General features: G+C 47.0%; 1 protein-coding gene across 1 annotated transcript; it reads left to right on the plus strand.

Moving 5' to 3' along the window:
* Positions 1-23602: 23602 nt before the first annotated feature.
* On the plus strand, positions 23603-235994 carry MAP4 (microtubule associated protein 4). The gene is made up of 26 exons (XM_082259044.1): positions 23603-23724; positions 58957-59179; positions 60548-60607; positions 103357-103461; positions 107608-107694; positions 109741-109842; positions 112040-112171; positions 120882-121016; positions 121438-121527; positions 125031-125554; positions 125669-126904; positions 127049-127184; positions 130002-131299; positions 131516-134231; positions 174045-174151; positions 175009-175197; positions 180373-180544; positions 181595-181657; positions 187156-187514; positions 193830-193961; positions 211580-211672; positions 222533-222610; positions 224489-224570; positions 228514-228587; positions 228697-228862; positions 235349-235994. The coding sequence occupies exons 2-26, from the start codon at positions 58972-58974 to the stop codon at positions 235354-235356; spliced, it is 8352 nt and encodes a 2783-aa protein (XP_082115170.1). The 5' UTR covers positions 23603-23724; positions 58957-58971; the 3' UTR covers positions 235357-235994.
* Positions 235995-275892: the final 39898 nt, after the last annotated feature.

A 275892-nucleotide genomic window follows, 5' to 3' on the forward strand; every position in this document is an offset into this window, starting at 1 on the left:
CGCTTTTATATTTACTATCCGAGATCAGGGTAGTGACAGGAGCGGAGATGACTCATTGTAGCACAGCTGTTTTAATGTAACTGCTCGCGTTACACACACTGCCGTGTACTGGAAGTGACGAGGGTAGGTTTTTCTCACGGGTAGGTAATTCTCACGGAACACCGGCTCTAAGCCTGAGAGCTGAGCGGTCACATGACCACTGGTCGCACAGTTCTCGGTCCACTCAGAGGGGAGAGCGGTGACTGTCTGCACTCTGCTTTGCCCCTCAGCACTCACTGGAGAGGGGGGCAGGGTGTCTGGCTGAGGCTCTCAATCATGTGCTGAGAGGCTGAGCCAGCTGCCGATCAGGCATGCTGGAGAGGATCCTGACAATATGGTTGGGATTTTTCTTGAGCCTGGAGCAGCTCCAGGACTTGATTGGACAGCAGGCTTTAGCCCTCTGTTGGCTGATTCTGGGTCACAGGAGAGCAAAAATGCATCCCTGAGACCCAGAAGATAAGTTTGACCAAAACCAGCTTTATCTATAGTCCTCTCTTAACCACTTGCCGACTGCCGCCAGTACATATACGGCGGCAGTCAGCCCCTCCTGGGCGAAGTGACGTACCGGTATGTCACTCGCCCGCAAACCAATAGGGGGCGAGCGCGTGCCGCCGGAGGCGCGATCCCGCTCGTTCACAGGTAACCCCGCACGAGTGACCGGCGGGGACAGTCGCGATTTCCTGCTGGAGAGGGAGAAAGGCAGGCGGCTGATGTAAACACAGCCGTCTGTCATTTTCCCTGATGTAACTGCAGAGATCATACGATCCTGCTATGTAGGATCGTATGTCTCTGTGGTTACATCAAAATCTACGCCCCTAGGGACACACTTAACCCCTTGATCACCAATAAAGTTAACCCCTTCCCTGCCAGTGTCATTTTTACAGTAACAGTGCATATGTGTAGCACTGATTACTGTAGTAATGTCACTGGTACCCCCAAAAGTGTCAAATGTCAGTCAGGGGTCCGATCTGTCCGCCGCAATGTCGCAGTCCCGCAAAAGAAATCGCAGATCACCACCATTACTAGTTAAAAAAAAAAAAAATAAAAATGACAAATCTCTTCCGTAGTAAACGCAATAACTTTTGCACAAACCAATCAAAATACGCTTATTGCGATTTTTTTTTTTCTTTTTACCAAAAATATGTAGCCGAAAACAAATTGGCCTAATGTTAAATTTTGATTTTTAAATTTTTTTTTTTTGGGGGGGGGGGGGGAATTTCATGTGAAAAATATATTTTTTTTTTCAAAATTGTCGCTCTTTTTTTGTTGGCGCAAAAAATAAAAATTGCACAGGTGATCAAATACCACCAAAAGAAAGCTCTGTTTGGGGGGGGGGGGGAGGGACATCAATTTCACTTGGGTACAGTGTCGCACGACCGCGCAATTGTCCATTAAATTCACGCAGTGCCGAATCATAAAATAGGCCCTGGTCTTTGAGCAGCCAAATCCTCCGGGGGTTAAGTGGTTAAAGGGAATGTTGGAGAATAGAAATGGAGGAGCTGCCACTGCTGGGCTTGTTCTGGAAGGTGCTTTGGGGTTGTCCCACCTGATCCTGACATAAAGTGAGGTCCTGGCTTAGTACTACTATTGTGTGATGGGGGTCTGTCTTTTTATACGGATTCCTCAGTAAGGCCTCTTCATGCACACTGCAGTTCAAAGCTGCTCCTCCGGGGCATTTGAGCTTTCTCTGCCTGTAAATGCCCCTCCATAAGCCTGTGTCCATGCATACTATAGGTGTTTTCTGGAGTTCTAGTACCTCCAGATGCGGGAACACGCATTAATACCTGTGCTGAATTAAGATTTTTTGCTGTGTTTATGCTGCTGCTAAAGTCCTGTAGGAGGAAAAGGTGTCGAGCACACAGTGTGCATGAGGCCTAATGGTTTGCTAGATAAATAGTAACAGGATGTTGGCTCTGGAGTCTGCAATAGAACATTCCTAAATTCCTCATCCTAAAGTAAAACTACACTACTACGTATATCTGAGCACCACAAACCGAAAGTGTGATTTTATATTTTTTTATTATTCAAAGCAAACCTGCCCCCCCTCCCCCCAATCCATCTATTCCTCTAGGCCAGCCATTCTCAGTCTTTTCAACACAGAGGAACCCTTAGGCTACGTTCACATGTTGGCGTAGCGGATCGCGGGCAGAATCACCACGATGGCAATGTCGCAATGGCACCCCGAATGTTAGCACTGGTTCCCCAAGACCAGAAATTAAGGCTAAATTCACATGTTGGCGTAGCTGAACGCGGGCAGAATCACCACGATTCTGCCCACGATCCAGAAATCATTGCAAATTGCGGGACGCCTGTGCGTTGCCATTGATTTGCAATGGCACCCCAAACGCTGTACGATGTTGCCGCGATTTCTGCCTGCCGAATCGCGGTAACATCGCGCAAACAAAATCGCGGGTCGCATGGCGCCCCAAAGAAGCTCTTGTACCTTTTTTTGAGCGTCATGCGACCCGCGATTTTGTTTGCGCGATGTTACCGCGATTCAGCAGGCGGAATTCGCGGCAACATCACACAGCGTTTGATGAGGTGCCATTGCAAATCAACGGCAACGCACAGGCGTCCCGCGATTTGCAATGATTTTCGGATCGTGGGCAGAATCGTGGTTCTGCCCGCGATCCGCTACGCCAACGTGTGAACTTAGCCTTAATTTCTGGTCTTGGGGAACCAGTGCTAAAAATTAAAAATCTACAACTCATGACACATTGCTGTGACAGTCAGTGGGGAGAATGCTCCTTACTCTTGTCATTGGGAAGAATTACCCCCCTTACAGATAACTAAAAGGGACAATGGTGTCATTGGAAACTTATCGGAGGCAGAAATTGCTCAAGGAACCCCTAGCAACCTCAGGAGGAACCCTGGTTTAGAAACCCTGCTCTAGGCTTTATTTTGCTGAGAAATCACTTAGAAAAACTCCACCCTACCCCCCTGTGGCCATCTTGAGTAAGGGCAAATAGTTTATGTAGCATTTACTTCCTGGAATGCATCTGCTGTTAACTCAGGCATGCAGGCAGGAGGATGTGCTTAGATTAGAAAACCCCTTCTAAAGACTCCTGGGATGTATGACATTTGCCTAGGCATGGAAACCAGGAAGAAACTTAAGAAATTTAAAAAAAAGTTTAAAACCAGTAAATATGATACTTATCTTTTTACTAAGGATGGCAGCAAAAGGATTCAAAATAGTGTGGAGTGAGAGTGAAGTTCCACTTTAAAGCATCGCTAATAGCACTTTTATTCACTCAATTAAAAAAAAAAATGTTTTGGAGCGGGATTAGGACCCCCCCTTTCAGATTTTCTGAATTGCTGGCTGTGTCCTCATTAAGGAGATTCATTCTTTTTGTCTTGTTTACCATTAACATTGAAAGTGAAATAAATCCAAAATTTTGGCTTGTGCCCAGAACAGGAATAGAGGGGAAATCTTCCACTGGGGACACTCGTTCTGGTGACCTGGGGGCCCAAGGGATTCTTATTTTGCAGGGAATTCCTCTCCCTTCCTGTTTCCCTTATGGGACAAAGGGAGAGAAATTCTCCCCAATTTGGCACAGATGCCCCCCTGCTGTCAGAATACAGTGGTGCAGCGGGAGAGACCCCTGCATCGTGTGTGTTGGAAAAAGGGTTGGGGTTTGTGTTTGGGTGTTTTTTTTTTTTTTTTCTTCTCCACATGTATACCCAGCTTTAAACCCAGGTGCCACTTGCTGTGCCCCCCGGCACCCAGTCTGTGCAGCAAAGGCGTCCCTGGACTTGTGAAATGTTTGTAGAAAGCGGCCTTTGCTCTGCATTTAGTACAGTTACATTTCTGAGCCGTACACACCCCCTGTGTGTAATGGAGTGTGACCAATTCTCTTCATTCCTAAAAAGTGTTTCTAGAAGATCTGCATGGCGTAAACATGAACAAGTTCTAGCAGCGTCCTCCTCCACCTGTGGGCTGCTGGTTGTGCCAGTGAGTGATCGGTGTATAGAAGTGTGTACACCTTCCTGTGTGTGTATAGAAGTGTATACCTTTCATCTGTGTGTGTGTATATATAGAAGTGTATACCTTCCTGTGTGTGTGTGTGTATATATAGAAGTGTATACCTTCCTGTGTGTGTATATAGAAGTGTATACCTCCCATCTGTGTGTGTATATAGAAGTGTATACCTCCCATCTGTGTGTGTATATAGAAGTGTATACCTCCCATCTGTGTGTGTATATAGAAGTGTATACCTCCCATCTGTGTGTGTATATAGAAGTGTATACCTCCCATCTGTGTGTGTATATAGAAGTGTATACCTCCCATCTGTGTGTGTATATAGAAGTGTATACCTCCCATCTGTGTGTGTATATAGAAGTGTATACCTCCCATCTGTGTGTGTATATAGAAGTGTATACCTCCCATCTGTGTGTGTATATAGAAGTGTATACCTCCCATCTGTGTGTGTATATAGAAGTGTATACCTCCCATCTGTGTGTGTATATAGAAGTTTATACCTCCCATCTGTGTGTGTGATATTCCCTGTGTGTATATAGAAGTGTATACCTCCCATCTGTGTGTGTGTGATATTCCCTGTGTGTATATAGAAGTGTATACCTCCCATCTGTGTGTGTGTGATATTCCCTGTGACAGCTGCAGATTTCCTCTCCCTTCCACCTGTTTGTCCCAGAGGTCACACTGTCTGCATACTTTGTCTCCTCTGACCTAGGCGCGGTCTTTCCTGTGCATAGTATATTCTGTACAGAATTGTAGGTGTTTACTCCTCGGCCCCTGTCCTGTGCACATGCCTGCTGTGGGTTCTATAAACCCTCCCATATTCTGGCCTCTAGTCTGATGAAATTCCTGGCATATCTGAGCTGTTGGGTGAGCGGAGGCTGCAGTGCAGGGAGCTGGGAACCCGCTCTGCATGTCATGTTCACTCATTGTAAGAATCTGACAGTTCCAAGGTCCAAAGGTGACTTTCTGCTACAACAGCGGTCAGGTGCCTCGTGGAGGGGGCCTGTCTGGAGCGCTCGGGAGCCTCGTGGAGGGGGCCTGTCTGGAGCGCTCAGGAGCCTCGTGGAGAGGGGGCCTGTCTGGAGCGCTCAGGAGCCTCGTGGAGAGGGGGCCTGTCTGGAGCGCTCAGGAGCCTCGTGGAGAGGGGGCCTGTCTGGAGCGCTCGGGAGCCTTGTGGAGAGGGGGCCTGTCTGGAGCGCTCGGGAGCCTTGTGGAGAGGGGGCCTGTCTGGAGCGGTCAGGGGCCTCGTGGAGGGGGGCCTGTCTGGAGCGGTCAGGGGCCTCGTGGAGGGGGGCCTGTCTGGAGCGGTCAGGGGCCTCGTGGAGGGGGCCTGTCTGGAGCGGTCAGGGGCCTCGTGGAGGGGGGGGGCCTGTCTGGAGCGGTCGGGAGCCTCGTGGAGGGGGGGGCCTGTCTGGAGCGGTCGGGAGCCTCGTGGAGGGCCTGTCTGGAGCGGTCGGGAGCCTCGTGGAGGGGGGGGCCTGTCTGGAGCGGTCGGGAGCCTCGTGGAGGGGGGGGCCTGTCTGGAGCGGTCGGGAGCCTCGTGGAGGGGGGGGCCTGTCTGAAGCGCTCGGGAGCCTCGTGGAGAGGGGGGCCTGTCTGGAGCGCTCGGGAGCCTCGTGGAGAGGGGGGCCTGTCTGGAGCGCTCGGGAGCCTCGTGGAGAGTGGGGCCTGTCTGGAGCGCTCGGGAGCCTCGTGGAGAGGGGGGCCTGTCTGGAGCGCTCGGGAGCCTCGTGGAGAGGGGGGCCTGTCTGGAGCGCTCGGGAGCCTCGTGGAGAGGGGGGCCTGTCTTGAGCGATCGGGAGCCTTGTGGAGAGGGGGGCCTGTCTGGAGTGCTCGGGAGCCTTGTGGAGAGGGGGGCCTGTCTGGAGTGCTCGGGAGCCTTGTGGAGAGGGGGGCCTGTCTGGAGCGCTCGGGAGCTTCGTGGAGAGGGGGGCCTGTCTGGAGCGCTCGGGAGCCTCGTGGAGAGGGGGGCCTGTCTGGAGCCTCGTGGAGATGGGGGCCTGTCTGGAGCGCTCGGGAGCCTTGTGGAGAGGGGGGCCTGTCTGGAGCGCTCGGGAGCCTTGTGGAGAGGGGGGCCTGTCTGGAGCCTCGTGGAGATGGGGGCCTGTCTGGAGCGCTCGGGAGCCTTGTGGAGAGGGGGGCCTGTCTGGAGCGCTCGGAGCTTCGTGGAGAGGGGGGCCTGTCTGGAGCGCTCGGAGCTTCGTGGAGAGGGGGGCCTGTCTGGAGCGCTCGGGAGCCTTGTGGAGAGGGGGGCCTGTCTGGAGCCTCGTGGAGATGGGGGCCTGTCTGGAGCGCTCGGGAGCCTTGTGGAGAGGGGGGCCTGTCTGGAGCGCTCGGAGCTTCGTGGAGAGGGGGGCCTGTCTGGAGCGCTCGGAGCTTCGTGGAGAGGGGGGCCTGTCTGGAGCGCTCGGGAGCCTCGTGGAGAGGGGGGCCTGTCTGGAGCCTCGTGGAGATGGGGGCCTGTCTGGAGCGCTCGGGAGCCTTGTGGAGAGGGGGGCCTGTCTGGAGCGCTCGGGAGCCTTGTGGAGAGGGGGGCCTGTCTGGAGCCTCGTGGAGATGGGGGCCTGTCTGGAGCGCTCGGGAGCCTTGTGGAGAGGGGGGCCTGTCTGGAGCGCTCGGGAGCTTCGTGGAGAGGGGGGCCTGTCTGGAGCGCTCGGGAGCCTCGTGGAGAGGGGGGCCTGTCTGGAGCCTCGTGGAGATGGGGGCCTGTCTGGAGCGCTCGGGAGCCTTGTGGAGAGGGAGGCCTGTCTGGAGCGCTCGGGAGCCTTGTGGAGAGGGGGGCCTGTCTGGAGCCTCGTGGAGATGGGGGCCTGTCTCGAGCGCTCGGGAGCCTTGTGGAGAGGGGGGCCTGTCTGGAGCGCTCGGGAGCTTCGTGGAGAGGGGGGCCTGTCTGGAGCCTCGTGGAGATGGGGGCCTGTCTGGAGCGCTCGGGAGCCTTGTGGAGAGGGGGGCCTGTCTGGAGCGCTCGGGAGCCTTGTGGAGAGGGGGGCCTGTCTGGAGCGCTCGGGAGCCTCCATGGAGAGGGGGGCCTGTCTGGAGCCTCGTGGAGGAGGCCTGTCTGGAGCCTCGTGGGAAGGGGGGCCTGTCTGGAGCGCTGCCCTGACCCCCCCCCCTCTCTCGTTGTGGAGTCCTCGGCTGGCCATCTACACCATGGAAACGAACAACATTGTGCAAAAATATCTGATGCAGGACGGCACTCTGGTTGTGAAATGCTGATTTTTGGGGAAGTGTTGCTGGTGATTAAATTTAAAAATTGGATATTGAACAGCTGCGTCCTTTTTTTTAGTTTCTTGTTTGATCGTTTTTGTATCCAGCCTGGCTTTCTGATGAGTATTGGTTCTAGTGTACTGGAGCGGTGTGTAGCGGCATGGAAGGCCTATCTGTGATGGAGTCCGGCCTTATAATTTTAGGCTCTGGTGACTGCCTCTCTCATACCGTATAATAGAAGAATTACACGTTATATATTGAAATGTTTCTTGCTAGTTGAATCCTGTCCTGTTCCGTGTTTTCATCCAAGTCACATTGAGGTGTGTGCTTGTTAGATGAGTCTGGTTTCCTAGAATAGATCTTCACCTCACTATTTAATGTAGGGAGGTGAATGATGTGGAATGACACTTATTCTACAGAACCTGTGACCAACCCTAAAAATAAAATGTAATAACCAGAATTATTATCCATTTATATGACAAATGTAATGATGGAGTATTTCCTTTCATGACCCCGGATATCTGATCTGTACTTTGAATAGCCGGCTTTCTTTGAAGTGGACATGCTGACTGTTCTATTATGTCTGTGCTGCGGGGACACCCCGCTCACGTTATCTGCAGTTTCCCGTCAGAGGCTGAAGATGTTGGTGACGGTCCAGGCAAAACGCAGTGTCAGCAACTGTAATATCCAAGGGAACCTGGCTGGATAGAACCATATCAAATTGCCTCTGGAAACCGGGTGCTTCGCTTTTCACTGAAATCTCATTTGTCGTAAATGACTCCAGATTGGAGATGAGGGGATTTCTCCCACCATTGTAGAAATTTCCTCTCATTCCTGTTTGGTCTACAGGAATTGAAGGGAAATCTCCCTGCAGGAACACAACAGATATACAGGGGCATCTCAAATTGGAATATCAAAAACTTAATTTATTTCAGTAATTCAATTCAAAAAGTGACACTCATATTTAAATTTATTTCAAGCATTTTGTCTTAAATTTTGGTGATTATGGCTATTATGACTATGAAGTCTGAAGGCCCTTTGTTCAGGAAGTTTGGAGACCCAGGTCTTCAAGGAAAGTTCTTCCTTGTTCTGTCTGAGGAAGCATGGCTGGTTAGCACCGCTGTAGCTGCTGCATCAAATATTGCGCTGTTTGACGAGTAACGTGGAAGATGAAAGCTGTCAAAGCACAGGGCGGGTGTCGTGGCGTGCCACTCTGGCTGAGCACATGGCGGGTGTCGTGACGGGTGACTCTGGCTGAGCACAGGGCGGGTGTCGTGACGGGCCACTCTGGCTGAGCACATGGCGGGTGTCGTGACGGGCCACTCTGGCTGAGCACATGGCGGGTGTCGTGACGGGCCACTCTGGCTGAGCACATGGCGGGTGTCGTGACGGGCCACTCTGGCTGAGCACATGGCGGGTGTCGTGACGGGCCACTCTGGCTGAGCACAGGGCGGGTGTCGTGACGGGCCACTCTGGCTGAGCACAGGGCGGGTGTCGTGACGGGCCACTCTGGCTGAGCACAGGGCGGGTGTCGTGACGGGCCACTCTGGCTGAGCACAGGGCGGGTGTCGTGACGGGCCACTCTGGCTGAGCACAGGGCGGGTGTCGTGACGGGCCACTCTGGCTGAGCACAGGGCGGGTGTCATGACGGGCCACTCTGGCTGAGCACAGGGCGGGTGTCGTGACGGGCCACTCTGGCTGAGCACAGGGCGGGTGTCGTGACGGGTGACTGATAATCTGAAAATACACAATGCATGCTTCATGCACTTAAATGCATTCATGTAAACCAGGCCTTTAGATCTACTTCATGGAGATCAGATCTCAGTTCACATAATTACTCCTTTCCATACTGCTATTACCCAGCCCTGCTTTGGGTGAAGGAGAAACCTTGGTGTTACCATATAGACACGATGTACAAATCTCTGAATACCGGAATCTCCCTTCAGTCATTAGTTTATAATCTCCCCACATTGCTGGGTTATGAACCCCCCTTCATTAGAGGTTTTGTCCCAATCTTTGTCTTCTGGAAATGTTACTTTAAGGATTCTGCTCATATTTAAATCGCTGTTTAATGAAGTCACCCTGGCTGTTTTTCCCTTCCATTGTGAGTAGAGAAGCTCAGATGGTCTTTGTGCATGGAGTCTGCGAGGGATGAGGGCCTTGTGCGCTGTGGACAGGATGATGTCACTGGGATTGTGCAATGCTAAAACTATTTCTCAAACAAAAGCAGTCTGACGGCCCCTTCTCTGGCTGCTCTGTAATGTGAATGCTGAGCAAAGAGACGCCTTTTGTCTTTAGATTTGAATTGCTACTTCATCAATAATGTGGAAAGTGTCTGTGTGAAATAATGTGGAAAGTGTCCTCTGTGTGATAGAAGTCCTGAGTGCTCCGCTGGCCAGTCGCATATGTCTGAATAGTGTGGGCAGTGTGAGTAAACCCACACATGCTACTTTGACTCCGCGGCGACTTAATGCGTATCTGTGCACACACAAATATTCAGCGCATCTCTGCAATACACGAACTTTCCACGTATTTTTATCTCTTGCAAATGCTAGTTCAGAGATTCCTTTGATCTTGCCTGATAGTCTCCTGTTTCACAGGGGGAGGTGTTGTAGTCCAGCGGGGAAGGGGGGGGGGGGGGAGAAGAGTACTTGGACATAGCAGAAGCAACAAGTATATTTCTGTACTCTGTGCATATGTGGATAAAATTATGTTCCTGATAATTCTACAAATCATACCCCATAATGACAACGTGAAAGTTGGTTTGAAATCCTTGCAATTTTTTAAATTAAAAAAACAAATTACATGTACATAAGTATTCACACCCTTTGCCCTGACACTTGAGCTCTGGTGCATCTTGTTTCCACTGATCATCGTTGAGATATTTCCAAAACTTGATTTGTGACCACCTGAGGTAATAGTTGTCTGGACATTATTTGGAAAGGCGCACACCTGTTATTTATATATATATATATATATATATATATATATATATATATATATATATATATATATATATATATATATATATATATATATATATATATATATATAATATTAGGGATGCACCGAAATTAAAATTTTGGACCGGAACCGAAAATGCAGGATTCCCTTGGCCGAAAACCGAAAATGACTTTTTCCCCCAAAATTTTTTTTAAAATGGATAGAACAGGGGCATACACCAAAAACAGGCAGCGACGTACACCTGTCGCTGCCACCCTGTCACAGTATATGTACTGTGATGGGTTGGCAATAGGTTAATTTAATTACCAATGGTATTTGTATTATGCAGCATGAGGGGGGTTAATGTATTGTCACTGCTGGTCACTCATCTATTAGTGACCGACCAGTGGCAGGTAATTAACCCCTTTGTGCTGCATTAGTGCAACCAGTGTTAATTAACACTGATACTGGTTGCACTAATGCAGCACAAAGGGGTTAATTACCTGCCTGGTCGGTCACTAATAGATGAGTGACCTGCAGTGACAATACATTAACCCCCTCATGCTGCATAATACTAATATCATTGGTAAGCTGCCTCAGCTCCCCCCCCCATCTCCCCCCACTCCCACTGCCTCAGCGTCGTCCTCCTCGGGTGTCCTGCATTCAAAAGTCCCGCCTCTGGCCGGCGGCACCGCCTCTCAATGACGTCCCTACTACGATCTGTGCATTATGAATGGACATACCAGGTCGGGGGGCGGGGCGAGCGGCCGCTATAGAGAACTAATGTGATCCTTCCTGTCAGCTCAGCACGTCTATGTGTGAATGAGAGCAGAACGGAGCTGACACCGGGCGGGGGGGGCGGGCGGAGCGGCCGCTATTAGCTATAACTATGTGAGAGCTTCTCTTCCTTGTCAGCGGAGATACATGCCTGTCAGTGAAGAGAAGCTCTCACATAGTCACAGCTAATAGCGGCCGCTCTGCCCGCCCCCCCCCGCCCGGTGTCAGCTCAGTTCTGCTCTCATTCACACATAGACGTGAGGAGCTGACAGGAAGGATCACATTAGTTCTCTCTATAGCGGCCGCTCGCCCCACCCCCCGACCTGGTATGTCCATTCATAATGCATAGATTGTAGTAGGGACGTCACTGAGAGGCGGACGGCCGGCCAGAGGCGGGACTTTTAAAACCTGCCCTGCGCTGCGCCCTCCTCCTTCCCCACGGCGGCCATATTTTATTTTCGTCACTGTTAACCCATTATCGACCGAAATGAGAGAGGCTCATTTTCGGCCGATAATTTCGGTGGCCGAAATTTCGGTGCATCCCTAATATATATAATTATATTATATATGGTCCCACAGTTACCAGTGCATGTCAGAGCACAAACCAAGCCATGAAGTCCAAGGAATTGTCTGTAGACCTCCGAGACAGGATTGCATGGAGGCACAGATTTGGGGAAGGGTACAGAAACATTTCTTCAGCATTGAAGGTCCCAATGAGCACTGACCTCCATACGTAAAAAGGAAGATGTTTGGAACCACCAGGTCTCTTTCCAGAATGGGCCGCCCAGCCAAACTTAAGCGATCGGGGGAGAAGGACCGTAGTCAGGGAGGTGACCAAGAACCCAATGGTCAGTCTGACAGAGCTCCAGCATTTCTCTGTGGAGAGAGAAGCTTCCAGAAGAACAACCATCTCTGCAGCACTCCACCTGCCAGATGGAAGCCACTGCTCGGTAAACAAGACAGCCCACCTGTGGTTTGCCAAAAGGCACCTGAAGGACTCTCAGACCATGAGAAACAAACAAAATTCTCTGCTCTGATGAAACAAAGATTGAACTCTTTGGCCTGAATGGGAAGCGTCATGTCTGGAGGAAACCAGGCACCGCTCATCACCTGGCCAATACCATCTCTACAGTGACGCATGGTGATGACAACATGCTGTGGGGATGTTTTTCAGTGGTAGGAACTGGGAGACTAGTCAGGATGGAGGGAAAGATGAATGCAGCAATGTACAGAGACATCCTTGATGAAAACCTTCTCCAGAGCGCTCTGGGCCTTAGACTGGGGCAAAGAATTATCTTCGACAGGACAACGACCCTAAGCACACAGCCAAGATAACAAAGGAGTGGCTATGGGACAACTCTGTTAATGTCCTTGAGTGGCCCAGCCAGAGCCCATACTTGAACCCGATTGAACATCTCTGCAGAGATCTGAAAATGGCTGTGCACCGACGCTCCCCATCCAACCTGATGGAGCTTGAGAGGTCCTGCAAAGAAGAATGGGAGAAACTGCCCAAAAATAGGAGTGCCAAGCTTGTAGCATCATACTCAGAAATACTGGAGGCTGTAATTGGTGCCAAAGGAGCTTCACCAAAGTATTGAGCAAAGGGTGTGAATACTTATGTACATGGGATTTATTTGTTTTTATTAATACATTTGCAAAGATTTCAAACAAAACTTCTATCAGGTTGTCATTATGGGGATTGTTTGTAGAATTTTGAGGAAAATAATGAATATATTCCATTTTGGAATAAGGCTGTAACATAACAAAATGTGGAAGAAGTGAAGCATTGTAAATACTTTCCGAATGCTCTGTATAGTTGGGTCCAAATATACTTGGACAAAGGCACAATTGTCATACTTTTGGCTCTGTATGCCCCCAGAATAAAATTAAAAGGAAACGAGCCAAATTTAATTTGAAGTGCAGACTTTCCGCTTTAATTCAAAGGGTGGGAATTCAGTCTTCCCATTTTTTTTTTTTTAGAGGCTCAAATGTAATTGGACAAAAGAATATATTCATAAATGTTTGTTTATAATATGATATTCCTTTACTGGCAATGACTGCCTGAAATCTGGAACCCATGGACATTACCAAAGACAGGGTTTCCTCTTTTCTTTGTCAGGCTCTAACTGCAGCTGTCTTCAGTTGTTCTTGGTTTGTGGGTCTTTCTGCCTTTTTTAATTTTGCCTTCAGAAAGTGAAGTGGATGCTCAATTGGGTTGAGATCAGGTGATTGACTCGGCCATTGCAGAATATTTCACTTCTTTTCCTTTAAAAGCTCCTGGGTTGCTTTTGCAGTGAGTTTTGGATCATTGTCCATCTGTACTGTGAAGCGTTGTCCAATCATATTTGCTGCTGCGTTTGGCTGAATCTGGGCTGACAGTATATCTCTAAACACTGCAGAATTCATCCGACTGCTTCTGTCACATCAATAACCACCAATGACCCAGTGCCACTGGAAGCCATGTATGCCCATGCCATCACACTGCCTCCACCATTTGTTACAGATGACGGTTTGTGCTTTGGATCATGAGCTGTTCCAAGCCTTCTCCACATTTTTCTTTTTTTTCTTCATGTCACTCTGGTACAGATTCATCTTCGTTTCATCTGTCCAAAGAATGCTTTTCCAGAACTGCTTTGGCTTTTTTAGATATTTTTGGCAAAGTCTAGTCTGGCTTTTCTATTCGTCAGGCTTATGAATGGGGGTGAACCTCCTGTATTTGCTCTTGTGAAGTCTTCTTCTCTTGATTGTAGACTTTGACATTGATACACCCACCTCCTGGAGTGTCCTTCACTTGTCTGGAGGTTGTGAAGGGGTTTCCCTTTACCATAGAGAGGATCCTGCCTTCATCCACCACTGAGGTCTTCCGTGGACGTCCAGCCCTTTTTTATGTTGCGGAGTTCACCAGTTCGTTCTTTCCTCAGAATGTACAAAACTGTTGTTTTTGCCACTCCTAATGTTGCTGCGATCTCTGATGGATTTGATTTGTTTTTGAAGACTTACAAAGGCCAGTTTCACTTGCATGGACAACTCCTTTGAATGATGGAGGTTCACAGAAATAGATTCCAAATGCAAATGCGTCACTTGGAATCAACTCCAGACCTTTCACCTGCTTAATTGATGAAGAAAGAAATATTGGAGTAGCTCACACCTGGCCATGGAATGGCTTTTGATTCAATTATCCAATTACTTTTGGTCCCTTGAAAAAAAGGGGAGATGGATATTAACCGTTTCCCACCAGGCCTATTTCGGACACTTTTTGTTTACAAGTTAAAATCAGTATTTTTTCCTAGAAAACTACTTAGAACCCCCAAACATTATATATATTATTTCAGCAAAGACTCTGGAGAATAAAATGGCGGTCATTGCAATATTTTTTCACGCGGTATTTGCGCAGCGGTCTTTAAAACGCCATTTTTTTTTTGAAAAATTTTGAAATCACATTTCACTGCATTAAAAAATACTAAACCGTAAAGTTATCCCATTTTTTTTTTTTTTTTTTTGTATATTTTGAAAGATGTCACGCAGAGTAAATAGATACCCAACATGTTATGGTTTAAAATTGCGCCCCCTAGTGGGATGGCGACAAACTACGGTCAATAGAGATCTCAATAGGCGACGCTTTAAATTTAACGGTTACCAGTTTAGAGTTAGTGTAGCTCTTTTTTTTAATTGCTCACGCTCTGGCGATCGCGGCGATACCTCACATGTGTGGTTTGATCAGCGATTTCATTTTCAGCTCGACTTCGGTGTACGTGTTTTTTTTTTTTTTTTTTTTTTTTTTTTTTGTGCGCAAGCTAACGGTGACGGGGGCGGCTACATTTTTTTTTTTTTTTTTTTTTACCATTTATTTTATTTTTTTTTAACTTTATTAGTTTTTTTAAAAAAAAAAAATAAATCTGATCACTTTTATTGCTGTCACAAGCAATGTAAACATCCCTTGTGACACCAATATGCAGTGACAGGTACTCTTTATGGAGGGATCGAGGGTCTAAAAGACCCCAAACCCCTCCACTGCACTTCCATGTATGCAAAACGCTGAAAACTGCGTTTTTGCATACAGCCGTTTAAATTTGCCGCCTTTTGCAGCAGAGTAACCCGGAAGTGACTTCATGGAAGCCGCCTCCGAGTTACGTCATCGGAGACCCGATCAAAGCCGTTTCCGGCATTGATCGGGACTCCATCCAGCCGGCGGATGCGCCGGCTGGGTGCTCGGGGGTTCCCGGTGGGACGGGAGCCCTGGTAAAAGCCCCTTAAGCCGCGGGAGGGGGGGACGTCCCCTCCCTCCCCTCTGGGTAACGATCGAGCGGCTCCCGAGCCGCATCGGTCGGTACCGACGGAAAGCCAACCGTCGGCTCTAAACCACGGTACTGGGATAATGCCTCTAGCTAGAGGCATCATCCCGGTATACTCCAGCATAGTTTACGGACGTCATATGACGTCCACCCAGGGAGAAGTGGTTAAGAGCTGCAATTCCTAAACCCTTCCTCCAATTTGGATGTACATGCCCTCAAATTACATCTGACAAGTTTGCACCTGCATCCATTATATAACTAGATCTTGAATATGTTTGTGTGTGTAGTTTACCGACGATCGGTGGATGCTGGAGAACATTGTGTTCCTGGCAGTCAGATTGGCTTCTGCTGTGATGATTTACAGCAGAAGTGGCTCATTGGCGCCCCTTGCAGGCAGAAGTGCAGTATTGTCTGTATCTATATAGTAAAACTGATATAGGCGTTCCAACAAGTGGTTTAAACCAGCACAAACCACTCGCGCTACCGTCCTTCCACTTAGGGGGTGTGGCTTCAGGAGGGGGCGGGGGAGGATGGCAGTGTGTCTCTACGATAAAATCAACCAGAATACACTCGCGATGTGGTGTTTTTTTTTTTTTTTTTTCTTTGAACCTGTGCATGGTGAACTACACATTTTAACATAATGTTACTTGTGAATGATGTTTCAATAAAGCTCTTAAAAAGGGAAAAGATCTATGAATCGGCACAATTTCTCCGTGCCTAAACCAGCTGGGGGTGAACGAGCCCTCATACATTGTATACAATACCAAATATGAGCGCAAAATATAGGATCATTGAATAGTAATGTTTTCTACTCCCCCGTTTCATTTTCTTTCAGTTTTTAATGTATTTGCAAATTAGTGCTGTACAAAGACATTGGAAATGTAATAAAAAGAGAGAAATGAAGTGAGCAAGGTTGTAGAAATGGGAAAATCTCACTGAATTCAAAAGTTCTGGGTCGGTTAGAAATCTTGGCGGTCTGAGTGGGAGACATGAAAACCCCGAGCCGTGATTATTAGCCTGCTTATAGTGGAGAGATGAGTGATTGGAACTGGTATTAGGAGAATGGAGAGCTGAGCATATTATGGGCTGGAAGTTGGCCTTGCTGCTTTGTATATGACCCTGCCAGCCATACACGGGGGAATTGTAGCCGTTCTCTGCACTGATATAGAAACAGACAATGCAGTATTCTCTATGGACTGGAACTGTCCTCTGTATGTATGGAGGGGCTTCTGGAGATGAATGAGAACAATGTAGCATCTTTATCTATAAATGTTTTCCCACAATCGCACAACTTTCACACTTTTTTTTTTTTCTAGTTTAACCACTTTTGGATTGGAAGGATTTACCCCCCTTAATGACCAGGCCATTTTTTTACGATACAACACTGTTTAACTAACAATTGCACGGTCGTGCAACGCTGTACCCAAATAAAATTGATTTTTTTTTTTTTTTTTTACCCCACAAATGGCTTTCCTTTATTTGATCACTTGTGCTGTTTTTTTTTTTTTCTTTTCTTTTTACGTTCCCAATAAAATTTAAATCAAATTTTTTCATTATTTTAGGCCAATATGTATTTTGCTACATATTTTTGGTAAAATGCCAATGGGTGTATATTGGTTTGCGCAAAAGTTTATGCCGTCTACAAACTAGGGGAGAGATTTGTGTTTTTTTTTTTTTTGCAATGGCGATCAGCGTTTTTTAGCGGGACTAACATTGCATCGGACACCTGACACTTTTGGCGTGACAAATGACATTACTACAGTAATCAGTGCTAAAAATATGCACGGTTACTGTACTAATGACACCGGCAGGGAAGAGGTTAACACCAGGGGCAATCTAAGGCCCCTTTCACATGGGCGCACCGCCCGATGGAGTCCATTCTGCTCAGCGGGGGATCGATCCCGCCGAGCAGGCGGATGACAGCGCCGTCTCTACTTTGTGTGCAGAGGCAGAGCTGTCCGATCCCTGCTGTCCTCTGTGGGGATATTGGATGAGGACGAACCGCCTGTCAGTTATCATCCGATCCTCCAGATGGATGGAAAATAGGGTTTCCATCCACCCGGATTTCACGGACAGGATCGGATAGCAGCGGGTGTCAGTGGAGATGTTTCCGCTGACACCCGCTGCCCCATAGGAATGCATGGAGGATCTGATCAGGTCCACCTGAAAAACTGACAGGCGGATTGGATTGCCCGTATGAAAGGGGCCAAAGGGTTAAATGTGTCCCTAGGGGGGTGGACTTACTGGGATGAACAGAGACCTGTGTTCCTAAATGGGAGGAACACACAGGATCCCTGTGTTCATCAATCGCAGAAGAGCCGTCTGCTGTGTTTATTTCGGCAGACTGCCCTTTTGTCTTCACAGGGAGCAATCGTGGGTGCCCGGCGGACATCACGTTCGCCGGACCCGCTGATTGGCTCCCCCTGTGGCCAATCAGTGCATGTGTGCGCCTCTCTAGCTGTCCTGCAAAACGACTTACAGGTACGTTGTTTCGCGGCACAGAGCATACCTGCTGCAGTATAAGTACCACGGGTCGGCAAGTGGGTAATTTTAATTGGAAAAAAAATGTGAATCATGGCTGAGAACTATAGAAGGTCAAAAATATTTTGTTTATGTACTAATGGTATATTTTTTTCTTTTTCTAGGCTACCTCAAACAAAGGCTGCACAGACGTCTGTTGTAAGGTAAAGTTACTTTCCAGTGTTTTCTCTTTGGGGGGGGGGGGGGGTTTATGTATTAACTTGCCTAGCGGTATCCCCGAGCGTGACTCGGGGTGGATTTTCCATGCTGTTATCGGTATCCCCGTGTCACGCTTGGGGTGGATGGGCAGAGCGCGCAGCGGTGTCTTACCTTCTGGCGATCCAGCGATGATCTCCCATTGCGGAGATCGCCAGCCGTCTGAGATCCCCGCCGCTCTTCCGTCCTCCGGTGTGATGACTTCCTAGTTCCGTTCCCTGCAGCAGCAGTGCTGCATGGAAGTGGGACTAGGGAGGGAAATTTGAACGTTGCACAAAACACAAACACACACAACATTTATATATATATATATATATATATATATATATGTGTGTGTTAGGGAGGTTAAACCAACAATGAATTTCTCTTATTGGTCTGTTAAAGCAGAAATGAACTCTGCATTACCCCACTCCAGCAGTTTGGTGCCTACGTCTTCTCCCCGCCTTGTTCCAGGTCTTTGCTGCATTGATTGGTCAGCACGAGATGATTTAACTCCCATGTATGCACGAGAGTTCATTCATCACAAATCATGCTGAGAATTCAGCACTACGCATGCATAGCTCGGTGTGCATTCTAAAAGATTGGGACCAGGCAGATAAGTTTAATTTACAGAATGTCCCATCTGCAAAAAAAAAAAAATTCTGCCCTTTACAGAGGAGCTCCGGTCTATTTTGCGTTTTTATTAAAAATCAGCAGCTACAAAAACTGTAGCTGCTGACTTTGATAAACAGCCGCTCACCTGAGCTGTTTTCACCTAATCTTCTGTCTTCAGCACAGGCATCTTAAAGTGGTTAAAACACTCAGTGACCTTCTTACAATCAGCTCTGCCATAGTAAATGTTCCCAGTGCATGGTTTTTTTTTTTTTTAAAAGAAAATGCCGCGTGTACCGGATTTCAAAGCGCTGATCGCCGCTCATGTGACTGCCGCACCTCTCCTCTCTTGATCTGACAGCAAAGTAGGCAGGGCTTGGAAATCCCCGCTGGCGTCAGCCAGGAGAAGAGGCAGCCAGCCACGAGAGTGCTGATCGGCACATAAAAATGAGGAACACATCTGCATTAAAAAAAAAACATACACTGGGGACATTATTACTATAGCAGAGCTGATTGTAAGAATGTCATTGCTGTTTGTAAGCAGCAGGAGGGGAGCAGATCGGCACTCACACAGCTGACAGGCAGGGAGGACAGAGGAGAGCTGCAGGCAACGGAGGCACATAACTGACCACGGTGTCGAGGCTCAGCAGCCATGATAAACCATAGGCAGGATCAGCCAGGTATTTTATGATACAGGGGGCAAAATTTCTTTTCTTCTTTTTTTTAACTGTGGGCAACCTGCGGTGACAGCTTGTGGCTTCACAGCCGGGTGCCAACTGCACATTGTGAATGGTCCCACAGTCTTCTGGGACCTGTGACGTGTCCCAGAAGTGAGAGCGGTTACCTATCAAGCCCTGGTAAAGTGCCATTAAGGGGGGGGGGCTTAAAGTGGAACTTCTCATTTTGTATAGATATCCGCATTAAATTGTATACCGTTTAACCATGTCATTACTGGCATGCTTTATCCCTTTCACTACCAAACCATTCTTCAGTTTTCAGCTCTGCGATCCAATCACTGACAATCGGTCATACAACACTCTACCCAAAATAATTTTCTTTCTTTTTTTTTGAAAAAGCCTTTTCCTTTTGGAGTTTTAATATAAACCCCGGTAGTTTGTTATATATATATATATATATATATATATATATATATATATATATATATATATATATATATATATATATATATATATATATATATATATATATATATATATATATATATATATATAGGAAAAACAACAAAGGGGGGTTGAGAGAAACACTTACCTTAACACATGGCAAAGAAAATGCCAGGACTGTGCAAACGCCCACAAAATGACCCCCTTTTGTTTTTGGCAAGTAGACACAGGGTGATATGTGTGTATGTATGTGTACATGTGTGTGTGTGTGTGTGTATACTGTATATGTATATATATATATATGTATGTATGTGTGTGTGTATATATATATGTATATATATATATATATGTATATATATGTATATATATATATATATATATATATATTAGGGAGAAAGGAAGAGCTACCCCTTGTGTGCCATAATCCTAATTACTAATAAGAAAAAAATGAATGATACAACCAAAGTTGCCCAGTCTAAGGTGGCGGACTTTAGAGGCACAAACTGAGTAGGCACAATTGATTTGATTAAAATTTGTACATTTTATTGAAAATATATTAAAAAGAAAACAATTGACAACATATAAAAATGGTTGTCCTTTATAGAAAAGTAGAAAAGGCTCCATATAGGTTCAGAGTGAATATACAAGCATTGTATGCAATTGGTTAGCAAGAGATACGTGTGTTGTACTGATCTGGCAAGGTCAACGCGTTTCGCATTACGCTTCTTCAGGACCCCAGATGATTGGGTAATCTCAAGAAAATAAGCAGAAATATACAGTGAGTTACTTTTCCATACATACAGTTTACAATAACATTTATATAGAAAGGAACTCTTTACAATTGTAATCATGAGAACTAATAAACCAGTGCACAAACCAACCTCCTCCAGTGCAACATGCTGCGCCATCTACAATCGGTCTGCCCCCATCGGTCGTAGCCCAAAATGTACAAATTTTAATCAAATCAATTGTGCCTCTAAAGTCTGCCACCTTAGACTGGGCAACTTTGGTTATTTATATATATTTACAGGTCATACACAGGAAGTGAATTTACAGGTAACATGAGGGTGATGGAGTTGAAGGTAATGTACAGATTTGTAGGACCACGTGTTCCACAGATCAGAGACCGGGTAGGGCTGACACATGCATGTGAGGGGTGAATGACAGTAGGGGGTGTTTTATTGTGCTGGCTGTTTAGGAGGCTCTTTCCTGTCACTCATTGAGCAAACTGCCCTTCCTGATCACCTGTTGGTTTGAATCTTGGCCGGTTCAGCAGGGACTGGCTGAGATTTGAACCATGTATGGGCAGGCTAATGCCCCGTACACACGTGCAGATTATCTGAAGACTTTTGTCTTCAGATTTACCTTTTCTATGTAGTATAAGGGCCTGTCGGATTGCATACAAATTGAAAGTGTTTAGGTTTGACCTCATATTATATGGTTTTGATAAGTCTGCAGACAAAAGTCTTCAGATAATCTGCACGTGTGTACGGGGCATAATTCTAACCAAGTTGATCAACTTTGTTACAACCAGGCCGTCATTTTTCATGCAACTTTTTTTTTTGCAGCGGAATTGGCTGCTAGCTATTATCATACAGTTTTCCCTGCTAGGAGAACACAATACCTCCGTAGTAGGGATTCCCCCATAAACACTGAGCAGTTTTCTCTCCTGCCACCGAAATCCAGTCTTTTATCGCCTAAGGGAGACATGACTGTTTAATGCAGCCTGTGTTTACACCTTGTGAAGTTTGGATTGGTTACAGTGATCACTGGGTACAGAGCCATTCCCATTGACTCTGTAACTTTTGCCTGTGTCCAGTCACAGGGCTTTGCGCACACAGGTGCAGTTCTCTGCCCATGCAGCACTTTTTTTCTTTTTACATTGTTCCCAGCGCTTTTATTTTTTAAAATGTATTTTTAGCACTACAGAACCCCCTCTGCTCGGCTCCTTTTACACCAGTAGACCAATTGGGTCTGCCTGTCTGGTTTTCAGGTGGACCCGATTGGACCACCCATTGATCTCTATGGGGCGACGGATGTCACCGGACGTGCCCACTGGCATTCGATCCGGGGTGCTAAAAAACGAAAGGATGGCGATATGTAAATCATCCATCTGGTGGATCTATGGAAACAGACATACAGTCTGTCTCCATCCGACCACCCTATAGAGGACCTGTTATCCGCCTGCTCTGCGGAACAGACATGGACCTGTTATCCGCCTGCTCTGTGGAACGGACATGGTACCTGTTATCCGCCTGCTCCGCAGAATGGACCTGTTATCCGCCTGCTCTGCGGAACGGACATGGACCTGTTATCCGCCTGCTCTGCGGAACGGACATGAACCTGTTATCCGCCTGCTCTGCAGGACAGACATGGACGGCTGCTTACCATTGGCGCTGTGCTGTGACCGCTTCTTGGCGGGAAAGCTTGGGTGGGTTCAGACCTCGATCCAAAAACACCTGAGATAATCTCTAATCACCAGGTGAGAATAAGGGGAGGCAAAAACGAAATCTGCTTACAAGTCTTTAGATGTGATGGCTGCAATATATTACATTTGTGTTTCTTGCTGTGAATGCACTTTAAGGCTCCTAATTGCTGAACGAAAAAATGCTCAAATTGATCATGATTTTTTTTTTTTGGCTGTACAGCAAATCCACAACCGTTTTGTTTACCAGCTCTGTTAATGAATGAGTGTTTTTTGTAGAATTGAACATGGGGTGAGAGGGGTAGGACTGTTGTAGGACATGGGATGAGAGGGGTATGACTGTTGTAGGACATGGGGTGAGAGGGGTAGGACTGTTGTAGGACTGTTGTAGGACATGGGGTGAGAGGGGTAGGACTGTTGTAGGACATGGGGTGAGAGGGGTAGGACTGTTGTAGGACATGGGGTGAGAGGGGTAGGACTGTTGTAGGACATGGGGTGAGAGGGGTAGGACTGTTGTAGGACATGGGATGAGGGGTATGACTGTTGTAGGACATGGGGTGAGAGGGTAGGACTGTTGTAGGACATGGGGTGAGAGGGGTAGGACTGTTGTAGGACATGGGGTGAGAGGGTAGGACTGTTGTAGGACATGGGATGAGAGGGTTAGGACTGTTGTAGGACATGGGATGAGAGGGTTAGGACTGTTGTAGGACATGGGATGAGAGGGTTAGGACTGTTGTAGGACATGGGATGAGAGGGTTAGGACTGTTGTAGGACATGGGATGAGAGGGGTAGGACTGTTGTAGGACATGGGATGAGAGGGTTAGGACTGTTGTAGGACATGGGGTGAGAGGGTAGGACTGTTGTAGGACATGGGATGAGAGGGGTAGGACTGTTGTAGGACATGGGGTGAGAGGGTAGGACTGTTGTAGGACATGGGATGAGAGGGGTAGGACTGTTGTAGGACATGGGGTGAGAGGGGTAGGACTGTTGTAGGACATGGGGTGAGAGGGGTATGACTGTTGTAGGACATGGGGTGAGAGGGGTAGGACTGTTGTAGGACATGGGGTGAGAGGGTAGGACTGTTGTAGGACATGGGATGAGAGGGTTAGGACTGTTGTAGGACATGGGATGAGAGGGTTAGGACTGTTGTAGGACATGGGATGAGAGGGTAGGACTGTTGTAGGACATGGGGTGAGAGGGGTAGGATTGTTGTAGGACATGGGATGAGATGGTTAGGACTGTTGTAGGACATGGGGTGAGAGGGGTAGGACTGTTGTAGGACATGGGGTGAGAGGGGTAGGACTGTTGTAGGACATGGGGTGAGAGGGGTAGGACTGTTGTCTGTGGAACTGTCTTGTATATGTATTATGCTTTTCCTCCTTTCCTCTGCCATTGCTGGAAGTCTTGCAGCTGAGCCTGGATCTGTTGCTAGATGGCAGTAGAAGTTCAGACAGTCGTTGCTTCCTCTCCTCTTTATTGTATTACGCAGCTGAATCCTCAGTCCTGTCATTGGGAGATCGTCGTGATTGTGCCTTCATACCTGGGTTCTGTGAAGCTGCGCCTGTCTGCCATCTGCGAACCACTGACTCATTCTCTGGCCGAACGCCATCATCTGTATGACAAACCTTTTTAGGAAGTTGGGCTTTCCGTTTTGGAAGAGATTTGTTTCTTATTACACAGGAAGTGGGTTTGACTGTTTAGTATGTAGAATGGAAGTTTGTTTTTCTAGTGAGGTTGCAGTCGGGTCCGGAGTGTCAGACTGAGCAGTGCGATTACTTCTCACCAGTGGCTGAGTCTCTACAGGACGCGGGGCAGGGATTACCCAGCCAGGGCACCGCCACTTTCTCAGGGTGGTGTTTGTACTATTGCAGATCTATTTTACCAGGCATAGAGCACTAATACATGGCAACTAAACCGGCCACAAAGCTAACATGGCTGATTTATGTAGCCTAATTTGGGGATTTAAGATTCAAAGCGAAGACACTTGGATTGCACGCACAATAGCCAAACGCCCTGTGTGCAAGGGGCCCAAGGCTTCCCTCTTGGGGCAAACGTGCGCCTGCAAAAGTATCACTTTGTATTTACCAAAGCTTTGTTTTTTACTATACCACAGTGACCTCCAAACTGCAGCCTGAGGGTTGGATGCGGCCTTTTTCTTGCTTTTAGCCATCCATTTTGGGCACCATTCCTCCCGCTGGATTGCAGTGAGAGGGTGGGGGTTGCGCTGTTGCTCCCTCTGGATGCTGGGGGGGTTGCGCTGTTGCTCCTGCTGGATGCCGGGGGGGGGGGGTGTGCTGTTGCTCCCGCTGGACGCCGGGGCGGAGCGAGGGGGGTTGCGCTGTTGCTCCCGCCGAGGGGGGGTTGTTGCGCTGTTGCTCCCGTTGGACGCCTGGGGGGGTTGCGCTGTTGCTCCCGCTGGATGCCGGGGGGGGGGGGGTGTTGCGCTGCTGCTCCCTCTGGACGCTGGGGGGGGGGGGGTTGCGCTGTTGCTCCTGCTGGACGCAGGGGGGGGTGGTTACGCCTTTGCTCCCTCTGGACACGGGGGGGGGGGGTGCACTGTTGCTCCCGCGGTTTTTTTTTCTTCAAAAAATCGAGACATTGACCTGGTAGCCGAGCAAAAAAGAGAAGGCATGAAAGTGAAGGCATCATAGAATAGGACAAGCGATTTGTAACGTTTGTTTGTTTGTTTTTCATTAGAAGTAAATGTTAAGGTGACATAAAGTTTAATGTAAATCTCCATTGTCCTTTTCCTCCAGTCACCCCGGTGTCAGTACTAGATGTGATGCAACGTGTGAACAATGGTTTGTCCTGTGACTGGAGGGCTTTATAAACAATTCAAGAATGTTGGTAGTAATTGTTCCCTTCCTTCACCTCTGTAGTAGAGGAAAATCCTGTATGTAAACTGTGCTCCATCCATCTCCTCTGTGTCTGGAGAGCAGGGTTTGTGTGTATTTTTGCAGCAGCGACTCCCCGGTGTACAGTTACTCGGTATACATCTCCATGGCAGCGGGCCGTGTCTGCTTCTGTCCCTGTACATGCCAGTTATCCTAGATTATCCATTAGGGCTCCTTTACACTGGCTTTGCTCTCTGAAGAGCGATTCGCTAGACCCCCACCCACCCCAGGGCGCTGCAACCACCTGGTCATGCTTGGCAGGTGCTATTCCCACTGAAGGCAACTGGGTATAATTCACACTAGCGTTCACTAGCGGGGCACTTATTCACCCTAATGGTTGAGGGGGAGGTAAAACCCAGAGCCCCTCCCTTACTCTTAAGCGGTCCCATCAGTGCAGTCTGCTCCTCCTTCCTGCTGGTGCCCCTATAGCAAACTGGATACTCCCGAACCGGGCTGTGTGAGGATCTGACTGACCACAGCAGGAGCCAAACGTATATATATAAAACCCTTTTTCTCTTACGTCCTCCGACAGTCGCCGCCTCTTCATATTCGTCACATATGGGGTATTAGACTTTGCTCCGAAGGAGTAGCTAGGCAACAGAATATGTTAACAATAAAGCTTTTAACATATCCCACCCTCAAGGGGTGGTCCCCTCAGTCAATACCCTCCTACTTCCTGCAACCATATCTCAGTTTTAATGTCTAGCTTGTCAGGAGTGGCTGGCTTTTTCTGTGCTGGGGCTTTCTGCCCCAGACTCTTTCTTCTTTTTAAAATTTTGTTTGAGTTTTCTCTCTACCTTCACTTAGCTGTTATTTTGTCAGCGTTAGTTAGTTCTTCGGATGAAGAGGATCATGCGGACTGGGTCTCGGGCTGATCCCCCTGATCGCAGGTCGTGGGTCAGTGGCTTCCCAGTCTGCCATCGAGCGTTCAGCCAGGTAACGCTCCTGGCACAGTGAACGACCCATCCCTGTTCGGTGCAGGGATGATTGGTGAGGTGGCTACCTCACTGGACGCTGTGCGGTTTCTTAACCCCCATTTTGTGCGTCTTGAATGCGACTCTCCCTGCCTCATGTGCAGCGGCTTGTTCACCTGTGCGGGTCCCCCACGCCATGTGAGGTAAGTGTTTTTATGTGGGGACCTGTCTGTCTGGGGGGGTGTCAGTCTGGGACTGTGTAACCTGCCTTTAATCACACTGCTTGTCTCCCTATCTCTCGGCTGCATGCTGTGGGCTGCAAGGGGGGGGGGGGGGGAGATGTGTGACACTGTCTGTGTCAGGCTGATCAGTGTGTGAAGCTGTGTGCTGTGGGGCATGTTTTTTGGCATGTTTGGGCACTATACAGCGATCGCTGCGGCGATCTGACATGTATTCTGATACTGGAATGTAATGTGTTTTTTACTGCACTGTGGAGCGGCGGTTTCGGCGCCAAACGGTGCCATTTTGCCTACACCCGCTCCGGCCGCATGTTTTACATGCATGGCGGCCATTTTGATAATTCTCCCCCTGGCTCGCCTGAAGAGCTTGCAATCATGGATGAGTTGATTGCTTCCATAAAGCAAACGCTGCGTTTGCAGGATGAGGTGTGTCCCCCGCCGCCTTGGCGGCTTATGGGACGCAGAGAAAACGCAGGACGCCGCAGGTTTTTCCCTGCAATGATGATTTTCAGCGCGCTGTTAAGGAACAATGGCGCAATCTACGCAAACCTTTTGCTGTGCCAAGTAGATTCAAGCTGCGTTATCCTTTTTCACCTTCCACTGATGAAAGGTGGTGTGTGCCACCCCCAGTGGATCACGCAATTGCGGTTTTAAACAAAGCCACTGCGATTCCTGCAGAGGATTCCCCTGTGTTCCGTGACGCCACGGATAGGAGACTGGAGTCTCTTACCCGTCATACTTATTTTGTTACGGGTTCTATGCTTAAGGCTCTGTTTGCTTCTCTCATGGCGGCCCAGGCGATCGCAAGTTGGACGCAGATGCTTAGGCGCGTCCTAGTGGCCGATTCGGCCTCACCGGCGACCCAGGATATGGTGGATCAAATCCACCAGGGTGTCATGTATCTGTGTGATGCGGACCTGGACCTGGTTCCGTTGGCTGCACGTGTGCACAGTGTGGCGGTGTTGTCTCGCCGCCTGATTTGGTTAAAATGTTGGTCGGTGGACCAGTCTTCGCGTAAGACCTTAGCCAATCTACCTTATGATGGGTCTCGCCTTTTTGGGGAGTCCCTGGATGTGTTGATTAAGGGGATCACCGGGGGTAAGAGCACTCTCTTGCCCCATTTCCCCAAAGCTAAGGGGGCTTCTGGGAAGAAGCATGCTAATTTTCGGCCCCCTCAGGGGTCCTTTCGTGCCTTTCGGCCGCACTACAAGGGCAAGCCGTTCAAAGGTCAAGGCTCTCAGAAGAAGCCCTGGTCTGGTAAACAGAAGTCCGGCCAATCTGGATCTGCAGCCCATAACAGTGCGGCCTGAAGGGGCGCCCTCACCCAGTTTTGGGGTGGGGGGACGCTTGCTCGGTTTTCTTCAGCCCTGGTTGGCCCGTGTGCGGGACAGATAGGTTCAGGAAATCGTTCGATCTGGTTACAAGATCGCGTTTCTCTCTCGGCCGGAGAGCAGATTTTTTCCCTCAAATCTTCAACTGTCTCCAGAGCGTTTGCGGGACCTGCACCTGGCGGTGCGGGACCTGAGGGCTCAGGGGGTGGTGGTTCCGGTGCCTCATCGGGACAGATTTAGGGGGTTTTATTCCAATCTGTTCACCGTGCCCAGGAAGGAGGGCAAGGTTCGTCCAATTCTGGACTTGAAGGCTCTGAACCGCTCTGTGCGGGTTCGCAAGTTCCGCATGGAATCCCTGCGGTCGGTGGTGGCTGCCCTGGTTCCGGGGGAATTCATGGCCTCCATCGATTTTGAAGGATGCGTACCTTCACATCCCCATTTTCGAAGGTCACCAGAGGTACCTTCGATTCGCCATTGCGGAGGATCACTACCAGTTCGTGGCGTTGCCTTTTGGTCTCGCCTCGGCTCCGCGGGTCTTCACCAAGGTGCTTGCACCGGTTCTGGCATTGTTGAGGGCCCAGGGCATTTCTGTCCTGGGGTATCTAGACGACATCCTGGTTCGGTCTGTGACCAGCCAGGGTCTGGAGGAGGACCTGTCTGTCACGATGCAAACTCTACAGGAGTTTGGTTGGACGATAAATTTTCCAAAGTCGACACTGAGTCCGTCGGTTCGTCTTCCCTACCTGGGAATGATTCTGGATTCGGTACAAGCGAAGGTCTTCCTGCCGGAAGACAAACTCAGAACTCTTCAGGAGGAAGTCAGGTCCCTCAGGGACGTTCCGCACTCGTCTTTAAGGACGTGCATGAGATGTCTGGGATTGATGGTCTCGGCCTTCGAGGCGATTCCCTTCGCCCAGTTTCACACGCGGGGTCTCCAAGCGGAGATCCTGTCCAAGTGGGACGGGCGACCTCAATCTCTGGATCTTCAGATCTCGTTGAGTCATCGCACCAGAAGAGACCTTCTGTGGTGGCTCCAGTCCCCGATGGTGTCCGGGGGCAAGTCGTTTCGTCCTATCTCGTGGATGGTGATCACCACGGATGCCAGCCTGTCGGGCTGGGGGGGTGTTCTGGGCGTTCTGTCTGCCCAGGGGACTTGGTCGGAGGGAGAGTCTTCCCTTCCGATCAACATTCTGGAATTGCGTGCGATAAATCTCTCTTCATCGCTGGACGGACCGGCTGCAGGGCTGCCCGGTTCGGGTGCAGACGGACAATGCCACGGCGGTGGCCTACATCAACCACCAAGGGGGCACCAGGAGTGCCCGGGCGGCTCGAGAAGTGGCCGACATTCTGTCTTGGGCCGAGACTCATGTCCCGGCGATAACGGCAGTTCACATTCCGGGGGTGGAGAACTGGCAGGCGGACTATCTGAGTCGCCGGACCCTGGATCAGGGGGAATGGTCTCTTCACCCGGCTGTCTTCCAGATGTTGTGCGCGAAGTGGGGTCTTCCAGATGTGGACCTGTTCGCGTCTCGTCTCAACAACTAGGTGAGAAGGTTCGTGGCAAGGACGCGCGACCCTCGGGCAGACGCGTCGGACGCGTTAGTGGCCCCGTGGCATCAGTACAGGCTGATGTACGCGTTCCCACCGATTCAGTTGCTGTCCAGGTTCCTTCGCAGGTTACACTCGGAACGCAGCACGGTGATTCTTGTGGCACCGGACTGGCCTCGCCGGTCCTGGTACGCAGACCTCGTGAATCTGGCGGTCGACGCCCCTTGGCGTCTACCTCTTCGAGACGATCTACTGTCTCAGGGACCGATTTACCATCCTGCTTTACAGTCGCTGGCTTTGACGGCCTGGCTGTTGAGACAGAGGTCCTGAAGGAGAAGGGTCTCTCTCCAGAGGTCGTTCATACTTTGATCAACGCGAGGAAGTCTTCCTCGGAGAAGGTTTATTACCGTACTTGGAAGGCCTATTTTGCCTGGTGTGAGTCCAGGGGGTTTTCACCCCGCACGTACTCGGTTTCCCGTGTGCTGTCTTTTCTTCAGACGGGTGTTGATCAGCGTTTGGCGCTGGCTACGATAAAGGGTCAGGTGTCTGCGCTGGCCGTTCTGTTTCAACGTCCCGTGGCTTCCAACTCCTTGGTTGGCACTTTTATTCAGGGTGTGCGGCATCTGGTTCCTCCTAGGAGGGATCCTTTGCCCCCTTGGGACTTGAATCTCGTTCTATCTGTGTTACAACGTGCTCCTTTTGAACAGATCAGGGAGATCTCGTTGTCTATGTTGTCCAAAAAGGTCGCCTTTTTGGTGGCGATCACTTCGGCTCGCAGAGTGTCGGAGCTGGCGGCTTTGTCCTGCAAGTCTCCGTACCTGGTTATTCATTTGGATAAGGTGGTCTTGCGACCTAATCCTTCTTTTCTTCCGAAACGAGTTTCGGAATTCCATCTTAATGAGGATATTGTCTTGCCTTCGCTGTGCACGAAGCCCAAACATCCGAAGGAGGTGAGATTGCATTCTCTGGATGTTGTTCGGGCGATAAGGGTTTACCTTAAATCGACTGAGTCTTTTCGTAAGACGGACTCCTTGTTTGTTCTTCCAGAGGGTCCTCGGAAGGGCATGGCGGCTTCGGCCTCTACCATCGCCAAATGGATCAGGCAGACCATTGAACAGGCCTATGCTTTGCAGGGTAAGGCTCCTCCTGTCCCTGTGAAGGCGCACTCTACTAGATCTTTGAGTACGTCTTGGGCCTGTCGTCATGGGGCTTCTGTAGCCCAGGTGTGTAAGGCGGCGACCTGGTCGACCGTGCACACTTTCACAAAATTCTACAAAGTAGATGTTCAGGCATCGGCGGATGCTTCCTTTGGCCGCAAGGTTCTTAGTGCGGCTGTTCCATAGGGTCCCTTGTTGGGGACTCCTGGCTGTTGGGATAGTTTTTTTGTATCCCCTGGTTTTTTGTCTTTTCCTGGGTTGTTGCTCCTGTTGAGCACTTGTTTTGTACTGTTGCCCAGCTGGTTTCCTTCCTTTGGTAAGGTTCCTTTCTTTGATGCGGAGACTGCGTTGCCTTTTCGGCGCGGATGCGTTTCCCACCCCTCATGTTTGCACTGCTTTGGGACGTCCCCATATGTGACGAATATGAAGAGGCGGCGACTGTCGGACGTAAGAGAAAACGGAATTTTTGTAAAATCTTACCTGTAAAATTCCTTTCTCTGAGTCCTCCGACAGTCGCCGCCCCCGCCCCTCTTTTGGGGTTTGGTTGTGTACTCTACTGCTATTCCACTAAAACTGAGGTATGGTTGCAGGAAGTAGGAGGGTATTGACTGAGGGGACCACCCCTTGAGGGTGGGATATGTTAAAAGCTTTATTGTTAACATATTCTGTTGCCTAGCTACTCCTTCGGAGCAAAGTCTAATACCCCATATGTGACGAATATGAAGAGGCGGCGACTGTCGGAGGACTCAGAGAAAGGAATTTTACAGGTAAGATTTTACAAAAATTCCGTTTTTATTTGGGTACAGTGTCTCACGGCCGCTCAATCAGCCTCAGTTAAAGCGTAACTCCACTTTTGTTGAGAGAAGCATTCCCCCTCTGGGTGATCTCTGTGCATTGCAAGGATTTTACCAAACTTTGCAGATTCCTACCTTTGTTATTCTGAAGAAATCATTGTTCCTCTGTGCTGAGTGGGTCTAATGGGAGTGGTTTCATAATTATCTATCAGCTGTGGCAGCTGCAGGGTTCTAATGAGGAATGCTGCTGGGCCTGCATCCCTTTAGACGTGTTTCTATTGGGAGAATGTCATCAAAAATGACCTTTTTGTTGCAGGGGATGCCAGAAATCTGACTTGTATCTTAGGCAGACTTTAAGAAAATCGGTGAGCCAATCACACAAGAAGGAAATGTTTCTGGGGGTGTGGTCAGTATACATTCTGTGTACAGAACAGCTCCAGGCGGACATATTGCATTTTCAGAAATTTACAATAGCTGCAGATTGAAAAGGAAAGGTGATTTTTAATAACATTCAATTACAATGAGTTGTTGCAATTGTATTTGCTGTATTTTTCTTTGCTATTTTTTTTCCCATGAAAGTAGTGTTGCCCTTAAAATTAACGCAGTGCCATATTGCAAAAAATGTCCTGGTCATGAAGGGAGGGGGGGGGGGGGGAAACCTTCTGGAGCTGAAGAGGTTAAATATGCTGGTGTGGAGGTGTCTGTTCTCCTCTCCCAGCTCTTTCCTGGTGCTGATTACCGGATGAATGTCAGTTCTTTGTCAATGTTGGCTTCTATAACAAGCTGCAGCTCTCTAGCTGGTGAAGTACTAAAAGTCCCAGCGTGTCCTTACAGAAGCCCCTGACCCTGCACAGCGCTACAGAAATCTAAAATTCTTTTCACCTGAGATTTTTTTCTTAATCTTTGTTGCCAATCCTGAGAGGATGGGTTGTGTCCGGCTCCGCCTCTAATCCTGGAAATCATTTTATCCGGCAGACTCTTCAACACTAATCCTGCCTGAGCTCCGTTCTCCTCCGGTTTTGGAATCCTTACAGGCGGAGCTGAATTCTGAACAAATCTCTAATTCCAGGTGCACAATGGATTCAAAGTGAAGGAGTTTTTTCTTTTTTTTCCTGCCAGTCTTTTATATAAATGATTCAATATTAAAGTAAAAGGAGGCGCTAGCTTAACGAATAAGATTGCGGCACTTAGGACTCTGGGAGTAACATGTATGGAAAGAGAGAAACCAGTGCGCTATGAGAAACTCAGTGTGACATGTGAAACGTGACACACCCTGTAATAATCAACTGTGGCAAGGTATAAAATTCCTGATCACTTCTAGAAATATTAATGGTAAAACCAAATTAAATTGTGACACATACAAAAACGATAAAGTGGAAAAAAACGCTATAAGCATAAATGATACGGTTATAGATCACTGTGATAAAGAGCCAAAGCAATTACCGTAAGTGGCTTATAAAAAAGTCCCATTAAAAAATGGCAAATAAAACTCTCTGCATGAAGTCAACTGTGCAAGATATCAATGATGGTCTCCTCCGAGTGCTGCATGCATCCCAAGGTGCTCAAAAAAGGAAAAAGGGGTCCACTTACCAAAAAGGGGCAATCACACAGCCTTTAGAGACGGGGCTCGTACAGTCATGAAAATCCTGGAAAAGTCATGGGAATTTGACATGACGCTTTCCAGGCCTGGAAAAGTTATGGAAAATGAGTAAACCCCACTAAGTTTTGGAAAAGTCATAGAATTTTGTGCAACTATTAAATTTAGAAAATGTCTCCGGGCCCCCTGTATTCTGTGGGAGCGGGGGACAGTAAGTGGACAATTTTATCTGTTTTGGGTTTAGGCGGATTAATCAGCCGCAGCGCACTGCACAGCTGAAGCCTGGTCACTGGCATCTTCAATATGAATAGGCCGTGACAGGCTGGGAACTCTGCGGCGGATTGATCTGCCTAAACCTGAAACCAAGAAATAGTGCACTTACTGCCCCGCTCCCAGGGGTGTACCAGCGGGGAGGGAGAGGGGTGCGTGCACTGGGGGTGTCAGCCAGGCCACCTGGATCGCCGCACTGGGGAGTTGTCAGACCAGTGTCCGCCGGGCTGCCCGCATTGCAGCACTGGGGGGGGGGGGGGGGGGCTGTGTCAGGCCAGTGTCCACCGGGCCGCCCGCATCGCCACACTGATGGGTGTCAGGCCGGTGTCCGCATCTCCGCGTGAAGGTCAGTGAGAGTGCCTGAGGAGTCTCGTTTGTGCTGGATAGGAGGGGGATGGGATGGGGCAGCTGCATAGAGATGAATTTAACTTTCCATATTCCTCATGCTGTCGCTGAATGCTTGTTACTCCTCCTCTCAGCGGCTGCTGGAGGAATATGGAAAGTTCAATTTTTATCTCTATGCAGCTGCCCCATCCCCCTCCTATACAACTTCCTTTGCTGGCCCCCCTCAGTGCTATTAACCCCCCCGGTGTTCTTTAGCCCCCCCCCAGTGCTCTTCAGCTCCCCACAGTGCTTTTCATCTCCTGCTCCCCCAGTGCTCTCCACCCCCCTGTGCTCCCTGGCTCCCCCCTCAGTGATTCCCCTGTGCTCTCCGGCCCCCCTAGTGCTCTTCTATCTTCTATCATGTCCGCAGTTCTTGACCTTCTCTTGTATCATGTCCGCAGTTCTTGACCTTCTCTTGTATCATGTCCGCAGTTCTTGACCTCTTGTATCATGTCCGCAGTCTCTGACCATCTCTTGTATCATGTCCGCAGTCTCTGACCATCTCTTGTATCATGTCCGCAGTCTCTGACCATCTCTTGTATCATGTCCGCAGTTTCTGGCCATCTCTTGTATCATGTCCGCAGTCTCTGACCATCTCCTGTATCATGTCCGCAGTCTCCGACCATCTCTTGTATCATGTCCGCAGTCTCTGACCATCTCTTGTATCATGTCCGCAGTCTCTGACCATCTCCTGTATCATGTCCGCAGTCTCTGGCCATCTCCTTGTATCATGTCCGCAGTCTCTGGCCATCTCCTTGTATCATGTCCGCAGTCTCTGGCCATCTCCTTGTATCATGTCCGCAGGCTCTGGCCATCTCCTTGTATCATGTCCGCAGTCTCTGGCCATCTCTTGTATCATGTCCGCAGTCTCTGGCCATCTCTTGTATCATGTCCGCAGTCTCTGGCCATCTCTTGTATCATGTCCGCAGTCTCTGGCCATCTCTTGTATCATGTCCGCAGTCTCTGGCCATCTCTTGTATCATGTCCGCAGTCTCTGGCCATCTCTTGTATCATGTCCGCAGTCTCTGGCCATCTCTTGTATCATGTCCGCAGTCTCTGGCCATCTCTTGTATCATGTCCGCAGTCTCTGGCCATCTCTTGTATCATGTCCGCAGTCTCTGGCCATCTCTTGTATCATGTCCGCAGTCTCTGGCCATCTCTTGTATCATGTCCGCAGTCTCTGGCCATCTCTTGTATCATGTCTGCAGCCTTTTACCACCTCCTGTATCATGTCTGCAGCCTTTTACCACCTCCTGTATCATGTCCGCAGCCCCACACTTTTTTCCCCAGGACTTGACCCCTGAGTATAGACAAGAGTAAGTGCCGCATTTGTGCATCTGTGCCATCCATACCAGTCCACCTGCACCTCCATCATGACTGTGGCTTGGGCCTAAAGAGTAAAGGCCCGTACACACGTACCGATTGTCGGCCGTAAATATTCGGCCAACGTCCGATCGGCTGATTGTCTGCTTGTTAGTATGATGCTTCCGACAACCGACTGCGACTTTTCGGCCGAACAAAATCTGGTGTGCAGGCTATAACATTTTGTAGGCCAACAAAGAACGGCCGATTGTTCGTCAGTCAGTACAGATTTCGGCCGACAAAAAGCAGATGAGCAAGACTGGGAATGCTCAGAGAAGAAAAAACACATGGAAAGTTGACCATCACATGACATCACTCCTGCAGTCGGTTGTTGTTGGCCGACAAAATTCGTGTGCAGTCTTTAGCACTTTTCAACCTACACGACAGCACTGGACAAAAGACGGCCGATCGTTCGGCCGACAATCGGTGCGTGTGTACGGGGCTTAAGCGCCGCATTTTGTGCATCTGACTGTGCCATCCATACCAGTCCAGGTGCACCTCCATCATGACTGCCTAAACTGAGGCTTTATCACCCAAGCAGGAGCGGCCATTAATCTTCTTTCTCCAGTTACAGTAAATGGGTCAAATTACAAGTTAACTTTTATGGGGGTAACACAGTTTCAGCTAAAGTTAGTGTGTTCACAGGGTAGCAATGCCAGGGAAATGCAGCTTTAAAATGTATGGCTTCATGATGAAAAGTATGAGAGGTGGCTGGAGAAAGATCCGGACCCGGGACGTTCTAAATGTACAGTGTGTGTTGTAAAACGTTTGACATTTCGAACATGGGAGAGGCAGCGCTGTCTAGCCACGCTAAAGGTGCAAAGCACCAGTCTGCAGCTGCGTGCTCGACAGCTTCCAATCCGATCGCTGGCTTTTTCACCCGTGCGCCTGAAGTGACACCAGCTTCCAGCTGCGGCAGCGGTGCTTCCATCTCATCCACTGTAAAACAAAGGGACCATTTTGAGTCACTCTGTATCCAGAAACGAAACCCTAACTGCAGAGGTACTGTACACTTCAAAGATTTATCGTCATTTATTTTAGTAAAAATATGCTGGGTGTGACATGGATTTTCTTCTTATTTAACATGTATACATAGACATTTCATGAAACTTAAGGTCATGGAATTTAATTGGTAAAAATGTGTATGAACCCTGTAGAGGGCTCCCCAGAAAGGACTCTGGCTCAGCAGGGATCACCAGATGGGATGAACCAGGGGTCCCACTATGCTCCAGTAATCCATCAACCTTTGGAAATGCTCCACAGAGGGGGCTGGGTGGAAATCTTTGCCCAAACTTTCAGGAGATTCTGACTTGGGAGGTAGATGGTAGGATCTCATGAAAGTTTGAGCAAAGTGATTTCAACCCAGCCCGCTCTGTTGAGCATTTCCAAAGGTTGATCGATTACTGGAGCATAGAGGGACCCCTGGTTCATCCCATCTGGTGATCCCTGCGGAGTCCTCTCTGGGGAGCTCTCTAAAGGCTGTGTGATTGCCTGTTTTTGGTAAATGGACCCCTTTTTGAGCACCTTGAGATGCATGCAGCACTCGGAGGAGACAATCATTGATATCTTGCACAGTTGACTTTATGCAGAGACTGTTTTATTTGCCATTTTTTTAATGGGACTTTATATAAACCACTTAATTGCTTTGGCTCTTTATATCTGTACCTGCTGACTTTTTAAATATTAGAACACTTACCGGTCTAGGGATCCCTTGATGTCGGCACCCCAGATGTTTTTTTACATCAGCTCTCTTGTCCTGCCTTAACTTCACTGCTGGTTTACCCTTGGAAGCATTGCAGCTTCACAGCCGGTTCTCTACTGTGCATGTGCAAAGCGCGCTGTGCTTTCTGAATGGCCCGGTGCCGGGGGAAGGAGGAGGGGGGGCCAAACTTCCAAGTGATCTCGCTACGGCAAAGTTTCCCATGAGTGGCCATGAGTACAGTGTGCTACTTTCACCTGGGGGAGTGATAGGATTTTATTCCCTGCTTTTCTGTAACACAGAATAAATCCCCCCCCAATCAGAATGGAGATCTGCTTTGTTTACATAGGCAGATCAGTTCTGTGTGTAATACCGACGATCAGCGGGTGCCGGCAGAAATAGTGCCCCGCATCTGCAGATTGGCTTTTGCTATGATGGCAAAATAGCACCTGCTTTTGCGCTCCCCTTGCAGACACAAGTGCAGAATCGCCTTAATATCCATGATTCTGCACAGGAGAGCCGCCCTGTAGCAGTAAAACCTGCTGAGGCGGACAGCAAGTGGCTATAAACCTCAGATATGAAATATGAACAAAGTTTCCCTCTACATTCTACTTTTCTCAGTCCGGAGCACTTAAGCTGGATACACACTATCCAACTTTTGTGGTTAGATTTCCTTCAGATTTACCTTTTCTATGTAGTGCAAGGGCCTGTCAGATTGCAGACAAATTGAAAGTGTTTAGGTTTGACCTCCTATATTATATGATTTTGGTAAGTCTAAAGGAAAAGGTCTTCAGAAAATCTTAGTGTGTATGGCCCATAAGTGTCATTTCTGTCTGCTGCCTCCTCCCTCTATCAGCAGGAGTCACTACTTCTGACCAGGTTTCCGGACACCAAGAGATAAATGGTGACAGGGGTGGGACCTCCAATAGATTGACAACCTCAGTTCTGTTCCTGTGAGCTTTGTGAAGGGGGGGGGCGTGTCCCTTCCCTCCAATCGGCTCCCAGAGCTCTCCTCACTGAGTAACTTGAGCTTTCTGTCCCATTTTTTTTGAAGTTTTAGACAAGCTTTATAGATTCAGCACATTGAACAGCTGTGGACTGCAGATAAGCTGGTACAACTTATGTGGGAAGATTTGCCTCTGGGTATATGGAACGGTTTACAGCCACTTTAACTTAACAGGCTGAATGTAGAAGCTGGTTGCCACACACAGCTGCTCCAGTCCCCCCCCCCCAGCATTTCATGTTTAGGTGTATGATGTGCATACATGGGGGGGGGGCTTTTAGTGAAGTGTACCAGTCAAGCTAACTTTGGTTCCAAAAGTCAGCCTAAGAGCATAGAAGGTTCACTTTAATCGACCGTAATTTGAAGGTATTTAGCCATGGTTACCCCTAGAAACCAGTGACCTATGGAAGATCAGAGTAGAACGTGTTCTAGCCTTTAGTAAATATGTATGTCTTGTGTGGACCTCTGTACATGCCTATCAGTAATCAGTATGTCTGCACCTGGGGGACCGAGGCAGCAATTTCCTGCAGAGTAACAGAAAGGAGCTCCTCCTCCCCACCACCTGCCTGGTGATCAGTTTAGATAACAGTTCAGGATTGTTTGTGAGGCCAGGAGGAAGCTGATTGTACAGTGGCAGTTAGGAGGGTTTATATCCCCCTCCCCTCCCCCATTCCATTTCCTCCCCTTCCAAGAATCTTCATTTCTGCAGAGCAGATCCTGCATCCAGAATGGGGCACTGTGTGACTCTGCTGCCCTCTATTGATTACTTTCATGCAGTGATGTTTGATTTTTATAATTAAGGATTTATATAGTGTCAGTTTGTGCAGCACTTTACAGTATATAAGGGAGACGGTACAGTTACAATACAGTATATAAGGGACGGTACAGTTACAATACGGTATATAAGGGGGACGGTACAGTTACAATACAGTATATAAGGGGGATGGTACAGTTACAATACGGTATATAAGGGACGGTACAGTTACAATACAGTATATAAGGGACGGTACAGTTACAATACAGTATATAAGGGGGACGGTACAGTTACAATACGGTATATAAGGGACAGTACAGTTACAATACAGTATATAAGGGACGGTACAGTTACAATACGGTGTATAAGGGGGATGGTACAGTTACAATACGGTATATAAGGGACGGTACAGTTACAATACGGTATATAAGGGGGACGGTAGGTACAATACAGTATATAAGGGATGGTACAGTTACAATACAGTATATAAGGGATGGTACAGTTACAATGCGGTATATAAGGGGGACGGTACAGTTACAATACGGTATATAAGGGGGACGGTACAGTTACAATACGGTATATAAGGGACGGTACAGTTACAATACAGTATATAAGGGGGACGGTACAGTTACAATACAGTGTATAAGGGACGGTACAGTTACAATACAGTGTATAAGGGATGTTACAATACAGTATATAAGGGACGGTACAGTTACAATACAGTATATAAGGGATGTTACAATACAGTATATAGGGGACGGTACAGTTACAATACAGTATATAAGGGGGGCAGTACAGTTACAATACAGTATATAAGGGGGCAGTACAGTTACAATACAGTATATAAGGGGGATGGTAGTTACAATACAGTATATATGGGAGACGTTACAATACAGTATATAAGGGGGACGGTACAGTTACAATACAGTATATAAGGGAGACAGTACAGTTACAATACAGTATATAAGGGAGACAGTACAGTTACAATACAGTATATAAGGGAGACAGTACAGTTACAATACAGTATATAAGGGGGGCAGTACAGTTACAATACAGTATATAAGGGGGACAGTACAGTTACAATACAGTATATAAGGGAGACTGTAAAGTTACAATGCGGTATATAAGGGGGACGGTACAGTTACAATGCGGTATATAAGGGGACGGTACAGTTACAATGCGGTATATAAGGGGGACGGTACAGTTACAATACAGTTGAAGTATAGAAGGGTCAGGAGGGTCCTGCTCTTGAGAGCGTGCAAACTTATGTAGGATTCAGAGTTCGTATTTTTAAAATCAGCATGGCTTATGTTCGTTTTTGGAACCTCTGTTGGGCTCTTTGTTTTTGTTCTTGCAGCCAAGGGAGCGGTAAAAATGGGTCATGGGAGTTGATGGGTGTACACATACATACAGCAGCCACTGTGTAAGAATTATACAGTTTTACTCAAAAGTTTGCCCTGGCATAAACGGTGAAATTTTGGCATTGATTTAGGAAATATGACTGATCATGGCAAAAAACTGTCTTATTGAAGTATAGTGATATGAAGCAATTTATTATCATAGTTGTTTGGCTCATTTTAAACTCTTAACTAAAATCACCCAAATGGCCCTGATGAAATGTTTCCATCCCCTGGAATGTTTGGCCTTGGTACAGACTCAGGGTGACACACAGCTTACAATGGCAATTAAGGCCCCTTTCACACTTGTAGGACCTGAAAGGAGCACGACTTTTCCACAATGCCTCTATAATCTTAGTTCTATGGACCTCAGGTCGCATCAAAGTCGGACCAAAGTAGTGCAGGGACTACTTTAAAGTCGCTGCTACCTGAAGTTGCACAGATATGAACGGTACTCATTGGAAATCGTGCAGTATGACTTGTCATGCAACTTTGCAGTTCCAAAACGCAGGACAAGTCTCATGTGTGAATGGGGCCTGAAGGTTAATTTACCACATCTGTGACTTTTTACATTGCAATTGGTGTGCATCTGTGTAGAAAGTAGACAATGAGTTTGTTAGCGCTCACATGGATGCACTTACTAGACTAAATACTGAGCCACAGGGAGCAGAAAAGAACTGTCAAAAGACCTGTGTAACAAGCCAAGGTCAGATAGACCAAGAAATATTGCAGCCCCAACTGTGCCAGAGAAATTGTTGGGGATACAAAGAGAACCCAACAGGTAACCTTAGGAGAAATGCAGGCTGCTCTGGGAAAAAACTGCGTGGTTGGCTGTTAACGCACAAAATACAACAATACTTGAGCAAAAATGAGCTGCATGGTTGAGTTGCCAGAAAGAGGAGCTTTTACTACGCCAATGCCATTGATGCAATAAAGGCTTCTTTCTGGCAACACCAACAATGCAGCTCATTTATGTTTAACCACTTCCGGACCGCCCACTGAAAATATACGTCGGTACTTTAACGTTAAATACCGGGTTAGGGCAGCAGATGGCTGCCATAACCCCGGTATTAAACAGCGGGCGGTCCTCTTTCGGGATCACATTTTTCCCCCCCGCTTACCGGACCCGTCTGTAGCAGGGAAAACTATCCGGTCTGCTCTCCTCTCAGGAAAGAAGTCAAGTGAGGACACGATGGACCACTCCACTGTATGGCCTTGGAGGACCGGAGCGACATCGTATGTCGCTTCCTAGCAACGGATTTAAAGAGTCCTTCTGCTGCACATAGGCTTTACAACCATTTTAAGCCTAGTACACACGGGCTGAACATCCGGAGTCATCGGCCAGTTCAATAAAGACCACCTGACATTTGGCCCGTGTGTATGGCAGCCAGTCTGTGACAGAAGCCGCCTGAGAATGCTGAAAAACTAGCAGGCGACCGGCTCCCAATCAGCGCTCTCAGCCAATGGTGGAGAGCGCTGACCAGAGTCTTCTGTTGGAACACAATAACACAGCGTGGAGATCACTGTACTAACATCGGATTATTAGTACAGCGGCTCTGATCTGAGTGGTCTCCCCCCCCCAATTAAACCAAGAAAAATGTTCTGTACCAGGCTCTAGTACTATAATGTAAAAGCCGAGGTGCTGCGCTATTCTGAAGTATTGTATAGATAAATGAAAGTGGCACAGTGCTGTAGCATCCAATAGATGGATGTAGATGACTGCTGCGCTAATATAAAGTACAAAATAAATATAACAAAGTGGCACGGTGCTGTAGCATCCAATAAAGGTAAAAACAATCTTCCAATGGTGAGTAGATTAGGTGTTCTGAAGTAATAAATATAGAAATAGATCTATCAAAGTGGCAAAGTTCTGTAGCATCCAATAAATGTAAAAAGATCTAATAATGCTGTAGAATCTTAATCAAGGATATAGATAACAAGGTAGAAAATCAGCTTGACAATAAAAACCAGTGCGGAGTTAAAAGCATAAATAGAAATAACCACTAAATAATATTTCAAATCCTCACCTGTGATAGGCCACAGTGCCTGATTGTATGAGTGGCAGCAAAGCAGACGTTTTCCTGTATCGCCCAGAACAGCCAGTACGGGTAGATAAAGTCTATCTGGTGGGGAACCCCACAAGGCTCTGCTCAGTTCAGATGTGGAACACATGTAGTCTGTGTCAAATGGAAGAACCTCAGCCAGGCAGGGGATGGGAGGGAGCAGCAAGCTATATCAATAGGTGACAGGTACACTGCAAACAGATGATCCTTGGTGATTCTGGCTGTGCTAAATTCTAACCTCACAGCTGTAAGGTAACAGCATGGAAAGCCAGATGGATGACAACTCCGCTATATCTGGATCCTGTTATGTGCCAAGAAGTTTCCCAGGGGTGTGGTCAGTAGATGCCGGTATCCTCGCTGCTCCTGGTGTGTGTGAGTGGCCCTAGAGAGGTGGCTCACAGGGAGGGGGGGGGGGGTGTATAGGAGAATGGAGCTCCGATAGTGTAGTATTTTAGAACTTATTACAAACAAAATAGAGCACTCACATTAAAACTTCCAGTGATCGTTCTGTTCGGCCGACTTGTCCTCCGCCAACACTTCCGTATCAGTCATCTGCCCAACGCGTGTCGTCACCTGACTTCTTCAGGGGAAGAAGGGATATCCATCTAATGCCATTTTGACAGATTTTTTATTTGGTGCTACAGCACTTTGCCACTTTCATAGATGTATCTATATATTTAATACTTCAGAATAGCGCAGCACCTTGTCTTTTACATTACTGATTTATTTGACCTAGGAATCTGTCATTTTGGTGTAAGCAGCAATTATTTCTTTGGCGTCATGATTTCACTTCTGGTGCCAGCGCGTGGGTACCCCCCCCCTTTATTTATAAGCGTTAGTACTAGTGTGCCTTTTGTTAGCCTTCAAGTGAATTGTCGTGATCTCAAATGGCTGGTGTCATAGTGGCATGCTCTTAATTATCCCTGTCACAGGTGAAACACATTGGGGGTGTGCAGTGTGCGGTTTTCTTGATCAATTTAGCCAATTGGATTTCCAAGATGTCATCTGTGTGCGGCCCATTTTCTTGAAGTAAAGTGGTGTTATAGCAACATGTACTAAACTATGGTGACTTCAGATCAAACTGAAGCTTAGATGGCACCTTCAATGGCTATATCAGCTAGGAAGGTTTAGTTCCACTTTAACCTTCTTTAGATAAGTTATTTTTATAGATAAAGATATATTTTTTATTTTTATTTTTTAGGGATAAAATTTGTGGTTGCTGGAAAGGACCGTTTTTAGGGCTTCAGTTGCTTTACAAAGAATGAAAACATGGTAATCCTGATTGCCTTTGTAGACATTGCTGGATTTCCTCATCAATCTTGCAATAAACTGTTGGAAGTTTTTCCTTTTTAACAATGGTCCGTTTAACTAATGGATGGTAGATTGCCTAAAGCCGACCTTCAAGAGTTGAGAGTACAGTGAATGTGCCTCCCTGTCCTTATATTTTTTTCTTCTTTTGTGGGTACCTGCTCCCATTTTCACAATTCTCAACTAAGGTGGTTGTAAACCTCAGACATTAAATCTGAACAAAGCGTATCCCTCTAAGTGTGTACTTATCTCAATCCTGAGCACGTCTACGGTCTCCTTCCTCTGCCAGCAGGAGTCACTTCTGACACCTTTTACATAGGCAGTGCACCTGACGGACTCAGTTTTGCTCAGCGTAGATCGATACGCCGATCCCCACTGAGCAGACGGATGACCGCTCCGTCTCTGCTTACTTTGCAGAGATGGAGCTGTCAGAGCCCCGCTCTCTTCTATGGGAGATTGGATGATAAAGAACCTCCTGTCCAATTTCATCCGATCCCATCTGATCCTCCAGACGGATGGAAAATAGGGTTTCCATCCGTCTAGAGTTCACGGACAGGATTGGAGAGCAGCGGGTGTCAGCGGAGATGTCACCGCTGACATCTGCAGCTCCATAGAGGTACATGGAGCATCCGATCAGGTCCGCCTGAAAAACTGACAGGGACCGGATCTGAAAGCCCGTGTGAAAGGGGCCTATTGGGCCATATACACTATAAGATTTTCTGAAGACTTTTTCCTTTAGACTTTACAAAACCATATAATATGAGGTCAAACCTAAACTCTTTTAATTTGTATGCAATCTGGCCGGCCCTTCACTACATAGAAAAGGTAAATCTGAAGGAAATCTAACCACAAAAGTTGGATAGTGTGTATCCAGCTTTTGTGTCATGAAAAAAAACTTGACTGGGGAGGGAGCTCCAGCTGATTGACAGCCTCAGCTGTGTTCCTGTGTGTTGTGTGAAGGGGGTGTGTCCCTTTCCTCCAATCAGCTCTCATGGCTCTCCTCACTGAGCTCTGCAGAGTAACCCCAGCTCTCTGCCCCCCCCCCCTTTTTTTTTAACTTTCAGACATTTTAAAATTCAGCACTTTGAATGGATGTAAATTACTGCAGATAAACAGATACAACTTCTGTAGGAGGGTTTTTCGTCTATTACCTGGGGCCAGTGATTTCACTAGGTATATGTGCGGGTTTACAACCACTTGTAAGTTTAGCTGACCGCCCCCCACCTGCAACCTTCGGAGACATGTCACTTTTCCCAGGAGGCTGCCAGCGTAATCTGACAATACAGCATGATCTTGTGCAGGCGTAGTTGGCAAGGAGGCCGTGAAACGGCACAAAGTCACAGCTGGTTTCTTCAGCCATAATGGCTGCACCAGGTATCCAAAGAACTGGGCTCGTGGGCGTCTTAAAATGGAACATTTTGTCAAATTACATTTTGAGAGGACTTCATGCCACCCCTTTTGCAGGTATAACATTAAAAAAAGTTGCTGTTTAAAATCCAGTAATAAACTCTCACCCTGCTCTGCACATGCTCAGTTGCTCTGTTCTTGCCACTGTGCCTAAAATCAGAGCCTATATAGAGAACCATCAGTTGATGGCTTTAGGATTTACTGTTTACTGAAGGGTAAGGAAAGCAACAGGAATGACAGACTGGAGAGGGAGGCAGAGCGAAATACAGGGGAGGGGACAGAACCTTAGACATGAAATATGAACAAAGCATATCCCTCTATAGTGTGTACTTTCTTGATCCTGAGCACGAAGTGTCATTTCTGTCTGCTGCCACCTTCCTCTGCTATTTGCAGAAGTCACTTCGAACATGTTTTCCTGACACTTAAGCCTCGTACACATGCAACGAATTTCTGCTGACCGGTCATCCATCTTTTGTCCAGAGTGGTGTTTTGTTGGTTGGAATGTGCTCTAGACTGCACACGAATTTTCCCGCACGACAGAATTCTACTTCAGAAGTGATGCCATGTGTTGGTTTGCTTTCTTTGTGTTCTTTCGTCTCTGAGCATGCCCAGTCTTGCTCATAAGATTTTTCCCTGTCAATCTGTACTGACTGCACGAAAATCGGACTTGTTTTGACGGAGGACAAAAATTTTATAGCCTGCACACCAGAACTTTTTTCGGCCGAAAAGTCGGAGTCTGTTGTAGGAAGCATCATACTAACAAGCCGAAAATCGGCAGATCGGTCGTCGGACGAAATTTCCCGGCCGAATTTCGACTCGTGTGTACAGGGCTTTAGAAAGGTGACATGGGAGGTAGCTCCAGCAACAGGAATGACAAACTGGAGAGGGAGGGAGCGAGAACAGCAGGGGAGGGGACAGGACAAACTCTGCTTCCAGGAAGGGACAAACCGTTAAACTTACAAGGATGGTGTCTCGTCTTCCTGCTATTTGGTCCTTCTTCCTCCTTGGCAGCCTGTGAACTTCAGCACTGTAAAGCTTCCTCTCTAACTGAGCCTAGACATACAATCATGGCTGCAAGGGCACATATGGCAGCTTGTGAACTTCAGCACTGTAAAGCTTCTGTCAGCCTTCCTCTCTAACTGAGCCGAGACATACAATCATGGCTGCAAGTGCACATATTTTCTGTTTCTAATGCTCTTCAAATGTTTTTTTCTCAAAAAAAAAAGGAATAATACAGAGCAGAGCATCAAGCAGTTCTTGTATAGCTCTTTACACACAAAGTAGGTAGAAATGCACGTATTTTAATGTAAGAAACTGACATAGTTTTTGAGTCCAAGGAGAGGGGGAAGTTTTCAACAAGTGATTGCTTTGGACTTCAACAAAATGGCGGCCTCCAGCAAGCAGGAACAGGAGCAGTGCTGGAGGCAATTTATAGCACACACATTTTGGCAGTATATTGTGAAATGTAGGTTTTGGTAAAGATCATGATTTTTCAAACCTGTTAGCAGGGGTCTTCAAACTATGTCCCTCCAGCTGTTCAGGAACTACACCTCCCATCATGCCTAGTCATGTCTGTGAATGTCAGAGTTTTACAATGCCTTATGGGATGTGTAGTTCCCCAACAGCTGGAGGGCCGTAGTTTGAGGATCCCTGTGTTAGGGGTTAAGTTCCACTTCCAGCAGGTATAGTATTTGTAGCTGCTGTCCCCACCCCCCCCCCCCCCATATTTGCGGTCATATTTTCTGTTCCTAATGAACGGCAATTGTTTCAAGTTGCAAATTGCCATATGCATAGTGAGCATTAGGTGACCAAGCTTGCACTTTAACCTCCATGCAGACTTATTGGATTTCTGTAGGCGGAACATTCTCCATGCAGGTAATGAGCTGTTTTGCTCGGTGTCGGGAGTCGCACACAATCAGATCTGGAGTATATTTGTAATTGGCGCATTATCTCTTGTTTACCAAGCGTCGCTGATCTCTGGCGTGTTTACTTTGTCTGGAGTACAAATTGTTTTACCTCATCCTTTCTGGTGAGGGATGTTTTCTGGCTGCTCGTCTTAAACTGTCCCTTCCTGCCGCCTAATCCTCTATAAGGAGATTACGGAGTTATTTGGGGGCAGTCGGAGCGCGGGAGAGATGTCAGGCTGACTTCCTGTACCCCCCCCCCCCCCTCCCCATATCTATGTAATGCAACTCGCTTATTCTGTCTACAAATTATTATAAATAGAAAGTTTAAAAACAATGGAATCTCACTTTTATTTTTAATTAAAATCCCTACAAAAAATAAAAGGCGCTTCTAAATCTGTACGCGATACCGCAACCTTGGTATTGAGAAATTTTCCAGCTGCCCATTAGCGTCTGAGAACTCCGGACTGAAATCCGAGTTTACAGGATCAGATTATTATTAACCACTTCAGCTCACATGTTTACCCTTTATTGACCAGACCATATTTTTACATTTCCGCTATGTGTCTATTCGTGAGTTTATAACTTTATAATTACTTATGATACAGAATTGATATATCCTATATTGTTTTTTGGGACAAACGGGGCTTTTTTGTGATCCTGAGGTCTTCTGGGAATTTACATTTTAAGGGGGGGAAAAAAACGGAATGTAAAAAAAAAAAAAAAAATTTCAAGTTTGATCAGCAATATTTTGAACGCTCAGTTCCACATCGCATCTCACTCGCAGGCAGTTCACACTGCAACTCAGGGGTGTATTTTGGTTTTGTGCTGCCCTAGGCAAGACTAAAATTGCGCACCCCTCCTATGTAAATTTACCCCACTCCTTTTTTAACAGATGTGACTCCCTCCATAATTGAAGGACTAAAAGTCCCAGCATGAACCCCTGAGATCTCACAAGAGGGGGGTGACAGGGGGTGGGGGAGAGAGAGAGGGGGGTGTGTGGGGGAGAGAGAGAGAGGGGGTGAGGGGGGGAGAGAGAGAGGGGGTGAGGGAGGGAGAGAGCGGGGGTGAGGGGGGGGGTGAAAGAGAGAGGGGGTGAGAGAGGGGGGATCAAGGAGAGAGAGAGGGAGGTGTGAGAGCGAGTGGGGGGGATGAGAGAGCGAGAGAAAGAGGGGGGATGAGAGAGAGAGGGGAATGAGAGAGATAGAGGGGGGATGAGAGAGAGGTGAGGGAGAGAGATAGAGGGGGGATGAGAGAGGGAAGGAGAGAGAGAGAGGGGGGTGGGTGAGAGGGGGTGAGTGAGAAAGAGAGAGGGGGTGAGAAAGGTGGCTCTAGCAACCAGTGGCCAATAGAGTCTCAGGTGGGGGGGGGGGTGGCTTTTTTGCTGCCCCCCCTGCAAAGTGCCGGCCCGGGCCTTGTTGGCCTAGGCCAAAATACAGCACTGCTGCAACTAACCATTACTTTCATAATCCATTAGTTGGCTGATTATTTCGATTATTCGGATAACCTAAAATAAAAAAAACAAATTGTGGTTTTTCGTTAACATGTAAAGTTTTATTTATTTTTTTTTTTTAAAGGCAATTTATTCCTAAATTACTATATCTGGGATTCCCAAACTACGGCCCTGCAGCTGTTGCAGAACTTCACATCCCATGAGGCATTGTAAAGCTCTGACATTCAGACATGAGGGAAGACAGCGCAGCGCCTTCTAAGTGCAGCAAGACATTTATTGAAGTATGTGCAGCAGTATTACACTCACATTTAGTCGGTGAATAAGATGCAGTTAGTCAAGTAATGTTGATCATCAGGAGCATCACTGGAGCGGGTCCTGGTGGTGGAGGCAGTGGATCCCGGTGAGAGCGGTAGGGGGGTTCCTCCGTGTGTACAGGGATGGCCTCGGTGGTGTCCGTGGGCTCCTCGTCAACTGGAACGCTGGCACTCGTGGATCCTGACGTCACTCCTGGCGGTGATGCGGGATGCTACGGCGATGCGTTATCGGAGCATGCGCTCTTCTTCAGGAGCCCACGGACACCACCGAGGCCAATCCCTGTACACACGGAGGAACCCCCCTGCCGCTCTCACCGGGATCCACTGCCTCCACCACCAGGAACCCGCTCCTGTGATGCTTCTGATGATCAACATTACTACTTGACTTGGCGCTGTCTTCCCTCTTGTCTCCCCCAGAGATCTCTTCTGTCTCTTCCGCCAGCAGCCGCTACAGTGGACAGCTACCCCCCACCCCTGGTGTTTCCCTTCTCCCTTCCCCCCGGGTCCCCAGGACCAGACTTTTTTAAGACCTCTTCTTGCGCCAATTCACCACCAAACCACTGACATTCAGACATGACTAGGCATGGTGGGAATTGTAGTTCCTAAGCTGGAGAGCCATAGTTTGGGAATCCCTGTACTATATACAGTGGTAAATAAAAATTACCAACTATATGGTTAGGAAGCAAAATCTCCACTCTAAGAATAACGGACAGAAGAGATGTACTGTATAAGGTTGAATCTGGTAAATATCAGACTCGGAGATCATTTTTTTTTTTTTTTTTTTTTCAAAGAAAGACTGCTTTTTTGCTGATTTTCAGACAGAACTGTAATATATATTATGTATGATAGACTTCCTTGTCATATGCAGGCAGCTTGATAAAAGCTCTCTGCATCTGCTGTCACTTATGCTGGCAATACAAAAACAATGTCTTCCTTCAAAAAAAAAAAAAATATTCATTTTAAGAACATTTGTTCGATTTTCAAATCGTTAGTGGGATCAAATTGACGTTTGCTTTCGGTCACATCGACGGGAAGAATAGAAAACTTCTTGGTCAAAGAAATTTTCAGACAGTGAATGAGGTTTTCCTTCAGAAATTACATCCATTTTAAAACTAAATGTTAAAAGCAGGTGAAACTTTTAAGCGACATTCCTTCATTCAGCAAATGTGCAAAGATTTTTTCATATGAATATTCTCCAAAAATCGGTGTATGGCCAGCATAAGGCTTGGTTCACACCTATGCTTTTTGCTCTGGGTTTTGCGCATGCGATTTTGAGGCGTTTTTTTCTTTTCTCTTACGTCCTCCGACAGTCGCCGCCTCTTCATATTCGTCACATATGGGGTATTAGACTTTGCTCCGAAGGAGTAGCTAGGCAACAGAATATGTTAACAATAAAGCTTTTAACATATCCCACCCTCAAGGGGTGGTCCCCTCAGTCAATACCCTCCTACTTCCTGCAACCATATCTCAGTTTTAATGTCTAGCTTGTCAGGAGTGGCTGGCTCTCTCTGTGCTGGGACTTTCTGTCCCAGACTCTTTCTTCTTTTTAAAATTTTGTTTGAGTTTTCTCTCTACCTTTATTTAGCTGTTATTTTTGTCAGCATTAGTTCTTCGGATGAAGAGGATCATGCGGACTGGGTCTCGGGCTGATCCCCCTGGTCACAGGTCGTGGGTCAGTGGCTTCCCAGTCTGCCATCGAGCGTTCAGCCAGGTAACGCTCCTGGCACAGTGAACGACCCATCCCTGTTCGGTGCAGGGATGATTGGTGAGGTGGCTACCTCACTGGACGCTGTGCGGTTTCTTAACCCCCCTTGTGTGCGTCTTGAATGCGACTCTCCCTGCCTCATGTGCAGCGGCTTGTTCGCCTGTGCGGGTCCCCCACGCCATGTGAGGTAAGTGTATTTATGTGGGGACCTGTCTGTCTGGGTGGGTGTCAGTCTGGGACTGTGTAACCTGCCTCTATTCACACTGCTTGTCTCCCTATCTCTCGGCTGCATGCTGTGGGCTGCAAGGGGGGGGGGGAGCTGTATGACACTGTGTGTGTCAGACTGGTCAGTGTGAGAAGCTGTGTGCTGTGGGGCATGTTTTTTTTTTGGCATGTTTGGGCATATACAGCGATCGCTGCGGCGATCTGACGTATTCTGATATTGGAATGTAATGTGTGTTTTAATGCACTGTGGAGCGGCGGTTTCGGCGCCAAACGACGCCATTTTGCCTACACTCGCTCCGGCCGCATGGTTTACATGCATGGCGGCCATTTTCTTGTAGCCTCCATAGGCTTACATAGAGCGCCCTGGCAGCATCACTTCCTCTTTCCAGGAACACCGATCGAGGCAGCAGCAGCGGCGAGGGTCTCCTCAGGTTTTATCCTTCTGTTCTTGCTATCCATTGCCTGTGTTCAGTTTGCATATTCCCTGTGGGGGTCTCATTGTGCTTGAGTGTGGTGCGGTGGGCTGCGGTTGCCGCGCTTGCTTAAAAGGGGCAGTTAACCCTTGGTTGTCTGGCATTACAGGGGCAATGGATTCTCAGGAGGGCAAATTTCCTACAGTATTGGTGGAAAGCCAGGGGGCCGCTGTTTCCCCCCCAGGGGGGGATTTAGCCACTATTGTGGCTGGCCTTGCTGCTCAGGTGCAAATGCTGGTGGCTGCTCAATCTACTAAAAGGCCCAGAGTTGCTCTTTCCTCTGATTCTGAGGGTGAAGGTGATGGGGCTGTTATGGCGGGGGCCTCCTTATCGGGGTCCCGCTCCTCTCTTGATCTAGTGGGGTCTGAGGTGGAGGCTGAAGTTGAGGGGGTTGATAATTCTCCCCCTGGCTCGCCTGAAGAGCTTGCAATCATGGATGAGTTGATTGCTTCCATTAAGCAAACGCTGCGTTTGCAGGACGAAGTGTGTCCCCCCGCTGCCTTGGCGGCTTATGGGACGCAGAGGAAACGCAGGACGCCGCAGGTTTTTCCCTGCAATGATTATTTTCAGCGCGCTGTTAAGGATCAATGGCGCAATCTGCGCAAACCTTTTGCGGTACCAAGTAGATTCAAGCTGCGTTATCCTTTTTCGCCTTCCACTGATGAAAGGTGGTGTGTGCCTCCACCAGTGGATCATGCAATTGCGGTTTTGAACAAAGCCACTGCGATTCCTGCAGAGGATTCCCCTGTTTTCCGTGATGCCACGGATAGGAGACTGGAGTCTCTTGCCCGTCATACTTATTCTGTTACGGGTTCTATGCTTAAGGCTCTGTTTGCTTCTCTCATGGCGGCCCAGGCGATCGCAAGTTGGACGCAGATGCTTAGGCGCATCCTAGTGGCCGACTCAGCCTCGCCGGCGACCCTGGATATGGTGGATCAAATCCACCAGGGTGTCATGTATCTGTGTGATGCGGACCTGGACCTGGTTCCGTTGGCTGCACGTGTGCACAGCGTGGCGGTGTTGTCTCGCCGCCTGGTTTGGTTAAAATGTTGGTCGGTGGACCAATCTTCACGTAAGACCTTAGCCAATCTGCCTTATGATGGGTCTCGCCTTTTTGGGGAGTCCCTGGATGTGTTGATTAAGGGGATCACCGGGGGTAAGAGCACTCTCTTGCCCCATTTCCCCAAGGCTAAGGGGGCTTCTGGGAAGAAGCATGCTAATTTTCGGCCCCCTCAGGGGTCCTTTTGTGCCTTTCGGCCGCACTACAAGGGCAAACCGTTCAAAGGTCAAGGCTCTCAGAAGAAGCCCTGGTCTGGTAAACAGAAGTCCGGCCAATCCGGATCTGCAGCCCATAACAGTTCGGCCTGAAGGGGCGCCCTCACCCAGTTTTGGGGTGGGGGGACGCTTGCTCGGTTTTCTTCAGCCCTGGTTGGCCCGTGTGCGGGACAGATGGGTTCAGGAAATCGTTCGATCTGGTTACAAGATCGAGTTTCTCTCTCGGCCGGAGAGCAGATTTTTTCCCTCAAATCTTCAACTGTCTCCAGAGCGCTTGCGGGACCTGCACCTGGCGGTGCGGGACCTGAGGGCTCAGGGAGTGGTGGTTCCGGTGCCTCATCGGGACAGGTTTCGGGGGTTTTATTCCAATCTGTTCACCGTGCCCAGGAAGGAGGGCAAGGTTCGTCCGATTCTGGACTTGAAGGCTCTGAACCGCTCTGTGCGGGTTCGCAAGTTCCGCATGGAATCCCTGCGGTCGGTGGTGGCTGCCCTGGTTCCGGGGGAATTCATGGCCTCCATCGATTTGAAGGATGCGTACCTTCACATCCCCATATTCGAGGGTCATCAGAGATACCTTCGATTTGCCATTGCGGAGGATCACTACCAGTTCGTGGCGTTGCCCTTTGGTCTCGCCTCGGCTCCGCGGGTCTTCACCAAGGTGCTTGCACCGGTTCTGGCATTATTGAGGGCCCAGGGCGTTTCTGTCCTGGGGTATCTGGACGACATTCTGGTTCGGTCTGCGACCAGCCAGGGTCTGGAGAAGGACCTGTCTGTCACGATGCAAACTGTGCAGGAGTTTGGTTGGACGATAAATTTTCCAAAGTCGACACTGAGTCCGTCGGTTCGTCTCCCCTATCTGGGAATGATTCTGGACTCGGTGCAGGCGAAGGTCTTCCTGCCGGAAGACAAACTCAGGACTCTCCGGGAGGAAGTCAGGTCCCTCAGGGACGTTCCGAACTCGTCTCTGCGGACGTGTATGAGATGTCTGGGATTGATGGTCTCGGCCTTCGAGGCGATTCCTTTCGCCCAGTTTCACACGCGGGGTCTTCAAGCGGAGATCCTGTCCAGGTGGGACGGGCGACCTCAATCTCTGGATCTTCAAATCTCGTTGAGTCATCGCACCAGAGGAAACCTTCTGTGGTGGCTCCAGTCCCCGTTGGTGTCCGGGGGCAAGTCGTTTCGTCCGATCTCGTGGACAGTAATCACCACGGATGCCAGCCTGTCGGGCTGGGGTGGAGTTCTGGGCGTTCTGTCCGCCCAGGGGACTTGGTCGGAGGGGGAGTCTTCCCTTCCGATCAACATTCTGGAATTGCGTGCGATAAGTCTCTGTCTTCATCGCTGGACGGACCGGCTGCAGGGTTGCCCGGTTCGGGTGCAGACGGACAATGCCACGGCGGTGGCCTACATCAACCACCAAGGGGGCACCAGGAGTGCCCGAGCGGCTCGAGAAGTGGCCGACATTCTGTCTTGGGCCGAGACTCATGTCCCGGCGATAACGGCGGTTCACATTCCGGGAGTGGAGAACTGGCAGGCGGACTATCTGAGTCGCCAGACCCTGGATCAGGGGGAATGGTCTCTCCACCCGGCTGTCTTCCAGATGTTGTGCGCGAAGTGGGGTCTTCCAGATGTGGACCTGTTCGCGTCTCGTCTCAACAACAAGGTGAAGAGGTTCATGGCAAGGACGCGCGACCCTCGGGCAGACGCGTCGGACGCGTTAGTGGCCCCGTGGCATCAGTACAGGCTGATGTACGCGTTTCCACCGATTCAGTTGCTGTCCAGGTTCCTTCGCAGGTTACACTCGGAACGCAGTACGGTGATTCTTGTGGCACCGGACTGGCCTCGCCGGTCCTGGTACGCAGACCTCGTGAATCTGGCGGTCGACGCCCCGTGGCGTCTACCTCTTCGAGACGATCTACTGTCTCAAGGACCGATATACCATCCTGCTTTACAGTTGCTGGCTTTGACGGCCTGGCTGTTGAGACCGAGGTCCTGAAGGAGAGGGGTCTCTCTCCGGAGGTCGTTCATACTTTAATCAACGCGAGGAAGTCTTCCTCAGGGAAGGTTTATTACCGTACTTGGAAGGCCTATTTTGCCTGGTGTGAGTCCAGGGGGTTTTCACCCCGCACGTACTCGGTGTCCCGTGTGCTGTCTTTCCTTCAAACGGGTGTTGATCAGCGTTTGGCGCTGGCTACGATAAAGGATCAGGTGTCTGCTCTGGCCGTTCTGTTTCAACGTCCCGTGGCTTCCAACCCATTGGTTGGCACCTTTGTTCAGGGTGTGCGGCATCTGGTTCCCCCTAGGCGGGATCCTCTGCCCCCTTGGGACTTGAATCTCGTTCTATCTGTGTTACAACGTGCTCCTTTTGAACAGATCAGGGAGATCTCGTTGTCTATGTTGTCCAAAAAGGTCGCCTTTTTGGTGGCGATCACTTCGGCTCGCAGAGTGTCGGAGCTGGCGGCTTTGTCCTGCAAGTCTCCGTACCTGGTTATTCATTTGGATAAGGTGGTCTTGCGACCTAATCCTTTTCTTCCGAAACGAGTTTCGGAATTCCATCTTAATGAGGATATTGTCTTGGCTTCTTTGTGCACGAAGCCTAAACATCCAAAGGAGGTGAGATTGCACTCTCTGGATGTTGTTCGGGCGATAAGGGTTTACCTTAAATCGACTGAGTCTTTTCGAAAGACGGACTCCTTGTTTGTTCTTCCAGAGGGTCCTCGGAAGGGCATGGCGGCTTCGGCCTCTACCATCGCCAAATGGATCAGGCAGACCATTGAACAGGCCTATGCCTTGCAGGGGAAGGTTCCCCCTGTGCCTGTAAAGGCGCACTCTACTAGATCTCTGAGTACGTCTTGGGCCTGCCGTCATGGGGCTTCTGTAGCCCAGGTGTGTAAGGCGGCGACTTGGTCGACCGTGCACACTTTCACAAAATTCTACAAAGTAGATGTTCAGGCATCGGCGGATGCTTCCTTTGGCCGCAAGGTTCTTAGTGCGGCTGTTCCCTAGGGTCCCTTGTTGGGGACTCCTGGCTGTTGGGATAAGTTTTTATATCCCCTGGTTTTTTGTCTTTTCCTGGGTTGTTGCTCCTGTTGAGCACTTGTTTTTTGCTGTTGCCCAGCTGGTTTCCTTCCTTTGGTAAGGTTCCTTTCCTTGATGCGGAGACTGCGTTGCCTTTCGGCGCGGATGCGTTTCCCACCCCTCATGGTAGCACTGCTTTGGGACGTCCCCATATGTGACGAATATGAAGAGGCGGCGACTGTCGGAGGACGTAAGAGAAAACGGAATTTTTGTAAAATCTTACCTGTAAAATTCCTTTCTCTGAGTCCTCCGACAGTCGCCGCCCCCGCCCCTCTTTTGGGGTTTGGTTGTATACTCTACTGCTATTCCACTAAAACTGAGATATGGTTGCAGGAAGTAGGAGGGTATTGACTGAGGGGACCACCCCTTGAGGGTGGGATATGTTAAAAGCTTTATTGTTAACATATTCTGTTGCCTAGCTACTCCTTCGGAGCAAAGTCTAATACCCCATATGTGACGAATATGAAGAGGCGGCGACTGTCGGAGGACTCAGAGAAAGGAATTTTACAGGTAAGATTTTACAAAAATTCCGTTTTTTTTTTTGTTTTTTTTTTGACACTTCAGGTGCCAATGTAAAGTTTAACCACTTACCGACCACCCAACGACTATATACGTCGCTCGTTTGACGCTAAATACCGGGGTGCCATAACACCAGTATTTTTTTAATACAGGGGCGGTCGGCTTTCAGGTAAGGGTGGTCCCAGTGGCGGATTCGCTGCGGGGTCACCCTTACGGTGCGGCGGAAGAGGTGCACCCCCCCTCCCGCCGCGTCCCGGCCATTTTCCCCCGCTAACCAAACCCACCGACAGCTGGGAAAACAATCCGGTCCCGAATCCTCGGAGACAGTCGAGTGAGGGCAAGATGGCCCTCACTCGACTCTATGGTCTTGGAGGACTGGAGCGCTGGCAAAAAAAGGTGTAAAAATAAGCTTGCGTGCAGAAGCGATCGCATACAGAAGTCCCGCCCACATATGTAATCGGTGTTTAAACCACACATGAGCATCCTGCGCGCCTTGTCTAGCTCCTGCTGGCGGTGGCCCCCCTTCTCCTTGCGTGCCTTCTCCGGCTCTAGCTGGCGGTGGCCCTCCTCCCTCATGCGTGCCTTCTCCGGCTCTAGCTGGCGGTGGCCCTCCTCCATCCTACGCGCCTTCTCCCGCTCCTGCTGGCGGCGGCCCTCCTCCATCCTACGCGCCTTCTCCCGCTCCTGCTGGCGGCGGCCCTCTTCCCTCCTGCGTGCCTTCTCTGGCTCCTGCTGGCGGTGGCCCTCCTGCGTGCCTTCTCTGGCTCCTGCTGGCGGTGGCCCTCCTGCGTGCCTTCTCTGGCTCCTGCTGGCGGTGGCCCTCCTGCGTGCCTTCTCTGGCTCCTGCTGGCGGTGGCCCTCCTGCGTGCCTTCTCTGGCTCCTGCTGGCGGTGGCCCTCCTGCGTGCCTTCTCTGGCTCCTGCTGGCGGTGGCCCTCCTGCGTGCCTTCTCTGGCTCCTGCTGGCGGTTGCCCTCCTGCGTGCTAAACCCAGTGACCTTGTTGACTGGTTTGAAGTTTGTTTCCTCTCTATGATCAGCAACCACAAGCTTATATTTTTTTTCTGTTAAATCTGAGCTGTTCAGTTTTTTTTGATGAGCTTGCCACAATCTCTTTGGATTAGTGTGAGGATGGACGGCCTCTATATTAAGACTTAGATCTCTGCTCTTTCTGCATGTTCTAAATGGGTCTCCTTTCAGCAGCTGCGGCATCATTTGGAATTATGTCTATTTTTATGGCAGCATGGCTTAATCTGAGCAGAGGAGATTTGGGGGGGGGGGGGGTGCAATTTCATTCCTCGGCTTTGTATCAAATTGAACTTTTTGCTGTTGCCTGGTAAGTGTGCGGCAATGTAAGGGGGCAATATATAATCTATAATATGATTATTATAAAAGTGTGCGAATATGAGATGTCATATATGCTTTATGTTAACATTTTTTAAAAGAACTTTGGAAATAACATTAAGCCCCCGTTCACATTGGGGTGATTGGACATGCCAAATCGCAGCCTATTGCCAGCAACTGCACTGTCTGATCGATGCGACGACCTGATTTCCAAAAGTAGTTCCTGTACTACCTTTTGGCGACTTCGGGTGTGATTTTTCCAATAGACATCTGTTCATAAACCCCCACTGATGTTTTTCAAATAGCCCCCAAACTCGCAATAAGACAGAGTTGAAATTGTGCGAGTTCAGCTGAACCCACCTCCAATGGGAACGAGGCGCTGTTTCCACTTTTACAGCCAAATTGAGATAATTGACCACAGGTTGCAGGAAAGAAAATCACTTGATTCGCCTATTAACAGTGTGGATGGGGGTAATCACTCTGTGGAACTATTGTTCTCCCGATGGGGGTAGCCGTCCTGCTGGGAGAACATAGTGATTATACTAGAACAGCCTACTAATGGAATTAAAACCACCTCTGGCATCGCATGTAAAATCCGAAAGGGTGGTGGTACCCAAGTAGATCGATCGATCTGTTGAACTGGCTGAGATTTGGATTGACTGGCCAGCTTAAAGTGGTTGTAAAGCTTCGGTGTTTGGTTTTGCACCGAGCAGCCCCGATCCTCCTCCTGGGGTCCCTCGCTGGTGCTCCAGGCCCCTCCTCTTAATCTGGTGCCCCCACAGCAGCCTCTTTCCATGGGGGCACACATGCATGCTCGCTCCCAATTCCCCCCCACCCTCAGCTCTTGTGTCACCAGACAGGAGTGGGAGCCAATCGCTCCCGCTGCAATCAATCTGTTCAGTGATGAGAGACAGTGGCAGAAGCCGCTGAACCGCTGAACTCGTGCACATCACTGGATCTGATGGGCTCAGGTAAGGTGGTGGGGGGGGGGGGGGTTAGTAGCTGGAGCAGAGAAGGTTTTTCACCTTGATGCATAGTGAAAAATCTTAAGGCTTTTGAACCACTTTAAAAGTTGCATACTGGCAGATTTCAAAGGTCTCTTCTGTCATAAATGGCTCCCTTTTTGCCTCTTGGCTGTATGCGGACATGTATGGCACCCAATCTGTGCTTCTGTGCGGAAGTATGGGGGTGACATCATTGCTGTTTGGCTGAACAGACAGAACCCAGAATGAAGGCTGGGCAATGATGGCATTCTAAAAGCATTCCTAGTGATCCTGCCATGAAGCTCCTCTGCTCAGGCCTTTCCTTTTATAGGGTGACTCTCTCCCTATCTCCCAATAGAACTCCTCCTCCTGTGTTGTCTTTTGCCATGAAGCCTCTTGTTCGTGCTCTTAGGATCAGACTGTCACCCTCTTTCTCCCAATTGTGCTTCTGTGTTGTTGGCCATGAGCCTCATGGCTTACAATAAATACCATGTGGAAGTTTCAAAACTCCCTATTCAGGCGTGGTCCAATGTTGTCACCATCAGGAAACCCGCCCTGAATAAAGGCTTTTGCTGGAGTGTATGTAGACACGAAGGGGGCTGCAGGAGATCAGCAGCACTCAGATGTAACAAAGGAGGAGAAAAAATGTGAAACGGGGTCATTCATTATATAGACAATGTCTTTCAGTGGAGTTTATATTTATTTTAACCGATTTATCAGCGTATAACACGCACTTTCCCCCCCCCTAAAAATGGAGAGCAAAGCAGCAGGGCATGTTATATGCTGATAGATAGGTAAATAGATAGATATATAATATAAACCCAGGCAGCGCCAAGAGGCAGAGGGGGGCGGGCCGAGGAGAAGGAAGGATGAGCCGTCGCTGTCATAGGAAGTCCAGCCTTTTATGATAGACAGCACAGTTGACGGAACGTGTGACGTCCTATCATAGGCGCCCCGACTTCAGATGAAAGCGGCCGCTCGCCCTACCACTCCTCGGCCGGCCATCCCCACTCTGTGTAATGGTGCTGCGGAGGCTGCAATAGAGGACTCTGCGCTGCGGAGGCTGCAATAGAGGACTCTGCGCTGCGGAGGCTGCAATAGAGGACTCTGCGCTGCGGAGGCTGCATTCGAGGACTCTGCGCTGCGGAGGCTGCATTCATGGGCACTGGTGAGGCTGCATTCATGGGCACTGGTGAGGCTGCATTCATGGGCACTGGTGAGGCTGCATTCATGGGCACTGGTGAGGCTGCATTTGATTAAAAAAAAAAAATTTCCGCGTTCAAAGCTGTTCAAATTTTTTTTTTTTTTTATAGATGGTGTGACTTCAGTCCTTCAGTGTTTTCTTTTTCTTTTTGCTCTGACGGAGTACATCAGTGTTGAATGATCGTTACATTTAAAGTGTTTTGCTATGCAGGGGTGCACCCAGTTTTTGATGCCTCCATGTTTTTATCTCTGCAGATCTAGAAGTAGGCAATGTCTGACCTTGAACTCGGTGACGCTCTAAGAGACGCTCCTCTGGAGATTGAACCGGAAATCAAGCGGGACTTCATTAGCTCGCTGGAGGCGGAGCCCTATGACGATCTCATTGGGGAGACCTGCGATAAGACGGACTATGTTCCATTGATGGATGACGATGAGACGGACCCAAAGAACAAACTCTCCGATGGAGGCCATGCAGAGCGTAAGTTGTATTCTCATTGTTGGGGTTATAGCAGACCTCTCCCCTGTAATTCAGCACTGAACTGCACTTTAGTTGTGGTTTTTCAGATGCTTCTGTGGTGGATGTAAACCAGCAAAGTCACCTCTGATTGTTTTCTCTTCCCATCTGATGTCCCCATTTTTATTGGCTTGATCATGTGACCAGTCCAATTACTTTACTCTGTGGAAATTTCTTAAAGTGATATTTTTATAGAAAAAAAAAAAAGGACTTTACAAACATGTTATACTTTGAGCAGTGGTCCTAAACAGAGCAGCCCGGATCCTCCTCTTCTGGGGTCCCTCTTCCTGCTCCTGGCCCCTCCCTCCTGTTGAGTGCCCCCAATGCAAGTAGCTTGCTATGGGGGGCACCTAAGCCACGCTGCAGCTCTATATCCATTCATACTCGGTGCTGCCAATCAGCCCAGCCCCCCTTCTCTCGTGATTGGCTAACTGAGTTTGACAGTAGTGGGAGCCAATGGCGTCGCTGCTGTTTCAGCCAATCAGGAGAGAGTCCCGGATGTCTGAGGCACTTGTTGACCTCACTGGATAGAGATGGGGCTCAGGTAAGTATTAGGGGGGGGGGGCCTGAGGGGAGCTGCTGCACGCAGACTTTTTTTTTATCCTAATGCATAAAGATAAAAAAAAAAACTGACTTTTCAACCCCTTTACTACTTCAAGACTGCAATACGTGTAAATAACCCCGGTATTGTTTTTTTACAGCCGACGGCTGGCTTTCTCAATTAAGCATTCTAAGCAGCTCCTGAGCCGCTGTAACACTTTTATAAGTGACGGTGTGAACTACCCCCCCCCCGCTGCTTCTCGGCCATACAGTTTCCCCCGGCTCACCTCAGAAACTATCTGATGGTGCTGCCTGCTTAGTCCCAGAGGCGATCTAAAGAGTAGATCCTCTTTATCTATGGCCTTGGAAGGGATGTCATGACAATGCTCCGGTCCTCCGTTTCTCAGGCTGGAACTAAATCATTTTTATTTTTTTTTAGGTAAGCAAAAGATCCATTTTGGGTCTTTTTGACCTTTTGTAATGGGTATAAAAGTTTTAAACACCTGGGACTCTGACAAGTGTGTCTGTGCAGTGAGCAGAGACGGACCTGTCATCAGCCACCAATTTTTTTTCAAAACCATTGCAAAAATGCTGTGCAAATACTGTTTGACATTTAAAAAAAAAAAAATTGCAATGAGCACCATTTTATTTATTCCTTAGGGTCTCTGTTAAATTATGTTTGCAGGTTAGAAGTAATTTTCTAGAAAAAAAAATACTGATTTTATCCCTTTTTCTATAATAAATGTAATTGCGGTTTCACAGGATTGATGTACATTTCTTTTTTTTGTTTAGCGACTCATGCAGCAGTGGTTGCGAATGGCGAGCACGGCACGGGAGAGATTGGCGTTAAAGGTACGTAGTTCTGTAACTCTTTACTGGTTTATGGCACTCTTAGCCTTAGCCTGGGTTCACACTTGTGCAGGGCTGGACACCGCACGTGAGTCGGATAGGAATCGCACCACATTCCTGTACAAATCACAAGCGGCTCTTTGCAATGTGATTTTGAGCCCATTCATTTTTAAACTATTTTGGTTTGTCCATTAACTTAACATTGACACAGGTGGCAGATCGCAGGACCAGAGTGCGATTTTAGTGCGGGGAAACTCTCAGGGTTTTGCGTTTCCCACACTGCAAATGTGAACCCGGGGCTTAAACCTCTGAATGTGAAGATTCTTGGTAGGTTACCTAGTGCACCGTGCTGCCAGTTGGTGCATGTTCCTGGCAGCACAGTTTACTAAAAGTAACCACCCTTATGGTCCTTTTCACACGGGCTTTCCACCCAGCAGGGATCGATCTGCAGATCCCCGCTTAGAAGGCGGATGAGAGGTCCATCTCCGTGCACGGACCTGTCAGAGCCCCGCTCTCCTCAATAGGTCGAATGAAAACGGTCTGCCTGTCCGGTTTCATCAGATTCTCCAGACGGATGGAAAATAGCGTCTCCATCTGTCTGGATTTCGCGGACAGGATTGGATAGCAGCAGGTGTCAGCGGACAGGTTACTGCTGACATCGCTGCTCCATTGGTATGCATGGAGCGTCTGATCAGGTCCGCCTGAAAAACTGACAGGAGGACCTGATCAGAAAGCCTGTGTGAAAGGACCCTTAAAGTGGAACTTCTCCCCAGGTTCTTCAGGGGTGACCACACTCGGACGCTTTAGTTGGCCGGTGCGAGGTGGTGTCCCTTCCAGCTCACTGGCATTGTGCTGGAAATGTAAATGGAGCTCTGCATGCACATTGTGCAGAGGATTGCAATTACGCAGGTAGGTGTCTTTTATTGCACAAGAGACATTGCATGGCTCCTCTGCAATAAAGAACCTGCCTGTTTGCAGTATATATATATATTTTTTATTTTAGCTTTTAGTTTTGCTGTAACTGCTACATCAACCCTGTCCTTTTTAGGAGATGCTTGGTGAAGGTCAGTGCCACCTGCTAAGTTCCTCTTCTTTGCTGCCTGCTTGAATCCAGCCATGGGGTCTGTTTATACAGTGAATGGGACATGAAGTTCCATTAGTGGTCCATGAACCCTGCAATCTCATCATTTAGAGCCCCCGTTACTCCTGATATACCCACTCACTATTTATCTTTTAATACCATTATGTTGGCTTAATCTGTACGCCTCCATGCTTTATCATCACGGGTAAATAGAAGATGATTGGAGATTCAGTCGTTGGTCTTCCTCAGTTTCTAGTACTATTGCATGTGTGTTACGTAGTAATCTCTTCCTTTGTGTGGTCACCATTAGGATTATATCATCCTAGTCAGCACATTTCTCACTGAGCTGCTTATTGCTGCACCGTGTGCAAATTAGGGGGAACTCTACCTTCCCTGTCAGACATGTAACAGAAACATTCCCCTAATCAATGACAAGATGGCAGCCCTGAATCCACCGGAAGGAAAAAAGTCCTGTAATCCATAGTAAAATCTGAGTGTGCACCTCTGATATTCCTGCTGTTCCTGGCTCAGCAGTGAGCTTGGCTACAGAATCTAGCAGAGATGTGCTCCAGTCTGCATTGCTGCAGCAATAATGATTTAATAAGTCTGGTGTGCAACCAAATGGCAACCCTCCCCAAACTAGATCTGGCCTTTGCAGCCAGGAGCACATGGAAGACAGACGCATGTCAAACATAGAAAGAAAGATTCCCAGTTCACTTACCGGCCAGTCTGCAACAAACCGAATGATCCTGTCTAACAGTTCACGATAAATCCAAGGGGCTAGGTTGTACACATTTACAAATATATGCGTAAGCTGCAGGGCCACTTCACGGCACCCCAGTGTTCTGCAGGCCTTACTATAATTTTGTGAGCCTCAATAGTTAGGAGTGTGGGTATGTGTGTGCATATGTGTGTATAATATATATATGTATGTATGTGTGTGTATATATATATATATATATATATATATATATATATATATTAGATTAAGGGAACTATATGCCTGGAGGGAGCCCACCCCTCCCTAAAGTCATAGGGGCGCACTGGACATCCAGCAAATGGAACAATGACAGCAAAGGTGTCCAGTGCACCCCTCACCAATTTAATCATCTGTAAAAAAAAAAGGCAACCGCCCCATCCCATAACTGGCTAGCAAGGAGCACATGGAAGAGTGGCGTGTATCAAACCACAAAGAAAAATTCCCAGCTCACTTAGCTGCCAGCCTGCGATCAATTGAATTGTCCTGTCTAACAGTTCCCTGGTAAGACAGCTGGCAATTTTTCTTTGTTTAATTTAAAAAGTACACTAGACAGGTCAAGGACAAATGGGTTGCAAGAAAAATCGCTAGAATCTCCCATTAACACAGTATTGATGGGGGGGATCCCTCCAATGGAGCTATTGTGTTCTCCCAGCAGGGGGTGGGCGGGGAGCTGTCCCTGCTGGGAGAACACAATGATTGCTAGTGGTTATAGCCACTGGCAATCGCATGTAAAGTTCTGCCATGCTGGTTGTACCCAAGTTGATCGATGGGTAGACCTGGGTACGATCAGCCTGCCCATAGATGGTTCATATCTTGGCTGGTCCCTGCGGAACTGGCCAAGATTTAAACCCTCTATGGCTGACTTAAAGAGGAAGTAAAGCTGCTGAAAAAAAAAAAATGTAAAAAGAAAAAAAAAAAAACCTGTAAAGACAAAGGCATAATGAGTTAGAATGCATCGCATACTAGCTCATTATGAAGTACTTGCCTAAAAACGAAGCCCCCGCCGTGCCGACAGGACGGCCGACATGTCCAGCCGTCCTGCTTCCTGGATCGCGTCCTCCGGCCATCTGATTGGCTGGAGGTGCGATTACATCACTCCATTCACGGCACTGGGCTCTGAAGGAACAGCACGGGTGGCCGTTCCTTCAGAGCGTATGCGTCGATGATGTCATCGGCTGCATGCATTGTAAATATCTCCTAAACGGTACATGTTTAGGAGATATTTATAGCACCTAGAGGTAAATGTTTAGGAGATATTTATAGCACCTAGAGGTAAATGTTTAGGAGATATTTATAGCACCTAGAGGTAAATGTTTAGGAGATATTTATAGCACCTAGAGGTAAATGTTTAGGAGATATTTATAGCACCTATAGGTAAGCCTTAATATAGGCTTTCCTATAGGTAAATGTCAACAAAGAGGGTTTACAACCACTTTAACCCCCAACTTTTTATCACAACTGAGCTTTCTCTGATTAGTAAACTGGAATCTGTTTTGCCCTGTCTGGGTCATGGGGTTTGGAACTGCGTAGATTCCTGTTAAATTTTGTTCCTACTCGTGGGGTGCCATGAGCATCTTTCTCCCCCAGGCTTTCCTTTAGGTATTTAAAGTGTACCTGTCACCAATAGAAGGCATGATGGCATGGTAATGTCATTAGTGACTTGGTGCTGTAATGGTCCAGCCTGAATGATTACTTCATTTTCATGACTCTTGGCAGAAAGCGGACTGTATTTGTGGTAGATCGCATAACCTGGAGATTCTGGCAGCATATTTTTCTCTGTCTTGGATTGCTGATTAATAATTTAAACCACAGAGGCTCAGCTTCTCGGCTTCCTGTCATCGCTCTGAGCTGGTGTGTGTTTGTGTCTCTACTTTGATCATATAAACGTCAGACAGATCCTCCGTGTGTACGTGCATTTCTCCATATCGCCGTATTTCACCATCATGATTAAAGTAGAACTCCAAACTTTTTTTTTTTTTTTTTTTGTTTAGCTGGGTTAGCTCGGGTTGTCCTGACAGCGGTCATTTTAATTATTTTTGGTCTGCATGAGTGCTTTTTATATAGTGCTTGCATCCATCTCCAGAAAACCTTTTTTTGATTGGCTTTGTTTAAAGGATACGTTCATCTTTTTTAAAAAAAAATGAATAAATGCACATCTTTTTGCAGGTAAAAAAAGCGTTTATTTTATTTATTTTTTCTAGAATCCTGGAAAGCATTGCATGCAGACTTGTCAATGCATCTTGTTTTGTACATTGTACAAGCAGGCAGTTACTGAATGACAAGAAGAGACCATGAACTACCTAGAGCGTTCAACAGCGCCATGGTCGTTCATTGATAGCCTCGGCATCTGTGGGCTTGTAGTTATCGGCATCGCTTCTGTGTGAACCCAGGCTTAAGTCACGATGACCAGCCTTGGTTCACACAGGAACAGTGGTAGAAACCGCATGTGACTCGAACAGGAATCGCACCACATTACTGTTCAAATCGCATCAGTTTCCTTGCAGTGCAATTTGAGCCCATTCATTTTGTATGGACTCAATTGCACCACAAAGGTATCTGTTTCAGGTATCGGGGCATTTGTATTACTCATGCTTGATATTGATACCGTTATCTGTGCAACCCTAAGGCCCTCCTCACACTTGTGCGACTTGGGACTGCAAAGTTGCATGACAAGTTGTATTCCATGATTTCCAATAAAATAACGTTCATATCTGTGTGACTTCTTAGTCCCTGCACTACTTTAGTCCGACTTTGATGCATTTTTTGGAGTCCGTAGCCTTCAAGAATACACAGGCATTGCTTCAAGTCCAGTCAAAATCGTGGCAAAATAAAGCGACATTTAGGTCGCATAAATGTGAAAGGGGCATAATTGGAACTTCACTGATCTCGCATATAACGACTAGTCTAAGATAGTGATCGAGCGATATTGGTTTTTAGTTGCCGATACCGATATGCAATGGCCAAAATATCGGTATTGGCCGATATTTTCATACATTCAGGCCCCTTTCACACACTCCGTCCGTCGGACGGAGTCCGTTTTTCTCAGCGGGGGATCGATCTGCTGATCCCCCACTAACCAGAGGATGACAGCTGTTCTCCGTGCTGTGTGCGGAGACACAGCTGTCAGTTACCCATGCATCTCTATGGGGGAAATCGGATGGGAACGCATCGTCGGTCCGTTCTCATCCGATTCGCTGGATGGCTGGAAAATAGGGTTTCCATCTGTCCAGATTTGAGGGATTGGATGTCAGCGGACATGTCTCCGCTGACATCCGATGCCCCATAGGGATGCATGGGGGGGACCGTTCAGATCCGCCAAAAAACGGACAGGTGGGTCTGAATGGTCCGCCTGTGTGAAAAAGCCCTTAAAAATATTTTTTTTGTATTTTTATCACTTGACGGGTACACTTGTGGAGAGATCTGGGGTCTAAAAGACCCCAAACCCCTCCTCTGCACTTAAAAGCATTCAAAACAGCCAAATTTGGCATTTTGAATGCTTTTTTTTTTTACTCTGGTGCCAGACAGTACCCGGACGTGATGTCATGACATCACTTCATTGCTTATATCTTTGTACATATGTGAGTGGCATATTCAATAACATTTGTAAACGGAATTATGCTAAGTGACATCATTTTACCCTTACATGTGCAATATTTGGAATATCGGCTAGTTCAGGGGCCGATACAGATATATCGGCCCTCCATATATCCGCCTTGCCGATAATCTGTCGATCTCTAGTCTAAGAACTCATTAAAGAGTTTGTAGGTCAGACAGGGGCTTTCAATGATGGGACACACGGAGGAAAACCTCCGTCCAAATTTTCTTGTCATATTTCCTTCAGGTTTATTGCTTTAGTTGCACTCCAGGTTGTGAATAGGATCCCTGTACAGACTCGGTGCTTTCTTTCTGTGGCTCCTGGAAAATTGCTCACCAGAGCACATCGCTGTTCATCTGACCTCCTACGTGTGAAGTATTGGCAGTCAGACTCGTATTCAATAAACGTCTATACTATGTCTATTCATGCGGTTTTCACAGCGGAGGACAGCAGTTGGTGATTAGGAAGCACAGATGAGCAGACAGGAAGCGTTTTATTTATAGGCCTTCGAGGTAAAGTCATAAATGCAGAGGAGGACGGATTCTCAGCCAGAAAGTGATATTCTAATACTTCCTGACAATGAGGGATAGGAGATGTGCTAGCGCAGCCTCTGACCTGGGCCATGAGTGAGCTGATAATACAAATACATGTGGCTGTTGCTGGTCTCTTGCTATGCTTAGCCAAGTGGGTGTATTGGCATAGTCTATCATTGTGCCCCCATCTCTGGGCTGCCATTGCTTTGCCTGCTTCACTCATACCTGTGCAGATTGTGCACATGCTTTACAAAGAAATGCTAAACACCAGGCACTTCTATGCTGGTCATATAGTTTACCTTGCTGTTTTCTAAAACACTCCAAGGGCCCAATCCAAGCTATCTGGAATTTGCTGCAGCAATTCACCTTTTATTGATCCTTCATGCAAAAGACATCACAGGCAGAGTGCGGAGTACAGTAGAAGTGTCCCACGCTGTGGCTAGCGCTTACGCCGGTCTTCATCTCATTGAGGTTAATGAGTAAGTGCTAGCCACAGCGTGAGACGCTTCAACTTTTACTGTACCCTGCACTGTCTGTGATGTCTTTTTCATGAAGGCTCAATAAGTGTTGCAATGAATTCCGGATTGTGTATGAGCCAATTTGCAGCTTTCATCGCTGTCACACTTTGACAATTTCGTGATCATGCAACATTGTACCCAAATTAAATATAATTTTTTTGAGGTAGACCTTTCAGGTGGCCTTTTTTTTTTTTTTTTTTTTTTTTTTGCTAAATACATGAGACAAATTTTGAAGGGGGGAAAAAAATACTTTTTTCTTTTGGTTTTAAAATGTTGTAAATTTTTCTTCACTAATGTATGGTGATGAGGCGGCCCTGGTGGCCACTGATGAGGCGGCCCTGGTGGCCACTGATGAGGCGGCCCTGGTGGCCACTGATGAGGCGGCCCTGGTGGCCACTGATGAGGCGGCCCTGGTGAATGGCCACACCGGCTGTCCAGGGGGGAGCAGGGCTCTCGGGCTGCCTAGACCAAACTCTGAGCCGCTGACAGAAGTGCCCAGAGGTGGTGTCCAGGTCAAGGACCATTGCCGAGCCCTTTCAGAGCCGCTAGTTCCTGCTTCAGGGAGTCTCCCCGGATAGCTCTATCTAGGCCCGCCCCCAGCGGGGAGGAGAGAGCCACACAGGGGAAACTTCTGCCCCTGTCAGCTCCACTCCTCCCCCAACCCACCCCTCCTACTACCCTACAGCCCCGCATCTGCCCTTAAGTCCCTCCCCTCCTCTAACTCTCCCTCAGTGCTGTCCCTCCCCTCCCCCAGCATCAAACACACACACGTGACACCTTCCAGCCGCCTGGAAATGTTGCGCCCCCTCCCACATGGTAGCCACTGGGGCAGGCAACCGCCCAGACACCAGGCCACGTTTTCTAGTCCCCATGGCGACCTGGCGCCTGGGATTTGTCAAGCCCGGAGTTAAAAGAACATTCATTATGAATAGGCCGCCATTACACTGCAGCAGGTGGTGGTGGGGGGGACATTTTCATGACTTTTTAACGATACAAGTATGTGTGTTGTGTTTTGCTTTGGGCTCCACTGTACAATGTGTTGGGGGTTCCACTCGCACTGAAACGCAGCAATTGCATTACCGCAATGCACAGATGTGAATGGGCCCGAAAGTTTTGTGTGGTTTTTTTTTTTTTTTGTTTTTTTTTATGCATTTGCCATTTTATTTTTTGTTAATCCATGTTTTGTATTCTAGATTGTGCAAAGAAAAAAAAAAAAACTTTACCAATTGAATACAAAAAATTTAAAAATGTCATGAAAACTGGTGACTAAATCTATCCCCTTCCTATGAAAACATTCCATGTCATTTCATTACCTTGGCCATATGCTGCACCTGCAGGGAATTGATTTTCCTCACATAAAGGTAAGGGATAGATTGTGTGAATTCAGCAGCTGCCACCAGTTGTAAACCAAGAAGCACACAGAAGGTAAAATCAAAAATCTGACCCGCAACAAGCATGCAGACATTGAAATCAGAGCCTGCATGAACGTTGGTTTGCCGTGTTTTTTTTTTTTATTTTTTTTTATTTTATTTAAACCACTGAATCTTCTTTTTATTCTCCCTCAATTTTCATCAATGTAAGCATGCATGTGCAATGTCTGTGGAAGCTGGAACTCCTTGTCCTAGTCGCTGCTACTCCAGGGATCACTGCTGGCTTCCAGGTCCCCGAGCAGCTGTCCTGCGCTGTGAACAGAGGAGGTCGCTGACTCAGGACAGGGGCTGTTCAGAGAGCACTTTGCATCTTCTGAATCAATAGAAAGTGGTTTCTGATTGGATGGAGTGTAGAGACTTGGTAGCGATGTCTTGATCTCCACCTTGCTCAAGCAGAGAATATTATGCAATTTTTAAAGCTAATCTCCAGCTTTTAGTGAAGTTTGAAGAGTAAGGTCACCTTTGCAGAAAATCTGTAATGTGACCTTACACTGAGCCCCCTTTGGTCTCGCTGTACTGAGTCCACAGTATCCCCCCCGCTGTCAAGCATCGGGATGCCGCTTCACCGGTCTGGGTATTTGAAATCCCTGTGGCTTAATCTCCTATCTGTACCTCCTTGGAGTGTACGAACGAGGCATTCTAATTGGTCAGCACTGTCTTATTGAAATGAAAGTCGCAGCTGAGTTAGCAGAAATTAGTGCAGGAACTACTCTGGAAATCGGTGCGACTCCAACAAAGTCACACCGAGTTGACCGCTTCCAGTGCAGACACTAGTGTGACTTGCTATGCGATTTGAAACTCCAGTCATATGTCAAGTCGCACCAGTGTGACCGGGGTCTTATGGCACTTTTCCACTGCAAGTACCGGCTCGGCTCTACTCTGCCCTGCTTGACCTGGTTTTCTTTTCCACTGCTGGTACCGCATGGTACGGTGTTGGAACGGTTTGGTACAGTATGGTTTGCTTTTCAACTATAGTACTAAAGTTAAGTGGGTGGGATAACAACGGGGTTGGTGGGATTCTCTGACCAATCAGTGGCTAGTAGTGACTGCATGCAAAGGATTGTGGGATATGGTACCCGGTATGGTACCTCTTGGAACCAAAATTGAGTAGGTACTGTTTTTGAGAGCCGTACCATTCGGTTCCATGCAGTGGAAAAGTGCTGCCCTACCGAACCGTTCCTACACCATACCATGCGGTACCAGCAGTGGAAAAGCACAAAAGCGAGCCGAACCGTTCGGTTCCATGCAGTGGAAAAGCGCCATTAGAATCCCTAACATCCATATCAAAATGTATAAACCAGAAAATAAACGGGCAAAATAGAGCAATAAATTGGATGATTATTATTATTATTATTATTATTATTATTTTATTTATTTTTTTTATAAATATGCCCCCCCCTTTTTTTTTTTTTTTTTTGCCCGCATCCTCCACCAAAAAAAAAAAATGACAAGTTTAACACCCCAGGCTAATCTCTTACCATTGAGATAACTGGTTGTATGTGCAGTAAACATTTGCAGGGTTATATGAACCCCATTAATATTTTCAGCGCCCCCTCAGGTGTAGTATGATGGGTAGTTTTGTACAGTTTCTTGTTACTAACCACTTGTGCTTTGTGCCTCTCTCCTTCCTTCTATCTCCCCCCTCCCCCGGTCCTTGTTTCTCCTCTAGAATCATAGAATATTGCTCCTCTCACTGGGACACCAGCCTGCTTCCTCTACTCCTTCCCATGGATAGAAGGCACGGCTGTCTGCGCTAGGTCCTCTCTGCTGAAGCCTCCTCTTCCTCCTCCTCTTCCTCACTCTGCACTGCAGCGCTTGCTGAATCCCTCTGTCTTCGTGTACGCTCGCCATGGACACCCAGGCCTTTGCTCTATCTCACATTCGACATTAGATTTCACTATACGGTAGAACAGTTAGTGAAAGGAGAGTTTAGGCCATGAATAATGTCTGTTTTTCCGGAGAGAAGGACCTGACATGGCCTGCAGCTTCCTTTCTGCTCCCTCTGCATCCCTGAGAATACGTGGTCTGACCTGACTGCGCCCCATTCGTGGAATGACTAGAATGTCGTGCCTTTCCTCATACCTCTAGAAACTCTTCATCATTGACTTTCTCACACTGGATTCTGGGGCTTCCTCTCTACACTTTTAATGTCACTAACTTCAATAAACTATTTTGCTTTGCCTTCTGCTTTTAGTTTTACTTGTATGTGTTAATGTGTGCTGCAATATAACAGTGTGGTGTGTTTGTGTATCTAATATAACATAACCTTGTGTACACTCTGTCAGGGGTCTCAAATCTGGTGGCCTTTCAGTTTTTGAAGATCTACAATTCACATGAGGCATTGCAAGGCTGACCTTTACAAGCCTGACTCCCATAGGCAAAGGCACGATGGGACTTGTAGTTCCGCAACAGCGGGATGGCCGCCAGTTTGAGACCTCTGCTCTATATGCTTGTCAGTGTAGCTGCTTTGATCGTTTGCAATGCATTGGGGTTGATTTACTAAAACTGGAGTGCACAAATTCTGGTGCAGCTGTGCAAAGAAACCAATCGGATTCCAGGATTTATTGTCCAAGCCTAATTGAACTATTTGAAGTTAGAAGCTGATTGGCTACCCAGAACAGCCGCCCCAGATTTTGCGCACTCCAGTTTTATGACACTTTTCCACTGCAAGAACCGGCTTGGCTCGGTTTGGTTTTCCACTGAATGCTATGGTGTTGGAACGGTTCGGTACGTTTTGCTTTTCCGCTAATAGTAAGTGGGTGGGATAACGATTCTCTGACCAATCAGTGGCTAGTAGTGATAGTCAAGGCTGCATGCAAAGGATTGTGGGATATGGTATAGCTACGGCCCTCTTGGAACCACAACCGAGATGGTACTGTTTAAGCGAGCCGTACCGTTCGGTTCCATGTAGTGGAAAAGCGCCGCCGTACCGAACCGTTCCAACACCGTACCATGCAGTGGAAAAGTGCAAAAGCGAGCCGAACCGTTCGGTTCCATGCAGTGGAAAAGCGCCATTAGTAAATCAACCCCATTGTCTGGGTTGGCCTCTATAGTCTGTTCACCAGGGAGCCTCAAACTACAGCCCTCCAATTGTTGCAGAACTACACATCCCATGAGGCATTGTAAAACTGACATTCACAGGCATGATGGGAATTGTAGTTCCCGAACAACTGGAGGGCCGTAGTTTGAAGACTCCGGCTCTACACCTTAGTAAACTTACATCAGAGCAACTTACAACTGCTAATGGAATGTGATCTTAAATCATGGGTGCTCAACATGTGGTCCTCTAGCTGTTGTGGAACTAAAAGTCCCATGAGGCACTACAAGGCTGACAATTACAAGCTTGACTCCCAAAGGCAGAGGCATGATGGGACTTGTCGTTCCGCAACAGCTGGGGGGCCACAGATTGTGCCCAGGTCCTAAAACCTCCCTCCAGCCTTCTCTTCAGTCTTGCACAGTTGTACCAGTTCTTCTCCTGGACTGAAATGGCTTACTCTGATTTCACTGCACACTGTGAGCTTCTCGCAATGTGCAATAGAAGCTGCCACAAGTCAAAGTCCTGCCTCATTTCCTGGCTGTAGGACATCCTCTGGCGCACCCCTTTCATTTAATAAATGAGTTTTTTCAATCTGAGGCTATGCATCACGTGAGCATTACCTAGAGTTCCCTGCATGCAAATACAGCCTGCCTAGGAATGCCCACTATTTCAGACTGACATCCTCCTGTCAAAGCATTTTGAAAAACTTGTACCAAAATCCATCCCTCTGCCTGGAAAGAAAAGCCAGCCCCCCCCCACCTGCAAAAAAAGCCAGCCCCCCCTGCCTGCCTGCAAAAAACAAGCCTGCCTGCCTGCAAAAAAAAGCCAGCCCCCCTGCCTGCCTGCAAAAAAAAAGCCAGCCCCCCTGCCTGCCTGCAAAAAAAAGCCAGCCCCCCCCCTGCCTGCCTGCAAAAAAAAGCCAGCCCCCCCCTGCCTGCCTGCAAAAAAAAGCCAGCCCCCCCCCCCTGCCTGCCTGCAAAAAAAAGCCAGCCCCCCCCCCCTGCCTGCCTGCAAAAAAAGCCAGCCCCCCCTGCCTGCCTGCAAAAAAAGCCAGCCCCCCCCCCCCGCCTGCCTGCAAAAAAAAGCCAGCCCCCCTCCTGCCTGCAAAAAAAAAGCCAGCCGCCCCCCTCCCCTGCCTGCAAAGAAAAGCCGCCCCCCTGCCTGCATAAGGGCTCAGGGCTGTGATGCTTTCAGCTTTAGACCGCACCCTGATGGCTGTTCTCACCAGTTATAATCTGCCTCCATTACATACCAAAAGCGCAGGGTCCCAGTGATGACATTCATTAGCATGGTAATGAAGGGGAGGAAGGAACCAGGTAAGGCAAAATATAAGCCGATTTAGATTTAAAGTATAATTAAAGGCCAAACTTTTATTTTTTTATTTTAATGGAGAGAGTGCAGAGGGATTAGAACACCTGTCTGTGCCCCCATTAGGGAGACCCCCCCTCTTCATTTATCCTGTGTACCATTTATCATTTTAAGTGAAATAAAAGTAAATGAAAATCTAAAATTTTGGGATGTCCCCAGAAAAGTAATAGGGGGTATCTTCCACTAGGGACACTAGTTCTGATGTTCTGGGGGGACCGAGAGATTCTCAATTTACAGGGATTTCTTCTCACTTCCTGTTTGGCTGTGGGACAGGAAGTGAAGGGAAATCTCTCCGAAGGGACACAGTTGTTGAAAAGAAAAACTGACAGGTTATAGCCCTCTGTTACTCTATCCAAGTAAAAAAAAAAAAGCTCTACTTTTCAGATTTAAGCGCTTTGGTCAATGGTGTAATTTTTGAAGGTTCATTCAGAATTCATTGACAGGTTCACTTGACTTGGTGTTGATTTCATCTGCTTCAAGCAGATTTTGCATTCCCATAGTCTTCTAGGGCAATGCAAAACCTGTCTGACACGTGAGCCCTTTGACACAGAAACACAACAGGATATCTTCCTACAAAAATGTAATCTATCGCCACATTCTTCTTTTTATGACAAATGACATTCTAATTGGGCTGCTAGAAGTGAACAGAAGTTGTAAAACATTTAAAGTCTCCTTTGAGTTGGAGATGTCCGTCACTATTAAGCAGATCACTTTGAAAAGCTGAAATCCCCTTTCCTTGGTAATTAGGCTGAAAATTTTGGCTGTCGGGAAGGAATGTGAAATCTTTTTGGTCTCCACACAAATTAATCCCCGGGATCCTCACATCAGCATTCCCTTCTGTGCAAACAGCAGCTGATTACAGAAGGCTCACATATTCTGTATGATCGCTGTGCTTCTTACCAAGTCTCTTCTAAATCTTGTCTGAGGTTTCTAGAATTTCTAAGTGTCTTACACCACTGGTCTCCAAACTGCGGCCCTTTCCTTTACCCGGCCCCTGGGGCACTATTCCTCCTACTGATACAAGACACTATTCTGCCCACTGACACTAATAATGTGGCACCATTTCCCCCAGTGACACCAGTAATGGGTCACTGCTCCTCCCCCAAATACCAAATGTGGCGATGTTTACTTCCACCGATGCCAGGAAAGTTTGCAGTCTCGCTGGCCATAGTCTGTCCCCGCCCTAAAGTCTCAAGGACAATAAACTGGACCTTTGTCATGGAGACCCCTGTCTTACACCAAAAGATTGTTTTATTTAACCACTTGACCGCGCTAGAACCGAATGACTGCTACAGCGTGGTCATCCAGTTCTGGGAGGGCGTCATACAATGTTCTCCGATGATGGCAGGCTCTGTGATCACTGCGTCTTTAAAGCGGAGTTCCACCCAAAAGTGGAACTTCCACTAGGTAGTCCTAACCCCCTGACATGCCACATTTGGCAAGTAATTTTTTGGGGGTGGGGGGAGGGAGCGGGTACCTAGTTTTGACAGGTACCCGCTCCCACTTCCGCTCGGAGTGTGGAAGTTCTCCTCTCCCCCTCCCTCCCTGCAATCTTCTGGGACATGTCAGAGGTCCCAGAAGATTGCCGGCCAATCAAGACGCGCAGCGCAACTCGCGCATGCGCAGTGTGTACCCGGCTGTGAAGCCGCAAACTGTCACAGCCGGGTGCCTACACCAGTGATGCCGGCGCCACCGAGACCAGAGGGAGAGCATCAAGGCTTCGGGCGGCCGCAGCGCGTGACCGTGGGACAGGTGAGTGCGTTAAGTCAGCAGCTACACTTTTTGTAGCTGCTGACTTTTAATAAACACAGAAAAGGATGGAACTCCACTTTAAGACACAGCTGATCACAGATCGGGGGTAAAGGACCAATCAGTGGCCCTTTACCACGTGATCAGCTTTGTCCAATGACAGCTGACCACTATGTAAAAACACAAGCAGTTTATCAGCATTCCTTTCCTCACACTGGCAACATGAGTAGAGGAGCGTCGATTACTGGCTTGTGTGAAAGGGACATCTACACTGATAATCAGTGCAGTCCAACAGTGCCGCCTCAATCAGTGTAGCCTATCAGTGGCCATCAGTGAAAGCAAAAAATGACCTGTTTTGCAAAATGTTATAACAAACTATTAAAAGCTTTTTTTACTTTTTGGTCTTTTTTTTTTTTTGGGTCAAAAAAATACATTGGTGATAAAATACCACCAAAAGAAAGCCCTGTGCAGAAAAAAATGCCAAAAATGTCCAATGGGTACAGTGTTGCATAACTGTGCAATTGTCATTCAAAATGTGACAGCGCTGAAAATTGGCATGGGCAGGAAGTGTGTGAAAGTGCCCAGTAGGCAAGTGGTTAAAGCAGAACTTTATTCGTTTAATCCTTATGCTGCTAGCATTAGTAAATAGGGTAGGATGTCATATTTACTTAAAAAATTTTTTTTTCCCTACGTTTCAGTTACTTCCTGGTTTATTGCCTAGGCAAGTGATGTCATTCATCCCAGGAGCCTTCAGGAGAGGAGGCATTTTCTAAGCTAAGCACACCCTCCTGCCTGCATGCCTGAGCTACGGGCAGATAGATTCCAGGAAGTAAATGCTACAGGAGAAATCTGTCTTTAATCAAGATGGCCACAGCCAGAAATGCTAGGGAGTATTTCTCAAAGTGATTTCTCAACAAAATAAAACCTGGAGAAACAAATGGATGGGGGGAAGTTTGCTTTGAATATTAAAAATTAGTAAATAGTTTTTTGGTTGGTGGTGCTTAGATGCAGCGAACCCATGGGGTGTATGTGAGCCTCTCAGGCTGCTAGGAAGTGTAGTCCTGTGCTGCGAGTGCTGGCGGGGAAGGAGCCCACCCCTGCTCCAGTCCATAATGGTAGGTGAGAGCTGAAGGTCTTGGGAACCGAGGTATGTAAATAAGGGGCAGTCTTAGCCTGGACACCTGCCAGGCCACGCCCCAATGCCTTTCACTCCGCCCTGGAGCTTATGAGTAAGCTTTGCTAGGCTGAGTGACACGTGTTGGTGGCGTAGCCTGGCGGCAGTCCAAACTAAGACTGCCACTTGTCCACACACAGTGGGTCCTGTTCTGATATGCGGCTCCAGGTGCTTAGATGCAGTTTGGTTTCCCTATAAGATTGGGAAAATGGGTGTGGGGGGGTACAGAGACTGGTGAAATGCAGTGACCACAAAAGTAACTCCCACCTAAACAGGAACATTAAGCCTTTTGATTAGAAAAAAAATAAATAAAAATCAGCAGGTACATATTTTGTAGCTCCTAACTTTTAAAAATTGGCAGTAAATGGGGGTGCATCGTCTTCCCGCAACTGGTTATTACCCATACAGGTCTCTGGTGCTGCCAGTTTGGATTGTGGAGCTGACCATGACTTCCGAATATTTGGTTTCTCCATGGAGACAGCAGTTGTGGGTCAAATGTTTTTGAACATGTTTACAAACCTCTTCATATGGTCGTAGGCTTCTCCAGTAATTTGAAGTTTGTTAAAGCACCCCCTAGGGGGGAGTCGTTGCATGCAGGGCTTGGATTGCTTGCATTTATTGGCCGGCATGTGGACTGCATTGCTGAATAGAGGCCTGCTAAATGTCCCAACTAATCACTTGCCACTATTTACATTTAAGCCTGTGTAGCTCTAAATGTATACAAGTGGCAGGAGGAGGGCAAAGCATATAATATATTGGGAGTGTCCAGTTGAGCTTCCTTGTTGCTGAAGGTGAAACTTTGGCCTCTCCTGCCCCGCCCCCCCCCCCCCCCCCCAGCATGATTGGCCCATGAGGACTTTAATTACTTTATTGTAGCTTTACTGATCAGGAGGTGCCAGAGGGGGTTGGCCAGGACTTTCGAAAGTGAAGTTTGTTAGCATGACCAAGTGACCAAAGTTGACCTTCCCAACCCACATAGTGGCCAAGCTATGGACGTTCAAGTATTTACATACAGTACCTTGAAAGTATTCATACCCCTTGAAATTTTCCACATTTTGTTATGTTACAACCAAAAAAATTTAATATTTTACTGGAATTTTATCTGTTGGACCAACACAAAGTGGCACATAATTGTGAAGTAGAAGGGAAATTATGGTTTTTAACATTTCATTTTTTACAAATATCTGAAAGTGTGGCTGCATTTGTATTCAGCCCTCTTTACTCTGATACCCCTAACTAAAATCTAGTGGAACCAATTGCCTTCAGAAGTCACCCAATTAGTAAATGGAGTCCACCTGTGTGTCATTTAATCTCTGTATAAAATCAGCTGTTCTGTGAAGCCCTCAGAGGTTTGTTAGAGAACCTTAGTGAGCAAGCAGCATCATAAAGGCCAAGGAACACACCAGACAGGTCAGGGATAAAGTTGTGGAGAAGTGTAAAGCAGGGTTAGGTTGTAAAAAAAAAATCTCCCAAGCTTTGAAGATCTCAACGGAGCGCTGTTCAATCCATCATGGGAAAATGGAAAGAGTATGGCACAACTGCAACCCTACCAAGACATGGCCGTCCACCTAAACTGACCGGCCGGGCAAGAAGAGCATTCATGAGAGAAGCAGCCAAGAGGCTCATGGGAACCCTGGAGGAGCTGCAGAGATCCACAGCTCAGGTGGGAGAATCTGTCCACAGGACAACTATTAGTTGTGCGCTCCACAAATCTGCCCTTTATGGAAGAGTGAGAAGAAGAAAGCCATTGGTGAAAGCCATAAGAAGTTCCCATTGCAGTTTGGGAGAAGCCATGTGGGGGACACAGCAAACCTGTGGAAGGAGGAGCTCAAACGCTATGTGTGGGGGAAAACTAACACTGCAGATCACCCTGAACACACCATCCCCACTGTGAAACATGGTGGCAGCTTCATATTGTGGGGATGCTTTTCTTTAGCAGCGACAAGGAAGCTGGTCAGAGTTGATGGGGAGATTTGGAAAATTTCAAGGGGTATGAATACTTTAAGGCACTGTATTAAGTAATGAATTGGCTTTAGAACAAGCTCTCCTTCTGACCACCTGAAAGATGAATTGCCTCACAGCGCCTGCAGCTGCGATGACCACAACACTGTGAGGTCTTTCAGTCTTTAAATTAGAACGCTGTCAGGTGGAGGGGGATCTGGGATTTTAGTGCCACTGTTATGAACTTTGAAGATGAATTTTCTCAGCGTCTGCTGCTACAGAGGTTAGTGAGGGCTTGTAGAGGCAGAAGGTGCATTCTATGCATTAAGATAAAAAAACCTTCTGTGTGCAGTAGCCCCCCTAGAGGTCCTTCTAGCTCCAGCGGTGTTGCATGAGAAACTTGGCTGAACAGTGAAAATACTACAGTAATCCGTGCTAAAAATATGCATGACACTGGCAGGTAAGGGGTTAACACCAGGGGGCGATCAAAGGGTTAAATGTGTCCCTAGGGGGTGATTCTAACTGTGGGGGCCAGATATGGATGGCAACAGGGCTCCTGTGTTTGGAAATAACAGGAGCACAGGAGCCCGGTTTCAATCAGTAAAAGATGAGCGTAGTGCGGTTTTCAACGGCACACCGCCTTGTCAGTCCCTGAAGTGATCGCCGGGTTTCCGGCGACCATCGCGGCCGCCGGACCCGTTTCTTAGCTGCAGGGCTAGAGAGCAGGCATGCCATTGCGCCGCAGGCGACACGCCCGAGACCTGCCCGCTTCCGCGAGCCACCGTACAGGTACAGCAGTTTGCGCAAGAGGGCCAGCCTGCTGCAGTATATCTGTGGCGGCTGGTCTTTAACCACTTGCCGACTGCTCACAGTAATCCTACTGCAGCAGTGTGGCTCCCCTGGGTCCAGCGACGTAGACCTACGTCACTGGACTCCTAATGATTTCGGCGCCGGGCTCTCGCTGTGTTTAGACACAGCGGGATTCGGGCCGGAGGAGGAGAGGCGGCGATTGCCACCTCTCTTCCCCGATCGCCGGGGAAAGTGTGAGAAGACCCGCCTGCTTATGTAAACAAAGTAGGCGGATCTTCTCACTGACAGGAGGAGATCACAGGATTCAGCATAGCTCAACCTGCGATCTAGGTCTGTCACAGAACCCCCCCCCCCAATGAGGCTCACATTTAACCCTTTGATCACCCGTAGGGCTAACCCCTTACCTGCCAGTGTAATAGAGTAAGTGCATATTTTTAGTACGGATTACTGTAGTAATGTCACTGGTCCCCCCAAAAAGTGTAAAAAATGTCAGGGGTCCGACTGTCCGCCGCAATGTCGCAGTCCCGCAAAAAATCGCAGATCGCTGCCATTACTAGTAAAAACCAAAAAAAAAATAAAAATGACATAAATCTTTCCCGTAGTTAGTAAACGCGATAACCTTTGCGCAAACCAATCAAAATGCGCTTATTGTGATTTTTTTTTTTTTTTTTTTACACCAAAAATATGTAGCAAAAAACAAATTGGCCTAAAATGTTAAAAAAATTTGATTTTTTAATTTTTTTTTTTGAGAAGGTTCTATAGCAGAATGTGAAAACGATTGTTTTTTTCCTTCAAAATTGTCGCTCTTGTTTTGTTTATAGCGCAAAGATTAAAAATTGCACAGGTGATCAAATACCACCAAAAGAAAGCTCTATTTGTGGGGAAAAAAGGACGTGCATTTTTTTTTTTTTTTGGGTACAGCGTCTCACGACCGCGCAATTGTCCGTTAAAGTAACGCAGTGCCGAATCACAAAATAGGGCCTGGTCATTAAGGGGGTCAAATCTTCCGGTCTTAAATTTTGTGTGGCTATCCTTGAGGGCCCCTCCATATACCCCCACCCCCCATATATCCAGAAAATTGACCACCACTGGTCTATATGCATATAGCCACAAACTGGAAGATATCTTTGTCATAGAATAGGGGACGTAGCACTTTGGCACCACTCAATAATCCAACTGAAAAATAAAATGAGAAATGATTGCATAGCCTATCCTATTTATAATCTTTGATATTCACATTTTTTTTATCTTGGTATCACATAGAACTTGCAGACATTATAAAATGTGACATTTGATGTGACTTTGGTGAGAACTCTGCAGTCTATACATTCATTCCTTTAATTGCGGCTTACAATGACCGCCTCGCTCCGCAAACCGTTCTACAAGCCGCAATGGTAAAAAGGATTGTGTTTTTTTTTTTCATTCTGAATTCAGCAGTAGAAGTTCTGTGACCTACTTATAAGATTTGTCACAAGTGCGTACTGACTGTAAAAATAGAGCATGGAAGAGCTGTGAAATTTCTCGTACTGTATAGAATGATTAGAGCGCCATATCTGGCTCTGCAGTCATGTATGTGCGGTATTGGCGATCTACAGGGGGGAGCAGAAATTGTCTTCACAATAATTCACACTTACCCAAGATAACATCTGTCCATCTAGACCAGGGCTAGGGAACCTATGGCTCGCAAGGCAGACGTGGCTCTTTTGATGGCTGCATCTGGCTCCCAGACAAATCTTTAATAAAGGGGGGCGTGTCCGTACATGAGCCGCGCTGGACGTGTAGTCTCAGAGCTCCACCGCGTCTACCACTCAATCCAGTGCCACCCGCGTAGCTGTGCCCGGTGCCAAGGAGATTTCTGCACCCATTGACGGTACACTTTGTGGGCTACCCACCGCTACCCTCAGTCTCAGGGTGACCGGATTGCTGCGCTACGGACCCTGCGGCCTACTCACGGTACCGCCGCCGGCTCGTGTGCTGTGCATCTGAGGGCCTTGGCAATCTTCGCCCGGTAAGGAGACCTGCCATACACTCCCTGTGCCCTGACAGACACAAACTCCTTCCCCTCTGACACCGGGGAACCCACGGGAGCTGCCTCACATCCACTTATAAAACCTTTAGAGGCCGGCCGCCATTTTCTCAGGGCCTATACTCGCCTCCATCACTTGCAGGCCTGCAGGCGCTTCACCACTCCGGCCTCATTGCATACCTGCCTGCTCTGCTCTCTTCCCGAATGGACTCCAGGCACTTTCACATGGCTCAATCTACTCACTGTATAACTGCAGCCCATGAATATTAAATAAAGGAAATATAGTGTATGGCTCTCACGGAATCACATTTGAAAATATGTGGTGTTCATGGCTCTCTCAGCCAAAAAGGTTTCCGACCGCTGATCTAGACCATCTTTTCCCGAACAGGCTTCTGCAGAACCTTAGATTTCCTCCCAGGGGGGCTATGCGGGTTCTATAGGCAGTGAGCCATAGTGGCTCACTGCTCATGGAATTTACAGGTAAGTCAAAATTCCTATTTTGTTGTCCATGGGCGCATACTGCCTGGAACAACTGTCCATATAGCCAAGTGCACAGTCCAGCCACATAAGCTGTCAGACTAAAGCTGGATACACACTATACAACTTTTGTTGTTGGATTTCCTTTAGATTTACCTTCCAACTATGTTGTGCAATGGTCTGCCTGATTGCATACAAATTGAAAGTGTTTAGATTTGACCTCCATATTGTATGGTAATGGAAAATCTAAAGACAATTTATGTATGTTTGTATATTGCTCTTGTTTGATAGGTTGTTAGCAGTTGGGCTGGATGGGACACCTTTGCCCAACGCCCGGTGTGTATGGGGCCTTGAAGTGGTTGTAAAGGTAGAAGGTGCGCTCTATGCATTAGGATTAAAAGCCTCCTGTGTGCAACAGCCCCCCCTCATACTTGTCTGAGCCCCATCTTAAACCAGCGTTGTTGCATGAGAGCCTTGGCTCTCCAGGACTCTCCCTCCTAATTAGCTGTGAAAGCAGCGAGTGCCATTGGCTCCCGCTGCTGTTAATCAAAATAAGTGAGCCAATAAGGAGAGTGGGCGGGGCCAAACTGCAGCTCTGTGTCTTAATGGACACAGTAGGGGCTCAGCTGCTCACATAGCAAGCTGCTTGCTGTGGGGGCACTTGGCAGGAGGGAGGGGCCATTAGAGCTGGCGAGGGATCTGAAGAGGATCTGGGCTACTCTGTGCAAAACCATTACACAGAGCAGACAAGTATGACATGTTTAAAAAATTAAGCTGGCCATACAGTCTTAGTTTTTCATTCAAGCAGCGGGTTGGATGGGAAAGACCCAATTCCATCCATACTGTGTGAATGGGGAATCTCTCCCGCTGTGCTGTTGTGTTCTGCCACTGGTCCTATATTTTCCACCCAGCAGCTTTCAACTAAGGAAGTCTTTCTCAACTTTTGGTTGAAGGAACCCTTGAAAAAAACTTTCATGTTTTAGTGAACCCCTGCCAATAAGGACACCTGACTACAAATTAGCATGGTGGTCAGTGGGAAGAATGCTCCCCCTGCTGCTATATTCCCATTGACACAATTTTATATTTTTAAGTCAGTCAGAAATTGCTCGTTGCACAAGGAACACGTTGGCAATCACTGGAGGAACCCTAGGATTTCATGGAACTCCTGGTTGAGAGGCTGGTCGAAGTGTTCTTGCACAGATATTTTACCTTGAGGTTTAAATGTCTGATCGTTTTGAGTTGACTTTGCCTTCTAGCATGGTGCAGCGCCTGGGTTTGTATATTAGGAACGTGGCGCAGTATCCAAGATTGTATACAAGGAACGTGCTACAATACTTGGGTGTGTACACTAGGTGGCAGTGTTCATCCTTTTTGATGAAACTGGTCCAACGAATGACCTACTTGTATGACAGACTAGATCCATCTCCTCTGATCTCCACAGATGCTACTTCCACCCCATCACATTATAAACTGTCCACCCATAAAGATGTTTGCATATTGTAAATTTACTGGAGAAGAGAAAGTTCCCGCTTGGGCTTCTTACACCCCTTAAATGATAGCATTACTCCAAGTGTTCAGACTCCCCAATCTCATACATGTATGGCTACTACAGTTCTCCTGAAGGATAATTATGGGATGTAAGAAGTAATCTAATTTTTATTTTGTTACGGCAGCCCGGCATAATATTTAGCCGGTCTTTTTACACGTGAAATATATTAATAAAGCCTATAGGTTTCCTCCATTGTATGCCAAATCATTTGAGTCCCATTTCTACAGCCGTGCAGAAATGTGATATTTGATACGTTGTTGTGCTTCCAGTTTCTTTCATGTATGGATAATTGTAAATGCAACATATCCTTTGTCACAGCGGAACTAAACCCTCCTACTTTGCTGCCATCTTGGCCCCTGTTTCATCTGCAGTTGCCATGGTACTGCATTTGATCAGTTATGATACAAGCCATTTGATGTCTTCTCCGTTTGGTTGAGACACAATGAGACCTTTACCATCCATGGCATGTAGAGTTTCACCGATGCTGTGTTTATCTTTTTTTTAGCAAGTACTTAACAATACGGAGTACCGATCTTTGCGGTGCGGTTTGCCTCAATACAAAATGGGTGCAAATCGCTCTGCAAAGATTCGCATAGGAGTTGAACAGGAATGCAGTGTGATACTGATTACTGTCCGCATCGCATGTAATTTCTCCCCACTATTCCGGTGTATAAAAAAGTGGGAAGCACCATCTAGTGGGCAGTTTATTAAAAATGTTAGAACTCACATTAGGTTCATATCTGGTTAAAGCGCGGCTCGGTGTCTGAATTGGTGGGCGTCCCCTTTGCGGGATCACAGTTGGCGACCTCCACTGATAGGTTTTCGGTTGAGCTCATTATATAGCTACCCTACTGGGTCTGCGTCCACGCACCCTGAGTGCTTGGGTGAGCTTAATATATAGCAGTATTCTTCTTCCGCAGGTTACCAAGGGCAAGGAGCCCCGTCGTAGACGTGAGCCATTCTCATCGGCTCAGAAGAGGTTTTTTCATCCCTCAGGGTCTCAAGACAAGGGATCCAAAATCAGGGCCTCCACCGGAGGTTCCAAGAGGACCTGGTCTGGCAAGCCATGAGCCGGCTCTTCCAGACCTGCGGACAAAACTGCCTTTGCATAAAGGGGCGCCCTCACCCGTATCTGGGGTGGGGGAGCATCTTGGCTGGTTTCCATATTCCTAGACCTCCCTGGTATGGGACACTTGGGTCCATGAAGTTATTCGGTCAGGCTACGAGATTGAGTTCGGTCTTATCCTCTGGAAAGGTTCTTCCCTTCCAACCTGCACTTGTCCCCAGATCACTTGGGGGTGCAAGACTTGTTCCTTCAAGGGGTTGATTCGGAACGTCTTCAGGGCTTTTTACTAAAACCGGTTTAGTTCCCAGGAAGGAAGGCAATGTACATCCAATTCTGGACCTCAAAGTGCTAAACTGCTAGAAGTTCTGCGTGGAGTCCATTCACAGTAGTGGCGTCCCTACGTCGGGGGGGGGGGGGGGTTGTTCTCGCTTATAACGATATCAAGGACGCCTACCTGCATGTTCGAATATGTGCCAGTCACCAACACTTTCTCGTTTTTTTGACGTGGGTGAGGAGAATTATCTGTTTGTGGCATGGACCTTTGGTCGTGCCTCCTCTCCTCGGGTCTTCACAAAAGTGTTGGCCCCGGTGCTGGCGTTGTTTGAGTCAGCGGGGGGTCACGGTACTAGGGTACCTGGATGATCATCCTCTGTGAACCGAGTCTCTGACTGCTCTGATGGACAACTGGAGATTGCACTGCGAACTCTGAGGGTGTTCGGTTTGATTCTGAACCTTCAGGAGTCTGCTTTTGGTTCTTTCCATAAAAACTGGACTATCTGGATCTGACTCTGGACTCGGCCTCAACCAGAATGTTTCTTCCTTTGCAAAAACTCCAGACATTGCAGAAGGCGATTCGGGTTCTGTTCAGCGGACGGCCATCCCTCCGAGCTCGCATGCGGGTGCTGGGCCTTATGGTGTCCACTCGAGGTGGTCTGTTTGCACAGTTCCACACAAAATCTCTGCTAAAGAGATTGTGGTGAAATGGATCCATGGTCTCTAGAGGTGGCTTTTTTCTCTGGCACTTCAGTATAGGGGGAGAAAGGATTTTCCTTGTTGGACGGTTGTCACCACGGATGTCAGCCTGTCCGGGTGGGGAGACATCCAGACCCCCTAAACATCTGTGCTGAGTCCAGACTAGCCATTTTTAATTTTCTGGAACTCTGCGCGCTCAGCCTTTGGCTCATTGGACAATTTGTTGTCAGGGGTGTCGGTATGAATTTGGACAATGCCACGGCTATGGTCTTAAGTCAATCACCAAGGGGACACAAGTAGTGTCCTGGCGGCTCGGTAAGTAGCTGACATTCTAAGGTGGACTGAACGATTAGTTACAGCCCTTTAAAATTTCTGCCACGACTCCTGTGCAGGATCAAAGCAAAAAGGATTCCGTTCAGACTGACCTCACCGGTCTTGGTACGGCTGGTCGCGGATGCTCCTTGTGGACTTCCTCTCAGGGAGGATCTGCTGTCCCAAGGACCGATCTTCCATCCTGCTTTACAGTCGCTGGCTTTGACGGCTTGGCTGTTGAACACCAGGTGCAGAAGGATAGAGGTTTGTGATTGGAGTTGGTGATTCCTACGCTGTTGAAAGCTAGGAATCCTACTTCTAGTAAGATCTACCATTATACATGGAAGACGTACATTGCGTGGTGAGTCTCTTGGGGTTCATCCTCGCTCCTTCTCGGTGGATCGGATCTTAACCTTCCTTTGGGGGGGGTTAACAGAAATTAAATTGGCCTTGAGTACCATCAAGGGCCAGGTATCTGCTTTGGCTATCTTTTTCAATGACTTTTGGCCTCGCACTCCCTGGTGCGTACTTTTCTTCAGGTTGTCTGACTTTTGGGCCCTTTAGTGTGGGCTCCTCAAGCCGTCCTGGGATCCTAATGTTGTGCTTTTTAGCTCTACAGAAGACTCCCTTTGAAAATATTCTGGCGGTTTCCCTGCTTGTGCTAACCTGGAAGATGTCCTTTTTTTTTTTTTTTTTTTTTGGTGGCAGCGTTATCCTGTCAACCTTATTGGTGATTCACAAGAATAAGGTGGTGCTTTGCCTCTGTCCGTCATTTCTTCCTAAGGTGGTCTGACTGTCATTTGAATGAAGACCTTGTGTTTCTTGCCTGTGTCTCAGGCTAAACCTCATTGCATGTCTTGGATGTGGTCCGGGCAGTTAGGGTGTACCTGCCAGCTACGGAGTCTTTTAGGAAGTCAGACTTTGTGCTCATGGGCAGACCACACAAAAGGTTGTCCTTTTTTCTGCGACCATTTCCAGATGGATCGGACGGATGGCGGTTCAGGCCTATTTCATCGGGGGTCAGGTTCCTACTTTCCCTGTCAAGGAGCACTCTACTAGGGCGCTTAGTGTCTCCTGGGCTTTCCGTCATCAAGCCTCAGTGGCACAGGATTGCAAGGCGGCCACCTGGTCTTTGGTGCACACTTTTACTAAATTTTTATGAAGTGGATATGTTGGCATCTGTGGAGGCTTCTTTTGGCCGCAAGGTTTTGCAGGCTGTTGTTTAGAGGACCTGGTCCTCTTTGAGGGTGTTTTTTTTTTCTTTTCCTCCAGGTGAGCTCCCTGTTACCTGTTTGGCTATGGTTAGCCAACCAGGTAACAGAGGGAGCTCACCTGGAAAAAAAAAAGCCTTGAATTTTTTTTTTTTTTTCCTGCTTTTTCCCACCCCTCATGTTTGACACTGCTTTGGGATGTCCCAATGGTTAAGAAGAATACAGAGCTGTGTTAGTCAATGAACGAAAGCGAAAATGGGATTTTTGACTTACCGTAAAATCCATTTCTCTGATGTTCATTGATGGACACAGCACCCACCCCTCTGTGGAGTTGGCTTTCTTCTGACACTGCTTGTAACAATACTGAGTGCCTATAGCTGAGTAGGTGTAAACCCCCTGGGACTGCCCAAAGGTGTCAATGTCAAAAATCCCATTTTCTTTGAGCTCGTCTCAGTCTATGTTCCTTATTCTAGTTTACAGTGACTGGCTCGCTCTTCAAACATTTTACAAGCTGCGATGGCAAGAAGGATTAATGTGTTTTTTTTTTTTTTTTATTTTGGATCTCCAGCAGTAGAAGTTCTGTGACCTACTTATGAGATTTGTCACAAGTGCGTACTGACTGTAAAAATAGAGCGTGGAAGAGCTGTGAAATCTCTCATACTGTATAGAATTAGTGCGCCATATCTGGCTCTGCAGTCATGTATGTGTTATCAGGGATATACGGAGGGGGGGGGGGGAGCAGAGATGAGCTTCACAATGAATCAAACTTGCCGATGACATCTGTCCATCTAGAACGTTCTGTATATCGGGGAAAATAAAAATGTGCAGCACATCTCTGCCATAGGTGCACATTCTGTGTGCTTTACCTCTTTAAAACCACTTTCAGACCCACCGCAGTACATTTACTATATACATCCCAATAGGTGCTCTACTGGATGAGATGTGGTGAGTGTGGAGGCCATTGGAGGACAGTGATCTCATTGTTGAAGAAACCAGTGGTGAGATGATTGGAGCTTTGTGACCTGGTGCATTATCCTGCTGGAAGGAGCCATCAGAAGATGGGGACACTGTACTCATAAAGGCATGGACATGGTCAGCAACAATACTCGGGTGGGCTATGGTGTTTAAACCATGCTCAATTCGTATGAAGGAGCCCAAAGTGTGCCAAGAAAATATCCCCCACACCATTACACCACCACCAGTCTGAACCATTGATACAAGGCAGGATGGATCCATGGGCCAAATTCTAACCCTACCATCTGAGTTTTACTCTGTCTAGGAGTAAGGGCCTAGGCTTCCGGCTGGGATCTCTGGTCCTAGCAAATTTTTTTTTTTCCTCCTTCCTTACATTTTTTTTTTTTTTCCCCCTCTGGAGATCTACAATCAACTGCTGGGCGACGGACTGGATAGTCTAGATTCAGTGGTACGCCCAGCCAGCAAACGCGCGCAGAGTAAAGAGAAGGTGCCACTCAGTGAAGCAGTAATAACAAATTTATGAAGCTCATATCAAGACTTGCATAAAAGCGAAAAGTGGAGCATCATGACCCGGCGTCCTTCCTAATTAACCCCATTGTGGAAGCTGCCAGCAGCCTAAACCAATCCGGGGGCTGAATCAGAGTGTGGCTGCGGCGAACCGCATACCTCACAGAAGGACCGTGCGGCTGTAGACGAATGGGCGGTTACTGGTTTCGGAGCATGCTCACAACAGCTCCTTCTTCAGACCAATAGCTAATCAAACGTCTCGCAGGGTCGCATACGACCGGGCTTGGGTCTGAGTCGCAGCGGTCCATTGGCCGCCAGCTCCCCTACTTCGGTGGCGAGGATTGTCTGGTGCGTTACCCGCACCATGAAAAGGCAAGTACAGTGCCCTCTCTCCCCTTTTGGGTTTTTTTTTTTTTTTTTGGGGTGGACGCATGTAACCTACAGGGGACGGTCAGACCTGCCCTTCAGGTTCCCTCCTCCCATCCTTAAAAACCCTTCAGTCAGCTGGGCTTCCCCCACTCCCTTTCCCCCCTGTCTGGATCTGGAGTCTGGTGGGGGTCCCAGGGCAGAGAATGCAGCAGAGACCCCTGGGGTCTCCCCCCCCCCCCCCCCCGCTAGCCCCATTCTGTAAGGGTCCTGAGATGGTCCTGCCCTGGTAGTCTGGAGGGGTCCCAGTGTAGGAGACCCCTAGGTGCATGGCCCATGTTTGCAATGTGGGTATAGTGCAGGGGTGTCCAGAGTGCGTAGCAGTCACATCTCCCCCACTGACCTTCATGGAGGTGGCAGGTCCCTCGGAACCCCAGCTTCCCATGGTTGCACTGACGGTGGTCCTGAAGTCCTTAGTGTCCCAGGTGGAAATGGCGTGTGGGCAAAGCTGAGGATGGCCCATGGGCGTAGCCAGGTGTTTTGTTTTTCCTAGTCCTACTCCTGGAGGAGGCAATATAACCCAGTAGTTATGATTAATGCAGCGCTGTCTGTCGAACGAAAAATGGATTTTACGGTAAGTAAAAAAAAAATCCAATTTTTTTCCACTATTCTCTGTAAACCCAAGAGATGGGTGCGCGTTAAAATCCCAGAAACGCTCAGATCAGCCCGTCTGGCACCAACTACAATGCCATGTTCAATGCCACCTAAATCCCCTTTCTTTCCCATTCTAAAGCTCGGTTTGAATTTCAGCAAGTCATCGTCACCATGTCTAGATGCCTAAATGAATGAGTTGCTGCCATGTGATTGGCTAATTAGCAATTTGTGTTAGCAAGCAATTGAATAAGTGTAAGTTACAGTATAAATATTTCTGGGCCTTGTTCACCTTGCCATATACCATCACAGGTCCCCTTGGGGTGGTCTGTGAAGCCGCATGCTTTTGGTTCACACTCTTATTTCCTTCCAGCTGACTTTTTGATATACAAGTCAGGAAGCCGAGCGGCTGTGCCATTGACTTGACTTGCAGCCATATTGTACATAGACGTCCACAGGAAGATTTTTTTTTTTTCTGGCCTGTCACCCCAATTATATCTGGAAGCTGTATGGGTAGAGAGCAGCTCTGGTTGTCATGGTAACCATACTGGTTTCTGATTCCGCGTCAGTGAAGACCACTCCCACCAAGTTCACTTGGTCCTGCGGCTTGGGCTGCATCTTAAAATAGATGGAACTTTTCTAACAATCTGTTCATTAAACATTTAAAGGGTTTGTCAACCTTTTACCAAAAACCGCCTAAGCATATAAGTGGCACCTGTAGATGATAAAAACACAAGCTTAAACTAAAGGTTAATAATTCCCTTTACTACAGGTGTAGGCTATTTACATACCTCTTGACGCCTGGCCCAGAGTCTCCTAGAGATAGTATTTCTCATCCGGTTTGGTTGTTAGGACATTAGGACTCTTCTGGGCTGTTGACCCTCACCATCACAGGGGAGAGCTCTCTGATTTTCAAACCCCATGCATGCCTGCTTTCTTCCCCATCTCAGTAGCTCTGTGACCAAGAACTTGGAAAGTCACGCATGCACATGGGTTTGATTTGAAGCAAACACATTTTTTTTTTTTTTTTTTTCCTCCCCCAATTTTTTCTTTTCTTTTTGCCTTTTTTTTTTTTCTCCTCTTTTTCTCACCTGCCCTACACTAATATGCAGAGCTTCAGATCATATGGTCACTGCGACAGCCATTTACAGTGGTCACCAGATTAGGAAGCCTGCCTTTCGGCATTTAGATCCTTTTCAAGGACCAGCAGTGCTAACAGCCACTCTGGTGACTGGACCGAGGGGAGACTTGGTGACTGGACCGAGGGGAGACTTGGTGACTGGACCGAGGGGAGACTTGGTGACTGGACCGAGGGGAGACTTGGTGACTGGACCGAGGGGAGACTTGGTGACTGGACCGAGGGGAGACTTGGTGACTGGACCGAGGGGAGACTTGGTGACTGGACCGAGGGGAGACTTGGTGACTGGACCGAGGGGAGACTTGGTGACTGGACCGAGGGGAGACTTGGTGACTGGACCGAGGGGAGACTTGGTGACTGGACCGAGGGGAGACTTGGTGACTGGACCGAGGGGAGACTTGGTGACTGGACCGAGGGGAGACTTGGTGACTGGACCGAGGGGAGACTTGGTGACTGGACCGAGGGGAGACTTGGTGACTGGACCGAGGGGAGACTTGGTGACTGGACCGAGGGGAGACTTGGTGACTGGACCGAGGGGAGACTTGGTGACTGGACCGAGGGGAGACTTGGTGACTGGACCGAGGGGAGACTTGGTGACTGGACCGAGGGGAGACTTGGATAGTTAACATAGTTTGTGAGGTTGAAAAAAGACATCAGTCCATTCAGTTCAACCTATGATGTGTGTGTGTGTTTGCTGTTAACCGTACATTGAATACCCCTGTATGTTGTGGTCTTTAAGGTGCCCATCTAATAGTTTTTTGAAACTATCAATGCTCCCTGATGATACCACTGTTTGCGGATAAGAATTCCACATCCTTGCTGCGCTCAGTGAAGAACCCCTTACGTATTTTAAGGTTAAACCGACTTTCCTCTAGTTTTAGTGAGTGGCCACGTGTCTTATTGTATTTCCTTAATCTGAATAGGTTTTTCCATATGCTAGGGTTGCCAGTACAATATTTGTACATTGATATCATAATAGTTATAGACTTGGTGACTGGACCGCGGTGAGACTTGTAGTTTTTTTTTTTTTACTGAAGTACACGCGTGGCAATTACTGCATTTGTGCGTTCATCAAGCATGCAAGTATGCATATACCATATGCATGGAAATCACCGTGCTAGACACAGCTGTTTGTGAGAACAACACCTAAAGGGTATCGATCAAAAGACCCATCCACGGTGGTGTGTGGGGCACCATCCCAGCAGAAAGTCTGTAAATGCACACAGTTACAGGTTCGAGGTGATCACTGGGGCCCAACCAACTGATTTTCAAAGTGAGATCAAAAGAAAAGGGCAAGATGGCTTCACAAAGATGGAGGGAGGTTTGTGCAATCCGATTTAGAATATAACTCGGTTTGGAAAGCTAACTTTTGTAAACCATTTTTCAAGAGAGATGGCGACCCCGAAAGTGACACAATACACATTGCTTTCTTTGCCCATTGGTTACTGGAAGGATCGGGGGGGGGGGGGGGGGAACGGATGTTCCCTGCATTTTGTGAGTGTAGCAGAACCACGACCCACACTGTGGTCTTCCGTCAGAATACCGCTTCCTCCAGTCTTGAACATAGGTATCAAATATTACAGCCCCCCCCCCCTCCATACACAACTAGCCGGAACTTAGCTTGTATAGATCTGGAACACTTAGGGAACAGACTCGCATAATATATACCACACAGGAGGACATCCCCCTCCTAATCAGATTACCCCACTAGGTCAGGTGCCTGATTACATCATACAGGTGTTCCATGGGCCCCCCAACCGAAGGAACTGCCGTCACATCGAGCCCCATAAGTGATTAGACTGCTCTAGTGGTTAATTTTAAATAGAGATGTAACGATATCGAAGATATCGCGATATCGTATCGTCGTGGTCGTCTCTATCGTCGTGGTCGTGTCTCGATATCGTCGTGGTTGGGTTACAATATTAAAAGGACAGGTGTCCGTCAAAAAGCAAGAGGAATAAACACAGTCCCGCGGAACAAATCATTGTTAACTACATAGACCAGAGTTTAAGGATTTTTTTTACTGTTTTTTTTTTTTTTTTTTTTCTTGCAATGTAGATATTTTGATCTTTCTGATGAAAAACGTGAACATAAGCTAAATGATAGGTCAGTGTTTTTTTTTTTTTTTTTTAAAGGCTTTTTGACTGACTATTTTATTTAAGTTTAAGTTATGTTCCTAAATACCAGTTTTAAAAGGCTGCCTTTATTTGCCTTGCACATTTAAACCTGACTTAACTTGATCTTTGTTTGCACTTAAAGGGAATTGCCTATTGTTTGTTTACAATTGTTCTAGCTGCTTCTTAACTTGAACATTGCACAGAAGAATCAGTTATGCAACCAAATATTACTATACAGAATATTGATGTTCCTGACTACAACTTGCACTTTAAAAGCACTATGTGATCAATGTTTTATGTTGTCATGGATCCATAAATACAACAATAAATTGCCTGTTGACTGGCAAAAGCAGAATAAATGTCGGTATTTTTTCGCTATTATCACAAACACTATCGTGAGCTATTTAACAATACCATGAGCTTTTCCACAATATCGCAATAAATATCGTACCGTGAGGTCAATATCGAAATTGTATCGTACCGTGAGATTTTGATATCGTTACATCCCTAATTTTAAAGGAGTTGTAAAGTCAGGTGCATTCTATGCTTTAATATTAAAAGCCTGTGTGCAGCAGCCCCCCCTAATACTTACCTGAGCTCCATCTCAATCCAGTGCGGTCCAGGCGTGTCTGTCATCTGGGACTCTCTCTCCTGATTGGCTGAGACACAGCAGCTGCGCCATTGGCTCAATAATACTAAGCCAATCAGGAGAGAGGGGCGGGACTAAACAGCAACTCCGTGTCTGAATGGATACACTGAGCTGCAGTTCGGCTCGGTTCCCCCATAGCAAGCTGCCTGCTGTGGGGGGGGGGGGGGCACTCAACAGGAGGGAGGGGCCTGGAGCTCCAGCCAGGGACCAACTGCACAGAGGAGGGAACAAAAAATACTTTACTATCTCTTTAACCACTTGTCCACCATGCCTTTTTAGAATACTAAAAAACGAGAAGGGTGCACCGACCTGGTGCATTACCACTAAAAAGGTTTATTAAAATCCAAAATAATATACTTTATACTCGCAAACAATTGTAGATAGCGCACATGTAAACCTGATCAGACAAAGATCTCCAAGGCAGCCCACGGTGCTGGATAGCGTGCTAGTGTCGGCACGAATCGGCTACCTTGGAGATCTTTGTCTGATCATGTTTACATGTGTGCTATCTACAATTGTTTGCGAGTATAAAGTATATTATTTTGGATTTTAATAAACCTTTTTAGTAGTAATGCACCAGGTCCGTGCACCCCTCTTTTTTTTTTTTTTTTTTTTTTTTTTAGTGTTTTTGATAACCCTTGGTCCTGAAGAGGCAGCAAGACCACAAGTGATGCCAACAAAGACCATTGAACATTAATCCTTCCCTCATTACACACCGCTTGAGTGCAGGAGAGTTTAGCTTTTTAGAATACTACCTTGGATAAGGGCTCAGGAATGAAGTAGCTTTCAGTTCCTAAGTGTTGCTGCAGTCAGCAGGGTGATTTACGAGGCTAAAGCTGGCCATACATGGATTGTTTTTTTGTGGGTTTGTTTTTTTATTTAAAGAAAAAAAAAATTGTGGATTCCCCCATTTGACACATTTCGAAGTGGATGTGGAAATCTCCCCACTGTGCTATTCTGCTAGCGGGACTCCTCCTCTGCCAGAAAATACTGACCAGTGTGGCAGCTGATTGGCTGGAAGTGCTGATATAGTAAAAGTATAAGGGGCGGTCTCGTTCAGGAGTGGTCAGTCACGAGATCAATTCTTCCCGAGTCTGAAAGGCCCATAGATGGATCGAAGTCAGATGGTCCCTGCTAAACGGGCCGAATGTCCATCCGTGTATGGCCGGCCCACTCTTGCAACGTCTATTTGACAGGAGTGGAGATTTCTGGCTTGGATGCAATTTGTATTCAGGTGATAAAATTAATATGTAGGAGATGAGGTATTCATGCCCCCCCTCCAATGTGAGTCCCAATGAATTAACATTGGCCTACAGTATAATCTGTTCCGTGTTCTCTGCACAGTTTCTGTTGCCATATAACCCCCTCAGAAGTGTAACATTTGGGGGGGATTTGAGATGGGACATATTCTGTCTAGACGCACACAATCCTAGATACACAGCTGTGTTGCCAGCCAGCTCTCCTGCCTTTGCCAGTTGCTTGCAGCCATTTTCTGATTAGTAACTGAATGTGACATTGTTCACTGCAAACATCCCTGCCCCATCCCCCCCACCCTGGCAAAGGCTGCTTCTATTCTGGGAAATGTGGCCCGTCAGCTGCAGGACGCACAAACATGGATGCCGTGTCAGACACTCCACCTTGTAAGGGCGCCCTAAGAACAAGTAAATGATTGCGGCACCTAAACCAGACCTGGAAACCGCGTCTGCTTGTCACAGATGAGGCGGAGGGATTGGTCAGGGGTTTACCACTCTGCCCAGGGATTCAGGAAAGGATGGAGTAGACACAACCAGGCAGATAACCTTTTCAGATGGTGACAAATGAGCAGACCTTGTAACTCTTCAGTATACACTCACTGACCACTTTATTAGGTACGCCTGTTCAATTGCTTGGTAACACAAATTGCTAGTCAGCCAATCACATGGCAGCAACTCAGTGCATCTAGACATGGTTGCTGAAGTTCAAACTGAGCATCAGAATGGGGAAGAAAGGGGATTGACGTGACTTTGAATGTGGCATGGTGGTTGTTGGTGGCAGACGGGCTGCTCTGAGTATTTCTGGGATTTTCACACACAACTATCTCTCGGGATTACAGAGAATGGTGGGGAGGGGGAATTGGTTCAGGGTGGTGGTGTAATGGTTTGGGGGAGAGGGTAATGGTTCAGGCTAGTGGTGGTGTAATGGTGAGGGGGGGCGTTAATGGTTCAGGTTTTATGATCATGTGACCGATGTGATCGGAAAGCATTCCATAAGCCACCAGTAACTATGCCGGGAGGGCCACACGCTCTCAGCACAGATTTATCTGCTAATTGGTATGCAAATATGTGGTCAGTCGAAGCCAGGAGGCCCGCATACTTGCGTACTATCAGTAACTAGGGCATAAAGGGGTTGTTATCCCTTCCATAAACCCAGTGATGTCTGGCCTTGGGTGATAGAGAGAGAAAACAAATCCTCCAACATAATTTGTACCTATTTATCTGCAGTCTTCACTTCGCTAAATCCATTGAAAGTCCACAATTTTATACAGCTTGTCAGTGCAGAAAAAAACGGGGGCGGGGAGCTAAAATCACACTCTGCAGATCTCGCTGAGGGGAGAGATGATTGGAGGGAAAGGACACACCCCTTCACTCAGGAACAGAGCTGAGGCTGTCAATCAGCTGGAGGTCCCTCCCCTGTCACCGTAAGTTGTATCTGTTTGCATAGTTGCATTTTAGGTGAGGTTGAATAAAGACAATAGTCCATCCAGTTCCCCCTGTGTAGGTGTGTGTGGCTGTAATCATCTCACATACCCCTGAATGTTCTGATCCTTGAGATGTACATCTAAGAGTCTTTTGAAAGCCACCATACTTCCCGCAGAAACCACCTCTTGTGGTAGAGAATTCCACAATCTTGTAGCCCTAACAGTAAAGAACCCCCCACGTTGCCTGAGGTTATAACGCTTCTCCTCTAATCGCATTGTATGCCCTCGAGTCCTCATGCAATCCCTTCGACTGAACAGCTTTTTTTCCTAAGCTGAGATCCCCATTGAGATATTTATAAATTGCTATCATGTCCCCCCTCAGGCGTCTTTTCTCCAGGGAGAATAAATCAAGCGATTGCAGACGCTCTTCATAATTAAGGTCATCCAATCCCCGAATTAGTTTAGTTGCCCTTCTATGGACTCTCTCCAGCTCCAACACATCCCTCCTGAGGACTGGCAACCAGAACTGGACAGAATACTCCAGATGCGGTCGGACCAGAGTTTTGTAAAGTGGAAGGATTATAGACTTGTATGTTTATGTACAGCCATTCAAAGTGCAGAATTTAAACAATCTCTCAGCTCTGAAAAGCAGGGGGCAGAGAGCTGAAGTTACACTGCAGAGCTCTGAGAGCTGATTGGAGGGAAGGGACACGCCCCCTTCACACAGCAGACAGAAACAGAATTGAGGCGTTCAATCACAGGCTGTGTGCTGGAGCTCCCTCCCCTGTCAATTTTTTTTTTTTTTTTTCACTTGAGGTCAGCTTGTCAGTGGAAGGAGACTGCAGACAGAAATGACACTTTGTGCTCTGGACTGAGATAAGTACACACTATAGAGGGATAGGCTTTGTTCAGATTTCATGTCTGAGGTTTACAACCTGAGCCCCCACTTCTATATACGGCTGCAGTTTGTGTGAGAATGGGTTTCCTCTGTTCAGGATCTGTAACACGCACACAGCCTCTGTAGGGAGTCAGTCCCCGAAGCCCCATCCTGATTGTGGCAGCAGGATGCCTTTATTTTAGCGATGATGCTCTGCACATTTCTAGATGGGTCTCTGTTTTGCGCTGTCAGCGTTTTGCGGTCAGGCCGGTCACTTCTGAGAAACTTCAATGTCAAACTTTTTTTTTTTTGTTCCATCTTAGACCTGAAAAAGAAAACCGCAGCCCTTGTGTGTTTTTTGAAGCTTTTAAAGCCTCCTCTCCCTCCAGAGGCTTCCCTCTCAGTACTTAGAGCAACCATGCATGAAATATGTGCCGTGTTCATTAAGGGAAGATTCCCGCTGAATAGAAATGGAGGAGACCGATAATAGGGAGCGATTGATAGCTCTTATATAAGCATGGCGTCCTGGCTGCTTCCGCGCTCTTTAAGTAGGTCACATAGTTTGAGAGAGTGATGATCTGCTTTCTCACTTATGCTTCACGGCCTTATTAAGGGCAGAAGCTTCTATGTGCAGAGAGCTCTCAGAATACAGAGCGCAGCGTTTTGTGCTCTAATCTCCGCCATGACTCCGGACGCTTCTGCTTTGTCATCACATTGAGGATTGCACGTTTCTGGGTCGGGGGTGCTGCAGGCCGCGGTGCCAGAGCGATAAATATTGCTAAACTACGGACAAGTTAAATACATGAAAGGGAGCCTCACCTGCCAACGGATTTGACTTGTCTATCCAGTCCTGAGATTTGCATAGCTCTGCTGCAGTCCTACCTGACAGGGCTAGAGACCCAACTTTTTCCCTGCCACAGTTTAGTACAAGTCTGGTCTCTTCCAGCTTTTTACTGAGAGGCAAGTGGAAAAGCAGCAGTCTAAGCTCATCTGTCACTTTGCTATCTCCTTCTATCCATATGTTTCTTGTTAGGCTGTGCTGCAGTGCTCAGGGGCCATCTGGCTCCATGTGCTGCTTCTGCCTCTGAGCTCTGCTGTACAGTACAGGGCCTGCAAGAGGTTGATGGAAGTAACATTTAGGTATGTGACGGAAGCGGATTAGGGGCCTCCTGCTCTCCAAACTGTTCCAGCAGATTGAGAACTAATACCAGCCTTTTACCCCAAGCATTGTTCTCAGATAAGATGTTGGGTTAAGAACCAAAGGATTGACTGTTTGTTAAAACTCCACATTCTTTGTACCCCACAGGAGGACTTTCCCCTTTTGAGGATATTATGGCAATGCAAACCTCAAACACCAATCCAATTAACAACTAACCATTATCTTAATTGGATAGTTTGGTAAGAAGGTAAAGTGGACACAATACTAGCAGACAAATAGGTGACCCAATTAACAATGGGAACTCATGCAATGGGAGACACCTACTTAACACATTACAAACCCCACCTCACCTCAGACTATCCGGCAACAGTCTGAGGCCAATTCCTACAATATTCCAGCAGTCTGAAAAGGGGGAATTTATCTTCACCACCTGTGTGCCCCCCATTTGACCGCTGAGATAGGTCAAATCTCTCAAAAGCTTTCACTGGCTGCAGTAAGTTCAGAAAGGTCTCTTTATCTTCTACTGATTGGCATCCTTCCCCCATATACTAAACTTTCCTCCGCTGGCAGCTATGTCCCCCTCTATAGCTGGAGAGAATGCGGGACACCAGAGATTCACCTGGGAAAAGGGAAGGAGCTTTGTCGCAGACAGGGGCCCTTCTTAGCTCATAGAAAATTTTGTGCTCCTGGGACAAGAGTATGGGAAGTAGATTGTTCAAATCTTCCCGGGGAGGTTCCAAGCATCTTTGGTCTGGTAAGCCTAGAGCTAGCTTCTCTGGACCCGCACACAGGACCCCTTCAGCATTAAGGTCTGCCTGCACCCATTATTGGGATGGGAGGGACATCTTTGCTGGTTTCTGGCCCTGTGGACCTCTTTTGTGAGCGTCAAGGAGGTCCGCAAATTGTTTCTTTTGGGGGTACTCAGAAAGGGGGACAACAGTTTTGTTGTTTTTTTAGGTCCTGAGTCTCCTTGTGTGGATTTAATTCCTGCAAAGGTTCAGGTAATGTCTGAAAATACCGAAGGTCCCCCCTATCCCTTTCCAGGGAATTTAATTCCCTAGGTCTGATCTTAATTCTGGCCAATTTCAGGAACCACAGGCTGTGATTCACTGGCTGCTGTCAGAACCTGTATGCAAATAGGGGGAACGGAGTCTGGTTGCATCCACCTTCATGACAGTTCTGTTTGCACAGTCTTACATGCAGCTCCTTTAACAGGTTCAGCTCCACAGGAGGATACCGAAGTTCGTGGCGATATCACGGGTTCCTCTGGCAGGCGTCCAAGGGCCACGATAAGGCCAGTATCATCCTTGGCTCAGGCTTCTTCAGCAGTTCCTGTGAGGAATCAAGAGCGAGGATCTTTCAATCATCCTGGTGGCTGAAAATGTCCCTTGGGGGCTTTCTCAGAGACGACCAGTCTTCCCAAGGGCTGATCTACCAACCTGCTTTACAGTCACTGGTTTTAATGGCTTGGCTAGTAAAAGCTAGGTACTGAGGGTTAGAGGTTTGTCTGTTGGCGGCTATTTCCTTAGCCCGCAGGATATCTGAATTGGCAGCATTTTCCTGTCGCAGTCCCTATTTGGTGGTCCATATGGTTAAAGTGGTTTTTCGTCCCTGTCCATCATTCCTGCCCAAAGTTGTCTCCTGACTTCCATTTGAATGAGGAAATTGTGTTGCCTTCCTTGTGTCCCAAGCCAGATCATCCCGAGGAATTTGCTTTGCAATTGCATACCTTGGATGTGGTTCGTGCAATTCAGGTGCATCTGGTAGCTATGGAGTCCTTCAGAGGTCAGACTTGCTTTGTGTGTTTATGGATGAACCAAAAAAAGGGCTGGCTGGTTTCTTCGGTTACCATCTCCAGATGGATCAGACAGACGGGGACTCGGGCCTATTCCATTGAAGGTCAGGTTCCACCTTTCTCAGTCACGGCTCATTCTACTCAGGTGCTGAGTGCTTTTTGGGCCTTCCGTCATCAATATCGCAAGTTTGCAAGGCAGCCACTTGGTCGGCGGCGCCTACCTTCACAAAATTTTATAAGGTAGACACTTTGGCAGATGCTTCTCTTGGCTGCAAAGTTTTGCAGGCTGCTGTTTAGGAGGAGCTGTTCCCTCTTGAGGGATGTTTTTCTTTAAATGTTTTATTTTTCAGACGGGGCTCCTGTGTCCTGGTTAAGGGCTCTTAAGTTTTAGCTTTGGGTTATTTTCCCCACCCCTCGCGTTCTATTTGGCACTGCTTTTGGATGTTCCACTAGTTATGATTTATAAAGGGCTGTGTCCCGTCAAATGAAAGAAAATTGAATTTTTATACTTGCCTTATTATCCATTTCTCTGAGTTCGACTGACACAGCATCCCCCCCCCCCCCCCCCTCTACTATGGAGTTCTGATACTGCTTGCTACTAAACTGATTACCTAGAGCAGAGAGGGGGACTGATTACCTAGAGTAGAGTGGGGGGGGGGGGTTCATCTACCATGTAACATTCTGTCAATCGAAAAATGAAAATGGCGCATACGATTGTGCCATTATTTTTGTTTCCTTTTTCTAAGATACAGCATGTTCGATCAGGTTCTTTCGATTGCAGCAGGAAACACGAACGATGCTAAAAACGAAAGACTGGGAATTTTACTTAGGGTTTCAGCTAATCAATTGCCATCCTGCCTCTTACCCCCCCCCCCCCCCCCCCAATATTGTACAACCACGGCAGGGCCGTCTGCATTTTATGGGTTTGCTAAATCTTGTGGTAAACAGACCAGCGTGCGTGTGTATATGTGTGTGTATGTGTATGTATGTATGTATGTATGTATATATATGTATATATGTATGTATGTGTATATATATATATATATATATATATATATATATATATATATATATATATATATATATATATATATATATATATATATATATAATATATACCAATGCCAGAAGCCTGGCCAACAAGATGGGAGAGCTGGAGCTGCTGATGTTTGAGGAGGACTTAGATTTTGTGGGGATAACTGAGACTTGGTTTGACAGCTCTCATGACTGGATGGCGACCATTCAGGGGTATTCCCTTTATCGCAGAGATAGAGGGTAAAAAAGGGGGAGGGGTATGTTTGTATATTAAGAACGGTATACAGGTAAATATGAGGGATGATATTAATAATGGAGCTATGGACGAGGCAGAGTCCCTATGGGTAGAGCTTCAAAGGAAAGGCACGGTGGGGAAGGTAATATTGGGCGTATGCTATAGGCCCCCCAACCAGAGGGAGGAGGGTGAGGCGGACCTCATGTTACAGATAGGATTGGCAGCAAGGATGGGAAATGTCATTATAATGGGGGACTTTAATTATCCTGATATAGACTGGGCAGAAGGAACCGCGCATTCAGCCAAGGCTCGGCAGTTCCTAAATGTTTTGCAGGACAATTTCATGGGTCAGATGGTGAATTCACCGACAAACAATGCGGTACTTGACCTACTGATTACCAACAATACAGACCTGCTCACGGATATAGAAATACGGGACAACTTAGGGAACAGTGACCATAGGTCAATTGGTTTCAGTATTAATTACAGTAATAGGAAACACAAGGGTAATATAAGGACACTGAATTTCAAAAGAGCAAATTTCCCTAAACTGCGCTCGCTGCTAGAAAATATCAAATGGGATAGAACCCTGGGAACAAAGAACACGGAGGAAAAATGGGAGTGCTTCAAGAGCATACTTAACAAGGGGGTGGGCCAGTGCATTCCACAGGGAAATAAATTTAAAAGAGCAAAACTAAACCCTGGGTGGCTAAACTCCAACATAAAAATGTATATTAGAGCTAAAGAAAAGGCCTTCAAAAAATACAAGACTGAGGGGTACTGGGCAGCATTTAAGCACTACAAAGAGTGTAATAAGAAATGTAAAGATGAAATCAGGGCGGCTAAAATAGAACACGAGAGACATATAGCGGAGGAGAGTAAAAAGAACCCCAAGAAGTTCTTTAAGTATATAAACAGTAGGAAAGCAAGGCCAGAGCACATTGGCCCCATAAAAGATTATAAAGGAAAAATGGCCACAGAGGACAGAGAAAAGGCGGAAGTGTTAAATAATTTCTTCTCTTCAGTCTTCACAAAGGAATCGGGGGGCTACACGAACCCCGCTTGTAAGGCCGAACTAAATAATACACCTCAGGAAGTGCCGCCATGGCTAACAGAGGATAGACTTAGAGCTAAACTAGAGAAACTTAACATAAATAAATCCCCGGGACCGGATTGCTTGCACCCGAGGGTTCTTAATGAGCTCAGCCAGGTGATTGCCAGACCATTATTCTTGATCTTTAAGGATAGTTTACAGACGGGTATGGTGCCAGCTGATTGGAAAAAAGCCAACGTGGTACCAATATCTAAAAAGGGGCCGAGATATATCCCGGGTAACTATAGGCCGGTCAGCCTAACATCAGTAGTCTGCAAAATTTCGGAGGGGATGATAAGGGACCACATACAAGACTTTAGTAATGAAAACGGTATTATAAGTAGTAATCAGCATGGATTCATGAAAAATCGTTCATGCCAAACCAATCTATTAACCTTCTACGATGAAGTGAGCTGCCACTTAGATAAAGGTAAGCCTGTGGATGTGGTGTATCTGGACTTTGCAAAGGCATTGACACCGTTCCCCACAAACGCTTACTGTACAAACTAAGGAAGGTAGGTATGGAACATAAGGTGAGTACCTGGATAGAGAACTGGCTCCAGGGGAGAGTACAGAGGGTGGTGATTAATGGGGAGTACTCGGATTGGGTGGGTGTGGAAAGTGGGGTCCCCCAGGGTTCTGTCCTGGGACCAATCCTGTTTAATTTATTCATAAATGATCTAGAGGAGGGGATATCGAGTACAATCTCAGTATTTGCAGATGATACTAAATTAGGCATGCCAATATCTTCTATGCAGGATGTGGAAATCTTGCAAGCAGATCTGAACAAAATAATGGGGTGGGCAACTACATGGCAGATGAGATTTAAGGTAGAAAAATGTAAAGTAATGCACTTGGGGGCCAGAAACCAGAAATCAAGCTACTCACTAGGGGGGGAACCTCTGGGTGAGTCTAGGATGGAAAAGGACTTAGGGGTACTGGTAGACAACAGGCTTGGCAGTGGCATGCAATGCCAGGCCGCAGCAAGCAAAGCCAACAGAATACTGGGATGTATAAAAAAGGGGATTCACTCCAGAAATAAAGAGATTATTCTCCCACTCTACAAGACTCTGGTCCAGCCACATCTGGAGTATGCTGTCCAGTTCTGGGCACCGGTCCTCAGGAAGGATGTGCTGGAACTGGAGAAAGTACAGAGAAGGGCAACAAAAATAATTAGGGGAATGGAGGACATCAGCTATGAGGAAAGACTACAAGCACTGAACCTATTCTCTCTGGAGAAGAGACGATTGAGGGGGGATATGATATCAATGTACAAATACTGTACTGGTGACCCTAGCATAAGGAACAAACTATTCAGAGAAAGGAGATACAATAAGACACGTGGCCACTCACTAAAACTTGAGGAAAGGCGGTTTAACCTTAAAGTGCGTAAGGGGTTCTTCACTGTAAGAGCGGTAAGGATGTGGAATTCTCTTCCACAAGCAGTCGTATCAGCGGGGAGCATTGATAGTTTCAAAAAACTATTGGATGGACACCTTAAAGACCACAACATACAGGGGTATACAATGTATGGTTAAAAGCAAACACGCACATCATAGGTTGAACTGGATGGACTTGTCTTTTTTTCAGCCTCACTAACTATGTAACTGTATGTATGTGTATACACACACACACATGTTTTTTTTTTTTTTTCCCTTCTTAATAAACTCGGGTATTGGATTGGTCTATATAACCGGTGTGATGTGGGTTGGAGAAATTGGCCCCAGCCATGTGATTGGCTTGTTGTGCAATTCACAATTTGTGTGCTGTCCCTGACCAAGTAATCACAGCTTGTGTCACAGAAGACTATGTCCAGCCGTAGTGCAGTGCAGGCCCCATCCGGACCAGTAACCTTCTGCTATATTTCAGATCCGTTTGGGTCAAAGCTCGATGAAGATGTCTTGGCGGATCTTCTGCTCCCTCCGGACGCTGCACAGATCTTTCCTTCCTTAAGAGACACAGAACATCTTCCCGGTACACAATTGTCACCCTGATACTATATATAAACCCAGCTCAGCTGCAAAGCCATCCTGACACATCATTCATCATCTGCGTCCCACTGAGCGCACCACATGCTGCCAATAAATCACAGCCGTGTGCAGCCACATAGAAAGGGGGGCATGTTCTGTCCAGAGGGATAGGCTTACCAAGCTCTTTATTTCTCTAATGGGGTCTCTTTTCTCTAAAGCGACAGAACATCCGACACCCACAAGTGTGTCACTATCCCCTGATAATATGGCCTGATCTTGGAAATGGAGCCTGGGGGGGGGGGGGGGGGGGCATACCTAGGGATAGCAAGGAATAAAGGGAGAAGAGCGACAGGCCTGGCTGAGTACATGCATCAAGTATGTGATGATCACAATAAGTGAGCCTGGAGTGCCCTCTCTAGTAGAGGAAATCTGGATCTGATTGTTTTGTCCCATAATACTCAGCAGAAAAGGCAGGCAGGGGGGGATTTCTGGCTGTAAAATTGCCCCAGCTATGACCGTATCCTTCACTTTCTGCAGTAGCTCCTTCAGGTATCAGTCTCTAGCAGAGGGTGGAGCAAAGTACGGAATGGGCTGGCTGATTCTATAAGCTAAATAACTCCACTCACTGCTTGGCTCTGCCTCCTGTGTTTTCTCCACCCCGTTTGGTGTCTGCCATCTGTGTTTTGTCCACCCCCTGCTTGGTCTCGGCCTTCTGTGCTTTCTCCACCCCCTGCTTGGTCTTTGCCTTCTGTGTTTTCTCCACCCCCTGCTTGGTCTCGGCCGCCTGTGCTTTCTCCACCCCCTGCTTGGTCTCGGCTGTCTGTGTTTACTCCACCCTCTGCTTGGTCTTTGCCTTCTGTGTTTTCTCCACCCCCTGCTTGGTCTCGGCCGCCTGTGCTTTCTCCACCCCCTGCTTGGTCTCGGCTGTCTGTGTTTACTCCACCCTCTGCTTGGTCTTTGCCTTCTGTGTTTTCTCTGCCCCCCTGCTTGGTCTTTGCCTTCTGTTTACTCCGCCCCCTGCTTGGTCTTTGCCTTCTGTTTTCTCCACCCCCTGCTTGGTCTCGGCCTTCTGTGTTTTCTCCACCCCCTGCTTGGTCTCGGTGTTCTTTGTTTTCTCCACCCCCTGCTTGGTCTCGGCCTTCTGTGTTTTCTCCACCCCCTGCTTGGTCTCGGCCTTCTGTGTTTTCTCCACCCCCTGCTTGGGTCTCTGCCTTCTGTGTTTTCTCCATCCACCCCCTGCTTGGGTCTCTGCCTTCTGTGTTTTCTCCATCCACCCCCTGCTTGGGTCTCTGCCTTCTGTTTTCTCCATCCACCCCCTGCTTTGGTCTCTGCCTTCTGTGTTTTCTCCATCCACCCCCTGCTTGGGTCTCTGCCTTCTGTGTTTTCTCCATCCACCCCCTGCTTGGGTCTCTGCCTTCTGTGTTTTCTTCATCCACCCCCTGCTTGGGTCTCTGCCTTCTGTGTTTTCTTCATCCACCCCCTGCTTGGGTCTCTGCCTTCTGTGTTTTCTCCATCCACCCCCTGCTTGGGTCTCTGCCTTCTGTGTTTTCTCCATCCACCCCTGTCTTGTGTCTCTGCCTTCTGTGTTTTCTCCACCCACCTCTTGCTTGGTCTCTGCCTTCTGTGTTTTCTCCACCCCCTGCTTGGTCTTTGCCTTCTGAGTTTTCTCCACCCTCTGCTTTTTGTCTCCTTGAAGCTCCACCTCCTTAACACACGGCCAACACCGCTGAGCTCCACATCCTGGTGTGTATTTATATGAATGCATGTAATTGCCATCCCATGTCATTGGGTTCCCTTTGATACATTAAGCCCCACCCACTGCATTTTTTACTAATTGGATCATGTGAATGTCCTGTTATAACATGTAAGCTCCATCCTATGCTGACCACCTGAGGCTATGTTTGAGGCAAGGACTGCCGTGCCTTTGAAAAGTGATTCGCAGCTGGATTATTTAAGGCTTTTTTGACAGACGGTGAGGGAGTAATATGCCTTCACTGCCTGTTTTTAATGCCGTAAATTCCACAACCCAATGCATTTCGTTCGTGGTTTAATTCTTGCCGCAAAACATGACATGTGTACACCCCCCACTCGCTGCCTTTGCGGCATAAGGTGGAATGGTAAAAATGGCTCAACAGCTTTTACCACCCCAACTGCAAGTGTAAATGAGCCCTTAGTGTGTAAAGCGGGCTGTACACGAATAGGCTAAATATAAAACCTCTAGCAGATTCTTCCTTTCCCATTAAAGAGCGCAGAGGAAAACAAAAAAATCTGCCCCTAAAATCTGTGGCTATTATATTCTGGAAGCCACCGCTGCAAAACGGTCAGCACAGCGGATTTGGTGCGGTCATTGTTCGACTATCTGCCGCCTCCTTTGATTTTTCAGATTTGAGGATGTTGGGTGGTACGGTGCTGACAGGGCCACCCACTGCTCAAATTTCTGCCAGTTCCTAAAGCAGAGTTCCACCCATTTTTTTGAAGCTCCAATTACTCACGCCCATCCTAAATGCTGTAATGGCAATTCTTTTTTTTATTTGTACATACCTTTTTTAACTTCTTCTGCAGCACCTCTGCCTGCGGCCGCCTAGGCGATTGTCACTAGGCGATTTGCAAGGGCTCCTGGGATAGCGGCGTCATGCATCCCAGAAGTCCTTGCGAATCGCCTAGTGACGAAATCTCACGTTCTTTCCACACCGGCAAGGGCGCAAACGGGAGGATCGGGATGTTATGATTGACAGGTTGCTATAGCAATGGGCCGGGAACTTCCGCCAACGCTGCCATTGTTATGGCAACCTGTCGGGAAGACAGAGCCGCTAAGTGCGCGGGTGCGAGATCGGGAGGTGCATGCCTGCACCGAATCTCCGAAATCAAGAGAAAAGGGCTTCAGATGCCCACAAATGGCATGGAAAATGCCTGCTTCCGAGATCTGGTTAGTCTTCAAATATCTTAGCACAAACTACAGGGACTACACATAGGACAGTTCTAAATGATGCTAGATATGTTTAAACAAGTACGGAGGAGTGTTTAAAAAAAAAAAAAAAGTATTTGGGGGATTAAGAGGGAATTCCAGCCTGTAAAAAAAAAAAAAAGTCAGCAGCTACAAATACTGTATACAAATTCTGTAGCTGCTGACATTTAATAGGACACTTACCTGTCCAGGGATCCCGCGATGTTGGCACCCCAAGCCGGCATTTCCACTAAAGGAAACCGGACGTGAAGCGAGTCTCGCTGCGCTTTGTGAATGATCCCACCATCGTCTGGGACCTGTGTGCCTACAAGAAGGCAGCAAGGGGAGGAGGGGACCGGATATTTTGTAGGTCGCCGCACAACAATTGCGGCAATCTTACCTAGAAGTGGGAGCGGGTACCTGGTTTTGACATCCCTCCAGAAGGTACCAAATGTGGCAGCTGGAGGGGGGGGGGGGAGCAAACAAGCGGAGCTTTCTTTTTAAACCCCCCCCTCTTATTAGATCAATGTATGGCCAGCTTAGAGTGGAAGTAAACATTCCCTATCGTTTTCAGCCAAGGAAGCTGCCATCTTGGCCTCTGTTTAATTTTTCAGCTGCCATCTTGGCCTCTGTTTAATTTTTCAGCCGTCATCTTGGCCTCTGTTTAATTTTTCAGCCGTCATCTTGGCCTCTGTTTAATTTTTCAGCTGCTAATGTGATCAGCTATGACACCAGCCATTGGATGGTTTTAACAGTTTGGTTGAGAGCACAACCAATATAACAGTTACAGGACATGCCCAGAATGGAACGTTTTTTTGAAACTGTTAAATCGATCGGTTTTAGTTCCGCTTTAACTGAGAACTTCCCCCTCGATCATGGCTCTTCCGATCCTCCACTGTGGCTGCATGCATTTCTAAGGTGGCTTGTGGAAATATTCCCTCTGCATTTAGAAAGTCTTTTGGGCTTTTCTGGAATGGGGCTTCCTGGGGGAGTAAGGGTCTGCATGTTAGACCATGTTGATGTCCTGTAGAGCAAAATATACTCCAGATCTGTCCCATTTCCATGCTGCATTTTTAGGATGCTCGTCTTTATGCCCAGTACGAAGCCCTATGAATAATAGATATAACTTCATTGTTGGCTTAGTAGAGTTCTTGACTAGTGAACATTTCTTCAGTGTAACTTACTTTTTGTTCCTCTTGTGTGCAGACTCCGTGTCTGAAGGTTGTTTGTTGGACTTCAGCGACTCTTCTGGCTTTTTCTCTCCTTTACAGAGAGAAAATCTGATCCAAGCAGGTGCCTTTCTCCTGTATTTAAGTGGCTTGTTTTGTTTTTAACCTGCACTGCTCCTGCCTGTAGTGATGCATGACTTAGCTGGCCCTCTTTCTGCAGCGGTCGCTTTATGTGTAACATTCATTGATTTCATTTCCACTTGTACTAAAGTGCTTGTAATCTCTTGCTGCATGACATTCAGTGTTTGCCATCTTTCCTAACATAGATGAAAGCTCAGCTCCTGGAAAAGGAGGAAAATTACCCTTGCAGGGACCACCCCCCCATGCTAAATGCTTGTTTTTTTTCCCCAGGTGTACAGAAAATGAGGTACTTGCCTTATTCCTTGCTCCAGCAGGGTCCCTCCAGTGGTGCAACCAGTCCTGCAAAGCCTCCTCTCTATAGCCGGCCATAGATGGATCAAATGTTGGCTGGTTCAGCAGGGACCAGCCAAGATTCAATCCATCTATGGGTGGCAGGCTGATTGTACCCAAGTAAATCCATTGATCGACTTGGGTACAACCAGCATGTCGGATTTTAAGCAATGCAATGTTTTTTTTGCCGTCGGCTGTGGCTGCTAGCAGTAATTGGTGTGTTCTCTCCCGGCATGGACAGCTCTCTACCCTAACTGCGTTGATGGAGAAATCCAGCGTCCCCCCAAACCCCCCCCCCCCCCCTGCAATCCATGGTTGCAGGAAATAAAATTGCATAATCCATGGCTAGGTTTAGGAAAGAGATTTGCTTGATTCCCCCATCAACAGTGTTGATTCGGGAATTTCTCCTACTGGGCCATTCTTCTCCTGGTGGGGAAAGCCGGCCCCACCGGGAAAAGACAATGATGATCACTAGCAGCTATAGCTGCTGCTTGCAGTAATCGCAAGCGAATCCAGCAGGCTGGTTTACCCAAATTGATCGATCAACTTGATACATTCAGCCTGCCCATTAATGGTTCAAATCTCTGCCAGTTCCTGCTGAACCGGCTGATATTCGAACAGTCTATGGCTGGGAATAGAAGCCTCTGTGTGCAGGCACATGTTCTCTCTTCCATGTACACAACGGGGTTCATAGCCCTGCATTGTATGTGATGAGGCTGAAGGAATGCTCAGAGCACCAAAGTGAGAGGAGGCGACTGCTGGAGCAGAGGTAGGGTAAGCAATGCAACCTTTTCATCCTTCCCCCTGATCAAACAAGCAATTAACCTTTGCAGTGGGGTAGGAAGGGCCCACTATGTTTTTTTCCTCCATCCACAGCTGAGCTTTAAAGTGGAGCTGTTGCTAAAGATTTTTACATTTTAACAGGAAGTAAATTTGGCTTTAAAATCGGCCATCCCAGACCTCTGTAGTTGCAGGCACTCAGGAGGAAGTCATCCTGCTCTACTTATGTTACCTGCTCTCTATTTGCGGTAGATGAGATGCCCGACAGGCAAGGAAATGCATACTGGGAGGTGAAAAAGGAAAGTTTAGGGTATTCTGCAGTAAACTTTGGTGAATTACTCCACAGTGCCTGAAGCTATAGAGGTCAGTAAGGGGTTATTTGCTGCTTGTTAAGATGATGCAAATCCTTGTTTAAAAGTCTGTTCACAGCTCTGTTGTAAAGTAAGATTGCATGCAAAACTTGCATATATTGTGGCCTGTGCATGTTCTGTAGCCAACTTTTCTCCTAATGTTGGACACAGCAGACCTCTGGAGTTTGAGCATGGTGTCCGAGGAGGTCGTTTGTTGTTTTTTTTTTTTTTTTTTTTTAAATGTTTAAGATCGGTGGATCTGCGTTTTATTGAAGTTTTGTTGTCCTATTTGTGTTTCTTTTTTTTTTTTCCTTCGTTTTTTGGTGTATCCCAAAGTGGGACTACAGGAAGGCGGGGCAGAAATGTCCCTTTTTTTTTTTTTTTTTTTTTTTGATGTTTACGCCTGTTTGCTCACTGCTTACATTCTGCAGCACGGCGCTAATTGTAGATACAAACTGCTTTGGGCGCAACAATAGAGAATTGCTATGAAACGCGCTGTTATGATTTGGGTTATCTGAAGGCCTGCGTGAAAAGAGATACTTCTATCATATTCTATTCTTCCCATACAGAAGCGGCTCCGGGATCCTTTGAGGAAGGATGGCTGACCGATTCTTACTCTAAAACCGGTGATACAGACACAAACAGCGGAGACACATCAGAGAAGACAACAGGTAGTAGTAATCAGATTGTCGCCTTTAACTTAACCCTGTCACGTCGAAGGGCAAAACAAATCTAAATGCCTAAGCACAATTTAGCAACTTTGACATGTCTTAGTAAAACTGTATATGTCACAGCTGTTTTGTGTATCTATTAGGCTCCTTTCACACGGTTCGCCTCCGTCAGCGGACTCCGTTCTGCTCAGCGGGCAATCAATGCACTAATCCCCGCTGAGCAGGCAGGTGACAGCTCCCTCTTCGCTCTGTGTGCAGAGAGGGAGGTGTCAGAGCCCCGCTGCTCTCTATGGGGAATCGGATGAGAGTGGACCGCCTTTCCACTCTCATCCGATACGATCCCCTGGATGGATGGAAAATAGGGTTTCCATTCATCCGGATTTAGCAGATGGCAGCGGGTGTCAGCGGACATATCTCCACTGACACCCGCTGCCCCATAGGAATGTATAGAGGATTCGATCAGATCCACCTAAAAAACTGACAAGCGGATCTGATCGGATTGTTTGTGTGAAAGAGGCCTTGGAGCTCCTTCACACGGTCCGCATTCCGTTGCGGACCGTGCTCTGCTCAGCGGGGATCGATCCGCCGATCCCCGCTGAGCCGGCGGATGACAGCTCCGTCTCCGTTCTGTGTGCGGAGACGGAGGTGTCAGAGCCCCACTGCTCTCTATGGGGGAATCGGATGAGAGCGGACCGCCTGTCCACTCTCATCCGATCCCCAGGCCGGATGGAAAATGGGGTTTCTATCCGTCTGGATTTCACGGACAGGATCGGATGCGGGTGTCAGCGGACATGTCACCGCTGACATCCGCTGCTCCAATGATCGGAACGCCTGTGTGAAAGAACCCTTAGACCCCATTCACACTAGCGCGACTTATCAGGCGACTTGGTCGCCTGACAAGTCGCGGTGGGTTGCCTGCCATTGATTAGCACAGGACCCATTCTAATAGGAGCGACACAAGTCGCTCCGACTTAGAAAAAGGGTCCTGTACTACTTTGGGGCGACTTGCATTGATTTCAATGATATGAAGTCCGTGCAAGTCACGCCGAGGTCCGGTCGCTGTGCACCGCGACTTCACAGGTCGCCCCATCAAGTCGTGTTGCCCCTGTCTGAACGGGGTCTTGCACCACGTGTTTTGTGTGTCGTTTTTTTTGTTTGTTTCTTTGTGTCTTTTTGTGTTTTGTTTTGTTTTTGTTTTTTTCAGGACAAAGTGGGCTTTTATGTTGGTGGGAATTGGAATAGTAATATCTCCTGTGGGTTTTTTTTTTTTTTATAACCAAGAAAAAGTGGCCCAAAATAGTAAATATTTTAAATTTAGCGGTTTATTTCTTGCTATTATAATTTATCACCAAAAAACAACCCAAAATTCTCCCGCTGCTAATTGCAGCGATACCACATATGTGTATGTTGTATGTACCTGTAGTACAGCCCAGAAAAAATGGTGCGTATTTTCTTTATCCTGCCTAAAACACATTAACACTGATACTAATCATTTTATTTTTTTAATTCTATGCAAAATATGCTGATGACCTTGACCTTTGACCCCAATCTTGACTTTTGACCCCCAGCTTTGACCCTAACACTAACCCTGCAAACCTTGATGTTTTTTTTTTTTTTTCTTCTTTTTTTTATTCTTTGTTTTTATATTTATTTATGTTTTTACGCTTTCATTTGTTTACATTTTCCTCTCCTGCAAACAGAGGAAGATACAATGTATCTTCCTTTTCATTGAGAAGAGTAAACACAGGGCGGGCTCACAGTGATTGGTCACTGAGATGGCCAATCAAAGGCTATCGCAGCGATCAGGTGACCGGATACCAATCCTGATCGCTAGTACGGGTCCCTCGGTGACACCTCGGTCTCTGCGCTGGGAGTGTGGTGTGCTCCCAGCACAAAAGATATGCATATATGCGGCCCCACGGAAAAAGACCACTTTCATGAGGCTGCATGTATGTGGTCGGCAGGAAGGGGTTAATGTAAATATCCATGTATGTGTTTTTTGCAAGTGACACGAATAAGATTTTGGTCCTAAGTGTCACTTATTTTTCTTCCTTTTTTTTTTTTAAGTTGTGCTGCTTTCAGTACATACCTGGAACAGCCGTCCCGAGTCATCTTCTTTTTTTTTTTAGCCGATAACTGGTTCTCTTTGCTGCCTTGTCTTAGCTGTCACACTCCCTTTATTTTTTTATGTTTTTAGGCACATTTGGGGAGACACCAAGTGATGAGTCGGCCAATGTTCCTTTTCGAGTCACAAAAAGTGACCACATGTCGGATATCTGGCAGCCAACCGCAGAGGAGCAGCTTGCCCTCTCTCCCTATACTCCTTCAGGTGAGCAGAGGTTAGCAGTTGGCAGGAGTCTTGGAAAATGCATGTGATGATCAGAGTCCGGGGTTGTGAACACATGCACGGCCTGGAGTCACCCCACCTTCTTTCCTATGGTGGTAACAGATTGCAGCAGCTGCTACGATCTGCTTTTAAATCTCCTTCAACTTGGTGTGCTGTCCACGTGCCGTGTCAGGAGAGGAAAAACCCTTTAATATAAGTTAAAACCCAGATGCTACTAATGCCTACTCACTAAAACTGGCTCTGAATGGGTGGTAAAACCTGACGCCATCGTGGTTTTGCATTTCGTGGTATGGACAGACCTCCATTTTTCTTTGAAAGTTCATACTTTCAGGGATTAAGTTAAAGTAGAACTATAGGCAACCTCTTTTTTTTTTTTTTTTTTCCCATTTTTGATAGAGCAGAGTTATAACCCCTGTCAGGTTTGTTTCCACCATCTCTGCTATTGGGGAATTTGGCTATGGGACAAAGTAGAGGGCAAACGAAAAATCCCTGCAAATTAAGGGACTTCCCCAGGTCATCAGAACTAGTGTCCCCATTGGAAGATTTCCCCTCTTTTTTTGGGGGAAACCCAAAATTTGGGATTTTCTTTTCTCTTACGTCCTCTGACAGTCACCGCCCACTCATACAGTCTGCACTTCTGGGTATTGGTCTTATCCACAGGAGTAAGCTAGGCAAAATATTTTGTTAGTAAACATTCACAAAACCTTTGTATAGACACACCTACAGGGGGCTGTCCCTCTGGTCCAATACCCCCAGCTAACAGCATTCCCAAATCAGTTTTGTCTTTGCCTAGCATTTTTGCTTTCCTGGGTTTGTTCGCTCCTGTTGCCCAGTGTTTACCTTTCTGGTTCAGAAGATCTTTTCTCTGACCTGGGTGCTGCGTTGCCTTTTTTTGACGGTTAGGTTTCCCACCCCTCACATCTACACTGCTTTGGGACATCCCAGAAGTGCAGATTGTATGAGTGGGCAGCGACTGTCAGAGGACGTAAGAGAAAATAGAATTTTTGTAAGAAGTTACCGTAAAATTCTTTTCTCTGAGTCCTCTGACAGTCGCCGCCTCCCGCCCCTCTTTTGGGGTTCATGGATTTCTACACTGCTTGCTACCAAACTGAATTGGGAATGCTGTTAGCTGGGGGTATTGGACCAGAGGGACAGCCACCTGTAGGTGTGTCTATACTAGGGCTGCCACGATGCGTCGACGTAGTCGACTACGAAAAATCGTTGACGCGTCAACACGTGACGTCACACGCCCCCTGGCCGGCCGCAGCGCCGATTGAATCATTGCCGGCCGGGTGAAATCCCCCCCCCCCCCGGCTCCGTCCACACCGATGTTAAGACGGTGCTGTTCAGGGTGAGCGCTGACCGTCTCCAGCACCCCCGTATTCCGCCACAGCTTCTGCCGCAACACCTTCGCCATCCTCCCCGATCACCCAGGTACTTAGAGATGTCACATGTGCGGCGCTACACCGGCTTATACTGTACTGTGGCGGCTTGTAATGGTCTGTACTAGGTGGGAGGGCTTACTGAGGGGTCTTCACTGGGAGGGGGGCTTACTAAGTGGTCTGTACTAGGTGGGAGGGCTTACTGAGGGGTCTGTACTGGGAGGGGGGGTTACTAAGTGGTCTGTACTAGGTGGGAGGGCTTACTGAGGGGTCTGCACTGGGAGGGGGGGGGCTTACTAAGTCGTCTGTACTAGGTGGGAGGGCTTACTGAGGGGTCTGTACTGGGAGGGGGGCTTACTAAATGGTCTGTACTAGGTGGGAGGGCTTACTGAGGGGTCTGTACTGGGAGGGGGGCTTACTAAGTGGTCTGTACTAGGTGGGAGGGCTTACTGAGGGGTCTGTACTGGGAGGGGGGCTTACTAAGTGGTCTGTACTAGGTGGGAGGGCTTACTAAGGGGTCTGTACTGGGAGGGGGGCTTACTAAGTGGTCTGTACTAGGTGGGAGGGCTTACTGAGGGGTCTGTACTGGGAGGGGGGGCTTACTAAGTGGTCTGTACTAGGTGGGAGGGCTTACTGAGGGGTCTGCACTGGGAGGGGGCTTACTGAGGGGTCTGTATTAATTACAGGATTAATTAGCTAATCAAAAAACACTCAAGCAAAAAAAATAAAATAAAAATAATCGTTAGATTAGTCGACAGACAAATTAATCGTTAGTTGCAGCCCTAGTCTATACAAAGGTTTTGTGAATGTTTTCTAACAAAATCTTTTGCCTAACTTCTGTGGATAAGGCCAATACCCATTGGTGAAGACTGTATGAGTGGGCGGCGACTGTCAGAGGACTCGGAGAAAAGAATTTTACGGTAAGTTCTTACAAAAATTCTATTTTTTACTTTAATTTTCAATAACGGTAAACAGGACCAATAGAGGGGATGAACCTCGTTAACGGGGGCACACACAGCAAGAAAAACCTGATGGAGGTTCTTCTGCTCCCTCTACTCCATCCAATACTTAATAAAAAAAAAAAAAAAAAAAGTTTTGCCTTTTAGTTATATATTTTAATGTCTCAGACAATCAGTTAAAGTATGTCTAATTTAAGGAGTTGTAAAGGCAGAAGGTGCATTCTATGCATTAAGATAAAAAGCCTGCTGTGTGCAGAAGCCCCCCTCAGCAACCCCTAATACTTACCTGAGCCCTATCTCAATCCAGCAATGTTCCACAAGTCGTCCTGCCTCATGATTGGCTGAGACACAGCAGTGGCGCTATTGGCTCCCACACAGCCAAATGTTAGCCAATCAGGAGAGGGAGCTGGGCTGAACAGCAGCTCTGTGTCTGAATGGATAAACGGAGCTGCAGCTCGCCTCGGTTGCCCCCATACCAAACTGCTTGCTGTGGTGGCATTCGACAGTAGGGAGGGGCCAGGAGCAGCGAAGAGGGAAACGAGAAGAGGATCCGGGCTGCTCTGTGCAAAACCAACTGCTCAGAGGAGGTAAGTATAGCAGTTTTGTTATTAAAAAAAAAAAAAAACACCTTTCCAATGACTTTAAATCGTTTCGTTTAATTGCCTCTTGTAGACCCGTAAATGTGATCGGCCTTTACGTTTTCTTCCATTGCAGAACAATTCAAGATGATCCTGCCATAAATCACGTGTCCTTGTGACTACCTTTTTACTGAATTGAAATAGCAAGCAATGTTGTTAGGCCTACCTCTGTGGACTACAAACAGTCCCCATGTGAGATGAGCATAGAAAGTAGGGATCGACCGATTATTGGCAAAGCTGATATATCGAGGGCCGATATGCACTTTCCCCGATATATCAGAATCCGCCCAGGAGTTTACTGATATTGCCAATATTTCGGGAAAGTGCTGTACCGGAGTGATGCCTATATCACCCCGGTATCGGCGTCCATAGCTGACGGTCAGCTGTCTTGTAATGACAACGATGTGGCTGAGAAGCCGCTCAGCTGTCATTACAAGGAGCGGTAGGGGACGCCTGCCTGCATGGCCGCTGAAGACCCGATCAAAGCCGCATTCGGCTCTGATTGGGTCTCCGTGTAAAACCCCAGAAGTGATGTCATGAGTGACATCACTTCCGGGTACTGTCTGGCGCCAGATTAAAAAAAATTCAAAAACAGCCAAACTTGAAGTTTTGAATGCTTTTAAGTGCAGAGGAGGGGTTTGGATCCCTCCACAAACGTAGCTGTTAAGGGCGAAACCGCTATTCCTTCATAGAGTAAGTGAGCTTTGTCACCCTAAAAGAGGGGTCACCAAACTATGGCCCTTAATGTGTTGAGAAACTTCAAATCCCATCATGCCTCTGGTAGTCATGCTTGTGGCTATTAGAATCTTGCAATGCTTCGTAGGACTTGTAGTTCCTAAACGGCTGGAGCAGTGTAGTTTGGAGACCCCTCTCCCCTAAAGTAAGGTAGGATTTTTAAATGAGTTCCCTGGTTTAACGCGTATGCACACTTTTTATAACATCAGCATTTTGATAACCAACCATACAGTTATTAATGACCACCCAACATTAACTTGCCTAAAAAAATTTCCTTTTATGTTGAGTGCTTCCTGTGCTTCCCATCCCTTTCCACAATTTCTTGGACTCCCTGCATATTTTTCAGCTCCACGTCTTATTTCTTTGGTTTACTTTCGATAAGGACTACATTAATAAATGGTACCTTTGCTGCCTGCAAGTAGTGATTCCTAATACTCTCTCTTCCTCCTGGAACTCAGCACGTCTGTTTCAGAAGACAGACACTGTGAAATATGACACAGCAAACACAAGAGTTGATTTAGTAAAATTGGAGAGTGCAAAATCTGGTGCAGCTTTGCATAGAAGCCAATACAACTCCAGGATTTATTGTCAAAGCCTAATTAAGCGGAATTTAGAAGCCGATTGGCTAGCCGGCACAGCTGCACCAAAAAGGTACCACCTTTTACGATTCCTTTGGTTAATAGGAGGCTAGAAATCAAATACGATGTGGAAATTAATATTTTACTTTTTTTGTAAAGTTTGTGGCTAGGATGAAGCCTGAGCCGGCGCTGGGTGGCTAGGATGAAGCCTGAGCCGGCGCTGGGTGGCTAGGATGAAGCCTGAGCCGGCGCTGGGTGGCTAGGATGAAGCCTGAGCCGGCGCTGGGTGGCTAGGATGAAGCCTGAGCCGGCGCTGGGTGGCTAGGATGAAGCCTGAGCCGGCGCTGGGTGGCTAGGATGAAGCCTGAGCCGGCGCTGGGTGGCTAGGATGAAGCCTGAGCCGGCGCTGGGTGGCTAGGATGAAGCCTGAGCCGGCGCTGGGTGGCTAGGATGAAGCCTGAGCCGGCGCTGGGTGGCTAGGATGAAGCCTGAGCCGGCGCTGGGTGGCTAGGATGAAGCCTGAGCCGGCGCTGGGTGGCTAGGATGAAGCCTGAGCCGGCGCTGGGTGGCTAGGATGGCTTACTTGACATGTTTCACACTTACGACTAAGCACCTCCTTGTGTGAAACTTGTCAATGGTAACCTTTCCTGTACTATTGTCCCATGTTTGAAGATTAAAGGACATTTTATTGGATTACAACTGTGGTGTGCAACCAGTTTTCTTTGCATGTCTCTGCGGTAGGGATCCAGGGTCAGCACCTGTGAGTAATCCATTACATTCCACACCTGAACAGTATTTTGTTCTCTAGTTTGGATGTGATGAATCCTAACCTGAGGTTGGGAGGCTATGATGAAGCCTGGGCCGCCGTTGGGAGGCTATGATGAAGCCTGGGCCGCCGTTGGGAGGCTATGATGAAGCCTGGGCCGCCGTTGGGAGGCTATGATGAAGCCTGAGCCGAGGTTGGGGGGGGGCTAGGGCTAAGCCTGAGCCGAGGTTGGGGGGGGGGGGGGCTAGGACGAAGCCTGAGCCGAGGTTCGGGGGGCTAGGACTAAGCCTGAGCCGAGGTTGGGGGGGGGGCTAGGACGAAGCCTGAGCCGAGGTTCGGGGGGCTAGGACTAAGCCTGAGCCGAGGTTGGGGGGGGGGCTAGGACCAAGCCTGAGCCGAGGTTCGGGGGGCTAGGACTAAGCCTGAGCCGAGGTTGGGGGGGGGGCTAGGACGAAGCCTGAGCCGAGGTTCGGGGGGCTAGGACTAAGCCTGAGCCGAGGTTGGGGGGGGGGCTAGGACCAAGCCTGAGCCGAGGTTCGGGGGGCTAGGACTAAGCCTGAGCCGAGGTTGGGGGGGGGGGGCTAGGACGAAGCCTGAGCCGAGGTTGGGGGGCTAGGACGAAGCCTGAGCCGAGGTTGGGTGGATATGACAAAGCCTGAGCCGAGGTTGGGCGGATATGACGAAGCCTGAGCCGAGGTTGGGGGGGCTATGACGAAGCCTGAGCCGAGTTTGGGTGGATATGACGAAGCCTGAGCAGAGTTTGGGTGGATATGACGAAGCCTGAGCAGAGTTTGGGTGGATATGACGAAGCCTGAGCAGAGTTTGGGTGGATATGACGAAGCCTGAGCAGAGTTTGCGTGGATATGACGAACCCTGAGCAGAGTTTGGGTGGATATGACGAAGCCTGAGCAGAGTTTGGGTGGATATGATGAAGCCTGAGCCGCCGTTGGGTTGATATGAATGTATCTTGATCTCTCAGAGTGGCTGACATTGCAGAGGGAAGCCGTCACTTGTGACATAGTGATAGTTCCTCTCCTGCCTGTCATGTGCAGTCTCTGAGCTCGCTCTGCAGCTGTCCTCCAGTCTCATTCACATTTAATCAAGCGCTCGCCTGTCGTGTGCGAGGAGCCCTCGGGACTGCTGAGGACGCTATGTTTTTTTTACATTCACCAGAACAGTCTACCCTCCTGCTCCATGATGTTTAGCTGAGGTGACTGAAGATGAATTTCGCTGACTCACGGAGCTGAGATTCAACTTTTCCCCTCTCTATTGGGTGTTCAGCAATCTTCAAACTTTTCTGAAACTCAAGACTTTCTCTGAAGAGGCCTCTGCCTGAGCCGTGAGATTCCCGCAACGTCTGGTGAGCTCGAGTGTCTTCATCCGCAGGATGCCGCTGAGCTGCTTCTGCTTTGTTTTAAGCACTTTTTTAGAACGCTCTTCGGCCAGTCCAGGATTTGGGCCATCTGTTCCGTTAAGTGATTTGTATCCCTTGTAGTCCTCTTAAAGCAAAAACAGCCACAGTTCTATGTTTGCCGATACTCCATAGAGCGATGTGATCTCCTTCAGCGCTGATTGTAGCCTCATGAAGGGTATATCCTTGATACTTTATGCAGCAAAAGTTCACATTTCAGATAATGTACAGAAGCCAACTTGCTGTTAAAGGACCACTAGAGTGAAAGCTATTGTGTTCTGTTAACTTTATGGGGTTAATTCCTGTAATTGTGCTCTGTATCCTATACTCAATGGGTTTTTTTTTTTTTTTTTTTGTATAAATGCATTTATATTTGGATCTACATTTGCTGGACAGCTTGGGCTGCACCTAAAAGTAACCATGAGGCTTCCTTCCCACATGCGGCCGTGGACCGTAAAACTAGGTGGTGGAGCTGCAACTGACCACCCGCCTAAACACTAACATACTGCTGTACACGTGCTTCACGACCGTGCCAAAACTTAAACAGCATGGCGCTTTTGGCAGGGTGCCACCGCCGACTGCGACAAATGCACTTCTACGGGGCTGCGCTGCAACCGCATGATTGTGGCGCAGCAGTATGGCAATTATTGGGTTAAATCAGACAGTGAGGAGGTGACATGTCCCCTCCCGTCAGACTTTTCTTAAGCAATATAAGAGCGTCACTTTTTCGGAGCAGCTGCTGTCCCTGCTGCACATGTGGACAAGCTATTACAGGGGTGTAACGTTGCCAGGAGTGCTTGCTGGTATTCATATGGTTTTTAAACTATCCTCAAAATGGAGAGAGCAGAAAAAATGGTTGCTGTAACTTCCTAATAGCTGGTATTTGGATTTTTGCTTTTGTCTTAAAGGGGAATTAAAAAAAACTGACAGGTAGGCTTTTTTTTTGTTCTACCTAAAAGACCATATTGGTCTCTTCTATCATTTCCCCCCTTCTCTCTGCTTGGTGCTGTTTTATGTACACCGAGCCACACATGCACAGCTTGGTTTAAGTTTACAGCAAGGCTCAGTGCCATGGTGATGTGACTCCCGCGTGGGTGACGTCATCACTGCCCGACCAACTTAGCGGTCTGAAACCGAAAAGATGATCGGGAGATAATAGAAGTGCCTGTGATCGATGGAAGCACGGATAGTGCAGCTCTGGAAGGGATTGCTTGCCAGGCAAGTCTGCCAAAATGTGCTGATATGCTGTGCATGCCATCCCATAATGGCTAAAAACATCCGGGGCCAACTGAAAAAAGTGTATATTTAATGTATCTAAACCCAAAAACAAAAGGTTAATATATCACTGTGCTTAGGATTTGGCTGCATTAGTTTTTGTTTTTTTCAGGCTAAGAACGTTTTCAGCAGTTATAGAAAGTGTCCTTGCCACTTTAGTGAGTTTAAAGCTAAATTCCGTGACTTAGACAAACTCTGCCCTTTGCATTGAGCTCCCACATGCTACAAAGTTCCCCAGTTCTGCAACTTCTGGTCTGATTGTAGAAAATGTTGTAGGTCCTGCCTGAATATGGCAGACCTCTTTCTTCCTCTGCTTTCTGATAAGAGCAGAGTAGTCATGCTGCATTTTTGCCCGTTTAGCGCTGGGGATATCTGACAAACAGGAAATCAGTGTGAAATATGTTTGGAAAAAGCACGGCCTACAGCACGGCCTACATGCGCAAGATATGGCTGGTGCAGTCTTTGAAAAAACTCTGCCGCTGGACCGTTTTTTTTTTTTTTTTTTTATCCCAGCAAAAAAGTTTTTCAATAATGTGAAATTTAACGTGTTTTATACATGTTTATCTGTAAATACTGTAAAACGCCCTGAGACTGCTGCTGGGTGCCGCCATCTTGAATGTGATGTCAGCAGACTTGGAGCGGTTTACTCAAGTGACATTCTGTAGTATTCCCCTTCCCTCATCTAGCAGCTGCTTACATAAAAGGGAAGAAGCTGGGCCAGCACAGTCTGACATTCCCTGAGGAGAAGAGGGCCGTGACATGCAAGGAAGGGGCTGTGCTAGGGAACGGACTCTTCTTGGAGTTCTTTGCCAGTGAATAAAATCATGTATGGAAAATCAATACATGCTGCAAGTATCATTTATTTATATCTATATATGTAGAGATTCTTTGCTTTCACATACAGTTTGATGACCGGGTCTCTAAGAATTGCCTTCCTTCCTGTTGTAGAACTTGAAGAGCTGCATACTTTGCAGTCTGAGGATTCGCGGTTTTCAGCTGAGGTCTCAGATTCTCGGGCAGTCATAGAAAGCCAGCTTCTACCTGGATTGGCCGAACGGCAGCGGCGGCAGCAGCAAGAGACGGGTACAACAAATGTCCATTGTAATTGTGTGGTGTATGAAATATGGAGGCCTTGCATGCTTGATATACAAATTATGGAGGCCTTGCATGCCTGATATACAAATTATGGAGGCCTTGCATGCTTGATATACGAATTATGAAGGCCTTGCTTGCTTGATATGAATTAGGGAGGGCTTGCATGCCTGATATACGAATTATGGAGGCCTTGCATGCCTGATATCGAATTATGGAGGCCTTGCATGCCTGATATACGAATTATGGAGGCCTTGCTTGCTTGAGTTACGAATTATGGAAGCATTGCATGCATAGTAAACTTCTTTCTTATCGAGACAAAACCAAATTCTCGCCGTTGGTTTCTATGGGTGTTGTGGGTGTAGTTTCCAGACATTTTCATACATGAGCCATCAATGGTGTTTTTTCACAGACGCTTTAGAGTTGGAAGAGACAGAGTTATATGAGGCTCCAGGTTACCGCTCTGTAGAGGCACAGAATCATGTTCCCCAGAAAAATCAAGGTGAGTGTGGTGGGGTTTGTTGTAGAAATGATCTACAGCAGGGGTCTCCAAACTTTCTAAACAAAGGGCCAGTTTATTGTCCTTTAGGGGGCCAGACTATGGCCATCGGGAGCAGATATTTTTCTGGCATCGGTGGGAGTAAACATTGCCACCATTGGTATTACGGGGAGGAGCAGTGCCCCGTCATTGGGAGAAATCGCTCCTCATTATTGGTGTCAGTGGGAGATATTGTGCTTTATTCTTTGTGAAGTTGGCAGAATAGTGTCTCGTATCGGGGGGGGGGGGAGAGTAGTGTCCCAAGGGCCGGATAAAGGCAAGCAAAGGGCTGCTGTTTTGGAGACCACTGATCTACAGGCTAGTACTAAAAGCGCTTCATGCGGCTTTCTTCCTCTGCTGAGTTTGTTTTGCACTTGGCTGCTTTTTTTGAGTGCTGCTCAAGCTTTATTGATAAGTCAGTGAATTCTGTAGAAGAGGTGATGCTTAAAACGAATACATTTTTATGCTCCATTCCCTCCTGTGAATGGGACTGTTAGTCATTAGATGCAGGAGACCCAGCAGTTGTTCCCAGCAATTGACTGCGGGAGGGAACCCCATTAAAAGCAATGGGCAGCTGACAGCTCCCACAGCTATTGGCAGCTGCTTGCATGTAATTCGCTCATGGGGCGACTACCTGCGAATGATCAGCCCTGGACGCAGATTGTTCCCAACAGAAAGCTGGAGGCGGAGAGTGTGGTAGCCTGTCATTGCATTCTCTATCCACTGATTGCGGGTGCAGCACCTTGAAGGCCTCTGTGTAAAAAATAAAAATGAACACTTCTTTTTTTTTTTTTACCTGCAAAAATGTGCATTTTTATTTTTTTAACTAAAGGTGAACTTAATCTTTAAAAATGCATTCTGAGTGCAGCTTTACACCGCATACTAATCTGAAACCCTATCTCGATCCAGCGATGTATAGGAGTCTTGGCTCTCTCATGTCTCGCTTCTCATTGGCTTAGAGACCGCAGCAGGAGCCATTACCTCCTACTGCTGTCAATCACTGCCATTGAGGGGGGTGCGGGGACAGGGCCAAGCCGCGCTCTGTATCCTATGGACACACAGAGGTGACTCAGGAGTGCGCACATGAGTGCCTGCCTCCATAGCAATTGGCTTGCTATAGGGGCACTTGGCGGCGGGGGGGTTGGGGACCAGGAGAGCAAGCTGGGGACCCCAGAAGAGTATTAAGGCTGCTCTGTACAAAACCATTACACAGATCAGGTAAGTTTTGACAGGTTTAATATAAAAAAAGGAACCCTTAGAATCTCATTTAAGCAAAGATTGTGTACAGCGCCTTGGAAAAGTATTCACACCCCTTGAAGTGTTCCACATTTTGTCATGTTACAACCAAAAACTTAAATGTATTTTATTGGGATTTTATGTGATAGACCGACACAAAGTGGCCATAATTGTGAAGTGGAAGGAAAATGATAAATGATACAAATAAATCTGAAAAGTGTGGGGGGCAATTAAATTCGGCCTCCTTTACTTGGATACCCCGAACTAAAATCAAGTGGAACCAATTGCCTTCAGAAGTCCCCTAATTAAGTTACACACAGGTGAACTTTATATATGAATTTCAGTATAAATACAGCTGTTCTGTGAACCCCTTTAGAGGTTTGTTGGATAACCTTACTGAACAAACAGCATCATGAAGGCAAAGGAACACACCAGACAGGTCAGGGATAAAGTTGTGGAGAAGTGTAAAGCAGGGTTAGGTTATAATAAAATCTCCCAGGCTTTGACCGTCTCACGGAGCGCTGTTCAATCAGTCATGGGAAAATGGAAAGAGTATGGCACAACTGCAACCCTACCAAGACATGGCCGTCCACCTAAACTGACCGGCCGGGCAATGAGAGCATTCATCAGAGAAGCAGCCAAGAGGACCATTGGAACTCTGGAGGAGCTGCAGAGATCCACAGCTCAGGTGGGAGAATCTGTCCACAGGACAACTTAGTCGTGCGCTCCACAAATCTGCCCTTTATGGAAGAGTGAGAAGAAGAAAGCCATTGGTGGAAGAAAGCCATAAGAATTCTCCTTTGGAGTTTGTGAGAAGCCATGTGGGGGACACAGCAAACATGTGGAAGGAGCAGCTCTGCTCAGATTAGACCAAAATTGAACTTTGTCCTAAAAGGAAAATGTGTGGGGGAAAACTAACACTGCATACCACCCTTAACACACAATCCCCACTGTGAAACATGGTGGTGGCAGCATCATGCTTTGGGATTCTTTTCTTCAGCAGGGACAGGGAAGCTGGTCAGAGTTGATGGGAAGATGGATGGAGCCAAATACAGGGCAATCTTAGAAGAAAACCTGTAAGAGTCTGCAAAAGACTTGAGACTGGGGCGGAGGTTCACCTTCCAGCAGGACAACGACCCGAAACATCCAGCCAGAGCTACAATGGAATGGTTTACATCAAAGCATATTCATGTGTTAGAATGGCCCAGTCACAGTCCAGACCTAAATCCCATTGCGAATCTGTTTCAGGACTTGAAAATTGCTGATCACAGACGCTCTCCATCCAATCTGACAGAGCTTGAGATATTCTGCAAAGAATGAGCAAAAATGTCCTAGATGTGCAAAGCTGGTAGAGACATCCCCAAAAACAGTGGTCCTCAACTCCGGTCCTCAGGGCCCACTAACAGGCCAGATTGTAAGTATTACCTTGGGGAGATGCAGACTAGAGTACTGCAATCACTGAGCAGCAAATGATATCACCTGGGATGTATTTCAGTTATCTTGCAAATCTGGCCTGTTAGCGGGCCCTGTAGGCCAGGGTTGAGGACCACTGCCCAAAAAGACTTGCAGCTGGAATGGCAGGGAAAGGCGGTTCTACAAAGTATTGATACAAATCCCCCCCACACACACACACACTTTTCACAGATTTATTTGTATAATTTTCCTTCCACTTCACAATTGTCACTTTGTGTTGGTCTATCACATAAAATCCCAATAAAATACATTTACATTTTTGGTTGCAGCATGACAAAATGTGGAAAATTTCAAGGGGTATGAATACTTTTTCAAGACACTATTTATTGGCCTTTATACTCCACTGACACCCCTCCTTTCCATTCCCCGTCCCTAATGATGCAACAGACAATGTATCGGTCAGTGAATCCTACTCCACACATGGTATCCTGACCATGTAGGACAAGCGGTGGGATTTGTCCTGGATCACCGCGCTGCCTTGCACATTTTCCTTTCAATGCTTCGCTAGGTTTGTACACCGATTGCCATAGAATCTGCTGCACTATCTGCTGGTTGCTGTGCTGGTATAGATAAAGGCATTTCCAGCAGTGCGCTCAGATGAGGAGACACTCATGCACTGAAATGTTAGTTTGTTTCAGCAACACTTGTTTGTACAGTTTGGCACCCAGAATCCCTCTGTGTTGCTTTAGCTTTAATCTCACTTTTATTGTTGGTATAGACTGCAGATAAAATAACTTATTTTTATTTTTTATTTTTAGAGGACCTAAACCAGGGGGTTACAACACAAGAAGGATCTTCTAGCTCCATTAAGGATCCTCCTCCATCTTCTGAATGTATTGTGCATGGAATTGAAAAAGATCCAATTGCTTCTGAAGAAACTGGTCCAGAGGAGAAAGAGCTGCTTGGGGATTCTGTAGACCCAGAACAGGTGTCCTCTGCTTTCCAGGCAGGCCAAGAAGCAAACGCTGCTGCTGGCACCCAGGAAGAGATACCAGCGTCCCCTACAGCATTACTTGAAGAGCTCCACATCTCTTCCACTTCTCAGATTCAGGAAGAGGCCCCTGCTGATTGGATCCAAGAATTCTCCTCTGAGTCTCCAGCTTCTCCGGCTTCTTTTGTAGATGAGACAGCGCCTCCTGTCACCCAGGCTGACGAAGAGCCTCCAATTTCTCCCTCTGCCTCTGCTGCTGCTGCCCAGGCTGAGGTAGAGCCCCCTGCCCCTGCTGCTGCTACCCAGGCTGAGGTAGAGCCCCCTGCCTCTTCTGCTGCTGCCCAGGCTGAGGTAGACCCCCCTGCTTCTGCCTCTGCTGCTGCCCAGACTGAAGTAAAGCCCCCAGACTCTGCTGCTGTCCAGGCTGAAGTAAAGCCCCCAGACTCTGCTGCTGTCCAGGCTGAGGTAGAGCCCCCTGCTTCTGCTGTCCAGGCTGAGGTAGAGCCCCCTGCTTCTGCTGTCCAGGCTGAGGTAGAGCCCTCTGCTGCTGCCCAGGCTGAGGTAGAAGCCCCTGCCTCTCCGCTTGCCCAGACCCAGTTGGAGCCTCCTGCTTCTCCGCTTGCCCAGACCCAGTTGGAGCTTCCTGCCTCTCCGCTTGCCCAGACCCAGTTGGAGCCTCCTGCCTCTCCGCTTGCCCAGACCCAGTTGGAGCCTCCTGCCTCTCCGCTTGCCCAGACCCAGTTGGAGCCTCCTGCCTCTCCGCTTGCCCAGACCCAGTTGGAGCCTCCCGCCTCTCCGCTTGCCCAGACCCAGTTGGAGCCTCCCGCCTCTCCGCTTGCCCAGACCCAGTTGGAGCCTCCCGCCTCTCCGCTTGCCCAGACCCAGTTGGAGCCTCCCGCCTCTCCGCTTGCCCAGACCCAGTTGGAGCCTCCCGCCTCTCCTGTTGCCCAGACCCAGTTGGAGCCTCCCGCCTCTCCTGTTGCCCAGACCCAGTTGGAGCCTCCCGCCTCTCCTGTTGCCCAGACCCAGTTGGAGCCTCCCGCCTCTCCTGTTGCCCAGACCCAGTTGGAGCCTCCCGCCTCTCCTGTTGCCCAGACCCAGTTGGAGCCTCCCGCCTCTCCTGTTGCCCAGACCCAGTTGGAGCCTCCCGCCTCTCCTGTTGCCCAGACCCAGTTGGAGCCTCCCGCCTCTCCTGTTGCCCAGACCCAGTTGGAGCCTCCCGCCTCTCCTGTTGCCCAGACCCAGTTGGAGCCTCCCGCCTCTCCTGTTGCCCAGACCCAGTTGGAGCCTCCCGCCTCTCCTGTTGCCCAGACCCAGTTGGAGCCTCCCGCCTCTCCTGTTGCCCAGACCCAGTTGGAGCCTCCCGCCTCTCCTGTTGCCCAGACCCAGTTGGAGCCTCCCGCCTCTCCTGTTGCCCAGACCCAGTTGGAGCCTCCCGCCTCTCCTGTTGCCCAGACCCAGTTGGAGCCTCCCGCCTCTCCTGTTGCCCAGACCCAGTTGGAGCCTCCCGCCTCTCCTGTTGCCCAGACCCAGTTGGAGCCTCCCGCCTCTCCTGTTGCCCAGACCCAGTTGGAGCCTCCCGCCTCTCCTGTTGCCCAGACCCAGTTGGAGCCTCCCGCCTCTCCTGTTGCCCAGACCCAGTTGGAGCCTTCCGCCTCTCCTGTTGCCCAGACCCAGTTGGAGCCTTCCGCCTCTCCAGGTGTCCTGACCCAACTGGAGCCTTCCGCCTCTCCAGGTGTCCTGACCCAACTGGAGCCTTCCGCCTCTCCAGGTGTCCTGACCCAACTGGAGCCTTCTGCCTCTCCAGTTGCTAAGACTCATTTAGAGCCTCCCGCCTCTCCTCAGGCAGAGATTCTTGTTTCCTCTAAGCCGGAAGTCTCGGAGATCCCAGCTTCGCCCAAGACTTTTCAGCAGACAGAGGAAGTTTTGACTGTCACAGGAAAGGATGAACCTCAACAGCCTGAACAGCCCACCGAGACAGGTAAGACTTTCTTTATTCATGCTACTTTATAAGAATAATTGAATCTCGATTTGCTTATTTATTCTTGGTGTTGGTGGGGGTCAGTGTATATATTCTTGGTGTTGGTGGGGGTCAGTGTATATATTCTTGGTGTTGGTGGGGGTCAGTGTATATATTCTTGGTGTTGGTGGGGGTCAGTGTATATATTCTTGGTGTTGGTGGGGGTCAGTGTATTTTAGGTTTTAATCTTTTTTGTGGGGTTTATGGAAGCCTTTTTCTTCCATGTCTGATACAACTTCAGAACATTTTGTCAGTAGGTCTGCTGTTCTGTCTCCTTTTTTGTTTTTCTTGGCAAAAAAAAAATTAATTTCAAAGTTGCCCGAAAGGTTAAATGTCGATTTGAAATCTAAACCGAATATATGTTTTTAGCAGCTATCCCTCAAACCTGTTAAAGCTGAACTCCAGGCTCCCCTCGACTTGGGCAGATCAATACCAATACAGTTTCTTGCACTAAAACTTCTACTTCAAATACAGGCTAAAAGTCTTTCTCCCTTAAAGTGGATTTCCGCTTTTGCAGTTAAATTTGAGAAACCGCCGCTGTATGTTTTCACACAGGAAACCTAAAAAAAAAAAAATCACACTTTTTTTTTTTTTTTTTTTTTTGGCGCTGGATTGTACATAGGACCCAATAGGTAGATTGTATTGCTAAAGCTGGACATACGCTAGCAGGTTTTTGAACAAAAATTCTAAGTATGTTTGGCAACTTGATGAATTTCATTCAAAAGCAGTTCAAAATTTGAGTTTTTTTGTTTTTATCCGCCTGCCGATAGTTTACAGTAAATATACTGTGAGCAGGTGCAGGCATGGCAACGTACATGGCTTGCTTCTGGTTTTGATTGGACACAACATGCGTTTGGCAGCAGATTTCAGACAATGATTTTGGCTGAAACTTGCTGATCGGCTATGTCCAATCACACACAGTTCTATTATGGCACTTTTCCACTGCAAGTACCGGCTCGGCTCCACTCGGCCCTGCTTGGCTCGGTTTGGTTTTCCACTGCATGGTACCTCATGGTACGGTGTTGGAACGGTTTGGTATGGTTTGGTACAGTTTGGTACGGTTTGCTTTTCCTCTAATAGTAAGTGGGTGGGATAACAATGATTCTCTGACCAATCAGTGGCTAGTAGTGACAAACAGCCAAGGCTGCATGCAAAGGATTGTGGGATATGGTACCGGTACGGCCCTCTTGGAACTGCAACCGAGGTGGTACTGTTTTAAGTGAGCCGTACCATTCGGTTCCACGTAGTGGAAAAGCGATGCCGTACCGAACCATTCCAACACCGTACCATGCGGTACCATGCAGTGGAAAAGCGCAAAAGCGAGCCGAACTGTTCGGTTCCATGCAGTGGAAAAGCGCCAATATTATTATGATTTAGCATTTTTATAGCGCCAATGCTTTATGCAGCCCTTTACAACTTGAGGGTATACAGTACAACTACAATACACTTTAATACAGTAGGAATTAGAGGGCTTTGCCCATTAGAGCTTATAATCTAAGAGGGACGGTCAAGAGATACAAGAGGTAATAACCGTGGGGGATGGGCTGATGGAGAAAATAAAAGTACAGTTGGGTGGATGCCAGATGGGTTTCTCTAAAGAGATGTGTTTTCAGGGATCATCTGAAAGTAGACAAGTAGGAAATAGTCGGACAGATTGGGGTAGAGGATTCCAGAGGATGGGAGAGGCTCGGGAGAAGTCCTGGAGGTAAGCATGGGAAGTGGTTACAAGGGAGCTAGAGAGCAGGAGGTCCTGGGAGGAATGAAGAGAATGAGTTGGTTGATATTTTGAGACCAGATTAGTGATGTAGCTGGAGGCCAAGTTATGGATGGCTTTGTAATTTATGGTTAGTAACTTTTGAATTGTATTCGTTGGTTGAGTGGCAGCCAATGGAGGGATTGGCAAAGGGGTAGCGGACACAGCGGTTTGTGAGGTGGATGAGCCTTGCAGCAGCGTTCATGATGGACGGAAGGGGGGATAGTCTTTTTAAAGGTAAGCCAATGAGAAGACAAACCTAGAACTCTACAATCTGGCTGTTTCTTCTCCCTGAAAATATGGGGGGGGGGGGGGCAGCCAGATTAGTAAGTAAAAGCAACACAAATTACTACTGGTAAAGCAGGGCCCCAGCCAGCCTCCCATGAACCCCCCCCCCCCCCAGTCCATTCCACACGTTGAGCACCCATGCCATAGATGGTTCGACTTGGCCAGTCCCTGCTGAACCGGCCGAGATTCGAAATTCGAAAGCTCTATATTCTGCTTTTACAGGTTTTGTCCCTCCCTTTTACTTGTGACTGGACAGTGAAAAGTTGCAAAATGATGTGCTTATCTCTGGAAGTTCTTTCCCTCCTGTCAGAATGTTCAATATTGCGCACTATAACACACTTAATTGGCTCCTTGTGCTGCTTCTCTCACCTCAGTCTGAGCTCTGTTGTGCAGGAAGTAGATACCAGGTCAAATTAAGGTACTTTTGCCACATTCATGTGGAATAACCACAATGAGGTGTTACTGGACACAGATCCGCATTAATTTTGTATTTATATCTGCCTGGAGTTCATCTTTAAGGTTTCTGGTCACTTTTTTTTTTTTCCGGGTCAATCTGACGATTTATAATGACTGATGTAAATGGTTGTGAATTGTTCTTCAGATTGGTTTGTACAGATATTGGTATTGTGTTCATGGCGTGTAATGGTAGTATGGAGTATGGTATCTAATTTTATAATGTAGAGTGTGGAAGTAGGCTAATGTTTGGAAAACCTCACCTATCACTGTTGTATCTGCAGCACCCTTAAAGCAAAACTCTAAAACAAGGGCACCTGGGCCAGGCAGAGGGAAGACTGCATTAATGCAAGTTTCAGATGACCTTCCCGAGCCTGGCTTTACTGACAATAACACAAACCTTCCTCCAGCGGAAAACTCCCATTCTTTGGCCTCTAGAACCAAAGCATTGCATAAAAAAGCTCGGGATATCATGGAGAGTCGTCAGGAAGCTGTTAGGGAAGCAGGAGATCCCGAAGGGGTCCAGATGTCCATGAGGAGAAAGAAGAAGAAACCCAAGCAAAGAAAAAACTTTTATCCTAAAGAGTCAGAGTTTGGTGAAGAGGAGCATTCAAAGGTTTCCCATGAATCTTTGCCTGCTGATGCTAGCCAACAAACCACACTCGTTGACCCAATTTTAACTAAGGAAGTTCCCAGTCTGCCTCTGGGTATCAAGGAAAAGGCTTTTCTGCCCCTTGGTAGTCCTTTCATTGATAGAATAGCAGATGCTGCTAAACTTGAGGACCATGTGGTGACCTTGTACTCTCCTGAGGACGTAAAGCCACCTCTGCAAAACATTAACTACCCATTATTTCCACCTGAGACCTCAGCTGGTGACCAGGTCGATAACAGGCTTTTCAAACCACAGCCGTTTCAAACTGGAGAACACGGGAAACCTGAGACTTCAGTTGATGCTATATTTGGATTAGCTGATGCAGAGGTTTCTAAATGTCCATACTTCAATCCTGAATTTGCAGTCAGTAATCCTAGAGAACAAGCACAGAGTGAGAGAGTTTACAGTGGGGAAAGAAAATCTGGATATCGTAAAGAACAGTTGTTTTTAGAGGGGGATTACTGGGCAGGGGAAAAACTGGGTACTGGTTTTCCGGCTTTAGAGGTTGAAAGGCCCTTCCAGGCACCTGCCATGAAATGGGACAAGCCAAAGAAGAGAGACAAGCGGGTGGTGGACCGTTCTGTTGCAGGACACCCGGCAGATGTTAAACAGTGGCAAGCGGAATATGGTGTCTTTGACTCCAAACCGCGACACAAAAATATCCCAGTAGATATTATTTTAGATGAAGAGGTTTCCCTCAGGAATGAGCAGCCACTCCCTACTGAAGTGCCAGGAGAAGAGAAACCATTTACTAAACAAAAGGCATCTAGTCACAGACCAAAACCTAAGCAAGGTCAAAGTAGCAAGAGAGACAGTGTAGAAACTCCATTTGGTACCTGTCAACATTTGGGAAATAAAAATGTAGATGCCAGTTTATTGGGTTTTGAGGCAAAAGCGGAAAAAAAGAAAACAGACAAGGCGCTCCCATTGGTGGTGAATACTCTTGATGTTGCAGACACCCTTAATATTGCTCATGGATTTAACTGTGATCTAGGTGACGCCAAGAAGGCTTTACCCCATGTACTGGGGAGCACCGTAGGCATAGTAGATAACCAAAAGACTCTTGGTGAATCTTCACAAGTCAAAAAACCTGAGCTAGTGTTATCATTAGGAACTGCAGAACCAGATGTAGGTCAGTCCCCATTGGTGGCAAATACTCTAGATGTTGCAGACACCCTTAATATTGTTCATGGACCTAACTTTGATCCAGGTGACGCCAAGAAGGCTTTACCCCATGTACTGGGGAGCACCGTAGGCATAGTAGATAACCAAGAGACTCTTGGTGAATCTTCACAAGTCAAGAAACCTGAGCTAGCGTTAACATTAGGAACTGCAGAACCAGATGTAGGTCAGTCCCCATTGCTGGCAAATACTCTAGATGTTGCATACATCCCTGACATTGTTCATGGACCTAACTTTGACCTAGACAACGTCAGGCAGGCCTCACCTGTTGTGCTGGAGAACACTGTAAGCATAGTAGATAAGCAAAAGACTCTTGGTGTATCTTCAGAAGTCAAGGAACCTGAGCTAATGTTAACATTAGGAACTGCAGAACCAGATGTTGGTCAGTCCCCATTGGTGGCTCATATGCTGGATGTTGCAGACACCCCTGACATTGTTCATGGACCTAACTTTGAACTAGGTGAAGCCAAGAAGGCCTCACCTGTTGTGTTGGAGAGCTCTGTAAGCATAGTGGGTAAGCAAGAGGCTCTTGGTGTGTCTTCAGAAGTCAAGGAACTTGAACTAATGTTAACATTAGGAACTCCAGAACCAGATGTGGGTCAGTCCACTCCAGAAGATAAATGTAAAACTAAGGACATTAAAGGTCTCTTACCGGAACATAAGGTTGGTTCAGAGTTTGACAATCTAGTAAACACTGCTGTGCCAAGGGACCTGCAAGTTTTATCTAGAAAGGGCCAGAGTGATGGGAATGACAGACAAACCAAAAACAAGAGAGGCAAAGTTAAAGGTAAAACGAACAGTGCAGCTTTCCTGGCAGCTGATTTAGGTGATAAAGGGGTGGAAGATCAAAACTTTAGTGCTGGTTATAAAGAGCCAAGTTACAGTCCCAAAGAGCCCAACACTCTAACCACTAAAAAAGTAGAACGTGGATCTTTAAAGCGACCACACAGTTCAGAAAAAAAGGATAGTCCTGTGTTACCCGATTCACAAGACAATGGTCTTACTAATGTTGAGGTGGCACCAGTATCTGTTGTAGCCATATGTCCTGAGCTTTTGCTTTTGGACCAAGATACAAAGCTGAAAGAACCACTGGTTCCTCTGCTAGAAAAGGGTAGTGCCAGTCTTCCGCCTATCTCAGAGAGTTCTCAAATCAAAGACTTTGAAGAACTTCAGATAAAGTCCCAAGATTTTGATTTATTGGACCAGTTGACTAAAGATATCCTAACACTAACCTCAGATGTACCTGTATCTGAGGAAAAAGTGAAGCCCAAACAAGTTATACCAGGAGCACCCAAAATAGACTTAGAGTCCAGGATCGATTCAGTGGTCCAGTCACTAGATCAAGAGTTGTCAAAGGCCGACACTCCAAGTGAAGTAGCTAAAGATACCAAAGAGTCTATGGTAGATCCAGTCTCCCAGTCATCCCCTATTAGTTTGACAAAGAATGAGAGACCAACACGTGTTGCTAAAGATAAAAACAAATCCAGGGTTCATTCTACGTTAACAGTTCAAGAGTTGTCAAAGAGTGACACTCCAAGTGAAGATGCTAGAGATATCAAAGAGTCGAAGATAGATCCAGTCTCCCTGTCCTCTCATTCTTTGACAAAGAATGACACTCCAACATGTGTTGCTAAAGATGACAAAGAATCCAAGGTTCATTCAGGGTTAACAGTTCAAGAGTTGTCAAAGGTTGTCACTCTGACAGATGGAGATAAAGGGGGCCCAGAGGCTAGGGTAGATCCTTTCTCCCATATATCAGTTCAGGATTTGTCAAAGGTTGAAGCTCCGACAAGCAAAACTGCTAAAGATGACAAAGAGCTCATGGTATGTCCAGAGCCTCAGTCATCAGTTGAAGAGATTGTAAAGGTTAAGACACCAACGTGTAAAGTTTCTAAAGACAACAAAGAGTTTAAGTCAGCTTCTGAATCTGGATTATCACATCAAGCTGATTCGCTCAGAAAAATAAAGAGCAGAAGTACAGAATTTGCAGGGGCCAATGATGTACTTGAAAAGGTCCAGTCTAACCGCCAGTATGGTGAGGCTGTTTGTTCAGTAGAAGCTGCTCCAGGATTTCCTGAGGGTGATGTTCAAGGAGAAGTTGCACAACCGCAATCCTCACTCTTGTACTCTTCGAGTGTTGACACATTGGACGTGGCAGTGTGTGCCACCTCTGATATTCCTGCTGAAGTGCCACTTCAAAAGCAAGCATCTAGTTATACAGAAGAGTCTAAGCAGGTTGATTCAGGTATAACACAGACTGAAAAAAAACAAATTGCCACCGGAAAGACCAAACTGCATGGAGACAAAACCGAGTTGGCTGTTAAAGAACCCCAAATCCAGGGTTCCCCTCTAGCTGCAACTCATGAGGATGCTATACAAGCAGTCCCTTCTAAAATATCACCTCCTGCTCATATACATTTGAATGGTGAGGCCACAGATGCTTTCAAAACAAAACTAAAGAATGCAGTTTCTGCTCCGAAGAAGGAACCATCTTCGGAAAAAGTGCAACTAAAGAGTGCCAAGACAGAAGAGAAGGCAAAAGCACCTGAAGCTATTAAAGGGTACATGAGGCCAACAAAGTCTCGAGGTGTTGCTCCAGCACCCAGAGCTTCTAGCACAGAGGTGGAAAAGCCTAGGTCATCAAAGGACCCCAGAATAAATGAGCAGCGACCAGACAAAGGTGTGTTCTTCCTAATGAGTGGAGTTATGGGTAGCCGAGCATGGCTTCATCACTGCAGTGGCATGGCGTTTGGCTTCTTCTACCAGTAATACTGCTTGTGTGTTGCACAATTCTAATTCTCTTGGTTCAGGTGGTAATCCTTGCTGTGGAGTAGTTAAAATTCATGTGCAAAATCAGATTTTATATATATTTTTTTTTCAATCATTTTTATCCAATTTCCAAGTAATTTTTTTTTTTTTTTGTGATTATATAGTTGTGTGTTCAGGATGTCCGTAGTCCAGCTGGTTGTACAGCTACCTTTTAACAAACTTCTTTTGTTGAGCAGTGGATTAGGGAAATTCGAAACCAACTTGTGGTTCGCATGGTTTGCCTACTAATAGCTTGCTTTGGTTGACCATTTTCTATTGATTTGCAGTGTTCCCAATTCTTACTCTGCATGGGAATTTGAATTTGATACTTAACACGTTTCAGCAGATTTTAATAAATTGTAGTGAACTATATATACTATACTGTACTATGACCGTAGGTTTGTGGGTAACTCACACCTACGGCCTTGCTGGGCATCCCAGTAAACCTTGCCGAAGGGGCACAATTCCTCCCCTATGACACCAACTATGGGACACAATTCCTCCAAATACCAACAATTGGGCCTACTGAAACCAATGTTGGGGCACAATTCCTCCAAATACCAACAATTGGTCCCAATGACACGAATGATGGGGCAAAATTTCTCCTAATGACATCGATGGGGCGCGATTCCTCCCACTAATCCCAAAGATGAAACATTGATTTATTTATTTTTCCCTTTGACTCCTGGCCTTTTCTTTCAATGGCTAAAGTCTGGCCCCTCTAAAGTCTGAAAAGACCGTAAACTGGCCCCCTGTTATACAGTTTGGAGACCCTTGATTTGGACAACTTTATGTAGCGCTAGTGGGGGGGAAGATTGTTTCCGGTTTCTAGCAATAGCTAATCTGGTGGCTATTAGATAAGTGTTGTATGAAATTCATTGGGCTAGGCATCCATGCCTATTCCTAAAAGCTCATTTTGGGATCCGAAGTGAATACAATTTTTGTGATCATAGATATCAAAAGAAAAACCGAGTACCGAAAATCTGTCAGGAGCGGGCAGCTCCACCACACATGCGTTATTATTCCTACTAAGCCACATCTCCTCGCACATAGAAGGATCAGAGAAAATCCAAGCTAACCTGTCTGGGGTGTAAAACCCATGATTTTTTTGAACAGATTCCCAATGGGAGATACACCAAGGTAACTTGAGAGGTCTGGAGATTGTAAAGTGCGTAGTTTGGTAGGGAAGATGAGAATTCGAGGTGGTGTTCCCAGGCTTCCATTGTTGGCGTTTTTTTGTAAGCTTTATTTGGGTTCATTAATATCCAGTATATGGTAGAAACGTCTTTTGTCCATATTGGGGGTGTCAAAGAAGTGTAACAAGTCACCAAGGAGCAGGTTTGAGCATACTGTGAACTGGTACAAGGTGTGCCTGATTTGCAGATGTAACGGAACAGGGCCCACTGTACTGGGTACCTCCGTTGACAGATGCTCCTAGTGCTTCCCGAGGGCTCCAGGCTCCAAGCACTTCAGACCCCACGAACCGCCGCAGCTTGGTTAGGGTCTTGCCGTCTCCTACCCACCTTGGACCTACGACAAGGCTCCAGGTTCCAGTGGGTGAACCCCTCTTTCCCCAGAGAGTGCAGCAGAACAAGCTCGTACACAAGCCTCTTACAAGAGCTTAGTGATTATCCAAGGGAGTATGGAAGACCATAGCAATCCCTTGCAGCAGATTCCACCAAAAGACAGGACTCTAGATTGAGGGTGAAGTAACTCTAGAACAACTTTATTAAACCAGAAAGAGACTTGTATACAGTTTCCGCCTAGGTGGACCTTGTTGAAGACTGGATGTGATATTCACAATCCATTGGGGAAAAGTTTTACACTCTCATACAGTGTACACAACAATATACAATGTGGGACAATCCCCCCTCCCCCTTAGCATCCAATCCACATACCTATATACATCCCATAATAAGTTTCTCTTAAGTCAGACAGACAGAAGGTGAGGTCCTTAACACTTAACAATGAGACAGGGGAATCCACATTACCTCCCAATACACAAACAATAGGGAAGTCTGCGAATGACAGTCTTTGTGTCTCTCTCACAGCCAAGCATGGAATACACTGTGTAAGGTGGTATTAAATCTTCATATTTCTATATGAAGATTTTGCTGACAAATATTGACGTAATCCAAGCCATTACTTATCTGTCTTTCACTCATAGTGACGGTTGGTACCTTCACAGCAGATATTTATAGAACTCTCGATTTGCTGATGGAAAAGAAAAACTGGAGTTCTTGACAAAAACCTTTTTATGCAAACCTCTTTTATAACTTGTGGGCTATGCCCTTGTAAACCAACTTTTGATCCTAGCTTGGTGGTGCTTCTTCACCATCTTCCATCCTATGTCTGTATTTAGATATTTGTTGTGAGGCTCTTAATTTCTGTTAGAAACCAATGCCAGCCCCTGGCACATCCGTAAAACTGGTCTGCATTGTAATTCAGTCTTGCATCGTATTTTTCTTTTCCCTGACACATACTTTATTCGTGTCACTTCTTCTACGGCAGCCCCTGGCATGAAAGTCTTTGAATTTTCTCCAAGGGCTATGGCAAAGGAGCTGAAGAAAATTAAAATATCACATTTGTCCAGTGACATTTTATAAATGACTTTCAGTACCCTGCACTGGTTTGGGAAGTGGCTTTTTTTTTTTTTTTTTTTTTTTTTAAACCCCCCCAACTGAAGGAAGCATGCTCTAAGGCTTCGAAAAAGGTTAGACGTGTATTTTAATGTGAACAGACCAGTCCCATTTCGGATTTTGCAGAATCGGTAGGGATTTTTGGGAGAAATGTGCTGAGACGATTTCACTTCATGGTCAACTGATTAGGCAACTCGGTCACAAAGAACAAATTCTTATACATTATTTACTGGGCTGTTTTAGAAAGTTCACTGCTAAAATGTATAGGAAAGATCTACAAATGCCTCATTTTGGGGAAGAAGGGAGTGGGGATAGAGGTTTGTTACTACCAATGGATGTCTGTTTAGGAAAGTCCCCCTTTCCATTCATGTCATAGGAACAGGTAGTATGAAAAATCTAAACAGTGGAGACATTTGTCAAATTTTTTTTCCATCCTCCGTTTTGTCATGAAGATGGGAATTGAACAAAATCTCTCCAAAAGGACACAGTCTTTCAGTATAGTGGGGAATGATTTCAAGAAGGGGTGTCCAACCCGCAGCCCAAGAAAGTTCAACATATAGCCTGGGCATGTATGGTAGGACGCTATGCAATTATGTAAGTCCCAGCAGCCAGCAGGGACAAGCTAGGCACAGGCACGTATTGAGGGCCCCTGGGAATGCTGTGAAAACCAAGTGAGTTCAGATTGTAAAATTGTTCGTAATACGATCAAACAAAACAGCCAACGTTTTTCAGGCAAAAAATCTCCCTTCATCAGGGCTTAAAACCATAATGAGGGCTTTATTGGACTCGGGTAACCAAATGCGTCTTTATTTAGTTAAGTTGGCTAACTGCTATTGCTAATACTGAGACATCTGTATCCCAGGAGGAAAGCTAACACAATTCAAAATCTGTTTAAACATGAAAAACATAAAGAGCAGCAGGACTTTAACGATGTTGGCTTCCCCCTTCAGTAAGACTCAAAATAGACAATTCTATCATTATTTTACTTAACAGAAAATGTAAAAATTTTGGTCATAGACCACATAATATAAAATCAAAATTCAAGCAAACACATTGCACACCATAATGGCTAACTGATGGTAACACCACCTTTAAACTAAAGGAACCCCCCCCCTTGTTTTCCCTCCAGATCTGCCATATAATACTGTAACCAGAATGGGAGGAGTTTTTCAACCTTTTCACATTCTGATTACTGCATTATATAGCAGATCTCTCCATCGTCCGTAAATGACCATACTACTTATGGTCATTTATGGGGGGATACCACTCCCCATTTCTGACCATTTGTTAAAGGATGAAAAGTTGTACTCCCCTGAGGGTCAAAAGCCTGGCTGGTCAGAGTTTGCACACCCGAGGGTATAAAGCCTGGCTGGTAATGGTTTGCACACCCCTGAGGGTCAAAAGCTTGGCTGGTAAGTTTGCACTCCCGAGGGTATAAAGCCTGGCTGGTTTTGCACTCCCCTGAGGGGTATAAAGCCTGGCTGTAATGGTTTGCACTCCCCTGAGGGTTATAAAGGCTGGTAATAGTTGGCACTCCGAGAGTTATAAAGCCTGACTGGTAATGGTTTGCACACCCCTGAGGGTTATTAAGCCTGGCTGGTAATGGTTAATAGTTTGCACTCCCTGAGGGTTATAAAGCCTGGCTGGTAATAGTTGGCACTCCATGAGTTATAAAGCCTGGCTGGTAATTGGCACTCCCCTGAGGGGTATAAAGCCTGGCTGGTAATGGTTTGCACTCCCCCGAGGGTTATAAAGCCTGGCTGGTAATGGTTTGCACTCCCTGTGGGGTATAAAGCCTGGCTGGTAATGGTTTGCACTTTGCACTCCCCCGAGGGTTATAAAGCCTGGCTGGTAATGGTTTGCATTCCCTGTGGGGTATAAAGCCTGGCTAGTAATGGTTTGCACTCCACTGAGGGGTATAAAGCCTGGCTGGTAATAGTTTGCACTCCCTGAGGGGGTATAAAGCCCGGTTGGTGATGGTTTGCACTCCCTGGGGGTATAAAGTCTGGCTGGTAATAGTTTGCACTCCCTGAGGGGGTATAAAGCCTGGTGGGTAATGGTTTGCACTCCGAGGGGGTATAAAGCCTGGCTGGTAATAGTTTGCATTCCCTGAGGGGTATAAAGCCTGGTTGGTGATGGTTTGCACTCCCCGGGGGTATAAAGCCTGGCTGGTAATGGTTTGCACTTCCCGAGGTTATAAAGCCTGGCTGATAATGGTTTGCACTCCCTGAGGGTTATAAGGCCTGGCTGGTGATGGTTTGTTTGCACTCCCCGGGGGTATAAAGTCTGGCTGGTAGTGGCTCCACTGGCCTTTATGCACCTGCTGTGCAGCACTAAAGCCTGATATGTTGCTGTGACACTTCTGGCCTGTGCATGGCTGTTAGATGATTTATTTCCCTTTTTATTGGCCATGTACCGTTGCATCCCCCGCCATTGTTCTGTACGTATAGATATCATTCTCATGCCTTCTCTTTAGTCCCCGGAGACCCTGCACTGAAGTGGTCTGTGCCATCACTAATGATCGGAAAGTAGAATTTATCGTACTGCCACCAGTCCCTCTCATTACCCAGATTTTTGGGGGGTTGCCTTGGAAACCAGCAAGAGTTTCCAAATAAGATGACACCGTGTGTGTGAGATATAGCGAATGGAATGACAGCGTTAAATGAGGGGAAAAAATAGCAGATTATAAATAGCATCCTATCCCAATCGTGCTCCGCTATTCCGCCAGCTCTGCTGGTTAACCCCTCGCACTGCTGGAGTGAATCTCTATTCCTGGGATAGACAGCGTGATAGTCTGAGGCGAACAGCATGGCATTTCTTAGGTTCAGGGATATAAATGGTGGAATTTGATAGACAAAGGGAAAGGGTCACTGGTTGGGAAGAGAAGCAACACCGATGCATCATGTTTCAATCTGTGTGTTGAATGGATGGCATTGACCTTTCGGTTTGGCAATGTATGTGGTAGAGTGGAGACAGACCTGAACAGGATGGCACTTATACACATTTTGGAATTTTTGGTGATCGTTCAGAATTGCTTGAATGTTTGCGGATAAGGAAACCTAGTATGTTGGAGAAAACAAAAATGCAAATGGTTACTAGTGATCAATACAAGTTTGTCCTATTTAGCTTTTTCATTCCAGGTACCCAACTGTATTTATACAATAAGTGTGTAGCACTGCCCCCTTGGGAGCTGCTGAGTGTGGATTCCCCTGGGTTACCCATAGCAACAGTCTGTAAAATCTTATTGCTTTGTACTTGGCTCAGTCAATGAACAGTCCAGGGGATTGGTTTTATTTTGTGTTTTATTTAGTATTGGGATGAGTGGGATACTCCAACTTGACAACTATGCACAAATCTTGAGGACTTCCAACTGGACTGAGTGCAGCAAGACCGCCTCCTCATTTTGCCACTGAAGTGAAGATTTGAAAGGTGAACTATTCCTTAGGTTACTCTTCAGGGTCTAACTTGGCACCCCCCCTTCTCACTTGCTGTGTGTGCTAGCTTCTGTCAACCGACCCCACTGGAGTGGTCCCCTTCCTGGGCAGACCCCTGGCAAGCTCCCGGGTACTCACGAACACTGTTTTTCCACCGGTCACTCTGCCTTCAATTCCACCGTCAGTGTCCTGGACCTCTTGGCTTAGCACCACACTTCTGGCTCACTAGGCCGACTGCCTGTGACCACCTTCCTTGCTGACAGGAGGAGAGACAGCCGTCACCCTCCTCCTGGGACCTGGCTTCCCCCAAAAGAAGCCCTGTCACATGTGCCCCCCAGCTTTTATGATCAATCCCAGGATGCACTGCGATTGTGCCCTCCCACTGGGACTGCCACAAAAGCCAGTGTTATTGACTGGGTTTCCTCCACTGTCTAACATGCTCCCCTATTGGATGCAGTGGGGTCACTCCCTCAGACTAAATGAATCACATCCTGGACACATGTAACAGGCAGAACTAGCAATCAGACTCTCCTGATGAGCAGGCAGAGCCAAAAACTAAGCTTTTACCTAGCGCCTATCTAGGAGGGTGCTACAAGTGTGCAACACCACGCTAGTTCTAGAAGTGTTTAGAGCTGCTCGCACTACAATGGACAAAACATTGCAACAAAAATGTGGTAAAAAACAGTGCAGCGCTGAGAAAATATCAATTAATATAAAATGTAAACGTAATGTGCAAAAGTGCCAAAATTACATGAAAATAACAGTCCATATAGTGTAAAGTCCACAAAAATATAGAATGTAGAATAAAATTGGAATGAAGATCCCAGTGCAAACTTCGTGGTATAGGTTAGTCTTGCCACCATTCGTGTTTAAATCACCAACATGTACCGTCCACCACATAAATTCACTGCTTACCAGAGAATGTGGACTCAGGTATCATAAACACTGAGTCAACCGCATTAAGGTAACTGGAAAATATCCGAAATTTATTCCACGGTAGGACCGCCACCCAGGGAACAATCTTATGCAGTGTGTTGAACCCGAAGGATAAAGCCTCCACATAATGTAAAACTATCTCAAAATGTAATAAAGTAGAAAACTTGCATCATATCCAAATAACAAAATGCTTGTATCATCGTCCAACATGTAGAATCGAGCTGCAGTGGCCTGAATGACAAGGAATCCGACGCGTTAAGTCTTCTAAGACCTCCTCAGACGTCTTAGACGAAATGTCAGATACCTTGAATTTTACATTCATTGATATTTTCCCATCGCTGCACTTCTTACCATGTATTTATACAATGCTGTATGTTGGTCAGTACAGCACTACAGGTTTCAGTGCAGCTAAGCAGTGCCTAAAGCTGAACTTTGGTGGGATTTGTTTTTAAGTGGGGAAAAAAAAAGCCAAAAAAAACACATGCATACCTATGATCACGTGCAGCGCCATGGCACCCTACAGATCAAGCAGTGGCTAAGATGGCAGCTTCATTGGCTGTAAACCAAGGTTCTTCCAGGATTAAGTATCAATACCTACCTTGGGGCCCTGTCATGTGGGCGTCAGACTTGGCTGCCCCAATTGTAATGCAATCTGCAGTGGATCATGTTTTCAGAGGTGTTTTGTAGGTGTTGAAAAGGTAGTAATGTCACCTTATGAATGCCTGCACCCACCCCAATCTCAAAGGAGGGATTTTTTACATTGGTACACGGTTGCAGCACGGTCCCATTGATATCAATGGGCATGTTTACAAGCGGGCACCACCTGCCCAATGTGACGTGTCGCACCATGGCTATGTTAATGTGAACAGACCTAAAGGTTCATTATGTTATATTTGTAGGCAAGCGTTTAAAATCGCCAGTCAACCATCTTTGCGAGTCGTACACATCCTTCCAGAAGGCTTCCACCATGTTGTTCAAGTGGTCTCCTGAAAACTTTTTCTAAGGAAGCAAGGATGGGGCACTATTGCTCCCGCGGCGGCCAAGGATGGGGCACTATTGCTCCCGCGGCGGCCAAGGATGGGGCACTATTGCTCCCGCGGCGGCCAAGGATGGGGCACTATTGCTCCCGCGGCGGCCAAGGATGGGGCACTATTGCTCCCGCGGCGGCCAAGGACATTTTCTACTCTACTGTCCACAGCCCAGCCCCCCTAAAATCTGAAGGATAATAAACTGACCTTTTGTTTACAAAGTTTGGAGATCCCTGTTTCAACTTTGTTATGGATATTTTATGTTGGTCCAGCTTGGATCAATGCAACAAAGTATATACCAGACCTAGCCAGTGCTCTTGAAAGCTGGAAATCACTGAAGTAGTTACCGCTACTACACCACTTCTACATTGATCTCCAGTTGTATCGGAGTTGCTGCCCTGCTGCGTTGTCGGCTGCTCAACACTGGCACCATTCAGAGAATGCTTTGCATTTCTGAATGCATGTAAAGCGTTCTCTGATTGCGATGAGTTGGACAGGTGGGTTGGTGACATTATGCTTCCCACCATTCCCCACCATTTCCATTCAGGAACACTTGGCATTCATTCAGAAAGTGCAAAGAATTCTCCGTATGGCCCCTGTGCCGAGTGGCGGACCCTTCAGTAGGCAAACTGCTAGGACCCAGAAGCAAGGGGAAATCACTGTAGCAGTGGTGTAGTAGCGATGTCTACTTCGGTGGTTTCCAGCTTCCAGGGGCATTGGCTAGGAGATAGAGATCTAGTGGTCCAAGCTGGACCAATGCAGCTCTGTATAAGATATCCATACCTGGAATTCCTGCCTAATGAGCCTTTTAATGTTTGCAGTGCAGAGTATCCCCATTGCATGGATTTTTTAACAAAAAAATCCCAGGGGTCTGCTTTAAATAATGAAATCTCAGTTAGGCTCTAAGATTGTAATACAATTTCAATCTTTATATGCAGCGGTTTACAACTACCTGGTGATCCTGCCAATGAAGGTCCTTCTGTTCAAGTACTTTCGGTTATGGGGAAAAAACCCTTTGTTCCCCAGTTGTTCTCCCTGTCTTACGGATATCTGATGGATAGTAAAAGCTGACTGACGATGTGCAGCCAATGCTGGAGAGCATGCATGTAGACCGGAAGTGGCTGAAAGAGGCTGCAGTATATTGGGGAAGGGGGATGGGATTTTATGAATATGGCTATTTATCTATCGTCCATTGACAGACGCAGCTCTCATACTACTTATCCATTGGGTTATGCTGCCCCCTACAGGAGTCGTTCTAGGCAGTAAAAAAAGCAATTCACCACTCCCACGGGGCTGTCCCCATAGGCATATAACGCACACACCCTGCTCCAGCAAGCCAGTTTGTTTCTGCCCAGAGAAGGAGTAGGACCTAGGATTCCTGCTGGAACTTCAGTCTCAGTTTTTTTATTATTTTAAGAATATTTCTCTTTAGGGGTTTTTTCTTTCATTGGTGAACCCCTGTTCCTGGTTGAGCGTCATGTTACCCAGTTGACAAAGTTTAGCCTTTGAAGTTTACGTTACTATCTGGTTGCGTTCTTCCCACCCCTTATGCCTACACTGCTTTGGGACGTCCCAATGGATAAGTAGTATGAGGGCTGCGTCAATGGACGATAGAGAACTGGATTTTTGTAATAACTTACCATAAAAATCCTTTTCTCTGAAGTCCATTGACAGATGCAGCACCCGCCCCTCTGTTATGGTGATGGTTTTTGAATCTTTTTTCACTGCTTGCAACTAAACTGGTTTGCTGGAGCAGGGTGTGTGGGGTTATGCCTATGGGGACAGCCCCGTGGGTGTGGTGAATTGCTTTTTTTTTTTTTTTTTTTCTTCCCTGCCTAGAACTACTCCTGCAGGGGGCAGCATAACCCAATGGATAAGAAATGAGCTGCGTCTGTCAATGGACTTCAGAGAAAAGGATTTTACGGTAAGTTCTCACCGAAATCCAGTTTTGTACAGCGCACAGAGCCAAATGTTGTCCTGTTACATTTACTTGAATTACCTTTATGAAGGAAGCAGCACTGCTTTATACATCAGATGTGATTGTCTCAGCCTGTGGCCTTAGTCCCTTAATAAATTCCGTCCTGGCTTTTCGCCAACTGTGCCCAGATAAAGTCATGTTAATCCGATGTTACACATTCCATAAATAGCTCTAGTGGCCAATGGTCAGGCAGTGTGATGGCAGTCTGTCACTTCAGGGGCCTTTGGTAAGTAGGTCTGTTCTCAGCCCGGGGCCACACGAGGCATGTGTTTGTAGATGAGATGGCAGGATGGGTATGATTGAACATTATTTACTGCCGTGTGAGGGACATTCATCTCCCGCATAAAGAATTCTCTCCATAGATGGTGCAATCAGGTGAAATTAAGCAGTTTTGCTCCAAGTGGAACTACAGTTCTTTTGAGCTATTTTAATAAGGTTGGTATATCGATGCACCCCCTGGCTTGATGACCATTTGCTGAAGTGCTGTTCATCCAACAATTGCCTCAACTTGAGGAGGGAGGCAGCCCTGTTATAGGGTGACAACATATGAGCACAGTTACACGTTGGTCACCCCGAACAGGACGTGCCCAACAAAGAACCCTTCGGGAAAAAAATCAGTTTTAAGAAAAAAATAAGAATTGAAACCCAAATTTTGAAATGGACTTAAATGTTATTATTATACAGGATTTATATAGCGCCTGCAGTTTACGCATCGCTTTGTAATCTAAAAAGGAGACCGTACAGATACAATAAAATACAAAAGGATTAAGAGCCCTGCTCATAGGAGCTTACAATCTAATGGGAGTACGAAAGGTTGGAGCTGTGCAGGATGAGCTGATGGAAGTGATAAAACTAGTTGGAGGCATGATGGTCTTCTCTGAAGAGAGGAGTTAAATGAGAGCGTTAAATAAAAGTGATGTTAAAGATAATATGAGATTTTAGTGGTTGGGTTATCTAATTATGCGGACCTGTATATGAAAAATACTCCTTAAGGCGGCCATAGAGGATTTGAATATTGGCTTGTTCAGCATGGACTGACTCAGTCGAACCATGTTTGGGTAGGCTGATCGATCAACTTGCGTACAACCAGCTTGTCGGTTTTGTCATGCAATTGCTAGCGGCGATTATGGCTGCTAGCAATAATCGCGGTGTTCTCCCAGCAGGGACGGACCCCAAACCACCCTGCTGGGTGAAAAAAAAAACACTCTGCGGGAAGGATTCACATCAGTCGGTGTTGATGAGTTATTTTTCTTTGTTTCAGGAAAGCAAATTGTATCATCTATGGCTGACTTTTAGTATTGGTATGCGTTTTAAATGCCATGAAAGCATATGTCAGGTTAAATAGCCCGACTTTGTATTGGGGTGGCACACACCAGCTGAATGTTGAATTTGGGCTTGCAGTGGGAATTCCTTCTGGATAAACTGCTGAGTGCAAGGTGTCTGTACGGTTAGAGGGCTCTCAGGGTGTGCGTTGATTTTTGGGATATTTGCTAGAGGGTCAATGAGCTGTGGTGGGGATGTGAGTGGAGTCTGCAGACTTTCCTCCATGTTATATAATGTATGCATGTAACCTAGCAGAAGAGGGCTGATCACACTTATATGCATGTCACTGCTTTTGGCAGTGGTCTTCCCAAGCAGTTTTTGCTGAGTGGTGCACCCAGATTTTTCCATCTGCTGGGGCAAATTTTTCTTTCTGCTCATTGCTTGTGGTTATGTACCACTGCATAGGAGAGGAGGTGAACGCAAAGTGATATACCACTGCATGGGAGAGATTTTAAAAGGACTATACCGCTCCATAGGAGAGGAACATGCAGGAGAATGATAGACCGGTGCGTGGGAGGCGCTTTCAGAAGGATACCACTGCATTGGAGAAGAGCTTAGAGGACAGTGGTATACCCCTGCATCGAAGGGTAACTGAGGAGAGTATACCACTGCAGGGGACAGAAGCCTATAGGTGAGTAATATACTCCTGCATGGGAGAAGAGCTTAGAGGGCTGTGGTATATCCCTGCATCGAAGGGTAACTGAGGAGAGTATACCACTGCAGGGGACAGAAGCCTATAGGTGAGTAATATACTCCTGCATGGGAGAAGAGCTTAGAGGGCTGTGGTATATCCCTGCATCGAAGGGTAACTGAGGAGAGTGATATACCACTGTAGGGGACAGAAGCCTAGAGGTGAGTGATATACTCCTGCATGGGAGAAGAACTTAGAGGAAAGTGATATACCCCTGCATGGAAGAAGAGCGATATCAGCTTTTAGGAGAGGAGCTAAGAGGAGAGTGGTACGCCACTGCATGGGTGAAGAGCTTTGAGAAGTTACGTACACCTGCATGGCAGAAGAGTGATCTGCAACTACATGGGCTAGGAGAGTGACATTCTACTGCATAGGAGAGGAGCTTAGAGGAGGCGAGTGAGATACCATTGCATAGGAAAGGAGCTAGGAGAGTGGTACACCACTGTATGGGAGAAGAGCTTGGAGAAAAGTAATGTATCCCTGCATGGCAGAGGAGAGATGTGCAACTACACGGGCTAGGAGAGTGATCTACAACTGCATGGGAGAGGAGCTTAGCGGAGAGTGACATACCACTGCGTGGGAGAGGCACTTGGAGGAGAGCGATATACAACGGCAGGAGAGGGGCTTGGAGAAGCGTGATCTATCATTACATGAGAGAGGGGAGCTTTCAGGAGAGTGGTATACCACTGCATGGGAAAGGAGCTTGGGAGGAGAGTGGTGTACAGCTACATGGTTGAGGAGCTTGGGAGGAGAGTGGTGTACAGCTACATGGTTGAGGAGCTTGGGAGGAGAGTGGTGTACCGCTACATGGGAGAGGAGCTTGGGAGGAGAGTGGTGTACCGCTACATGGGAGAGGAGCTTGGGAGGAGAGTGGTGTACCGCTACATGGGAGAGGAGCTTGGAGGAGAGTAGTGTACCGCTACATAGGAGAGGAGCTTGGTGGAGAGTAGTGTACCACTACGAGGGAGGGGAGCTTGGAAGAGAGTGGTGTACCACTACGAGGGAGGGGAGCTTGGAAGAGAGTGGTGTACCACTATGAGGGAGGGGAGCTTGGAAGAGAGTGGTGTACCACTACGAGGGAGGGGAGCTTGGAGGAGAGTGGTGTACCACTACGAGGGAGGGGAGCTTGGAGGAGAGTGGTGTACCACTACATGGGAGAGGAGCTTGGAGGAGAGTGGTGTACCACTACGAGGGAGGGGAGCTTGGAGGAGAGTGGTGTACCACTACGAGGGAGGGGAGCTTGGAGGAGAGTGGTGTACCACTACGAGGGAGGGGAGCTTGGAGGAGAGTGGTGTACCACCTACGAGGGAGGGGAGCTTGGAGGAGAGTGGTGTACCACCTACGAGGGAGGGGAGCTTGGAGGAGAGTGGTGTACCACTACGAGGGAGGGGAGCTTGGAGGAAGAATGGTGTACCACTACGAGGGAGGGGAGCTTGGAGGAAGAATGGTGTACCACTACGAGGGAGGGGAGCTTGGAGGAAGAATGGTGTACCACTACGAGGGAGGGGAGCTTGGAGGAAGAATGGTGTACCACTACGAGGGAGGGGAGCTTGGAGGAAGAATGGTGTACCACTACGAGGGAGGGGAGCTTGGAGGAGAGTGGTGTACCACTACGTGGGAGAGGAGCATACGGTAGATGCCGAAACATGTTTACTTTCTATGACTTAGTCTGAATCTGGACTTCATAGGTTCTGCTTTTGGCACTTTCCTCCTCACTCACCCAGTCCATACCCACAGTAAAAAATGGACAGGGGTTCAAGTCCTTCCAAAATTACAAAAAAACTTGGGTCTATACAATACATACTTTAGAGAAGAGATTCTGATCTCATGAAGCGGCTCCTGGGATGATTCTGTCCCATGACAGCCACAGCATAGAAGGGTCCAGATCTTGTCTGACTCGAGCTCTGTTGACCTGTGGACAGATATGTGATGTGTGTGTGAAGATGGGGGTTTGTTTTGGCAGTTTAAGTTTTTTTAATAATCGTAATTCTCTATTGCTGTATGTAGGAGTCGTAATACTGTGGTTATGTGGTTGATGTCAATACTTGCGGTTTACATTGCACAACTGTCAGATATAGATACACACATCTTGCATGGTTTCCGGCTCGGTCTCCAGCAGACGTTACAAACACGGTATCTAGGAAATCATCCTAACAGATGTGTATTTATTTTAAACTACAGACCTCCAGGCATAACTCTGTTAAAAACAGGCAAGAACTGCCAAGATGTGCGATTTATGTGCAATCACTTCTGTCACTCGCATGTCCCTTCCCGCTGCATATCCAGGAGGACATCAGGATTAAATATGCACTCCGGTCTAACCTGAAATTTGGAGGTGGGGGCCCTCCTGCTCAGTGCTTCAGTTTTTTGAACTGCCGATTACCACAGAGCTCCGCTCCCCGTTTTTTGGTGATCTGAAACCCTGGCTTGTGATGAAGAGGAGAAATTCTGCCCCCCCCGCTGCCTTCTGTCACATAGAGCCTGAGGTGGGCTTGATATTGGCACAGCTGCAGTGTTCACAGACCAATACAGCTCTGTAAAACAAAAAAAAATCATACCTGGTATTCTTAATGAGCCTTTTTAACGTTTACAGTGTAGAGTAGCCCCATTGCATTGATATTTTAACAAAAAATCCCGTAGCTCAGCTTTAAGTCAATGAAATCTCAGGCTCTAACATTTAAAAAGATTTGGAATTCTAAAAAAAAAAAAAAAAAAAAAAAATCCCACCACAAAGGTCCCTGTTCAGGCACTTCCTAGGGTCACAATGTTCTCTACTTTCTCCAAAATGCTATCCATTGGAGGCAACTACCGTGTTTCCCCGAAAAATAAGACAGGGTCTTATATTAATTTTGGCTTCAAAAACCACACTAGGGCTTATTTTCAGGGGATGTCTTATTTACCGTATGTACAATGACTATCTTCAAATGATTGTAACCCTAAAATAAATATCCTGATCCTTTAAAGCTTGATAGACAGCACAGTGCTTGTGCTGTGTCATTTAGCCCTCTGTTCTAAAAAGCCTAGAATAAAACAAAGTGTTAAAAAATAAAGTTCTCTCCCCCATGTCGGCTCAGAAATCCGCATTATGACATTCTGTAATCCCAAAAATTAACCTTGGATAAAGTCATTGAAAAATTATGTAATCGATATTGTAAAAAAGATTATATAATGTATGGTGTGGAGTTGTTTTCAGGGATTGGGATTGGCCTTTTGGTTCCAGTGAAGGGAACTCTTAAGGTGTCAGCATACCAAGACATTTTGGACAATTTCATGGCCCCAGCTTTGTGGGAACAGTTTGGGGATGGCCCCTCCCTGTTCCTTTATGATTGATCACCAGTGCACAAAGCAAGGTCCATAAAGGCATGGATGAGCGAGTTTGGGGTGGACGAACTTGACTGGCATGCACAGTCCTGACCTCAACTCTATAGAACACCTTTGGGGTGAATAAAAGGGGAGACAGCGAGCCAGGCCTTCTCGTCCAACATCAGTGCTTGATCTCACAAATGCGCTTCTGGAAGAATGGTCAAACATTCCCATAGACACTCCTAAACCTTGTGGACAGCCTTCCCAGAGAACTGAAACTTGTTTATCGCTGCAAAGGGTGGAGCCAACTCAATATTGAACCCTACGGACTAAGATGTCATTAACGTTCATGTGTGTGTAAAGGCAGGTGTCCGAATACTTTTGGTGATATAGTGCATATGGCACTTTTTTATGGATGGCCATAATTAGGATGTTAGATTTTTAGTGTGATTTGAGCGGTGGTCAACATCCAATCGGTCGCTGTGAGCATCGCTGTTTTTCCCTAATTTAAAGGAAGCTTTTCTCAAAATGAAACCACATCCAGGATGGAGCATTTTTCCATAGGATGACCTATTGGAATTGAAAGGGGAAACCATGTTTGTCTGGTATTGCACCTTGCATATCCAGTCATTGGACAGCGTTTAATGGATATAAAGTGTATTGTTTTATACCTTGGAGTTCGGCAATGTCTGAGATGTTGTGATGGAGATGCTTTTGTTTGCTGTTTCCATGTTCAACATCCTTGGTTTGCTGGCCATGAACGGTATAGTGTAGAGCAGCGTGTGCTTGACAGTCTGTGGTGGGGGGGAGGGACTCGGAGGTGGGGATTTAATATTTTCCATGAACGCACAGGAGCAGATGTGATGTCACGCAGCGAGGCAGGCTCATTCTCTGCTCTGTTAGTCTTTGCAGAAACCAGGGCAAGCTAAGCAGGAACAATGTCGTTCTCCAACCAGCAGCCCCCCGCTCACCCTGAATTCAGCCCTCTGTGCAATGCCAGGAACCCAGACTGCTTTCCGGCCTCAGAGTCCCCCAGAGACTTTGCCAAAGTAGAGTTTGAATGGCAAAGGACAGAGGGAAAACTGAACGAAATCGGGCTGAATGTGAATGCTGGCGGACAAATTAAAGACGGGCTCAGCAAAAATGTTGGCTTCACAGACGAGGACAAGCTGTGCTTCTTCGAGACTAAACTAGACAAAAGCCTGCAACTTGGACCCAAAGAAAAGATGGATTGTGAATGGCAGAACAAGGGTAGCCAGATCCTGGCTGGTGCCGATCAGTTCGAAGGGGTTTCTTTCCTCGCAGATCCTTTTTTAAGCTCCAAACCTGCCGAGGTGCCCTTGGCTTCTGCTGGACAATCTGATGCGTTTGGTCAAATCAAAGCAATTACCGATCGAGAGAAAGCAGCACAGAAGACAAACTTTGAGGAAGAGACTCTAATCAGCCTGGCTACAAACCACAACCACCAGACGCCCTTTACCAACCACAATACGAGTATGTGGCATGAAAATATTAACCCTTTACTCTCTGACCAGGTCTCTAAGAACCACGTTCAGAGCGCTCTCCAGATGCCAGATACCAAATCTCAGCCTCCAACCACCCTGGTGGAACTAGCCCAAGAGGACACCAAACCTGACCCTGCCAACCGTGTTCGCAACCTAAATGAAGATGCGGCTGAGGTGGATGCTGATGACAGGCTTGATAGCCTTGATGATTTTCTTCTACTTGATAGAACATCATATCAGAGGAGGGCAATAAGGCGTGCAATGTCAGAGTGCTCCCATTTGGCTGTCCCGCCTACTGTCAATATTGCTGATAAATACCCTGAGGCTCAAGGGACAAAAGAAAACCTAACCCTAGTGTCACCACCTGGTGGTCTGAACTACACACCAGTCAGTCTGCAGAAGAAGCCAAACAATTCAATGAAGAGGTCAATGACAGTCGCCGAGGAGCAAACTGTGGGCTATGACTTTAACGCAAGGCATGAGCTAATGGGCCGTTGTGCCTCCCCTACAAAGGGGGATATGAATGATAAAGCTAAAGATGGATCTTCTTTAACCAATCAGGAGCTGCTGGACCTAGGGAGGCATCTGACGAAGCTAGAGGAGACTCTGGAGCCCTGCAGTGGGAATGCCAAGAATGAGTTAAAGTGGGAGCCTCTAGCCAGTCCACCCTGCAGTGTTCCCGAGTTTAAGAAAGAAGGCAACGTGGAACACAAGACCACGGAGAAGAAGGCAGATGGAGCCAGCCCCAACCTGTCTTCACCTCCCTGTGAGCAACTACTTTCTCAGCATGGTAGGTTTTCCACATCCCTCACTATTTAATATGGGGCATCACTGAGAAAATGTAATATGGGGCAGCACGTTCCCCCTGCATTAATAGATTTACTGTTATGTAAGTGCATTCACAATTTAGATATGCGTGCAGGGGACAGATGTTGCAGCATTTTGTTTATTGGGGATTATCTGGGACATCAGAGTGGGGATGTAAAATCTCTCTGGGAGCATTTCAGGAGACTAGGGCACTGTGTACCTGGTGGAGAGTCGTCATGACCCCATCAGCTTAATGCATGTTTTTCAGTTAGTCTAAGTAATTGTGCTGTATAGTGAATGGGATGGAGTTGGGTTGCTATAGGCACTAGTCTGGCTTATCACTTTAGCAGTGAACTCCAAACTGTGGCCCTTTGCTTGCTTTTATCTGGCCCTTGGGGCATATCCCCCCCCCCCTCCCCTCCACGGTCAGCAACGGTGGGGTATAGTTCTTTCCAACTGACACAATTGAGGGGGCATGATTACTTAGGCATATAATGGGGCTCTAGATCTCCCGCCGATGCCAAGGATGAGGCTCTAGATCTCCCCGCCAAGGATGGGGCTCTAGATCTCCCCGCCAAGGATGGGGCTCTAGATCTCCCCGCCAAGGATGGGGCTCTAGATCTCCCCGCCAAGGATGGGGCTCTAGATCTCCCCGCCAAGGATGGGGCTCTAGATCTCCCCGCCAAGGATGGGGCTCTAGATCTCCCCGCCAAGGATGGGGCTCTAGATCTCCCCGCCAAGGATGGGGCTCTAGATCTCCCCGCCAAGGATGGGGCTCTAGATCTCCCCGCCAAGGATGGGGCTCTAGATGTCCTGCTGGCCACAGTCCGGTCCCCCTAAAGTTTGAAGGACAAAAATGAAGTGACCCTTTGTTTAGAAGGTTTGGGGAGACCCCTGCTGTAGAGTATGAATGGCTTGTTGCATATAGGAATATTTTTTGCCTTATCGGTCACCAGTTTTAATTGGGAAGCAATCATTGCATGTTGGTACCCGCAGATGCATCCAGCTGACCTTAACCCGGTATGGACCAGTGTCCATGTTTTAGTTTTTTCAGCAGAATGTCCTTGTTTCCCTTCAGATGAGGCAATTAATGCATGTTTTTCAGTTGGTCGAAGTAATGGTGCTGTATAGTGAATGGGATGGAGTTGGGATTGCTATAAGCACCAGCCCTCAGGTCTGGCTCATTGCTTTAGAGCAGTGGTCTCCAAACTGTGGCCCTTTGCTTGCTTTTATCTGGCCCTTAGGGCATATTAGCCCTCCACTGTCAGCAACAGTGGGGTATAGTTCTTTCCAACTGACACAATTGATGGGGCATATAAGGGGGCTCTAGCTCTCCCCGCCAACGATGTGGGCTCTAGCTCTCCCCGCCAACGATGTGGGCTCTAGCTCTCCCCGCCAACGATGTGGGCTCTAGCTCTCCCCGCCAACGATGGGGGCTCTAGCTCTCCTCGCCGGCCATAGTCCGGCCCCCCTAAAGTTTGAAGGACAAAAATGAAGTGACCCTTTGTTTAGAAGGTTTGGAGACCCCTGCTGTAGAGTATGAATGGTTTGTTGCATATAGAAATATTTTTGGCCTTATTGGTCACCAGTTTTAATTGGAAAGCGATCATTGCATGTTGGTACCCGCAGATGCATCCAGCTGACCTTAACCAAGTATGGACCAGTGTCCACGTTTTAGTTTTTTCAGCATAATGCCCTGGTTTCCCTTCAGATGAGGCACTTGGGCTACCTGCATGTTCCTGTTCGTAGTCATGATCCTAGAGCTTATTGTTAAAGCAATAAACTGATTGACTGTTGGCTCTGCACTGTCCGTTTTCCAGAAACATGGGAACTACAGGTCCCAGTTGACTGCTTAAGCATGCTGAGACGTTTATTTTGTCGTCGGCCTAAAAGCTGTTTGCTTTAGAAAATCGGGATGTCCCTGACTAAGCCACCACATTCCTTGCTGAGCCAACATAAAGCACACCAGAGCTGTCATATTATGGCTGCAAGGTGTGAACACAATTGGTTAATGAGGAATGCTGGGTGGTCTGTTAAGCAGTGCTCTGCTGTCATCTGCATCTATAAAACGCACAGTGGGACTGATGGTATGACAACCGTACGGGTTTGTGCTGCCACCCAGGTTCTCCTTTTAATGCTTTACTAGAAAGCTGGCAGCTAAGATTTGGTCGTTTTTTGTGCAGCACTTTCCAGCAATGGCGGAACTATTCAATGTTCTTATGGGATCGGAGTTGCAATCCGTTCATTCAGCGCTGATTTTTATTCATCAGTCTGTCCTTTTTATGAACTCCCAAGTTAAAAAAAAAAAGGAATAAAAAAATGGATTTGGGTTTGTGATCTCCAGAATGTGTAACATCTGAGGACCAGAAAGAATCAAAATGTAATATTTGTATAAGATTATTAAAATATGTATTTGCATCAGGGTGGATTTGATTTCAATCAAATCGATTTTTAACCACAAATTAAATCACTAGTAAAAAGGCTTGATTTAAACCGACTCGATTTGAATCCGGATTTTTAAAGCGCATCGGTCTGTCCCGCAATAAAGCGCATCGGTCTGTCCCGCAATAAAGGGCATCGGTCTGTACCGCAGCGGCTCCTTCTCTGACCTTTGCACTTTGGATGTATTTGTGCACTTTATGAATTGATCATATTTTTATATTTATATATTCACTTCCAGGATTTATTTGCCTAGCCCTTTATTCCAGGATTTATATGCGTAGCATTTTCGGGTACGGCGCCTTCAAAATTTTTCTTAGTTTTTGGATTTTCCAAAATTGTAGGCAGCCGTACTCGTATATTTTTTACATTTACACCCTTTGGGAGGCGCCATTTTCTATTTGTGTTTTTTTTCCTCCTCTGACCTGCTATTGGCTCACCGACAGTCCCATTCACTTTAATGGGGCGGCTGGTGATGCGGCAGTGACACAACAAGGTGAAGGATGTGGCGGCAGCAGGTGAGTGGATGCCCGCTAACAAGCGCTGCCATGATGGATATGGAATGACAGGGGCTCTTTAAATGTAAGGACTTATTCTTGCTGGTAGTGTAAAATAGAGTGAATACAAAGCTTGGATTTATTCAATGAGTTTACCATAAATGTAAATATTGCAGAATATACAGCCTCAGCCTACATAACGAAGCTCCATTTCATGCTAAATTAAATTTATGTATCCTGAATAGAAGACTTAGATTTTTACACAAAGCTTTTTTATTAAAATAAATTTGTTAACAATAGATTTAAACTAAAAAAAAAATGATTAAAAAAAAAAATCAGATTAGTTGTTTTATTTAAATTAGTTTTTATCCACCCTGATTTGCATAATAAAATTACAAATATTTAAAGAAATGATGGCAAATACTGAAAGACCTATAAAGGGCTTAAAGCGTATCTAAACAAAAAACCTCATGATGGGGAAAAAGTAGTAAATACACACCCTGATCGGGTTATGTGTGTGTGTTTATTTTTTTTTGGGGATTGAGGGGAGGGGAGAATATATGTGAATGTCAGAATTTTACAATGCCTCATGGGATGTGTAGTTCCACAACAGCTGGAGGGCCGTAGTTTGAAGATCCCTGCTCTAGACACATGAGGAAACTTCTCCGATCAGACTCCACACCAGGGCAAGATTAAGCCTAGTACAAACTATCTTTTTTTTTTTTTCTTCGTTCAACACAAATAGGCTAAATGGAAAAAAAATGATGCGAACTATCGGATGTCAGTACAGCAATCTCCCAGCTGAGCTATTGCCCCGCCGCCCCAAATAACCACACCCCCCCCCCCTCGGAACACACTGGTCAGCGCACTCAGCCTTTTGGCTGCCAGCACTGATCGGATGCGGATTTTCCAGCATGCCCATTCAACAGAAGCCAGGAATTCAGCCGACTTCTGTTGGGCAGGCTGCTGTACAAATGGGCTGAATGTTGGTCTGTTTCTGTAGAACCAGGGATGGTACTACCAAAGATACTTTGATATGTGGCCCGCATCCCATAATTGTTGAACAGCAAAGAAAAAAAACCTAGGAGGTGGGACTTTTAGGGGCACAAAATGGTACAAGGTGTAAAACAATAGAAAAATATTTATTACATAGAAATAGAATAACCACAGTAAAAAGTCATGCAGATTACAACAAACCAAGAGCGGTTGTACATAGATAACCCAAACATCTGTTTGGTAACTGTGGAGAAAGAGTTTTGAGATATCGGACAATTTTCTCTTCCTCAGGGGTGAAGGGTTAGGAGTACAGTAGTTTTCATACGAAATATACAACCAACATCATCAGTAGTAACCAGCATGGGTTTACAAATGGGCGTTCTTGTCAAACCAATCTCTTGGCATTCTACGAGGAGGTGAGCTGTGCGCTAGATAGGGGGAGACCAGTGGATGTGGTGTACTTGGATTTCGCTAAGGCGTTTGATACAGTTCCCCACAAGCGCTTAATTTATAAAATAAGGTCTGCAGGTATCGACAGCTGGGTTTGCTCTTGGATACGGAACTGGCTAAAAGGGCGTGTCCAAAGGGTGGTAATAAACAGCGCATACTCAGACTGGTCTGAGGTAGTAAGCGGGGTCCCCCAAGGCTCAGTCCTGGGAACAACCTTGTTCAATTTATTCATAAACAGCATTGAGGACGGGATCAGTAGTTCGTTATCAGTTTTTGCAGATGACACAAAATTGGGCAGGGCAATAACTGCACAGCATGAAGCAGATATCCTACAGAATGACCTGGACAAAATTACGGAGTGGGCAACGACATGGCAAATGAGGTTTAATGTGGAGAAGTGTAAGGTTTTGCACTTGGGGACTAAAAACATAAAAGCACAATACACGTTAGGAGGGGAACCCTTGGGGGAATCAAAAATGAAGGATCTGGGAGTCTTGGTTGATGATAGATTAGGCAACAGCATGCAATGTCAAGCGGCAGCTTCCAAAGCCAACAGAATATTAGCATGCATAAAGAAAGGGATGTATTCCAGAGATAAGACTATAATCCTTCCACTTTATAAAACTCTGGTCCGACCGCATCTGGAGTATTCTGTCCAGTTCTGGTCGCCAGTCCTCAGGAGGGATGTGTTGGAGCTGGAGAAAGTCCAGAGAATGGCAACTAAACTGATTAGGGGGTTGGAGGACCTTAACTATGAAGAGCGTCTGCAATCGCTTGATTTATTCTCCCTGGAGAAGACGTCTGAGAGGGGACATGATAGCAATTTATAAATATCTTAATGGGGGATCTCCGCTTAGAAAAAAAGCTGTTCATTCGAAGGAATTGCATGAGGACTCGAGGACATACAATGCGATTAGAGGAGAAGCGTTTTAACCTCAGGCAACGAGGAGGGTTCTTTACTGTTAGGGCTACAAGATTGTGGAATTGTCTACCACAAGAGGTGGTTTCTGCGGGTAGTATGGTGACTTTCAAAAGACTTAGACTTACATCTCAAGGATCAGGAGATTAAGGGCTATGTTAGATGATTACAGCCACACACACCTACACAGGTTGAACTGGATGGACTATTGTCTTCAACCTCACCTACTATGTAACTATGTAACCAAATGGCACACTGCATGAAGTTAAAAGCCGACCATCGGACTGGTTTGTTCAGGCGCTCGAACATAAAAAGCAACCCAGGGAAGGGTCTAGACCCCCCCCAACCCCCCCACACGAAACAAGAGGATGGACCTTGTGAGACCTCTGTGTCCTGTAGAGCAGTGGTCCTCAACCCTGGTCCTCAGGTCCCACTAACAGGCCAGGTTTGCAAGATAACTGAAATACATCCCAGGTGATATCATTTGCTGCTCAGTGATTGCAGTACTCTAGTCTGCATCTCCCCAAGGTAATACTTAAACTCTGGCCTGTTAGTGGGCCCTGAGGACCGGAGTTGAGGACCACTGCTGTAGAGGATGGACCTTGTGAGACCTCTTGTGTCCTGTAGAGGGGGGACCTTGTGTGACCTCTTGTGTTCTGTAGGGGGATGGACCTCGTGAGACCTTGTGTTCTGTAGGGGGATGGACCTTGTGAGCACAGTTTTTTTTTTGTTTTATCCAGCTGTACTTGGTGCTACTTATACCATCCAAGTAAGATATAAAACCATGTCAGGAAAAAAACAATCCAAGTTGGAAAAAGGACCCCCCCCCCCTCCTAAAACTGAATTGTGAACTCATTCAGGTGTAGCCAATTATCTTCTCAATGGCACACACAGCCATTTGACTTTCAGCTGTGATCAGCTATATTCATTTTGATTATCTGAGCATGAAAAGCGCTTTCCTGGAGCATTTCAGTCCCTGATAGTGCAACTGAAGCAAACAATCGAACCTATGGGGTGGTGGCAAGGCACTGTCACCGAGATAAAGTTATGGACAGGCACAAGTCAGGAGATGGATACAAAAAACCTTTCAAAGGCTTTATCAATGCCTAGAAATTGAGTGAAGGTATTTAATACAACACAAACCCCTCCCTGGTTGGGGACATCAATCCAAACTGGATGAAAGAGCCAGAAGGAAACTGGTCAGAGGCTACCAATGGGCCTACAACAACTCTGACAGATTCATTGTGTGCATGTGACAACAATATCACAAATTCTCCACAAACCTGGCTTGTATGGAAAGAAAAAAGCCACTCAAGGACAGGCCACATGCAGTCACAAGTGAGCTTTACCAAAACGCCCCTTGAAGATTCTGAAGCCCTTTGGAAAAAGGTGTTCTGGTCAGATGAGACTAAATTGAATTATTTTGCCTCAAGACCAAATGACATGTCTGATGGAAATCCATCCAAATAACACCATTCCTACAGTAAAGCACAGGGTAGTAATATCCTGGTATGGGGGGTGTTGCCCTACAGCAGGGACTGGAGCACTTGTCAGGATAGAAGGAAAAATGGATGGGGCAAAATACTGTCTAATTCTTGAGGAAAATCTGCTACCCCTGTTTTTAATGGGAAGAAGGTTTACCGTCCAACATGACAAGGGTCGGAGCACACAGCAACAATCAACACACAGTGGTTGGGGGGGAATTTCCTTGCATGGCCTAGTCAGAGCCCATTGAAAATCTGTGGAATAATTCGAAGACTGCAGTCCACATACAGTCACCATCAAATGTAGCTTTAGCAGTTCTGCAAAGAGCGGGCAAATATTGCAAAAAGATGTGCAAAGTTAGTAAAGACAAATCTCAACAGACTAAAGCAAAAGGGGGTCCAACAAAATACTGCCACAGTGGGGTGATCCTTTTTTCCCAACTCAGTGATTTTTTTTTTTTTTTTTTTCTCTGACATGTTGGTGTTCGATCTTTTTACTGTTCTACTTTGCACTGGATAAAGTATAACTGTCTGCCTTCGTTTCAGGCAGCAAAATTATTTTTAAGGGGGTGATTTTCAATACCTAGTGTATGTGGGTGTAAGGTCTGCTTAAGGCTCCAGCCTCTACACCACCTAGTTCAGGAATAGCCACAGCACTATATATACAGTATCTCACAAAAGTGAGTACACCCCTCACATTTTTGTAAATATTTTATTATCTTTTCATTTGACAAAGTGTCAATATTTTGTGTTTCCACCATTATTTTCCAGCACTGCCTTAACCCTCTTGGGCATGGAGTTTACCAGAGCTTCACAGGTTGTCACTGGAGTCCTCTTCCCCTCCTCCATGATGACATCACAGAGCTGGTGGAAGTTAGAGACCTTGCGCTCCTCCACCTTCCGTTTGAGGATGTCCCACAGATGCTCAATAGGGTTTAGGTCTGGAGACATGCTTGGCCAGCCCATCACCTTTATCCTCAGCTTCTTTAGCAAGGCAGTGGTCATCTTGGAGGTGTTTGGGGTCGTTATGTTGGAATACTGCCCTGTGGCCCAGTCTCTGAAGGGAGGGGATCATGCTCTGCTTCAGTATGTCACAGTACATGTTGGCATTCATGGTTCCCTCAATGAACTGTAGCTCCCCAGTGCCGGCAGCACTCATGCAGCCATAGACCATGACACTCCCACCACCATGCCTGACTGATGTTTAGGAGTTTTTGTGGGTTAATGCAATGCTAATGGCCAGAATTGCGTCCCCTGGAAACAAGTGAAAAGAAACGTCCTGTGTGCATGAGGCCCTAATCTACAGAAAGTATGAAACTGAGGGTGTAATTTCAAGTCAATGCTGTATGCGGCAAAATTGGCTGAAAATGTTCGTGTTCAAACAGATGGGATTATAAATTGGCCACACATTGCCCAAAAGTCCTCAGCAGATTCTACATATCTGTTCCATGCTAAAACATGAACAAAAAAAAAAAAAAAAAAATTGTAGCTCTGCGGGTGCCTGTGAACTTTTTTTTTTTTTTTTAATGGGCTTTGTAAGATTTTGGTGCTATTTAAGCCTCGGTTCACATTTATGCAATGCGGGAAGGCTGCGAATCCGCAGCCTGTTCCCGCATCGCACACGCACCCCCGGCAGTTCACACTGCCATATGCGATACGCTGGGGGTGTCAATGTAATCTTAACTACACCCCCAGTTTGATCGCATATCGCAGTGCGATCGTGCAGTTCGCACAGGATTGGATCGCACAAGTGTGAACCGCTGTGCGATCCGATCCTGATGCGGCTGCCAAAAAGGGTCTCTGTGCGTGTTTGCTGCGGTGCGAATTTAGCCATACAAACTGTATGGCTAAACTCGCACCGCACAGCCGATCGCATGTAATGTCGGAGCAGTGCGCTCCGACATTACATGCGAACCCCGCACACGCACAAGTGTGAACCGGGGCTAAATAAAAGGAGATAATAATATAGTATATAAATAGAATGTATATAAAAATATATATAAATAAAATGAGATAATATAGTATATGAATATATATAGATTGTATTTGAATAAAATGAGATATACTCTATATAAAAATTGTGTGTATGTATGTATGTGTATATATATATATATATATATATATATATATATATATATATATATATATATATATATATATATATATATATATATATATATATATATATATATAATGTGTATGTATATGTATGTGTATGTATATATATATATATATATATATATATATGTGTGTGTGTGTGTGTATGTATGTGTATGTATATATATATATATATGTGTGTGTGTATGTATATATGTGTATGTATATATATATATATATATGTATGTGTATGTATATATATATATATATATATATATGTGTGTGTGTGTGTATGTATATATGTGTATGAGATAATATAGTATATAAATAAAAATTACAAATAAAATGTATAAATATATGAATAAAAGATTTGGAAGATGTGTATGTGTATATATGTAGACATAGATATATATGTAGATATAGATAGATAGATATATATATATGGGGATAATTCACATGGTGCAAATTGATCACCTTTACCATTTTTAGGTTTCTCCCGGCCCATATTCATATTTAGTAAAAAAACCTTTATAGCTAACTCCAGGCTGCTGGTTGGGATCTCCTGCTGGAACTTGTAGTCCTTCTGTGGCCAATGTGACGGTTTACTCAATAGCTGTTCTTGACTCTCACTGACCGTCGTGTCTTGAAAGTCGTGTCTATTGAACAGCGGCTGTAAATGACAGCGCAGCGTGCCGCCAGCCATCCTGTAAATATATAATAACCTGGGAATGGGCAGCGTGTTGTGTGCGGAGTCTTCGCTGATTCTGATTAATGAATCTCACAGCTGATTGGGAAATTGATGGTTCATGAATGAGTAATGATTCCATGGAGATGACAGCACGCTGCTGATATCGGTCATTCTGTGGGATTCCGGGGATAATGTATTCCCTCCTATAATAGACACTTTACATGTTAATGTTCCTGAGATATCCGATTCATATGGAAATGATGGAACTTATCAGCAGAATTATATCCCTCTGTGAGCGACCAGCTTTTCTTCTATAGAAATAGCAGCCGTTCTGCGATTGGTGTTCAGCCTCACCTGGCTCCATGGTGTGCAGCCTCACCTGGCTCCATGATCACCCTATGGGAAATGCTGCAATATTTGCATGGTGTATATCAGGACGGCTGGAACTCGTCCTGGAAGCAATTTAGACTTTGTGATGAAAGCCGAGAAAAACACTGAATTAAAGGACTGGAACCCAAAAAAAAATAATTTTCGAGTCTTTGTGAAAATGGGTGACAACACCCTCCAGGCCCCAGTCCTTTCTGTTTATAATGCACCTTTTATTGGTGTTCGGTGTATGATGTGATTATGTTTTTATACAAATCTACAACCTGGAGTATTTATAGGATGAAGCTTCTGAATAAGTTTTAAACCTGAGCTCCAGGAATTCAGCTACTTGGGGAAAATGTTCTGGAATACTAGGAGGTCTAACAAGGTGCATGCCACCTCATTTTCTACTATCGACAAAATTTGAAGGCTCCTGTGGGATTTTCGGGAGTATAGTGATAGCTCAGAGCTCCATAAAACTGTCTGATGTAAAATTAAAGACGAGTCCAGGAAGTGGCATACACCTCGCTGGGCTTAACTCCTACTATGACAGCACATGTACAGATTAGCTGGATTCCTGGAGTTTAGCTTTTAAATTATTGTAAATATGAAGTCTTACCTATCATGGGGGTCATATTTTCCATCCTTTTGGTTTAATATATCCCAAGGAGCAATCCAGGCCCTGGGAATGTGAGATGAGGCCTGCCAACTGTCTGACCTTCAGCCGATGAGTCTTCTGAGCGTGTGGAGAAGCCATTTACCTAACGGGAATATAGTCCACTGCAGGGCCTCCGAGTGAGGCTGTTATGGTAAAGCAGACCTTTAAAGCTTAGATAAAAAACATTCCCCTCTGGGTGATCTCTGTACATTACAAGGATTAGACCATCTTTGTTGCAGATGTTTTATCCTGATGTGTCAATATATTGCAACAGGATCATTTGTTTACCCAAAGATCACCATTTTTTATTTAAATGCCACCCTTGAGACTGTTTAGTGACTTTGCTTGGGTTGGAATGGTGTAGTCAGTATGTTGCAGGCAAAAGGAAACATTTCCTCAGTCTCCCCTCCCCCAGTGATCAGACTGTACGCTGTAACTTTGATCACCGGGGGATAGAAAACTATGTAGGAGGAGCAAGTATTTTCTAAGTCTCCCCTCCCCCAGTGATCAAAGTTACAATGTTCAGTTTGATCACTGGGGGAGGGGAGACTGAGGAAATGCTTCCTCCTCCCCCTGCAAAGTTAGACTCCCCTCCCCCAGTGATCAGACTGTATATTGTAACTTTGTAGGAAAAGGGAGCATTTCCTCAATATACAGTCTGATCACTGTATATTGTAACTTTGTAGGGGAAGGGAGTATTTCCCCAGTCTCCCCTCCCACAGTGATCAGACTGTACTTTGAGGAAATGTTTCCTCCTCCTACAAAGTTACTATGTACAGTTTAATCACTGGGGGGGGGGGGGGTGAGACTTGGGAAATACTTCCTCCTACAAAGTTACAATGTGCAGTCTAATCACTGGGGGGGGGGGGAGGTGGCTGAGGGAATGCTGCTTCCTCTTTCTACAAAGTCAGTCTCCCCTCCCCCGGTGATCAGACTGTACACTGTATCTTTGTAGGAGGAAGAAGCATTTCCTCAGTCTCACCTCCCCCAGGTGATTAATGTTAGAAATGTACAGTCTGATTACTGGCGGAAGAGAGACTGGGGTGGCGCTTTCCTCCTCCTGGGGTGGCGCTTTCCTCCTCCTGGGGTGGCGCTTTCCTCCTCCTGGGGTGGAGCTTTCCTCCTCCTGGGGTGGCGCTTTCCTCCTCCTGGGGTGGCGCTTTCCTTTCTAAAATAAATAAGTTAAATAGTGTTTTCAATTTGGTGCTCAGATACTTTAGTCCAGGGGTCTCAAACTGGTGGCCCTCCCAGCTGTTACAGAACTAAAATTCCCAAGACTAACCGTTACACGCATGATTCCCATAGGCAGCGGTATGATGGGACTTGTAGTTCCGTCCGTAACAGCTGGAGGGCTGCCAGTTTGAGACCCCTGCTATAGTCTGTTTCTGCTTTAGCCTTCCTATAGGAAGAGAAAAAGCCATGAGGGTGAGGGATGGATTTCTGCTGTAGTCTGTGTACATATCAAACTACTTCTATGAGTGGTGTTTTTCCATCCGCTGACTTGGGAGGGGACTGAGTCAGATCTGTGTGCTTTCTGTCTCTTCAGCAAATGACTTGACAACCCGCCAGGGTAATTGTTTTAGTATTTGATTTCTCAGGCCCCGCTCAGCAAAGTTGCTGCAAGTTGGCAGTGTGTTTAGATGACCCCCGGGGGGGGGGGGGTGTTCTTGGTGCTGATGAAATGAATGCTGCAAAGGACTGACAGAACTGACTTTTGAAGGAGCTGTATGGGGATGTATGGAAAAAACACAAACCTCCATACTCTCCTCCATGCTGCTCAGCATTGATGTGATCATGTGTAGACTTGGAGCGTCATAGCTGGAGCTGTGGGGGGTAAGACGACTCTAAAAACTGACCCAGTGCAGATGTGGATATGGCTGTGTATAGCCTCAGCCAGGGTTGCTCCGGCCACACCCCCTGACATGTTTCACCCCGCCTATCAGTTGCTTGGTGGCTGAGGTACTGTGAACAAGCCCCGGTAGGCTGGTTGAAACATGTTGGGGGGGAATGGCTGCAGTGGTTGAGGCCATGGCATTGATGTGAATTTTCAGCTGCTCCCCACCGACTCTAAGCCTGAGAACTGAGCAATCACATGACACCGATTTTATCCAGCTATTGGTCTTCTCATAGAGAGCTGTGACTGTCGAATTACTGCTCTGCCCTGCCCCTCAAGCATTTACTGGAGTCTTATTGAGTATGATGCTACAAGCTTGGCACTCCTATTTTTGGGCAGTTTCTCCCATTTTTCTTTGCAGGACCTCTCAAGCTCCATCAGGTTGGATGGGGGAGGGTCGGTGCACAGCCATTTTCAGATCTCTCCAGAGATGTTCAATAGGTTTCAAGTCTGGGCTCTGGCTGGGCCACTCAAGGACATTCACAGAGTTGTCCCATAGCCACTCCTTTGTTATCTTGGCTGTGTGCTTGGGGTCGTTGTCCTGTTGGTAGATGAACCTTCGCCCCAGTCTGAGGTCCAGAGCGCTCTGGATCAGGTTTTCATCCAGGATGTCTCTGTACATTGCTGCATTCATATTTCCCTCCATCCTGACTAGTCTCCCAGTTCCTTCCGCTGACAAACATCCCCACAGCATGATGCTGCCACCACCATGCTTCACAGTAGGGATGGTATTAACCAGGTGATGAGCGGTGCCTGGTTTCCTCCAGACATGACGCTTGCCATTCAGGCCAAAGAGTTCAATCTTTGTATCATTAGACCAGAGAATTTTGTTTCTCATGGTCTGAGAGTCCTTCAGGTGCCTTTTTGGCAAACTCCAGGTGGGCTGTCATGTGACTTTTACTGAGGAGTGGCTTCCGTCTGGCCACACCTATACAGGCCTGATTGGTGGAGTGCTGCAGAGATGGTGGTTCTTCTGGAAGGTTCTCCTCTCTCCACGCTGGAGCTCTGTCAGAGTGGCCATCGGGTTCTTAGTCACCTCCCTGACTAAGGCCCTCCTCCCCGATCGCTCAGTTTGGCCGGGCGGCCCGCTTAGAGTCCTGGTGGTTCCAAACTTCTTCCATTTACAGATGGGGGCCACTGTGCTCATTGGGACCTTCAATGCTGCAGAAATGTTTCTGTACCCTTCCCCCGATCTGTGCCTCCATACAATCCTGTCTCCGGGTCTACAGACAATTCCTTGGACTTCATGGCTTGGTTTGTGCTCTGACATGCACTGTTACCTGTGGGACCTTATATAGACAGGTGTGTGCCTTTCCAAATCATGTCCAATCAACTGAATTTACCACAGGTGGACTCCAATCAAGTTGTAGAAACATCTCAAGGATGATCAGTGGAAACAGGAGGCACCTGAGCTCAATTCTGAGTGTCACGGCAAAGGGTGTGAATACTTATGTACATGGGATTTTTATGTTTTTTATTTTTAATACATTTGCAAAGGTTTCAAACAAACTTCTCTCACGTTGTCATTCTGGGGGATTGTTTGTAGAATTTTAAGGAAAATAATGAATTTAATCCATTTTGGAATAAAGGGAAGCGCTGTGAATACTTTCCGGATGCACCGTATGTATTTACATTTCAAAACAAACTTTTTTTTCTGTGAATGTGATGATGTATTTGACTTATAGCCAGAAAATTGCAGCCTAGGCTGCTTACCTTGCATTAGTCACTGGCTCACCCCCTCCCCCCTCCTGCCCTAAACCTCATTTGGATTTTTAGGAGGAGCAAAGCAATGCAGACAGCCAGTGCCGGGCTTTCTCTTCAGAAAGTCCAGAATGCACGGAGTCTTGTTTAAGGTGGCTGATTTAGAAAACGTATTGTTAGGGTTACTTCCACTGCCATATAGGTCTGTGAAGGTCCCCCTGGAGTCCTACTTTGGAGACCCCGGCTGTACAGGACCAGTGTCGGGTGCACCGTGGAGTAAATCTGTCACTCACCAGGCACATTATTAGGCACACCTTGCTAGTAGCGGGTTGGACCCCCCATTTGCCTTCATTCTTGGTGGCATAGATACAACAAGGTGTTGGAAACGTTCCTCAGATTTTTCTCCATAGTGACATGATAGCATCACACAGTTGCTGCAGATTTGTTGTCTCCCGTTCCTCCACATCCCAAGGGTGCTCAATAGGATGAGATGTGGTGAGTGTGGAGGCCATTGGAGGACAGTGACCTTATTGTCATGGTGAAGAAACCAGTGGTGAGATGATTGGAGCTTTGTGACATGGTGCATTATCCTGCTGGGAGGAGCCATCAGAAGACGGGGACACCGGAGTCATAAAGGGATGGACATGGTCAGCAACAATTCTTGGGTAGGCCGTGGGGTTTATACCATGATCAATTGGTACTAAGGGGCCCAAAGTGTGCCAAGAAAATACCCCCCCCCCCCACAGCATCATACCCCCACCACCAGCCTGAAGTATTACCCCCCCCCCTCCCACACTCCATTACACCCCCACCACCAGCCTGAACCATCCCCCCCAACCATCATTACACCACCAGCCTGAACCCGTGATATAAGGCAGGATGGTTCCATGCGCCATGTACGATTAACAGCGCACACAAACACAACATAGGTTGAACTGGATGGACTGATGTCTTTTTTTTAACCTCACAAATTATGTAACTATGCGGCAAATTCTGACCCCCCCACCATCTGAATGTCGCAGCTGAAATCCAGACTCCTCCGACCAGGCAACGCTTTTCCAGTCTTCTATTGTCCAATGTTGGTGATCCTGTGCTAATTGTAGCCTCAGTTTCCTGTTCTTAGCTGACAGGAGTGGCACCCGGTGTGGTCTTCTGCTGCTGTAGCCCATCTGCTTCAAAGTTGGATGTGTTGTGCATTCAGAGATGGTATTCTCCATACCTTGGATGTAACGAGTGGTTATTTGAGTTACTGTTGCCTTTCTGTCATCTGGAACCAGTCTGCCCATTCTCCTCTGACCCCAACAAGGCATTTTCCTCCACACAACTGCCGCTCACTGGGATATTTTCTATCTTTCCCACCATTCTCTGTAAACCCCGAGAGATGGTTGTGCGTGAAAATCCCAGAAATACTCAGACCAGCCCGTCTGACACCAACCAACCATGCCACGTTCAAAGTCACTTCAATCTCCTTTCTACCCCATTCTGATGGTCAGTTTGAACTTCAGCAAGTCATCTTCACCACATCTAGATGCCTTAATGCATAGAGTTGCCGCCATGTGATTGGCTGATTAGCAATTTGTGTTACCGAGCAATTGATCAGGTGTACCTAATAAAGTGAGTGTATATACATGTAAAAGATGAGTTTTATCTGAGACATTTGCCCTCAGTGGAGACTCCCCTGGACCGCAGATGGATCGCCCCGTGTACACCTTCTGGAAGGTTCCTACAGAAGTTTCCTCAGTTCAGATTTCTTTGTGCAGCCTCTGACATTTCCCTGACCCGATCTGTGAGGGGGAAGAGATTGTTTGTGACAGGCCGGCCTTGCGTTCTCCGCTCTCTCTCTCTCTTCTGGGGAATGAATGCGGTACATTACCCCGTGCTTTTATTTCTGTTCTGCCAGGCCAGCAAACACGCTCAGTTTCCAGAGTAACACAGAACTTTGTGCCGACTCTCCGCTCTGAGTTCACTGCCCTGGGGCCCGTCTACTTCCCTGTAGCACTCTATTAATGTACAATAGTTGTGGCAGCAGACATACCGACACCCTCCTAATTTAATGGTCCCCTGATCATCCCCATTTTTGGTATTGCTAGAACTTTTTTCTTTTTGTTCATGCTTCTTCACGCCAACACCCAGTGGGCTGTCAGGAGTACCATTCACAATATACATGTACGTATATTGCCACTTTCTCTTACGGCCTCTGACAGATGCAGCTCTGGAAGGTTTCTTCACTAATGGGTTATGTGCGCCCTCTTCAGGAGTAGCTAGGCAGTGAAAGCTTTCACTAGGCACGACTTTTAGGGGCTGTCCTATCCACATGACCCCAGACACACCTGCTCATAGAATCAGTTTCGTAACAAAGCAGTGAAGGAGAACAAAACCAACCCCAATATAGAGGGGCGGGAGCTGCGTCTGTCAGAGGACTGAGAGAAAATAATTTTATGGTAAGTTGTTACAAAAATTCTATTTTCTCTTACGTCCTCTGACAGATGCAGCTCTGGAAGGTTTCTTCACTAATGGGTTATGTGCGCCCTCTTCAGGAGTAGCTAGGCAGTGAAAGTTTTCTCTAGGCACGCCTTTTTAGGGGCCGTCCTAGCCACATGACCCCAGACACACCTGCTCATAGAATCAGTTTCGTAGCAAAGCAGTCAAGGAAAACACAACCAACCCCAATATAGAGGGGTGGGAGCTGCGTCTGTCAGAGAAAATAATTTTACAGTAAGTTCTTACAAAAATTAAATTTTCTCTTACGTCCTCTGACAGACACAGCTCTGGAAGCTTCTTCACTAATGGGACGTCCCATAGCGCTGTAGGCATGAGGGGTTGGAAGGACGCAACCAACAACTGTTAAGGTTTCAACAAGGCTAAAAAAAGTAGCCAACAGGGCAACAGAAAGCTCAACCAACACCAACGGGAGCTTACCCCAAAAACAAAAATTCACACCTGAAAGAGAACACTCAGTCTCTTCGTCTCTTCGGATGTTTCCTTTGGCCTGCAAAACTTGCGACCAAAGGAAACATCCAAGGATGCCATCAAATCAATCTCATTAGTAAAGAAACTTCCAGAGCTGCGTCTGTCAGAAGACTCGGAGAAAAGAATTTTATGGTAATTTCTTACAAAAATTCAATTTTTGTGATTAAAGTAGCATTCCAGTTACCAAACTAATGCTAAACCTACTCCCACCCACCCACCCATCTGAAACGTATTCTGTCTAACCCTGTAAAGCATAAATCCCTAGACTTGCCTATTCTGAAGCCGGTCCGCTCCCAGGCTGAGCTTTTGGTGGAAGCTTCTGTGTAGAGGAGAGGCATCTGACAACTGATTCCTCAACGTCTATGGAGGACGTCCTTTCCCAGCCGTTGTCTGCTTTCTCCTGCACACAGAATCCGCCACTCGAGATCGGAGTGGCTTCAGAACAGGTAAGGATAGCAATCTCTGCTTTAACAGGGTTAGATTAGGTTTAGAATGGGGGTGGGAGTAGGTTTAGTTCTAGGTAGTGACTGGAATTCCCCACTAACTCTAAACTGACCTGTAAAGACTATAAAGAGGATGTAAACTGGCAGAGTTCTTCTTTTTTGACCTTCAAATTAAAGCTATAGTGTGCTAGAATGCATCGCATACTAGCACATTATGTGGAACTTACCTGCAAAGGAAGCCCTCTACAGATGAATTGTCACTGCAGGAGGCCAAACTCCACTTCACTTCATCATCTTCCTTCCGGGTCCGCGGACTGGCTGGCCGTAGCCACGTGAGGTCTCCTGCGCAGTCGTGGGGGAGCCGCACAGGAAACTGAAGGAACAGCATGGGTGGCCGATCAGAGCGCATGCCCCGATGATGTCATCGGCTGCAGATACAGTAAATATCTCCTAAATAGTGCACATGTAGGAGATATTTATAGTACCTATAGGTAAGCCTTATCATAGGGTATCCTATAGGTGCCATTAATGGATGGGAGTTTACAACCAAGCCTTATCATAGGATATCCTATAGGTACCATTAATGGATGGGAGTTTACAACCAAGCCTTTTCATAGGGTATCCTATAGGTGCCATTAATGGATGGGAGTTTACAACCAAGCCTTATCATAGGATATCCTATAGGTACCATTAATGGATGGGAGTTTACAAACAAGCCTTATTATAGGGTATCCTATAGGTACCATTAATGGATGGGAGTTTACAACCAAGCCTTTTCATAGGGTATCCTATAGGTGCCATTAATGGATGGGAGTTTACAACCACTTTAAGGCTCCGTTCACATGTAAGCGTATGGATCTCGGGCAGAACCGCCGTGGTTCCGCCCGCGATCCGGAGATTATTGCAAATCGCGGGACGCCCGTACGTTGCCCGTTGATTTGCAATAGACCCCCAAACGCTGAGCGATGTTGCCGCGATTTCCGCCTGCCGAATCGCGGTAACATCGCGCAAAAAAAAATTGCGGGACGCATTACGCTCCAAAGAAGCTCTTGTACTTTTTTGGGCGTAATGCGTCCCACTGACATGTGAACGGAGCCTAAAGTGTCATTATCTATGGACAATTTTAGGTAGCTCAGTTTGTTGCTATTTTAGATTTTGACATGTTTGGTATCTATTTACTCGACACCGCATCCGTTATATTTTTACAAAAGGTTGGGCAATTGTTTGCACTAAAATACATTTTATCTTATTTTTCCGTTTAAAATGGCTGCCTAAATATTGCACAATATAAAACATTGAATCAGCCGCCATTTTATTCTTCAGGGTCTCTGCTTTCTGAACATATATTAACAGGGGGTTCTAAATTTTTTAGCAAAAAAAAAAGTGAAACATTTTTAAATGGGTTCGGACAGCAAGTCTTTATAGTGTTTCCCAGTGACTGTGAATCAAAGCAGGTTGCAGTTAGAATCTTGTAGAATCGCGTACACCAGGGCCAGGATTATCGGTGTTTGTCTCCTCCACTCTTCATATGGTAAGGATTACTCATCAAAGGCTTGCTGATGTGTGTGTCTGACCCAATACGAATTGCACCGTGTGTGGGTGGGTACTGTAGACAGGTTTGGGGTAGATTGGTGGTTGGCAGCCGGCACTCACCAAGCTTCTGTATTTGCATGTTTGTGATCAATTAACCTCTTCTGCTCCGGAAGGTGTGTGTGTGATTGCCACCCCCCCCCCCCCCCCCCCCACCATGACCAGATTATTTTTTTCAATATGTTAACTGACATTTGCTCGGTCGTGTGCAACGCTGTGCCCAGATATTGTTGCTATGAACAAAAAAGAGCGACCATTAAAAAAAAAAAAATGCTATAAAACGCACCCAATAAAAAAAAATTAAAACCAATTATTTCACCAGTTTAGGCCAATATGTATTCTGCTACCAGAGACCAGTGACACTAATGCAGTGATCAGTGCTAAAAAAAAGTGTTCCTATGGAGTGCTTTCTAACTGTGGGGGGAGGCGGTTTGACTAGAGGAAGACAGATCCGTGTTCCTCAGCAGAAACACAAGATCTCCATCTTCCCCACAGAGCGGTGATCTGCCTTGTTTACATAGGCAGATCACTGTTCTGTCTCTTCTCGTGTGAACATCGGGTCCGCTGATCAGTGTCCAATCACAGCAGAAACGAGTCGCTGGCGGTGCACACGCGCCAGACCCAGTGAATGAATTCACGTACAGGAACATGATTTCACGCAGGAGGTCCTCACTGACGCAGTATATCTGTGTGGGGCGGTCCAGAAGGGGTTAAAGTGGAAGCTCTGACATGCAATAATCCCAACGATTGATATTACAGAAATGGAGAGCTGTGATACAGAGAGAATGCAACATTTCAGCAGCCAAGTTACTGCTTAGAATACTTGGAAGTATTTTGTTGGTAGTCCCTGCGTAGGGGGCTGCAATTTGCCAGGGGGGCCCTTAGTAAATAGCTGTTCCCAAAGAGAACTAATGTATTTTATGGTCTTTCTGCAGTATCACACATCACCAGCAGGGGCTCCTCAACCAAAAGGGGTGCCAAACAAATGGGAACTCCTTTTATTTAGGTTTCCGGGAAGTGTGTTCGGTGTGGCCAGTAGCCAGTGGATTTTGTTTTTAATGGAGTAAAGGAATTTTTGTGCTAGTGTATCTAAACCCAAAAACAAGAAAATATTTTGGCTTACCAGACCTTGGTTGTGGCTGCTGCATTCGTTTTTCTTCTTCAGACTTTAGTTTCCTTTTCCCTGGTGATTCAGTGAATAAGACTTCCAGCCCCTTGGTGGCTACGCTCACTCACGTCACTGTATCCAGGGGGGCAGCCATGGTTGTCACACAGACTGGATGTGTTGAAAATGCACTTAAAACAAAAACAACGAATTCCCGGCTCAATTCACCAACCAGTTTGCTAACCAATCGAATTAACCTGTCCAACAGTAAACATTAAAAACAGAGGTTTTTAGTTAGCATGCATGTGTAAGCTGTCACGGCACCCTGTATTACCTGCAGTCCTAACTCCTGAAATCTCGGACTCTCAGACAGTGGAAGCACATGCACTCTGAAGCATAGATAGGGGGCAGGTGAGCCTGGAGGGAGCCCAACCCTCCTTAAAGGTACTTGGGGGCACAATGGACACCCAACTCACAGCACATTGGCAGCAAAGGCATGCAGTGTCCACTCACCAGTATACATCAACAACAAACAAAATGGCCCCTGCCCCCACCTATAACTGGCCTTCATAGCAAAGAACACATGGAAGGGCAACGCATGTGAAACCAAAAACAATGAATTCCCAGCTCAATTCACAATCCAGTTTGCTAACCAATCAAATTAACCCGTACCAACAGTATGCGTTAAAAACAGGGGTTTAGTTGGCACACATTTGCAAATGCATGTGTAAGTTGCAAGGCCCCTTCACGGCACCCTGTATTACCTGTAGTCCTAACTCCTGAAATCTGGGAGTCTCCACAGTGGAGGCACATGCACTCTAATGGATAGATAGGGGGGCAGGTGAGCCTGGAGGGAGCCCAACCCTCCTTAAAGGTACTTGGGGGCACAATGGGCTCACAGCACAGTGGCAGCAAAGGAAGGCATGCAGTGTCCACTCACCAGTATACATCAACAACAAACAAAATCGCCCCTGCCCTCACCTATAACTGGCCTTCATAGCAAAGAGCACATGGAAGGGCAACGCATGTGAAAACAAAAACAACGAATTCCCAGCTCAATTTGCGAACCAGTTTGCTAACCAATCGAATTAACCCGTACCAACAGTATGCGTTAAAATTAGGGGTTTAGTTGGCACACATTTGCAAATGCATGTGTAAGTTGCAAGGCCCCTTCATGGCATCCTGTATTACCTGCAGTCCTAACTCCTGAAATCTGAGAGTCTCCACAGCGGAGGCACATGCACTCTAATGGATAGATATTGGGCAGGTGAGTTAAAAATGCACTTAGCCTGAAAAGTGAAAAATGAGTGCAACCACAATGTCTAAGGACTGGTAAGCTTCAATACATTACAGGCCCGCTGTCTACCTGGCTTGTGGGATTTTTATCCCCCTCCCTGAGCTATGCCACGGGTCTTTTTAAAGTGAATCTCTAGCCAATTTTTTTGTTCTGAGTGGGGAAGGATAAGAACCCTGCCATGTTTTTAGAGTTATCTGGGCTTCCACAAGATATTTTCTCTTATTTCAGGGTAATGATAGTTTCCAAAAGTAATTATTGCTGATTTTTCATCACTTCCTGTCCCTGGGACATTATTTTGACTCGACAGGAAGTGAGGAGGAAATATCTAACGCAATAAATGGATCTAATCCTACCCAGTCTATCCATAACTAAAACACATTTTAATGGCTTGTTCTGCCTTTTCTTGGTAATTACTTGAAATGCTAAACTTTGCTTTCGTTCATTTAGGAAAAGCCGCAGCGACTGAACCTGTGCCAGCGGAAGCCAAAGCAGGAAGTGACATCAATGCGCCACCCAACAAGGAACTTCCTGCCAGTCCAGAGAAGAAAATTAAGGTGAGACATGAATCGTACATTAGGGATCGACCGATTATCGGTAAAGCAGATATATCGAGGGCCGATATGCACTTCCCCGATATATATCGAGGGTAGCCGATATTACCGATATTTTGGAAAGTGCTTGTACTGGAGTGATGTCTGCAGCTAGAGGTATCACTGAGGTAGACGATCAGCTGTCCTGTAATGAGAACCGATGCGGCTGAAAAGCCGCTCGGCTGTCCTTGCAACATATGTCAAAGGCTTAGGCTCCATGGGGGTGAACTAGTTGCGGACTTCCTGCGGTTCATATGTTGCGGGTGGGGACGGCAACTACAGGTGAAGTGATGTACCAGTACGTTGCTTAGCACATGCGTACCGGGCCGCTTTGATTCAATCAAAGCAGATGGGGTATCATGTGATCACTATGAGATTATATGATCACAATGTCAATAAAGATGTTATGAAAAAATGTCATTCATAACAACTATACAGCTATAGTGAGCTGTAATTGGCCCACAGCTATCACATGGTATATAGGCCAATCATTTTACCTTGCACCATGTGATGGCTAAGGGCCAATCGGATCACAATCGTAAAATCACAGCTGTTATGAATGTAACCTATTCATGACCGTTCAAAAATTGCTGTTACAAAGAACTTCAGTGTAACCGCAATCAGTGTTAAAAAAACAAAGAAAATTCCTTAATTTACACAATGGGAAGTCGCAAGAAAAGGCCAAAATGTTAACCCCCCCCCCCCCCCCCCAGTGAGAATACTGACCTACATTAAAAACACCATTTAGGTTTGACAGGATAATGGAGTTCCAAAGTGTTTTCGTGTTTCTAATTCTCATTTTGATTTGATATTTGTTACAGGCGGTAGCAGCAGCAACCCCAAAAGGCAAGTCCTCTGTAGCCCCCAGCCCCAAGAAGCCGCTCACTGCAACCCCAACCCAGGCCAAAAAGCCTGCACCTGCTTCAGCTTCTGGCTCCACCCCGAAACGCCCTCTGGGGAGCGCTTTAAAACCCGCAACACCTAAAGAGACAAAAGATGCAAAGCCGAAGGTAAGTTTTTAAACATGGATCCCCAATTTTTCAATTGTATGCCTGGTATCATGTGGGTGTTACCTAGGGTGGTCTGCATGTAAATACAATCTGTCTAGGAATGCCCACTCTTCCAGACTGCCACCCACCCTTTATTTCCATCATTCCTCCCTAGAGCCAGAAATCAGAGGTGCGAGGAGCTTCTACATAAATGTTTTCTTCAGTGTCCTGCTATAGGACCTCCAGATAAATGACAGAATACATGAAACGGATGTATATTGCAACTGTTTTACCTATCAAAGATTTTGGTTGTCCATCCAGTTATTAAATGTATACAGCTCTGCCAAACAGCACAGCCCTTTTTGACAGGGCAGAAGAGTTGATTTGTATCTTCTGCACTTCAGTAACACTTAACTGGTCTCGTTTCTCTCCCAGCCTGTTATTGGACAGTGATCTCCCTCCTTCTGTCTGCATATCTCTTATTGGCACATGAACACACCTGATTTGCCCCTTTTTGCTGCCTCTCACTCTCATGCTGATAGCAGAGGAACGGAGCAGCAGACAGAAATTACACTTAATGCACTGAACTGAGACAAGTACACATTATAGAGGGATATGCTTTGCTCATATTTCATGTCTAAGGTTTACAACCACTTTAACCTCTTACGGACCGGACCGCCTGCCGCTGTTTTAAGTCGCTATATTGTCATTAAATACTGGGGTTATGGCAGCAGATACAATAGCTGCCATAACCCCGGTATTTTTTATTTTTTTTTACAGGGAATGCGGTCCTCTTTCACATAAGTGGTCCCAGCGGCAGATTTGTCGCAGGATCACATATAGTTACATAGGTTAAAAAAAAAGACACAAGTCTATCGGGCTCAACCAATAAACAGTAATGAAAACCCAACCATACAATCCCATATACATAATCATATATACGCAGTTGATCCAGAGGAAGGTGAAAAAACCCAGCAAAGCATGATCCTTTACAGCAGGGGAAAAAAATTCCTTCCTGATCCCCCAAGAGGCAATCTGATATTCCCTGGATCACCTTTACCTATAAATATTAGCGCACAGTTATATTATGTACACCTAGGAAAGAATCCAGGCTTTTTTTTAAAGCAATCTAATAAGCTGGACAGAACCACTTCTGGAGGAAGTCTATTCCACATTTTCACAGCTCGAAGGGCTCTTTCAGACGGCCGCTCCACTGTTTTTCTTCGCTGCGGGACTTTTTTTTTTTTTTCACGGAGCGGATGACATTTGTGTCATCCGCTCCGTATGTCCGCATATCACCCCATCCGTTTGCAGGTGATGATATGCGGACATAATGTAAGCCTATGGGCATTGCGGATGTCAGCGGATGACACCGCTGACATCCGATTTTCCTTCCTTTCCGTTTTTTGAACGGAGGAAAAATAGGGTTCCGTTTTTTGGAACTGAAAGGAAGAAAATCGGATGTCAGCGGATGGTATTCCGCTCACATCCGCAATGTCATTGACTTACATTATGTCCGCAAATCATCCGCAAAAAAATAGGATGATTTGCGGACATACGGAGCGGCCGTGTGAAAGAGCCCTTACTGTGAAGAAACCTTTCCATATTTGGAGATGAAATCTGTTTGCCTCTAAAGATAGAGTGCCCCATTGTCCTCTGTGATGACCTTAAAGTGTACAACTCAACACCAAGTTCACTATATGGACCCCTTATGTACTTTTACATGGAGATATCCCCCCTTAATCTCCTCTTCTCGAGAGAATACATTCAGTTCCTCTAATCTCTCCTCATAGCTGAGCTCCTCCATTCCTCTTATCAGTTTGGTTGCCCTTCTCTGCACTTTTCTCCAGTTCCCCGATATCCTTTTTAAGAACTGGTGGCCAAAACTGAACTGCATATTCCAGATGAGGTCTTACAGCCCACAGCTATCACTTTTATGGGCGGCGGGAGAGGTGCCACCCTCCCACCGCTTCCCGGTCTTTTTCCTGCTTACTGGAGCCGTTGGTATCGGGAAAACGATCCGGTCCTTTCCCCTCCTAGGCAGGAAGTCGAGTGAGGGCAAGCTGGCCCCCCACTCCACTCTATGGCCTTGGAGGACCGGAGCAACATCATACATCACACTGCCATATGCGATACGCTGGGGGTGTCAATACAAGGTTAATGACACCCCCAGATCAGATGGCATATCACAGTGCAATCTCAAAGTTTGCACAGAATCGGATCGCACTAGTGTGAACCATCATGCGATCCGATTCTGCTGACCAAAAAAGGGTCCTGTGCGTGTTTCAGTGCGATCGTGGTGCGAATTCAGCCATACAAAACTGTATGGCTGAATTTGCACCGCACAGAGATCTCCATGTAATTTTAGGAGCAGTGCGCTGCGAATTACATGCGATCTCTGTGATCGCACAAATATGAACCGACACTTAAGAGGACCTGTCCTGCTTATTTCTATTACAAGGGGTGTTTACATTCCTTGTAATAGGAACAAAAGTGAAGGACAGTGTAAAAATAAAGTAAATGGGAAGAAAAAATGTAAAGCGCCCCCATTCCTCCGAGCTCGCGCACAGAAGCGAACGCATACGCAAGTAGCGCCCACATATGTAAACTGTGTTCAAGCCACACGTGAGGTATCGCCGAGATCGTTGGAGCGAGAGCAATAATTCTAGCCCTAGATCTCCTCTAACTCTAAACTGGTAACCTGTAGAATTTTTAAAGCGTCACCTATGGAGATTTTTAAGTACCAACGTTTGCACATTCCTGTGGAATAGCGACAATCTTGAAGCATGACATGTTGGGTATCTATTTACTTGGCATTATAGAAAAAATTGGGCTAACTTTACTGTTCTCTTATTTTTCTTTTAATCACAAAAAGTGTATTCCCGCCCCCCCAAAAAAAAATGCGTTTATAACACCATAGCGCAAATATGGTGTGACAAAGTTTTGCAGTGATCTCAATTTTATTCTCGAGGGTCTCTGCTAAAAAATATATATATATAATTTGGGGATTCTATGTCCTTTTCTAGCAAAAAAAAATTCTGATTTTAACTTGCCAACAAGTGTCAGAAATAGGCCTGGTCCTTAAGTGGTTAATTTGGCATTCTATGTATTCTGGAGTTCCTCTGATTTTATAGACCCCCCCTTCTCCCTGGTCACAGGCTTGTTAGTTTAATTGAATATTATGCACCTACACCTCTAGGCAGGACGTATGTCACTTCCATACTTTGATTTTTATTTTTTGTCCAGTCTCCCCCGCAATGTTTCCGCCAAATCCCATACCGCAGCTGTGCTGGCAGCTCAGTGTGCCGCTTTTGAATGGGGCCATCTGGTGTAATTAATTAAAATCGCAGTCGTATTCCTCACATCATAAGCTCCAATTAATTTCTCCTCATGCTGGTGATGTCAGCACCGCTCTTCCAATCAATGTGGGATCGATAAGAATTTGACGCAGCACATCAGGGGCTTCTCCTCCCACAAGAGACTTCTAAATCTATTCTCAGACGTTTTCCAGCAAGTCGGCAGATTGTGGGTGAACAGAGGCCGGAGTGGATAGGGAAGGTCGGAGGGGGATGCAGGTCACAGGGCTTCAGCGTTGTTGAAATGTAACGATGGACAATCGGATTCAAACAAGCAGTGACAAGGAGCAAAGACTTAATGTATTAAAAGACACATTTGTTAAAGTAAAGGTCCGTCCTTCATTCACCATTGATGGGTGTAGTAGCACTTTGCCCTTAAGGACTATCTGCAGTAGTCCACAATCCATGGATATCCGCAGGGCTGTAGCAAAGGATTTTCAGATAACTCGAGCCAAAGAGAGGACATACAGGAGCGTCTCATAAAATTTGAATATCAAAGTTAATTTATTTCAGTAATTCAATTTAAAAAGTGAAACTCCTATATTTTATATAGATGTGTTACGCACAGAGTGATATTTTTCAAGTATTTCTTTTAATTTTGATGATTATGGCTTACAGCTAGTGACACCCCAAAATTCAGGATCTAATCATGTTGCCAGTGACCAGTATGAGAGAGTGAGAGCGATAACACCAAATTTACCACACCTCCCCTCATTCACACCTGAGACCTTGTAACACTAACGAGTCACATGACACCGGGGAGGGAAAATGGCTAATTGGGCCCAATTTTGACATTTTCACTTAGGGGTGTACCCACTTTTGTGATACTGTGTATGTGTGTGTATGTATGTATTTGTATATATATATATATGTATGTGTGTATAATATAATATAATTATAATTAATTATAATATATATGTGTGTGTATGTATATATATGTGTGTGTGTGTGTGTGTGTGTGTGTGTATGTATGTGTGTGTGTGTGTATGTATAAATTTTATTTCTTCCTCTCCATACTGTCACCAGTCAGTGTCCCTGATCACCGTCACACCAGTTGTGATGCTGTACTGCACTGGTGACAGTATTTGAAATGAAGAATTTATTTTAATTAATTTTCCAAAAACTCGCCATGCCTCTTAATAAATACCTTGACTGTCTATTTTCCAAAACGGGGTAATTTTGGGTGTTTGTACTGTCCTGGCCTTTTCAGGCCTTTAAAAAAAAAAAAATCGTCCGTCAGTTCATCAGGATCGATGTTCAAATATATATCCCATAGTTTGTGGACACCAACTTTCCTACAGGTAATAATCACTGATCTGGGTTTTTTCACCAAAGAAATGTAGCTGAATACATTTGTCATTCAAAGTGTGACAGCGCTGAAAGCTGGAAATTTGCTGTATGCGAGGTAACAGTGCCTGGTATTGAAGGGGTTAAGGCTACATTCCAACGAACCACAAATTTTCAGAGTTTAGATGCGTTTTAGAAGGCTTTTCTAACAGCAGCTGGACTCGCACAATGAAAACTACTCATGTTGTTCATACAGAACGATTAGCAATGTTTAGTTGCAGACAATTTAGCTGCATTTAGGAAGAGGAAAGTGCTGCTTCAGGGCCGGCTGCTCTTCTGGTCTCAGTACTGTCTGGGTCACTAACCAGGAACCGCTATATAGATCAGGACTTCTGACTCTGCTTGCCACACACTTTTTACTGGTTAGTACCTGACTAATGCCATAGCATAACTTCCATACCAGCGGTAACCAGCATTTTCAGGTCCTCATTTGCAGCCTACGTTTTTTCTTCTGCATTGGTTTCCTTTTTAATGCTTTCATTTCCTCTGACAGAGTCTGGATCTGAAGAGTCCTGTGAAGACTCCGGAGAAGAGGACCCCAACCCCTGTGACCACCACCCCTCGCCCCTCTGTGAGAGCCAGTCCTGCCGCTCCCAAACTTGGCACCTCATCTGCAGCTGGAGGGACCGCTCCAAAACCAAACCTCACCCCAAAACGGCCAGCAGGTAGGTACCTGCCTTCTGTTCTACTTCAATTTAACCTCCGTATATGTGTAGTGGGATGTGCATTTTGCATGGCTGAAGCATAATTGTAAGTAGCCCACGCATGTGACCGGCGGACCCGATGTCCGCCGCTCACTCGCGATCGTCCGTTACACCGGGAGAAAGGCAGGCGGCTGATGTAAACAAAGCAGTCTGTCATTCTCCCCGGTGTAACAGCACAGATCATACGGTCCTGCTATGTAGGACCGTAGATCTCTGCTGTTACATGTAAAGCCACATCCCTGCACAGTTAGAATCACGCCCCTAGGGACACACTTAACCCCTCCCTCTCCAATAAAGTTAACCCCTTCCCTTCCAGTGTCATTTTTACAGTAACAGTGCACATGTATAGCACTGATTACTGTAGTAATGTCACTGGTACCCCCAAAAGTGTCAATGTCAGTCAAGGGTCCGATCTGTCCGCCGCAATGTCGCTGTCCCGCAAAAAAAAATCGCAGATTGCTGCCATTACTCGTTAAAAACAAAAAAAAAACAAATGACAAAAATCTTTCTCTTAGTACGCAATAACTTTTGCGCAAACCAATTAAAATACGCTTTTTGCAATTTTTTTTTACCAAACATATGTAGCGGAAAACAAATTGGCCTAAAATGTTAAATTTTGATTTTTACATTATTTTGGGGGGGGGGGAATTTCATATAAAAAATATTGTTGTTTTTGCAGAATTGTCGCTCTTTTTTTTTGTTTATAGCACATGATCAAAAATTCGCGCAGTTGATCAAATACCACCAAAAGAAAGCTCTGTTTGTGGGAAAAAGGACGTCAATTTCATTTGGGTACAGCGTCGCACGACCGCGCAATTGTCAAAGTCACGCAGTGCCGAATCGCAAAATAGGCCCTGGTCAGGAAGGGGGTAAAATCTTCCGGGGCTTAAGTGGTTAAAGTACAGTGAGTTAAAAGCATTTGCAGGAAAAGTAACACAAGATGCAATGTTACAGTCTGCCTCTATCATATCTCTGCTTTCCTTTTAATCCACAATTCTTCTTCACTTTCAGCTGTTAAAAATGACATCAAGCCAACAGATGCAAAGAAACCCAACCTGACAAAATCCCCGACCGGTAAGCTCACGACCTGCACTGATCTTATTATAGAAGCGCCGTGCAATGATTGGCCTTTCATAGGATTTCTGAGATCTGAACTGTTTTAAGAAGCCAGTTTCAGAGACCCGGGGAGCCTCAGACTGTAGGGGGGGCCACAAAAACCCCACTCTATATTTAGCATGTAATCCCAACACATGCACCTGACACCTCGTACTGAATAGAGTGGAAATAATGGTGAAGAGGGCCAGTAAGTCAATACATCATAGCACCAACATCCCTTGCATAGAAGGACTGAATAGAGTAGACTTCATTTTAACTTGGCGCTGGCCACATGCAAATATGCGGCTTTTTAGGGGGCGGGTCTTGGCGCTGAGGGGCTGCATATTTGCATGCAATAGTGCAAATAGAGCTGTGCTGGGAGCGCCCTCCTGACCGTTTCCAGAGATCCTGATATAAATATAAAGATCCTGATTTCGGTCGGGAGCTTTCCGATCATTTGACCGCCAATCACAGCTTTCACATGACCTTAAGCCCCACCTCCCATCATTCTGAACCCCTAAAGGGGCCGGCAGACGCCAGCTCTAGGAGTTTAGCAGAGGTATAAACAATTGGCTACATTTTTGTGACTTGTTTCTGTAGCTAAGGGGGTGTCGTCACTTGCTGCAAGCCCACTAAATTTGTCGGTGAACATTCTCTTCTAACATAGAACCGGTCGCACACTAATGACCTCAGCGTTTCAATAGAATTTTATTGTTCTTGGCAACATACACAGATTCCCAAGGAGCTTCTTTGTTCATGTTGCCCAGAATAATAAAGTTCTATTAAAGCACTGAGGTCATTGGTGTGTGAGACGGTACTCACCGAACACTGTGCGCAACCGGTTATTTACAGGGAAATACCCCAGGTAGATGGCATGATCTCGTCTGGACCAGTTACTTCTCTCCAGTCAAGGCATTGGAGCTTGGCTCAGATTGTGTTTGGACTGTGAATGAGCAGCAAGCCAGTGGATGAGGTCATTTTTGTCCCCCCACACCCCCTTCACGCTATGTATGTTACAGTAGACAGCACTCTACAATGTAGATTGCTTTAAATCCTCTCCCTTCCCCCTCATAGTCTGAATGCCGTCGTACTGATGGTTGCAGGGGGCTGCTATGAAAGCAGATTTGGGTGCCGTTATTAAAAAAAAAAAAAAAAAAAAAAAAGTTTTATGAATTACATATTTTATCATTTATATATTTTTTATGTTATTTATAGAAATTAATTTATCCAAAACCGATATAGCTATCTGCTTGCATAAAATGCAACAGGTGATATAGAGTTTGCATTACTTCATGGAGTTCCCTCAGCATAATCTAGCTGAGAGGGCTTCCCGATTGGAGGAGAGCTGTTCATATACCTTTTTGGTAGGTCACGTGAAACTTCATTCATTTGAAGCCAGTGCAGTGCAACAAATATTGGCAAAGCTGTGTTTTTTTAACAGCAGTAGAGCAACACTGATGCGATGGGGGAAAAGAAGCGAAATCTGTGCATTTCCCACACCGCATTAAAATCGCACGGCGTTCATGTGATTTGCTGCGACTGTTGATGTTAAATTACTGGCACCCTAAAACAATTTACAAGATGCAGAGCAATTGCCATAATCGGATTGCATAAGTGTGAAAACCTATGTGATCCAATTTAGGTGTCGCACCATTTCGGTGCGAATGCAGTGCGATTCGAGCCATGCAAAAATTAATGGCTCAAATTGCACTGCAAGAAATCATACATGTGATATTTATTTCAGGTACTTGTATAGCGCTGTCAATTTACGCAGCGCTTTACATATACATTGTAAATTCACATCGGTCCCTACCCTCAAGGAGCTTACAATCTAAGGTCCCTAACTCACATACATACACAGTAGGGACAATTTTTTTTTTTTTTTTTTATACAGGATCCAATTAACCTACCAGCATGTCTTTGGAGTGTGGGAGGAAACCCACGCAGGCACAGGGAGAACATGCACGCTCCAGGCAGGTAGTGTCGTGGTTGGGATTCGAACCAGCGACCCTCTTGCTGCTAGGTGAAAGTGCCAACTACTACACCGCTGTGCCGCCCAACTACTACACCACTGTGCCGCCCAGGAATGCAGTGCGAATCACACGCGGTGTCCCGCACTGCACAAGCGTGAACACAGACTCCTTCTATTCAAATGTACCCTTAATGAATCCATAACTAAATCATGTAGTACCTCAGATGTACCTATTTGTAAACCAGGCAATTTTTGCCGTCACAGGATACACAGGTGCTCTGTGCATCCGCATGCATGCAGTCCCCTTTTTGTCTATTGGGACATATCGGCTACATGGAAACGGCAGCTGGTCCCAGCTGGGGCAGATGTGTCCCTGGACGCAGACAGTGTTTGTTCAAGGACATGCAGCGGCATGGCTCTCAAATTGGGACCAGCAGCTACAGTGGGTCGAATGATTTGATCCTCTGCAGATTTTGTAAGTTTGCCCACTTACAAAGAAATGAAGGGTATTTAATTTTTATTATAGGTGTATTTTCAACGAGAGACAGAATATCAACCAAAAATCCAGAAAAACATAGAACGGTTATAAATTTAAGTTGCAGTTCCGTGTGTAAAATATTTGATCCCCAAACAAAACATGACTTGGTAGTCGGTGGAGAAACCCTTGGTGGCAATCAGAGGTAAAACGTTTCTTGTAGTTGGTGACCAGGTTTGCACACATCTCAGGAGGGATTTTGGTCCACTCTTCTTTATAGATCTTCTCTAAATCCTTACGTTTCTTGGCTGTCGCTTGGCAACTCGAAGTTTCAGCTCCCTCCATAAATTTTCTATTTAAAGCGGAGTTCCACCCGAAATTTATACTTGCCTCCATCTTCTCGCTCCCGGTCACCTGAAAAACAAATGGATAATCGCAATTTTTTTTTTTTTTTCACTTACCTTTTAGAGAAAATATACTCACCTTACTTCCTTATTCCTCCCCTCGGCGGCCACGGCGATTCGTCACTTCCTGGCTTTTGCAATGATTCCTGGGAGCTGGACATCATCGCTCCCAGGAATCATTGCGCCCGCACCGGCCCCGACGTCAGTTCCGGGGCGCGCGCGTCATTCCCTTCTAAACAGCTTCTGGGCATGCCCAGAAGCTGTGGAGGGATGACGCGCGCGACCCGGAAGTGACGTCGGGGCCGGTGCAGTGCATCGTGGGACCGAAGGAGGAAGAGGACCAAAGAGGACGCGGAAGAGGATCGCGCTGGCTTCAAGCTGCCCACACCTGAGATGGCAGCGCTGGAGAAGACAATTTCAAGGTAAGTATTTCTCCTGAAAGGTAAGTGCAACCCGGGACAGATCAGAGGCTATCCATTGTGGAATGTGCTAGCCCTGACTGTCCCGGGGGTATTTTTATAAAAAAATGTATAACTAGGGTGGAACTCCGCTTTAAGGTCTGGAGACCGGCTGAGCTGCGCCATGACCTCAATATGCTTCTTGAGCCACTCCTTTGTTGCCTTGGCGGTATGTTTTGGGTCATTGTCATGCTGGAAGACCCATCCATGACCCATCTTCAGTGTTCTGTCTGAGGGAAGAAGGTTCTCATTCAAGATTTTACAATATATGGCCCCTCAATGTAGCAAAGTCGTCCTGTACCTTTAGCAGAGAAACCACCACAAAGCAGCATGCTTCCAAATACCGGTGAGTCAAGTTAATGCCAAAGAGCTCAATTTTGGTCTCATCTGACCACAACACTTTCTCCCAATCCTTCTCTGAATCCTTTAGATCAGTGGTCCTCAACTCCGGTCCTCAGGGCCCACTAACAGGCCAGATTTTAAGTATTACCTTGGGGAGATGCAGACTAGAATACTGCAATCACTGAGCAGCAAATGATATCACCTGTGATGTATTTCAGTTATCTTGCAAACCTGGCCTGTTAGTGGGCCCTGAGGACCAGGGTTGAGGACCACTGCTTTAGATGTTCATTGGCATGACTGTACATGCGCCTTCTTGAGAAGGGGGACTCGCCATGTTTGGAGGACGAAAAATGCTGACTATGACCTTCATAAAACCATCCCTACAGTCAAGCACGGAGGTAGAAACATGATGCTTTTGGGGCTGTTTCTCTGGTAAAGGTACAGACCGACTTTGCCACATTGAGGGGCCAATGGGCGGGGCCATGTATGGTAAAATCTTGGATGAGAACCTTCTTCCCTCAGCCAGAACACTGAAGTTGGGTCATGGATGGGTCTTCCAGCATGAGAATGACCTAAAACATCCCGCCAAGGCAGCAAAAAGGAGTGGCTCAAGAAGAAGCACATCAGATCATAGATTGGCCTAGCCAGTCTCCACACCTTAATCCTATAGAAAATGTATGGAGGGAGCTGAAACTTCGAGTTGCCAAGCAACAGCCAAGAAACCTTAAGGATTTATAGAAGATCTGTAAAGAAGAGTGGACCAAACCTGGTCACCAACTACAAGAAACGTCTGACCTCTGTGCTTCCAACAAGGGTTTCTCCACCAACTAAGTCCTTTTTTGCTTGGGGATTACTTTTTTTACTCCCTGAACTGGAACTCCATTTATAACATTTTGTATAATGTGTTTTTTTTTTTCTGGATTTTTGGTTGATATTCTGTCTCTATCATATAAAATACACCTATGATAAAATGACACCTATGAGAAATGACCCGCCATTTCTTTGTAAGTGGGCAAACGTACACAATCTGCAGGGGATCAAATAATAATTTTCTCCCTGTGTATGTCCATGTAGCTTCTGCATCACAATAGATGTGAACTGCCTGCCTGCTTATGGATGCATGGGGCACCAGTGCATTCCGTGCGGGCAGAGATGGCCCTTCACATGAGTGTAAGGATGGATTCACCCACGTGAATGAAGCCTAAAAGCTCAGTCAACCTTTAACATGTTAACGTCATTTTAGAAGTCATGTTCTATGTTTTAATCAGCACTGAGATGCAAGGTCCACTTTAAAGTGTTTGTAAACCTCAGAAATGAAATATGAACAAAGCATAACCCTCTATAGTGTGTACTTGTCCCAGAGCACTGTCCAGAGCACTAAGTGTCATTTCTGTCTGCTGCTTAATTCTGTTATCAGCATGAGACACTTCTGACAAGTTTTTCTGACACCAAAAGCTACATGGTGTCAGGGGTGGGAACTCCAGCTGATTGACAGCCTCAGCTCTGTTCCTGTGCAGGGGGTGTGTCCCTTTCCCTCCAATCACATGCAGGGCTTTCCTAACTGAGCTCTGCAGAGTGTAACGTCAGCTCTCTGCGCCCCCCCCCCCCTTTTTTCCTGCCAAATCAGACAAGCAGTTTAAATTCTGCTCTTTGAATAGATGTAGACTGCAAACAGGTACAACTTATGTAGGAGGACTTGTTTCATCTGTATATCACCGGATATGGAAGGGTTTACAACCACTTTAAAGCAGATAGAAGTTTCGGACACTATCATACTGTAGTTTAGAAAGAAAAACTATTAACACTTAAACTTCTTCTGTTCCCAGAATCCAGTCGCCCCAAAGTTGATTCAGCAAAGACTAACGGAGCTGCTCCAACCAGCCCCGCCCCTAGCCGCCCTAAACCTACCAAACCCGCTGCTCCAAGACCACTTACTGGACCCAGTGCTGCTCCAGACACCAAGAAAGTACCCACCACTACCAGATCCACCCTTCTGAATAAGCCCAGCTCTGCTCCGGCCAGCAAACCCAGCACTGCTCCAGCCAGCAAGCCCAGCACTGCTCCAGCCAGCAAGCCCAGCACTGTTCCCAAACAGCCGCGTCCAGCCACGGCCCCTGACCTGAAGAGTGTCCGCTCAAAGATCGGATCTACAGACAACCTGAAGCACCAGCCTGGTGGAGGAAAGGTGAGATCCAGCCATAAGGTGCGATACATTCTGCCCCCGCCATTCCCTGTCATATTTCAGCTGATTCATCATAGTATGTGGAGGTGTCACAATTCTTATCTGTGGAATTGGAGGGCTGGCATGGTACAGTTTTGGCTATAATGGTCTAGGCCTATGTTTGCATTGTATGGCTAAGTCCAAGCTTGCTTATGTAGTCTGGCAAAGGCAGCCTTTCTGGTTATCAAAACCTTTCCTGGCAGAGACTAAGCTTGCTTTGCTAGTGTCTGCCTTATCCTATAAGACATGAGGTTATGGGGCTTCTAGAGCATGTAGATGGACTGGGAGGTTTTCAGTGTAGTTTCCACCCTTTATTTGGTGTCCTGGATAATGCTTTTTAGTTCTATAGTTAAAGTAAATTGTTTCTAGCAATAGGGGACCTTGGGTGTTCTGAAAGGCACCTATGAATAAAATGCATTTCTATTAAAACGGTTTCTCTCTCATTCATCGACGGACACAGTGTGCCCCTAATCATAACTACCAAGTTGTACTGCCTCCTCCGGGAGTAGGACTAGGCAGCCCAAAAAACCTGGCTAAGCCCATGTGCTATCATAAGCTTGGTATATAACCCCCCTCTTTGCTCTAGGTAATCAGTTTAAATCTGTCTAGTCAGGAGTAAGAAACCTAGGCTCCCCGATCAGATCTCTTGTCCTAGCATTTTTTTTTTTCCTTTGATATAGCTTTTGTGTTTTTTCTCTCGGGAGATCTCCAATCAACTGCGAGCGCGGGCAGACCGCAGCTACGCACTAGGTCGATCATGACATTGCTTTACAGGTTAAGGCTGGCCCGCAAGTTAAACGTCTCGCAGGGTCGCATATGACCGGGCTTGGGTCTGAGTAGATGCGTTCCCATGGCCAACAGCTAAACTACTTCGGTGGTGAGGATTCTGTCTGGAGCGCTACCCGCAACCTGAAAGGGTAAGTACAGTGTGTCGTTCCCCCCCCCCCCCCCCCCCTCTCTCTCCCATTTTTGTCGTGTTTTTTTGGAATGGACATGGGTAAACTCCAAGGACGGTTGGACCCACACTCCCTTTCCCCCTTGTCTGGACCTGGAGTCTGGTGGGAGTCCCAGGGCAGAGAATGCAGCGGAGACCCCTGGGGGTCCCCCCTATCCCCACTCTAAAGGCCCTAGGATAGTGTGTCCTGCCCTGGTAGTGTGAAGGGCTCCTAGTGTAGGAGTGCCCTAGGTGCATGCCCCACTGTTTGCAGTGTGGGTATAATGCAGGTGCATCCCAGTGCAGAGTGTTCAGCGGAGTCTCCCCTAACGTGTGTCCTACCTTCAGGAGGGGGTCCCCTTGCAGAGGGTGTAGCGTTGCAGAGGGCACAGGGAAGAACCTGACAGCATGCTGTAGCTGATAGCGGCCATTTTCCCTTATTCTGGTTGGCAGCCATGTTTGTGTAGCCCAATGTCATTAGAGGGGTGGGGGGGGGGCATTTTCTCTTAGTCTGGCTGGTCTCCAGCTGGCGGCCATGTTTGTGTAGCCCGATGTCACGGGGGCAATTTTCCCTTAAGCCCCGTACACACGTACCGATTATCGGCCGACCGATCGGCCGTCTTTTGTCCAGTGTTGTGTTGGTTGAAATGTGCTCTAGACTGCACACAAATTTTGTCGGCCAACAACAACCAACTGCAGAAGTGATGTCTTGTTCTGGTCTACTTTTCGTGTGTTTTTTTCTTCTCGGAGCATGCCCAGTCTTGCTCATCTGGCTTTTGTCGGCCGAAATCTGTACTGACTGATGAACAATCGGCCGTTCTTTGTTGGCCAACGAAAATTTTATAGCATGCACACCACCAGATTTTGTTCGGCCGAAAAGTCGCAGTCGGTTGTCGGAAGCATCATACTAACAAGCCGACAATCGGCCGATCGGATGTTGGCCGAATATTTACGGCCGACAATCGGTACGGGGCTTTAGTCTGGAAGACGCTGGAGACGACCAAAGCCTCATGGGAATGCCAAAGCCCCCTCCTCCTCTTCTTCCTCCGTTTCCTCTTCCTGGGCCTGGAACATATGAACAGGGATGGCGTCCATGGTGATGCTGGGCCAGAATTCTCTCGGTATTAATGTGAGTCCTTGGGGGGGGTCCCTGGTATCTCTCTGCAGATAGGTACCCTGAGTCTTGGGTGGGAACCTTTTAGTGGTGCCAAAAGATCGTTTTTGTGCTGCAAGGTCTTCCTTTCCTTATGAAGCCTCAGTCACATAAGCCCCACTGACCCCCTCATGGAGGTGGCAGGTCCCTCTGAACCCCAGCTTCCCATGGTTGCACGGACGGTGGTCCTGCAGTCCTTAGTGTCCTGGGTGAAAGTGGCGTGTGGGCAAAGGCCCAAGAGGAAGCGTCCACCGCCTTTCCATGCTCAGTTTGTCTCATCTGATTCTGAGCCTGCCATAGTCTAGGAAAAGGTAAGGAGCCTCGTTGCAGACGGGGGCTCCCTTAGCACAGAAAATTTTGTGCTTCTGGGATGGAGAATAAGGAAAATAGATCTTTCAAATCTTCCCCAGGAGGTTCCAAGCATCCTTTGTCTGGTAGGCCTAGAGCTAGCTTCTCTGGACCCGCAAATAAGACCCCTTCAGCATGAAGGTCTGCCCTCACCCATTGTTGGGGTAGGGGGACATCTTTGCTGGTTTCTGGCCTCGTGGACCTCCTTCATGAGCGTCAAGGGGATCTACGAAATTATTCTTTTTGGAGGTATCTAGAAAGAGGGACAAAGCTTGTCCGTTTTCAGGTTTTTTAGATCTCGAGTCTCCTTTGTACAGATTTAATTCCTGCAAAGGCTTAGGTGATGTCCGAACTACCTAAGGTCCCTCCTATCCCTGTCCAGGGAATTGATTTACCTAGGTCGAATTCTAATGTGGGTCCTCCTCTGGACAAACTTCAGGAACCACAGGCTGTGATTCACCAGCTGCTGTCATACAGATAGTTCTCATTTTGCATACAGGTTCTGAGTCTGGTGGTGTCCACCTTCAAGACAGTTCTGTTTGCACAGTCCTACATGCAGTCCTTTAGCAGGTTTGGCTCCACAGGAGAGGATACTGAGGTTCGTGGCGAGCTCATGGGTTTCTCTGGCAGGCGCCCAAGGGCCCACAGTAAGGCCACTATCCTCCTCGGCTCATGCTTCTTCCGCAATTCCTGCGAGGAATCAAGGGAGAGGATCTTCCAATCAGTCTGGTGGCCATTAACATCCCTTGGAGGCTTCCTCTCAGAGAAGACCAGTTTCCCCAAGGACTGCTCTACCATCCTGCTTTACAGTTGCTGGTTTTAATGGCTTCACTATTGAAAGCCATGTACTGAGGGATAGAGATCTGTTTGGATCAGTGATCCCTACTATGGTGAAGGCAAGGAAGTCTTCCAGCAAGATATACCAATGTATGTGGAAAGTGTATATTTCTTGCTGTGAGTCGATTGGTGCTCATCCTCAATCCATTTCTGTGGCTCCACCTGTACGGTCTCTTTTGTCGCCATGGGATTTAAATTTAGTACTTTCGTTTCTCCAGAAACATCCATTTGAGTGTATTCGGGAGATTCTCTTGTCTACGTTATCCCAGAAGGTGACAAGCTTGGTGGCTATTACCTCGCCCCGCAGGGTATCGGACTTGGCGGCATTATCCTGTCACAGTCCCTATTTAGTGGTCCATAGGGATAAAGTGGTTCTTCGTCCCTGTCCGTCATTCCTGCCCAAAGTTGTATCTGACTTCCATTTGAATGAGGACTTGCCTTCCTTGTGTCCCAAGCCAGCTCATCCCAAGGAATTTGCTTTGCATACCTTGTATGTGGTTCGTGCGATTCGGTTGTATCTGGCAGCTACTGAGTCCTTTCGGAGGTCAGACTCGCTTTTAGTGGTTACGGACGCACCAAGAAAAAGGCTGGCCTCTTCAGCTACCATCTCCAGATGGATTGGATCAGACAGACGGTGACTCAGGCCTATTCCATTAAAGGTCAGGTTCCACCTTTCCCTGTCACGGTGCATTCTACTCGGACGCTGAGTACTTCTTGGACCTTCCGTCATCGAGTATCAATATCACAAGTTTGCAAGGCGGCCACTTGGTCGTCGGTGTGTACCTTCACAAAATTCTATAAGGTAGACACTTTGGCATCTGCGGATGCTTCTTTTGGCCGCAAAGTTTTGCAGGCTGCTGTTTGAGGGGCTGTTCCCTCTTGAGGGGGATTTTTCTTTAAACTTTTATTTTTTAGACTGGGCTCCTATGTCCCGTTTAAGGCTCCTGTGTCCTGGTTAAGGGCTCTTATGTTTAGCCTTGGGTTATTTTCACCACCTTTAATTTTCCTTTTGGCGCTGCTTTTGGACGTCCCAGTAGTTATGATCTATGGAGCGCTGTGTCTGTCAAATGAAAGAAAATGGGATTTTTGTACTTAGTGTAAAATCCATTTCTCTGAGTTCATCGATGGACACAGCACCCACCCCTCTATGGAGTTCTGATACTGCTAATACTGCTTGCTACTAAACCGATTACCTAGAGCAGAGAGGGGTTATATATCAAGCTGAGGCCTGCCCATGGGCGTAGCCAGGTGTTTTTTGGTTTGCCTAGTCCTGGAGGAGGCAATATAACCCAGAAGTTATGATTTATGGAGCGCTGTGTCCGTCAATGAACTCAGGGAAATGGGTTTTACAGGAAGTACAAAAATCCAATTTTTTAAATTTTTTATTTGAAGTCTGAGGCTCCATTATAAATTTCTCCGTGTCCTACTTTCACCAGAGGGAAAATGCTACAGGGTCACAGACAGCAATAAAAATCTGATAAGGGTTTTAAGCATTCCCCTTTTGCTGGGTCTCCAAATATTCTAAACCAAGGGCCATTTTACTGTCCTTCACACTTCATGGGGGAGAGACACTGGCCATTGGGAGTAGAAAATGCCCAAGCATGGGTGTAAACCACACCTGTGGATTGGCAGCAAAAAAGGTCAATAGGATGGGGAATGAATAGTGCTCCATCACTGGTATGGGTTGGAGGGAATAGTGCTCCATCACTGTTAGTGGTTGGAGGGAATAGCGCTCCATCACTGGTAGTGGTTGGAGGGAATAGCGCTCCATCACTGGTAGTGGTTGGAGGGAATAGCGCTCCATCACTGGTAGGGGTTGGAGGGAATAGCGCTCCATCACTGGTAGGGGTTGGAGGGAATAGCGCTCCATCACTGGTAGGGGTTGGAGGGAATAGCGCTCCACTGGTAGGGGTTGGAGGGAATAGCGCTCCACTGGTAGGGGTTGGAGGGAATAGCGCTCCACTGGTAGGGGTTGGAGGGAATAGCGCTCCTTCACTGGTATGGGTTGGAGGGAATAGCGCTCCATCACTGGTATGGGTTGGAGGAGTAGCGCTCCATCACTGGTAGGGGTTGGAGGGAATAGCGCTCCATCACTGGTATGGGTTGGAGGAGTAGCGCTCCATCACTGGTATGGGTTGGAGGGAATAGCGCTCCTTCACTGGTATGGGTTGGAGGAATAGCGCTCCTTCACTGGTATGGGTTGGAGGAATAGCGCTCCTTCACTGGTATGGGTTGAAGGAATAGCGCTCCATCACTGGTAGGGGTTGGAGGGAATGGCGCTCCATCACTGGTATGGGTTTTAGGAATAGTCCCCCAACTGCCCAATTTACAGGCAAGCAAAAGGCCACAGATTAGAAACCCGTGCCCTATTCTACTGGAAAAACGTCCTTGGTCTGCTGAAACGATTGTCACCAGGATGGCGTGGAGAAATCTGATACCCCAGAGAGCAGTGAAAACCAATTGGGGCTCTCAATCTTCCCTACCTCACACAATACCAAAAGTTTTTTTTTTTTTTTGGCTGGACATACACTTTAAGTATTTGATAAAATGGGAAGGATTAAAACTTGTTAGGTGTCCGGTATCCAGTGGGGTCAGAAATGATGCTTAAAGCATGATCTCTAATACTTCCCAGCATTGAACTTGATAAAAAGTATTTTATTTTGCTTGAGCTGTCATCAGTCTGTCTGCATTTATGATCTGTCAGTGGGTCATGCTTTGGTGTTCAGTTTGACAACCTAGAAACCCCCCCTGCAGTGTTCGCCCCCCCCTGAGTGTTCTGCACCCGCATTGTTCTGCCCCATCCAGCAGCAGCTAATACCAGTCTAGCTTTGTACGCAGACTTCTCGGCAGAGCTCTCGGAGTACAGCTGCTGCCTTGGTCTGGTTAAGTAAGGATTTGTAACCCTTTATGATTTTGTTTGCGTTTTGTAAAAAGTGATTAGTTGATGTACAAATGTCTTGTTAATGCTGTCTTTTATTTTTATTTTTGCATGTCACATTTCCCTCAGCAGGCCAAGGTAGAGAAAAAACCTGTGCCGACCAGCACAGCCCGAAAACCAGTGCCCCTCGCTGCCCCTAAACCAGCCGCCAGTAAACCCGCAGACACTAAAGAGATCGTACAAAAGCAAAGCAATGGGAAAGTGAGTGTATGCTGAGCCCGTGGGGGCTCCCTCCCTCGTCGCTGTCCTTTAACCCTAACAATGTGCCACCGTCTACCTTCCTCACTCCTCCTCTTATCTTCCTCACTTCCCTCTTACTGCACAGAACACAACCCCTTCCTGGTGCCATATGCTGGGGGGGTAGGCAGGTAAGTATTGGGTATTGGACAGAACGGACTGGTCCCAGATTTTGGAATACAGCGCATCCGCAAAGTATTTACAGCGCTTCACTTTTTCCACATGTTACAGCTTTATTCCAAAATTGAATAAATTCATTATTTTTCTCAAAATTCTACAAACAATCCCCCATAATGACAATGTGAAAACAATTTGTATGAAATCTTTGCAGATTTATTAGAAATAAAGGAATAAAACCCCATATACAGAAGTATTCACACCCTTTGCTCAATACTTTGGTGAAGCTCCTTTGGCACCAATTACAGCCTCCAGTCTTTCTGAGTATGATGCTACAAGCTTGGCACTCCTATTTTTGGGCAGTTTTTCCCATTCTTGTTTGCAGGACCTCTCAAGCTCCATCAGGTTGGATGGGGGAGGGTTGGCGCACAGCCATTTTCAGATCTCTCCAGAGAGGTTCAATCAGGTTCAAGTCTGGGCTCTGGCTGGGCCACTCAAGGACATTCACAGAGTTGTCCGTAGCCACTCCTTTGTTATCTTGGCTGTGTTCTTAGGGTCGTTGTCCTGTTGGAAGATGAACCTTCGCCCCAGTCTGAGGTCCAGAGCGCTCTGGAACAGGTTTTCATCAGTGATGTCTCTGTACATTGCTGCATTCATCTTTCCCTCCATCCTGACTAGTCTCCCAGTTCCTGCCACTGAAAAACATACCCACAGAATGATGCTGCCACCACCATGCTTCACAGTAGGGATGGTATTGGCTAGGTGATGAGCGGTGCCTGGTTTCCTCCAGACATGACGCTCGCTATTCAGGCCAAAGAGTTCAATCTTTGTTTTATCAGAGCAGAGAATTTTGTTTCTCATGGTCTTCAGGTGCTTTTTGGCAAACTCCAATCTGTGCCTTTTTACTTGCGTCTTGCCACTCTACCATACAGGCCCAGTCGCTCAGTTTGGCCGGGTGGCCCATCCTAGGGAGAGTCCTGGTGGTTCCAAACTTCCCCCATTTACAGACAATGGAGGCCACTGTGCTCATTGGGACCTTCAATGCTGCAGACATTTTTATGTCCCCTTCCCCCGATCTGTGCCTCCATACAATCCTATCTTTGAGGTCTACAGACAATTCCTTGGACTTCATGGCTTGGTTTGTGCTCTGACATGCACGGTTACCTGTGGGATCTTGTATAGACAGGTGTGTGCCTTTCCAAATTATGTCTAATCAACTGAATTTACCACAGGTGGACTCCAATCGAGTTGTAGAAACATCTCAAAGATGATCAGTGGAAACAGAATGCTCCTGAACTCAGTTTTGAGTGTCATGGCAAAGGGTGTGAATACTTATGTACATGGGAATTTTTTATTTTTAATAAATTTGCAAAGATTTTACACAAACTTCTTTCACGTTGTCATTATGGGGGAGGAGTTTGTTGAATTTTGAGGAAAATAATGAATTTCATCCATTTTGGAATAAGGCTGTAACATAACAAAATGTGGAAAAAGTGAAGCGCTGTGAATACTTTCCGGATGCTCTGTATTAATGGAGGGCTGAAATGAAAATTCAAGATGCACTTGGCCAAAACCGAAATGGATGATTTTATATAGATATATATAGCGATATAGATATATATAGAGATATATAGATATAGATAGATATAGATAGATATAAATAGATATAATTTATAATATATTAGACTTTTTTTTTTTTAATGTGAATTTAAATGACTTTGTCGGCACTTTTTTTGAAGCTGTGTTGAAATTCCTGCGCATCTCTCCTCTGAAATGCATTTAAAAAAACGCAGGAAGAACGCTTGAAAAATGCACCTGTGCTTGATGCATTTGAGTCACATGACCTAAGAGAACACACCATAAGCTGGGTAAAATCGCAGGCATTTTCGGCAGCCATTATCACCACTTTTTTTTTTGTTTGTTTTTTTCCGGCACAACGCTGACAGTCCTATTTTATGGCGCATCACTAATTTTGAAGGGAAATGCCCATTATATCGTATTGCTACAAAGTCATTCGTGCAAAATGTATATCGGAGAAACAGGATTTTTCTGCATCTTCCTGAAATGCCACAACGCAGTTTAGTTGAATGTTTTACATGAGCCGTATTCTCCCAGATACTGTATGTTTTGGGCATCGTATGGAAGATTGTGAACGGCGGTCAGCGATTGCTATTTAGAAGATGACAGCTTGTCACAATGTGACCTTTACTGGGAGAACAAGACGCATCTGGCACGGCCGCAGCCGATCGGGGCAAATGTCTGTTACCATTACATTAGAGCTGGCAGGAGCGCACGTGAATGAACTCCCTGCAGGGGGCTTAATGTTTATGATTGGAGACAAGTACAGGCTTTCTGATGACACTTAGATGGGGTTTAAGGGGAATCTGAAATGACGCCCTCGCTCTCCTTACGTGTATATGCTCTATGGGCCTCCAATCAGAGCTTCCCTTTTTTTTTCTTTTTTTATAAACCATTCCCCCCCATATGCTTCTCTCAGGCTTTGTTTATATCCCAGTCCTAGCGGGGGGTGATTAGCCTTGGGTATACATCCTTGGGTTTTCTATAGAAGGGTGGGAAGCCATTCCTAGTCTATGGATGGGTACGTAACACTCTAAAATGTAAACTAAGTTGGAGAATTTGCATACATATCTGCTGTTATACGCAGCTCAAAAAAATTAAAGGAACACTTTGAAAACACATCAGATCTCAATGGGGAAAAAACCTCATGCTGGATATCTATACCGGTATGGACTGGGTAATGTGTTAGGATCTATACTGGTATGGACTGGGTAATCTGTTGGGATCTATACTGGTATGGACTGAATAATGTGTTGGGATATACACTGGCATGGACTGCGTAAAATGTTAGGATCTATACCGGTATGGACTGGGTAATGTGTTAGGATCTATACTGGTATGGACTGGGTAATGTGTTAGGATCTATACTGGTATGGACTGGGTAATGTTAGGATCTATACTGGTATGGACTGAGTAATGTGTTAGGATCTATACTGGTATGAACTGGGTAATGTGTTAGGATCTATACTGGTATGGACTGGGTAATGTGTTAGGATCTATACTGGTATGGACTGGGTAATGTGTTAGGATCTATACTGGTATGGACTGGGTAATGTTAGGATCTATACTGGTATGGACTGGGTAATGTGTTAGGATCTATACTGGTATGAACTGGGTAATGTGTTGGGGTCTATACTGGTATAGACTGGGTAATGTGTTGGGGTCTATACTCGTATGGACTGGGTAATGTGCGAAGATCTATACTGGTATGGACTGGGTAATGTGTTAGGAAGGAAAGGATGGCACATGGTTTGATGGAAATGAAAATTATCACCCTACAGAGGGCTGAATTCAAAGACCCCCCGAAAATCAAAGTAAAAAAATGATGCAGCAGGCGAGTCCATTTTGCTGAAATTTCATTGCAGGACCTCAGAATGGTCCTCAGTAGTTTGTATGGCCCCCACGTGCTTGTATGCATGCCTGACCACATCGGTGAATGCTCCTAATGAGACAATGGATGATATCCTGGGGTATTTCTTCCCAGATCTGGACCAGGGCATCACTGAGCTCCTGAACAGACTGAGGTGCAACCTAATGGTATTGGATGGACCAAAACATAATGTCCCAGAGGTGTTCTAGTGGATTTAGGTCAGGTGAGCATGGGGGCCATTCAATGGTATCAATTCCTTCATTCTCCAGGAACTGGCTGCATACTCACCACATGAGGCCGGGCATTGTCGTGCATCAGAGGGAACTCTGGACCCACTGCACCAGCGTAGGGTCTGACAATGGGTCCAAGGATTTCATCCCGATACCGAATGGCAGTCAGGGTGCCATTGTCTAGCCTGTAGAGGTCTGTGCGTCCCTCCATGGATTTGCCTCCCCAGACCATCACTGACCCACCACCAAACCGGTCATGCTGAACGATGTTACAGGCATCATAATGTTTTCCATGGCTTCTCCAGGCCCTTTCACGTCTGTCACATGTGCTCATGGTGAACCTGCTCTCATCTTTGAAACATACAGGGAGCCAGTGGCAGACCTGCCAATTCTGGTGTTCAATGGCAAACGCCAATCAAGCTTCCCGGTGCCGGGCAGTGATCACAGGGCCCACTAGAGGACTTCAGGCCCTCAGGCCTCCCTCATGAAGTCTGTTTCTGATTGTTTGGTCAGAGACATTCACACCAGTGGCCTGCTGGAGGTCATTTTGTAGGGCTCTGGCAGTGCTCATCCTGTTCCTCCTTGCACAAAGGAGCAGATACCGGTCCTGCTGATGGGTTAAGGACCTTCTACAGCCCTGTCCAGATCTCCTAGAGTAACTGCCTGTCTCCTGGAATCTCCTCCATGCTCCTGAGAATTCTGGCAATGGTACGTATTGATGCCATCCTGGAGGAGTTGGACTGCCTGTGCAACCTCTATAGGGTCCAGGTATGGCCTCATGCTACCAGTAGTGACACTGACCCCAGCCAGATGCAAAACTAGGGAAAAACAGTCAGAAAAGAGGAGTAGGGAAAAACATTTCAGTGGCCTCCACCTGCAAAACTATTCTGTTCTGGAGGTGGTCTCCTTGTTGCCCATCTAGTGCCCCTGTTTAACACCAAAGCAGCTGAAACGGATTAACAACCCCCTCTGCTACTTAACTGACCAAATCAATATCCCAGAAGTTTGACTTGGTGATCTACTCTGTTTAAAAAGTGTTCCTTTTGATTTTTTTTTTTTTTTTGAGCAGTGTATATTCATAGCTAAAGATTTTTACCGTGATGTCCAACTCGGAGTTGTATTGTCAAAGTTTGGTATCTTCTTACAGAACTGGTGATACAGACCTACATCCCCCGGCTGAGAAACACAACAAACCAGCTAAACACAATGGGGACGGGATATTACATGTAGGTTAAGGGGGGCTTCACCTCCCTCTTATTCTAGGGCACAGGTTGTAGGGGGCGTGACACAGCTTGTTTCCAAACAATAATAAAATATTTGATTTCAAATTGAGATTTTTATAACAATTTAAAACAGTTTTGATATTTTTGTTTTGTATCCTAAAGGATTTATTTCTTTTAAACGTGACCACCAGTAGAGGACCAGATGCTTCTCCTGCTTGCATTTCCCTGCAGACATGCTGGGAGAGAGCTGGGTCATGTGATTAGGAAAAAAGTACTTTGATGTTTTTTTAAATTAAAACAATTATAACGCCATTATTCCCTATACAGAAATAGAAGGGACAATGTAAATTATACAGTGTTTAGTATCAAAATATATGGGCAGAGGATGCACTGCTTGCCAAACGGCCAGTTACATGAACCGTGAAAAATTTTTTATGCGAAGAATGATTGGTTGAGGCTACAGCCAATGAATGCCTTTTTTATACTGGCTTTTCAAAATATCAAATGCAAAAATGTTAACATTTCATGTGAGTGTATTTTACTATTGTTGGAGGTCTATACTAGGTGAGTCCGGTATCGGTGCCGATACTAAGCATTTGCATGAGTACGGGTGCAAAGGCTCCGACACCTGAAACCGATAACCTGTGCGGTTCAATTTGGGCCCATACATAGTGACTTCAGCCTGGGTTCACACAGGAGCGGTTCAAGAAACCGCATGGGATTCAGCCTGGGTTCACACGGGAGCGGTACGGGAAACTGCCTGGGATTCAGACAGGAATCGCACCACATTCCAGGCGATTCTTTTGTTACACGATTTGAGCCCATTTGTTTTGTATGGGCTCAGATTGCACTGCGTACTCTGCTATCGGTACTCTGCTATCGGTACTCTGCTATCGGTACTCTGCTATCGGTACTCTGCTATCGGTACTCTGCTATCGGTACTCTGCTATCGGTACTCTGCTATCGGTACTCTGCTATCGGTACTCTGCTATCGGTACTCTGCTATCGGTACTCTGCTATCGGTACTCTGCTATCGGTACTCTGCTATCGGTACTCTGCTATCGGTACTCTGCTATCGGTACTCTGCTATCGGTACTCTGCTATCGGTACTCTGCTATCGGTACTCTGCTATCGGTACTCTGCTATCGGTACTCTGCTATCGGTACTCTGCTATCGGTACTCTGCTATCGGTACTCTGCTATCGGTACTCTGCTATCGGTACTCTGCTATCGGTACTCTGCTATCGGTACTCTGCTATCGGTACTCTGCTATCGGTACTCTGCTGGCAAGTACTTGACCGAAGGTATCGCTACTCATACACGCTGGTAAAAAAAAAAAAACGGTATCAATGCATCCCTAGTCTACACATATAAAGAAGGGATAGTTAGGGACGGGGATTTTGTCCCAAAATAGTGACGGTCCCTCTAGTTGGGTACGGTTGCGAGCTCTGGGTATGGGTTGAGTTTGGTGGTCTTGGTCACTCACTGACCGTGTTTCTTTGGTATCCGGCACCCCCTGTACTCAAATGGCTGGCTTATATGAATGGTGTGTGGCAGTGATCATCTTACTTGCATACATGCTTTCTTTGTATGGATCCAGCATGTTACTGACTAACCCCCCCCCAGTATAGCGGCCTGTTTATACACCTTAGCTGAAGAATTTATTTTGTGCTTTGGCCACTGAGTTCACTATATGCTCGCTCTACCAAGGGCTAGCTCATTTTCTTCACTGCGGTGTGTTTTTTTTTTTTTTTAAATAATCTTTATTTAACAAATTCAAAACAACATACAGAAATATAAAATAGCAAAGAAGTGCATAAGTGCATGTAGGAGAAAAAGAACACAGAAAAGGCACAATCGGTATTATGTTCAGGCCGGACATCATTAGTGAGACAAAAAAAAAAGGTCCATAGGGGTCAATTAATCAGTCATTGTGAAAGCGTGTGCCAACATCGGCCAAACAGCAAATACAATTATGGACCCCCAGGATGCGCCGTGTCTGTCAGTGCCGCCCAAAAAAAAAAAGGGATCCCCGCAGAGGAGGCCGGAGGGCCCGACAGACACCACACACAGTTCCAGCATCTGTACACATTAACGTCCGTGTTACAGTTTATACAGCCGCAGAATCGACTACTGGCCTCCGAGAGACAAGAAAAGAAAAAAAAGAAAAAAAGAGGGGGGGGAGAGATAGTATAGGGGAAAAGACAAACATGAAGGATAAAACAGGTAGGTAAAGGGAGGTCCGGGCAGGGGGCGCGGGCCCCAGGCTGGAGAAGACCAGGTAGGAGTCCCAGAGTTCAGCCGCTAACATTAGGAGTGTGTTCATCCGAGATCTCATCAGAGTAATACATCCACCCCGTCCAAGTGTCCTTAAAGCGTTCCTCCCTACCCTGTGACGTGAGAACACGTCTTTCGGCTTCCATCACTAGGTTGACCTCCTTTTTCCACTCGGAGAGCGTGGGGCAGGTGGAACTCCACCAATGCCTCGGTATGAGGCACTTGGCGGCGTTCAGCAGGAAAGGAGCTATACTACGTTTGTAGCGTTTGATCGAGGAGTGTGTATCATGGAACAGGTATTGAAGGGGAGCACGGGAAGGAGGGGTGAGCGACAGCTTGGATACCCAAAGATGTACAGCGTCCCAGAAGGGCTGCAGTAGGGGACACTCCCACCAAATGTGGAGGAAAGTGCCCACCTGACCGCAGCCCCTCCGAGCCCGGAAATATCCGAGCCAACTTGGCAGGGGTCCTGTACCAGCGGGCCACAAATTTATAGGCCGACTCCTGTATCCTGGTGCTAATAGAGGAGACATGGGTCAAACGCAGAATGCGAGAGAGTTGTGGAGGGGAAAATTCCACCCCCAGCTCTCTCTCCCATTCCTTCATGAAATAGGGAGGCGAGGAGGATACCCCGCTCAGCAACAATTTATACATGTGCGACAGTAAGTGGCGGGACTCCGGAGGGTCGACAAACCACTTCTCGAAGTCCGAGAGGCCAGTTATCGGGCGTGGAGCAGTTGGGAGTGTGACGAAAAAGTCAGTCAGTTGCCTATAGCGCCAGTCAGACATCGGAAAATCGCCGAAGCGATCGCGCAAAGTCGCAAGGGGCAGCAAAGTGCCTGCCGGGGCAAACTTCCCGCAGTACAGTTTGCCATCAGTGTTCCACGAGCGAAAAAAGCGTACATCCTCCCCCGGGGGGAACCAGGGAAATCCCCCCAGGGGAGCCAAAGGGGACACGCCGGAAGACATGGCGCCAGACGCATTAAGGCCATCCCAGATACGGAGTGTGGCCACAGTCAGGGGTGACGTCCAGGCCGACAGTCCACGATCGCCCGAAGGAATCCACGGGGCACCCGCAAGATTCCGGCCCGCCAGCGTTTTCTCCAAGGGGACCCAAGGTTTAGTCTGACCGTCGTGCGCCCAATTCAGCATACGAACTAATGCCATAGCTTTATAGTACAAAGTAACATCCGGAAGCCCGACGCCACCGTCGGCTTTCGTCCGCCTGAGGACAGCGTAGGCCAGGCGAGGGCTCCCCTCCCTCCAGACGAATTTTAGAAAAGCCCGCCGCAGACGTTTAAAAAAGGATACCGGTAAATGCATGGGGACCGTGTTGAACAAATAAATCAGCCGGGGAAGGATGGTCATTTTAAGCACGTTAATGCGGCCGAACCAAGTTACCGAGTGGGATGCCCACGATTCCAGGTCAAGATGGATACGCGCCAGCAGGTCGCCGAAGTTCTTGTCATATAGAGTTTTCAAGTCAGGGGAGATGTTCACGCCGAGGTATGGGAGGTAGTCCTCCCGCCATCTAAAGCCAAAGGATCGCCGTAGAGTCGAAGCCAGGTCGGGGGGTACATGAATAGGTAGCAATTCAGATTTATCATAATTGACCTTGAAATTGGAAAGTCGCCCGAACAGATCCAGCTCTCGTACCAGTACAGGGAGGGAGAGCTGTGGTCGGGTAAGATAGAACAGCAGGTCATCGGCATATGCCGACACCTTATGTTCCGTACCACCCACCGTAACACCAGCAATGTCAGACAGTGCCCTCACTCTCCTCAAAAAGGGTTCCAGGGCCAGGGCGAAAAGAAGGGGTGACAGGGGACAACCCTGTCGGGTGCCATTATAAATGGGAAAGGGATCCGACAGCAACCCGTTCACCCTGACCCTGGCACTTGGGCCGTGATATAGGGCCAAGATCCACCCCAACATACGGGACCCGAGCCCCAGAGATCGAAGAACCCCCGACAGGTATGGCCAGGCCACCCTGTCGAAGGCCTTCTCCGCATCCAGGGATAGAGCCAGACAGGGAAGTCTGTCCGGTCCATGCTGAGCCCAGTGGAGCACATGGAGAGCCCGGACAGTATTGTCCCGGGCTTCTCGGAGGGGCATGAATCCCGCCTGGTCAGGGTGGATCAAGGACGCGATATGGTCTTGGAGGCGAAGCGCCATAATTTTGGCCAAAATCTTGGTATCAGCGTTGAGGAGAGAGATGGGCCTATAGCTGGCACAGTGGTGGGGGTCCTTACCCGGTTTCGGAAGTACTACAATGTGGGCCAACAGCGCCTCAGGTGGGAGGGGCCGTTCATCCGACACCGCGTTAAAGTAGGTACACATATGGGTGCCAAGAACGGGGAGCAGGGACTTATAATAGTGGTTTGTGAAGCCATCCGGGCCCGGGCTCTTGCCTGCAGGCAAGCCAGATACCACCCTGCTCACCTCCGTCTCGGTAATGGGAGCCTCCAACTCCTCCAGGACCCCATCCGGGAGCCTGGGGAGTCCGGAGTCTGCCAAGTAGTCTTGAGTGGCGGACGGCTGACCCCCCCCAGCCCGAGGGAGATGGTACAAGGACTCGTAAAAGCGTTGGAAGCAAGTGGCTATGCGAGGGGAACTGACAACTTTACCCTCAGGAGTCTCCAAGGCGTGGACATGACGGGCTTCCGACCTTTTATGTAGCATTCGGGCCAGCAAGCGACCGCACTTGTTCCCATGCTCATAAAAACGGTGTGCCCAGAAGCGCAGCTTATCCCGGGCCCGTCTGTCCAGGCAGGAAGACAAGGTGTTCCTGAGCTCCTCTAGGGAACGAGCATCCTCAGGAGCCCTGGCACGCTTTATGTTTGATTTCCAAATCGTGGATACGATCCAGCAAGTCAGAAATCTCCTGCTGTCGTTGCCGCTTCAATCGTGCACCATGCGAAATGAGGACCCCCCTGATCACAGCCTTATGGCCCTCCCAGACAGCGGACGGGGAGACATCAGGCGAAGAGTTAAGCTCAAAATAGGAGCGCACCTCTCCAGTAACCTGATCCAAAATGGAGGGGTCATCCAGGAGGTTTTCATTGAGGCGCCACGTCCGGGTCACACGGTGAGCACCGGGGGGCGTGATCGTCAGGGAGACCGGGGAGTGATCAGAGAGGGTAATGGACCCGATCGAAGCGGCAAGGACAGAGTCCAGGTGGTACTGATCCACCATGAACAAATCCAGTCTGGAGTACATGTCATGAACTTTGGAGTAGTAACTGTAGTCCCTAACCCCGGGATTGAGGATCCGCCAGCAGTCTACCAAATGCAGGGCCCTGAACTGCCTCCGAAGGTGCTTCTGAGCTCGAAAAGAGAGAGGAGAGCATCCCGAGGAGGAGTCCAGGGAGGGATCAAGTACCACATTAAAATCTCCCCCTAGGAGAACAATGCCCTCCCGAAACCCCTTGAGCTTGGCAAGGGTTGAGGACAAAAAGGAGACTGTTCTAGAGTTAGGCGCATACACATTAGCAAGAGTGTACGTGTGGCCATGGATCGTACCCTTCAGAAATAGGAAGCGCCCCTCAGGATCCGTTAGGGAGTCCATGAGTACAAAGGGACATTGTTTGTGGATGGCTATGGCAACCCCCCTGGCTTTGGCAATTGGGGATACACTATGATACCACTGGGAAAACATCTGGGTAGGTAAGCGGGGAGTGGAGGAGGCAGTGAAGTGCGTCTCTTGTAAATAAAGCATATCAGGGCGCAAGTGACGCAGTTCCTGCCACATCCTTCCCCTCTTATTGGGAGAGCAAAGCCCCCGTACATTGTACGAGGTCACTCACAATACATCAGCCATAAGACAGCGATGGGCAGTCGGCAAGAACCGGTAAACAACATGCGATCAAAGGCCTAGCCCCGATCAGCAAGGGAAGCAAAAAGAACTCCAAGACGCATTGCTCCACACCTCCACCGTGGGCCTCAGGCCCCCCCCCCAGACCACCCAAGAAAAGGAAAAGAGAGAAGGGGATGGGAAAAAGAGGGGAGAGGGCAGGGGGGAGACAGACAGAGAAAATAGGACAGTGGAAACAATGAGTAGAAAAGAGAGAGCAGGAGACAAAAACCATCCCCAGCATGGAGAGCCATCCCGAAGGGACACGCCCCCTCAACCTCAAAAAAGAGGGGGCAGCTCCAACTAACCATAACCAAAAAAGAAGGGAGAAAAAAACCCTCAAGGACTCGGGATTACCCAGACCCACGGGGCCACCTACTGCGGGGTAGGGACTGAACCACCAGTGAGAGGAGCAATGCATCTCCGAGCCATTGAACATCAACAATGAAGTAAACATGACCTGTAGCCAGGCTGGGGGGGACCCACGGCCCCTGAGGGCCCCGGGTCAGCCCCAGTCCGCAGGGGGGAAAATCCCACCCTGAACCCATCAATATATAAGTCAAGCATATTTAACAACATAGTGCAAATACCACCATAAGAATAGAGGGACCCAGACAAGCCCCCCATAGCAGCAGAAGTTGAGTTGAGCCCACCGTCCGGCAAGTCTCTAGCGAGAGTGAGCAACGTTCAGTCGTGCTGGGAGGCCCGGGCGGAGCCCCGTCGCGAACCTCTGCGACGCTTCCCACCTTGCGAGGCGACCTGCTGCCACCGCTCAGGGTGTTGCGGCAAGGGGAGAGCACTCTGCAGTCTCCAGTCAGGAAAGTCTGTCAAGGGGACATCCAGGGCAGTACAGAAGCGTTGCAAGTCATCCTTGGTGCGGAGAACGGCCGACTTGCCATTCCTGGAGGCAGTGAGACGGAAGGGGAATCCCCAGCGATACACCACCTGGTGAGAGCGTAAGGTATCCAGTAGGGGGCGCAGGGAGCGCCGTTGCATAAGTGTCCGCCTAGACAGGTCGGGGAACAGAGAAAGTTGTGCGCCATCAAAGTCGATCACATCCATAGACCGTGCAGCCTTCATAATGTCCTCTTTCACAGCATACTTATGAAGTTTGCATATGACATCCCGGGGTGGCTCCCCCTCTTTTGGTGGGGGAAGCAAGGCCCTGTGCGCTCTGTCAATGTCAATGGTATCAGGGGCTCTGTTTCCCAAAATCTGGCGGAAAATACCCTGAACAGAGGGGACCAGGTCAGGAGCTCTGGTGGCTTCAGGAAGCCCCCGAATGCGGATGTTCTGGCGTCTGTCCCTGTTCTCATAATCATCAAGCTGATCCATAAGTGTATTAAGGACAGTGTCGTGCGTGCTAGCAGCCTCCTGAAAGGACAGGGAATGCAGTATATCATCCTGGCCGGATTCCAGGGAAGCCACCCTGTGTCCCAGAGCCTCAGTGTCCGCCCTCAGCCCCTCCAATGCCTGAGTGACCGACTGCTCCACCGTAGTGGTGATCAGGTGCACAATCTCCGTCCTGGTCGGCAAGGCCTTAATGTGGGCCTTCCAGTCCCAGTCCTCCTCCGTGTCTCCAGAGTCTGTGGAGTGAGGTGACACCGCAGTATACGGCAAGAAGGGGTTGGGGCTGCGCCCCTGTACCTGGGATAGCTGTATGCCAGAGGAGGAAGGTGGTCCCGGGAGCAGCGTGGAGGCCGGAGAGGAGCGGGGCGCCGCCATCTTGGCCGCCTCGCGGCGGCTCCGAGGGGTTGCTGAGAAGAGATCGCGGAGGTCCGTGGAGCGTGTAGAGAGCCCACCGGGGGGCTGGGAGGACGGTCGCTTCTTTGGTGGCATCGCCAGTAGGTAAGTAGATGATCGGTGGTTGCTACAGGTCAAGCGGCAGGCTCAGGGAAGCAGGAGCTCGCACGAGATGCGTCCTCACACCATCACGGTCAGGCCACCTTCACTGCGGTGTGTTAATGAGGGTTAAGGCAGCCCATTGAAAATTAATAGGTCGACAGCGTTGCCCTATCAAGGTATAAATCTCCCATGAGCCTTTTTTTATACTTCAAGGTAACAAAACTGAGACCGCATAGCATAGACATCAGAGATGAGAGCATGTTACAATATTCACAAGGGGCAATTTAACAGAATTGTCTATCAAAGAAGCAAACCAAATAGTATATGAAAAATATAGCCAACATCCAACCCTCTGTCTCCCCTGATTTGGTAGCCATTAAAGGGACTTCCAGATGCCACAGGATGTCAATTTCATCCAACGGGGAACCATACTCCGATTGGGTAAAGTCGTGCCAGTAGAACCACTTATTGAGGAATTTTTAATGAGACTCGATGGCCACTAGATCCTCCATCTCATTTATTTCTCAACCAAATGGAGATGGACAGTGCTTGTCTGCTTCCAGAAAAGCGGTATGCAGATTTTCACTGCCGTAAGCAGTAATGGTAAAATGGAGCATCTGGAAGTGTACAGAGTTCAGAGGTGCTGCCTCGCATCTCTACTCTCCTACCTGACACAGCTGGCCAGCTCTAGTACCTCCCTGTGTAGGTGGCACTACTGCCTGTGTATTTAGCTTGAGTGCCTTCCTGTATAGGTGAAACTACTGCCCGTGTGTTCAGCTCGAGTACCTCCCTTTGTACTCGGCTCTACTGCCCGTGTGTTCAGCTCTAGTACCTCCCTGTGTAGGTGGCTCTACTGCCCGTGTGTTCAGATCTAGTACCTCCCTGTGTAGGTGGCTCTACTGCCCGTGTGTTCAGAACTAGTACCTCCCTGTGTAGTCGGCTCTACTGCCCGTGTGTTCAGATCTAATACCTCCCTGTGTAGTCGGCTCTACTGCTCTTGTGTTCAGATCTAATACCTCCCTGTGTAGTCTGCTCTACTGCTCGTGTGTTCAGATCTAATACCTCCCTGTGTAATCGGCTCTACTGCTCGTGTTCAGAACTAGTACCTCCCTGTGAAGGCGGCTCTGCCTCGCCTTGCAGGGAGAACGTTGTCACAGTTCTGTCCCCACCGTGAGTGCACACAGGGATCTGTTAACTCTGGGAGCTGCTGAGAGCAAAGCTGTGACAGCAGGGAACAGGAGCAGATGGTAAAAGCCGGAGGTGGCGGAATGGAGTTTCACCATTTTCCGGTTTCAAAACTGGGTACCACATGACGAGGGCTGGATTTGGCCTGCATACCTTGTATTTTGACACATGTTCTCTAAGGAATAATGAGCAATTAAAGGATGGGATCGTGCGGAACCAAAAGATAATATTTATCAGTATGCTTTTTCTTTTAATAAGAACCCTGAGATCTATATATACTTATAAAGATGCATAAATATGGGTTTGCCCCCCTTATCAGTGATGAGCTGGTGTGCTGCAGTGTACTTGGTTCTTCTTCTAGATTCCTACTACTCCCATCATTCTCACTCTTCCAACCTGCTGCAAAAAAGCGACTTGGTATTTTTCGTTTACTGGATAATTCACTTGATTTAAAGAGCACCTGTGGGGAAAGCTGTGTCCAAAAAAGGAAAGCAGGGGGCAAAGGACTAGTCACCAGTGCTGTAGGCTTCTTGAAGCTGATCTTTTTTTTCAATTGCTGATGTAGCATGCCTTGTTCTGCACTGTCTGTCTGAAATCGGCCATGTAGATGGACAGGACTTTTCCTACTCATGTCAGAACTGTCGTCCTGATGCTGCTTTATTACTCAAGCAATCAATAGAGGGGGGGGGAGGCACAAATTCACAGGTTGAATAAAGTGGGGAGATCCTTGGAAGTGCAGGTCCTCCGATGCAGCTTCCTCTTCAGCAAGGAGAACAGTGCACAGCACAGTAGTGACATTGCCAAATCTGGTAAGACTAGCAAAGACATTATCGTAGATGATCTCATACTGCATATACTGTATACATCTATACTACAGAACAGGAATGCTTAGGCACAGAAATTATTTCAAGACCAGGGTATGTTCCCCAGGGTACATCGTACATTTCTAAATGTTCACTAGGAGATTGAAAGTCTTCACTTGCCATTCACAATGGAGTCAATGAAAAGGATTTTCAAGCGCAGTTGCCAGCATTTCCGCCTAGCAGCACCAGGGTCATTGGTTTGAATTCCAACTACGACACTACCTGCCTGGAGTTTGCATGTTCTCCCTGTGCCTGCGTGGGTTTCCTGTGGGTACTCAGGAAAGACGATTGAGGGGGGATATGATATCAATGTACAAATACTGTACTGGCGACCCGAGCATAAGGAACAAACTATTAGGAGTAAGGAGATACAATAAGACACGGGGCCACTCACTAAAACTAGAGGAAAGGCGGTTTAACCTTAAAATGCGTAAGGGGTTCTTCACTGTAAGAGCGGTAAGGATGTGGAATTCTCTTCCACAAGCAGTCGTATCAGCAGGAAGCCTTGATAGTTTCAAAAAACTATTTGATGGGCACCTTAGAGACCACAACATACAGGGGTATACAATGTACAACATACAGGGGTATACAATGTACAACATACAGGGGTATACAATGTACGGTTAACAGCAAACACACTCACATCCTAGGTTGAACTGGATGGACTGATGTCTTTTTTCAACCTCACTATGTACTCCGATTTCCTCCTACACTTCAAAGATATGCTGGTAGGTCAATTAGCTCCTGTCTACATTGGCCCTAGTTTGTGTACCATGTATGAATGTGAGTTAGGGACCTTAGATTGTAAGCTCCTTGAGGGCAGGGACTGTTGTGAATGTACAGTATATAAATGTAAAGCGCTGCATAAAATTGACGGTGCTATAAGTACCCAAAATAAAAAAAAATGTTTGAACATTCTAAACCACATGTGTCAAACACAAGGCCCGCAGGCCAAATCCGGCCCTCCAGGCCATTTAATGTGGCCCTCACACCTCTCCTGCAGCTGCAGAAGAGCTCCAGCCCTCCTAGATCCTGTACCTTCTGCTTTCCAGAATTGCCTCCAGCTTCTCCCCAGCAGCAGCACAAGGCAATGGGGGTGCACTGTAATGTAAGGGAGGGTGGGGGACTTAACTTCTGATGGTGGAGAGGCTCCTGACGTCTTATGTAAGGGTAGGGAATGCTCTGGGCATCTAGTCTAACAGATACAACCGGCCCTTTTCAGGGCAAACATAATGCTGATGCGGCCGGCGATTAAATTGAGTTTAACACCCCTGTTCTAAACCGTGTATGTTGTGCCTAAGCGGTACCGTAAGAGATGTGCTTTTTTGGTTTTGAAATGCTTCTTGTGCCTAGGCACTCTTCTGTAGACTTATGTTCACTAGGACATTGAAAGTCTTCATTTGCCATTCACAATGGAGTCAATAAAAAGGATTTTCAAGAGCAGTTGCCAGCATTTCCATCTAGCAGCACCAGGGTCATTGGTTTGAATTCCAACTACGACACTACCTGCCTAGAGTTTGCATGTTCTCCCTGTGCCTGCGTGGGTTTTCCTGTAGGCACTCTTCTGTAGGCTTATAGCTGTATATCTGCAACATGAGATCATCTAATATAGTTCTGCTTATGACTGCTAGTCCCAGATTGGTGAGGTCACTACTGTGCTGCTCAAGGTTCTTACAGGAGAGGAAGCTGTACCTGAGATCCTTGAAGTACAGCTCCTTAGGTCCAGCTTTCTTTCCATCAAGGAGAACATTGAGCAGCACAATAGTGACATCACCAAATCTGAGACTAGCTGTCAGAGGCAGCACTATTGTAGATGATCTCACCCTGCAGATATACAACTATGAGCCTACAGAATAGGAGTGCCTAGGCACAGGAAGCATTTCAAAACCAAAGGTACATTTTCTCAGGGTACTGCTTGGGCACAACATACATGGTTTAGAATATTCATTAGAACATTAAAAATCATCACTTTTTTTGCGTTTGGCTCCACTGTAAACGGCAAGTGAGGTAGGGAGATCCTTGCACTGCAGGGCCTCAGGTACAGCTGCTTCTCCAGCAAGGAGAACTGTGAGTAGCACAATTGTGATGTTTCAAAATCTGCCCTTGCAGTCCTGTATTCTGCTGGTCTGTGTCAGAGTAGTCAAGTTTTTTTTTTTTTTTTTTTTAGGTAGGAAAGGTAGCTCTAAAGCCAGACACCACTGATAACATCCCTCTGTTCTGACTTGAAGGACAAAGCATATACACTGAGCTCTCATGGGGTGGTTGTAGCTTTGCTCTCTACATTGCTGAATACTAAGCTCCCGTGTGTGATGAGCGGGGTTGGCATTGTGGTGTGATGGTGGCTCACAGTAATGACTTGTTTGTCTTTTACACAGAAGAATGTCTTTATAGCCACTCGTCCCGCTTCTCTGTTGTCTGCTTCATGTCACCTTCCTTCCCGTCATCCTGATAACACTTTCCTCTCCTGTTTCTGCGTCATGTGATTTTTCTAACCGTACCTTTCCACTTCTGTTGTCGTTTTCTCCATCCTGTCACGCTCCAGGTCCAGATTGTCTCCAAAAAAGCCAACTACAGCCACGTTCAGTCCAAGTGTGGCTCAAAGGACAATATTAAGCATGTTCCTGGTGGTGGGAATGTAAGTATGGTCTGGGGGCTTCTCTGTTCTGTGTACGCTAATGTCCATATTGTGGCTCTTCTGCATGTACTAACTGTCTGCCAGTTCCATGTACCGAGATAGTTCTCTGCTGAGTGTTGGGGGGGTCCCAGTTACAAAAGCTGCCATCGTCCTGAGACCCTCTTCATCTTGTGCATGGGGGGGGGGGGGGGTGTCTGCATCTGAGATATCAAATTCCTGCATTATTGTATATGTCAATTTCCCAGAAACTTACATTATTCTATTTCACATTAACATGGGAAACCATTGTAAGTTTTTCAGCGAGGACCCATGTTGAAGTATATAACTCTCGCTTTATATCCTTGCTGTTCTGTATATTGAGTGTATTCTATAGATGTCTGGATGCTCCTTCTAGTGGCTCACTATTTCAGGAAATCGCTGAAACTCAATGCCCTGCAAGCGCAAAGATGAAAACTAAATGGCTCTAAGGCAGTTTGTACGCAATAATTATATTATACAGGATTTATATAGCCCCAACAGTTTGCGCAGCGCTTTACAACATGAGTAAGACAGTACATTTACAATACAATTTAATAAAGGAGGAATCAGAGAGCACTGCTCGTTAGAGCTTACAATCTAGGAGGGAGGGTCAAGTGCTACAAAAGGTAATAACTTTGGGGGGAGGAGGTGGAGGAAATGTAACTACAGTTGTAAGGTGAATGTAGAAGGAGGTAATGGAGGTAATTTAAAATTCAGTTGTAAAGTGAATGCAGGATAGCCTTCTCTGAAGAGATCTGTTTTCAGGGATCGTCTAAAAGCAAGCAGAGTAGGAGATAGTCGGACAGGTTGGAGTAGGGAGTTCCATAGGAGAGGCTTGGGGAGACGTCCTGGAGGCGAGTATGGGTGGAGGTGACAATGGAGCTAGAGAACAGGAGGTCATAGGAGGAACAAAGAATGATTAGGTTGGTACTTAGAGGCTAGGCTAGTAATGTAGGCGGGGGCCAAGTTGTGGATGGCTTTGCAAGTTAAGATTTTGAATTGAATTTTTTGGGTGAGCGGCAGCCAATGAAGGGATTGACACAGGAGTAGTAGACACGGAGCGGTTGAAAGGTAAGCCAATAGAAAAGGATTTGCAGTAGTCGAGGCGGGAGATGACCAAGGAGTGAATTAGGAGCTTAGTGGTGTCATTGGTTAGAAAGGAACATATTTTGAAGAAGTTGAGGTGGCATGATTTGGACAATGATTGGAGGTGGGGCTGAAAGGAGAGTCCAGGATTACACCTAGAACCTTGGCATGCGTGGATGTGCTGATAGTTGTGTGCCATCGATCTTGGCAGAGATCAGGGGAAGGGGCGCGTGGGGGAGGAAATTTCATGAGCTTGGTTTTGGATAAATTGAGTTTGAGGGAGTGGTGTGACATCCAGGCTGATATTTCAGTTTTGGGGGGGCTGGACTATGGCCATTGGGAGTAGAAAAGGTCCCGATGTCAGTCGGGGAAAATAACAATGCCCCATCTTTGGTGCCAGTGGGAGGATTTGTGCCCTATTGTTTGGTGTCATTGGGATAAATTTTGCCCCATTATTGGTTATTGGTCCAGCTTGGATTCTGTATATACCATACCCGTAGGATTCCTCTAGAAGCTGAAACTCACTGTAGTAGATGCCGCTACTACTCCGCTCTTCACTTGCTTCCAGGTCCCATGCCATGTGATTGCATTGTGAATACAGGAGGTTGGCTGTTTTCACGATCTTGAGGGCAGTTTCTTCCTCCTTTCCTTTGTCTCAATGTTTTAACTTATGGTGGCACCCATATTGAAACTCTTCTGTGGTTTTTAGGTTTATAAACCCGTGTAAAAGAGGCCGCCCGGAGAAATGCCTGTTGCAACTGAATGCTTTAATTTTTCTCATGCGTTGTATACTTATTTTTTTTTTTTTTAATAGGAAATCCAAGGTTTGGTCAATGTACTCTTAGGACGCTACATTTTTCTTTATTTTGTAAATTTTTTTATGGAATTTAAATATAGGTATACAAATCCAAATACTCCATTTTAAACCCAATACTCCATTTTAAACCCAATACAACATAAAACACATACCAATTTAGTACAGGAAGCTATGCTATTTAAAAGGACATACCAGTTTTTTTAAAATATTGGCATCTTTTGTATATGCTGTCACAAGTCTCCTACCTCACCTGGCACTGCTGTGGGCGATGGTTGGTTGGGAAGCCAGGGTCAGTCATCCCTTTTGATTCAGTTGCAGCCTGAGGACATGTGAGGTCTGTACCTTTCTCAGAGTAGCAGATCTTTCTTTCTCTACTGGCTCTATATTGGAATGGCGCAATCAAGATGCGATGCAAGACCAGAAGTGATCTGGTGTTTGAAGATTTGGCAAAGCAGTGGTGGGTGAAGGTCTGAGCTGTATATGGTCTGAGCCCACAGTGGAGCCAGGATGGGGTATGGACCCTGTGGTAGGGCAGTATGGAAATTCTTTTTATAAGAAGTTATTCGTACATGTTTATGGTGAGTGTATATATAATTTTGCTGGTAGTTGTCCACCTCTGTTATAATAGACAATGCTCTGTTTAGGTTAAGCAGCTATATTACCACTCTTGAATGGTTAGATATTAACAGAACACTTGCCTTTCCTGGGGAAAATGCGGCCACAGGTTCCTTCCAGCACTGCCCACATATATAAAGACCTATTATACAAAATGATTTGTGCCAGTGGGATGTTCAGCCAAACTGAACTGTGGTCTTTTCCTTAAGCAGGGACCAGCCAATCTGGACTGGGTGTCCTCCCCTTGAGCAGGGACCAGCCAGTCTGGACTGGGGGTTCTTCACCTTAAGCAGGGACCAGCCAGTCTGGACTGGGGGTTCTTCCCCCTTGAGCAGGGACCAGCCAGTCTGGACTGGGTGTCCTCCCCTTGAGCAGGGACCAGCCAGTCTGGACTGGGGATTCTTCCCCCTTGAGCAAGGACCAGCCAGTCTGGACTGGGTGTCCTCCCCTTGAGCAGGGACCAGCCAGTCTGGACTGGGGGTTCTTCCCCCTTGAGCAGGGACCAGCCAGTCTGGACTTGGGGGGGGGGGGGGGGGGAGACCATGTATGTAATGTAGTAGTTGGACCTTTTTATGTGAAAAATCTGAGAACATGGAGCAGGTTTTTCTACTGGAGTTCTTTCATTAGGGGTAGGTTTTCTTTTTATACACTGCTCAAATTAAAGAAACTCTTTCAAAACACATCCGATCTCAAAGGGGAAATATATCATGCTGGATATCTATACTAATATTGACTAGCTAATGTGTTAGGAAGGAAAGGATGCCACATCATTTGAGGGCTAAATTCAAAGACACCCCTAAAATCAAAGTGGAAAAAATGATGCAGCAGGCTAGTCCATTTTGCTGAAATCCCATTGTAGCAATTTTGAATGGTCCTCAGTAGGGTGTATGGCCTCCCTGTGCTTGTATGCATACCTGACAACATTTGGGCATACTCCTAATGAGACGACGGATGGTGTCCTGGGGTATTTCCTCCCAGATCTGGACCAGGGCATCACTGAGCTCCTGAACAGACTGAGGTGCAACCTGCTGGCGTTAGATGGACCAAAACATAATGTCCCAGTGGTGTTCTATTGGATTTAGGTCAGGTGAGTGTGGGGGCCATTCCATGGTATCCATTCCTTCATCCTCCAGGAACTGGCTGCATACTCTCACCATACGAGACTGAGCATGGTCATGCACCAGGAGGAACCCAAGACCCACTGCACCAATGTTTTGACAATGGGTCCAAGGGTTTCATCCTGATGCCTAATGGCAGTACGGGTGCCATTGTCTAGCCTGTAGAGGTCTGTGCGTCCCTCCATGGATATGCCTCCCCAGACCATCACTGATCCGCCACCAAACCTGTTTTCTCTGTCGCTCATTGACAGACGTAGTCCTCTTGATTAATATCAAATTGGGTTATACTGCCCTCTACAGGAGTAGGACACTAGGCAGAAAGAAAACGTTCTGGCCACACCTTAGGGGCAGTCCCAGAGGGTATATCCTCTTCCTGTCTGCTACAGGAAATCAGTTTTTTTTCTGTCTAGTCAGGAGTAAGGACCTAAGTTCCTTGCTGGGATCTTTGGTCCTGGCAAGATTTTTTTAGAAAATTTTTTCTTTTTTTAGGCAGCTTTTGTCTCCAGTTGTTCCTGTGAGATCTTCAAGCAAATTATGCCGGATCTGGGCGACGGGCTGGATGTTAAGATCCAGTGGTCACCCCAGCCGGCCTACGAGCGCGCGCAGGCCATAGCTCCGCGCTGGGTCGGCCGCGACACACTCAAGTAAGTATGCTGGCGACGGGCTGGATGTTGAGATCCAGTGGTCACCCCGATTCAGCCTACGAGCGCGTGCAGACCATAGCTCCGCGCTGGGTCGGCCGCAACATAGTCCCATTGGACGGGGACTGACCCTGCGAGCTAAACGTCTCGCTTGGACGCCAAGAACCAGAAGAGTCACGGCGTCCGTATTGGTCGACAGCCCACCACTTCGGTGGAGAGGGTACTGTGAAGAGAGGGTGCCCGTCAGTTCCGGTATGGTGAGTAGATGTTCCCCCTTCCCCCCCCTGTGGGGTTTTTGGGATACGGGCCCCTCTGTGTATGGTCGGATCCTTTTCTGACATTTAAGGTTCCCCCTGTAGCCTATAACATGTTCACATATCTCCCTGTGATATTGTGATTTGGTTTGGGAGCTGACACTCCAGCAGGCTGGGTTTGGGAGCTGACACTCTAGCAGCCTTGGTTTGGCCATACAAGATCGGCAGCCGCCGCCATTTTTTTGTAGACCGCATGGATCCTGCAGGACTACAGACTGCATTGCCTACACAGGCCGCCCGCAGGTCACGCAGGCCGCCATTTTGCCGTAGCCTGATGTCTCCTGCATGGGGGCGGCCATGTTTGGTGTGCCCAAGCTACCTCGAGGAGTAGCTGAGAACGCCGGAAGGCGTGTAAAAGGGGGCGGAGCCACTTCCTTTACCCGGGAAAGCTATCACAGGACTTCCTAGTCTGAATAGGAAAAAGCTGGGAGCAGTTTGAAGCTTCTCTGCATCAAGTGGTGAGCCCTTTGGGTCTCTCTCTCGCTGTGGGGGTCCAGAGCAGGTACGCTGAGGGGCGCTGTTGCGCTGGGGGATTACAGATAATAAAAAAAAAGAAAGATATATATATTTTTATTTTTTCAAATTTTTACTGGCAAAGTGTCCGGGATTAGCATGGACCCTGCCACACATCTATCTCCACCTGATCCCCTCGAGTGGCTGCAGGACCCTCCAGTTCCCCCACTTACTATTGATGCATTATCAGCGGTTGTAGAGTCTTTTATATCCCGGGTGGAAGTGGCCTGTCAGGGAGGGGGGCGCAAAGAAGCGACCCCCGCCGACCCCTAAATGCACCTGAAACTTCAGATTCAGAGTCTGAACCTTTCACTGCAAGTGCAGGTCCCTCATCTGGGGCTGGTGTCTCAGGTACTGTCTCCTCAGACAGTGAGGAGGGCGTTTCAGCATCCGCCATAGCCCAAGAATAAGCGTTGGTGAACGCACTAATTGTGAGGCTGAGATCCCTTTTGGTACTAATAAACAGACCTAAATGGCGAAAGTGTTTTCTTTTGCCCAAATGTCTTGGTAATAGCATTAAAGAAGAATGGGGTCATCCAAAAATGAACCCCTGTTTTTTTCCAAACGCATTATTAGGCGTTATCCGTTTGAGGAATTCTTCCTCGAGAAATGGAAAGTGCCACCAGTGGTGGATTCACCAATTTCCAGATTAAATAAAGCTAAGGTTATCCCTTTGGAGGACGCTCCGTCCTTTAGGGATCCGGTGGATCGTAAGGTAGAAGCTGTGTCTCGCGCCATCTTTTCCTTGATTGGGTCAGCTTTTTAGACCAGTGATTGCAATTGGTTTGGTTTCACAAACATTTGACAGAATGGACCAAGTTGTTACGCCGGGACTTAGAGGGGAGAAGCATCCCCCCGGCAGTATCAGACCTGCTGGAGCAGATGATACAAGGGCTACAGTTTGTCTGTGACGCTGCTCTAGACGCCACTCCATTGTTGGGGCGGGCATCAATTTCAGCAGTCGTCTTCAGGCGTGTACTGTGGCTAAGGTGTTGGTCGGCGGACCAAGGTTCCAAAAAAGCTTTGGCTAATCTCCCTTTTCAGGGGGATCGCCTAGTTGGGGCCACCTTAGATGAGATTATCAAGGATCTCACTGGAAGCAAGAGCACTTTTTTGCCACAGAGCACTAAGGGTAAGGGACCTCGTCAAAGACGGGGGCCTTCCTTTTTCGCTCATAAGAAATTTTTTCGCTCCACTGGGACGGGCAATAAAGCTAAGCCCTCCAAAACTCCTTCAGGAGGTTTCTGGGGGCGCTGGTCGGGCAAACAAGAGTTCGGCTCTTCCAAACCTGTAGATAAGACTATTAAAGCCTGAAAGTGCGCCCCCACCCATACTTGGGGTGGGGGGATGTCTTTGCCGGTTTCCGGATCCATGGCTTTCCAGAATCCCGGACAATTGGGTTCGCGAAGTCAGGAGGTCAGGTTACAAGATCGAGTTTCAATCTTTCCCACCGGTGCGATTCTTCCCCTCCAAGATCCGACTATCCCCGGATCGCCTAGAAGCTTTTCGGGGGGCGGTCACGGATTTAATGCAACAAGGAGTGGTGGTCCACGTTCCTTGGACAGAGCGTTTTCAAGGGTTTTATTCTTTCACAATACCAGAAAAAAGGTTCCTTTTCACAATACCGGAAAAGAGGGCAAGGTGCGTCCAATTCTGGACTTAAGAGCACTCAATTTTTTGTCAAGGTACAAAAATTCAAAATGGAGTCCATTCGCACAGTAGCGGCCTCCCTGCATCAGGGGGATTTTCTGGCGTCCATAGACATCTAGGATGCCTATCTTCACATTCCTATTTACGCAGGACATCAGCGTTTCTTGCGTTTTTCTGTAAAGAGAACCATTATCAGTTTGTGGCGTTACCCTTTGGTCTCGCCTCGGCTCCTCGGGTCTTCACTAAGGTGTTGGCCCCAGTGTTGGCGCTGTTGCGGCAACGAGACATATCGATTCTAGGTTACCTAGACAATCTTCTGCTTCGTGTAGAGTCTCCACAGACTCTATTGCTAACTTAGAGATCACCATAACCTCTTTGCAAGAGTTCGGGTGGCTGAACTTGCAGAAGTCATCTCTGGTTCCCACCAGGAGGCTGGAATATCTGAGTCTAATTTTAGTAGACACATCCAGGGCAAAAGTGTTTCTCCCGGCGGAGAAACCCCAGAAAATTCAATCAACGATTTAGTTGTTACTATCTGACAACTGGCCTTCCCTTCGGACTTGCATGAGAGTCCTGGGTTTGATGGTGGCTTCCTTCGAAGCAGTATCATTTGCCCAGTCCCATACCCGAATCCTTCAAAAAGAAATTCTTCTCAGATGGAATCGGAATCCAGATTCCATGGACAATCGGATCCGACTGAGCGAACGGATCAGGAAGTCTCTGGTCTGGTGGCTTCGGTCTCCGATGCTCAGCAGGGGAGGTTATGTCTTCCATTAGATTGGATGATTATCACCACGGATGCCAGTCTATCCGGGTGGGGAGGAATTCTCTGCAAATTATCCGCTCAGGGGCTTTGGTCCCTGGAAGAGTCCAGGTTACCGATAAATGGATTGGAACTGAGAGCGATCAGACTTTGTCTGATTCACTGGATCGAGCAGCTCCAGGGCAGCCCGGTTCGGATCCAGTCGGACAATGCCACAGCAGTGGCTTATGTCAATCAAGGGGGCACCAGGAGTGTCCTGGCGGCCATAGAAGTGGCCAGCATTCTTCATTGAGCGGAACGATTGTTACAGCTCTCTCTGCGGTATTCATTCCGGGGGGGGAATTGGCAGGCAGATTATCTCAGCCGTCAGATTCTGGATCAAGGGGAATGATCTCTTCATCCAGAGGTATTCCACCAACTGTGCCTCTGTTGGGGCACCCCGAATGGGATCTGTTGGCATCTCGGCTCAACAGGAAAGTGCCAAGGTTTGTGGCTCGCTCTCGCGATCCTCTAGCAGACGCCGCAGACACGCTGATCGCCCCGTGGGGGCAGTATCAGCTACTGTATGCCTTCCCTCCTCTCAAGTTGCTGCCGAAGCTTCTTCGCAGGATAGAGGTGGAGGGTATCCCAGTTATCCTGGTAGCTCAGGACTGGCCTAGTCGGGCCTGGTACGCCGACCTGGTCAGGCTGGTCGCAGATGTTCCTTGGCGACTTCCTCTCAGGGAGGATCTGCTGTCGCAGGGACCAATCTTCCATCCTGCTTTACGATCGCTGGCTTTAACGGCCTGGCTATTGAGACCCAGGTGCTGAAGGACAAGGGATTGTCAGCTTCAGTTATTCCTACTCTAGTTAAAGCAAGAAAAGCGACTTCCAGAAAGATTTATCATCGCACATGGAAGTCTCCGATTGCGTGGTGTGAATCCCTTGGGTTCCCTCCACGTTGTTGTTCGGTGGGCCGAATATTGGCCTTTCTGCAACAGGGGGTTGAGCAGAAGCTGGCCTTGAGTGCTATCAAGGGTCAGGTTTCAGCGTTAGCAATCTTCTTTCAGCTTTTGGCTACTCATTCCTTGGTGCGGAAGGTCATCCAGGGGGTGCGACACCTGGCTCCGCCAGTGCGCGCACCTTTACCTCCCTGGGATCTTAAATTGGTGCTGTCGGTTCTTCAGAAACCTCCCTTTGAAAATATCAGGGAGATTCCCTTGCTTACTTTATCCCAGAAGGTGGCCTTCTTGGTGGCTATCACTTCTGCACGCAGGGTGTCAGAACTGGCTGCATTATCCTGTTGTTCCCCATATCTGGTGGTTCATAGGGATAAGGTTGTTCTTCGTCTGAATCCATCCTTCCTTCCTAAGGTGGTTTCAAAGTTTCATTTGAATGAGGACATGGTATTGTCTTCCCTGTGTCCTAAGCCCAGTCATCCTCGAGAATTCGCGTTGCATTCCTTGGATGTAGTTCGGGCGATCAGGGTATACTTGAATACTACGGATTCATTTCATAATACGGATTCACTGTTTGTGATCACGGATGGCCCTAAGAAGGGGTTGCCTGTTTTCTGCCGCGACCATCTCTAGATGGATCAGACAGAGGGTGGTATAGGCTTATTCTATCTAAGGGTCGGGATCCCCCGTTCCCTGTTAAGGCGCACTCTACTCGGGCGCTTAGTGTTTCCTGGGTCTTCCGCCATCAGGCGTCAGCGATCCAGGTTTTCAAGGCGACTACTTGATCGTCGGTTCATACCTTTACAATATTGTATAAGGTTTATGTGATGGCATCGTCAGATGCCTCTTTTGGCCGCAAGGTTCCTGCAGGCCGCTGTTTGAGGAGACTGTTGGTCTACCTCGAGGGTTTGTTGGGTAGGTCTCATCTGTTTGCTCGATGAGTCCCTTGATACTTCTGGTTGGCTCCGGTTGGGCCTTCTGGATTTTGATTCTGTTCCCACCCCTCATTTGTGGCACTGCTTTGGGACGTCCCAATTTGATATTAATCAAGAGGACTACGTCTGTCAATGAGCGACAGAGAAAAATTGATTTTTGTAAGATCTTACCGTAAAATCCTTTTCTCTTAGCTCATTGACAGACGTAGTACCCGCCCCTCTACTTTTGAGTTGGGTTGGGTTAAATTCTCTGACACTGCTTTGTGACATAACTGATTTCCTGTAGCAGACAGGAAGAGGATATACCCTCTGGGACTGCCCCTAAGGTGTGGCCAGAACGTTTTCTTTCTGCCTAGTGTCCTACTCCTGTAGAGGGCAGTATAACCCAATTTGATATTAATCAAGAGGACTACGTCTGTCAATGAGCGAAGAGAAAAGGATTTTACGGTAAGATCTTACAAAAATCCATTTATGCTAAAGGATGTAACAGGTAGCATAACATTCACCACGACTTCTCCAGACCCTTTCATGTCTCACGTGCTCAGGGTAAACCTATTCTCACCTGTGAAAAGCACAGGGCACCAGTGGCAGACCTGCCAATTCTGGTGTTCAGTGGCAAATGCCAATCAAGCTTGAAGTTGCACAGGAGTTGGACTGCCTGTGCAACCTCTATAGGGTCCAGGTATGGCCTCATGCTACCAGTAGTGACCCTGACCCCAGCCAAATGCAAAACTAATGAACAACAGTCAGAAAAGGTGAGTAGGGGAAAAATGTTGTTGGCCTCCACCTGTAAAACCATTCCGGTTTTGGGGGTCATCTCATTGTTGCCCATCTAGTGCACCTGGTAATTTCATTAACACCAAAGCAGCTGAAACTGATTAACAACCCCCTCTGCTACTTAGCTGACCAGATCAATATCCCAGGACTTTAATTGACTTGGTTATACTTGGATTAAATATAAACATTTTCAATAAAATGTTAAAAAAAAAAAAAAAATGCTGATTAAAAAGTTTGTGTTCCTTTAATTTTTTTGAGCAATGTATTTTGCCATGTTTGTGAAGATAATTTTTCTGAGGATACCACAAGCTTTTCCAGAATGGATGGGATGTTTCATGTTCATGCTGAGCAGTAGTAGTGAGTTGTCTGTTTCTCCAGCCAATAGGTGAAAGAGTTACCATAGTTCTGGGACCTCACAATGCCTTCTGGCTTCTAGGTGAATGTGAAGGTCTAGCTCCACCCCTTAATTTTTAGTATATATTTTGTATTTGTTTATTTTTTGACCTGAAGACTTATAACGCCTGGAGACATAATACTGACTGGAAGACACTGAGAATTCTTATATCTTTACTACTCTTGAGTCTACCTATACTGTCTCTGCCTGCTGTCTATACTGCTTCCCCTGCAGTCAGTCACCTCACTATGAGAACAAGCTAAACAATTTATTATTTGCAGGTAACAAACTCTACAAAGCCATCTGCGGGTGCTGCCCGCCCGCCTGCATCCAGCAGCAACAAAACTGGCAGTGCCAATGTGAGTAATGGGGCAACCTCTCCTGTTTTTCCCTCTGTAGTCACTGATGCATCCTGTCCTAGACCTATCACACATGCCAGGCTCTGATACTATGACTTTGTGGCAGAAGAACTCCTTACTGGGATCACCCTTCAGGTTTATAGTGAAGGACCAGGCCAGTCAAAACTGACCTGTAGTTACCAAAGATGCACGCTTTCCTATGGTTCTCAGGGACTCTAGATTTGAAATATGTAGGTCCCTGGGTCTTTACACCTGCTGTACCCAAAATTAGAGGGCTCTTCTTGTCCCTGTGGTAAAGATCCTGGCTCAGTGTACATGCCCTGCTGATTATGTCAGTTTCCCAACATCCTTGTGTGGAGTTCCTGGGTCTGTACACCTGCTGTGCCCATTATATGGGGTTCTCACCATCCCTTTGCTGAGTTCCTAGGTCTGTACACCTGCTATGCCCATTATGTGGGGTTCTCACCATCCCTGTGCTGAGTTCCTGGGTCTGTACACCTGCTATGCCCATTATGTGGGGTTCTCACCATCCCTTTGAGTTCCTAGGTCTGTACACCTGCTATGCCCATTATGTGGGGTTCTCACCATCCCTGTGCTGAGTCCACAGGTCTGTACACCTGCTATGCCCATTATGAGGGGTTCCCACAATCCCTGTGCTGAGTTCCTGGGTCTGTACACCTGCTGTGCCCATAATGAAGGGTTATCACCATCCCTGTGCTGAGTTCCCAGGTCTTTACACCTGCTGTGCCCATAATGAAGGGTTCCCATCCCAACTGTGCTAAAGTTCCCAGCTCTGCGTGCCTGCTGTGCTGATCATAGCCTCCAAGTGCAACATACTCAATAAATTTGAATTGAAAACCCCATTTTAACGGTCTGTCCTTCTTCCAGCTCTGATTTATGTTCTGGCACTCCATATAGACCAGATGTGTATGTATCACTGGATTCCTATTTTGCTGCAATTGGCTGTAGGTGGCACCCCTTTCCCTCCCCAGCACTTTAACCGGCTGCTGGGAGGCGTCTCTAGCCTGGCCATTAACCTACCTCCCGGTGTGAAGACTAATGCCTCGTTTCCACTGAGCGGTATGGTTCGGTAAGGTACGCAATTTTTGCCGTTTCCATTGTAAAAGTTGTGAATGGTACCCTAATTCCAAACCGTACCACTTTTTCGGGACCCTTTCATTGGGGTACCAAGCAGAATAGTACCGTACCAACAGGGTGGAGTTATACTGTTGAGCTGAGGTACTGTTGGTGGTGGAAACGCAAGCCTGATCAAGGTGTACCATTCCGTACCGCTCAGTGGAAACGAGGAATAAACGGCTGTAGATGAAAACCGAATCCTCATTGCTTCATCCTTTTTCATAAGAAAGATTGACAGTTTTGCCCTTTACAGCAATGCTGACAGTCAAACAATTTTTCCCAACATTTTTCCCCAATTTAAATTTTGTCAAATTTTTCTGATTTAAGTTTTTATAATTTTTCCAATATTCGTTTTTAATCTATCTACCTTTTACCACAGCATCTGAGGAAGTGCTGTTTGCACAGATATCCTAAAGCTTCCCAGGCCGGAGTTTTTCTGCCGTACACTTCCCTCCTTTTCTGAAATAATTGGTGGCGGGAGAGCACCCTTCTCACCTAACACTGGCTTTGATTCCTGCTAACATAGGTGGATTTTTTGCTGCCGATGTCTCAACCAAACACCTCAGTGATCTGATCTTTTCTTCCTTGTCTACCTTTTAGGTTGCAGTTTCTGTACACATAGAATTTGTGCTGTCTGGGTGTATTGATTTGTGGGGATTGTCTGTATAATTATACACACACTGGTCCCACTTCTGATAAGGATTGTATTGTTTTTATAGCTCCATTATATCCTCTTTACAGGTGCAGATTACGAACAAAAGAATGGATGTATCGAAGGTTGCTGCAAAGTGCGGATCAAAACTCGGCACCAAGAACAAGACAGGTAAATATACAAAGTGTGTTTTTGGCTTATAAAGGAATTCCAGGTATGAACATTTTATACATGGCTACATTGTTCCAGCTTTGACCAATATAACTGTATATAGCATGCCTGGTCGATGCCCCTGGAAGCTGGAAATCACTGAAGTAAGCATTACAACTACACTGCTACTACAGTAAAGCCCTGCAAACATTTGGCCCGTGTGTATATCTGTCTGATAGAAGCCGGTTGTTTGGCCAGCTTCTGTTGGATGTGCATGCTTGAAAACCAGCAGCTGCCCAACTCCCGAGAGCGCTGATCAGAGTGTTCTGATCCCCTCTCGGAGGCCGCGGGGCCCTCCGGGTCCCAACCATCCATCGACGCATTGACGGCGGTCCTGGAGTCTTGCGTCCTGGGTGGAGTTGGCTTTTTGGGCGACGGGCTGGCAAAAAAAAACGCCCCCTGCCTCATCTGTCCCCTCAGATCCTGAATCTGATTCGGCCGCCATGGATGTGGGTCACCCTGCATGGGTTGCAACCATGCGCCCTGAATCCTCAGATAGTGAGGAGGATTTCTCCACTTCTGCAACCACGCACGAAAAAGCGCTGGGGGGGATGCACTGTTTGTATCTGTGCGTAAGATCTTAAAGATGGAGGACGTAGCTGCGACGGATGCACAGGTCCCCTTTGGCACTCACAAGCCATCCAGAGCAGCAAAGATGTAACCTTTTTCCTCCTATTTTGACAGAATTGAGTGGGGATGACCAAAGTTTCCCCTTGGGGTCCCTAAGCGCTTTGTTAGGCGATACTCGTATAAGAAGTCTCTTCTTAAGAAGGGACTGTTCCACCGGTGGTGCACCCTCCGGTTTCTAGATTAAACAAGGCAACCATGATTCAGGTTGAAGAGTTCCTGGCCTTAAGGACCCGACTGACTGGAAGGGCGGTGGTTGTGGCCCGCAATATGTAGACTCCCCTGTCTTTGCCAAGCTGGCGGTCCAGCTGGTCCAGGGGCTGCAGATTTTCTGTGATGCCTCTTTGGATGCGGCTTCCCTAGTGGCTCGGCTCTGTTTCCACAGTGGTCCTTCGGCGTGTCTTATGGCCCACATGCTGGTCTGCGGACCAGACTTCTAAAACAGGCCTTGACTGATCTTCCCGTTTAGGAGATTTTGTTTGGTGCTACCCTGGGTGACATTATTAACAGTCTCACAGGGAGGAAGAGTATTCTTCCTCTACAGGCTACTAAAGGCAAGGACCCTCGTCAGACGTAGGCCCTTCTTCTCAACGTTTTTTTTTTCGTCCCTCAGGGTTGACTGACAAGAGATCGAAGCCCTTCAGGGCCTCCTCTGGAGGATTTAAGCAAGCGAACTTGGTCTGGCAAGTCAAGAGTGGGCTTCTCCAGACCCGTAGGCAAGGCCCCGTCAGCTTGAAGGTGCACCCTCACCCGTATCCGGTTTGGGGGTGATGTCTTTGCTGCTTCCTGGACCCGTGGAATTCCCCTGTACAACACAAGTGGGTCCACAAAGTCGTACGGTCCGGCTACAAGATCGAGTTTCGTTCTTACCCTCTGGAAAGGTTCTTTCCTTCCAATATGTGACCGCTTACAGGCTCTCTTTGGGGCAGTGCAAGACCTTTTTCCTTCAAGGGGTGATTGTCCCGGTTCCGACTTGGGAAAGTTTTCAGGGGTTTTACTCAAACCTGTTCAAAGTCTCCAGAAAGGAAGGCAAGATGCATCCAATCCTGGACCTCAAGGTGCTGAACTGCTTGTGCAGGTTCAGAATGGAGTTTGTTCACATGGTGGTGGCTTCCCGGCATCAGGGGGATTTTTTTTTGCCTCCATCGACATCAAGGTTGCTTACTTTCACTTTCCAATATGTGTTGGTCACCAGTGCTTCCTCCGCTTTGCCGTGTGAGAGGAGAATTATTAGTTTGTGGCGTTACCCATTGGTCTCGCCTCCGCTCCTCTGGTCTTCATGGAAGTGTTGTCCCCGGTGCTAGCATTGTTACGTCAGCAGGGGATCGCGGTCCTGGACTACTTGGATGACCACCTTCTGCGAGCGGAGTCTCCTACTGCGCTGGTGGAAAACCTGGAAATCTCCATACTGGATTCTGAATCTTCAGAAGTATGCCTTGGTTCCTTCCACGAAACTAGATTATCTGGGTCTGATTTCAGCCTTAGCCAGAGTACTCCTTCCTCTGGACAAACTCCAGAAACTGCAGGCTGCAGTTTGCGCCCTGCTGTCCAGCAGATGGCCATTCCTCCAGACTTTGATGCGCATGCTGGACCTGATGGTGTCTACCTTCGAGGCGGTCCTGTTTGCACGGTTCCATACAAGGTCCCTGCAAAGGAGATTTTATCAAATGGTACAAGACTCCGCAGTCTCTGGACAACCAAATGCAGCTGAGCCGAGGAACAAAAGGGTCCCTGATCTGGCGGCTTCGTGCTCTGGCAGGGTAAAGCTTCCTCTCCCTTGTATTGGGCGGTGGTCACCATGGATGCAAGCCTGTCGGGGTGGGGAGGCATTCTCAACAGATTTTCTGCTCAAGGTGTCTGCACCCTGGAAGAGTCCAGACTACCAATCAATATCCTGGAGCTTCAAGCAATCACTGTGCCTGGAACATTGAACGGATCATCTCCAAGGATGTCCAGTGCGCATTTGATCAGACAATGCTACAGACGTGGCTTATGTCAATCACCAAAGGGGCACAAGAAGTGTCCTGGCAGCTCTGGAGGTAGCCGGCGTTCTCAGTTGGGCAGAATGTTTCAGCTCTTTCCGCCGTACATTCACAGAGTGGAAAATTGTGGCAGGCGGATTACTTCAGTCTGCAGGCATTGGACCAGGGGGAATGGTCTCTTCATCCGGAGGTGTTTCATCAGTTGTGTCCCTTGTGGGACATCACTGAGGTGGATCTGTCTCGGCTCAACAGAAAGGTGCAGAGATTTGTGGCACGGTCAAGGGATCCTCTGGCGGACCCCACAGACGCGCTGGTGGCCCTGTGGGGTTAGTATTTATTGCCTTCCCTCTCAAGCTTCTGCCAAGTCTAAGCCGGATCGAGGCAGAAGGGATTCGAGTCATCTTGGTGGCCCCGGACTGGCCTCACCGGGCTTGGTACGCCGATCTGGTGCGGCTGGTCACCGACGTTCCTTGCAAGCTTCCTCTCAGGGAGGATCTGCTGTCCCAAGGACCAATATTCCATCCTGTTTTACAGTTGCTGGCTTTGAAGGCTTGGTTGTTGAACTCCAGGTGCTGATGGATAGAGGTTTATCTGGGTCAGGGATTCCAATGCTGTTAAAAGCTAGGAAGCCTGTCCCCATGACATGCCACCCATATAGAGCCGTGCCGTGGCTGACTCCTGTGTGGTTCGGCCAAACGGCCGCAGTCCGTGAACCCAGAAGGAAGACCAGGTGAAGATGGAAGCCCTGGGATAGCCGTGACAGAGCTCTGCTGGAGGGCTTTTTCAGGCAAGTCTTTCATAATGTGCTAGTATGCGATGCATGCTACCACATTATAATCTTAACTTGCAGGGAGAAGTTTTTTTATTTTTTTGCGGTTTACTACCGCTTTAAAGCGGACTGGGGTAAGCCCTGCATGTGGATGCAAATATAAATACATTTGAATAAGATGATGGGTCTATAAAGGACAATATATCTAATTTGTGAGATTCAAATTGTTTAAATGAAAGTGATACTTGTGTCTTTAGTATTTTTATAGAGGGTAAAAAAATAAAAATTATGCTTACCTGCTCTGTGTATCGGTTTTACACAGGTATGGTATGATCATTTTTTTTATGATTTAAGTGGACTATGGGGGAAGTGAGAGAACAGTTAATAATTCATCTTGCTAAAAATTTGAAAAGAAAGGAGTTCATTATTATATCTATTAACCCTATACAGGTACAAAATATAATAATTTTCACTAGAGTGGTTCTTCAAAGCCCTGTTAACACCTCCTATGTATCATTCTCCTTAGGTGTTGCTGATAAATCTGAAGTGAATTCGAAGAAGACTGAAGTGACAAAGCAAAAGCCTCAGGACAGCACAAAAGTGAGAATCTCGCACACACGGGTGTTTGGAGTGTTAAAATTTCCAGCTCCTGTTCTGATAGTTATCATGTAATGTTTTATTTCATATATTTTTTTTATTTCTTGTACAGGAAAATGAGGTAGAGCAACTGGCACCTTCACAGACCACGGACCTAGTGAGACCTACAGAGGTTACGGCTGCAGACACACGGGAAAATGCAGTGGAGGAGACTCTTCCCGTAGATGATGGCAACCAAAGGGAAAACCAGAGCTTCAATGCTCTCATACCAGAGACAAGTAAGAATCACACTGAGCTAATATGCTAGATTTTAGCAGCGATACCTGACAGGGGGGAGCTAGTGTACCTGCTCCTGAGGACCTTTCACCGACACAGAACGTCAGTTAGCAGAAGTCACAGCAGCAATACCTGATGGGTGCGAGTCTGATGTTCCTGCCCCTGAGGAACTTTCACTGATTCAGAATGTAAACTTGTAGAAGTCTTAGGCGGGAGCTGGTGACTCCAGAAGATCATAGACGTTGGGGTTGATTTACTAAAACTGGAGAGTGCAAAATCTGATGCAGCTCTGCATAGAAACCAATCCACTTCCATGTGGGTTTTTTTTTTGTCAAAGCTTAATTGAAACAAGTTAGAAGCTGATTGGCTTTGTATGCGCAGCTGCACCAGATTTCGCACTCTCCAGTTTTAATAAATCAACCCCCATGTGATCTTGTACAAATTGTACACTTTCCATGCACACGGTTATATACTCATCTGTAATGCTCTTCCAAATGTAGGTACAACTGGGCCCTACACTTGCCAAAAGTCTGTAGACATCCCTCCAAATAAAGAAGTTCGGGTTTCCCCAGCCAAGGCTACTGTTAATGCTACTGCATGCAAAGACATTTTAGACCAATGTGGTACCAGTTTGGGGAAGACCCTTCCCTTTTCCGGTATGACTGCCCCCATTTACAAAAACAGACATGGTGTGACCAGTTTGGTGTGGAGGAACCCAAGAGTCCTGACCTCAACCCTACTGAACACCTTTGGGATGGGCTGGAATGCTAATGGCGAGCCAGGTCTTCTCATCCCAACATTGGTACCTGACCTCACTAGTGGGCAAGAATTCCCATAGACACCCTCCAAAATTTTGGTGGAAATCCTTCCCAGACGATTGGAGGATATTCTAGAAACAAAGGGGGGCAACACCATAATAATGGCCATGGTTTTGGAATGGGTTGTCCAACATGCTCATCTAATTTTGATGGTAAGGTGACCACAAAAGTATGGCCATATGGCATAATAATTCACCCCTGTTCCCCTGGCTGTACAAAGCAAGCTCCATAAAGACAGTTTGGTGTGGATGAACTAGAGTGTCCTGCACAGAGCCCTGACCTCAAACATGCTTAAACGCATTGGGATGAATTGTAATGCCGATTGGGAGCCCTTTTTTTTTTTTTTTTTGTGCGCCCAATGCGAGGCAGGTCTTTTGATCCAACATTATATACCAGACTTGACCAGTAGGCACAAATACCCAAAAGGCACCCTCCAAAATCTTGTGGAAATCTTTCCCAGGAGAGTAGATGTCCAACACATTTGTAGAAGTGTGTGTTGGTCTGGTATCCAGACTTTTTTTTTTTTTTTTTTTAATTACGCTTTTATTGAATAGGAAAACAGCACAAGCATAATTCCCCCATACATTGAAGCACAATAGTTACCAGTAAGGAACAACATATACTTAGCTTAATTGTGCTCTAATCTATATAATTGTTACAATAATTGATACCTACATCCCAAGTTATACTGATTTTGTATTACCAATTCCTCCTAGAGGAAATTGGTGATGTGTGGGCTTGAAGGGGACTTTACTGGTATCATACTCAAGATTGTACGACTACACATGTATTTTATATAAAAAATATATTTTTAATTATATTGTTAAAAAACATTTAAATTTTCACATTGACAATACAGACATACAAAAGATACATGAAAGAAATCTACATGACCAATAATACATTGGTGACAATTTAAAAGTTGTTTAACATGTAAGATCCTCCTTATATTTGAGTGCCACCACTCATATCCTTGCCCGACATGTTTCGCTTCACAAAGCTTCTTCAGGGGCGGATTAGCTTGATAAAGATATCACTGTCTATACAACATCAGTATATATGGTTATGAATTGCACAAAAATAAATACTTTCAGAGCGTCTTTATAGATGGGAGAGCAAGCCACGCCCCTCACGTGCCCCACATGCAGTATACTATTGGCTAGGTGGATAAATAGAGTGCATGGCATAACAAACGTCTCCCCGGCGAGTGCAGGGGCATTAGAAATAGAATAATCTATTCTATTTCTAATGCCCCCTCACTCGCCGGGGAGACGCTTGGTATGCCATGCACTCTCCTATTTATCCACCTAGCCAATAGTATACTGCATGCGGGGCACGTGAGGGGCGTGGCTTGCTCTCCATCTATAAAGACGCTCTGAAAGTATTTATTTTTGTGCAATTCATAAATAACCATATATATTGATGTTTTATAGACAGTAATGATATCTTTATCAAGCTAATCCGCCCCTGAAGAAGCTTTGTGAAGCGAAACATGTCGGGCAAGGATATGAGTGGTGGCACTCAAATATAAGGAGGATCTTGCATGTCAAACAACTTTTAAATTGTCACCAATGTATTATTGGTCATGTAGATTTCTTTCATGTATCTTTTGTATGTCTGTATTGTCAATGTGAAAATTTAAATGTTTTTTAACAATATAATTAAAAATATATTTTTTATATAAATACATGTGTAGTCGTACAATCTTGAGTATGATACCAGTAAAGTCCCCTTCAAGCCCACACGTCACCAATTTCCTCTAGGAGGAATTGGTAATACAAAATCAGTAAGGAACACCACACGCAGGAACATCAAGATGTGAGAGCCTTACACTGAGTATTCTACAATACACATTGCACAAATCCATATAAAGTGAACTAACTAGAAAATGTTCAGGTAGCATATCTATAAAGCAGTGTCGCCAGTTTGAAGAGGACAAAATCCGAAGGTAAAAAGTCTGACTAAACTCCTACCCAGTAGGGCAACAGAGCACAGGGGGATAAGGCCAAGAGCGATATCTGCATAAAAGAGGAGACCAAGGCCAGGGTAAATGCAAAGTAGGGAAAAACTCAATGTAGGGCTACTATGGGAATATCATCCATATAATAAAATCAGTACTAAAGTCACTGAGAGAAAATTAAATGGGGGGACCGCATTTAAAAAATAAAGCAAAACCCAGAGGTTCACATAATCGGGGCTCTGCACACAGGCATACCAAATGTATAAAGAAGTAAGACTATCAATTCATAATCTCCATTAAGGTAATGGGGGGGGGGGGGGGGGTCAGGTTGTCTCCATTTCAACAGGATAGTCTTCCTGACATAAAAGCCAGTATAAGCCCCGGTTCACACTACTGCGTGTGCGGGGTTCGCATGTCATGTCAGAGCGCACTGCTCCGACATGACATGCGATCAGCTGTGCGGTGCGAGTTTAGCCATACAGTTTGTATGGCTAAATTCGCATCGCACCCGCAGCAAACACGCACAGGAGGCATTTTTGCGGTTCACACTTGTGCGATCAGATCCTGTGCGAACTGCACGATCGCACTGCGATATGCGATCAAACTGGGGGTGTCGTTAAGATTACATTGACACCCCCAGCGGATCGCATATGGCAGTGTGAACTGCCAGGGGTGCGTGTGCGATGCGGGAACAGGCTGCGAATTCGCAGCCTTCCCGCATCGCATCAGTGTGAACCGGCACTAAGACACAAACACCTTTATGGAAAGAGTGAGCCATTGAGTCGCAGATGCCTGCCAAAAATATCTAAAAAAGCAAACATTCCCAGACCATATGAAGAAATGTCCCAATTACGGTATCCAGACTTTGGGCCGTGTATAAGAACACTGAATTTTCTGGGGTGTTTTTTTTTTTTTTTACTTGGAACAGTTTAAACACCTGATTGCAATGTGAAATTTCAGAAAGTCCAAATTAAGGCTGGAATTGGGGTGTAAAAATTATCTTCTACAAATTCATTAGTGATTTTCATAGATTTGTTAACCACAGTTTTAAAGTGGGCCTAAACCCATTAAAAATGTTCAACTACCTTGGCTGCCCCCCAACCCTCTGCTGCCTGCCCAAAGTTTCCCAAGACCCCTCAAATCTTTACCAAGTTCTTGATCAGAGCTGTCAACATCTTCCCTGTTGCTTTTAGAAGCGAGCCAGGACCTGCCTGAGCCAAAGGCATTGATTTTGCTCTCTGAGGAGTGAGTCAGTACTTCTCCCTTCAAATGTCCATCTTCTGATCAAGGGGCACACCCAGAAGCAAAGGGTCACTTGTACCAGGAGGGAGCACTGTGTTGCCTACAGCAAATTATTTAAGGGCAAGTAGTGGCAGTTTTGAGTGGGCAGCAGCCTTTTAGATCTGCTCTGAGGTCTTCTATTTATGGGCATCAAAAAGGACATAATATTTCAAGATAGGATTAAAGCAGAACTCCGGGGGAAATGGTTTTCCCATGCAGTGGGGCTGTGCCTGCACTTCATGGCGTAATTGCTCACTTTGTCTAGGGGTGAACAGGGCTTATACTCGCTCAATCCTTAAATCCTCCAGAAACTGGCGCTCTCCTATGTCCAGCTTTGGAGTGTTCCTGCCAGTCTATGGGCATGATGACATCAAGAAAGTCCACCGCAGCAGATGGGGGGGGGCTTTCAATAGTGGCAGAGACGGTTGCTGGGAAGATCGCTGAGTCAGGTGAGTATATCTGAGCTATCTAATCCTCTAGACCAGTGTTTCCCAACTCCGGTCCTCAGGGCACACTAACAGGCCAGATTTTAAGTATTACCTTGGGGAGATGCAGACTAGAATACTGCAATCACTGAACAGCAAATGAGATCACCTGTGAGGTATTTCAGTTTTCTTGCAAACCTGGCCTGTTAGTGTGCCCTGAGGACCGGAGTTGAAAAACACTGCTCTAGACCAGTGTTTCTCAACTCCGGTCCTCAGGGCACACTAACAGGCCAGATTTTAAGTATTACCTTGGGGAGATGCAGACTAGAATACTGCAATCACTGAGCAGCAAATATTACCTGTGATGCATTTCAGTTTTTTGGCAAACCTGGCCTGTTAGTGTGCCCTGAGGACCGGAGTTGAGAAACACTGCTCTAGACCAGTGGTCCTCAACCCTGGTCCTCAGGGCCCACTAACAGGCCAGGTTTGCAAGATAACTGAAATACATCCCAGGTGATATCATTTGCTGCTCAGTGATTGCAGTACTCTAGTAGTCTGCATCTCCCCAAGGTAATACTTAAAATCTGGCCTGTTGGCCCTGAGGACTGGAGTTGAGGACCACTGCTCCAGACCACGTCTCAAACACAAGGCTCACGGGCTGTATCAGGCCTTCCAGGCCATTTCATTCAGCCATCTCTGCACCCACCTTGTCTCGGCAGCAGAGAGGACTGAGCTTCTCCACCAGATGATGCACCTCTGTGCAGCCACAGTAGCGCCTCGTCTCCGCCTCCCTTGGTCTCAACATTCTGCAGACTCGAGCAGCTGCTTCCTGCCTTCTGGTTGTCCTCCAGGCCCTCACTTACTGCTTCCCAGCTCTTACCAGGCAGCAGGTAAGTGGGGTGCTCTGGGATGCAAGGAAGTATTGGTGGCGCTTGACATCTGATGTAAAAAAAAAGGGGGGGGGGGGGGGAGAACGTTGCTCTAGACATCTAGTCTCAGATGCAATCAGCCCTTTGAGGACAACCATAATGCTGATGCGGCCCACAATGAAATAGTTGGACACCCCTGCCATAGACCAAAACGGGCAGTTAACCCTTGCAGGCACATTCCCACTCTATGGTTTTCGGGGTTGGGGGAGAGAAAAACCCGGAGTTCTGCTTTAAGGGGAAACCTATAATTGGAGGCTGCATCTGCTGCAAGCATTCTGAAAATGTTGGTTGCCTCTGGCTTTGATGATCTGAGTCACTGCCTGGGGACAGGAATGCAGGTCAGCAAGTTGGAGTTTGTGATGTGCATACATATTCATTGGCCATAATTGAAGCCATTGGATCCGCATGAAAGCCATAGAGCATTTTCAGAAGATATCAGCAGTGGCAGCCTACAAGGTCTGATACAGGTTTTCTTTTAGCATTGGTTATAGTGGGTGAGGGATTCTGGCCCTCGAGGACCAATTTGGACAGCCATGTTTGTAAATATGACAGTCTGGGTGAGCCAAAGCTACGCCATCAGTGATGTCATAAATATGTGTTGCTGTGGAATTATTGTACATCCAAGCAAGTAGCTTTAAGGCCCCTTTCACACAGATGTTCCATTCGGGTCCACCTATCAGTTTTTCAGGCAGACCCGACCGGAACCTCCATTCTTCCCTATAGAAGGGCGGTTGTAAACGGACATGTCAGTTTACACCCGGCTACATCCGATCTGCCAAAATCAGTTGGAAGGGGATGGTGGATCGGATGACAGTCGAGTGTAAACGGACAGGCAGTCGGTTTACACTCGGCCTCCCATAGAGGAGAGCGGTCTATGTCCGCCTGCTCATGTGGGTTCAGCAGAGATCCCCTGCTGAGCAAGCAGATCACAACTGCAGTCCGCCCCTTGTGAAAGGGGCCTAAGACGATGGCACTCAATATAAAGGACACTGCTGTCGTTTTTGGGGGTTTGGCAGCAAGGTTTGTCACCAATGTAAGTGCTGATATCTGAGCAAGAAATGCTTTTATTTTCCAGGCATCTAATGATGAATTTGTGGTGTCGTCTCCCATCTTGTCTCATTGTCTGATCTCCTCCCTGTACAAACTCCCACATCTGTCCTTCCCACTTGTTCTCCATCCGAAATCGTCACACTGTTTTACTGCAGATTGATGTGAGGTTGGGCCCGCCGGCGAGAGATGGACCACGGAGAATGGCGTCTGCGTCCCTATGCAGCATTTACATCCACCCCACTCCACCTTGAACACATCATACTGAGGGCCTGTACCTGCCGACTCTCCACTGCTGACTAGTCCTCCACCAGGGTCTCCGATCTCCCGCTACCCTAACCCAGGAGCTCTCGCGCTCCCACCAGTAAACGCTCTGCACTTTCTAAGAGGTGACCCAGTCCGCCAGCCTCTCTCCACCTGGTGTCTGGCTACCGTGATGGGACGACGTTTCCGGAAGTTGGGCTCCTGTGTATTGTCTTTATTTTTTCTTTTTCTTTTTTTTTTTTCTTTTTATATATAGATGGTTTCTATGAATGTTTGTTTTTAGCAGTGTAATCTTCTGGTAGTCCACATGAGCATGTCAGACCAATCGTAACCGATTACAAACCAAGAGGTATTCTTTGTCGATTTCGTTGGCTTTCTGAATCCTACAGGGTGGAGCTCCGAGGAGGAAGTGAAATACTTTCTGCAAAACAGAGGTCGACAATCTCTAGATTGCATGCTTCTATGGGGAGAAAACTTTGCTGAACAGCGGATTTTCTCTAGGCATGATCGGTCCATCACCCAGCCAGAGACCAGGAAGTGGTTGTCATTCTGGTCACGTCATTCGCTCTGTGACACACCAGCCCTGTTGGAGACTTGTGTTCCTGTGTTATTATTTAATATTAATAATAAATGTTAAGTAAATATATATATATATAAATGACGCACATGCACATGCCGTAGATTCGTCTTAAATGTAGAATTCCAGGACTCCTTTATTACATTAGTGCGCAATTTTGTGTGCTACCATTTCTGCAAAGCTTCCATGATGTCCTCGTTCTGTAGTCATCTACTGGCCTTTCCTACATCTACGACGCTGCTTAACATATCGAGCGCTTGTGACTGTGTTTTTTTTTTTTTTTTTTTTTCTTTAGGTTTCTTTTTAACTTTATTGAAGGGTAAATTAATTTGGGCAGAGTAAAGTTGATTATGAAAGTTAAGAGTATGTGACTTAACAGGAGCGACGTGGCACCTCGGACTGGCTGGCTCTCTATAGACGGTTAGAGGTCCCTCAATCCCCAGCTCAGGGTTATCCGGGGAGACTTCCCTGTTTAGGGGGTTTAGATGGGGTGAGAAGCCAGGAAGAGGAGTCCAGCAGTGCCGGCCCGGTCTCCTGGCTATGACGTCATTGGTTATTGCACGTTATATGAAATATTTGACAACGGATCGATTTTGTTTTTAAGGTAGTTTTTTGACGGGAAGCTTCATAGATGCCCGCGTGCCATGATAAGTCCCCAAAGGGGGGAGGGATGTCTATCTTCCCTTTTTATGCGAGAGAAGAACAAACTTCCACGTCATCTTCAGCTTATGGAAATGTCTCTCCTAAGACATTAGAAATGAAATAAAAAGATGTTGCTTTGTATCGTGATTTTGAACTAACATTTTTATGTGCTGTGACAGACACTAAAGACTGACGTGTAAATGGAGGTCTCCGATGAAGCAGGATTGTGGGGATAGACGGTCGGGGGGGGGGGGGGGGGGGAGGAGGCATAGGCAACAGGGGCGCGGAACAGAGAACAGTACCATACCCCTCCCTCTGTACCTACACAAAGTTCTTATTGCACTTCTGTATTTTTATATATATATTAAAATATGTTGCATGGTTTCTAATAAAATGATGATAAAATGTTACAAAATTGCAGTGGTGTATTGTTTCAGTTCCCTCTGAAAAATTCAGGATTGAGGAGAAATGGCCCATATGGTTTGATGACCCGTTCATCCCTCTTGGTGTCTGGATCCCCCAGCAGATGTGTGATATAGTCCTGCTTCTGCACCTCCTCTCTCAGGGCCGGCCCAAGACATTGTGCTGCCTGGGTCCAGGAATGAAATGCTCCCCCCCCCCCCAAAAAAAAAAAAATCACGCCCAACAAAAGGCCCCCCACATCCATTATTTTATATAAATATAACCTTTGGTAAGTATTATGTATACCTCTTCTATAACTCACCACTGGACCGGTCCACCAAACACCCACTGTCTGTCCTCAGTCCTCCTGTCATTCCTGTGTCTGCAGTGCCCACCACTCTAGAAGATAGACTTCCCTGTGTGAGATGGAGTGCGCTGATGTCTGAGGTCATTGGGCACACCACCATCACGTGAGGGAAGTTCCCCGGAGGAGACTTTCTGCCTTCTATCAGTTTGCACTATGGGCAGCAGTATGAGATGTGAAAATGCCACCCATAACACGCTGCAAACTGATGACACACAACTGCTGTAAAAAAAATATTGGGAGTCAATTTGCTGCCCCTCTCCATGTGCTGCCTGGGTCCAATGGACCCAGTGGGACCCATGGTAGGGCCGGCCCTGTCCTCTCTCATATTTACTGACACGGCTGATTGATGCTGTATGGAAAAGTTACCTCCTGTCAATGTCTGTTTAAAATTGCATACTGTGGCCAAGGGAAACTTTCCAAGAAAAAAAAAACAAACCAGTAAATGTAAGTTAACAATTTAGGGACAAAGCTTGTCGTGTCCTGTATAGCCAGGCAGGGCTGCTGTTAGAAATCACAGGGCCCTTTACAACCTACCTGACAGGGCCCCCTCCTGAAAATATCAAATATTTTCACTAAAATGGCACGATGCTATGCTTTGCAATCGTGGCAGAAATTATACTCAGTGATCTAGACCAGGGGTCTCCAAACTTTTGCTACAAGGGTCAGTTTACTGCCGTTCAATCTGAGGGGCCTGACTGTGGCCAGTGGAGTAGAACTTCCCCTAGTATTGGTGGGAATAAACAATGCCATAGGCTTAATAGTCAGTGGGAGTAAAATTTAATCATTGGTGTCGGTGAGAGAATGTGTCGCATAATTGGAGTTGGTTAGAGAAGATGTTCCCCCATCTCTGGTATCAGTGGCAGAAATAGTCTCACATCAGTGGAAGGATTATTCCCCCAAGGGCCGGAAAAAGGAAAGCAAAAAAAGCAAAGGGCCATATATGGCCCACAGGCTGCAGTTTGGAGACCACAGACTAATGCCCCATACACACGTGCAGATTATCTGCAGACTTTTGTCTGCAGACTTACCAAAACCATATAATATGAGGTCAAACCTAAACACTTTCAATTTGTATGCAATCCGGCAGGCCCTTGCACTACATAGAAAAGGTAAGTCTGCAGATAATCTGCACGTGTGTATGGGGCATTAGATCCATTCAATTGAATTGTGGTGCTTTGCAAGTGCCCCATAACCATGGGGGGGGAGGGGAGACAGAAGCCAGTAGCACTGCAGGGGAGGGGGGCCCGGTAGGAAGAGGGAGCGCAAATCCTTGAACCGATCTAGAACTGCAGCACAGCTGGAGGGAGAAAGATGGAGTAGACGGCAGCAACACTGCAGGGGGATCCACAAGTGAAGCAGTAAGGCAATATAGCCAGCCCTTCTGCGTGGCAGGTGCCCGGGCCCCACTTTTGAACTGATGGGACCCAGGCCCAGTAAAGGATAGCTGGCTGTACTGCCTATTGGCGGCCCTGTAGCCAGGAAGTCATGGGTGGGGCTTTAAGCTTCCTGCATCATAATAATGGGTGCACCACATTAATAAAGTCAATAGACCAATTTCAAACCTATCTGCGCCACCCACGACCGTTTCTATTTTAAAGTAAAATAGAAAGTGGCTCAGGGTCTGCACCTATTAAAGGGATAGCAACCTTTTTCAGTAGGAAAAAAAAAAACTGCCCCCGATTTCCACCAGATTGGACCTGGCATACAAGATGGGAAATGTTTACTGACAGCTCGCATATCACTCTGCCCATGCAGAGCTTACATTACACGAGGCAAATGGCCGGCTTATTGGCCTCAGACTTTTGAGGGGCTGGTGTCAGTGAGAAGAATAGTGCTACTTGTTGTTGGTGTCCAGTGGGAGGAATAGTGTCCTGAAGGCCAGATAAAGGCAAAGGGCCCCAGTTTGGAGACCACTGGTATGGGGGCAATATGTTTCCTGCACATAATGGACTTCCGGTCTGTAACATCAACTGAGGGACACTGCAGCCAATTTGTTCAGCCTTAAATGACTGATACAGGATAACAAGATTAGACCTAATGGCCCTCACAGGTGTTTATCATTTGCAGGAATGGGCGAGGGGAATTGACTGGTCAAAGCCAGCATTCCAAACAAGGTCCGGTTGATGATCTCACTAATTCAAGATGGGTCATCAGCCTAGTGTATGTATAGCAAATACTTTTCCAAATCGCACAGATCACAGGCTTGGATATTCATAGACCCTCTGTTCTAGGCTGCTACCTTCAGGTGAATTGACCCTTTTTTTTTAGTTTTGGATAGAGTAGGGAAGAGTTAGGTCATGGTCATTTTTAGGTGTCTGTGTACCATTGGGGAAATGTTTCCCTCTACTTCCTGTCTCAGGAGTGCAACAGGGAGTTGGATATTTCCCAAACTGAAGGGAATGCCCCTCGTAGACAGCTGTCTCCACTGTAAGGTTTCACCCTGCCTCTTGTTTTCGATACAGCGCAAAATTTCAGGGTCCCCCGCACTTTCATTCTCTGCAATACTCAGCAGTGCAAATAGAGGGAAGAAATCATCAGCAATGGGGACACAGCAATACAAACTTCAAAGTCCAACCCTTTACCACTCTGTCTAAAAAAAAAAAAAAAAAATGCCTAGCGCAGCTTTACTCAACCTTTACCCCCAAGGAACCCTTGCAATTATTTTCATATCTCAGGAAACCCCTGCTAAGATTAGTCCGTTGGTGGTTAATGCCCATTACATTGGTGGTGGTCAGTGGGAAGAATGTTTACCTTGTGATGTTTGTCAGATTGCCACTCTTAGTCATCATGTCTCTGGCTCTGCCAAGTGGTGTTGGACCTGGAACTATGCAGCCACCATCACATAGGTCATGGTTCATGGAACCCCTAGCCACTTTTGAAAGAAGGGTTCCACAGAGTCCTAGGTATGAATGTTGGACTAGAAATGCACTTTAAAGTAGTATTCTGGCTTACACCTAACTAGTCTTTAAACTAGGGATGCACCAAAATGAAAATTCTGGGCCGAAACCAAAAATGCAGGATGCCCTTGGCCAAAAACCAAAAATGACTTTTTCCCCCAAATAATTTTAAAATTGATAGAAGAGGGGCATACACCAAAAACAGGCAGTGACGTACACCTGTCGCTGCCACCCTGTCACAGTATATGTACTGTGATGGGTTGGCAAGAGGTTAATTTAATTACCAATGGTATTAGTATTATGCAGCATGAGGGGGTTAATGTATTGCCACTGCTGGTCACTGATGAGTTGGTGACCGACCAGTGGCAGTTAATTAACCCCTTTGTGCTGCATTAGTGCAACCAGTAGCAGTGTTAATTAACACTGGTTGCACTAATGCAGCACAAAGGGGTTAACTGCCACTGGTCGGTCACTAATGCATCAGTGACCAGCAGTGGCAATATATTAACCCCCTCATGCTGCATAATAACCATTGGTAAGCTCGCCTCGGCTCCCCCCCCCCCCCCCCACTGCCTCAGCGTCCCCCTCGGCAGTACACCCTCCCCACCCCCACCCCCCCCCCCCCCTCCTGCCTCAGCGTCCCTCCCCATTCCAAGGATGCAATCTCCTTACTCTCACTCTGCTCCTCCGGTGTCCTTCCGTCCAAAAGACGTGCCTCTGGCCGGCGGTCCGCCTCCCTGTGATGTCACTACTACTACGATCTGTGCATGAATGAACGGACACACCGGGAGGGCGGGCGAGCGGCCGCTAATAGCTATAACTATGTAAGCGCTTCACTTTCCTGTCAGAGGAGATACCCACATGACAGGGAAGTGAAGCGCTCACATAGTTATAGCTATTAGCGGCCGCTCTCCCGCCCGGTGTGTCAGTTCATTCATTCACATCGTAGTAGTAGGGACATCAATGAGAGGCGGGCGGTCGGCCAGAGGCGGGACTTTTCAAACCTGCGCTGCGCCCTCCTCCTTCTCCACGGCGGCCATTAATTTCTGCATTTTTAACCCATTTTCAGCCAAAATGGGATAGGCCCATTTTTGGACGAAAATTTCGGTGCATCCCTACTTTAAACTGCCCCTTCCTAACACCTATGTCTCCTAGCCTGTGTAAGAAAAATGTGTATATACTAACCTTTTTTTCAACCCCTTCCAATCTGCTCCTGCTCCCGTGTCAGCCAGGGCAGCTGCTAAGGAGAGGCAGGACCGCCAACAAAGGATGGGCTGTGGGTGATGTCACTGCACCAGGCTTTACTAGCTGTTGGCACGCGCTCTCCTCCTTGGCAGCTGCCACCAGGTGAAATCACGTGAATGGACGGAAGCGGGCTGAAATTAGGTGAATATTTACATCTCTTAAACAGGTTTGTTAGCATAGGTATTAGGAGTGGGAGGGGACATATTTAGGACTGGTTTTAGGTTTTTAACTAAATTCTACTTGCACTTTCAGCATGATGTCCATGGTATAAGCTGCAGGAGGATTTGCAGATTAAAATTCTCTTCTGTATCTTATCTGACTTTTTGTGTCATTTTTGTTTTTCATCCCCTGAGTAATACATTTTTGGCTGCTGTTGAAGCAGAGGTTCGCCTTTCTTAAATGATTCAGGTCATCAGCCAGCAGGTCCCAACTAAAACATTCTTCAGAGCTGCCGCCTTGTGTGGGTTTGTAGCTGCCATTGTGCTGCTTAGATCAGGGACATAGGGATCACTTTGGCAGGTTTTTTGGAAGGCCGTTACCCAAAGCAAATTGTAACAAGTAGAGATGACACTCTAGATTCACTTATCAGATTTTGATAGGACACAGTGACTCAGAGGGTGCTCTCAACTACAGGACGGTGTACACCGGAGGCTCAGATTTCAAGATTAATGCTCCTTAGGTGGGGGCCCAGATTTGAAGATTTACACGTACAGTGCCCCCTAATTCCGAGGTCGAGATTTGAAGGTTTTTTGTGCAGGGCCTTTTCATAAAGGGCTCAGATTCATGTGTACAGGGCCCCTTTTAATAGAAGGCCCAGAGTTGAAGGTTCATGTGTATAGGGCCTCCTAAATGAAAGGCCCAAATTTAAAGATTCATGCGTACGGGGCCCGCTAAATAAAGGCCCAGATTTGATGGTTTGTGTACAAGGCCTCTTAAGTTGTGGGTCCAGATTTGAAGATTCACCTGTATAGCCCCCCCTAAATAGAAGACCAAGTTTTGAAGGTTCCACCTATACAGTGCCCTCTAAATAGGAGGCCCAGATTTGACGGTTCACCTGTACAGTGCCCCTTAAATGGTAGGCCCAGATCTGAAGTGCAAAACGAGAGAACTTCTTTCTCTTTCGTTCATCGATGAACACAGAGCTCCATAAATCATAACTACTGGATTATATTGCCTCCTCCAGGAGTAAGACTTGGCAGAACAAAAAAACACCTGGCTACACCCATGGTCCGTCCTCAACTTTTATATAACCTCACTCTCTGCTCTAGGTAATCAGTTTTAATCTTTCTAGATAGGAGTAAGGACTTATGCCTCGTACACACGCATCGATAGTTGGCTGTGAATTTTCGGCCAACGTCCGATCGGCCGATTTTCGGCTTGTTAGTATGATGCTTTCGACAACTGACTGCGACTTTTCGGCCGAATAAAATCTGGTGTGCATGCTATAAAATTTTTGTTAGCCGTCACCACAACGGCCGATTTTTTTTGTCAGTCAGTACAGATTTCGGCAGACAAAAATCTGATGAGCAAGACTGGGCATGCTCAGAGAAGAAAAAACACACGGAAAGTAAACCAGCACATGACATCACTTCTGAAGTTGGTTTTTGTTGGCCGAGAAAATTTGTGTGCAGTCTAGAGCACATGTCAACCAACAAAACAACACTGGACAAAAGTCGGCCGATCGGTCGGCCGATAATCGTTGCGTGTGTACGAGGCATTAGGCTCCCAGCTAGGATCTCTGGTCCTAGCAATTTTTTCTCCTCCCTTACATCTGTTTAGTTTTATTTTCTCTTGGGAGATCTACAATCGACTGCTGGGATGGGCAATCTAGATCCAGTGGTCCCCCCCACCCTGCCAGTGAGCACATGCAGACTGCCACTGCATGCTAGGTTGGCCACGACAGACTCACGGACAGAGGCTGGCCTGCGAGTTCAACGTCTTGCAGGGTCGCGTATGACCAGGTGTGGGTCTGAGTTGCAGTGGTCCCTTGGCCGACAGCTCCCCTACTCCGGTGGCGAGGATTCTGTCTTGAGCGCTACCTGCACCAAGGAAGGGTATGTACAGTCCCCCCCTCTCCCCCTTTGGTATTTTATTGGGGTGGATGTGAGTAACCTCCAGGGACGGTCAGACCTGCAGGTTCCCTCCTCCCATCCTTAAATCCCTCAGTGAGCTGGGCTTCCCCCGATCCCTTTCCCCCGTCAGCCCTGGGACCCCCACCAGATTCCAGGTCCAGAGGATGCAGCAGAGTCCCCTGGGGTCTCCCCCCTCCCCCCCCCCTTCCCTGCTATCCCCACTCTCTAAGGGTCCTGGGATAGTGTATGCCCTGCCCTGGTAGTCTGGAGGGGTAGACCCCTAGCTGCATGCCCTACTGTTTGCACTGGGACCTCCCTGCACTATACCCGACCGGTGCGGAGTGTCCCCCAACGTGTGTCCTACCTTCGGGGGGGGGGGGGGTGCAGGAAAGATCCTGGCAGCATGTTTCAGCATCTGTAGCTGATGGTGGACTAAACTGATTACCGAGAGTAGAGAGGGGGGTTAATCTGTAAAAAAAAAAAAAAAACTGTAAACCCAGATGCTCAACCTCCAAAGGAATTTGGGATTTTAAGGATTGAAGATGAATTCAGCCTTCCTTACGAGTTTTTCCTCTTTCAATGGTTTCCCATAGCCGAGGTTCTGGACTATTCTTGCTGCCCTGATATGAATGGGGCTGCAGCAAGCAGTTCGTGCAGCACCTGCAAGATGTTGGAGAAAAAAAAAGTTATGACGTTCTTCCGAAATGCATCACTTTCTGCTTCCTTATTTCCCAGAAATGGCAATCAGGATCTGCCTGGTGCTGGTGTGTGTCCTGTGGGATGACCATTAGGTGCTAGCTTAAAGTGCTTCTAATGGTTTGTTATTTAAAAAAAAAAAAAAAAAGAAACTGTGCAAAACCATTACACAGAGCAGGTAACACCAGAGTAACCCTGGTCCTCCTCTCCTTGGTTCCCCTGCCAGCGCTTCTGGCTCACCCCCCCGCTGCGTGCCCCCCAGCAAACTTCTTGCTCGGGGGGGGGGGGGGGGCTAAGTCCTGCCCCCACTCCCTCCTCTCTGGCTGTGATTGAAAGTAGCGCCTCTTGCTGTGTCTCAGCCAATGAGGAGAGGGACCTGGGAGAGCCGCTGCTATCATGCATGTCGCTGGATTGGGGAAGCTGCACACTGAAGGTTTTTTTTTTTTACCTTCGTGCACAGAATGCATGAAGGTAAAAAATCTTCACTCTTTTTACAACTACATTAAGGCTATAGTTACCCTTTACCAAAAAACTGCCTGTGCGGTAAATAAATGACTGCGTGTACATGAGATTTTAGGGGCTGCAGAAAAAAAAACACCCAGCTGCCCCTGGATGTCAGTTTAGTAGCTGTAGTGTACATGAGTCTTCAGATTGGTTCCTTGGATTGGGAGAAAATCCATTTTGAACTCCGAAAGTTTTAATTTTTCAAGCTGTTTGAAGTTTTGCTGACAAACATTTGGCTTCCTGTTCCTCGTTTCTGCTGCTTCTTCCTCTCCAGTCCTCTTGTTCATGGACCGTCCCGATAGCAATATTTCTCTCATAGTGGATCTTCTCATTGTTTCTCTCATAGTGGATCTTCTCATTGTAAGACTGAAATAAAAGCTTCTAGAAGTTATAATATCTCTGCTTATTTTGTTCAAATATTAATTTGTGTGTCTGTGAGTTATTAAAGGCTTACCCAGGATGCCAGTGAAAACAGAAAACTGTATCAAAGGCTTACCAAAATCTCCTTTCCTGATGCCAATCCATGGCAGCATACATCTGATATAGCGCCACCCACAGGATCTGTTCAAATCTATAAAAGGAAAGCTAAAGCAACCTTTCCCTATCCTCCGTAAAAATAAGAAGATGAAGAAAGAGTAGAGTTTTCATGCTGCCATGGATTGGCGTCAGGAAAGGAAAATTATGGTAAGTATTTGATACAATTTTCATGGCATGCGCTTCCAGAACTTGAAGACATAAAAATTGACCTAGGTGAACGAGTCTCTATCACTTCTGGAGGCTTCTTGTCTGACTGCACTGTAAGTTATCTGGATGACCTTGCAACTTCAAGATGACAAGGTTGAGCAGTAGGTTTCTCCTCCAAACTTGCTTGATGGAAACACAAACCGCCTTCTGGAAAAAGGTAGTGGCTTGAAGGTAGGCATTTTAGACACTTGGTACATCCAGCTTGTGTCGGTTGGGTAGTGTCTCTGCCAGAAAGGATGGAAAAGGGGGAGATTGCTCTAGCTTTCCTTTTATAGATTTAAACAGACACAGCGGGTGGAGATGAGAGAGAAGCTATATCAACTGTATGCTGCCATATTGCCGTCAAAAAATGGGTTCATTATGGTAGGAGCTGTAATGCCATGCCCTGGCCTTGCATTGGGCTGAGTCTAGATACGGATAAGACCTATATGGTTGCTATTGTACAGTAAGAATATTGATTGCATGGAGAGTGCTGGTCTCTAATTCAAACTGTGATGGTTGAAAAAAATGTATACATTACAAAACATTTAGAGATAATATTGAATCAACAGAAAATTCACTGCTTATAACGACAGTGGGCTCCAGCGCCATTTTTCCTGTCTCAGGCTGAACTGCGTTCATCGTAAGTAGGAAAGATGGTGGGTGGCTAGCAGTTGTGAAGGTTGTTAAAGTGGAAAACAATTTGTCAAAGCACCTGTAAAGCTGCAGCCGAATCAATAGAGAAGACTCTGCCAACAGACATGGGACCTTTTCAGCACCATAAAGTGATAAAACTTGTCTATAGGATAGGCAGATACCTACTGATTAACAAATATTACCACTCATACCAATAACATACAAGGCATACAGCAGCGGTCTCCAAACTTTCTAAACAAAGGGCCAGTTTACTGTTCTTAAGGCTTGGTGGGGCAGGGACAGTGACTGCGGCTGGTGGGAGTGGAAAATGCCAGGCCATCAATTGAAGTAAGCTATACCCCATCGTTGGTATCAGTGGGAAAAATAGTGCCATATTGTTGATGTTATTAGGATGAACAGTGCCCCATCATTGGTTTCAGTGGAAGGAATAGTGCCCCAAGGGCCAGATCTGGCCCCCAGGCCACTGCTGGCAGACCACTGGCATAGATGTATTTAAGTGAGTGTTGTATTCAGAATTTAATTTGGGCATTAAATAAATATATATTTAATAATAGGTTCCTAAAAAAAACCCTTGGACAGACAATAAGGTTGGATGAAAAGCAGGTCTACTGCGGTGGTATATGGTGCTATCTAGAACAGTGGTTCTCAATTCCGGTCCTCGGGACCCACTTACAGGCCAGATTTTAAGTATTACCTTGGGGGATGCAGACTAGAATACTGCAATCACTGAGCAGCAAATGAGATCACCTGTGATGTAATTTAGTTATCTTGCAAACCTGGCCTGTTGGTGGGTCCCGAGGACCGGAATTGAGAACCACTGATCTAGAACATCCAAATTTGTTCCAGGCGCATTGGACTGTTGCTTTTGAGGATGCAGTTCGGCTGGTATCTGGTGGGAATTTTCAAGAATTAGGAGGTTTCGGATGAAGATGTACCAATTATTCTATGCCATTTTGGGAAACTGTATCCTCAAAAACCATTATGAGGCCCTGTTTAACCTCAGACCTCTCTCTTGCCAAGTTAAACTGGTATTGTTTATTTTCTCTGCCGCTAAGCAAACCTTAGCAAGGACATGGAAATCCAGGGTTTCCAATGAATATGAAAGTAAAACAAAAAATAGCATGGTATGAATTCCATGAGAAATTGGCAGTTATTTTACATACACTGAAAAAAACTCAAAGATAGCTCTTTTGTCTACATAGAAAAAGTCTTCTATTTCAGTGGTTCTCAATTCCGGTCCTCGGGACCCACTAACAGGCCAGATTTTAAGTATTACCTTGGGGGATGCAGACTAGAATACTGCAATCACTGAGCAGCAAATGAGATCACCTGTGATGTAATTTAGTTATCTTGCAAACCTGGCCTGTTGGTGGGTCCCGAGGACCGGAATTGAGAACCACTGTTCTATTTCTCTCAATTATTGTACACAAATCTGTCGAAATCTGTGTTAGTGAGCGCTTCTCCTTTGCCAAGATAATCCATCCACCTCACAGGTGTGGCAAGATGCTGATTGGACAGCATGATTATTGCACAGGTGTGACTTAGGCTGGCCACAATAAAAGGCCACTCTAAAATGTGCAGTTTTACTGTATTAGGGGGGAGGGAGTCGGAAAACCAGTCAGTATCTGGTGTGACCACCATTTGCCTCACGCAGTGCAACACCTCTGCTTGGCATAGAGTTGATCAGGTTGGTGATTGGTTCCTGTGGAATGTTGGTCCTCTCCTCTTCAATGGCTGTGTGAAGTTGCTGGATATTGGCAGGACCTGGAACACGCTGTCCTATACGCCGATCCAGAGCATCCCAAACATGCTCAATGGGTGACATGTCCGGTGAGTATGCTGGCCATGCAAGAACTGGGATGTTTTCAGCTTCCAGGAATTGTGTACAGATCCTTGCACCATCGGGCCATGCATTATCATGCTGCAACATGAGGTGATGGTGGTGGATGAATGGCACAACAATGGGCCTCGGGATCTCATTGTGGTATCTCTGCATTCAAAATGCATCAATAAAATGTACCTGTGTTCCTTGTCCATAACCTACGCCTGACCATACAATAACCCCACCGCCACCACGAGCCACTCGATCCACAACAATGACATCAGCAAACCGCTCACCCACATGACGCCATACACGTTGTCTGCCATCTGCCCTGTACAGTCAGTGAAGAACGGGATTCATCCGTGAGGAGAATATCTCTCCAAACTGCCAGACGCCATTGAATGTGAGCATTTGCCCACTCAAGTCAGTTATGATGACAAACTGCAGTCAGGTCGAGACCCCAATAAGGATGACAAGCATGCAGATGAGCTTCCTTGAGACAGTTTCTGACATGAGCAGCTGTCCGGGTGGCTGGTGATCTTGGAGGTGAAGATGCTGGATGTGGAGGTCCTGGGCTGGTGTGGTTACACGTGATCTGCGGCTGTGAGGCTGGTTGGATGTACTGCCAAATTCTTTGAAATGCCTTTGGGGACAGCTTATGGCAGTGGTCCTCAACTCAGGGCCCACTAACAGGCCAGATTTTTTTAAGTATTACCTTGGGGAGATGCAGACTAGAGTACTGCAATCACTGAGCAGCAAATGATATCACCTGGGATGTATTTCAGTTATCTTGCAAACCTGGCCTGTTAGTGGGCCCTGTAGGCCAGGGTTGAGGACCACTGGCTTATGGTAGAGAAATGAACATACAATTCACAGGCAACACCTCTGGTGGACATTCCTGCAGTCAGCATGCCAATCGCACGCTCCCTCAAAACCTGCGACAGCTGTGGCATTGTGCTGTGTGATAAAACTGCACATTTTAGAGTGGCCTTTTATTGTGGCCAACCTAAGGCACACCTGTGCAATAATCATACTGTCTAATCAGCATTTTGATACGCCACACCTGTGAGGTGGATGGATTATCTCGGCAAAGGAGAAGTGATCACGAACACAGATTTGTGAACAATATTTGAGAGAAATCGGCCTTTTGTGTACATAGAAAAAGTCTTCAATCTTTGAGTTCAGCTCATGAAAAATGGCGGCAAAACAAAAGTGTTGGGTTTATAATTTTGTTCAGTGTAATAAACAATTTAAAAAATGTAGGCACCCTTAGATATAAAATTATTTAGGGGGAGACCTTGATGACCATCACTCCGCGTATACACATATGCATCCCCTTGTACCATGTTTGGTTCCAAAACATTATATACATTTCTGGGGGATGCATTCCATCATTTATGATGACCCTTCCACCTGTGGTCTGGGATCCAGAAGGCTTTTTTTCTGGTAAGGGCTCTAAGTAGATTTAATAGGTTGTTAGCAACTAATATCTAGACCAGCTTTTCTCAACCTTTTGAGCACAGAGGAACCTTTGAAATAACTTTTCAATCTCAGGAACTCCTGCTACAAAAAAATACCAGATCTACAACTCATGATACATTAGTGCGATGGTCAATGAGAAGAATGATTACACCTCTCTTCAGGGCAGCCATCACAGCTTTAGGCCTGGGTCCCCCCAAGTCTGTCCGCTGGTTGTCCCACCAAGTCCTTCACTGCACCCCCTTTTTATTTTGCCACTCTTACAACTTAATATATGAAAAGTGCATTTCAAGTCATCAGTGTTTTCAGGATTCAACAGTAAGGAATAATATTTTGGCCAAAAAATATGAAGCCTGCCAGCGAAACAAGGACTCTTTGAGAAGGACCCTACACCAACACTAACTGTACTACCTTTTCAAAGAGACAGCCCAATCCAGCAGAGACATTCCCATATATTCGGCAAAAAGACAGCCCAATCCAGCAAAGAGACATCCCCATATATTCGGCAAAGAGATAGCCCAATCCAGCAGAGACATCTCCATATATTCAGCAATGAGATAGCCCAATCCAGCAGAGACATCCCCATATATTCAGCAATGAGATCGCCCAATGCAGCAGAGACATCCCCATATATTCAGCAAAGAGACAGCCCAATCCAGCAGAGACATCCCCATATATTCAGCAGAGAGACAGCCCAATCCAGCAGAGACATCCCCATATATTCAGCAAAGAGACAGCCCAATCCAGCAGAGACATCCCCATATATTCAGCAAAGAGACAGCCCAATCCAGCAGATATATCCCCATATATTCAGCAAAGAGACGGCCCAATCCAGCAGAAACCGCCCCATATATTCACCAAAAAGACAGCCCAATCCAGCAGAGCTATCCCTATATAGCAGAGACAGCCCAGTCCAGCAAAGAGAGCCCAATCTAGCAGGGACATCCCCATATATTCAGCAGAGATATCCCTGTATTTTCAGAAAAGAGACAGCCCAATCCAGCAGAAACATTCCCATATAGTAAAGAGACAGCCCAATCCAACAAAGAGGCAGTCACAGTAAATCTCCAAGCCCTGCTCAGCCCTCACAGCTGTTCCTCTCCACCGGGAATCGCTCCTCTGAGGCCTCCCAATCTTCTGCACTAGGTCAGCGCTCCAAGGGTCCCCCCTCACCAGAGTCCCAGTTCCTTGTGAATGCATGTAATTAGTTGCTAGGATGCCAGGTGGTCCTAGCAACCAATAATTTTGACAGCAGTGGCAAGGGTAGACTGGGACTCAGTAGCAGGCGGCACCAGCAGTAGTCGGGGCTAGTTTTTTAGTGTGCAGTGCCTTCCCCTGTGGTCACTGGGAAGAATTAAATATCACTGATGTCAGTGGGAACTTAACTGAGAGGCAGAAATTGCCCCTAGTTGAGAAACCCTAAAGTAAACAATGGATTATATGCAGGACCGGCCTTAGGTGTTCAGGCGCCCTGTGCGAGCTAATCCTTTTATGATCACTAATAACTTAGCCCCCCTTACATTAGAGACCCCTCTTACATCAGAGACCCTCACAGAGGCCCCCCTTTACATCAGAGTCCCTCACAGAGCCCTGCCTACATTAGAGAGCCCCCCCTTAAATCAGAGACCCCCCCTTACATCAGAGACCCCCCCACAGAGCTCCCCCTACATCAGAGACTAGATCCCTTACATCAGAGCCCCCCTTACAGATACTCCTTACATCAGAGACCCCCCCACACAGAGCCCCCTTACATCAGAGACCCCCACACAGAGCCCCCTTACATCAGAGACCCCCCCATACAAAGCCACCCTTACTTTAGAGCCCCCCTCACATGAGACCCCCCACACAGAGCTCCCCCTCACATCAGAGACCCCCCACACCGAGCCCCTTCACATCAGAGACCCCCCACACACAGAGCCCTCCTCACATCAGAGGCCCCCCACAAAAAGCCCCCCTTACATCAGAGAGCCCCCTTACATCAGAGACCCCACACAGAGACCCCCACACAAAGCCCCCCTTGCATCAGAGACCCCCCCACACAAAGCTCCCCTTACATCAGAGACCCCCTTACATCAGAGACCCCCCCCCACAAATCCCCCCTTACATCAGAGACCCCCCCACAAAGCCCCCCTTACATCAGAGACCCCCCACACAAAGCCCCCCTTACATCAGAGACCCCACACAGAGCCCCCCTTACATCAGAGACCCCCCACACAAAGCCCCCCTTACATCAGAGACCCCCCACACAAAGCCCCCCTTACATCAGAGACCCCCCACACAAAGCCCCCCTTACATCAGAGACCCCCCCACACAAAGCTCCCCTTACATCAAAGACCCCCCACACAGAGCCCCCTTACATCAGAGACCCCCCACACAGAGCCCCCTTACATCAGAGACCCCCCACACAAAGCTCCCCTTACATCAGAGACCCCCCACACAAAGCCCCCCTTAATTCAGAGACCCCCCACACAAAGCCCCCCTTACATCAGAGACCCCCCTCACATCGAGCCCCCCTTACATCACAGACCCTCACACACAAAGCCTCCCTCACATTAGAGACCCCCCCCTTACATCAGAGCCCTCCTTACATTTATTGCAGGAGAGAGACCTCACTTACCTCACGCTGTCTGGCGTCCCTGCAGAGAGGAGGAGGGATCAGTCAGCGGCGGCGTCTGTGTGGCTGAGTTGTGTGCAATACACAGCTCAGTCCTGAAGCAGTAGGAGACCGAGGCACAGCCACACAGTGGGAGGTAAGCGGCGGCCGCAGCCTGTGTTAGCCCTGTCCAGGCCGCAGTCGCCGCTTACCTCCCGCTGTGCGGCCTGATCTTCTGCAAGCTGTGATGGCTGCACGGCGCCCCTGTTGCCCATGGTGCCCTGTGCGGCCGCACAGCTCGCACACCCCAAAGGCCGGCCCTGATTATACGTATTCTTTTCATTTTCCTCATGTCATAGCTATACATTACAATGTGTAGTCCTGTGAGGTGAAAAGATTCCTTTAGGTTTGTAATTGCAATTTTTTTAAATAACCTAAACCACTTCAGCCCCGGAAGGTTTACCCCCTTCATAACCAGGTCATTTTTTGCGATACGGCACTGGGTTACTTTAACTGACGAATGCGCAGTCCTGCAACACTGTACTCAAATATTTTATTTATGTCCTTTCTTTCCCCCACAAATAGAGCTTTCTTTTGGTGGTATTTGATCACCTCTGTTTTTATTTTTTGCGCTATAAACAAAAAAAAAGACCGACAAATTTGACCAAAAAAATGTTTCCTTTATTCTATAAAACATCCAATTAAAAAAAAAAAAATTTCTTTATCAATGTAAGTCAATATGTATTCTGCGATGTTTTTGATAAAAAAAAAACCCCAATAAGTGTATATTGATTGGTTTGCGCAAAAGTTATCGCGTCTAAAATCTATGGGTTATTTTAATATAATTTTTACTAGTTTATTGTTTTTTTACTAGTAATGGCGGCGATCAGGGATTTTGTAGGGGGACTGCGACATTGCAGCGGACAAAATCAGACACTGTACTAATGACACGTGCAGGGAAGGGGTTAACATCAGGGGCGATCAAAGGGTTAAGTGTGCTCCTAGGGAGGGTTTTCTAACTGTGGGGGGGGGGGGTGGCTTAACTGGAGGAAGAAAGAGATCCCTGTTCCTGTTTAGGAGAAACACAAGATCTCCATCTTCCTCTCTGACAGAACAACCGTTCTGCCTCTCCTGCGAACAATCCAATCACAGCGGGAGCGGGGCGGTGCCATGCACCCCGGACCAATTGCACAAAAACACGTACAGGTATGTGATTTTGTGCAGTAGGGCCGCCCTGCCGCAGTATATCTGCGTGCGACAGTCCTTAAGAGGTTAATAAACCTTTATTGAAAGGGAAAAGTGGTTCAATAACAAACTGTGTAAGGGCTCTTTCACACGGTCCGCCTCCGTAGGCGGATCCGTGCTGCTCAGCAGGGATTGATCCGCCGATCCCCGCTGAGTCGGTGGATGACAGCTCCATCTCCGCTTGCAGTGCCGAGAGGGAGGTGTCACTGCCCCCGCTGCTCTCTATGGGGGATCGGATGAGAGCGGACCACCTGTCCGCTCTCATCCGATCCGATCCCCAGGATGGATGGAAAATAGGATTTCCATCCGTCCGGATTTGACGGACAGGATCGGATGCGGATGGCAGCGGGTGTCAGCGGACATGTCACCGCTGACATCCGCTGCTCCATAGGGCTGAATGGGCATCCGATCAGATCCGCCTAAAAAACTGACAGGCGGATCTGATCGGAACGTCCGTGTGAAAGAGCCCTAAGAGGTTGTTTTACTGTTAGAGCAGTAAGGAAGTGAAACTCCCTTCCACAGTTGGTGGTGTAAGAAGGGAGTGCAGATAAATTCAGAAAGCTTTTAGATGTGTTTCTTAGAGCACGCAATGTACAGGGATATGGTAGGTGGTAGTGACATATACACACACACTCAGGTTGAGCACCGGATGGATCGGCGTCTTTATTCAACCTTACCAACTATATAACTTTGGTCTAGCGCTCATTTCATCTCTAGCTGTGTCTGCCCCATATTGGCATTATATGTCCAAACCCTCAAGAATATTTTAGCAATGAAGAGGTTGGCAAATCTGCACAATAGAGTAGGGACTGGCCAGAGGGATCACTTTCACCCAGTTGGCCAGATTGAACATTTATAGTATCTCACAATAATGAGTACACCCCTCACATTTTTGTAAATATTTTATTCTATCTTTTCATGTGACAACACTGAAGAAATGACACTTTGCTACAATGTAAAGTAGTGAGTGTACAGCTTGTATAACAGTGTAAATTTGCTGTCCCCTCAAAATAACTCAACACACAGCCATTCATGTCTAAACCGCTGGCAACAAAAGTGAGTACACCCCTAAGTGACAATGTCCAAATTGGGCCCAAAGTGTCAATATTTTGTGTGGCCACCATTATTTTCCAGCACTGCCTTAACCCCCTTGGGCATGGAGTTCACCAGAGCTTCACAGGCTGCCACTGGAGTCCTCTTCCCCTCCTCCATGATGATATCACAGAGCTGGTGGATGTTAGAGACCTTGCGCTCCTCCACCTTCCTTTTGAGGATGCCCCACAGATACTCAATAGGGTTTAGGTCTGGAGACATGCTTGGTCAGTCCATCACCTTTACCCTCAGCTTCTTTAGCAAGGTAGTGGTCATCTTGGAGGTGTTTGGGGTCGTTATGTTGGAATACTGCCCTGCGGCCCAGTCTCTGAAGGGAGGGGATCATACTCTGCTTCAGTATGTCACAGTACATGTTGGCATTCATGGTTTCCTCAATGAACTGTAGCTTCCCAGTGCCGGCAGCACTCATGCAGCCCCAGACCATGACACTCCCACCACCATGCCTGACTGTAGGAAGACACACTTGTTTTTGTACTCCTCACCTGGTTGCCGCCACACATGCTTGACACCATCTGAACCAAATAAGTTTATCTTGGTCTCATCAGACCACAGGAGATGGTTCCAGTAATCCATGTCCTTAGTCTGCTTGTCTTCAGCAAACTGTTTTTGGGCTTTCTTGTGCATCATCTTTAGAAGAGGCTTCCTTCTGGGACGACAGCCATGCAGACCAATTTGATGCAGTGTGCGGCGTATGGTCTGAGCACTGACAGGCTGACTCCCCACCCTTTCAACCTCTGCAGCAATGCTGGCAGCACTCATACTTCTATTTCACAAAGAAAACGTTAGGAAATTACGCTGAGCACATGCATTCATATTCTTTGGTGGACAACGGTGAGGCCTGTTCTGAGTGAAGCCTGTCCCGTTAAACCGCTGTATGGTCTTGGCCACCATGCTGCAGCTCAGTTTCAGGGTTTTGGCAAACTTCTTATAGCCTAGGCCATCTTTATGAAGAGCAACAATTCTTTTTTCAGATCCTCAGAGAGTTCTTTGCCATGAGGTGCCATGTTGAACTTCCAGTGACCAGTATGAGAGAGTGAGAGCCATAACACCAAATTTAACACGCCTACTCCCCATTCACACGTGAGACTTTGTAACACTAACGCATCACATGACACCAGGGAGGGAAAATGGCTAATTGGACCCAATTTGGACATTGTCACTTAGGGGTGTACTCACTTTTGTTGCCATTGGTTTAGACATTAATGGCTGTGTGTTGAGTTATGTTGAGGAGACAGCAAATTTACACTGTTATACAAGTTGTACACTCACTACTTTACATTGTAGCAAAGTGTCATTTCTTCAGTGTTGTCACATGAAAAGATGGAATCAAATATTTACAAAAATGTGAGGGGTGTACTTACTTTTGTGGGATGCTGTATGTCCACACTGTCAAGAATATTTTAGCAATGAAGAGGTTGGCAAATCTGCACAATAGAGTAGGGACTGGCAAGAGAGGGATCACTTTCACCCAGTTGGCCAGATTAAACATGTATTGCAAAATATACCGATCAGCCATAACATTAAGACCACAGACAGGTAAAGTAAATATCCAAAACTAGGGATCGACCAATATCGTTTTTCAGGGCCAATACCGATTTTTCGGTCACCCTTCAGGCCGATAGCTGATTTTAGGTGCCGATATCCTGTACATTTAAAGTTTTAAAAAAATCAACACAATGTTCGATACAAATCTGGTACTGAACATGTTAGAGCCGGTTCAAACTGGGGCGACTTGTCAGGCGACCTGGTCACCTGACAAGTCGCCGTGGGTCGCCTGCCATAGATTAGCACAAGACCCCTTCTAATAGAAGCGACACAAGTCGCTCCGACTTAGAAAAAGGGTCCTGCACTACTTTGGGGGGACCTTGAGTGACCTGCATTGACTTCAATGATATGAAGTCCGTGCAAGTCACGCCGAGGTCGCGGTGCGAGCTGCACACCGCGACTTCACAGGTCGCCCCGGCAAGTCGGGTCGCTCCTATGTGAACCGGCTCTTAATGTTTAACATCTTTAACATTAAGGGCTTGTTCTTCACATCATGCCTGCATGAAAACAGATAGGAAAACCGCACGGATTTCCTTTGCAGAGACATGTTTCACATCAGTTTCCATGAACGTTGTGTGGTTTGAACACTGAACAGGGCACATAGAGAAGAAGAGTAAAGAGAGGAGCCATTGTTTTTTTTTTTTTTGTGCACTTGCAGAACATGTACAGCAAAACTGAGGTCTCCGTCTATACGATGGTGTGACTGTGAACAAAGTGCTTGAAAAATAAAAACTTATTAACCTCTTTACCCCCGCCCACCGTGCCTATACTGCGGCACTCTGCCGCTGCTGGGCAAAGCGATGTATCCATACGTGGCTCGCTAAGCCGCCTGTAGGGAGCTAGCGCGGGTGACCGGCAGCTCCAATGGCCGCTGGTCACTCACGATCTCCCGCAGCAGAGGGAAAAGACAGACGGCTGATGTAAACACAACTGTCTGTCATTCTCCTTTGATCATCACAGAGGCTATGCGATCCTGCTATGTAGGATCGTATGTATCTGTGATGATCTAACAAGCCACGCCCCCTGACAGTTAGAATCACGCCCCTAGGGTCACACTTAACCCCTTGATCACCAATAAAGTTATCTCCTTCCCTGCCAGTGTCATTTTGATAGTAACAGTGCATATTTATAGCACTGATTACTGTAGTAATGTCACTGGTAACCCCAAAAGTGTAAAAATTGTCAGTTAGGGGTCCGATCTGTCCGCCACAATGTCGCAGTCCCGCAAAAAAAAAAAAAAAAAAAAAAAAAAAAAAAAAAAATCGCAGATCGCCGCCATTACTAGTTAAAAAAAAGAAAAGACATAAATCTTTCCCGTAGTTAGTAAAAGCAATAAATTTTGCACAAACCAATCAAAATACACTTATTGCGATTTCTTTTACCAAAAATATGTAGCAGAAAACAAATTGGCCTAAAATGTTAAAAAATTTGGATTTTTACTTTTTTTTTTGAGAATTTCATATTAAAAAAATTTGAAAAATGTTATCTTTTTTTCAAAAATTTCGCTTTTTTTTGTTTATACCGAAAAAAAAAAAAAAAAAAAAAAAAAAATCGAACAGGTGATCAAATACCACCAAAATAAAGCTCTGTTTGTGGGGAAAAAGGACGTCAATTTAGTTTGGGTACAGCGTCGCACGACCGCGCAATTGTCCGTTAAACTCAAGCAGTGCCGAATCGCAAAATAGGGCCTGGTCTTTGAGCAGCCAAATCTTCCGGAGCTAAAAGTGGTTAAAGGCTTCCCAAAACATAGAAAAATGGCATAAACTGCTGCAATGATTAAAGCGGAACTCCACTTTTGTTGAGAAAAAAACATTCCCCTCTGGGTGATCTCTGTACATTGCAGGAATTTTAACAAATTGTTGCAGATTCCTAACTTTTGTTATTCTGAAGAAATCCCCTTTAGGCCAATTTGTTTTCGCTGCATATTTTTAGTAAAAAAAAAAAAATCACAATAAGCGTATTTTGATTGGTTTGCGCAAAAGTTACCGCGTTTGCTAACTACGGGAAAGATTTATGTCATTTTTATTGTTTAATTCTTTCCACTAGTAATGGCGGCGATCTGTGATTTTTTGCAGGACTGAGGCATTGCAGTGGACAGATCGGACCCCTAACTGACATTTTTGAGTAGACCAAGGTCTTCCTGAATGCACCTCAGTTGCTGCTTGGCAAGGATTGAATGGTGGAAATGGTCTGCGCACCTCTTCAGCATGCCAACTATATCCATCAAAGCTCTCTGGCTTGACAGACCATCATTTACCATAACTTGGAGGGTGCGTGCCATGCAACTGATGTTTGACACTTCAGAAAGCCTCATTCCTTTTACCATGTTTGCTCTGCTGTCTCGAAGCACAAGCATCACTCGGTCTTTGTTTATTCCACAGTCTTCAAGCATGCCTAGAAACATTTCTCTAATGTTTTTGTCCATCCGCTGTCAATGAAGTGGCATGTAAGACTCATTAATGACTCTGTCCTGACCAGCACTCAGTCGTGAATGAGAGTGAGTTGCCAGCATTCTCTGGTTGCAGCATAGTCTTTACTTTCTCAACTACCTTTTGATGAATCTTTCCCAGCATTTTGGTTCGATAATAATTTTTATTCTTCAGTGTGTACCTTGGCCAACACAGGGATCCTGTGTTCCTCTTATTCAGGAACACAGGTCCCTGTGTTCATTCCATAAGCCCATCCGCCCACACAGTTAGAAAGTAACCCCTAGGGGCACACATAACACTTTGATCACCCCTGGTGTTAACTCCTTCTCTGCCAGTGTCATTAGTACAGTGACAGTGCATATTTTTAGCATTGATTACTGTAGTAAGGTCACTGATCTCTCTCCCCCCCCACCAAAACTGTCAAACATGTTATTTAGGGGTCCGATCTGTCCTCCGCAATGTCACAGTCCTGCTAAAAATCGCAGATTGCCGCCATTACCATTAAAAAAAATATATAATAATAAAATTGACATAAATCTTTCCCCTAGTTTGTAGATGTGATAACTTTTGCACAAACCAATCACTATACACTTATTGGGATTTTTTTTTTTTTTTTTACACCAAAAATATGTAGCAGAATACAAATTTGCCTAAATTGATGAATAATGTTAATTTTTAGTTTTTTTTTTTATTGATAATGTAATATAGCAGAAAGTGAAAAAACGGAATTTTTGTAAAATCTTACCTGTAAAATTCCTTTCTCTGAGTCCTCCGACAGTCGCCGCCTCTTCATATTCGTCACATATGGGGTATTAGACTTTGCTCCGAAGGAGTAGCTAGGCAACAGAATATGTTAACATTAAAGCTTTTAACATATCCCACCCTCAAGGGGTGGTCCCCTCAGTCAATACCCTCCTACTTCCTGCAACCATATCTCAGTTTTAGTGGAATAGCAGTAGAGTATACAACCAAACCCCAAAAGAGGGGCGGGGGCGGCGACTGTCGGAGGACTCAGAGAAAGGAATTTTACAGGTAAGATTTTACAAAAATTCCGTTTTCTCTTACGTCCTCCGACAGTCGCCGCCTCTTCATATTCGTCACATATGGGGACGTCCCAAAGCAGTGCAAACATGAGGGGTGGGAAACGCATCCGCGCCGAAAGGCAACGCAGTCTCCGCATCAAAGAAAGGAACCTTACCAAAGGAAGGAAACCAGCTGGGCAATAGAAAAAAACAAGTGCTCAACAGGAGCAACAACCCAGGAAAAGACAAAAAAACCAGGGGATACAAAACTTATCCCAACAGCCAGAGGTCCCTAACAAGGGACCCTAGGGAACTGCCGCACTAAGAACCTTGCGGCCAAAGGAAGCATCCGCCGATGCCTGAACATCTACTTTGTAGAATCTTGTGAACGTGTGTACGGTCGACCAGGTCGCCGCCTTACACACCTGGGCTACAGAAGCCCCATGACGACAGGCCCAAGACGTACTCAGAGATCTAGTAGAGTGCGCCTTCACAGGCACAGGGGGAACCTTCCCCTGCAAAGCATAGGCCTGTTCAATGGTCTGCCTGATCCATTTTGCGATGGTAGAGGCCGAAGCCGCCATGCCCTTCCGAGGACCCTCTGGAAGAACAAACAAGGAGTCCGTCTTTCGAAAAGACTCAGTCGATTTAAGGTAAACCCTTATCGCCCGAACAACATCCAGAGAATGCAATCTCACCTCCTTTGGATGTTTAGGCTTCGCGCACAGCGAAGGTAAGACAATATCCTCATTAAGATGGAATTCCGAAACTCGTTTCGGAAGAAAAGAAGGATTAGGTCGTAAGACCACCTTATCCAAATGAACAACCAGGTACGGAGACTTGCAGGACAAAGCTGCTATCTCCGACACTCTGCGAGCCGAAGTGATCGCCACCAAAAAGGCGACCTTTTTGGACAACATAGACAACGAGATCTCCCTGATCTGTTCAAAAGGAGCACATTGTAACACAGATAGAACGAGATTCAAGTCCCAAGGGGGCAAAGGATCCCTCCTAGGAGGAACCAGATGTCGCACACCCTGAACAAAAGTGCCAACCAAGGAGTTGGAAGCCACGGGACGTTGAAACAGAACAGAGAGTGCAGACACCTGACCCTTTATCGTAGCCAGCGCCAAACGCTGATCAACACCCGTTTGAAGAAAAGACAGCACACGGGAAACCGAGTACGTGCGGGGTGAAAACCCCCTGGACTCACACCAGGCAAAATAGGCCTTCCAAGTACGGTAATAAACCTTCCCCGAGGAAGACTTCCTCGCGTTGATCAAAGTATGAACGACCTCTGGAGAGAGACCCCTCTCCTTCAGGACCTCGGTCTCAACAGCCAGGCCGTCAAAGCCAGCGACTGTAAAGCAGGATGGTATATCGGTCCTTGAGACAGTAGATCGTCTCGAAGAGGCAGACGCCACGGAGCGTCGACCGCCAGATTCACGAGGTCTGCATACCAGGACCGGCGAGGCCAGTCCGGTGCCACAAGAATCACCGTGCTGCGTTCCGAGTGTAACCTGCGAAGGAACCTGGACAGCAACTGAATCGGTGGAAACGCGTACATCAGCCTGTACTGATGCCACGGGGCCACTAACGCGTCCGACGCGTCTGCCCGAGGGTCGCGCGTCCTTGCCACGAACCTTTTCACATTGTTGTTGAGACGAGACGTGAACAGGTCCACATCTGGAAGACCCCACTTCGCGCACCACATCTGGAAGACAGCCGGGTGGAGAGACCATTCCCCCTGATCCAGGGTCTGGCGACTCAGATAGTCCGCCTGCCAATTCTCCACTCCCGGAATGTGAACCGCCGTTATCGCCGGGACATGAGTCTCGGCCCAAGACAGAATGTCAGCCACTTCTCGAGCCGCTCGGGCACTCCTGGTGCCCCCTTGGTGGTTGATGTAGGCCACCGCCGTGGCATTGTCCGTCTGCCCCCGAACCGGGCAGCCCTGCAGCCGGTCCGTCCAGCGATGAAGACAGAGCTTTATCGCACGCAATTCCAGAATGTTGATCGGAAGGGAAGACTCCCCCTCTGACCAAGTTCCCTGGGCGGATAGAACGCCCAGAACACCACCCCAGTCCGACAGGCTGGCATCCGTGGTGATCACCGTCCACGAGACAGGACGAAACGACTTGCCCCCGGACACCATCGGGGACTGGAGCCACCACAGAAGGTTTCTTCTGGTGCAATGACTCAACGAGATTTGAAGATCCAGAGATTGAGGTCGCCCGTCCCACCTGGACAGGATCTCCGCTTGGAGACCCCGCGTGTGAAACTGGGCGAAGGGAATCGCCTCGAAAGCCGAGACCATCAATCCCAGACATCTCATGCACGTCCGCAGAGACGAGTGCGGAACGTCCCTGAGGGACCTGACTTCCTCCTGAAGAGTTCTGAGTTTGTCTTCCGGCAGGAAGACCTTCGCCTGCACCGAGTCCAGAATCATTCCCAGGTAGGGAAGACGAACCGACGGACTCAGTGTCGACTTTGGAAAATTTATCGTCCAACCAAACTCCTGCAGAGTTTGCATTGTGACAGACAGGTCCTTCTCCAGACCCTGGCTGGTCGCAGACCGAACCAGAATGTCGTCCAGATACCCCAGGACAGAAATGCCCTGGGCCCTCAATAATGCCAGAACCGGTGCAAGCACCTTGGTGAAGACCCGCGGAGCCGAGGCGAGACCAAAAGGCAACGCCACGAACTGGTAGTGATCCTCCGCAATGGCAAATCGAAGGAACCTCTGGTGACCCTCGAAAATGGGGATGTGAAGATACGCATCCTTCAAATCGATGGAGGCCATAAATTCCTCCGGAACCAGGGCAGCAACCACCGACCGCAGGGATTCCATGCGGAACTTGCGAACCCGCACAGAGCGGTTCAGAGCCTTCAAGTCCAGAATTGGACGAACCTTGCCCTCCTTTCTGGGCACGGTGAACAGATTGGAATAAAACCCCCGAAATCTGTCCCGATGAGGCACCGGAACCACCACTCCCTGAGCCCTCAGGTCCCGCACCGCCAGGTGCAGGTCCCGCAAACGCTCTGGAGACAGTTGAAGATTTGAGGGGAAAAATCTGCTCTCCGGCCGAGAGAGAAACTCGATCTTGTAACCAGATCGAACGATCTCCTGAACCCACCTGTCCCGCACACGGGCCAACCAGGGTTGAAGAAAACCGAGCAAGCGTCCCCCCACCCCAAAACTGGGTGAGGGCGCCCCTTCAGGCCGAACTTATGGGCTGCAGATCCGGATTGGCCGGACTTCTGTTTCCCAGACCAGGGCTTCTTCTGAGAGCCTTGACCTTTGAACGGCTTGCCCTTGTAGTGCGGCCTAAAGGCACAAAAGGACCCCTGAGGGGGCCGAAAATTAGCATGCTTCTTCCCAGAAGCCCCCTTAGCCTTGGGGAAATGGGGCAAGAGAGTGCTCTTACCCCCGGTGATCCCCTTAATCAACACATCCAAGGACTCCCCAAAAAGGCGAGACCCATCATAAGGTAGATTGGCTAAGGTCTTACGCGAAGATTGGTCCACCGACCAACATTTTAACCAAACCAGGCGGCGAGACAACTCCGCCACGCTGTGCACACGTGCAGCCAATGGAACCAGGTCCAGGTCCGCATCACACAGATACATGACACCCTGGTGGATTTGATCCACCATATCCAGGGTCGCCGGCTAAGGCCGAGTCGGCCACTAGGACGCGCCTAAGCATCTGCGTCCAACTTGCGATCGCCTGGGCCGCCATGAGAGAAGCAAACAGAGCTTTAAGCATAGAACCCGTAATAGAATAAGTATGACGGGCAAGAGACTCCAATCTCCTATCCGTGGCAGCACGGAACACAGGGGAATCCTCTGGCCTTGTTCAAAACCGCAATTGCGTGATCCACTGGGGGAGGTACACACCACCTTTCATCAGTGGAAGGCGAGAAAGGATAACGCAGCTTGAACCTACTTGGTACAGCAAAAGGTTTGCGCAGATCGCGCCATTGTTCCTTAACAGCGCGCTGAAAATCATCATTGCAGGGAAAAACCTGCGGTGTCCTGCGTTTTCTCTGCGTCCCATAAGCCGCCAAGGCAGCGGGGGGACACACTTCATCCTGCAAACGCAATGTTTGCTTTATGGAAGCAATCAATTCATCCATGATTGCAAGCTCTTCAGGCGAGCCAGGGGGAGAATTATCAACCCCCTCAAGTTCAGCCTCCACTTCGGACCCCACTAGATCTAGGGAGGAGCGGGACCCCGATAAGGAGGCCCCCGCCATAACAACCCCATCACCTTCACCCTCAGAATCAGAGGAAAGAGCAATTCTGGGTCTTTTAGTAGATTGAGCAGCCACCAGCATCTGCACCTGAGCAGCAAGGCCAGCCACAATAGTGGCTAAATCCCCCCCTGGGGGGGAAACAGCGGTCCCCTGGCTTTCCACCAAGGCGGTAGGAAATTTGCCCTCCTGAGAATCCATTGCCCCTGTAATACCAGACAATAAAGGGTTAACTGCCCCTTTAAGCAAGCGCGGCAAGCGCAGCCCACCGCACCACACTCAAGCACAATGAGACCCCCACAGGGAATATGCAAACTGAACACAGGCAATGGATAGCAAGAACAGAAGGATAAAACCTGAGGAGACCCTCGCCGCTGCTGCTGCCTCGATCGGTGTTCCTGGAAAGAGGAAGTGATGCTGCCAGGGCGCTCTATGAAAGCCTATGGAGGCTACAAGAAAATGGCCGCCATGCATGTAAAACATGCGGCCGGAGCGAGTGTAGGCAAAATGGCGCCGTTTGGCGCCGAAACCGCCGCTCCACAGTGTAGTAATGCACACATGTCATCCATGTATAAGAACACATGTCAGATCGCCGCAGCGATCGCTGTAAATGCCCAAACATGCCAAAAAAACATGCCCCACAGCACACAGCTTTTCACACTGACCAGACTGACACACACAGTGTCACACAGCTCCCCCCCCCCCCTTGCAGCCCACAGCATGCAGCCGAGAGATAGGGAGACAAGCAGTGTGAATAGAGGCAGGTTACACAGTCCCAGACTGACACCCCCCCAGACAGACAGGTCCCCACATAGATACACTTACCTCTTAATGGCGTGGGGGACCCGCACAGGCGAACAAGCCGCTGCACATGAGGCAGGGAGAGTCGCAATTCAAGACGCACAAAATGGGGGTTAAGGAACCGCACGGCGTCCAGTGAGGTAGCCACCTCACCAATCATCCCTGCACCGAACAGGGATGGGTCGTTCACTGTGCCAGGAGCGTTACCTGGCTGAACGCTCGATGGCAGGCTGGGAAGCCACTGACCCACGACCTGCGACCAGGGGGATCAGCCCGAGACCCAGCCCGCATGATCCTCTTCATCAGAAGAACTAACTAACGCTGACAAAAATAACAGCTAAGTAAAGGTAGAGAGAAAACTCAAACAAAATTTCAAAAAGAAGAAAGAGTCTGGGGCAGAAAGCCCCAGCACAGGAAAAGCCAGCCACTCCTGACAAGCTAGACATTAAAACTGAGATATGGTTGCAGGAAGTAGGAGGGTATTGACTGAGGGGACCACCCCTTGAGGGTGGGATATGTTAAAAGCTTTAATGTTAACATATTCTGTTGCCTAGCTACTCCTTCGGAGCAAAGTCTAATACCCCATATGTGACGAATATGAAGAGGCGGCGACTGTCGGAGGACGTAAGAGAAACTGGATTTTTTGTAAGAACTTACTGTAAAATCCTTTTATTATTATTTCAGGTACTTGTATAGCGCTGTCAATTTACGCAGCGCTTTACATATACATTGTACATTCACATCAGTGCCTGCCCTCAAGGAGCGTACAATCTTTTCTCTGAAGTTCGACAGACGCAGCTCCATCTTCATTACTAGTAGGGTTATGCTCCACCAATCAGAAATAGGCACTAGGCAGGCAAAAAGCTTAACCACACCTATGGGATGGGGGCTGTCCCTGCAGGCATAACCCCTCACACCCTGCTATCATTAATCAGTTTAGTTGCAAGCAGTGTTTAGAAGACAAAAAATCCCATACACGCAGAAGTAGAGGGGCGGGTGCTGCGTCTGTCGAACTTCAGAGAAAAGAATTTTATAGTAAGTTCTTACAAAAATCCAGTTTTCTCTATCGTTCATCAACAGACGCAGCTTCATCTTCATTATTAGTAGGGATGTCCCAAAGCAGTATATTTATGAGGGGTGGGAAGAAAAAACAAAAAAAACGAACGCAAGTCCCCCAAAGTCTAAACGTAGCTGCTCAAGTAACATGGAGCTTAACCAGGAATAAGCAGAGCTCTCCCAGAACAAAAATTACACCCTCAAAGAGAAACTAAAAAAAAAAAAAGTTCTTTCATACTGCAGCCTGCAAAACCTTGCGGCCAAAAGAAGCATCCACAGATGCCAACTCGTCTACTTTGTAGTATTTTGCAAATGTATGCACAGACGACCAAGTTGCCTCCTTGCACACTTGCAGCACCGATGCCTGATGGCAAAAAGCCCAAGAGCCACTCGGGGCTCTCGCAGAATGCGCCTGCACAGGGAAAGGAGGAACCTGACCCTTCAGTGAATAAGCCTGTACCACCGTCTGCCTGATCCATCTGGAAATGGTCGCAGCAGACGCAGCCAATCCCTTACGAGGTCCATCAGAAAGAACAAAAAGAGAGTCTGATTTCCTGAAAAGATTTGGTTGCCTCCAAATAAACCTTGATCACCCGAACCACATCCAAATAATGCAAAGCATATTCCTTAGGATGTGTGGGCTTAGAACAGAGTGAAGGCAAGTCCGATGTCTTCATTCGAATGAAAATCAGAAACCACCTTAGGGGGAAACGACTGATTAGGATGAAGTACCACTTTATCTCTGTGTACCATCTCTGTGAGCGGTAGCACAACGCCCCCAATTCAGACACTGCGAGCAGAAGTGATAGCCACCAAGAAGGCAACTTTCTGAGACAACAAAAGCAAAGAATCTCCTGAATTCTTTTAAAAGGAGGCTTTTGAAGAACAGATAACAAATTGAGATCCCACGAAGCCAGCGGAGCTCGTCTCAGAGGAGCCATATGATGAACTCCCTGGATGAAAGTACGAATCGATGCATGCGTAGCTAATGGACCAAAATCCTAGCTATAGAAAACAAGCGAGGATGCGCCTTCAGTGATTCACACCATGAGATCTACGACTTCCACGTACGATGATAAATCTTCCTGGAAGTCTACTTCCTAGCCTTAGAGAGCATAGGAATCAGAGTCAGAAAGACCCCTATCCCTCAACACCTGGCTTTCAACAGCCAGGCCATTAAAGCCAGCTACTGTAATGTAAGATGGAAGATCAGACCTTGAGACAGTAGATCTTCCCTTAGAGGAATTCTCCAAGGAGTATCGGTGACCAGCCTTATTAGGTCTGTATAGCAAGACCGGCGAGGCCAATCCGGAGCCACCAGAATGACTGGAATGCATCCCACCTCTATCCTGCGCAGAAGCTGCGGCAGAAGTTTTAATGGGGGAAATGCATAAATCAGTCGTTACCGACCCCAAGGAGCCACCAGTGCGTCTGTGGCTTCTGCCAGAAGATCTGGAAACCTGGCTAAGAACCTCTGAACCTTCTTGTTAGGGCGAGATGCAAACAGATAGACCTCGGGAGTCCCCCACCGAACACACAGGAGATGAAAACACCTCCGGGTGCAGGGACCACTCCCCTTGATTCAACACCTGACCACTCAGGTAATCCTCCTTCCAGTTTTCCACACCTGGAATGTGTACAGCAGAGAGGGCTGGAACAAAGCTTTCTGCCCAGGCCAGAATCTCGGCCACCTCCTTGGCTGCCAAGCCACTCTTGGTGCCCCCCTGTTGATTAATGTAAGCCACAGTCGTGAAGTTGTCCGATTGAATCCGAACTGGACAATCTTGGAGACGAGTCATCCAATGACGCAGACATAGCTTTATTGCTCTGAGCTCGAAAACATTTATCGGAAGTCTTGACTCTTTCATTGTCCTGGTACCCTGAGCACAGAACTTCCCCAGCACCCCGCCCCAGTCCAACAGGCTGGCGTCCGTGGTCACTACTGTCCAAAACAATGGAAGGAAGGACTTGCCCTGGCATAGAGCTGGAGACTGAATCCACCACAACAGAGCAGACTTCGTGTTGTCGGTCAACTGAATCATAGAATCCAAGGACTTTGGATCCTTGTTCCATTTGACCAGAATCTCCCTTTGCAACGGTCTTATGTGGAACTGAGCAAAAGGGGACTGCCTCGAAGGTCGATACCATCAGACCCAAGGCCCTCGTGCAAACACGCAGAAAGGACAGATTGTTGTCCAGCGACATCCGAATCGCCCCAGCAAAATTATGTAGCTTTTCCGGGGGGGAGAAAAACCACCAAAGGCTGAATCCAGGGTCAAGCCCAGATACTCCAGTCTCAGGACAGGAGTCAGTGCGGATTTCTTGAAATTTATGTTCCCACCGACTTCTTGTCCTGACAGTGATCTCCGAATCCGCCAACAAGGCTGAAAGGAAGTCCGCTCTCAAAAGGAGATCGTCCAGGTACTCTAGTACCGAAATCCCCTGCTGGCATAACAATGCCAATACCAGAGCTAGAACCTTGGTAAACACTCTGGGAGAGGAGACGAGACCAAAGGGTAACGCCACAACAGATAACATTCCTCTACTACTGCAAAGTGAAGAAACCGCCGGTGTCCAGCGTAAATAGGGATGTGTACATAGTTATATAGTTTGTGAGGTTGAAAAAAGACATCAGTCCATCCAGTTCAACCTATGATGTGTGTGTGTGTGTGTTTGCTGTTAACCGTACATTGAATACCCCCTGTATGTTGTGGTCTTTGGTGCCCATCTAATAGTTTTTTTGAAACTATCGATGCTCACTGCTGATACGACTGCTTGTGGAAGAGAATTCCACATCCTTACTGCTCTGACAGTGAAGAACCCCTTACGTATTTTAAGATTAAACCGTTTTTCCCTCCAGTTTTAGTGAGTGGCCACGTGTCTTATTGTATTCCCTTTCTCTAAAAAGTTTGTTCCTTATGCTAGGGTCGCCAGTACAGTATTTGTACATTGATATCATATCCCCCCTCAATCGTCTTCTCCAGAGAGAATAAGTTCAATGCTTGTAGTCTTTCCTCATAGCTGATGCCCTCCATTCCTCTAATTATTTTTGTTGCCCTTCTCTGGACTTTCTCCAGTTCCAGCACATCCTTCCTGAGGACCGGTGCCCAGAACTGGACAGCATACTCCAGATGTGGCCGGACCAGAGTCTTGTAGAGAGGGAGAATAATCTCTTTAAAAAAGGGGATTCACTCCAGAAATATACATGCCAGTATTCTGTTGACTTTGCTTGCAGCGGCTTGGCATTGCCACTGCCAAGCCTGTTGTCCACCAGTACCCCCAGTTCCTTTTCCATCTTAGACTCACCCAGAGGTCCCCCACCCCCCCTCCAGTGAGTAGCTTGCTTTCGTGTTTGACGCCCAAGTGCATTACTTTACATTTTTCAACATTAAACCTCATCTGCCATGTAGTTGCCCACCCCATTATTTTGTTCAGGTCCGCTTGTAAGGTTTCCACATCCTGCATAGAAGATATTGGCATGCTTACTTTAGTATCATCTGCAAATACTGAGATTGTACTAGATATCCCCTCCTCTAGATCATTTATGACTAAATTAAACATGATTGGTCCCAGGACAGAACCTTGGGGGACCCCACTTTCCACAGCCGCCCAATCCGAGTACTCCCCATTTATCACCACCCTCTGGACTCTCCCCTGGAGCCAGTTCTCTATCCAGGTACTCACCCTATGGTCCATACCTACCTTCCTTAGTTTGTACCAGACATGGGAGTAAAGCCTCGTATACACGTACCGATTTTCGGGCCGTAAATATTCGGCCGACGACCGATTGTAGGCTTGTTAGTATGATGCTTCCGACAGCCGACAGCGCATTTTCAGCCGAACAGAATCTGTCGTGCAGGCATTAAAATGTTTGTTGGCCAACACCAGAACGGCCGATTGTTCGCCAGTCAGTACAGATTTCGGCCGACAGACAGCCGACTGGGCATGCTCAGAAAAGAAAAAAAGACAAGGAAAGTTAACCATCACATGACATCACTTCTGCAGTCGGCTGTTGTTGGCCGACAAAATTAGTGTGCAGTCTTTTGCAGTTTTCAACAGACACGACAGCCCTGGACTAAAGACGGCCGATCGGTACGTGTGTACGAGGCTTAAGTCACACATTTGCAAGTCACAAGCAAGTCTCAAGCAAGTCCCAAGTCAAGTCGAGTCCCTGCTAGAAGTCAAGCAAGTGAAGTCAAGTCATTTATTTTGGTCGTCACAAATCAAGTCAAAATACTGATCTACCCCAATTTCCACCTTAAAATCAGTTAAAAGTCAGTGGTCAGGAAAGGTTTTGTTTTATTTTCAACATTAACAAAACTGCTTAGTGCCTTTTTCTTGGCATATTAAAGAAACACTTTGAATGCCCAAACAGCTCAAAATCCTTCGTTCGGTCATGTTTCAACACCACAGTCACTAAAAACATGTTAAGTATTTTAATTGTTAAACAGCCAGTGCCCTAAAAATCAGAACACACTGAGGTGTTTTAAGTCTCTGTGGTGTCGGGCACATTAATTTTGCTTTAACACATCTTGAGAAAATGCATATATTTAATAACTTAAAAAAGTAAAGTAATTTTGAGTCATATGTCTCAAGTCAAAGTCAAGTCTCAAGTCAAGAATACCAAGTCAAAGTCAAGTCGAGTCTTTTATTAATTATAGTCAAGCAAGTCTCAAGTCCTCAAACTGGTGACTTAAGTCTGACTCAAGTCAAGTCATGTGACTCGAGTCCCCCACCTCTGGTTTTTACAGTAAGCGTTTGTGGGGAACGGTGTCAAAGGCCTTTGCAAAGTCCAGATACACCACATCCACAGGCTTACCTTTATCTAGGTGGCAGCTCACTTCATTGTAGAATTTTAATAGATTGGTCTGGCAAAAACGATTTTTCATGAATCCATGCTGATTACTACTAATAATACCGTTTGCATTACTAAAGTCTTGTATGTGGTTCCTTAACATCCCCTCCAAAATCTTACAGACTACTGATGTTAGGCTGACTGGCCTATAGTTACCCGTGATATATCTCGGCCCTTTTTTAAATATTGGTACCACGTTGGCTTTTTTCCAATCACCTGCACCATACACATCTGTAGATTTAAAGATCAAGAATAATGGTCTGGCAATCACCTGGCTGAGCTCTTTAAGAACCCTCGGGTGCAAGCCATCCGGTCCCGGTGATTTATGTTAAGTTTCTCTAGTTTAGTTCTAAGTCTATCTTCTGTTAGCCATGAAGATACTTCCTGAGGTGTATATTTAGTTTAGCATTACAAGCTGGGTTAGTGTAGCCTCCCGATTCTTTTGTGAAGCCTGAAGAGAAGAAATTATTTAACACTTCCGCCTTTTCTCTGTCCTCTGTGACCAAATCTCCCTTGTCGTCTTTATGGGGCCAATGTGTTCTGGCCTCGCTTTCTTACTGTTTATATACTTAAAGAATTTCTTGGGGTTCTTTTTACTCTCCTCCGCTATATGTCTCTCGTGTTCTATTTTAGCCGCCTTGATTTCGTCTTTACATTTCTTATTACACTCTTTGTAATGCTTGAATGCTGCCAATGACCCCTCAGCCTTGTATTTTTTTGAAGATATGCGTCCTTCGTATCTACTCTCCCTGATGAAGAGACGCCACTACTGTGCGGATGGATTCCATCCGAAACCTCTGTACTCGCACAAAGCGATTCAGATCCTCGAGATCCAGAATGGGACACACCTTGCCCTCCTTTCTGGGCACTGTGAATAGGTTTGAATAAAACCCTTGAAACCGTTGCTGAGATGGACAGCAAATCTTGTACCGCCCCACGCAGGACCCGTAACCGGACTGGGGATAATTGTAGATTGGACGGAAGAACCTGTCCAACGGACGAGACCAGAATTAGATCTTTTATCCTGTTTGGAACAGTCTGTGAACCCACTTGTCCTGAATCAAAGAAGTCCAGGGTTCCTGAAAGAAACTAAGACATCCCCCCACCACAGCATCGGGTGAGGACGCCCCTTCTTGCCGCTGAGGACTTGTCGGTAGGCCCAGATTTTCCCGACTTAAGTCTTTCCCGACCATGGATTCATGGGACCCCCAGAAGACCTGAACGATTTTGCATTCTCTTGCGACCCGGAGGCACAAAAAAAAAAAAACACTATTATGAGCATTAAAGGAAGGCCCCTGCCTAGGATGTGGCGCTTACCTTTAGAAGATTGGGGCAGATTAGATTACCCCCTGTGATACCTTTGGTCAACTCGCCTAGCGAGGAGCCAAACAGCCTCTCCCCTGTTAACGGAAGATCAGCCTTTTTTGAGGCCTGGTCAGCTGACCAGCATTTCATACCATACCAAGCACCTAATCGAAATCCCCCACTGCTGACGTCCTGGCCACTAACTGAGCTGAATCCGGGGACGTATCACACACGAACACAACAGGGCTGGAGCCAACTGGTCTGGTAATTCCAGCACCGCAGGGGGGAGCCGTGCAGTTTCCAAGTTACTTTTAAGTAACGTCACCCATTCAGTAGCAGTCTGCGCCTCCTGAACTATCACAAAGGTAGTCTTTAACAAATGACCCGCTACCACATGTAAATGGTGGGACAAGGATTCTACCCATCTATCCACGGGATCCGGAAAAGTTTGCAATTCTTCCACCGGTACAGAGTCGCCTTATTCAACCTGGTCAACAGAGAATCTACTTTTGGTGGAACAGTGCACCTATTGGACACTGCCTCTGCAAAGGGGTAATAGCGTGCAAAACGCTTAGGCACCACCAACATGTGCTTAATGCGCCGCCACTGTTTATCTACAATGGAGTGAAACTATTTTCCCGACTTAGGGACTTTGCAGGACCCGAAAGACACCTGCGCACCAGACGCTGTAGGTTCATCAGCCAATTTTAGAATTTCCCGCACAGAAACTATCAGGGCTTCCACCAAAGCGCGTTACCGCGATGCGGTTGAGGAGGACAGGTCCTCTTCACTGTCAGAATGCAAAGACACCGACCCCTCAAGGTGGTCTGCATCCACAGCAAACTGATCTATCTCAGAGTCCGAAGACCCTGCTGATGGAGGTGAGGGCAGAGTACGTTTGTGGCTAGCAGCACCAGAAATGGCCTTATCTTCTTTTGACATCAAATGCAAAAAAAACTGCAATCTTTGGCTGAGACTGGGAACTGGAGAGACCCACAGTCGCTCCCAGGGGGTCTGCAGGTGAAATTCTGTCCTGGGATTCCATGATACTGCAATAACATTTTTGCGGGTATGTCCCTCTAAGACCGCGGTCCCACCGTCACAGTGCGGGCTCTCAAATCCTGATGATAATATAATAGCAGTGCAGAAAGGGAAACCCCACAGGAACCCCAGAAAAAAAACATTACCAGACCAGAGGGAAGCTGGCAGCACAATCTGCAAAAATGAAACAAACTAACTGCACAGGAAGAGGAAGAGAAATCGGCCTCTATCTGTATAACATCATGCCGCATGCCTGTCCAGCCCATGGACCTCAAGAAAATGGCTGCCCATACATCCTCAATGGGGAATATTAGAAAATGTCTGCCCTTGCAATCTTAACCTCCCTGGTGGTATTCCCGAGTGTGGCTCGGGGTTAATATACAGTGCCCAAAGCGGTAACCCTGAGCCACACTCGGGAATACCCCACAATCCAACTTAGCTTCCACTGCGATCCCTCGCTGTCCTCCCGCTGTGTGATCTGGCCGATGCTGGCACCTTCTACCAGTTCCCTTCCCTGCGAGCGCCAGGAAGAAGGGGGGGGGGGGGTGGAACCAGCGGGAGAAAAAAAAAAAAAAAACACAATAAATAAATGACATTATACAGCGTAATCGGTTAGGATTACAATTTTATATCATGCCTTTTCACCTAGAGGCTTTTCCAGTGCCCTGCCTGTACTTTTTGCAGTTTTTTGTGCCTGGAAATTTGAGAACGGCCATGGTGTCCAAAAAGCGTTTTTAGCTCAAAAGCGCTTTGGACGAACTGGAAAACAGCAACAGTGAATCAGAATTATTTGAAGAACTGAGCGATAGCGACTCGTGGGAAAATTCGTCATCAGGTACTAAAAGGGACGACAGCGACGATTCTGCGACTGAGCTCAGCGATGTGCGGACTTGGGGCTCTATTGACTGCGGTACAGATCAGGCAGCCCCCCCCCCCCCCCCAAGATTCCCATTTACTGGAGCACCTGGTATGAAAGTTGACGTTGACCATGACAACCCCTTGGCATACCTACAATTATTTCTGACCGATGAGGTTATTGAAAAAATAGTTACCGAGATAAATCGCTACAAAGAGCAACAATTGGCTACACATTGGAGGTTTGAAAGATGCAGAAAGTGGGAACCAGTGACCAAAGATGACATTTGGAAATTTCTGGGCCTAAAAATTCTTCAGGGAGTGGTGGGGAAACCCCTGCAGAAGTAGTATTGGACAACCAATACATTACTTTCCACTCCATTCTTTGGCAAGGTAATGTCAGAGTACAGATTCTCCCTCATAATGAAATATCGCCACTTCCAAAACAATGAAGAATTTGATGAAATTTATTATTATTATAATTTATGATTTTGTGTTTCAAACTTTATCATACCCGAGATGTCTACTAGACTCTTGTTTGGACAGATTTAAGTCAGTTGAGTTATTCCTAAGAATTACAGGCCTAAAATATAAAACAACAGATCTCTATGCAAAACAATGTACCGCATTTAGCACAAAAATTCTGACAATCAGACCGCCAGGGAGGTTATTGGGAACACAGAAGTCATGAACCCCAGCAAAATGGCGGCCACCATAGCGCACCATGCAGTCTCCAGTACCCCCAAAAGGGGTCCCAAAACAATAGGCATCTAAAAGTCCCTGACTAGGGACCCACACAGGACAATCCACACCCATGAAGAAGGCATAAAAACTGAAAAACTGCATTATTACACACACACCCCCCAAGTCCCCCCCCCCCCCCCAAGGTGAAAACCTGCTGGGGGTAGGCGAATGCCAAGGGGTATTGAGATATGTCCTCTGAGGTGCGAGGGAGCCCCTAAGGTCCGACTATTCCAGGGAGGGGCCCACGACCGAGGCCTCCAGGGTGTTTGGGGGGCAATATTTACTCACCATACCACGGTACTAGGTGGGCGCCACTCCTAGACAGACCCGGGATGGGGGGTGCTGTCAGCCAAGGGTAAGCTGCAACTCAGGGTGTTCCAGGTTGATGCGTCCCAGCAAGACTGTCCACTCGCAGGCCCGTCCTCATCCATCGTGGCACTGTCGTGGCGAGGCCTAGTTCTGGACTATAAACTGCTCACGCACGCAGGCCAGGCTGAGAGACCTTAAGGATCTAGATTATCCAGTGCAAAAACCTCAGCCGGCTGTTGCTTGTAGTTCCCCCAAATCTTGGTCCTCAGGAACTAACTAGTTAAAAAATCAAAAAAATAACAAACTTTCCCTGTTACAGCTAAGACCGAAGTCCCAGCAGGGAGCTAGATCCTATTCCTAACACTAGGCAGAACAGAACTGATTAATGATAGAGTGTGGGGAGCTATTATTAAAAAGTGCTAATGTACAGGTGAGAAGTGGCGCTGCCTGTTGAAAATGTAGACTGAATGTGAAAAAAACTTACAATAAAAAAATGTGTGTGTATGCCAGTTGTAGGTTGACTTGCAAACCAACCAACTAAAAATGTGTATATATGTGGTTAAACATATGAGAAATTCGTGAGTAATAAATTCATAAATCTTAAATGTCCAAAAGAGTAAAAATAACACATACATGCAGTAAAAAACTTCATACATAAGTGCTACTGTGCTAAATGCAATGTGCAAGAAAGTGCAAAGCTGCAAAGTGCATAAAAGTACAAACAAGTGCAAAGAAATGTGCAAGGTACGGGTGGCAGTCCCTTTTGCTCAGTCTATATGCGTATCCACGGGAGACCCCTTAGCAGGGGATCCTTCTGACCATACAGTGGGGACAGTAATGTGTAGTAGTATTCCGTAAGTATAGGATATGTGTCCTTATGCAGGTCTCACTTGACAGTATGTCCAGATTCTTTGGTAATCCCAGATCCAGAAACACAACCCCAGGTGTGCGGTACATGGTGCTCTCACTCGTGCATCCCCCCTAGGGGGTTAACACTCACCAAATATCAAACCCCTAAAAAGGGGTTAGCCAGCCCTTGTTGCAGTGGTCAGCCAG

Source organism: Pelophylax lessonae, assembly GCF_965119305.1.
Source record: "Pelophylax lessonae genome assembly, chromosome: 5".
Classification (NCBI taxonomy): Eukaryota; Metazoa; Chordata; class Amphibia; order Anura; family Ranidae; genus Pelophylax; species Pelophylax lessonae.

Excerpts from the sequence above, each read along its gene's own strand:
- MAP4 (XM_082259044.1), top strand. The coding sequence starts at position 58,972 with ATGTCTGACCTTGAACTCGGTGACGCTCTAAGAGACGCTCCTCTGGAG. Across the intron at positions 59,180-60,547 it reads CGATGGAGGCCATGCAGAGC|CGACTCATGCAGCAGTGGTT; the intron begins GTAAGTTGTATT and ends TTTTTTGTTTAG. Across the intron at positions 121,528-125,030 it reads TGTTCCCCAGAAAAATCAAG|AGGACCTAAACCAGGGGGTT; the intron begins GTGAGTGTGGTG and ends TTTTATTTTTAG.